Source organism: Gigantopelta aegis, chromosome 5, assembly GCF_016097555.1.
Source record: "Gigantopelta aegis isolate Gae_Host chromosome 5, Gae_host_genome, whole genome shotgun sequence".
NCBI lineage: Eukaryota > Metazoa > Mollusca > Gastropoda > Neomphalida > Peltospiridae > Gigantopelta > Gigantopelta aegis.
This window is the reverse complement of record NC_054703.1, coordinates 5,634,871-5,923,228: the sequence shown is the minus strand read 5'-3', so window position 1 is coordinate 5,923,228 and position 288,358 is coordinate 5,634,871. Positions and strand designations below refer to the sequence as shown.

At 37.9% G+C, this 288,358-nt stretch overlaps 12 protein-coding genes across 13 annotated transcripts in view; 2 read left to right on the top strand and 10 right to left on the bottom strand.

Annotated features, from left to right (window-relative positions):
• Positions 1–12,470: 12,470 nt before the first annotated feature.
• On the bottom strand, positions 12,471–14,471 carry LOC121373842 (zinc finger protein 708-like). Its single transcript, XM_041500616.1, has one exon. It carries the CDS (start codon positions 14,220–14,222, stop codon positions 13,077–13,079), a length of 1,146 nt encoding a protein of 381 aa, XP_041356550.1. The 5' UTR covers positions 14,223–14,471; the 3' UTR covers positions 12,471–13,076.
• A 13,181-nt stretch (positions 14,472–27,652) lies between these two features.
• On the bottom strand, positions 27,653–42,729 carry LOC121373529 (zinc finger protein 665-like). The gene is made up of 2 exons (XM_041500206.1): positions 42,617–42,729; positions 27,653–29,654 (listed from the first exon to the last, which is right to left on the bottom strand). The coding sequence occupies exon 2, from the start codon at positions 29,518–29,520 to the stop codon at positions 27,985–27,987; it is 1,536 nt and encodes a 511-aa protein (XP_041356140.1). The 5' UTR covers positions 29,521–29,654; positions 42,617–42,729; the 3' UTR covers positions 27,653–27,984.
• Positions 42,730–85,370: 42,641 nt separating this feature from the next.
• LOC121373499 (gastrula zinc finger protein xLCGF3.1-like) lies at positions 85,371–86,531 on the bottom strand. The gene has a single exon (XM_041500169.1). The coding sequence runs from the start codon at positions 86,529–86,531 to the stop codon at positions 85,371–85,373; it is 1,161 nt and encodes a 386-aa protein (XP_041356103.1).
• A 20,631-nt stretch (positions 86,532–107,162) lies between these two features.
• On the top strand, positions 107,163–139,891 carry LOC121373219 (sulfide:quinone oxidoreductase, mitochondrial-like). The gene is made up of 10 exons (XM_041499706.1): positions 107,163–107,597; positions 111,876–112,046; positions 112,982–113,035; positions 120,381–120,578; positions 123,930–124,033; positions 130,296–130,404; positions 134,287–134,473; positions 135,603–135,676; positions 138,777–138,955; positions 139,665–139,891. The coding sequence occupies exons 1-10, from the start codon at positions 107,394–107,396 to the stop codon at positions 139,762–139,764; spliced, it is 1,380 nt and encodes a 459-aa protein (XP_041355640.1). The 5' UTR covers positions 107,163–107,393; the 3' UTR covers positions 139,765–139,891.
• Positions 127,687–129,093, top strand: LOC121373220 (E3 SUMO-protein ligase ZBED1-like). The gene is made up of 2 exons (XM_041499708.1): positions 127,687–128,006; positions 128,562–129,093. The coding sequence occupies exons 1-2, from the start codon at positions 127,754–127,756 to the stop codon at positions 128,987–128,989; spliced, it is 681 nt and encodes a 226-aa protein (XP_041355642.1). The 5' UTR covers positions 127,687–127,753; the 3' UTR covers positions 128,990–129,093.
• A 10,215-nt stretch (positions 139,892–150,106) lies between the features above and the next one.
• LOC121373218 (CTD small phosphatase-like protein 2-B) lies at positions 150,107–204,013 on the bottom strand. 2 transcript variants are annotated; one of them, XM_041499705.1, is made up of 12 exons: positions 203,950–204,013; positions 178,911–179,148; positions 178,386–178,524; positions 175,008–175,121; positions 173,840–173,944; positions 172,840–173,155; positions 163,191–163,302; positions 160,677–160,763; positions 160,063–160,205; positions 157,824–157,950; positions 156,030–156,125; positions 150,107–153,816 (listed from the first exon to the last, which is right to left on the bottom strand). In XM_041499705.1, exons 2-12 carry the CDS (start codon positions 179,124–179,126, stop codon positions 153,754–153,756), a joined length of 1,518 nt encoding a protein of 505 aa, XP_041355639.1. In that variant the 5' UTR covers positions 179,127–179,148; positions 203,950–204,013; the 3' UTR covers positions 150,107–153,753. The 2 variants fall into 2 exon arrangements, 1 of the variants encoding a protein (XP_041355639.1); XR_005958044.1 differs by having other exon boundaries at positions 153,784–153,816; positions 156,030–156,212.
• A 6,728-nt stretch (positions 204,014–210,741) lies between these two features.
• LOC121373497 lies at positions 210,742–238,748 on the bottom strand. The gene is made up of 2 exons (XM_041500167.1): positions 217,475–238,748; positions 210,742–216,567 (listed from the first exon to the last, which is right to left on the bottom strand). Exons 1-2 carry the CDS (start codon positions 238,746–238,748, stop codon positions 215,579–215,581), a joined length of 22,263 nt encoding a protein of 7,420 aa, XP_041356101.1. The 3' UTR covers positions 210,742–215,578.
• Positions 238,749–243,371: 4,623 nt separating this feature from the next.
• LOC121373496 (titin homolog) lies at positions 243,372–254,859 on the bottom strand. The gene is made up of 4 exons (XM_041500166.1): positions 251,634–254,859; positions 248,491–248,685; positions 243,483–246,644; positions 243,372–243,442 (listed from the first exon to the last, which is right to left on the bottom strand). The coding sequence occupies exons 1-4, from the start codon at positions 254,857–254,859 to the stop codon at positions 243,372–243,374; spliced, it is 6,654 nt and encodes a 2,217-aa protein (XP_041356100.1).
• Positions 254,860–256,389: 1,530 nt separating this feature from the next.
• LOC121373495 (titin-like) lies at positions 256,390–266,961 on the bottom strand (the record flags this gene model as incomplete). Its single annotated transcript, XM_041500165.1, has 1 exon — positions 256,390–266,961. A coding segment is annotated over exon 1 (10,572 nt), but the record flags the coding sequence as incomplete, so codon positions are not given.
• Positions 266,962–276,141: 9,180 nt separating this feature from the next.
• Positions 276,142–278,371, bottom strand: LOC121373494 (flocculation protein FLO11-like). Its single transcript, XM_041500164.1, has 2 exons — positions 276,791–278,371; positions 276,142–276,495 (listed from the first exon to the last, which is right to left on the bottom strand). The coding sequence occupies exons 1-2, from the start codon at positions 278,369–278,371 to the stop codon at positions 276,142–276,144; spliced, it is 1,935 nt and encodes a 644-aa protein (XP_041356098.1).
• Positions 278,372–278,689: 318 nt separating this feature from the next.
• Positions 278,690–280,150, bottom strand: LOC121373493 (serine-aspartate repeat-containing protein I-like). The gene has a single exon (XM_041500163.1). It carries the CDS (start codon positions 280,148–280,150, stop codon positions 278,690–278,692), a length of 1,461 nt encoding a protein of 486 aa, XP_041356097.1.
• Positions 280,151–280,530: 380 nt separating this feature from the next.
• Positions 280,531–288,358, bottom strand: part of LOC121373492 (microtubule-associated protein futsch-like) — a 104,704-nt gene continuing 96,876 nt past the window's right edge. Inside the window, exons 10-12 of the mRNA XM_041500161.1 lie at positions 282,259–288,358; positions 281,285–281,943; positions 280,531–281,247 (exon numbers count right to left, since the gene is read on the bottom strand). The exon at positions 282,259–288,358 is cut by the window's right edge and continues 969 nt beyond it. Coding sequence (XP_041356095.1) covers positions 280,531–281,247; positions 281,285–281,943; positions 282,259–288,358 — 7,476 coding nt within the window. The remainder of the gene's footprint in view (positions 281,248–281,284; positions 281,944–282,258) is intronic.

The window sequence follows — 288,358 nt, the reverse complement described above, 5'->3', positions numbered from 1 at the left end:
TTAAACAAATTACAATGCATCTTGATATTGAGAACACAATGATAGAAATAATAGAACAGTTTCAACTGATATGTGAAAGAAAAACTGGGGCAGGGGGTGAAATTGCTGCTGAAAATGAAACATTTTCAACAATTTTATTTAATACAATATGTGTGTGTGTGTGTGTGTGTGTGTGTGTGTGTGTGTGTATTTGACATATTGCTGCTAAGGAGTAATTCAGACTTCCAAGACTTGGGATTCAGTTTGACACCACCCATCAAATGGTAATCCTTAATTGTTCAGTTGACTGTACAAGTTTCGAGGATAATGATTTGGAGATGGATGCCACAGAAAGATACATTTTTGAATAAATATATTTACCTGTGCCAGATTGCATGGGAATTAATATGTAAAGACCCTCTCTTTGAGAAAAAAAGAAAATGTTAGGAAATATTCTCATAATAAATATTAAACAAATTGTGCGAACTGCAATCTGTGGTTTAGTTTCATATATATATATATATATATATATATATATATATATATATATATATATATATATATATATATATATATATACATTTTTTAAATTAAATTTTTATTTTGTATTATTATTATTGTTCTGTAGGCATGGGTTGTCTTATAATATTTATTACTATTTTTTTTATCTGCCTATGCCTCTAGAATAGATAAAGCTTTGTGGGTACATTTTGCGTGACAGTAGGATAACTAATGGGCGGGGTGTGTGAGATTTTTTTTTGGGGCGGGGGGGGGGGGGGGGGATGATTCCCAACAGTTGTTGCCACAACACATGAGTTTATAATTTATTTAAACACTGTTGTACTGACTTATTTGGCAAATATTTTACAGACTGTCCAGCTATCCTACTTTTTCGTACTTTTTGGTCTTTGTCCTATTTTTCCTACTTTTTCTTCAGAATACTTAGTTTTTCGTACTTTTTTGTTTGAAAATGCCACGAATTGTTGTTAAAGTGTGCATATTCCTTGTGTTATTATAAAAGTCATCAATTATGGGAATTCTTTTAATTTTTCTTGGCAGCAAGATATATCTTCTAATTTCTGGCACCATATAATCTCAACATATTAAAATTACACCCTCAAAGCGAACATATTTTCCAATGATTAATATGATTATAATGTACAATGTGTATGTATGACTTCAGAATCTATAATACATTATGGAAAACTTAAATTAATCATGTTAACTCGTGTTTTACTGTGCATCAGCATTCCTATGCATGTAAATATGTAACTGTATAACGTGACCGTTACATAAGATTCACATTATTTTTGATAGAACACAAAATACATGTACAAACTAAGCACCACATAAAAAGTTGTTTTGAGCATGAATAATGTCGCTACGTACTGTTTCAGTCCTACTTTTGTTCTACGTTTTCCTACTTTTGTCCTACATTTTCTATGTTTTCATTCCTAATTGTGTCCAACTTTTTCAAAAGGGTGTGCTGGACAGCCTGATTTTAAAAAGAGGGGATGGGGCACCCAAACGTAAACAGCCCTAATATGTCTTGTCAGAACGATGACGAGCCAATATGTCAGTATACACAAGTGGAGGGCCAAAGATGTGGTCCCCACCAACCCACCCTCTGGCTACGCCAGTTGTGATTTTAATTTTTTTTTTTTTTTTTTTTTTTTAAATTTCGTGTATCGCTTTGGTTTCATAAATAGGGCAAGTGCCGTATATCGGATGATTCAAGCAGTGCAGCTATGTAAGAATACACCCCCATCAACATCGCAATCCCACAATCTAAACCACTGCCTGCATAATTTTGGCACAGGTGACTGTATCCTGCTATAGTTTTGTAACCTTTCGTGCATAAAATTATGGTACACTGATAGCATTCCCACACGCATTGTATTTTAATGTTACTGCTCACGTCCCTCCCTTTTGTTTTTTTAAACAAAACATTTAACGCAACCCGACCCAAAATAAAGACGCCACGGTTTTAAACGGGTCGAGGTCGTGTCGTCGCCGCGCATTCTATTCTCTTGTTCCTTGGCATATCGGGATTCCATTAATATAAAAGTCGAACAACAAAAATTAAGATGAAAAAGAAGAAGAAAAAAGAAACAAACAAGACATTTTAATTTATCAGTTCTGGCAAGAAAAACGAGCATAGGATGTTTTAAATGTTCTTTTGGTTGCATTCGACGTTCACTTCCGGGTTCTTGTGCTTCGATAAAATTTACTTAAAGCCGCACACCCTAGTTCCATCCAGCGAAAATAAATTATAATTTGGTTAATCTACAAACCTGTAACACACTTTGATCACGTTTTTATGAAATGGAGTGAAAAAGCAGGTTTTATATTGATAAATACCATGGGAATCCCCATGTCCCAATTGCTTGAAATAATTTTGAAAGTTAGTATTCTGATGTCACCGGTAGAAGCACAACAATGCCTACGTCACGACAAATTTCACAGACTTGGGATGCGTTCGTTTCACCTCTCCTGGACATGTTCCAACTGTTCTGTCCTGGTTGTATCCCCTCTCCAGATATCGTAAGACTTAGCACAATTATTGGTTTTAAGGGTTTGTAACGTTTTGTATTGAGACACTTACTTGTCTGAACTTTGTTACTGAAAATGTTCACGAACTGTGAAGAAAAATCTCACAAATGAACAACAACAAATCGAATGTTGATTGCGCGAACCGTGCACGAGAAAACAAACCGAACCAAAATGATAACGGTCACGTGATATACCAACGTCTGTGACATTAAAAATAGATTGGACCTCGCTTGCTTAACGGTTTTTTCTCGACAACATGTTTTGTGAAAAAATGCAAAAAATGCATTTTGTGGTTTTACAAACATCAGGATTACCAAAAAGCACTTCAGGTGAATGGAAATGTGTATTCTAAATAATAAAATGTAAGTAAAGTGCAATTTTATTTGTGAAAAATGGGGTTTAATAGCGAAAAACAACGCCGTAATGGTTAACAAATAAACGTAACTAGGGTATGTCCCTTTAAGTAAAAATGGTTTCGTCGATTTAAATCACGTTGTCATCATAAATGTACCCTGTAGTGAAATACTTGAATGTCTCCTCTTGACGGCTTTTTATATGAACAACGATATTTGTAAATAAATTAAGGCAAAAACGTAATCGGCAGATCCGTTGATCTTGCTATCGACCTATGCGAATTGGCAGCCATTATTGAAAGTTTGTCTAACCTTGCATCACGTGTCACAGTGGGCGTGGTTAACTCGTCATACGGAGGGGTCAATTAATCAATCAATGTGCTCAGGTGGTGTCGTTCAAAAACAGACACTAAACATATTAAAGAACAGATTGTCGAGGGGAACGCGTCCCCCTCACTTATCAACGCCGAGGGACAATCTATATAAATGCCCCCCCCCCCCCACTTTTTCGTTTACACACACACACACACATACACACACACACGCAATATACACACACACACACACACACACACACACACTAACACTAACACGTCCCCTCCACTTTTAAAGCCAGATTGACGCCCATGATCAGAAGTAACGATATTTAAAAAGTTATACATCTTTTTGTTGTCCACCTTATGAAGCACTTTATTTAAAAGTAATAATTTTTAACTTTACGATCGTGTCAACTTGGACAAGAAATGAAAATATGGTGAAGTCGTTAGCACAGGCCGGGATCTCGGTCCACGTTTTCTTTATGCTGCACGCAAACACATCGTCTAAGTATTCGTAGGCCTATAAGTAATAGAGTGATTTATATGATATTAAGACTGTAAAGTCATACAATTAAAGCTTGTGGACATAAAACTAGTAATGGATATAAGTAATATACTGATGTATGTGATATTAGGACTGTAAAGACATACAATTAAAGCTTGTGGACATAAAACTAGTAATGGATATAAGTAATAAAGTGATTTATGTGATATTAGGACTGTAAAGTAATAAAATTAAAGCTTGTGGACATAAAACTAGTAACGGATATAAGTAATAGACTGATTCATGTGATATTAGGACTGTTAAGTCATACAATTAAAGCTTGTCGACATAAAACTAGTAATGATATAAGTAATAGTGATTTATGTGAGCCTCCAGATATATTTGAGCACTATTTTTAGTCTCTAAATAAAAAAACACAAAAACAAAATACACACACACACACACACACACACACACACACACACACATACACACACAAAAAACACCCATAAAAACGAAAAAACAAACAAACAAAACAAAAAAAAAAAAAAACCCCGAAAGGTTATCTCAAGGACTCGATCATGGAAGAGTTGTTCTGACCTGATGTTCTGACAATGTTACATGTCTGTATAATGAAATGCGAACTATGATTAAATGTTTTATGAAACAAAGACAACAATCAAGACGTGTATTCCAAGGACCGTTTAGGGCGGGACGAGGCCCAGACATTGCCGAGTGGTAAAGTGCACGGCTAATGCGTGCTCAATCTAGAATCGATCCAAGGACCGTTTGGGGCGGGACGTGGCCCGGACATAGCCGAGTGGTAAAGTGCACGGCTGATGCGTGCTCAATCTAGAATCGATCCAAGGACCGTTTGGGGCGGGACGTGGCCCGGACATAGCCGAGTGGTAAAGTGCACGGCTAATGCGTGCTCAGTCTAGAATCGAGGCCGAAACCCGACTACAGATTTCGTTCTCACTGTCCATACGATTTATAATGTGAACGAAATGTACGATTTGAGTTGTAGAAATGTATTTTAGCTGATCATACCTTTAAGGAAACAATGGACAAACTCACAAACGTCGGTAAAATATTTCATTGTAATAGTTTATTGTTTAACCGATATTACGATCTCCCTAATATAAAACCAGTTTTAATAAGAGGTCGTAATATCGGAGTTTCACTGTAATATTAATAAGTAGAAGAACACTAAGGTGTAGACGTCCATTTTTAATTTTGTCAATTATTTACCGACATTAAAATTGGACCAGGGGCGATTTATCTCAACACTGGAGCGAGTTGGTAACGTTTTGGGGGCAAGTTGGTAGGAGGCGAAATGGTTTTGGGGCGAACTGTTTTTGGAGCGAGTTGACCAGCATTCCTTTTTAACAATTTGTAGTAACTGACGTGAAGCATTTATTATTTATATAAATATTAATATTTTACTAAAAAGTATTCCGCAGAATGCATTACAAATAGCAAAGGAAAAATAACCCAAATGAGAGAGTTCTATTTCGAATGTCAGATTGTGACACTGAATTTGCCGAGAATAAACAGAATCAGTTATTGTTTGCGGGCTAAAACTAAGCAATGTGTAAAAAAAAAAAAAAAATTATCAGAGGACGAAGCAAATAAATTAGAAGGAGAATTAACGTAATCACAAATTTAATTTTATCTAAAAAGTATGACAAATGACAAAAGTCCGGGTTCAGATGGTTTCTCAGCTGAGTTTTAAAAAAATGTTTGGATGGAACTAGGATATTTAATAGTTAGATCTATTAATTTCAGTTATAGTATCGAAGAAATGTCTAATGTGCAAAAGTTAGGTATTATAACATGTATTCCAAAACCAAATAAATCTAAGCAATTTCTTAAAAATTGGAGACCGTTAACACTTTTAAACTGCACCTATAAAATAGCATCAGGCTGTATTGCAAACAGGATAAAAAAATAAAAAAACATTTTAGATAAAATTATTGAAAAACATCAAACTGGATTTATAAAAGGGAGATACATAGGCGAAAATATACGTTTAATATATGACATTATGCAATATACCGAAACACAAAATATACCAGGTCAACTACTATTAGTAGACTTTGAAAAAGCTTTTGATTCTCTATCATGGTCTTTCATTCAAGAAGCTTTAGATATTTTTAATTTTAAGACTTCTATTAAAAACTGGATAAAAACATTTTATAAAAATTCTGTCTCAGCAGTAATACAAAATGGACACTTATCAGAAGGTTTTAAATTAAATAGAGGTTGTAGGCAAGGTGACCAATTATCTCCTTACATATTTGTAATATGTGCGGAAATACTTGCAATTTTAATACGTAATAATAAAGACATTACGGGTATACATATTGATGGAGAAGAATTCCTGATTTCTCAATATGCCGACGACACTACCTTTATCTTGGATGGATCCCCAAATTCCCTGTACAATACACTTACTACACTGGATTTCTTTGCAAAATATCTGGTCTGAAGCTAAATTATTCAAAGTCAAAATAATATGGATAGGCAGGGAAAAATATTCAAAAGAAGTGTTTCATCATTCTAGATGGAAGTTAGCACAGGATTCTATTAAATTTACTTTATTAGGTATTAATTTCTCTTTAAATTTACAAGATATTATTAAAGATAATTTCGAGCCAAAAATAGAAGAAATGGAAATTGTATTAAAAGCATGGAGTGCCCGTAAACTTACACCATTAGGCAGACTCGCAACTTTAAAATCACTAATATTACAAAAAAAAATTTTTTCTTAATTTCGCTACCATCCCCGTCAGAACAGTTAGTTAAAAAGTTAAATAAGCGATTTTTCAAATTCATTTGGCAAAATAAACCTGACAAAGTTAAAAGAGATGTTATAATTCAGGACCATAAAAACGGGGGGTTAAAATGATTAAATTATCTACGTTTATAACATCATTAAAGTCAACGTGGATAAGAAGGTTACTTTTAAACAACACAAAACTGGCATGTCTCTTCTCGTCAGTTACAGGTATATCGATCAAAGAACTAATTATATATGGTGATCATTTTATTAATTTAAAAATTAAAAATATGACTAACCCTTTTTGGGAAGACGTTCTAGATAGCTGGCGAAACATCCAATGTAAACAACCAATAGAAAATGAAAACGATATATCTGGTATAAACATTTGGTTTAACAGTAAAATGTTAATAAATAAGAAGCCTATTTTTTATTTTAAAAAATATGCAGAAAAGGGAGTTTGTTTCATTAATGATTTAGTTAATACTGATGGAGGATTTCTAAATTTATACGATTTTATTGCAAAATGTAATATAAAAACAAATTTTCTAGAGTATGCTTCTTTAATTAATGCAGTGAAATGTTTCATAGGAATATATGGAAAATATAATAATGAAATAAACGAGTCAATTACAAACGAAAAACCAATCTACCCCTACAAGCTAAAACAACTTCTTAAAGACAAAACAGGATGTAGAGAAATATATATATTGTTATACTACACAAAAGCCATTCCAAAGTCTCAATTAAAATATACAAATAAAGGTTTTTGTTATTCACCAGCAGAATGGAATATATTTTACAATATACCATATAAATGCGTTAGAGATACAACTTTACTTGGTTTCAATATAAAATTCTACACAGATTTCTCGCTACTAACACATTTCTATATACAATACATTATATTAATTCAGATAAATGTACTTTTTGTAATCGTATGCCAGAGACAATTGAACATCTATTTTAGGAGTGTTGTTATGTTAAAGAATTTTGGAAAGATATTACAAACTGGATATTCAATACTATAGAAGAGTGCATAATTATAGATAAACATATTGCCATTTTGGATCTGCTTAAAAAACCAAATATATATGCAATAAATTGTCTGCTTAAAAAAAACAAATATATATGCAATAAATTGGTTAATTATTAACATAAAATATTATTTTTATTCCATAAAAACATTTGACTTCTCTGCCTTAAAAACTATAATTAAAGAAAAGTTGGAAACTGAAAAATGTATCTTATATAAAAATGGTAATTATGAAGATTTCAAGACAGAATGGGAGCAGTGGTATAATTTATTTCAAACATCATAAAAGTTTATTAAATCTATGAAATATAGAGATATATTTATTTCTAAAATACCTTCTTCACACTTTATACTCCTTCACACTAGAGTCCATATAGGGCAAACCGTAGCCTGATCCGCAATTAAAGATCGATCCCCGTTGGTGGACTCATTGGATCATTTGACCTTCCAGCCAGTGTTCTACAACTTATGTAACAAAGGTTGTGGTATGTACTATCATGCATGTGTGTGCATACAACAGACAACTTGCTGCTAATCTAGTATTAGAGAAACTGAAATACGCTTACATCTAACAGACCGTATTATCAGAAGGGACGGGACGTAGCCCAGTGGTTAGGGTTTCTAGTATTGGAGAAACTGAGATACGCTTAGATCTAACAGACCGTATTATCAGAAGGGACGGGACGTAGCCCAGTGGTTAGGGTTTCTAGTATTGGAGAAACTGAGATACGATTACATCTAACAGACCGTATTATCACAAGGAGTGGGACGTAGCCCAGTGGTTAGGGTTTCTTGTATTGGAGAAACTGAGATACGCTTACATCTAACAGACCGTATTATCAGAAGGGACGGGACGTAGCCCAGTGGTTAGGGTTTCTAGTATTGGAGACATTGAGACACGCTTACATCTAACAGACCGTATTATCAGAAGGGGCGGGACGTAGCCCAGTGGTTAGGGTTTCTAGTATTGGAGAAACTGAGATACGCTTACATCTAACAGACCGTATTATCAGAAGAAGTGGGACGTAGCCCAGTGGTTAGGGTTTCTAGTATTTGAGAAACTGAGATACGCTTACATCTAACAGACCGTATTATCACAAGGAGTGGGACGTAGCCCAGTGGTTAAGGTTTCTAGTATTGGAGAAACTGAGATACGCTTACATCTAACAGACCGTATTATCACAAGGAGCGGGACGTAGCCCAGTGGTTAGGGTTTCTAGTATTGGAGACACGCTTAGATCTAACAGACCGTATTATCACAAGGACTGGGACGTAGTCCAGTGGTTAGGGTTTCTAGTATTTGAGAAACTGAGACACGCTTACATCTAACAGACCGTATTATTACAAGGAGCGGGACGTAGCCCAGTAGTAAGGTTCTCGCCTGATGCGGTCTGTCTATGCCTACATAAGGGTATTGATGCCAGACTGACAGCGCATCAGACTAGCATTTTACCATTGAGTTACGTCTCGCACACTTTTATCTTTATTACCCGCTAATCATGCAAAAGTGTTGCCATACACTGCCATGGTTTGTGTCTAAAACATACTTGCCGGAAATATCTGCATACGAAGAGTGCCAGCTGGCAGCAAGGTGAGTTAACCAGGTTTTGTAAAAATCCTATACAAGCTCAGCTATCAAACGTCATAGCGAAGCCACAAATATCACCACGACCATTTATCATGACTTGAAATCTTTGTTATTACTTCACAAGAAACAATTATGTAAACTGTACATTTTAAACTGGTATAAAACACAAAAAGTGAAAATATTTAAATCAGATGTTTATTAATATATCATTTTGATGCAAAAAAAGTGTTTATGATCAGATTAGAAACTTACAATATTATCAGAAAACATAATAGTTGGTGCACATATCTATAGCTCACATTTGTAAATCTTACTAACATATAAAATGATATTAAGATAGTTTAACTTGCTAGACACGTCACATTTCTAGATATTATTAACAACATAAAATGACATTAAAATAGTTTAACCCGGTAGACACGTCACATTTCTAGATCTTATTAACAACGTAAAATAATATTAAAATAGCTCAACCCGTTAGACATGTCACATTTTTAGATCTTATTAAGAGTATAAAATGACATTAAAATAGTTTAACCCGGTAGACACGTCACATTCCTAGATCTTATTAACAACATAAAATGACACTAAAATAGTTTATCTAAATTTCTGTTTAATCCCTAAGTATAAGTAATACACGACTCATCCTTCTAGTCCCCCACCCCTCCCCACACACACAGATACATACATACATACATACATACATACATAGATACATACGTATATAATAATACATGCATACATACATACATACATACATACATACATACGTATATACTACGCTGAAAGTAGGCCATCATGATAAGCTTCGATAGCTCAGAGCGTATCGCGGTTAGCCTTGCAATTTGCAGGCGAATCGGTGCCACAGGTTCGAGTCCCAGCAACGGCATGGGACACTTTGTGAGGCCAGAAAGGATTTAATTATCCCCTGCGCCAGTGCGTTAATATCTATGTATGTAATAGTCAACCTCGACATACATACAATATATAGATATTCATACATCAATACATACATACATACATACATACATACGTATATACTACAAAGGCATATAAATGTACAATAACAATGTGTTTTATTCAAGTGTTATATACTAGGACATGAATGTAACAGTGATCAATGTACATATTGTTATAGTTGTCGTGACGTCACTACTTTTAAAGGACGTCACATCTTCATTCAACTGACAAGCCCATAAAAACGGGTGAAAGGCGTATTAAAGTGTAAACAAATACATATATATATTTAAGACAAGTGGAGTTGTTTATTAATGTTTCATATATCCAGTGTTCTAGCTAGCAATAAATAGAGGGGCGCTGCGCCCTGCCCGCGTTTTGCGCCGCCCTGTAGTATTTGTATCCGCACCGCCCTTGATTATCGCCGCCCTGCCCTAATTCATTGTCAAATAAAAATACAAAATCTTGTTTTCTGTCAAAGCGTGTACAGTGTTGTTACGAGTCTGAATTCCCAACTAAAAAACTTTTGACAATACATTGTTTGGCCAGTTGTGAAAGCCGATAGCTGTAACGTGGTATGTTTTTTCTTCTTCTATTGTTAGTCGATATAACTGCAGATGAGCGGACAGGCAGTCTTACAAAGCTTGAATGCGAAGTAATCCTCACACCGTCACGCAGACAACCACACACCACCTAGCAAACACCTAGCTGAAAGTAGGCCATCATGATAAACTTCGACAGAACGTCAAATGCGAAATTTTTAAAGTAATTTTTGCCGTTGCAAATACCCAGACCAAGAAACATATAGTTTTAACTGGTGTCAGTAGTCCTTATCAATGACACATTGATTGCATCTTTATAATATGGCACAGAGTAAACTAGCAACACTGGTTATTTGGTCTATGTAGGCATAACTGTGTTTTGTTAAAAGCATGCCTGCATTTAAATGCAGTGAGCAACTTGTTACATTATATATCTTTATGTCAATGTTTTAAATTTGTTTGTTCTTTTATTTCTTTATTTCTTTTTATTTATTTCTAATCATTCTCTTTTCTTTCTTTTTTTCATTTCTTGATTTCTTTTAATTATTTCATTTATTTATTTTAAATTACATTAGGGCATGATATTAAATGGTATAAATACTATATATAATAGAAAAAAGAATAGGATTTTTTAGGTGATCCAACCTTTTGTAAAACATTTTAATAGTCAAAGTTTGGTTTTATTTAACGACACCACTAGATCATTTTAATTTATTAATAATCGGCTATTGGATGTCAAACATTTGGTAATTTAAAAATTTAGTCTTAGAGAAAAACCCGCTATTTTTTTCCTTTAGTAGCAAGGGATCGTTTATATACACCATCCCACAGACAGGATAGCACATGCCACGGCACACACCAGTCGTGTTACACTGGCTGGAACGAGATTTTTTTTTAATAGTGTCTATATTTAGTATATTAGTACAATAATATTGCATTCGGCGATGAATGTACTGTTTCATCAAACATCCAAATTTAAGAACAATAAATTTCGGTTTAGAAATTGATTGCCCCCCTCCCTCCAAAAACGTTTAGTAAATTAAAACCAGCATAGATATTTCTACATATACATGTATGATATTTATGAATGTAAAATATTCGATCATATCCAGCACTTGCCTCAAAAATAAGATTTTTGCGTTAAAAATGCCCTACAATTAAATTAGCGCCCTGACCCATCAAAATCCTAGCTAGAACACTGATATATGCATACATATATATCTATATATGTAGATAATCTATATCTATATATCTATATATTTATATATATATATATATATATATATATATATATATATATATATATGCATGCATACATACATACATACATACATACATACATGTGTGTATGTGTGTGTGTGTGTATATATATATATATATATATATATATATATATATATATATATATATAGTCAAACCTGTCCTAACGGCCACCTGTATTCAGCGGTCACCTGCCTTAAGCGGCCACTTTTGTCCCTCCCAAACGATTTATAACGTAAATGCACCTGCAATAAGTGGTCACCTGTCTAACGCGGCCAACGGGCACCCAAATCGGATCTCAAATTTCTAAAATACCTGTATTAAGCGGCCACAGTGAATGTTTACTATTATACAAGAGTGATATTTAACAACAGCGATACGGTGCAGCAAATAATCGATCTTCACACCTTCAGGAATACTAGTGTCCATTCAGTCCCAACATCTCTACTGTCTATCAATTAAGAAAGTATGACTGTGGAAAGCATCTAATTGCCTCTGGGCAGGCTACGCTTGACATTTGTAGATTCACTTACTATGACAATACACCACATGAAGTAGAAATTAAACAATTAAATGGAAAGAGAAAACAAACGTGTTGAGAACGGTTAATTTAATACATTCCAGTTGCAGTTTTTCCTGAAGGAGGCGACATGTTTAAAGTTTATTTATAGTAAACTTTGAAGCACACATCCATTAATTAGCAGTGCAGACGCTAAAACATGAAACGACAACATGTTTTAAAGACTATATGTCGCAACCTGTAATCAGCGGCCACCTGTCTTAAGCGGTCACTTTCATCTACTCCCATGTGTGACCGCTTAAGACAGGTTTGACAGTATATATATATATCACACTATTACTGAGCTACACATCTCTCTAATTAACATGGGCAGGTGGTGTCGTTTGATAAAACCTGAAATAGGTCCGACTAATATGAAGAGATCTAGACTCGAGTGTTGATCCCATGTCCCATCACACTTCTATTAAGCTACACATCTCTGTAATTAATATGATCAGAAAGGATGCACTTCAACAAGGTCTTGTATGTTAAACCAGTCTGACGAGTGTTGATCCCATCACCCATCACACTACTACTGAGCCACAAACTTTTGTAATTAATATGAACAGACAGGAGGCACTTCAAGATGGTCTTGTATGTTAAATCAGTTTGTGCATTTTCAACTTGTTAAAAGTTTCTCATTTACATGGATTAACAGACAGCGTTTCAGCTGATAACCGTCAGAGGTTTATTATCTGTGTGAACCAACATATGACGTGTCATGTTGGCATTGCTTGAAAAACCGTTTTCACATACCTTACATTTGAAATTTTTATCACCTGTGTGAACAAACATATGTTGTTTTAAGCTGGTATTTTGTGAGAAACATTTTGCACATACCTCACATTTGAAATTCTTAACACCAGTGTGAACCAACATATGTCGTTTCAAGTTATGATTACTTGAGAAACATTTCGCACATCTCTCACATTTGAAATTCCTAACTCCAGTGTGAACAAACATATGTTGTTTCAAGTCGGTCTTTTGTGAGAAACACTTTGCACATACCTCACATTTGAAATTTGTATCACCTGTGTGAACAAACATATGTTGTTTTAAGCTGGTATTTTGTGAGAAACGTTTTGCACAAACCTCACATTTGAAATGTTTAACACCAGTGTGAACCAAGATATGTCGTTTCAATTCGGTATTTTGTGAAAAACACTTCACACACACCTCACATTTAAAATTCTTAACACCAGTGTGAATGATCATATGTCGTTTCAAGTTAAAATTCCGTGAGAAACATTTTGCACATCTCTCACATTCGAAATTCCTAACACCAGTGTGCACCAACATATGTTTCTTCAAGTCTGTCTTTTGTGAGAAACATTTTGCACATACCTCACATTTGAAATTCTTATCACCAGTGTGAAACAACATGTGTTGTTTTAAGTTCGTCTTTTGTGAGAAACATGTTGCACAAACCTCACATTTAAAATTCTTAACACCAGTGTGAACCAAAATATGTCGTGTCAACTGGGCATTGTGTGAAAAAAACTTCACACACATATCACATTTAAAATTCTTAACACTAGTGTGAACCAACATATGTCGTGTCAACTGGGCATTATGTGAAAAACACTTCACACACACCTCACATTTAAAATTCCTAACACCAGTGTGAACCAACATATGTCGTTTTAAGTTAGTATTACGTAAGAAGCATTTTGCACACACCTCACATTTGAATTTAAGAGCTCCAGTGTGAATCAGCATATGCTGTTTCAAGTTCTTATTCCGATGAAAACTCTTCCAACACACCTCACACTGATACGGACTTTCACCCGTGTTGATCCTCATATGCTGCATAATGTGACACTTGTGAGAGAAACACTTTAAACAGATACATATTCCACATTTGAAAGGCTTGTCACAAGAATATGTTTGTTCTTCGTGATCAGGGTTGTTTTCACAATGTTTCACGAGACCTCACATTCGACAAATCTATTGTCGCTGTTAGACATATTTTTTACACAGAGGACATTTATCGTTTTCATCTGATTAACATCAACTGAAATGAACATTTACTGATGTATCTTCAAAGTTGTAGGATGAACAGACGTACTGAAAGAGAACCAGTAAATGGATCATGAAACAATCTATGACTTGAACAAAATGTGGAGTAATCTGCTCTTGTTACGACTCTAGAGGTTCTCTGTACTATTTTTCATTCTCCCGTATAGTAAGAAGGTATTGCGGTAGGTTTTTTTTTTTTTTTTTTGGTTTTTTAATTAATAATCAACGAATATGTCTGGGAGATCTAAGGTGTGCCATAGACCTTAGGACCAACTCATCTTACTTTCATTCAAGCAGCGATCTTTATCATCCACCTATAAATATGCCAACAGTGCGACTCCCGCTGGTTGTTGGGTACAAACTGTTTTAACCCCAGCCAGCCTGATTCAATGATTATTGAAACGTTCTTTTTGTCAAGATGTGCAGGGTTACTCAAGAATTTTGCTATGGAATGCAAATCACTCGCCTGTAGCTTACGAGGAGAGTAATTTATCACTCGCCTGATATTTTCAAAAATAAAGGATTGTGTTTGTGAGTTGTATAACAGTTTATATTCTACGAACATACGTCCCCAGAACCTAAAAATATGTAAAATAATCCAGTTCCAGTGACAAACAAGTGTGTCAAACAGCCCTAGCCCAGGAGTATGAAAGACAGTGCCAGCCTGTGTACTATTTTAGAGACTACTATTTCATATCAAACACAGCATCAGTCCGTGTACTATTTTGGAAGGACGGCAGGACATGTTCTATTTAACGATGCACTCAACACATTTTATTTACGGCTATATGGCGTCAGACAAGGACCACACAGATATTCTACTATTTTGGAGACTACTATTGCATATCAAAGAGAGTTTCAGCCCATGTACTAGACTGGAGACTACTATTACATGTCAAAGACAATGCCATCCAATGTACTATTTTGGAGATTACTATTACATATCAAAGACAGTCCTAGCCCGTGTACTATTATGGGATTATTTTTACACTTCAAGGACAATCCCAGCTTGTGTACTATTTTGGAGACTACTATTACATGTCAAAGACAGTCCCAGCCCGTGTTCTATTTTGGAGACAATGGTTACATATCAAAGACAGTCCCAGCCTGTGTACTATTTTGGAGATTATTATTATATATCAGAGTTCCAGTCCGTATACTATTTTGGAGATAACTATTACATATCAAAGACAGTCACAGTCACTTTACTAGTTTGGAGATTACTACTACATGTTAAAGACAGTCCCAGCCAGTCACAGTCATTTTACTAGTTTGGAGATTACTACTACATGTTAAAGACAGTCCCAGCCCTACTGTCAGTGTCAGTCTGTATACTATTTAGGACACTACTATTTCGAAGACAACTATTACATTTCAAAGACAGTCCCAGCCAATGTACTATTTTGGAATGAATGAATGAATGAATAAATAAATGTTTAACGACACCCCAGCACGAAATATTGGGTGTCAAACTATGGTAAAGGTGTACTATTTTGGAGACTACTATTACACGTCAAAGACAGTCCCAGCCCGTGTACTATTTTGAAGACTACTATTACATGTCAAAGACAGTACCAGCACGTATACTACTTTGGAGACTACTATTACATGGCAAAGACAGTACCAGCACGTGTACTATTTTGTACTATTTTGGAGATTACCATTACATATCAAAGACAGTCCCAGGCTGTGTACTATTTAGGAGACTACTATTATATATCAAAGACAGTCCCAGCCCATGTACTATTTTGGAGACTACTATTATATGTCAAAGACAGTCCCAGCCCATGTACTATTTTGGAGACTACTATTACATGTCAAAGACAGTACCAGCCCATGTACTACTTTGGAGACTACTATTATATGTCAAAGACAGTCCCAGCCCATGTACTATTTTGGAGACTACTATTATATGTCAAAGACAGTCCCAGCCCATGTACTACTTTGGAGACTACTATTATATGTCAAAGACAGTCCCAGCCCATGTACTACTTTGGAGACTACTATTATATGTCAAAGACAGTCCCAGCCCATGTACTATTTTGGAGACTACTATTATATGTCAAAGACAGTCCCAGCCCATGTACTATTTTGGAGACTACTATTATATGTCAAAGACAGTCCCAGCCCATGTACTATTTTGGAGACTACTATTATATGTCAAAGACAGTACCAGCCCATGTACTACTTTGGAGACTACTATTATATGTCAAAGACAGTTCCAGCCCATGTACTATTTTGGAGACTACTATTATATGTCAAAGACAGTCCCAGCCCATGTACTATTTTGGAGACTACTATTATATGTCAAAGACAGTCCCAGCCCATGTACTATTTTGGAGACTACTATTATATGTCAAAGACAGTCCCAGCCCATGTACTATTTTGGAGACTACTATTATATGTCAAAGACAGTCCCAGCCCATGTACTATTTTGGAGACTACTATTATATGTCAAAGACAGTCCCAGCCCATGTACTATTTTGGAGACTACTATTATATGTCAAAGACAGTCCCAGCCCATGTACTATTTTGGAGACTACTATTATATGTCAAAGACAGTCCCAGCCCATGTACTATTTTGGAGACTACTATTATATGTCAAAGACAGTCCCAGCCCATGTACTATTTTGGAGACTACTATTACATGTCAAAGACAGTCCCAGCCCATGTACTACTTTGGAGACTACTATTATATGTCAAAGACAGTCCCAGCCCATGTACTATTTTGGAGACTACTATTACATGTCAAAGACAGTACCAGCCCATGTACTACTTTGGAGACTACTATTATATGTCAAAGACAGTTCCAGCCCATGTACTATTTTGGAGACTACTATTATATGTCAAAGACAGTCCCAGCCCATGTACTATTTTGGAGACTACTATTATATGTCAAAGACAGTCCCAGCCCATGTACTATTTTGGAGACTACTATTATATGTCAAAGACAGTCCCAGCCCAGCCCATGTACTACTTTGGAGACTACTATTATATGTCAAAGACAGTTCCAGCCCATGTACTATTTTGGAGACTACTATTATATGTCAAAGACAGTTCCAGCCCATGTACTATTTTGGAGACTACTATTATATGTCAAAGACAGTTCCAGCCCATGTACTATTTTGGAGACTACTATTATATGTCAAAGACAGTTCCAGCCCATGTACTATTTTGGAGACTACTATTATATGTCAAAGACAGTCCCAGCCCATGTACTATTTTGGAGACTACTATTATATGTCAAAGACAGTCCCAGCCCATGTACTATTTTGGAGACTACTATTATATGTCAAAGACAGTCCCAGCCCATGTACTATTTTGGAGACTACTATTATATGTCAAAGACAGTCCCAGCCCATGTACTATTTTGGAGACTACTATTATATGTCAAAGACAGTCCCAGCCCATGTACTATTTTGGAGACTACTATTATATGTCAAAGACAGTTCCAGCCCATGTACTATTTTGGAGACTACTATTATATGTCAAAGACAGTCCCAGCCCATGTACTATTTTGGAGACTACTATTATATGTCAAAGACAGTTCCAGCCCATGTACTATTTTGGAGACTACTATTATATGTCAAAGACAGTCCCAGCCCATGTACTATTTTGGAGACTACTATTATATGTCAAAGACAGTCAAAGACAGTCCCAGCCCATGTACTATTTTGGAGACTACTATTATATGTCAAAGACAGTCCCAGCCCATGTACTATTTTGGAGACTACTATTATATGTCAAAGACAGTCCCAGCCCATGTACTATTTTGGAGACTACTATTATATGTCAAAGACAGTGTGATCCAATGTTTTTTTATTTAAACAATGTCTTATCTTAAACATGTTTTAAAAGTAAAACACTACACGCATAGAAACATTCGTGATTTCCCAGGACTTAATTATTTCAAATTTCATTTGGCAGTTGGAAGAAAAATAAATTGCAGTACATACAATATGGCATGAACAATTTTGTCGTTCGTCTGTAGGTTATGCAAAACCCATATCAACTTAAAGAACGGATCGTTTGTCCGTAGGTTATGCAAAACCCATATCAACTTAAAGGACGGATCGTTAGCGCGAAAGCTGTTATCACTCGTCAGAAAATCCAAACAAACGTGTGTTGGCTAATATCGTCAATGTTTTGGAAGACTGACCTAGTAGCAGCAATGTTTTTTATATATATATATATATACATTTAGACATGCATATATATGTGCGCGCGCGCGTGTGTGTGTGTGTGTGTGTGTGTGTGTGTGTATGTGTGTGTGTGTGTGTGTGCCCTTTTTGGCACCTTTCTACGCCCGTGCCTAGATGTATGTCATATGTGGTTGATGGTAATTTTCTAACCAGTTTTTGCTCCATCGTTCAACATGTTCGGGTATCTCACTGTCTACTTTTGTTATAAAATACTAGTTGCATTGATGCTTCTTAGAATATTATATTATGTACCGATGCAATTTAATGACACTCATAAAAACAACAAAATATGCTTTAAAAATCATAGACGGGTGTCATGGAAATCTCTCTCACAGCTATTCCAAGTCAATCAGAATAAATGTGTATAAGTCAGCCGATTGCAGATTCTCCGCGGGGTTCATCACTTGTATAGCTTTGTTTCAGACTGAATCAGGTCTATTAATAGCAAACGCAATGGCATTCTAGTGACTGTACCTAGTGTCGGACAAAATGACCGCTAATATTAGCTTTGTGCCTATCATAGCATGCCAATACATAGCCTCATCTGGATCACGCGAAATTACCTATGCAGCTACCGTTATATTGATTTAGTTTAAAACACATTTTGGCTGTCACAACTTCTGACACAAGAGCATGTACCATGTACTACGAACATGCACCGCGGTGCCACAGTCGCGAGAAAATTGTGTTCTCGTTACTATGAATAGCATTTTACAGAATTTCTAATTTCCAAAGAATCGAAAATGACGTTAATAAATGTTGGTTAAAGTATATCGAGGTTTTAAAATGTTTGACAAATATCACCAACAGATCAAAGTTATACTTGTTGAAGTCTAAATTGAAATTGGTTAAATATTTTTAAAAAATAAAATAAATAAATAAAGATGTGAAAAACGATTTTGCCACGGGTTGATTTATGTGGGTTGGTCGGGTTAGGACAAACAAATCTAGTTGTTATTATCGTTTGGTACCTTTAAGGATATTTTCGTATTTATGACAGGAGAAAATCTATGAAAATCGCTCATCTCAGATTCTCGTTTGAATATCGCTGCCCATTAACCTTTCCATTGGTATCTCAACTACCGAAGAAAATCGTTCGTGCAAACACAAAAACTACACGGACGACATATTGGTTCTGTGAAAAATTATATTTTTATTCCCTGCTGTAATAATTTGCGCGAAGCATTTATTATTTATTTAATTTCTACAATAATACATGTGGCTATATAATGAACATTTCTTGTGTTTAAATTATATTCAGTTCAAGACATGTTATTGTTTGTTATTAATGTAAACTATTTATTAATTTCACTGAACGAACACTGAACGAACCGGTATGTCACAACATAGTTCATCAAGATAAACGTCTCCGGCACTATATTTATTATTGTGATGTTTATTGCTGTGCCGTAACGTTTATCCATTGGATCGAATTTTCCATTTGCAATCACGATTTAATAAAATCAGGCATATGTGCTTTATTTAAGAGCCTCAACACGTACAACAACATATTTTAATAAATTTCAGACAAAAATATTAAGTACAATACCTTTGGTAACCTTTCCAGGATTAGATGTTTGAAGATGACACATTTAAACATTTGAAAGCTATTTTTATCCTGGCACATCGAAAATGCGGAATGAAAATATTGCGGAACGAGAATTATTCGTATCAAGCAATAAAAAGAAATATTGTTGAACTGAATGGAATTGATTATTTATTTTGTTATTTATGTTTCTATATATGTGCTTTGTGTGGGTTGCATTATATGCATTATTAATAATAATATCACATTCAAGTTTTGGGGTGTATTATTCTTTTTTATTATTATTAGAAAAATAATGATTGTCAGTACAGGTCATTACTTATTTTAAGGCCTTCATTTATTTACTTTTTTAAAAATTATTATTTTCTTTAAAAAAAATCTTAGTTTAATTATCATTGTAGGTCATTAGTTATTTTAAGGGTTTTATTTATTTATTATTAATTTTTACTCTTCTTTTTGTTTTAATTTTAATATAAATTTCTTGTAATTAACATGCACACAGCGCCCAACCCCATAACCTAAAAAATCATTGATTATAATAGTTTCATTAATCTTTCATAATATTTATATTAATCTTTTATAGCAAGTTCTGGGGAAAGGTGAATAGACACAAAGAAATGGGGAAAAACAATTTGAAAGTTAAACTGGCTGTTGAAAATATTTTATACATGTAAATCTAAAATGTTATAATGATTGTCAGCTCCATCTAATTTATTCCTTGAAACATTCATTTAACTACTTTCAAAAATTGTACTATAAGTCATATGTAGTTACATAACAAATCTGCACAGCATTGTAATTACAAAACATGTTCATATGGTTGTGAGGCAATCGTCAACAACACAGTTAATGTTCAAACGGTTAAGTAGGAATCAAAGTACACATCGGTTTAGGCAATGTGCAGACAGGTACAAGGCAGTTATCACAAGCAGCAATTGTCATCAAGTCACACTTATGCATTAATTACAAAACATTGTCATATGGTTGCGAGGTTATCCTCAACAACAGTTGTATTGCACTGATGTGTTTCATTCATACTGTTGATGACAACTGCTGTTCGTGATAATTTATTCAGGACTACTTGACTAATTTAACATGAACTGTGTTGTTGAGGATTGCCTAGTAACCAGATGAACATTTATTGTAATAATTAATGTATAACTGTGACTGCTTGTAATAAATGCCTTGTGCCTGTCTGCACATTGGCTAAACCAATGTGTATTTTGATTCCTACGTAACCATTTGAATATTAACTGTGTTGTTGAATGTAATTAATTCATAAGTGTGACTTGGTGACAATTGCTGCTTGAGACAACTGCCTCATACCAGTGTGTGTTAAACATGGGTAAGCACACTAAATTACGAATAAAGCACATTAATTACGAATAATGCACATTAACAAGAAAACAACAAGAAACGAGCAAATGTGTGATCTCTTGCTACCCCGTTTCATCTCTCTATGTCTGTCTCCCCCAACCCCCCTCTGTCTTGTGTGTATATAAGTGTGTGTGCGTGTGTGTGTGTAATGGAAACATTTATAAATGAAAAAAAACACGTTTTCATTGTTAATAATTAAATTAATTAATTAATTTATTATTATTAAATCAATAATTAATTTATTATTATTAAATCAATAATTAATTTATTATTATTAAATCAATAATTTATTTGTTATGTTATTTATTATAATTACTAACATTATTCAGTAATTTACTATTATATTATTATTTATTAAGTATTAATTAATTATTTATTATATTATTTAGTTGTTATTATTAATTAATTTATTATTTATTAACTGATTTAAAAAAAATATTATTCATTAATTAGTTTATTTATTATTATTATTATTATTATTATTATTATCGTGGAAGAAACTCGTGAACCAGAGACGAATAATAAAAATAATCCGATTCCGCCAACAGTTTTCAATCACATTTTAAATATGCTCATAATGGCCGGCGGGAATATTCGAGATTTTGTTCGTAACTGACAATTGGATTAATGCAGGATTACTATTTGGACAAACTGTCTATTTATACGTAAAACGTAAGTCGGGAGGTTTTCTTTATACAGTAAGTGTTTATATTTGTTAGTACATCTCATATTTCGCCAAGAAATAATTAATTCCATGGTTGTATCGATTCCGCCTGAAATCTGGGCGGAAAACGCACGCTTGTTTTTGCTATTAACATTGTAAACATCGGGTCCAATAAATGTCAAAATGTTAAAAAACGGACCGTAGATGTTTACCTTGGTGAACTAGTCACAACAATGAGAATCCGAAACCGTGTTCTATTTCGCGTGTCACAAGTTGAATAAACCGCCGAATGTTTGTGGGATAAAAATAGGCAATGTCTAAAAGATAAAAAGTTACTTACGGTGAACCTTCAGATAGATTTGAGCATTCTTTGTAATTTGTAAATGAAAAAAACGTAAAACGTTGCTCTAATAAACAAAATAAACTTAGGCCTACCGAAAAACAATCGGGTTACCACAAAGGAAACGGTCACGAGGAAGGTATTCTGGCCTGTTATTCGGACTATTCAAGTACGACAATATGCGGACTATGATTAAATCTCTCAATTGGAAATATTTATTTTTTCACTTCTCTATTGGTCTTGTTGTCGACTGGAATGCGGGAGGGGGTGGGGTGGCGGGCGTATTTTTTAAAAGCAAATTTCAGTTTGTTGTTGTTGTTGTGGGGTTTTGGGGTGGGTTTTTTTTTTGGGGGGGTTGTAGTTTTTTCTGGGGGGGGGGGGTTGAGGGGAGGGGTTTGTGTAATCAGTGTACAACTAGTTAAAGGCCATGGAATATGCTCAGTGCTTTCCTGTGTGTGGCAAAGTGCATATACAAGATCTCTTTCTGCATTACGCAAAATGTAGCCCGTTTCCTCTCAAGTGTATGTGTCAGAATTACCTTACGTTTGACAGTTGATAATTCATTAATCAATGTGCTCTTGTGTTTTTTTGTGGGGGGGGGGGGGGGGGTTGTTTGTTTTGTTTGGGTTTTTTTTTTTTTTTTTTTTTTTGGGGGGGGGGGGGGGGGGGGTTGCGGTCTTCTGTAGCTCTTTGAGAAGCACAAAGTTGCGCCTAACCAGCATAGAGTACTGTAAATATTATCAGATATCTAAATAGTTAAACATTTTGTGCTGTCCATTTTAAGAAACACTTTATTTAAAAGGAAAGCACTAAGTTTTAACTTTACGATCGTGGAAAAAACTTGGGACAAGAAATGAAAAGATGATCACGTCATTAACACAAACCGGGATCTCGGTCAACGTTTTTCTTTTATGCAGTACGTAAACACATCGACAGTTAAACCAGTGCTCCACAACTGTTGTAACAAAGGCCGTGGTATGTACTAAAGTTCTACCGATGAAAGTCACAGCTCAACATTTCACCACCAACGTTTACCATGTTTTGGAATGTTTGTTATTATTTAATAAGACACATGTATATAAATTGCTCAAACATCTAGATTCCTACTCGAGATAGCGAAGAATGCGGTTGTGATGAGGTTTCTCTCCTTCTGCTTCGCTGCCCCCCCCCCCCCCACTACTCAGAAGCAGCAGACGCCAGGAGCGGCAAAGGTGAGGCATAAGCTGTCAGCTCAACTAGCAGTGGCGGCCCCTCCCTCTGCAGCACCAGCACCGATGGAGACAAAACATGTTAAAGTGTCGTCAGCTCCAGCCAGCCCACCGGCGTCTCCACGTGTTGTTGCGATAGCTGGTGCAGAGCGGGACGCTAAGAAGAGGAAAGTGTCGGTTCAGGACCCGTCTGACACCCAACCCACTACTTGGCAGATCGCCTGCGACAAGCTTCCTGGACGGTAGCGCGAGTGTGTCAAGGGGGAGTTAACTGCTACCTCCCAACTGCCAGGCCCCTTCATCCCCAAGAGTTGGAGACCAACACCATCTGGTCAGGGGCGGTACCAATTCCAGTACGTCGACAAAGAGTCGCACCTTCTACTTGACGTCTGAGCGGAACGGGGTGTATCGGCAAGGACTGCTGAAATCAGACATGGATAATCCAGTCGTCCATCGGATTATCAGGCTGATACTTCCGGAAGATTACCCAGCCTTACTTCGGGGAGAGTGCTACATTGACCTGCCTCACTTCTTCCCGAGGTTCAGGGCCGATCACCCCAACATCTCGCCATGAGTTCCGCCAAACCTCTCCTAGGGAAGGAACCTCCTTTTTAGGGCTTAGTTGGACTTTAAATCTTTTGGCCGTGGTTCAAAATTTTATGTTCATTTTTCGTAAACAGTCCGACACACTTTACTTTGGCAGCCCGTCTAAAATTGCTCAAATCACCCTAACAACGTTTTGTTCGAGCACTCTAATATTATTTTTTCGGACCATATACATCGGACTTTAAACTTTTAGACCTCCGTTCAAAATTTTATGTTGAAATTACTTCTTTTTTTTTTTTTTTTTTTATTAAATAGTCCGACCCTCTCTTCTTTATCTTATTTATTTTTGGACTGTCCTTTTAAAATGCTCCAAATTATATAAATATTCGACCGAGCAGTCAATTCTTTTTATTTTTGGCTTATAACTTTTTAATTAATTTTTTTTTTTTTTAAATCCTATTAACTTTTTCAAAATTCGGCCCATTTTTAACTCTACCCCTATTCTAGTCTGGAAATATATTTATGTTTCCTTAATAACATCTGTTATTGGTTTTCCTCTCTCTCTCCCTCTCTCTCTCTCTCTCTCCCTCTCTCTCTCTCTCTCTCTCTCTCTCTCTCTCTCTCTCTCTCGGTCTCTCTGTACTGTCTGTTTCTGTCTGTCTGTCTGTCTCTCTCGCTCTCTCTCTCTCTCTCCCTCTCTCTCTCTCTCTCTCGGTCTCTCTGTACTGTCTGTCTGTTTCTGTCTGTCTCTCTCTCTCTCTCTCTCTCTCTCTCTCTCTCTCTCTCTCTCTCTCGTTTTGTTTTTGTTCTCATAGGGGCAGGACGTAGCCTAGTGATAAAAGCACTCGCTTGATGCGCGGTCAGTTTGGTGTCGATCCCCGTCGGTGGACCATTGGGTTATTTCTCGTTCCAGCCAGTGCACCACGACTGGCATACCAACGGCCGTGGTATGTGCTACCCTGTCTGTGGGATGGAGGATATAAAAGATCCCTTGCTACTAATCGAAAAGAGTAGCCCATGAAGTGGCGACAGCTGGTTTCCTCTCTCAATATCTGTGTGGTCCTTAACCATATGTTTCACGCCATATAACCGTAAATAAAATGTGTTGAGTGCGTCGTTAAATAAAATATTTCTTTCTCTTTTTGTTTTTTTTTGTTGAGTTTCTCCATATCATTGCTAAATGTCTGTGTTATCTAGTTGTTTCATTTACATTTGTGGTTACTGTATTGTAAGGCAGTGATTCTGGGCTACACAACTCTTACACTGACATTCATCTGGGGATAATAAAGTTTAAACAAGAACAAAAACAAAAAACAACAACAATCAAACGTGAATAGGTGGTGTTCTTCGATAATTTGATCCCATGTCCCATCGCACTTGTACTCAGCTACACACCTCTCTCATTAACAGGTAGTGTCGTTTGATAAAACCAGAAATAGGTCTGACGCAATTTGATCCCATGCCCCATCGCACTTGTACTCAGCTACACACCTCTCTCATTAACAGGTAGTGTCGTTCGATAAAACCAGAAATAGGTCTGACGCAATTTGATCCCATTCCCCATCGCACTTGTACTCAGCTACACACCTCTCTCATTAACAGGTAGTGTCGTTCGATAAAACCAGAACTAGGTCTGACGCAATTTGATCCCATGCCTCATCGCACTTGTACTTAGCTACACACCTCTCTCATTAACAGGTGGTGTCGTTTGATAAAACCAGAAATAGGTCTGACTAAAAGAAGAGATCTAGAGTCGGGTGTTGATCCCATGACCTATCACACTACTACTGAGCTACACACATCTCTAATTAATATGAACAAACAGGAGGCTCTTCAAGATGGTGTTGTATGTTAAATCAGTTTGACGAGTGTTGATCCCATGACCCATCACACTACTACTGAGCTACACACCTCTATAATTAATATCAACAAACAGGAGGCTGATCTCATCACCCATCACACTTCTACCGAGCTACACACCTCTCTAATTAATATCAACAGACAGGAGGCTTTTCAAGATGATGTTTTACGTTAAACCAGTCTGTGTTAAAGGTTTCTCATTTGCATGAATTAACAGATGGCGTTTCAGCTGATAACCGTGAGAAACGTTCTGTGCACGCGTCAACCTTGGACTGTTTATTAACTGTGTGAACAAACATGTTTCAAGTTGCCATTGCTTGAAAAACATTTTGCACATACATCACATTTGAAATTCTTAACAACGTATGTCGTTTTAAAGCTGCAGTCCCTGGAATATTTTTTTAGTATTTAAGCATATAGAATAGATGATTCAGTTTGGTTTGGTACATAAAAGGTCCACCACATCACTATAGTTTTGCAATGCTCGCTTATCTACATTATCTAGGTCACCTACAAACGCAATGGTCAGCTTTGTTTTTTCTTCATTTAGCGTCCAGCTGGGACTTTACGTTATTTGCGCAGGCGCTGAGCTTCTCGCGTGATTTTGAACAAATTTAACTGTCTTGGTTGAGGGGTCGTCTCACATCTCCAAAAAATATTTATATCCATAGAAGTATGGTACAACACCTTTCCAGGAATCGGTGGGGGATTTGCCTTGACATTTTGAGAGTGGCCAGCGATTGGCATACGCGTTACATGTAAGGGGGCGTTAATAATTACGTAATGCTCTGGGGTAGAGGAAGAGGGTGTTGTGTTCGATTTACGTAAACATTTTCAAGACTATATATTATTTTTATTCATTACTTATACCTAAAAAGGTGTTTTTTGGAAATGCACGGTCAGTCTAGGATCGATCCCCATCGGCGGGTATACAAAAGGCCATGGTATGTGATATCCTGACAGTGGGATGGTACATATAAATGATCCCTTTCTAAAAAAAAATGTAGTGGCTTTCCAAGGCACGTGTACAGGGATTTCAGCGGGGTTGGGGATATAGACTGTGTTGAGCGAAGTTTATATGGGGCCATGCTCCCCCAGAAAATATATTTCAATTTTTTTAAGCTTGGTTAGGTAAGGGTTTCGACCTCCAGTACCCTACCCCTGCACATGCACTCGATTTCTCTCTAAGATTATATGTCAAAATTACCAAATGTTTGACATCCAATAGCACGATTTTTAAATCAATATGCTCTAACATTGATGTCGTTAAACAAAAAAAACCCTAAATTTACCCTTTCCAGACGAAAGAATATTGATTTGAATTTGTCTATTTTAACACACGTAAAATTAAGAAGTGAAAACGTTCATTGTCTACTTTAGTATATTTTATTTTAAAAATATATACATGATTAATGTATTACTAGTATACAAAGTAAACTTTTTTAAGTTCTACTAACACTTTATAAAATATTAATTCTGAAATAGGAAGGTACGATTGTCGATAATACGTTGTCAAGATCAAACCGGTTTTAACAAAAAACATTTTGACATCGCCAAACGCACGTGTTAACTGAAACTGACAATAGGCTGTCGTGTGTGCTTTGCTGAGCAATGGCGGCACAGGCAACGAATCGAGCGTATACTTTCGATGATCTCCTTTCATAGCGAACACACACGAGTTTTTTAAAAGTACATTTGAGCTTGTATTTCACATTTGTACATGATGTTATAATATGGTAAACAGAGACTGTAACTTTAAGTACCAATTGAGAGATAAACCAGTGTGAACCAACATATGTTGTTTTAAGTCAATTAGCCATTGCTTGGGGAACATTTTGCAAATACCTCACATTTGAAATTCTTAACACCAGTGTGAACCAACATATGTTGTTTCAAGATGGTATTTGATGACAACCATTTTGCACATACCTCACCAGTGTGAATCAACATGTGTCGTTTCAAGCCATGATTTTGTGAGAAACATTTTGCACATACCTCACATTTCAAATTCTTAACACCAGTGTGAACCAACATATGTTTTTTCATGGTGTCATTGCTTGAGAAACATTTTGCACATACCTCACATTTGAAATTCTTAACACCAGTGTGGATATTCATATGTTGTTTCAATTTGCCATTGCTTGAGAAACATTTTGCACATACCTCACATTTGAAATTCTTCACACCAGTGTGAATCAACATGTGTCGTTTCAAGCCAGGATTTTGTGAGAAACATTTTGCACATACCTCACATTTGAAATTCTTAACACCAGTGTGAACCAACATATGTTTTTTCATGGTGTCATTGCTTGAGAAACATTTTGCACATACTTCACATTTGAAATTCTTAACACCAGTGTGGATGTTCATATGTTGTTTCAATTTGCCATTGCTTGAGAAACATTTTGCACATACCTCACATTTGAAATTCTTAACACCAGTGTGAACCAACATATGTTGTTTCAAGTTGGTACTTTCTGAGAAACATTTTGCACATTCCTCACATTTGAAATTCTTAACTCCTGTGTGAATATTTATATGTCGTTTCAAATCAATATTCCTTGAAAAGCATTTTGCACATACCTCGCATTTAAAACTTTTAACACCAGTGTGAACCAAAACATGTCGTTTTAAGTCCGAATTCAGATAAAAACATTTTGCACATACCTCACATTTGAAATTCTTAACACCAGTGTGAACCAACATATGTTTTTTCAAGGAGTCATTTCGTGTGAAATATTTTGCACATACCTCACATTTAAAATTTGTAACACCAGTGTGAACAAACATATGTTTTTTCATGTCAATTTTCCTTGAAAAACATTTTGCACATACCTCACATTTAAATGACCTAACACCAGTATGAACGAGCATATGTTGTTTCAAGTGGGTATTTCGTGAGAAACATTTTGCACATACCTCGCACTTGAAAGCCTTAACAACAGTGTGAACTAACATATGTTGTTTTAAGTTGACATTTAGTGAAAAACGCTTTGCACACACCCCGCACTTGAAAGGCATAACACCAGTATGAACGAGCATGTGTACTTTCAAGAGGGAACTATGTAAGAAACTTTTTGAACACACATCACATTTGAAATTCTTAACTCCATTGTGAATTAATATATGCTTTTTCACGTAACTTTTCTCAAGAAAACAGTTTTTGCTCACCCCACACTGATATGGTCGTTCATCAGTGTGGATCCTCATATGGTGCTTAATCTTACTCTTGGGAGAGAAACACTTCAAGCACATCCCACATTGGAAAGGCTTCCTGCAAGAATGTGGTGCAGTTTCTTCTTCCAGATGAGGTTTGGTTTCGACACATCTATCATCAATGCTAGACATATTTCTCTTAAGACGAAGACCTTCAACGTTTTGATCTGATTCACAACATCTTGTTTCGATACCAGCCTCTATGAATCCAGCCCGGAATGAACATTGACTGATGTGTCATCAAAGTTGTAGGATAAACCGAAGTACTGAAACAGAACCAGTAAATGGATAAATGAAACAGAATCTTAGCCTTGAACAACATGCAAAAAAAAAAATTGACTTGTTACAACTCTGTAGGCTCTCTGTTTCTTGTTAATATTTTCCATTCCCTTGTATACAAAGCATTCGTGTTTTTTCCCCATTTTGTTTTGAATTAATCATCAACTAATATGTCTGGAAGCTCAAAGGTGTGTCATCGCGCTTGAGACCAAGGTCATTTTTCTTTTATTTGAGCAGCGATCGTTATCGTGCACCTATAAATGTGCCAACAGTGCGACTCCCCCTGGTTGTTGAGTAGAAGCTGCCATAACCCCAGCCAGCCTGATTCAGTGATTATCCAATATTTCTTTTCAAAACTTCTGTTTGTCAAGATGACATGTGCAAGGTTACTCACGAATTGTGGTATGGAATGCAAATCACTTGCCTGTAGCTTATCAGGAGAGAGATTTATCACTTACCTGATATTTTCGAAAGTAAAGGATTGTGTTTGTGAATTGTATAGAAGTTTATATTTTACAAAAACTGTGTCCATTGCCAGACTCAAAAACAACGTAAAATGTTCGACTTTCAGTGACAAACAGAAGTATGAAAGACAGTGCCAGCCTGTGTGCTATTTTGGAGATTACTATTACATATCAAAGACAGTCCCATCCCGTGTACTATTTTGGAGACTACGATTACACGTCAAAGACAGTGTCAGCCCGTGTACTATTTTGGAGACTACGATTACACGTCAAAGACAGTGTCAGCCCGTGTACTATTTTGGAGACTACGATTACACATCAAAGACAGTGTCAGCCCGTGTACTATTTTGGAGACTACGATTACACGTCAAAGACAGTGTCAGCCCGTGTACTATTTTGGAGACTACGATTACACGTCAAAGACAGTGTCAGCCCGTGTACTATTTTGGAGACTACGATTACACGTCAAAGACAGTCCCATCCCGTGTACTATTTTGGAGACTACGATTACACATCAAAGACAGTGTCAGCCCGTGTACTATTTTGGAGACTGCTATTACATACTACTATTACATATCAAAGACAGTGCCAGCCCATGTACTATTTTGGAGACTACGATTACACGTCAAAGACAGTGTCAGCCCGTGTACTATTTTGGAGACTACGATTACACATCAAAGACAGTGTCAGCCCGTGTACTATTTTGGAGACTACGATTACACGTCAAAGACAGTGTCAGCCCGTGTACTATTTTGGAGACTACGATTACACGTCAAAGACAGTGTCAGCCCGTGTACTATTTTGGAGACTACGATTACACGTCAAAGACAGTCCCATCCCGTGTACTATTTTGGAGACTACGATTACACATCAAAGACAGTGTCAGCCGGTGTACTATTTTGAAGACTGCTATTACATACTACTATTACATATCAAAGACAGTGCCAGCCCATGTACTATTTTGGAGACTACGATTACACGTCAAAGACAGTGCCAGCCCATGTACTATTTTGAACACTACTATTACATATTAAAGACAGTGCCAGCACTTGTACTATTATGGGGACTCCTATTACATGTCAAAGACAGTCCCAGCACGTGATTTATTTAGGAGACTACTATTATATGTCAAAGACTGTCCCATCCCGTGTACTATTTTGGAGATTACTATTACATGTCAAAGACAGTCCCAGCACGTGATCTATTTAGGAGACTACTATTATATGTCAAAGACTGTCCCATCCCGTGTACTATTTTGGAGATTACTGTAACCAGGGTTTGCTATGTATAAGCTGTAATAATAATAATAATAATAATAATAATAATGATATATTATAGTATGATTGCACTATTATGAATGCACCACATTAAAGTTTGTATATTAATAAACATACATTTTGACTTTATTACAGGTTTTACACTTGAATTATTAATTAAGTGTTATGACTGGTTGCATCATATTCTTAATGGTTTGGTCAGTTTATGGATTGGTCAGCTGTGTTACTATTTTCGGAAGTTGGGTGTTGTCAGTTACACGTGAAGTTAATGACAGGTTACGCTTGACTGAAGACATTGACACATGGCAGGTAGAAGTGCATGCTGGTAAAAAAATCCCATCTTTTTCCCCGCCAAATTAACCACACGCTGGGCATTCTATCTCGACATTTCGAAGTACGCACACGTACAAGAATATTTCTTAAAACTATTAACCGACTGCAAAGTCGTTATATTAATATCTAAGTTATTACTAGACTGCTGTGGGTTCAGCGTAAGCTGAAACCAGATGTTCTGGTAAGCAACTTGTTTTTATTAATTACTACTTTCATTACAGTCTTATGTACATATGTCACATGTAACATTATATACGTGACTACGCGTTGAGAAAAACATGTTTTTATTGTGTACTAATGTGAATCGAATGTAAGCAGTGTTTTAAAAAAAAAAAATTCCTGAAGGCAACAGAATAAAATGAATGAATGAATAAATGTTTAACGACACCCCAGCACGAAAAATACATCGGCTATTGGGTGTAAAACTATGGTAATGCAAACAAATAAAGTGATGATCAACATCAATATAAAAATTCGAGATTTAAATAAAAATACAAATATCACAGATAGATACTGACTTTTACTCAAAATTTCAATTGTGCTGTATTGGCCATTCTCAAAGAGAATGTTACACCCCTGCACCACAGTAAGGTGACAGCACGCGCACGGGCAACAGAATAAATTCTGTAGAACCCACATAGAAGTGTTGGCTTTTTATTCCACTTCCACTGAGTGAGGGTTACATTACTATTACTTATTAAACACGTTCTTGTTTCGAATACCATTGTCTGTAAATCCAGGGTGTTTTGTGCTCATGTCCTAATGTTTTGTAGGAGTTATTCTTTATTTTCTTGTAATGCATACATTTTCGAATGTACGAAATTACTGGAATGTAAAATCCGTTTTAGCTACTATAAACATCATAACAACAACAAAAACCGTATAAAAATACTCATATTCAGGAAAATGTGTTTAATATAAAATTTGAGTTGTCAAAACCGATATCTTGGTCATAAACAAGTTGTGATGGCAGCAAACGCAGGACAGGTCCATTATGACTAACATAATAAAATGAATGTTTGTGATCATAAACTAACTAATGTGTACAAGTCACAGAGTGATTTATGTCAACCTCTAGATAAATGTTTGCATTATTTGTAGTGTATACATCAACAATAACACTTTTAAACACACGCACAGAAAATTGTTCTAATAAACTCAGAAAGGATACTGGTGGGGTTCTCTTAAATGATATGCAGACTTTGGTTAATTGTGTTATGAAATAGAGAAAACAATAAATACTATACAATACAGTGAAAGGTCCATTTGGGGTGGGGCGTGATCTAGTGGTACAGTGTGCACCTGATGCGTGGTCAATTTAGAATCAATCCCAAAACACCACTATAAATCTCCCTCTCATTGCCCATAGTTATAAGATATATGCTGGTTTATCTGAATATTGTCTAGATCGTTGTCAGCTGAAAACGTGGGAACATGAACGATAGATTATCAACGACTTCTTCTGTAGTTTTGAACATTTGCCACTCGAGCTGTTCAGACTCAAAGACACTGGGTTATTGAAAATGTACGAGGAAAACACTTATGTGGAGAAAACGTACGTGGACGACTGACCTGTAGGCGGAATGTATCATTAGAGAAACATTAGCACTATAGTAGTGTCAGAAATAGCATAAAACTGATTTTCGTCGATTATTTCTTTCACATTAAACTGACAGGTAAATATTTTGTAAATATCTATTTAACGATACTCTACCTAATTTAGCATTTACTTGTTTAGGCTCTCGCTGATGTACAAGGTGGTGTTTACTCTTGGAATTAAAAGAAAGATGTCGGTAAACAGGTGATTTGTGTACTTTATTGGAACAGACTAACACATTTTGATCTACATGTGTCAGTTTCATTTACCCTTAAACAAACTTTTTTATTTAACACTGCAAGTTAAGTGAGTATTTTGAATTGTAGCAGAAATTATTAATTATGATCAGCATATTTAGTGAATATAAATTCAATATAAGTACATTAGAAATTTACACAATCTTGCAACCACTTATATATAGTTATATATCAGCATCTGTTGATGATAAAGATTCTCCAATAAACATGTATTTTCCACTAGAAGATAAAATTATTTTGTTAGAATCATTTATGGGCATATATTTGAAGGTGTAGTCTTTAAATGTTAAAGCAAAATTTATTGTTATTATCATTATTTTATTATTTTTTTATTATTATTATTTTTTTTTTATTTTTTTTTTTGCAATAGCTGTCATTATAGAATTTGGAGACAGCACCTTTAATACTGGTATAATAGATCACTCACAACAGTCCTTGGCAGTTTTGCTGAAAAGTTACTTAGAAATGTCTACACATATTTTGTTTTGGAGAGGGATAGGGGTAAACCGTCATCACAGACAGCCCCTGACATTGCAACAGCAATGAAATTGACACAATGTCGTGTTGATAAAAATTTGTAATAGTCTGTTTCAATAATGTGCACAAATCACCTGTTTTAGTGATATTTTTCTTTTAATTTCAAGAGACAAACATGGATGATGATGAGATGAATGGTGAAGCCGCAGTATTTCCATTTGACAGGTCCGTGCTCCACGCTTGCTGTCAGTTGAGCTATCTCGGTATCACGCGAGCCCGGGGTACACGGAACCTGCAGTGCATGCCGGGTAATCATCCCCCATGTGGGGTCATACACTCGGGAGACACACCCGTGAAGTGGGTGAAACTCGGTGTATGTGGCCTACCCATTAATAGAGACCGCACCGAAAGACTGGTAGCGCCACTCACATCTGTTACACCATTGCCGAATGCAAGGTTTGAAAAGCACATGTTAGTTAACGTCTATAAAACATTTATTGTTTAATATTGGAAGAATACCAGTACTTGTAACAGGTATAAAATACATTGATAAAACTTTATAACAAATATAGAACTCATGTTACTTGCCACTTTACGTTTTATTCAGTGGGAAAGTGAAAAAGTAGCGATACCGCATTTAATTATTGAAAAATAGTGTTGTTGTCGTTATTGCAAGTATTTATTTTTGTGAGGTAATTAGATTTAATTTATTACTCTTGCAGTACATGACAAAATTTAGATGTTTTGATTTATTGTATAACTGTGATCCCCCGTTAACAACATCTTCTTGTTTGTGTGTCTATTACAATCCAAGATGGCGGATATTTGTTTACATTTTCAATGAATACATTTATTGTGGCCCTGACACACCTGTTGTTAGGGAATCACATAAAATTAATCCCTATAACCACATCTTTATAATTAACGGATGTAGGACAAAATGTCACTGGAAAAAATGTCAAGTCAAAATATTAACTATTAAAGTGGAAGGAAGGAAGGAAATGTTTTATTTAACGATGCACTCGACACATTTTATTTACGGTTATATGGCATCAGAACCACACAGATATTGTGAGAGGAAACCCGCTGTTGCCACTTCATGGGCTACTCTTTTCGATTAGCAGCAAGGGATCTTTTATATGCACCATCCCACAGACAGGAAAGTATACACGACGGCCTTTGTTACATCAACTGTGGAGCACTGGCTGTAATCTATTAAAGTGGTGCCCAGGTAAAAAAATGTCAACTTTGACTATATACTTAATGTGTAAAAAACTTTTTAAAATCCTAACTACATGTATTCTACAACTTTTCGTTTCACTAATTAAACCACTGTTTGCACACCTTTGACAACGACAGCACTAAATGTGTATATAATTGTCTCAATAACACAGCATGGGTGATGTAATTTTGTTTTTTAATGCCACTAACTTATTTTAAAAAAATCAAAGACAGGCTAGCTAATAAGCCATACAACAAACAATGAAGCATTCTCTAATTATTTCAAATTTTGTAATTATAAAGAAACTCAATTTCCCAAACCTAACATACGTCTGTTATCTCTTTTGCTCTCTGTTCTTCTTTTCCTCTCTCCCTTCTCTCTCACTGTCTCTCTGTCTCATTTCTTTCTTCTCTCTATCTCTCATATAACACACACACACAAGTTGACATTTTGACAGAGATACAACATTAATGGTACACATTTTGTCCTCTTACAGACTGACCATTGAACTGTATATATCACTTTTTCCATGGCCGATTGATGCTCTTTACTCTGTACATTTGAATGCTGTGATAATGCGGGTAACGAATGAGGAGTTACTGATTACTACATGTAGCACATGACGATGGTGGTAATGTTCATTTGTAATGCACAAATGAGTTTTATTACATTCCACATGTTGTATGATATATGCTTATGCAACAAAAATGGCCGTTTCTTATGTTGAACGCTATTTGGGGGTGGATAGGTATTTAACCCGTAGAGTGCTGCAGACGTGTATACACGTTCTAGGTCAAGTATTATGACGACACATGGAACTGTCGTCATAGCGTCGCTATGGTTTGACTGTTTTAATTTTTTTACATATGAAAACGTTAATGGATAATAGGTGCATAAAATCCTCAAAGATATAGACAACTGACAGCTGAGAATGGGTGTTTATTGCAAATTAAAAAAAAATAAAGATGCGTTTGTTTTTAGTCTATGATGTTGCAGTTTTTATTCCTCAGTGTAGGCCTACCCACATGCTACAACGAACTGTACTATACATTGCTATATCACCAGAATTACAAGAACAGTGTAGTTTCACTTCGAAATATTAGTAAAACGTAGTTATATGGAACACGTTTTACTATAACGACTTGACGACGTCTGGTACCCAAAAGGACATTCGCGCCATTTTCGACAGCTGATCACGTGATGTCATTGTTTCCCCTTTCCTAATCGATTTAAAAAAAAATGATTTGTTGATGTTATATTAGATGTTATAAAGCAGTTGATATTTATTACAAAAATGGATCACTTGACAGCACAAGTGCCATATCCTTTTGTCACGAAAGATATCAGTAGCAATAACGTATCAACGAATATCAGTGTTGTTGTGTTGTTTTGTTTTTTGGGGTTTGGGTTTTTTCTTCTTTCCTTCTTTTTAAATTTTTGTTGGTTTTTGTTTGGATGTGCATTAAATCACTAAATTATTATTGTTGTACTTCATAAAAAATCACTAAACTTTATGGTACGGTAATGCAGTGTAATTTTACATTTACAGGCCTATATAGCTATTCACAAAGATGAATTGCCTAAACAAAAATAAATAATAATAAGAATTGTTTTTGTTGCACTAATAAAGGTGAACTGCATTTACGCTCGGTACTGTTTCTCTCCCCAACTCCCATCAAATCACTCTTACATTAAATGAAACTACCGGTAGGTTATGTATTCTCAAAAGTTCGGGAAGGCCGATAGGACCGCAGAGGGGATTGCTTTGAAATTCCTCAATTTTAGGAACCAATCACAAAATCCGAACATAGCATGTCACACATATAATTATGGAGCGGCAAGGCGCTGCATTTGCATTAGTCCAGTAGATGTGGTTATGCTTGTATGCAGGCATTTTAACAAGGAAGGGAGAGGGGGTTCTTACTCTGACGAGCGCAGTTTTATGGGGTCATGCTCCAGAAAATATATTGGGGGAGGAAGAGAACATTTCCTTGAATACGGAGGGGTTTCCACCCTGAAACCCTAACTTGCAAAGTTTCGTTATTATATTTTTATAAAGATTTAAAGAGATTTGAGAAAAGAATAAAGATTTTTGGAAATAATCCTCTAACGTGGGATAAAATTTTCTGTTGTTTTATTTTTATATTCTTCAAATGAATCCATCGCATTGACATCTCTAACTGATAAAAGTAGTTTCGTTTTTATAAAGGCGGTCAAAATAATATCTGACACCCAAGATAAATTATTTTAATGGTAAACACTAGATTAAAATAAAACTGACATCGAAAACATTTAGTTTCCATGGTTTCGGGCTTTCCGACCGACAGTTAAACGAAGAATCACGTGACAAAGAAGTCTGACCTGGATATGCAAATTAGGTGTATCCTGTTTCGATACAGTCTGTTGTATCTTAGTAATAGGCCTACACTGTTCGATATAATAAATTTTTGGTAGAAGAATACAACTTTTTCTTTTGATTTAACCGTTTTCGTTAACACATATCATTTGGGATCTTCGGCAACACATTCAGTGCGATATTTTCTGTGCGAGTTTAAACAGACGATCTTATTTTTCCAAAAGGTGTGCATGTTTCGTACTTTTTTCTTCATATTATTATTATTTATTTTTTTAAAACTGTTCTGATAACGTCTTTGTAAGTTAAAAGTAGTTATTACAGTAGTTGTAAATTCCTATTTTTGAAGTAATGTCCGTGCTCATTATGTAAAGTCATGTGTCGAACAGCACGTACGTGTTTGCACACGGTTAATAGTTCTGCTCAGCTACCATTAAATTGCTAGGTCGAGTCACCTCCAGCCCTCCGCTTATTGATATGTAGGAGAACTATATATCAATATAAATAAGGGGAGGACTGGAGGTGACTCGAGCTACGAGATTACGTGTCGATCCGGTCAAAAATGTACATTTACCGACCAGCGATATTACTTTACTATTTACGATTGGCTAATGGGGCCATTCGTCGTTCGACACATCTTACCAAGCAAAGAGCAATCAAGTAGACATTGTGTGTGTGTGGTGGGGGGGGGGGGGGGGGGGGAGAGAGAGACGGGGGCCGACAGATCGATGGTGCAAATAATTTTTTTAGGGGGTTCCGGGGTATATTCCCTCGTAAACTTTTAAAAACTAGATGACCTGAAATGCAATTTCCTGCATTCTACAAATAAAATTCAACTTTGCCTTAATATTTACTACAATATTATCTTTGATTCAGAATTATTATCGTGTTGGGGGGGGGGGGGGGGGGGGGGGGGGGACTAGAGCCCTGTCTCCACCGTGCCTGTTTACGTAACGCTCTCAAGGAGATGGGGAATCGTGGGATGCGTTTGTATTCCGCTTTTAACTGAAACATATTACAAAAATATAACTTGAAAAGGGTTGCATGATAAAAAAAAAAATGTATCAGGTTACTACGTTTTGATATCAGTGTAACAGGCTAGCTAAAGGTCGCCTGTTACACTGTTGTCTAAAGGTCGCCAAATAACCACGTTATCAAAACGTAACAACCTGATATTCTATATTTTATATCAGTGTATCAGTGTATCAGTGTAACAGGCTAGCTAAAGCTCGCCAAATAAACACGTTATCAAAACGTAACAACCTGATATTCTATATTTTATTGCGAGTGTGAGAGAGAGCGGGGTATTAACAGTGCAAGATGTTGCATTACTTATTGTTGACTTGCCACAAAGATCAACAAAAAGGGGGGGGGGGGGGGGAGGAGTTCAACGACACCACTAGAGCACATTGATATGTTAATCATCGGCTATTGGATGTCAAACATTTGGTAATTTTGACATACAGTGTTAGAGGAAACCCGCTATTACTTGACCGGAAATAAGCCCAGGGGGCCAAGACAACTCATTGTGAGCTTAGCATGGGGTGGGCTTATTCCCAGAGAAGGGGCCAGTTTTGTTGGAGGAAAAAAAAAAAAAAATAATAATAATAATAATAATAATAAAATGAACTAGGAAGAAAACAAAAAAACTTTCAGTAGCACATCTATTAATTAGTGAGTGTTCCATTTGTTATTAATAAATAATAATTGTTTATTAATTAAAAACTTTTTTTTTACTAGTATCTAATTATCAGAAACACACCTTCTATGTTACAATTACTTACTAGTGTTGTTTATTTACATCCAAAATTTAATGCTGAGAAGACTTAAAACAACAGCAATTAACAACAAACTCAATAGCGTATACACACGTTTCTGACACAGGCAGTCAGCTTACACTACAAAGAATTGTCAATCTAGGTCATTGTTCTTAGCCAATCAGAATAAGGTATTTGCTTAATTGGCATTAACTGCGGACCCAGTGTTGTGGTAAAAATATACATTGGTTTTAAGTTCAGACTTGGGTACTTCAATGAAATACTGCAGGCATGAAATTGAAAACAATGTTACACACTGTTACTGTTAGACTGCTAAATCTCACTGGTGGTAAAATGTTGTGTTACATTTGTGTTTAATTATCTGCAGGAGGTATGACCTTTTAAATGAACTTTGAGCAAACTTGCAATTTCGCGTTATTTATAAGGTGACGAAGTTGGGGGTGGGCTTATTTACGAATGAGGGCCTAATTTCTTAAATGCTATCAAAACGGAGGGGGGCTTATTCAAAGACATGGGCTAATTTCCGATCAAATACGGGTAGTAGCAAGGGATCTTTTATATGCACCATCTCACAGACAGGATAGCACATGCCACTGCCTTTGATATACCAGTCGTGATGCACTGGCTGGAACGACAAATAGATAAATGGACCCACCGGTGGGGATCCATCCCATACTGACCGCCATCAAGCGAGTGCTTTACCACTGGGCATCGTCATGCCTCTCAAAGATCAACAAAAGACCATTCAACATTAACGTAATGCAGACATTTGTTTTTACCCTAATTTTTAACGGCCCTTGTCCCATCCCATAATGCATATACTACAATATAAGGGCAACCCATTGGAAATGTATTACAATAATTGGGTTAAATTTACAAAATGTATCATTATACAGAGCTCAGGAGTTTGATCTACATAATAATACACTTCTTAGTACAAACAAGCGTAATATGCACTATATATATATATATATATATATAAAACTACTTTGAATTTTTTGTTTTTATGTAAGTAACTTTGACCTAATGACCCAAACCCACTATGTGGCTATCTAGCACTACGGTCATGCAGCAGACAAATGAGGTCAGTTTGTTACATGGGGGTGGGGTGGGGGTGGGGGTGGGGGGTGTACAATAATGTATGTATGAGTGTATAATTTTATAAAATTTAAGTTTTAAAAAAAGGTTTAATTGGGGGCGTGACTCTGTGCCCTCCACCACCACCACCCCCACCCCCGCTGGTTTGTTAAATAGTTTGGTAGTGACACGATGAGCAAAATGTGACCTTGCCCTTTGACTGGGTGACCCCCAAAAGCTAGATCTTTATGGATCAGTCTAATATAAAAGTCATAAAGTAGAAGTTTAATGTTAGTTTGTTAAACATTTTGTAGGAAATACATTGTCAATTTGTCTCCTTTTACTGTGACCATGACCTTTGATCTTGTAACCCTGAAAGAAAGCAGAATATGGATCTGCTTAGCATAATGGACATGATGTAGAAGTTTCAGGTTAATTTCTTGAACGGTTCCAAACGAAATACATTGTCAATTGATTCTTTCTATTCATTGTGACCTTGATATTTGATCTGGTGACCTTAAAAGCAAAATACAGATCAGTGTTGCATAGTAGAAGTTTTAGGTAAGATTCTTTAACAATTTTATAAGAAGTTTTGTCAGAAATGCCCATCAATTGTTTCTTTTTTGTTAGAAATGCCCAACAATTGCCTCTTTTGTATGTGACCTTGACCTTTGACCTGATAATCTATGACCTACAAAGTAATATGTGCATTAGTTTGCCTAGTTTGAAGTTCATAAGTAAGATGTTTGAAGACATTTCTTAAATGATTTAGTATGTAATCCAATGGATACTACCGTTTTCATTATTAACTATGTACATGACCTTTGACCTCAGGACCTTAATATTAATCAGATGCATTCTTGTTGTATATGGGTCTGTTAACAGACAGAGGATTATAATAACACTTCAATGATTTTGGTAAAAGTAAATCTGCTTCAGTTTCACCTTTTTGGCAGTTACCCAATTTGCAGTGGTTACCATGGTAACAGATTTTAAAAGTTATAAACATTATATTAATTTAAAGGACATTTAATATTCTTAAAGTGTGTGTAATTTGAAGAATTAACAAAAAATGTAGCAATAGTAACACTTTTAAAACTGTAGAAAATTATGATGAAACAAAACTGATAGTACTAATCATTTCATGTCATTTTGTTATCAAATAAAGGTGTTTTCTCGGGGAAATCCAATAAAAACATAAATATAGTTAATAAATAAAGATATAGTCTTATATTACAAGAACTTTATTAACTTAACATTATTTTTTTATTAAGTAGTATCAAGGAACAAATCTTTTTAACTTTGTACTTGTTGCCATGGTAACATAAATAAAATAATTTATTTTTAAATAGTGTAGTAAAGTAGCCAGTCCATTATAGAATACGTGTGTTTATTTTCATTTCAATATGCCAAAAATTAAGAGAGATATCATTAAAAATGTATGATAGGTCAAATTCTTGAAAAAAAATTTAAACAATGCAGCCTGATAAGGGTTAATATAATGACCAATTAGTCGATTATACTGATTATATTAATGGTATTGAAGGTATTTTATTTGAAAATAATGAATACATTCCTAAAATTTTAAGTGTGCCAAACTTTTTTTTTTTTTTTTTTTTTTTTTGCAAAATGGAGTTACCTACCCTGATTACAAATTTTTAATTTTGGGGGTCAGGGCTAATTTAATTTTTTTAATTTTTTAATTTTTTTAAAATTCTTTTAAAGGTATTTGTTCAGTATAACAAACAATCAATATCATTCTCGTCATATTTAAAAAGTGTCCGCGGTCCCTACCATTAAGACTAGCGGTGCACTCACTCAAGAGCCGGGACTGGCATGAAAAATCCCCCACTGCCTCACGTGGGATACGAACCGAATACCTACCAGCCAGAATTCGGATGGCATAACCACTACACCACCGAGGCCGGTTAGTTCAAGACATGTTTGTTAGTACTTTATTAATTTTACTGAATGAACCGGAATGTCACAGCAATGAGAGTCCGAACCAGTGGTCTATTTCGATTGTTAGATAGTGCCACTGTGATTTAGACAGAATAAACGGAATGTTTGTGGACAAAAAATAGGCAATGTGTAAAAGAAAAAATGTGACTTACCTTAACGTGATGATAGATTTGATCTTTGTTTGTAATTAGTAAATGGGAAACGTAGAAAGTTGCTCTAATAAAAACAAATAAACTCACGGACCAACAATCGGGTTACCACAAAGGAAACGGTCACGAGGAAGGTACTAGTATACTGACCTGTTATTCGGACGATTCAGTACGACGATATGCGGACAGTGATTAAATCTCTGTGTTGCAAGGAATTTGTTCATTTACTTCTCTAGTCTTCTTGTTGTAGACCGGCCTTGGTGGCGTCGTGGTAGGCCATCGGTCTACAGGCTGGTAGGTACTGGGTTCGGATCCCAGTCGAGGCATGGGATTTTTAATCCAGATACCGACTCCAAACCCTGAGTGAGTGCTCCGCAAGGCTCAATGGGTAGGTGTAAACCGCTTGCACCGACCAGTGATCCATAACTGGTTCAACAAAGGCCATGGTTTGTGCTATCCTGCCTGTGGGGAGCGTAAATAAAAGATCCCTTGCTGCTAATCGGAAAGAGTAGCCCATGTAGTGGCGACAGCGGGTTTCCTCTCAAAATCTGTGTGGTCCTTAACCATATGTCTGACGCCATATAACCGTAAATAAAATGTGTTGAGTGAGTCGTTAAATAAAACATTTCTTTCTTTCTTTTTTCTTGTTGTAGACTGGAAAGGAGGAGGGGGCTTTTTTCTCTCTTTTTTTTTTGGTTTTTTTTTTTTTTTCGTTGTTTTTTTTTGGGGGGGGGGTATTTTTTGTTGTGTTGTGGGGTTTTTTGTGGGGTTTTTTTGGGGTTTTTTTTTTTGGGGGGGGGTCATTTAACCAGTGCACCGCAACTGGTTAAAGATCGTGGTATGTGCTTTCCTGTCTGTTGGAAAGTGCATAAAAAAAAATCCATTTCTGCATTAGGAAAAATGTAGCGGGTTTCCTCTGATGACTACTGTTGTATTTTAATAATGTAATAAAAAAAAAAAAAAAAATGAACACCTCCTTATTCATAAGCTACAAATAACATCTCTTTTCTTATAACACGGAAATGACACATGGTGAAGGTCACTTGTTAACTTGTTTTTGTCGAATATATTTGTGAACTGGTTCCATGTGTTCTTCTTTGTTTATTGGAAGATGCTACAACAACGTGTCAGAATTACCAAATGTTTGACATCCAGCAGCCGATAATTAATCAATCAATGTACTCAGGTGGTGTCGTTAAAAAAAATGACACTAAAAAAATTCCTTTAGTTTTGCCGGGGGGAGGGGTGGGGCTTGTTCCTTGGTTCTTGTTTTTTGTTGTTCTTGTTATTTTTTGTTTTCTTTTGTTTTTCTTTGGTGCTGGGGGGGGGATCTTACTTGTTTTTGTTTAGTTTTTTCTTGTTTTTTTCTTTTGTTTTGTTTGTTTTTGTTTGTTTTTTAAGAAACACAGTGTTCTGTCTGAGTAGGCCCCCTACAAACTAGAGAGTAGAGTGAATATTATCAGACGCATGGGCGTCGATCGGTGGGGGACAGGGGGGACGCGTCCCTCTCACTTTTCAACGCCGGGGGACAATCTATATAAATGTCCCCCCCCCCCCCCCCCACACACACACTTTTTCGTTTAAAACACACACACACACACACACACACACACACACACACACACACGTCCCCTCCACTTTTAAAGCCGGATTGACGCCCATGATCAGACGTAACGATATTTAAATAGTTATCTTTTTGTTGTCCACCTTATGAAGTTTTAACTTTATGATCCTGTCAACAACTTGGACAAGAAATGAAAAGATGATCACGTCATTAACACAGACCTGGATCTCAGTCAACGTTTTCTTTTATGCAGTACGCAAACACATCGACACATAAATAAACCATAGACGCTGTAGCAATCACACAAGGGTCCATGTAGGGCGAGACATAGCCTGGTCCGCAATAAATCTGGGATCGATCCCCGTCGGTGGACGCATAGGGTCATTTCACTTTCCAGCAAGTGTTCTACAACTTACATAAAGGATGTGGTATGTGCTATCCTGTACGTGTGTGCATATAACAGACCACTTGTTGTAAAGTAATGAAACATAGTAATTTGCATAGGCGTATACGCTCCCATTTTTGTAGAGGAGTAGGCTGGCTTTTGCCCGAATTAAACGAAAATGCACGAATGTGGATGCCATTTATTCACATTTAATAGCATTACTAACTGAACAGCTGTTTAGGGTTGCGAACAAATCACTACGAACATTTACATGGATTAAAACTAATTTTGTGGGTAGAATGATGCAAACACATGGTAAAAAGGTCTCAGGTTAGTACATTTTACCCGAACTAAAGGTTTTGCTCCAGCACTCGGGGAAAGCTGTTACCCCCCCCCCCCCCCCCCCCCATACACATCATCCCTTGTGGTAATTCGTATAAGTAATAGAGTGATTTATGTGATATTAGGACTGTAAAGTAATAAAATTAAAGCTTGTGGACATAAAACTAGTAATTGATATAAGTAATAAAGTGATTTATGTGAGCATCCACATATATATTAGCACTTTTTGTAGTTTCTAAATAAACAAAATACATGCACACACACACGCACATGCACACACACACGCGCATGCACACACACACACATACGCATGCACACACACACACAACAACAACAACAACAACAAAACCGAAAGGTTATCTGAAGGACTCGATCATGAAAGAGTTGTTCTGACCTGATGTTCGGACAATGTTACATGTCTGTATAATGAAATGCGGACTATGATTAAATGTTTTATGTGACCAAGACAACAATCAAGACGTGTATTCCGAGGACCGTTTGGGGCGGGACGTGGCCCGGACATAGCCGAGTGGTAAAGTGCACGGCTGATGCGTGCTCAATCTAGAATCGATCCAAGGACCGTTTGGGGCGGGACGTAGCCCGGACATAGCCGAGTGGTAAAGTGCACGGCTGATGCGTGCTCAATCTAGAATCGATCCAAGGACCGTTTGGGGCGGGACGTGGCCCGGACATAGTCGAGTGGTAAAGTGCACGGCTGATGCGTGTTCAATCTAGAATCGAGGCCGAAACCCGACTACAGATCTCGCTCTCACTATCCATACGATTTATAATGTGAACGAAATGTACGATTTGAGTTGTAGAATTGTACTTGGACGAAGTGACTGGCACAGAAAATGTGACCTGAAGAAACCATGTGGAAAGCTTACCCAATGAGTCATTAAAACTAACTGTGGGTGGGATCCGAACTTAGTACCTTAGTGCCTTGAGTCCGATGGTTTAACCACTACACCATCGAAGCTGGTACCTACCGCGGTCAGTTGCCGACAGAAAAAAGAACACAACTTGATATAAATATTCGTGTCATTATTACCGGCCTCGGTGGCGTCGTGGTTAGGCCATCGGTCTACAGGCTGGTAGGTACTGGGTTCGGATCCCAGTCGAGGCATTGGATTTTTAATCAAGATACCGACTCCAAACCCTGAGTGAGTGCTCCGCAAGGCTCAATGGGTAGGTGTAAACCACTTGCACCGACCAGTGATCCATAACTGGTTCAACAAAGGCCATGGTTTGTGCTATCCTGCCTGTGGGGAGCGTAAATAAAAGATCCCTTGCTGCTAATCGGAAGAGTAGCCCATGTAGTGGCGACAGCGGGTTTCCTCTCAAAATATGTGTGGTCCTTAACCATATGTCTGACGCCATATAACCGTAAATAAAATGTGTTCAGCGCATCGTTAAATAAAACATTTCTTTCTTTCGTGTCATTATTAACTGGAGCAGGTGAACTTACCTCAAAACCAACTCGTCCCACATTCTTTAGTCAATTCATCCCCAAAATGTTACCAACTCGCCCCAGATGCACTTTATTTTGTTCCAGGTATAATATATTACATTTGATGGAACTGCAACATATTTGATGCCAGAACATACATTGGGATTTTAAAGATGTAAATTGTCTTAGTAGAAACACGAAAATAAAATATACATATTGCTGGCTTACTAGGGTGTATATCATTACAAAACTTTGCGACGCATGTCTGTTTCATCATTACAAACATGAACAAGCCGCTATGTTTCTTTTCTTCACCTTTAAGACAGATACCTGACGCGTTACGTAACAATTCATCTGCTTAAACGAGGACCTGAGTCACTGGGATGGAACAAAGTGGCTGCGCCCGTTATATGTAATAGCTGTCGTATGTTTACCATCTTATTAATTAAATATACCAATAGTTTTGTTGATTTCCATTAAATATCGTTGAATGTCCACACCACTCGGAGTCCAAATGTTTTGGCTAATCAAAAGTTTGTTTTGTTAACGACACCACTAGAGCACATTGATTTATTAATCATCAGCTATTGGATGTCAAACATATAGTCTTAGAAAGGAAACCGGCTACATGTTTCCAGTAGTAGCGAGGGATCTTTTATATGCACCATTCGACAAACAGAATAGCACATATACCACAGCCTTTGATCTACCAGTCGCGGTGCACTGGCTGGAACGAGAAATAACCCAATGGGCCCACCAACGGGGATCGATCCCAAAACCACCGCACATCAAGCGAGCGTTTCACTACCAGGCTACTTCACGCCCCTTTAGCTGATCATTCCTTTAAAGGAGAGGACAATTAAGGCATTTGACCTGGTATGCATATTCAACGATATATAATGCACATTATTGCTTAATATCAACACGTATAATCCAATAGTTAATTAATAAAACGGTTAAATGTGACGGCTATTATATATAACGGGCGCAGCCATTTTCTACCATTTCAGTGAGTACGCCCTCTGGCGAGCTGGTGGTTACGTAATACTTAACGCGTAACGTCAGGAATGTGCCTTGGAACTAGAGAAACACGATCTACCTGTTTTTTGCGGGATGATAAATAGTCATACATTGCAATGTTCTGCAATAATACACATCCCAGTAAGCCGGCAATAAGTATATCCAGCACTATATATATTAGTTTTCAATACAAAATAAAATACCATTGTCAAAGTGGCTACACAACAAGTCGAAACAATTAACAATGTTTTGCCCATGCATTAACCTACGTACTGAAATGATACACGGAGTGTTTTCTTAGTTAATTGGTTTATGCTGTTAATCGCTTCTACCTGTGATTCCTGATTGGCAGGTGTGTATTTGATTGGTAACCAGACGAGCCAATTAATTGACGCTGTCTAGACACAAAAATACATACCGGTATTGTGGAATATTACCTGTCGCCCCTAAAATTGTAATGGACATGGTTTATTACTGTAAATAGTTCTGTAAAACTATTGATTAAGTAGACTTTTCCATCTAAAACCACAGAACTGACCAATTACGTAGTCCCAAAGAAAAGAAAATTATCACTTGGGTATCGTGGGTTGTCGTTTTTGCTCCAACGTAGCATATCAATAGGCCTAATTTTGTACATTTTTCCGTTGGATTATTTAACAGAGAAAAATACTATAACCCCATTTTTTTCCATTAATACAACTTGAAATATATTTAGTTAAATAGTTTATTATAATATTATGTCATTTATGCTGTTTTACAAGTCAGGTTGATCAAAGAGAAGCGCCTTGTCGAAAATTACTGCTTTTGTTTACACTGTACATACAGGAGACTGTCAGGAGCTGACGTCACTTCGCCCCAAGCTATCCCACCGGACGTCTGAAAAACGAAACGAAATGGCTGCCCCCAGTTAGCAGGAATAATCATGGTTTTTTATTAACTCTAAAATTACGCGTTTTTCATTTGCTAAAGTGTCAGTATGTGTTGGTGGTCCGGGTATGCATCTTTCCAACACATAAGGCTCTTGTTTGAGTTGACCCTACCTTTAAGGAAACTGTGTACAAACTCAGAAACGTCGTTAAAATAGTTCATTGTAATAGTTTATTGTTTACCCGATATTACGATCTCCCTAATATAAAACCAGTTTTAATAAGAGGTCGTAATAGCGGACTTTCACTGTAATATTAATAAATGGAAGAACACTAAGGTGTAGACGTCCATTTTTAATTTTGTCAATTATTTACGGACATTAAAGTTGAAATTGGACCAGGGGCGATTTGTCTCAACACTGGAGCGAGTTGGTAACGTTTTGGGGGCAGGTTGGTAGGAGGCGAATTGGTTTTGGGGCGAATTGGTTTTGGAGCGAGTTGACCAGCATTCCTTTTCAACAATTTGTAGTAACTGACGTGAAGCATTTATTATTTATATAAATATTAATATTTTACTAAAAAGTATTCCGCAGAATGCATTACAAATAGCAAAGGGAGAATTACCCGACAGATTTCATAGAACGAATCGGGATATCACAACAACGAGAGTCCGAAACCGTGTTCTATTTCAAATGTCAGATTATGACACTGTGAAATTGCCGAGAATAAACCGAAAGGGTTAAAACTAGGCATTGTGTAAAAAAATAAAAAGTGACTTACGTGAACCTGAAGATAGATTTGAGCATTGTTTGTAAGTTGTAAATGAAAAACGTAGAAAATTGCTCTGAGTTAACAATCAACACCACAAAGGAAGCGGTCACGAGGAAGGTATCCTGGCTTGTTGTTCGGACAATTCAAGGAATTTGACATGGGCGTACATAGGATTTTGAAAAGGGGTTTTCCAAAATAGATTGCAGAGATATTGGGCATATATTTCTATGTTGAGTTTTGAAAAGGGGGGTTCCAAAATAGATTGCAGAGATATTGGGCATATATTTCTATGTTGAGTAAATATAATAATGTCAGATATCAATGTCGAACCCATCGAACCCCCCCCCCCCCCTCCCCTATGTACGCCCATGTTTGACCTTTTTCTTCTCTCTTGTTCTTGTAAACTGAGGGGTTATTTGTTTTGGGATTGTCTTTTCTTTCTTCCCTTTTTCCGGTTTTTATTTTTATTTTATTTTATTTTGTTCTTGTTGTTTATAAGAAGAGTTCCGCATAAGCAGCATATTGTACAAACTAGAGAGTACAGTAAGGCCACCTATTTTTTATTAAATGGTTTACGGATGTTTTTCGAAATAAAAATAAAAATAAAAGTTTTGGATCCATTTTTTAATTATTTTTTTCTGACCAATTGTTTTCTGTCGGAGGCAAAAAAAAGAAAATTTTCAAATCCAGATTATTCATCATGAACACACACACACACACACACACATATGTTGCAAATGGATTTTGTGGTTGCATGTACTTTCTCATTCACTACCATTCTGCTTCCCGGGTTGTTTAATACACCACTCTTGTATGTAGCATTGGTTTGAATATATTTTGTCCTTTTAAATACACAGGTATGATACTACAAGTCATGGAAAAAAACTAAAGTACTTCATAATAATTTGAGGATATTATATTATAAAAGAAATTTACAAAAGTTCATGCAAGATTGTGGATGAAAATTAGTTTTTATTAATAGTTTCAAATCTTGTCACACAAGTATCATGCCCGATATATTTAAGATACAACAAAATGTCTTTATATCAGCGTAGTCTTAATAAATATGAAGTGCACTCATTTAATAGTTCGCATGTTCTTTTCTTTCAGTTACAGTATTTATATCTCGTTTAAATAACTAATGTGGATATATTCATGTTATTTCAAAACAATTACATTAATAAATATATAATCGGGGCGAATCGACTCACTTTTGGGGCGAAACGACTCCGTACGAATAAGATTTTAGAACGAACCAACCCTGGGTGAACGGGTCTAAGGGCGAAACAACACAGGGTTCGAAATGGTTTTAGGGGGAAACGACCCGGATTCAAAAGAAATTGGTCTGCACATGTCGTAATTTTACTGCTTTGGCATTCAGGCATATAAATACTGTATTATACATAGATGCTTATTGATTTATACTGTTGATATGTATTTATGATGTTGAATTAGTTAATACAGACATACTACGATAAACTGTTCAATTCTGCTACTTGAAATTCTGATTTCGACATATAGCCGCTTTCCGCAAGTATCAATAACAACAACAAGATGGTGGCCATGCACCTGTGCACCCGCACAGTACACGGCAAAGTCAAAACGCAACGTACTTCTGAATAAATAATTTAACAAAGACAGAATATGATTTGACAAGTATAATTTTGGGAAAAATACCCTTGAATTACTTCTTCTTTTTTTTGTGGTCAGAACGGCGGTAAAAGAAAAAATGTAGGTTTGCATTTTTATTATTCCAGCTTTTTAATGAACTTCGGCGGATCCGTAAACTTATTGATCAAAAACGACTGGCCTAAATATTACCAGAGGAAAAGATATGTAAATAGTTTCAAAACAAAATTCGTTGTCCAACTTATGAGAAACTTTATTTAAAAGGAAAGTACTAATTCTTAACTTTTCGATCGTGTCAACAACTTGGACAAAAAATGAAAAGATGATCACGTCATTAACACAGACCGGGATCTCGGTCATCTTTTTCTTTTATGCAGCACGCAAACATATCGTCAGATAAACCCACCATAGACGCTGCTGCAACCACAATAAATCAAAGTGGCTACACAACAAATCGAAATAATTGTACCATGTTTTGTCCATGCATTAACCTACGTACTGAAATGATACACGGAGTGTTTTATTAGTTAATTGGTATATTCTGTTAGTTGTATCTATCTGTGATTTCTGATTGGCAGGTGTATATTTGATACATAACCAGACGAGCCAATTAATTACCGCTGTCTAGACACAAAACTACATACCAGTATTGTGTAATAAACTGTCGCTCCTAAAATGATAATGGACATGGTTTATTACTGTAAATAGTTCTGTAAAACTGTTGATTAAGTAGATTTTCCCATCTAAAATCACCGAACTGACCAAGTACGTAGTCCCAAAGAAACGAAACTTATCATATGGGTATCGTGGGTGGTTGCTACCTGATAAAAACATTTCACATATTAATCAATAACAAACACACTAAAGGAAGAAACACAAGCTTCAAATATGTATTAAACTGTAACATTATTGAAATGTTAATATGCGAATTTGATTTGTTTTTATCTAGTAGAGTAGCTGGAATATTACCGATGTAAAGGTAACTAATTAAGTCTGGGTGTCTAGTATTGAGAAACTGAAATATGCTTAAATCGAACAGGTCTAGGTCTACCGACGAGGATCGATCCGAGACTGACCACGCATCAGGCGAGCCCTTTACCACTGGGCTACGTCCCGCCCCCTTTCATTGTTATTACCCGCTAATCTCAAAACAGTGCGTTCACATAGAGTGCCTTTGTTTGTCTCAAAACAGTGCGTTCACATAGAGTGCCTTTGTTTGTCTCAAAACAGTGTGTTCACATAGAGTGCCATTGTTTGTGTCTCACAACAGTGTGTTCACATAGAGTGCCATTGTTTGTCTCAAAACAGTGTGTTCCCATAGAGTGCCAATGTTTGTCTCAAAACAGTGTGCTCCCATAGAGTGCCATTGTTTGTGTCTCAAAACAGTGTGTTCTCATAGAGTGCCAAGGTTTGTCTCAAAACAGTGTGTTCACATAGAGTGCCGTTGTTTGTCTCAAAACAGTGTGTTCTCATAGAGTGCCATTGTTTGTGTCTGAAAACAGTGTGTTCCCATAGAGTGCCAATGTTTGTCTCAAAACAGTGTGTTCACATAGACTGCCATTGTTTGTGTCTCAAAACAGTGTGTTCCCATAGAGTGCCATTGTTTATGTCTCAAAACAGTGTGTTCCCAGAGAGTGCCATTGTTTGTGTCTCAAAACAATGTGTTCACACAGAGTGTCATTGTTTGTCTCAAAACAGTGTGTTCCCAGAGAGTGCCATTGTTTGTCTCAAAACAGTGTGTTCACATATAGTGCCATTGTTTGTGTCTCAAAACAGTGTGTTCACATAGAGTGTCATTGTTTATGTCTCAAAACAGTGTGTTCCCAGAGAGTGCCATTGTTTGTGTCTCAAAACAGTGTGTTCCCATAGAGTGCCATTGTTTGTGTCTCAAAACAATGTGTTCCCATAGAGTGCCATTGTTTGTCTCAAAACAGTGTGTTCACATAGAGTGCCGTTGTTTGTGTCTCAAAAGAGTTTGTTCACATAGAGTGTCATTGTTTGTCTCAAAACAGTGTGTTCCCATAGGGCGCCATTGTTTGTGTCTCAAAACAGTTTGTTCACATAGAGTGCCAATGTTTGTCTCAAAACAGTGTGTTCACATAGAGTGCCATTGTTTGTGTCTCAAAACTGTGTTCACATAGCGTGCCATTGTTTGTGTCTCAAAACAGTGTGTTCACATAGAGTGCCATTGTTTGTCTCAAAACAGTGTGTTCCCATAGAGTGCCAATGTTTGTCTCAAAACAGTGTGCTCCCATAGAGTGCCATTGTTTGTGTCTCAAAACAGTGTGTTCTCATAGAGTGCCAAGGTTTGTCTCAAAACAGTGTGTTCACATAGAGTGCCGTTGTTTGTCTCAAAACAGTGTGTTCTCATAGAGTGCCAATGTTTGTCTCAAAACAGTGTGTTCACATAGACTGCCATTGTTTGTGTCTTAAAACAGTGTGTTCCCATAGAGTGCCATTGTTTATGGCTCAAAACAGTGTGTTCCCAGAGAGTGCCATTGTTTGTCTCAAAACAGTGTGTTCACATATAGTGCCATTGTTTGTGTCTCAAAACAGTGTGTTCACATAGAGTGCCATTGTTTGTCTCAAAACAGTGTGTTCCAGAGAGTGCCATTGTTTGTCTCAAAACAGTGTGTTCACATAGAGTGCCATTGTTTGTGTCACAAAACAGTGTGTTCCCAGGGAGTGCCATTGTTTGTCTCAAAACAGTGTGTTCCCAGGGAGTGCCATTGTTTATGTCTCAAAACAGTGTGTTCCCAGAGTGCCATTGTTTGTGTCTCAAAACAATGTGTTCCCAGAGAGTGCCACTGTTTGTGTCTCAAAACAGTGTGTTCACACGGAGTGCCATTCTTTGTGTCTCAAAACAGTGTGTTCACATGGAGTGCCATTGTTGGTGTCTCAAAAATACTTTCCTGAAATGGCTGCATACAAAGAGCGCCAGCTGGCGGAAATGGGAATTAATCAAGTTTTGGAAAAATCCTATACTTCAAAGAAAGATGGTCGTCAGACGACGCACAAATAGGTATTAGAAAAACTCCACTGACGAACGTCATAGCTTCGAAGCTAATAATCACCAAGACCATTTCCCATGACTTGGAATGTTTATTATTATTTCAAAAGAAACATTTATTTAAATTTTTCAAACTTCTAAACTGGTCTCGAAATAAAAACACAAAAAGTGAAACTTTTAAAACAGTTGTTTATTGGTATATAATTAGATACACACAGAGCCTAAAGAAAAATCGTTTTTATGATGAGAATATAAACTTACACAATCAACACAAAATATGCTTGACAAATACTAAAATAATTTGTGCACACATCGACACCAAATATGTGTTAGTCTCATTAACATCAGAATATGACATTAAAATAGTTTATTCTGGTAGATATCTCACACTTGCTAGTCTTATTAACAGTAGACAATGATATTAAAACGGTTTAATCAGGAACTGTATGCGAAAAATGCAGTAGACACATCACACTTGAAAATGTTATAACCGGCATAAACTAGTATTATGTCTAAAGTTATACTGAGTCTAAACTCATAAACTTGTATTTTGTCTAGACGTATAGAGTGTCTACAATCATTTGTTAGATACATCACACTTGAAAATCATATAACCAGCATAAACTAGTTATACTGTGTCTACAATCATTGGGTACATACATCACACTTGAACTTTTTATGAACAGCATAAATTAGGACTATGTCTAAACTTGTACTGTGTCAAATTCTTTGCACACATCACACTTTAAAATCTTACACTTTTATAGCCAGCATACACTATGTGTTAGCTCGCACCATATCTATAATATTTTATAGACACAATACATTTGACAATCTTATAACCACCAAGATCTGTTTAAGCTCGCATTTTCTCATAAACCTTTTTAAAATGTTACCGTTATGAAATAACAATTATAGTTATTGTAACCAGGTGTATTTTAGTGCTTTTTAGTCAGTGCATTACACTATGACCCCCCCCCCCCACCCCCAAATCATTTCCATGCACCCCCTACACACAGAAATACATATATTATACAGACTCATATATATATATATATATATATATATATATATATATACATATACATACACACACAAACACAGCCATACACACACAAACACAGTCACACAGTCACACACACACACACACACACACACACACACACACACACACACACACACATGATCCCATGACCCATCCACTGCTACTGAGCTACACACCTCTCTAATTAATATGAACAGACAGGAGGCACTTCAAGATGGTGGTGTATGTTAAATCAATTTGAAGAGTGTTGATCCCATGACCCATCCACTGCTACTGAGCTACACATCTCTCTAATTAATATCAACAGACAGGAGGCACTTAAAGACGGTGCTGTACGTTATATCAGTATCTGCATTTTCAATGTGTTAAAAGTTTTTCATTTGCATGAATTAACAAATGGCTTTTTAACTGAAACATTTTGGGCACGCGTCACACTTGAAAGGTGTATTACCTGTGTGAACAAACATACGACGATTCAAGCTGCTATTGTATGAGAAACATTTAGCAAATACATTCAACTCTTAACAATAGTGTGAACCAAAATATGTTGTTTCAGGTTGATATTGTGTGAGAAACACTTTGCACATACCTCACATTTGAAATTCTTAACACCATTGTGAATGTTCATATGTTGTTTCAATTTGCCATTGCTTGAGAAACATTTTCTACATACTTCACATTTGAAAATCTTAACACCAGTGTGAACCAACATATGTTGTTTCAAGGTGGTATTTTGTGAGAAACATTTTGCACATACCTCACATTTGAAATTCTTAACACCAGTGTGAACCAATATGTGTCGTTTTAAGACGATATTTTGTGAGAAACATTTTGCACATATCTCACATTTGAAATTCTTAACACCAGTGTGAACCAACATATGTTGTTTCAAGTGGGTATTTTGTGAGAAACATTTTGTACACACCTCACATCTGAAATTCTTAACACCAGCGTGAATCAACATATGTTTTGTCAAGTTGCCTTTGTGTGTAAAACATTTTGCACACACCTCACATTTGAAATTCTTAACACCAGTGTGAACCAACATATGTTCTTTCAAGTGGTAATTTTGTGAGAAACATTTTGTACATACCTCACATTTGAAATTCCTAAATCCACTGTGATTTAATATATGCTTTTCCAAGCATCTTTTCTCAAGAAAACTCTTTCTGCACACCTCACACTGATATGGTCGTTCACCAGTGTGGATCCTCATATGCTGCTTAATCTTACTCTTGTAAGAGAAACACTTTCTGCACACCTCACACTGATATGGTCGTTCATCAATGTGGATCCTCATATGCTGCTTAATTCGCCACTTGTAAGAGAAACACTTTAAACACATCCCACATTGGAAAGGCTTATCACAAGAAGATGTTGACGTTTGTTCTTCCAGATGAGGGATGTTTTGACAATACTTTGAAGAGACCTCACGTTCGACACATCTATCATCACTGCTAGACATTTTGTTTGTTTTAAGACAGAGTACCTTCAACGTTTTGATCTGATTCACAACATCTTGTTTCCTTATCAGTCTCTCTGAAACCAACCCAGAATGAACATTTTCTTGTCTGCCAAGTTTTAGGATGAACAGAAGTACTGAAACAGAACCAGTAAATGGACACATGAAACAATCTATGTTTTCAAGAAAATGCAAAGACATTCTGACTTGTTATAACTCCAAAGGCTCTCTTTTCCCTGTTAATATTTTTCATTCCCTTGTGTAGTAAAAGCGTTTTGGGTTTTTTTTTTACATTTTATTTTGAATTAATAATCAACGAATATTGCTGGAAGATCTAAGATGTGCCATCGAGCTTGGGACCAACTCGTCTTACTTTCATCCATGCGGTGATTTTTATCATCCACCTATAAATATGCCAACAGTGCGACACCCCTCGTTGTTCAGTAGAAGCTGCCTTAACCCCAGCCAGCCTGATTCAGTGATTATCCAATGTTTGTTTTCAAAACTTCCTTTTGTCAAGATGACATGTGCAAGGTTACTCTGGAATTTTGGTATGGAATGCAAATCACTCGCCTACAGCTTACGAGGAGAGTGATTTATCACTCGCCTGATATTTTAAAAAGTAAACGAGTGTGCTTATGAATTGTATAAGTTTATATTCTACGAACACGTGTCCATCCACAGAACAGGATATATGTAAAATAATCCAGTTCAAGTGACGAACATGTGTGTCTAACGTGCCAGCCTGTGTACTATTTTGCAGACGTATTATTATACATGTCGAAGACAGTCCCAACTCGTGTACTATTTTGGAGACTACTATTACATATCAAAGACAGTCCCAGCCCATTTACAACGTTGGAGACTACTATTACATATCAAAGACAGTCCCAGCATGTGTACTATTTGAACACTACTACTACATGTCAAAGACAGTCCCAGCCTGTGTACCATTTTGGATACCATTATTACATATCAAAGACAGTCACAGCCCGTGTACTATTTTGAAGACTACTATTACCTAATATCAAAGACAGTCCCAGCCCGTGTACTATTTTGGAGACTAATATTACATATCAAAGACAGTCCCAGCCCGTGTACTATTTTGGAGACTACTATTACATGTCAAAGACAGTCACAGCCCGTGTACTATTTTGGAGACTACTATTACATAACAAAGAGTCACAGCACGTGTACTATTTTGGAGATTACTATTACATGTCAAAGACAATCTCAGTCCATGTACTATTTTCTAGACTACTATTACATATCAAAGACAGTCACAGCCAGTGTACTATTTTGGAGACAACTATTACATGTCAAAGACAGTCCCAGCCTGTGTACTATTTTGGAGACTACTAATACAAGTCAAAGACGGGTCCCGGTCTCTGTACTATTTTGGAGACTACTTTTACATATCAAAGACAGTCCCAGCCCGTGTACTATTCTGGAGACTACTATAACCTGTCAAAGACATTCACAGCCCATGTACTATTTTGGAGACTACTATTACATGTCAAAGACAATCTCAGCCCATTGTGATGGAACATGCTCTTAATTTTTTTTCGCCTGTGGCGATATTAATTGTTTTAGAGGGCCGTGTGCAGTTCCAATATGCACTTAAGCCCAGGTGGGCACTTTGTTACGTAATACCTCTGCGCGACGGTCGTCGAGCTCTTTCTAATACACACACCCAGACAAGGTGCGGAGGCCATGTGGCCAGTAGTTACGTAATACCTCCGCTAGTTCGGTACGTTCGGGGTATTGCTGGCGGACTAGGCGTCAGCAAGTCTGGCGATCTAAGAAAAATATGCCGGCGTGGTCACTGTGGAAATATCACTTGATAGGGGGAGGACCGCGATGTACCCCCAGGCGATATTCGGTTTTTATGATAAATTGCTAGTGTATTAGAGATATCGGGGAGAAACATAGGAAGGCTGCAGGGGAAACGGACGTCGTCCACTGAACGAAATATATAAGTTCAGTCCGGGCGTGGTAAATATATTTTTCTGCTGTGTGTATAACCTTGATGTGATTGATGTGACTTTAAATATTTTAATACTGTAATATACCAATATTATTTAGACGGTGCTGCCGATCATCTGACGCAGTAAAATGTAGGCTCACTGTCTAAATAATTATTAAAGCTTAGCCAGTCATCCTAGATGACCTAGGTAAACTGTAGGTTATTGTCTTTATTGTGATAGGTACCAGTATTAATTCTGTGTTGCAAGGTTACTGAAAGAGTAGTTAAGGGTTAATTAAAAATTAACCAGTTAGGAATAGAGTTGTAATTCCTTTATTAATTAAGTTCCCCTGGAAGCGTTTCTCAATTATCACACGTTACTGAATGAGTAGTTAAGGGTTAATTAAAAATTAACCAGTTACGAATAGAGTTGTAATTCCTTTATTAATTAAGTTCCCCTGGAAGCGTTTCTCAATTATCACACGTGTGGGTGTTGTGTCACGGTGAAGTGATTAGCATATTGTGTAAACTAGACACCTAGAGATTAACTAATTAAGTGATCAGTTCTGGGTTGTTATTATTTGTTGTTGTTAATTAACTACTGCGGCAGTACATTTGTCAGCGTAGGTTAATACAGATTCCAAAGAGTATTGTGTTTTTGTTGTGTTTTCTAGTGAACTAAACGTGCTATATTATATATACTTTATATAAGATCTTATCTCTGTTCATACCTAGAGACGAGCCACGCGGGTATAACTGCCTGTTACTGAGAGATCTAATAGATATACAGTTAGGAGAGATATTTGGACAATCGTGTTTCATTCAGTTACGGATATTATAGGATCCCCGTGACACCCATATACTATTTTCTAGACTGCTATTACATATCAAAGACAGTCACAGCCAGTGTACTATTTTGGAGACTACTATTATATGTCAAAGACAGTTCCAGCCCGTGTACTATTTTGGAGACTACTTTTACATGTCAAAGACAGTCCCAGCCCGTGTACTATTTTGAAGACTACTATTACCTGTCAAACACAGGCACAGCCCGTGTACTATTTTGGAGACTACTATTATATGTCAAAGACAGTCACAGCCCGTGTACTATTGTGGAAACTTACTATTACCTGTCAAACACAGGCACAGCCCGTGTACTATTTTGGAGACTACTATTACATGTCAAAGACAGTCACAGCCCGTGTACTATTTTGGAGACTACTATTACCTGTCAAAGACAGTCACAGCCCGTGTACTATTTTGGAGACTACTTTTACATATCAAAGACAGACCCAGCCCATGTACTATTTTGGAGACTACTATTACATACCAAAGACAGTCACAGCCCGTGTACTATTTTGGAGACTACTATTACATACCAAAGACAGTCACAGCCCGTGTACTATTTTGGAGACTACTATTACCTGTCAAAGACAGTCACAGCCCGTGTACTATTTTGGAGACTACTATTACATGTCAAACACAGTCACAGCCCGTGTACTATTTTGGAGACTACTATTACCTGTCAAACACAGGCACAGCCCGTGTACTATTTTGGAGACTACTATTACATGTCAAACACAGTCCCAGCCCGTGTACTATTGTGGAGACTACTTTTACATATCAAAGACAGACCCAGCCCATGTACTATTGTGGAGACTACTATTACATGTCAAAGACAGTCACAGCCCGTGTACTATTTTGGAGACTACTATTACATGTCAAAGACAGTCACAGCCCGTGTACTATTTTGGAGACTACTATTACATGTCAAAGACAGTCACAGCCCGTGTACTATTTTGGAGACTACTATTACATCCCAAAGACAGTCACAGCCCGTGTACTATTTTGGAGACTACTATTACCTGTCAAAGACAGTCACAGCCCGTGTACTATTTTGGAGACTACTATTACATGTCAAACACAGTCCCAGCCCGTGTACTATTTTGGAGACTACTATTACCTGTCAAACACAGGCACAGCCCGTGTACTATTTTGGAGACTACTATTACATGTCAAACACAGTCCCAGCCCGTGTACTATTGTGGAGACTACTTTTACATATCAAAGACAGTCCCAGCCCGTGTACTATTGTGGAGACTACTTTTACATATCAAAGACAGACCCAGCCCAGGTACTATTTTGGAGACTACTATTACCTGTTAAAAGACAGTCCCAGCCCATGTACTATTTTGGAGACTACTATTACATGTCAAAGACGGTCACAGCCCGTGTACTATTTTGGAGACTACTATTACATACCAAAGAGTCACAGCACGTGTACTATTTTGGAGATTACTATTACATGTCAAAGACAATCTCAGTCCATGTACTATCTTCTAGACTACTATTACATATCAAAGACAGTCACAGCCAGTGTACTATTTTGGAGACTACTATTACATGTAAAAGCCAGTCCCAGCCCGTGTACTATTTTAGAGACTACTATTATATGTCAAAGACATTCCCAGCCAGTGTACTATTTTAGGGACTACTATGACATATCCAAGACAGTGCCAGCCCGTGTTCTATTTTGGAGACTACTATTACATGTCAAAGACAGTCCCAGCCCGTGTACTATTTTGAAGAATACTACTATATACATACATTTATACATTTGTACTTGTTTAGAGATACTATGACATATCCAAGACCGTGCCAGCCCGTGTTTTATTTTGGAGACTACTATTACATGTCAAAGACAGTCCCAGCCCGTGTACTATTTTGAAGACTACTATTACATATTTTATACATTTTCTTGTTTAGAATACCATTGTCTGTAAATCCAGGGTGTTTGCGATCATTTGCTAACGTTGAACATATTTCACTGAACAAACCGGGATGTCACAACAACCAGTCCGAACATCGTGTTCTATTGCGTGTGTCAGATATTGACACTGTGAATTTGCCGAAAATAAACTGAATGTTTCTGGGTAAAACATAGGCAATGTGTAAAAGATAAAAAAAATTGAACCTTGAGATAGATAAGAGCATTCTGTGTAATTTGTAAATGAAAAATGTAGAAAGCTTCTCTAATGAACAAAATAAACTTACCGCACAACAATCACATTGTCACAAAGAAAACGGTCACGAGAAAGGTATATCCCGGCCTATTATTCGGACTGGTCCAGTACGACGATATACGGACAGCGATTAATTGTGTCGGTTGGAAGGAATTTGCACTTTTTCTTCTCTCTTATTCATATTGTAGAATGAAGGGTTATTTGTTTTTGGGTTGTCTTTTCACTTTTGTTTTCCTTTGTTGTTGCTGTCGGGTTTTTCCCCAGGATTATTTGATTTTATTTTGTTCTTGTTGTTGCAAAAAATGGGAAGGTGAATTTTGTTTCTGCATTATTTTTCTCGTTGTTCTTGTTTGTTCGTTTGGGGGGGGGGGGGGGGGGGGGAGTTGCTCGTTTGCTTGTTTTTGTTGTTTGTGGTTGTTAGTTGACAGTCCCAGCCCAGGTACTATTTTGGAGACTACTATTACATATCAAAGACAGACACAGCCCGTGTACTATTGTGGAGACTACTATTACCTGTCAAAGACAGTCACAGCCCGTGTACTATTGTGGAGACAACTATTTCATGTCAAAGACAGTCCCAGCCCGTGTACTATTTTGGAGAGTACTATTACATGTCAAAGACAGTCACAGCCCATGTACTATTTTGCTGACTACTATTACTTGTCAAAGACAGTTCCAGTCTGTGTACTACTTTGGAGACTACTATTACATGTCAAAGACAGTCCCAGCCCGTGTACTATTGTGGAGACTACTATTACAAGTCAAAAACGGGTCCCGATCTCTGTATTATTTTGGAGACTACTTTTACATATCAAAGACAGTCCCAGCCCGTGTACTATTTTGGAGACTACTATTACCTGTCAAAGACAGACCCAGCCCGTGTACTATTGTGGAGACTACTATTACCTGTCAAAGACAGTCACAGTCCGTGTACTATTTTGGAGACTACTATTACATGTCAAAGACAGACCCAGCCTGTGTACTATTTTGGAGACTACTATTACCTGTCAAAGACAGTCACAGCCCGTGTACTATTTTGGAGACTACTATTACATGTCAAAGACAGTCCCAGCCCGTGTACTATTTTGGAGACAACTTTTACATATCAAAGACAGACCCAGCCTGTGTACTATTTTGGAGACAACTATTACAAATCAAAGACGGGTCCCGGTCTCTGTACTATTTTGCAGACTACTATTACATACCAAAGAGTCACAGCACGTGTACTATTTTGGAGACTAATTTTACATATCAAAGACAGTCCCAGCCCGTGTACTATTGTGGAAACTACTATTACCTGTCAAAGACAGGCACAGCCCGTGTACTATTTTGGAGACTACTATTACATGTCAAAGACAGTCCCAGCCCGTGTACTATTTTGGATACTACTATTACATGTCAAAGACAGTCCCAGCCCGTGTACTATTTTGGAGACTACTATTACCTGTCAAAGACAGTCCCAGCCCGTGTACTATTTTGGAGACTACTTTTACATATCAAAGACAGACCCAGCCCGTGTACTATTGTGGAGACTACTATTACCTGTTAAAGACGGGTCCCGGTCTTTGTACTATTTTGGAGACTGCTATTACATATCAAAGACAGTCCCAGCCAGTGTACTATTTTAGAGACTACTATTATATGTCAAAGACATTCCCAGCCAGTGTACTATTTTATGGACTACTATGACATAGCTAAGACAGTGCCAGCCCGTGTTCTATTTTGGAGACTACTATTTCATGTCAAAGAGTCCCAGCCCGTGTACTATTTTAGAGAATACTATTATATTATGTCAAACACATTCCGAGCCAGTGTACTATTTTAGAGACTACTGTTACATATTAAATACATTTTCTTGTTTAGAATACCATTGTCTGTAAATCCAGGGTGTTTGCGGTCATTTGTTAATGTTGAACATATTTCACTGAACGAATCCGAAATCGTGTTCTATTGCGTGTGTCAGATATTGACACTGTGAATTTGCCGAGAATAAACTGAATGGTTCTGGGCAAAACATAGGCAATGTGTAAAAGATAAAAAAAATTGAACCTTGAGATAGATAAGAGCATTCTGTGTAATTTGTAAATGAAAACTGTAGAAAGCTTCTCTAATGAACAAAATAAACTTACCGCACAACAATCACATTGTCACAAAGAAAACGGTCACGAGAAAGGTATATCCCGGCCTATTATTCGGACTGGTCCAGTACGACGATATACGGACAGCGATTAATTGTGTCGGTTGGAAGGAATTTGCACTTTTTCTTCTCTCTTATTCATATTGTAGAATGAAGGGTTATTTGTTTTCGGGTTGTCTTTTCACTTTTGTCTTCCTTTGTTGTTGCTGTCGGGTTTTTCCCCAGGATTATTTTATTTTATTTTGTTCTTGTTGTTGCAAAAAATGGGAAGGTGAATTTTGTTTCTGCATTATTTTTCTCGTTGTTCTTGTTTGTTCGTTTTGGGGGGGGAAGTTGCTCGTTTGCTTGTTTTTGTTGTTTGTGGTTGTTAGTTGACATTCCCAGCCCAGGTACTATTTTGGAGACTACTATTACATATCAAAGACAGACACAGCCCGTGTACTATTGTGGAGACTACTATTACCTGTCAAAGACAGTCACAGCCCGTGTACTATTGTGGAGACAACTATTTCATGTCAAAGACAGTCCCAGCCCGTGTACTATTTTGGAGAGTACTATTACATGTCAAAGACAGTCACAGCCCATGTACTATTTTGCTGACTACTATTACTTGTCAAAGACAGTTCCAGTCTGTGTACTACTTTGGAGACTACTATTACATGTCAAAGACAGTCCCAGCCCGTGTACTATTGTGGAGACTACTATTACAAGTCAAAAACGGGTCCCGATCTCTGTATTATTTTGGAGACTACTTTTACATATCAAAGACAGTCCCAGCCCGTGTACTATTTTGGAGACTACTATTACCTGTCAAAGACAGACCCAGCCCGTGTACTATTGTGGAGACTACTATTACCTGTCAAAGACAGTCACAGCCCGTGTACTATTTTGGAGACTACTATTACATGTCAAAGACAGTCCCAGCCCGTGTACTATTTTGGAGACTACTTTTACATATCAAAGACAGACCCAGCCTGTGTACTATTTTGGAGACTACTATTACCTGTCAAAGACAGTCCCAGCCCGTGTACTATTTTGGAGACAACTTTTACATATCAAAGACAGACCCAGCCTGTGTACTATTTTGGAGACAACTATTACAAGTCAAAGACGGGTCCCGGTCTCTGTACTATTTTGCAGACTACTATTACATACCAAAGAGTCACAGCACGTGTACTATTTTGGAGACTAATTTTACATATCAAAGACAGTCCCAGCCCGTGTACTATTGTGGAAACTACTATTACCTGTCAAAGACAGGCACAGCCCGTGTACTATTTTGGAGACTACTATTACATGTCAAAGACAGTCCCAGCCCGTGTACTATTTTGGAGACTACTATTACCTGTCAAAGACAGTCACAGCCCGTGTACTATTTTGGAGACTACTATTAGATGTCAAAGACAGTCCCAGCCCGTGTACTATTTTGGAGACTACTTTTACATATCAAAGACAGTCCCAGCCCGTGTACTATTTTGGAGACTACTATTACCTGTCAAAGACAGTCACAGCCCGTGTACTATTTTGGAGACTACTATTAGATGTCAAAGACAGTCCCAGCCCGTGTACTATTTTGGAGACTACTTTTACATATCAAAGACAGACCCAGCCCGTGTACTATTGTGGAGACTACTATTACCTGTTAAAGACGGGTCCCGGTCTTTGTACTATTTTGGAGACTGCTATTACATATCAAAGACAGTCCCAGCCAGTGTACTATTTTAGAGACTACTATTATATGTCAAAGACATTCCCAGCCAGTGTACTATTTTATGGACTGCTATGACATAGCTAAGACAGTGCCAGCCCGTGTTCTATTTTGGAGACTACTATTACATGTCAAAGAGTCCCAGCCCGTGTACTATTTTAGAGAATACTATTATATTATGTCAAACACATTCCGAGCCAGTGTACTATTTTAGAGACTACTATTACATATTAAATACATTTTCTTGTTTAGAATACCATTGTCTGTAAATCCAGGGTGTTTGCGGTCATTTGTTAATGTTGAACATATTTCACTGAACGAACCGGGATGTCACAACAACGAATCCGAAATCGTGTTCTATTGCGTGTGTCAGATATTGACACTGTGAATTTGCCGAGAATAAACTGAATGTTTCTGGGCAAAACATAGGCAATGTGTAAAAGATAAAAAAAATTGAACCTTGAGATAGATAAGAGCATTCTGTGTAATTTGTAAATGAAAACTGTAGAAAGCTTCTCTAATGTACAAAATAAACTTACCGCACAACAAATCACATTGTCACAAAGAAAACGGTCACGAGGAAGGTATATCCCGGCCTATTATTCGGACTGGTCCAGTACGACGATATACGGACGACGATTAATTATTGTCTCGGTTGGAAGGAATTTGCACTTTTTCTTCTCTCTTATTCATATTGTAGAATGAAGGGTTATTTGTTTTCGGGTTGTCTTTTCACTTTTGTTTTCCTTTGTTGTTGCTGTCGGGTTTTTCCCCAGGATTATTTTATTTTATTTTGTTTTTCTTGTTTAAAAAAATGGGAAGGTGAATTTTGTTTCTGCATTATTTTTCTCGTTGTTCTTGTTTGTTCGTTTTTAGGGGGAAGTTGCTCGTTTGCTTGTTTTTGTTGTTTGTGGTTGTTAGTTGACAGTCCCAGCCCAGGTACTATTTTGGAGACTACTATTACCTGTCAAAGACAGTCACAGCCAGTGTACTACTTTGGAGACTACTATTACATGTCAAAGACAGACTCAGCCCGTGTACTATTGTGGAGACTACTATTACCTGTCACAGCCAGTCACAGCCAGTGTACTACTTTGGAGACTACTGGTACATGTCAAAGACAGTCACAGCCCGTGTACTATTTTGGTGACTACTATTACATGTCAAAGACAGTCCCAGTCTGTGTACTACTTTGGAGACCACTAGATGGGCTACTCTTTCTGATTAGCAGCAAGGGATCTTTTATTTGCGCTTCCCACAGGCAGGATAGCACAAACCATGGCCTTTGTTGAACCAGTTATGGATCACTGGTTGGTGCAAGTGGTTTACACCTACCCATTGAGCCTTGCGGAGCACTCACTCGTGGTTTGGAGTCGGTATCTGTATTAAAAATCCCATGTCTCGACTGGGATCAGAACCCAGTACCTACCAGCCTGTAGACTGATGGCCTAACCACGACGCCACCGAGGCCGGTATATTACATATCAAAGACTGTCCCAGCCTGTGTACTATTTTGAAGGCTGCTATTACATATCAAAGACCGTCCAAGCCCGTGTACTATTTTGGAGATTACTATTACATATCAGACAGTCCCAGCCTGTGGACTATTTTGCAGAATACTATTACATATTAAATACATTTTCTTGTTTAGAATATCATCGTCCAGGGTGTTTGAGGTCATGTCCTAATGTTCGACATATTTCACTGATTTTCTGATTCTGTCAGTCTATGCCCACCTACGGGAATCGATCCTAGAGCGAACGTGCATCAGGCGAGCACTTTATCGTTGGGCTACCTTCTGGCTCTTTTTATTTTTGGTACCCGCTAATCGCGTAACAGTGTTGTCATACTGTGCCATTGTTTGTATCTCAAAAATACTTGCCGGAAATGTATCCATATGCAGAGCGCCATCTGGCGGCAATGGGAGTTAACTAGGTTTTCAAAAAATTCTATACTTCAAAGGAAGTTGATGGATGTACAGACAGACGCCGGACAAATAGGTATTAGAAAAGCTCAGCTGTCAAACGTCATATTCAAGCTAAACATTGTCACCACGACCTTTCGCCATGACTTGAAATGACTGTTATTTCTTCAGAAGACGAATTTATTTAAATTGCTCAAACTTCTAAACTGGTATCAAAATGAAAACCAAAAACTGAAAATATTTCAAGCAATTGTTTATTGATATAATAGTTGGTGCACACATCGACTCCTCACATTTGTTAATTATATTACCAGTATAAAATGACATCAAAATAGTTTAACCCGGTAGACACGTCACATTTGTAGATCTTATCAACAGCATACAAATGGCACTAAAACAGTTTAATCAGCCAGTGTGTGTGTGTGTGTGTGTGTGTATGTGTGCAACCTGTGATAGACACATCACGCTTGAAAATCTTATAACCAGCATAAACTAGCATAAACTAGTATAATGTCTAAACTTACTCTGGCTAAAATCATAAACTAGTATTTGTTTCTAAACGTGTAGAGTTTTTAAAATCATTTGCCAGACACATCACACTTGAAAATCTTATAACCTGCATAAACTAGTATTTTGTCTAAAGTTATACCGTGTCTAAAATCATTTGGCGGACACATCACACTTGAAAATTTTATAAATAGCATAAACTAGTATTTTGTCTAAAATTATAGTGTCTAAAGTCATTTGACAGACACATCAACATTTCAAATATTTTACACTGTTATAACCAGCATAAAATATGTTTCAGCTCGTACCATATCTATGAAATATTGACGAGTGTTGATCCCATGACCCATCACACTACTACTGAGCTACACACCTTTGTAATTAATTTGGACAGACAGGAGGAACTTCAAAATGGTGTTGTATGTTAAATCAGTTTGATGAGTGTTGATCCCATGATCCATCACACTTCTACTGAGCTACACACCTCTCTATTTAATATGAACAGAGAGGAGGCACTTCAAGATGGTGTTGTATGTTAAATCAGTTTGACGAGTGTTGCTCCCATGCCATATACTTTTTCTAAATTTAATAGATTTACAGTATGCTCTTTTTGTTAATATGTTGTGTATTCCTTATCCATATTTTAAATAGTTTACATTCTTTTTTTCTTTTTTTAAAACCATCATATAATTTACCAGGGCAGGTGTCTGGTCTTTACCTCTGGTAGTAGCCTGGTTAATATTACCTGCTTTATTGACTTGGGGTTAATAGATTAAAGTTTTGATTCCGTCTTAATGGACAATCCAATTAAAATTAACTCCACTATTACATGTGGATCTAACAGCAGCCCGTTGGAGCTCATGTCCAGTTGACCTTTCATTCGACCAATCAAAACCTCACTTGCAAAATCATGCCAGTGATTTGAAAAGAATTTGAAAACATTCGGGATTATGCCGAGGGTATACGAAATAATTCGGGTGAATTACGAAGTATGCCGGAAACTAATTGCAATATAAAATTTTATATAAAATTCATTTCAAGACGAAAAATAAATCGTGATGGTATAGCCATAAAATCTGTTTATACTAGTATACAATCCAAAGTTTATTACTGTACCTTCCCCCCTGTTTTTTCAATGTTGAAATACACCAACACGTTCGCCTATTGCATAAATAGTCTCGCCCGATATTTATAGAATGTGTATGCTCCCGAATAACGCTATAAAAGGCGAAGTGTAACTGGTCGATATTTAAATTGTTATTTATAGATGAAATGTCACCTGGACATAGAAGTCCACACAATGCTGTTAGATCTACTGGCTAGACCCTGTAGAGCTAATTTTAATCAGATTGCTTAATGGATTGCTTAATCTTGTATGTTCTAGGGGTTAACGAAGGGGTCGCCTCTGTTTCTTCATGGATCGGCCGGATGCGTTTTTCTCCTCACAGAGGTGCTTGACTTCCTGTAACTCTCCTTTGCCTCTCCACTAAATTTAACAACGTTGGATCTTTCAGTGTCACTCTACTAGTGACACCAACGTTGAAAAGTTCTACTAACTTTAAGTATAAAATTAAGATTGCCAAGATTGGATTGAACTGCGGTTGGACACGGTGGGGTTGGGGTTGATGGGATGTCGGAAGATAGGTGCTTTTTGGGGTCATAGGGCGTAGGCGGTTTGGCCTTTGGTTAAAAATAAGATCTGACCTCCCCTCCCCCACCGTCGGCCCCCATTTGGTCACACCAATGTTCCAAATATGATTGCAAATTATTTTCAAACCATTTAAATAACCTTTCCTCTGGGGCTTGGCCAACCTTTCCAATCTCCTTGGGGCCAAGATTTAATTGAGTAGAATAACTTACATTTTAATAAATAAATAATTTAGATCAGCCCATCAAAAATAGCGCCATATTTTCCATATTAAATTGTTAAAGTAATGTAGTATAAATTTATAATTTTATTTTTAGGTGCAAATTAAAATTTAAAGTCACATATTTTTATTCAATATATTTTTAGATTAAAAATCAAAATTTCAAAATTATCTTTAGTGTGTAGGAAATTCCTATCCCGAGTCAGAGCCCCGATCTTGTCGTAGGTCAGACTCGGGATGGGAAGGAAGGAAATGTTTTATTTAACGACGCACTCAACACAAACTCGGGATGGGAGTGTTTGAAACCCCAGTTGATATATGAGCACGTTAAACTAGTTACCTACCTACATGGGATGGGAGTGTTTGAAACCCCAGTGGTATATGAGCACATTAAACTAGTTACCTACCCACATGGGATGGGCGTGTTTGAAACCCTAGTGGTATATGAGCACGTTAACCTAGTTACCTACCTACCTACCTCTCTAACTAATATGATACACACAAGGCACTTCAAGATGGTGTTTTACGTTAAACCAGTCTGTGCATTTTTAACGTGTTAAACGTTTCTAATTTCCATGAATTAACAGATGGTGTTTCAGCTGATAACCGTAAGAGAAACATTATGTGCATACGTCACACTTGAAAGGTTTATTACCAGTGTGAACAAACATATGATGTTTCAAACTGCTATTGTATGAGAAACATTCTGTGCATACGTCACACTTGAAAGGTTTATTACCAGTGTGAACAAACATATGATGTTTCAAACTGCTATTGTATGAGAAACATTCTGTGCATACGTCACACTTGAAAGGTTTATTACCAGTGTGAACAAACATATGATGTTTCAAACTGCTATTGTATGAGAAACATTCTGTGCATACGTCACACTTGAAAGGTTTATTACCAGTGTGAACAAACATATGATGTTTCAAACTGCTATTGTATGAGAAACATTCTGTGCATACGTCACACTTGAAAGGTTTATTACCAGTGTGAACAAACATATGATGTTTCAAACTGCTATTGTATGAGAAACATTCTGTGCATACGTCACACTTGAAAGGTTTATTACCAGTGTGAACAAACATATGATGTTTCAAACTGCTATTGTATGAGAAACATTCTGTGCATACGTCACACTTGAAAGGTTTATTACCAGTGTGAACAAACATATGATGTTTCAAACTGCTATTGTATGAGAAACATTTTGCACATATCTCACATTTGAAATTCTTTTCACCAGTGTGGGTCTTCATATGTTGTTTCAGGTGGATATTTAGTGTGAAACATTTTGTGCATATCTCACATTTGAAATTCTTATCACCAGTGTGAGTGTCCATATGCTGTTTTAAGGTGACATTTTGTGAGAAACATTTTGCACATACCTCACATTTGAAATTCCTAACACCTGTATGAACCAACATGTGTCGTTTCAAGTTGCTATTGTTTGGGAAACATTTTGCACATACCTCACATTTGAAATTCTTAACACCTGTGTGAACAAACATATGACGTTTCAAGCTGCTATTACTTGGGAAACATTTTGTACATACCTCACATTTGAAATCCTCAAAACCAGTGTGAATATTCATATGATATTTCAAGTCAGAATTTTTTGAGAAACGTTTTTCACACACCTCACATTTGAAAGGCTTAACACCATTGTGAATCAACGTGTGTCTTTTCAATAGTAAACGGTGTAAGAAACATTTTGCACACACCTCACATTTGAATTTCTTAACTCCAGTGTGAATTAACATATGCTCTTTCAAGTATCGTTTCTGACGAAACCACGTCCTGCACACCTCACACTGATATGGTCTTTCACCAGTGTGGATCCTCATATGCTGTTTAATGAGACACCTGTAAGAGAAATATTTTAAACACATCCCACATTGGAAAGGCTTCTCACAAGAATGTGTTTTAGCTCGTTCTTCCAGATGATGGTTGCTTTCGCATTGTTTTACACATCTATAATCACTGCTAGACATATTTCTCTTAAAAAGAGGTCCTTCAACGTTTTGATCTGATTCACAACATCTTGTTTCTTTACCAGCCTATCAGATACCATCCTGAAATGAACATATACTAATGTATCTTCACATTTGTGTGATGAACAGACGTTCTGAAACACAGCCAGAAAATGGATAAATGAAATACAGCCCATAACAGAATAAATGAAACAGAGCTAGTAACTGAATAAATGAAACAGAGCCAGTAACTGAATAAACGAAACAGAGCCAGAAATTGACAAATGAAACAGAGCCAGTAAATGGATAAAAGAAACAGAGCCAGTAACTGAATAAATGAAATAGAAAGAAAGAAATGTTTTATTTAACGACACACTCAACACATTTCATTTACGGTTATATGGCGCCAGACATATGGTTAAGGACCACACAGATTTTGAGAGGAAACCCGCTGTCGCCACTACATGGGCTACTCTTCCGATTAGCAGCAAGGGATCTTTTATTTGCACTTCCCACAGGCAGGATAGCACAAACCATGGCCTTTGTTGAACCAGTTATGGATCACTGGTTGGTGCAAGTGGTTTACACCTACCCATTGAGCCTTGCGGAGCACTCACTCAGGGTTTGGAATCGGTATCTACATTAAAAATCCCATGCCTCGACTGGATCCGAACCCAGTACCTACCAGCCTGTAGACCGATGGCCTACCACGACGCCACCGAGGCCGGTAAATGAAACAGAGACAGAAAATAGATAAATGAAACAGTCAGTAAATGGGTTCAAGATACCAGACATGTCTACGATTGATCATTCGTTCCATGGTTTTACAAATGCAACTTGTCAACGCAATAAGGTGATAACTAGTAGGATTGGTTGGATCCTTACCAGTCTTGGGAATAGGAATAATTGCTTTCCTCCAATCAGAAGGAAAGTCACCAAAAATCCAGATGTAAAATATTCAAAAGAACCACCAAGGATGATTCAAGTAAATGTCTTAATAACTGATAATGAATTTCATCCGGTCCTACTGAAGTTACAAGTATTATGGGCTCTACGAAGAGCATCCCGCAATTCCTCCATAGAGAAATGCCTGTTGTATACTTCAGCATTTTCAGATGAAAAATTAAAAGACTGCTTTTCAGCTATATTTTTGACAGATGTAAAAGCATCTGTACTGAAAGCAGAAGATGAGTTATGACACAAGTTGTCTGCCAATGCATTGACAATGTCATGATGAGACGTGACATCCGTGTCACTGACAGACAAATGATGAACTGTATTACTGGATTCTTTATGTTTGATTTTACGGAGCCAATCCTGACAGATTTTGCTGATGTTTGTGAATTCAACTTGGAGACAAAATTTCTCCAAGATGATTTCCTATTCTGTCTGATCTCTCTGCGAGCCTTAGCCTTAGCAATACGATAAGCATCCAGGTTATCCACAGTAGATTCACGTTTGAATGTCTCAAGGAATCTGTTTCACTCTTTAAGTGCATTCTTGCATGTATGGGTAAACCATGGTTATTGAAACGCTTTGGCACGTCCGAAGTCTTAGCAATAGTTTCATCTGCAATGTCCTTCAAGATGGAAGCAAACAAAGACATGGGATCAGCAGCATCAGTAATGGCAAATTGTTGGACACGAGTGCTGCACAGATGCTTAAACTGAACCCAATTTGCCTTCGCCAACTTTCAAGTGCAGGAAGTCCATCATTATCCAAATAACGGGAAAGTGGTCACTGCCACAAGCCAACAAGCCCTTTCTGTACAGCAAAAGGTCATAACCTCTTCAAGGTTCCGTCATCAGATGAATTGATGACCAGAAACCGTGGCCAGGAATCTGATGTTAACACTTTCGATTTCTTCACAATTGAAGAATTAGTCATAGATTCTTCATCAGATGATGAAGAATCTGAAACCTCGGTGTACCATCAAGAGTTTGAGAATGGTTTTAAGCCATAATGTAGGGAAAATGATTCATCAACCATGCTCCCCACCCACCATGGCGTCCAACATGGGGACATGGAGCTGTGGATAACCATCAGACACCCATGCCAGAAATACATGGTTAATATACTCAGGCAATGAAATAATCAAGCACCTGACTGGCCCTAGCCACCGCCCCAAGAGCAACAAATAAAAAGGTAACTAAACGATGTTTGTTCTTGCCTACTATAAACAAAACAAAGGTTATGTGCTCTCGAGCTTGGCGTGACCAGCTGATTGATCAGGTCAGGATATTTGAAAATGAACGTGGAAGAAATGTACGTGGAGGAAACGCATGTGGAAGAATCATCTGTAGGCGGAATGTATCATTAGAGAAACATTAAAAATTATTTAAAGTGGTTACATTTGGAAAATTGGTTTTGCATTTATCTATACAGTATCAGAACCGTAGCTAACGGGGGGGGGGGGGGGGGGGGGGGGGGGGGGGCAAATGGGGGAATGTATATGGGAAAAAACGTACGTGGAGGAAACATACATCGACGAATCTTCTGTAGGGAAATGTACCATGGGAGAAACATTAGCACTATCTCACAGTGATTACGTTTAAATATATGGCATATCTCTATTACAATGCATAATTTTGATACTATAAAATAAGGATTTACTTCAATGAGAATCATCTACGAATTATAATAGATGAAATGTATGATTTGAGTTGTAGAAATGTACTTAGACGAATAGAATAGAATAGAATATATGTTTAACGACACCCCAGCACTATGGTAAATGCAAACATGAGTACATGGACGAGGTGACTGACATACGGAATGTGCACTGGACAAACCATGTAGAAAGCTTACTTAATGAGTCATTAAAACTAGCTGTGGGTGGGAGTCGAACCCAGTACCTACTACCCTTAAGTATGTTGGCTTACCCACAACACTGCTGAAGTCGGTACCCACCTCGATCAGTTGCCAACGGAAAAAGAACAGAAACTCTAATTAAAAAAATCTTGGTTTTTTTTTAACATTTGTAATAACTGACGTGAAGCATTTATTATTTATATAAATATTTATATTTCACTAAAAAGTATTTCGCAGAATGGATTAGAAATAGCAACGGAAAAATAACCCAATAGACATATTGTACTGTCACAACGAGAGTCCGAACCCGTGTTCTATTTTGAGTATCAGATAGTAAGTTACTAAGTAACATTGTGAATTTGCCGAGAATAAACTGAACGTTTGTGGGCCAAAAAGTGGCAATGTGTAAAAGATAAATAGTAATTTACGTGAACCTGGAGATAGAGTTGTGCATTTTTTTTTAATTTGTAACTGAAAAACGTGGAAATGTGATCAAATAAACTTAATAAACTCACCGAACAACAATCACGTTGTCACACAGGAAACGGTCACGAGGAAGTTTATTCCGGCCTGTTGTTCGGACTAATCGAGTAAAAGAAGGAAGGAAGGAAATGTTTTATTTAACGACGCACTCAACACATTTTATTCACGGTTATATGGCGTCAGACATATGATTAAGGACCACACAGATATTCAGAGAGGAAACCCGCTGTCGCCACTTCCTTCCATCCTTTAATATTTGCACCAATGGGTTACACATTCTCACATATGCACACACAGATAAACATACACTATACATACATTAATACATTCTTATACTATATCGGTATATAAACATTGCTCCTAATTTTGCTATTTGGTGACTAAAAATGGAAGTAGGCGCCATCTGGCTCTTTGTTAGGAAAGGTAACGTAGAGGGCTCATTACTAAATAAAATATATTAAATATCAAATAAAATGTATCCAGCAGAAATCATTACAAATCTCAACGGAAAATACCCGCTACTGTTCAAACAAAGACGGCCCGATCCCGTGTTCTATTTTGAATATCACATGCTGAACATTTCTTTTGTCCTTGCCGAGAAATAAAAAAGATCAAGAGTGTGTTTAGGCAAAAATAGCTGATGTGTAGGGTGTATACTACCAAATCAAATCCCATAGACGACAATAGTAACATATGTGGCTAAAACTCCTATCTGCAACGTATCAACCGACATAAACGCCACGGATATAAATACTACCACCCCTTACACTTAAAATGAATCAGAAAAACCTGGGGGTCAAGCTGCTCGTTTCTGAGATAACGGGTAGCGTCTATGACTACCCTAGTTTCGCACAAAATTCGAGTACTTTTTTTTACAGGTACCCCATACATGTTTCAAGCACAAGGCTACTTGACACATTGGTACTAGATGAAATAAAATTGCAATTTTTTTTTACCCAGATGAAACTATTATTTTTTACAACCAACACACTCACATTTATAACCAATCACAGGACTTGTGGTGTTCACTTCTCTATCAAAAGTTCGGTGCACCTCGCACTTTGACCCAGCCGGAAGTTATTTGGTCTAGTACTATCTATACTGATAACATACATTTTTCAAAAAGTGTCCAGCTATGTGTCTTTATGACAACCAGGATCTGGTTTATTCTGACATAAACTGACAACCTCACTGAAATTACAGTACAAACCTAATATAATGTACACCTCAAAAAGCATATACATTGCATATAGTTTTGTACAAATGCAATATGTCATATTAAACAACAAAATGTTTTAAAATAAAACTCCTGAAGATATTTACTTTCAGTTGGGTGTGTGTACTCAGGTATATATGTAGAGACAAAAAAGATAGTCAGAGTACCTCTATAAAGAATTCCATTAAAACACATGCACTTGATTACCCCTAGATTATGAAGACCGTAACAGGCACATCAAAGAAATATCAGTATTAAAAAAATACACTGTCTGAGGAAGGAAACACAACATGACTGTAACTGTATGAAGTAATGACTTAATGTCCTGAACATTATGGGAGGAAATCCTGTATGCTGGGTGTGGGTGTCTTCAAGTTACCAGGTGTGCGAATTTCAAATCCATTGGCCATGCTGATTTTCATAAGAACCATCAAAAAATTGGCAGCCACCAATATTCCTGACTATATTTTATTTATAGCCTACTGTAGTTGGAGGTTTTAATAGTTGTGATATCTGGAATAATCATGCAGCTTTAACACATTTATTTGTGATTAATTACTGAAAAAAACTATTTTTAAATGACAAAATTACCCGAACATCTATTTTCTTGCATTATTTTCTAATCCGGATGAATACAATATGTACATTAGATGTATTCCTACAATCTGTAATCCAGCATTTTATTTAGCTAGTAACATTAGGTAATACAGCTTTAACAATTAAACTATCAACTTAATCCAAAATCAGATCTGAAAAAATTGGTTCTGAATCTAGTATAAACTCAAAATGCTTTTCATAAGAGCTAACCAAGTGATTATTAAAAAAAAAAAATTATCTGGAGATCTAAGTATATGTTTAACAACCTTATTGTTATGTACAAATAAGAACAGAAGGCACAATAGTGACAACAAATTTAATTATGTTTTTGGTAAAGTTTTTCTTAAAATTTACTTTAAATTTTGCATAAAACTACAAATTTGTCTAAAATATAACTTAGCACCCTATAAATATGTCAAAAAGACAATAAAAATCAACTTCTTTACAAATTTGAGTTTTCAAAATTTCATACATAAAAAATTAACAATGTTAATGGAAACTAAAGACATTAACCCACTATTGGGACATGCTATTTTTAATATAAAAATAAATTGCTATTAAAATCTTAGTTCAGGTTGCTTATATATAATACCATATTTAAGAGCAGTTGTATATGGCAAGTCAAATACCATGTAAAAAGAAATTATTGAAATCTTTACAGTATGAATTATAGGCCAAAACCAACTTTTCTTCAGTGCTAACTTTGATTAAAACTCCATTCAGAGCCATGTACAGAGATTATTGTCAAGGTCAAGGTCATTGTGAACTTGCATGATCGAGTGATGGCTAATTTATCACACACACACACACACACCCCCCCCCCCCCCGCGAGAATTGGAGTTCCGCCCAAAAAATGTATAATGTTTTTTTATTTCCTATTATAAGTATTTTAACGTTTACCTTAACAAATGGCTGTATTAAATGTTAGTTTATTCGAAACCATTATTAGTTGCCCGCAATCTGATATTATTTGGCTCGTCTCTGTAGAAGCTCAAATATACCTTTAGGCCTAAAATGGTACATGCGTTACTCGAATGATATTACAAGGCATCCCTATGGGTATATTCAATTGAGAACCAGTCTATCATGTAAGTAATTGTGGCGCAGTATTTTGTCGACTCACAAACTACGACTATCATGGGACGACCTCAGCAAAGAGAGCGAAGCACAAAAACGTGCAGCAAAGGCTGAGTTTTTCCTGAATTTAGAGGTTTTTAAAAAAAATACCCGAATCTCGATAACGTTTATTCACATTTGCATTAAGCACGACCAAACAGCTATATAGGTTTGCAAACGAACCACTACGCATTTTACATGGATTACAATTAACCAGTATTAAAGTACAAAATAGAAATGTATTGTTTCACAGTGTAACTAGTTCTGTTCACTTATTATATACTCTTCACAAAAAGTAGGGGAACTCTAATAAGAATTTACAATTGCCAAAATTGTAAGGTATATTAGCTGTGAGGAATGGTTACATGATAATAGTGAATTAATTGGACAAACATTATAACCGGTAGTTCAGTATTACAGTAGGTTTTATGATCACCAAAGATCTTGAAGGGCGATTGGGGTCAGAAGTGAAATTTGAAAGTTTACTTTTTTATCAGTAAATCGCAAATTCAAACAATAAAAATGACTAGAAACAAAACAATAACTGTATATTCAACAGAATGAAAAAGATTGACAGAAATAATCTTCCACAGTGTTTAATGGACCTTCCTGGAAATTATCAAAATCGAGAATGATACTCCACGCACGTGTACCGGGCAACTGTGTGATGCATGTGCAAATTATATGGAATATGTTTCGGTGTGTTGATAAACAGACCTGAACGTTCTTTACTAGGATGTTCTAACATTAATATTTCAAGGTCCCCTATTAAGAGTATATATGCTGGTCTTAGAAAAAAAATATGCGTCTCGCCCCTTGCTTCTGCCAAGTGTGTCAATGACCGTATCCATATTTTGAGTGATGGTTATACTGGAGTACGATCGCTCTATGTTATGAGTGCGACACTGTTCCAATCTGATTAAAATTAGCTCTACTGGTCTAATTCACCCGAATCATTTCGTATACCCTCGGCATGATCCCGAATGTTTTCAAATTCTTTTCAAATCACTGGCATGATTTTGCAAGTAAGGTTTTGATTGGTCGAATGAAAGGTCAACTGGACATGAGCTCCAACGGGCTGCTGTTAGATCCACATGTAATAGTGGAGTTAATTTTAATTAGATTGACACTGCTCAGTCGTACCTGGCCCATAGTCGAGCACAGGTAGGTTTTCACAACGTGTCACACATTTAGTGTAGTTAAAGTTTACTGCTGCTCTTGAAGTTTTATTAAAAGAAAAAAAAAATGTACGCGCTACGACCTCAAAATACCTGAAATAAAATATTAAAAACCCATCACAAATAGCTTCAAAATGCACCTCTGAGAGCATCTACACTTAAAACTTTTCCGGGGAAGCATGCCCCCGACCCCCTAGACCTCTCGCGCCCATCGGTCGCTGGATATATCACCCATGATATAAATTTAGTTCTACCCAGCATCTCAAAACGCACCCCACCCCCCACCCCACCCCTCGCAAAAATGGCTGGCTACAGGCTATAATACCTGTTAACTGTTATTTCCATTTTACCTGACAAGAGCCGTATATGGTATTTACTACTAACTGCCAACTTCTATTTTGTGTGAAATGGCTCCAGATAATTATTAGTCAAAAACAACAAAACAACATAATGGACCAACAAAGTATTATTTATTTATTAGGTCTTCTTTTCAAACTTTGGACAAGTTAAAATTTTGCATAAGGTAAAAAAACAAGTTATACATGCATGCAGTCAGACCTCGTTACAGCTTGCAATAGCATAACCCAAAATTATTGGGTTACAATTTTTATAATATACTGACACACAATGAAAACGCAAAACAGATATTTTTCAATATTTTGTTGTGATTTATGAAAAATATATTTATTGGACTTAAAATAACAATTTATGAGAGGAAGCCATTTGTTGGTACTTTTGCCTTGGTTTGAATCCTGGTTTTGTTCTTGTTACACATACAATAGCAAAAACACACAAAATAGTGTGAAATGCGTTCACTACATGCTCGATCATGCTGTATGCAATGCACGTGAAATGTCAGTATTTGGACACATAAAAGTCACGTAACGGTGTCATATTCCTCGTCATATTAAGAATGCCACGACTCAGAGAAGAACAAAGGAAGCGAGCGTTGGGCATGTTTCAAGTGGGACTTCGCAAAGCCAAGTTGCTAGGACCTTCAGAGTCCATCCATCAACTATTGGACTTGTTGAACGTCATCAACAGACCGGGAGTGTTCGTGATCGACCTCGACCTGGTCAGCGTCCCGTTACGACCCCACGCCAAGATCGGCAGATTCGACGACACCACCTCCGTGAACGGTTCAGAACTGCGACGATGACAGCAAGCAACATGATAGGACGTCATGGAAGGCCTATCCATCCGATGACGGTAATCCGTCGACTCAGAACGGCTTGACTCAGATGCAGACGCCCGTACAACGGTAACATCATGACACCGCGACCTCGTGCTGCGAGACTACAGTTTGCTCTCCAGAATGGTAATCATCCACCAGCCTTTTACCGGAGCATTGTTTTCTCAGATGAGTCCCGTTTCTCTGTCTCCTTTGCCGATGGAAGAGCACGTGTGTACAGGAGACTCCATGAACGGTACTGTGATTTTAGGAGTGATCTCATCATTGTCCACGATGCCCTTACAGCCCAGCGTTATGTTGACGTTATTCTAAGACCAGTTCTCCAGCCACTTTTGCGCCGTCACCGAAGACCAGGAGGTCCCCTTCTGTTTCAACAAGACAATGCCCGTCCACATACTGCAAGAATTATCCAGGCATTCCTGCAACAAGCCGGTATCACCGTTATGAACTGGCCCGCCGTTTCGCCGGATTTGAATCCAATTGAACACATGTGAGATGAGTTAGGACGTCGTGTACGTCACCGCCAGCCACCACCGCGTAACGTCGCTGAGCTTGCACAGGCGTTGCAGGAGGAGTGGAGGAACATTCCTGTGGCTTATTTGAGATGTTTGTGCCAATCCTTTCCCCGTCGTCTTCACGCATGCTCACGGGCCAATAGTGGACACACCAGATACTGATCTTGATATGGGGGAGTTGAACTTTTTGATTACGAATGCAACTCGATTACTGATGATAACTGGCCATGTTTGCATGTGAATGTATCTCATAAATACCAGTCATTAATGTCATATTACATTATCTATCAATTCATTAATAGTTTGTCGTTATTTGCAATGAAAAGTTGTTTTTGCGTTTTCATTGTGTGTCAGTATATAATATATGATATTGACGATACCGAAATACGCACATCAAAATAAATATTATATGATAAATAGAGGATTCGCCAAGAGCGTTTATTAATATGGAAAATATCAACACATCGTCCCCATTGCTCTGCCTGTATGTTCAAACTAACACATTAAACATGCATAGCCCTTAAAGCAGGTGAGATGAATACATTTCAGGTCCAAGATAATCCGTATAGTTTTGTATACAATTTTCATCAAACGAGAAAAGAACTTAGAGACTAGATTACTTGCACACTTGTATGGAAAAAATATCTACGAAGGGAAACAGTTTTTCTACTGTAATAAGTCGGCAATAATCCAGTTGACCAAAATGCGCTTTTTATATTCACAATTAATAAATATGCTAATAATAATAAATATATATGAACATGTTTTTCAGTTACCAGTTGAAATACCCGAATATTACTTATTTGCATCTTATTTGTTTACGAAATAAACAAACAACAACCAATAAAACATTAACTACTCTATTGATTGCCAAATTAGCCAATTGCTAATGTTTATACAAAGTGGCAATAATTTTTAGTCTTTTGCTGATAAAATATCCCTTAAATTAACCACAAATTTGTAATTTTGTTATTTTGTAAAATACACTACCGGGGTGATTGTTATAAATTGTTATGCCATTGTAAGAAATGACTTTTTGCAATGGTACGCAATGACCAGGGTACGAAACGACCAAATTAAGTACGGAATGACCATGGTACGAAGTGACTAGCAACCTTACTGAATATCAATTGGGTTATCACAAAGAAAACTGTCACAAGGAAGGTATTCTGACCAGTTATTCGGACTATGTATGTACTATGATATGCGGACTGCGATTAATTATTTCCTCTTTATAGATGTACTGTTGAATAATTCGACCGGTTGTTCGGACTAAGTAAGTACGATGATATGCTGAATGCGATAAATGAGTTCGTCTTTACAGATATATACTCTGTTAAATAATTCAGCTTTAGAGAGTAAAGTCTCCATGAACAGATAAATGATTTCGTCTTTACAGATATATACTCTGTTAAATAATTCAGCTTTAGAGAATAAAGTCTCCATGAACAGAGAAGTGTAGGTCTCTGCCATTCGAGAGCCAGACGGTATCCGGTCGTTTCACCCTTATCCAGATTCGCCCTGAGTCGTTTCGTCTCGGGTAAGTTCGTCCTCTGAAGAGGTCGTTTCGCCCCTCACCTCCCACCGTCATATATAAATATTGTGTTTGTTTTGGTGTTGTTGTTTTCAGCAAGGAGCTATTTTAACGAAAATAAATAAATCATGGTGGCCAGCTACACAATAAATACAGCATATCTTATACCGTAATTTTACTTGAAATCCATATTTCGTAAAAGGTACACAATTTTAATCACAAGATTTTCTTCAAACACGTTCAGGTGCATTAGCAATGCTAAAAACAAATGATGTTCCTGTCGTATTCCAGTGAATTCCATCACGATCGTACAGGTGTTTAACTGTAGCACCCGTACCAAACTCAAACAAACTGTACACTTTGATGAATCCTATTTTGTTTCTTTCAGCTAGCTGTGCGATTGTATCACCATAAGAAACTAAATCAACGTCTGTCCTTGGGCACAACCCATAGAGATGGATTTTGTATCGACATTTTTGTTTGATCATATCAATACGTTCCTGGTACTCTTGTGTTATCTGATCAACAGAGTTGCCTTTAGCCGCATCGTTATCGCCAATATAAATGATAACAGCTCTGAAACTTGTTAGGGTCAATTTTGCAAGTTTATCGGACAGTTGTTTAATGCTTGCACCTCTGTTTGTGCTTATCGATACATCAGATTTAAGACCTCTAAACTGATGTTTTTCAGCATTGAGCTTCCAATGATAAGAAGTGTTTGTTCATGCTCACTGGTTCTTGTGCTGCTCCTCTTTAGGAATTGAAGTTTTTGGGGTGTCAACCTGTCTCTTCTGGCCATGTAGCTCTTCTTTTAACTGATCAATACTTGCAGAGATATTCTTAACTGACTGTAGACATTTTATTAAATAAACAGAATGATAATATGTAATGATGTCAGTGATGAAACCTGTCAGCGCCTACGTATTTAACTGGAACATTATTGAAAGGTGGTCCTGTCGTGTTTCTTCATCTTCATGTAGCATATGTCATGTAGTGTATGTATACCATGAAGGATCTTAACATATGTTATAATAATGCATACCGATGGATGATCGGACAACGATGACCATACAGTGCCAGCAAGATGTTTGTCAGTCATCGACTAAAAAGCTTTGGGGCTTTACTTCGCTCAACAGCATATTCGCTGAGGAGCAAAATAGAAACAACTTCAAACTACCTACTTGCCCACCTGCGGTGTACAACTGTGTACGTCAAATATGTATGTGTAAATCGCTGGCACAAGCTGCTGTATATTATGTAATCAGTTTTGTATGTGATGTTTATATATGTTCTATGGATCTCTGATCTGAAATAAAAATCTATTATTATTATTAGTAGTAGTGGCCACTATGTAAAATATTTGTTATCGATGAACTCGGAAATGATCAGTGTAAAGGTATTTAGCATCAAACATAGAATGCGTGTTGTATTAGAGTGCGAATCTTTGTCTACCGTCGTTGTACTCGGCCATTCTGCGTTTTTCGCCATAGAATAACCTCTGATTGAGACAGCGACCATAACCGTCCGAACGTCCGTGTAGCTCTCGAACGAACGGCAGAGAGCGATCATAACCGTCCAAACATCCGTCTAGCACTCGAACGGCAGAGAGTGATCGTAACCGTCCAAACGTCTGTCTAGCTCTCGAACGAACGGCGGAGAGTGATCATAACCGTCCAAACGTCCGTCTAGCTCTCGAACGAACGGCAGAGTGATCTTAACCGTTCGAACGTCCGTCTAGCTCTCGAACGGCAGAGAGCGATCATAACCGTCCAAACGTCCATCTAGCTCTCGAACGAACTGCAGAGAGCGATCATAACCGTCCAAATGTCCATCTAGCTCTCGAATGAACGGCAGAGAGTGGTCGTAACCGTCCAAATGTCCGTGTAGCTCTCGAACAAACGGCAGAGAGCGATCATAACCGTCCAAACGTCTGTCTAGCTCTCGAACGGCAGAAAGCGATCATAACCGTCCAAACGTCCGTCTAGCTCTAGAACGAACTGCAGAGAGCGATCATAACCGTCCAAATGTCCATCTAGCTCTCGAATGAACGGCAGAGAGTGGTCGTAACCGTCCAAATGTCCGTGTAGCTCTCGAACGAACGGCAGAGAGCGATCATAACCGTCCAAACGTCTGTCTAGCTCTCGAACGGCAGAAAGCGATCATAACCGTCCAAACGTCCGTCTAGCTCTAGAACGGCAGAGAGCGATCATAACCGTCCAAACGTTGGTTTTACGATTTCGTAGGCTAAGATTGCTTCGAAAATCTTTGCCCAGGTAACGATGCACTCGACACATTTTATTTACGGTTATGTGGTGTCACACATATGGTTAAGTACATGTATATGGGGTCTATGAGCAGGAATATGTTGTTTTTTATGGTGACCCTCCGTCTCAGGCTACCAAACTCCAGTCAAATAGGAAGGAAATGGTTTATTTAACAACACACTCAACACATTTTATTTTTGGTTATATGGCGTCAGACATATGGTTAACAACCAGGCGGACACCCTCTGTCGCCACTTCGTGGACAACTCTTTTCGATTAGCAGCAAGTTATCTTTTATATGCACACACCACGGCCTTTGATATACCAGTCGTGGTGCACGGGTTGGAGCGAGAAATAGCCCAATGGACCTACCGACGGGGACCGATCCTAGACCAGATCAACCGTGCATCAAGAGCACATTGATTAATTAATCATTGGCTGTTGGATGTCAAACATTGGGCTATTTCTTGTCTCAGACAGTGCACCACAACTGCTAAATCAATGGCCGTGGTATGTACTATCCTGTCTTTGGGATGGCGCATATATAGATGATACATCATACCCACCCACATCCAAACTACTATTAACCAATCGAACCTCATTACATTAATATTCGGCCACCCCACCCCTAAAATGTTAGATCCGTGCCCATACATGGACAATGCTGTTCCTATGACCATAACACACACAATCTGCACCACAGTTTGTGAGTAATCACATCTCATACACGTCTGCTAGTGGGCAATGTTGTTATTATGACAACCACTGACTATTTGCAGTACAGTTTGTGAGTAATCACATCTCATACAAGTCCGATAGTAGACAATGCTGTTCCTATGACCATAACACTCACAATCTGCAGCTCAGTTTGGAGTAGTCACACCTCGCATATTCTTTGAAACAGACCCAAATACAAACAAACAAACTACGGTCACAAAAAGACAGATCACCCGTTAGATAGGTAGTTGCATTTTATTTGTGCGTCTGTCAGACGTTTTCCTTCCATTTGGTGAGCGGACAAGTACTTTCTGCACCCATGTATTTCACCAGCCCGCCAGACCAGAACCAACTAAAATTTACTAGCCCGCAAGTTGCAGAACAAATCTGTGTTTCTGGAATAAAATATTCACACCATAACACTTTCTGCACCAATATATCTTACCGAGGCTGGTTCCTCTTAGCTACGTGTCACTGTCGTTTGTCAAGCTGAGAATAGTGGGGAATCACCGTGTGCAGGTTCACTTTTGAAACGTGTTTCTCCAGAGTGAACCAACATATGCTGTCTCAAGTTGGCATTGCGTGAAAAACAACATCCACATACCTCACACTTGAATGGTTTAGCACCAGAGTGAACCAACATATGCTGTCTCAAGTTGGCATTGTGTGAAAAACAACATCCACATACCTCACACTTGAATGGTTTAGCACCAGAGTGAACCAACATATGCTGTTTCAAGTAGGTGCTTAGTGGGAAACACTTGGTACACACCTCACATCTGAAAGTTTCCCTACCAGTGTGTATCAACATATGCTGTCTCAAGTTGGCATTGCGCGAAAAGCCCTTTTTGCACACATCACACACAAAAGGTTTAACGCCAGAGTGCATCAACATATGTGTTTTCAAGTTTCTGTTACGGGAGAAACGTTTTGCACACACCTCACATATGAAAGGTTTAACGTGAGTGATCATGTGTTCTTTCAAGTTAGAATTTCGTGAGAAGTGTTTCCCACACGCATCACACCTGTAAGGTTTATCATGAGTGTGAATGAACATGTGTCTTTTCAAGGATTTGTTTTGTGAGAAAATCTTTTCACACACGTCACAGTTAAAATGCTTATCATCAAGGTGAACTAACATATGTGCACGCAAGTTGGAGCGCTGAGTGAAACGTTTGGCACATACATCACATTTGTGTGGCTTAACGCCGCTGTGGAGCAACATATGTTGTTTCAAGACGAAAGGTCGAGTGAAACACTTTGAACACTCTGGGCACTTGAAGGATTTGGAAGGCTTGTGAACCAACATGTTATGATGTTTCAAGTTGCAAATGCTGGAGAAACGTTCTCCACACACATCACAATTGAAATCCTGAACCTCAGGGTGAATGAACCTGTGCTTTTGGAATAAAACATTCACGCGATAGCATTTGATGCTGGCCTCACGTTGATTCAGTCGTGGATCAGTGTGGATCCTCATGTGCCGCTTAACGTGACACTTGTAAGAGAAACACTTGAAACACATCCCACATTGGAAAGGCTTGTCACAGGAATGGGTTGATGCTTGGACTTCCAGATCAGAGTTATCCTCAAAGTGTTTTAGTGAGATTCCACGTTCGACACATCTATATACACTGTTAGACATATTTCTTTTAAGACTTGAACTATAAAGTTCTGTACTGTATCACAATGTCTTGTTTTGTCTACGAATCTCTCTTAATCCAGACTGGAATGAACATTTACTGCTGTATCTTCTACGTTGCAGTATGAAGAGAAGTACTGAAATAGAACCAGTAACTGGGTAAATGACACAGAAGTTAAGAGTTGATGAGGCCTAAAAATATATGTGTTTCCAGCTCTAACCTATTTCTATGTAACGATCCTGAAATTTTATTAAGCAAACGAAAAATTAATTAATTAATTAAACATCATGATCCCTGATTATCTGCAATTGGCAAACTAGATTCGGAACACCTCCGCCGATTACGGTGTTTCGGTTGGGTTCGATTTTTTAAACTTCCTACCTACCTACCCTATTGTTTCCAAAGATGAAACCTGAAACAAACACATACTGTTTTGTTGTGGGTTTCTTTTTTTAGGCCTAACAATTTTATTTGTCGATACTAAGTAGAAGAGAGAACTACTCAAAAAGCTAACTTTCTAGATGCTTAGACAAACATTTATGAAATATAGAGACGTATTAAGTACTCAAATTGAACCAATAAATAGATAAATGAAACAGAAACAAAGAACTGAACAACATACCAAACCAATTTAGTTTTTTGCGGTGGAGGATTTTGTACGACGTTTGGTGGCATGGTTCCCTAAATTTTTAAAAATAAAGATGCACAAATATTCGTATTCCTATCTCATGGTCCATTCCTTGACGTGGTGAGGTAGTTTGCCTGTCTCAATGACTCGGAGAGCTATGCCAGCCAGTAGGGTCACCCAAGCTGGACTGGTCAAAGGGTAGAGACTAGACTAATATGGACCGGACAGACAGAGGACGTGTGTCAGGAAAGACAACTGTCTAGGAGAAGCAAACTCCAGAATCAAAACTGGGCTGAAGAGGCTGAGAATCCTAGGAGAAGGAAACTCCAAACTGAAACCAAGTCCACTGAAGTCAAAGTACAGAAGCTATGCATCAGCATTAGCGTGAAAACCGAAGGAAAACTCCAAACTGAAACCAAGTCCACTGAAGTCAGAGTACAGAAGCTATGCATCAGCATTAGCGTGGAAACCGAAGGAAAACTCCAAACTGAAACCAAGTCCACTGAAGTCAGAGTACAGAAGCTATGCATCAGCATTAGCGTGGAAACCGAAGGAAAACTCCAAACTGAAACCAAGTCCACTGAAGTCAGAGTACAGAAGCTATGCATCAGCATTAGCGTGAAAACCGAAGCGTGGAAAACTCCAAACTGAAACCAAGTCCACTGAAGTCAGAGTACAGAAGCTATGCATCAGCATTAGCGTGAAAACCGAAGGAAAACTCCAAACTGAAACCAAGTCCACTGAAGTCAGAGTACAGAAGCTATGCATCAGCATTAGCGTGGAAACCGAAGGAAAACTCCAAACGAAGGGAAACCAAGTCCACTGAAGTCAGAGTACAGAAGCTATGCATCAGCATTAGCGTGAAAACCGAAGGAAAACTCCAAACTGAAACCAAGTCCACTGAAGTCAGAGTACAGAATCTATGCATCAGCATTAGCGTGAAAACCGAAGGAAAACTCCAAACTGAAACCAAGTCCACTGAAGTCAGAGTACAGAAGCTATGCATCAGCATTAGCGTGAAAACCGAAGGAAAACTCCAAACTGAAACCAAGTCCACTGAAGTCAGAGTACAGAATCTATGCATCAGCATTAGCGTGAAAACCGAAGGAAAACTCCAAACTGAAACCAAGTCCACTGAAGTCAGAGTACAGAATCTATGCATCAGCATTAGCGTGAAAACCGAAGAAACTCCAAACTGAAACCAAGTCCACTGAAGTCAGAGTACAGAATCTATGCATCAGCATTAGCGTGAAAACCGAAGGAAAACTCCAAAGTGAAACCAAGTCCACTGAAGTCAGAGTACAGAAGCTATGCATCAGCATTAGCGTGAAAACCGAAGGAAAACTCCAAACTGAAACCAAGTCCACTGAAGTAAGAGTACAGAAGCTATGCATCAGCATTAGCGTGGAAACCGAAGGAAAACTCCAAACTGAAACCAAGTCCACTGAAGTCAGAGTACAGAAGCTATGCATCAGCATTAGCGTGGAAACCGAAGGAAAACTCCAAACTGAAACCAAGTCCACTGAAGTCAGAGTACAGAAGCTATGCATCAGCATTAGCGTGAAAACCGAAGGAAAAAAACTCCAAACTGAAAACCAAGTCCTGAAGTCAGAGTACAGAATCTATGCATCAGCATTAGCGTGAAAACCGAAGGAAAACTCCAACTGAAGTCAGAGTACAGAAGCTATGCATCAGCATTAGCGTGAAAACCGAAGGAAAACTCCAAACTGAAACCAAGTCCACTGAAGTCAGAGTACAGAATCTATGCATCAGCATTAGCGTGAAAACCGAAAGAAAACTCCAAAGTGAAACCAAGTCCACTGAAGTCAGAGTACAGAAGCTATGCATCAGCATTAGCGTGAAAACCGAAGGAAAACTCCAAACTGAAACCAAGTCCACTGAAGTCAGAGTACAGAAGCTATGCATCAGCATTAACGTGAAAACCGAAAGGAAATGTCTGTACATGCACCAAGCTCTATGATCATCATCATTATTCGTATTGAGGGTAGTTCAGTTTCGTATATTGTGGAAGGACCCCTGTGACCCCTCTCTGGATCATCCAATGACTTTCTTTTCCGTTCACTCGTTGTTCTTGAATATAAACAATGTAGTGATATGTGTGTGTGTGTGTGTGTGTGTGTGTGTGTGTGTGTGTGTGTGTGTGTGTGTGTGTGTGTGTGTGTGTGTGTGTGTGTTTTGTTTCTATTTATAATCAACTAATTACATCCTGGAATGAAGTAACGAAGGAAGGAAGGAAGGAAATGTTTTATTTAACGACGCACTCAATTTTATTTACGATTATATGGCGTCAGACATATGGTATAAGGACCACACAGATATTGAGAGAGGAAACCTGCTATCGCCACATCGTGGGCTAATCTTTTCGATTAGTAGAAAGAGATATTTTATATGCACCATCCTACAATGTTAAACGACACCACTAGAGCACATCGATGTATTAATCATAGGCTATTGTATGTCAAACATTCAGTAATTTTGACATATAGTCATAGATAGGAAGCCCGCTACATTGTTTCTTTAGTAGCAAGGGATCTTTTATATGTACCATTCCACAGAGAGGATAGCACATACCACGACCTTTGATACACCAGTTGTGGAGCACTGGCCAGAACGACATCCCAGAGAGAGAATAGCACATGCCACGGCCTTTGATACACCAGTTGTGGAGCACTGGCCGGAACGACATCCCACAGAGAGGATAGCACATACCACGGCCTTTGATACACCAGTTGTGGAGCACTGGCCGGAACGACATCCCACAGAGAGGATAGCACATACCACGGCCTTTGATACACCAGTTGTGGAGCACTGGCCAGAACGACATCCCACAGAGAGGATAGCACATGCCACGGCCTTTGATACACCAGTTGTGGAGCACTGGCCAGAACGACATCCCACAGAGAGGATAGCACATACCACGGCCTTTGATACACCAGTTCTACACAATTACATCCTGGAGACCACCACGATAACTGTCCGTTTAGACGTCACACCAGCTGGTGAATTCACGTTTTCAATTTTAACCTATTGGGCTATTTCTCGTCCCAGCCAGTGCACCACGACTGGTATATCAAAGTCCGTGGTATGTGCTATCTTTTCTGGGAAGGGGGAGGAGGAGACGTAGCCCAGTGGTAAAGTGCTCGCTTGATGCAGTCAGTCTGACATCGATCCCCATCAGTGGGCCTACTGGGATATTTATCGTTATAGCCAGTTCACCACAACTGGTATATCAAAGGCCGTGGTATATGCTATCCTGTCTGTGGGATGGTATCTAAGAAAGATCCCTTGCTACTAATGAAAAACCTACAAACGTTTGACATCCAATAATCGATGATTAATAAATCAATTTGCTCTAGTGGTGTCATTCATTCATTTCACTTCAAATTATTTTCGTGAATGTATCCAATTTACGGTTCACCACGACTGGTATATCAAAGGTTGTTGTATGTGCTATCCTGTATGTGCCATGGTGCATATAAAAGATCCCTTGATACTTAGTACTAATGGAAAATTGTAGCGGGTTTCCTCTCTACGACAATATGTCAAAATTACCAATGTTTGACATCCAATAGCCGATGATTAATAAAAATCAATGTGCTCTAGTGGTGTGGTTAACAAAACAAAAAAACAAAAAATTTAAACCATTTCTTTTCTCTTATTATTAAATGACTTGTTTGGGGTTGTTTCTTTCGATTTGTTTTGTTATTCAAATGTGAAGTGTTTATGATATTTATAATTTTAGAATACAAGAGGCTATATTATGATAGTGTGCATGTTTAAATTATATTTAGATCAATAGTTGTTAGTTGGTACAGTAAAATATGTACATTTTACTACCAAGTATCCTCAAACAAAGCATTACAAATGACTACAAAGGACCGCAACTTACCGCACAAAGACAGTCCGATCCCGGGTTCTCTATTGATTATCAGACACAACATTGGCCAATAATAAAATCATTGTTTTGGGGCTAAAATAGCCAATGTGCTCAAGTTATAATGTAATTTTCATGAAACCCAAGAAAAATCAGAGTATTTTTTGTAATTTATAAATGAAAAACGTAGAAATTGCTGTAATAAACTGAATAAACCTACCGAACAACAATCAGGTTACTACACAGGACACAATCACGAGAACGCCATTCTGACCGATTGCTCGGGCTATTTAAGTACGGTGGTATGCGGACTGCGTTTAACGAGCTACTCTCGGCATACTAAGTTCAAAATTATACGTAACTCACCTTTATGTTTCGGCGGACAGTTAAAAAAAAAGCGCCCAAATTCCTTCATTTCTTTTTGGCTTAATCCTACGGAACTTAAAAAAATTCCCATAGCACCAAAATTACCCCCGCCCGCTACCGACCCTATTCGGTCTGCTGGTACTCTCTTGCACCTGTCAGTGCGGGCGACCCCTCTCCCACCCACCCCAACCCATTTCCTGTTTTGGACTGAGGAGCCAACCAAGGCTAGCACCTGTGCCCAGGACAGGCGTGGGCTACAATAGCTTGGTCTGAATGTGCACGTAAAACCCTCTGACCTGACCTGGCCTGGACTGCGTGCGGTTGCTTATTTTCACCATTACAGATCTCTGTATTCTGTTATTTTGTTAATATATAAATCATTGTGACATTGCGCGCGGTATTACTATCAATTTTTAAACGGTGAGGTTCCAATTCTGTGTTTTGAGCCTTAATTTTTTTAGAATTCCTATTTATCTTGGGTATTATTTCGCTCAGTAAAACAACAAATTAACATATCTGCAATACCTTATCTCCAGATCTACTACATGTGCATGTACTGTAGTTCATTTGTGTGAAAAGGGAAACGATGAATTGGCATATACAACTCTATAATGAATAATGTTGAATTGGCGTATATAAGTCTATAATGAATAATGTTGAATTGGCATATTATATAACTCTATAATGAATAATGTGAAAACTTATATTAAAACATATTACTGAGTTTTAAAACCATACGAACTCAACAACAACAAAAAAACCCAAAAAAATCCCACTAAAATATCTGTGTGAATAAAAACGTTTCTTAACAAATTCCCAATAAATTATATAGATTAATCTCATTTGTAATACAGGGGTGAAGACAACATGTTAGAACAGCCTTAGGTGCATTGCTATCTCACTAATCGATAATGCAGTACACCGAGACTAAGCGTAGGACCGTGCTTCTTAACATTGTATGTTGGCTGTTCCATAATGTGTCTTCATACCTGCATGGTAAAATAAGATTTAGCCTAGATGCAATTTGATGATAATTTGTACAGAAACGTTTTTATTTACAATTATTATTATTATTATTATTATTACTATTATTATTATTCAGTTGGTATAAGTTTAAAACGTAATAATATATTTTTATTTATATGAATTTTAACTTTCTTCATTATATAGAGTTATATGATAATCCATCGGTTCCCTTTCCACGCAATCGGACTATAAACGCGTGTCGAATAAAGTCCCAAATCAATGTATGCGTATAGCATCAGGTTGGGGTGAGGGGTTGGTGATGGCGTCGCATTCGTTCGATATGGGGGAGGTTGGAAGGAACCCATCCAGTTCCCCGCTTCTTCTTTTATTTTTTTTTATTTTAAGGGACAAACACTCCCCCCACCCCCCAAAAGGAAAAAAAGCATGGAGCACTCGAAGGGCGATTAACGATTGCGAACCTTTTTTTTTTTGGGGGGGGGAGGGGGACACGAGCCAGATATTTTACCTTTATACAGATTAGAAAAAACCGAAACTACATTTTCACTCCCCCCCTCTCTCTCTCTCTCTCTCTCTCTCTCTCTCTCTCTCTCTCTCTCTCTCTCTCTCTCTCTCTCTCTCTCTCTCTCTCTCTCTGTGAGTGTATGTGTGTGTGCGTGTGTGTGTGTGTGTGAATGTGTGTGTGTCTATGTGTGTCTGTGTTTTGCTGTGTGTGTGTGTGTGTGTGTGTGCGTGTCTGTATGTGTGTGTGAGTGTGTATGTGTGTGTGTGTGTGTGTGTGTGTGTGTGACTGTGACTGTGTCTCTATGTGTGTGTGTGTGTCTGTGTGTGTATGTGTGTCTCTGTGTGTGTCTGTGTGCGTGTGTGTATGTGTGTGTGCGCGTGTGTGCGCGCGCGTGTGTGTGTGTGTGTGTGGAGGGGGACAGGACACCTCACCATCCAGTTTCCTTTGGGAAACACTGCTCGTGTAAAACGGATAAAGGAAGTCAGTTAGTGTGTGACTACCTTTAGTACGGACTGTCCACAACCCATTAAAATTATTACACCACTACAAACAGAAAATATGTAATGTGTGTGTGTGTGTGTGTGTGTGTGTGTGTGTGTGTGTGTGCGTACATACAGACACAAATTTGACGGCTTATATTGACGAATAGCCAACTTGTTTTGAAATTGTCGTTCAAATGAAGCACGCACAAGCAATTCGGCCAGTCTAATGTTTTGACCCAAAGTTGTTGTTATAAAATATATATAGTGCCTCTGTGTTCCGATTCCTGTATTGCGTGGTATACAGATAACAGCGTGCCGATCGCCATGTCACAGCCAAGACCCTGTATAGCCAAGTACAGGCGCGGATCCAGGATTTTTTAATAGAGGGGGTTGTTTGTTCTTTTAAATATAATTTAAAGGTGCTTGACAGGTGGACGAGATTAGTTTGCTGCCTTTTCAGGGCCGTACCCTGACCAAAATCCATGGGGGGCACTAAATTTTATAAATAATTTTTAACATACTATAAAGATTAAACATTTCTATGCTATTACTGGAGATATATATTTAAAAAAAATCGGACAAGATTCTCAGGGGGGGGGGGCAGCTGCCCCCCCCCCCCCCGGAGGGTACGGCCCTGCTTTTTGTGTATTTAGTAATATATATTGTATGACCAACACTAGGGGGCTGAATCCACGCCTGGTGTATAACGGGGGTGGGGTGGGGTTGGGTGGGCGGATGATCAGTAAAACATAATCACAGCACAGTAATATAGGTTGTTATCAGACTACACAAAACGAGGACTTTAAACTAAAAAGGTAATTTTGTTTCTCGTGTGTCTTGCCCACCCCACCCACGCCGCTAGGTATGTATATATGGCCCTGATAGCTGGATAAGAAGTAAGATTTGTCGACAGGCATTGCTTCGATAACCAGCTGGTATTGTGGTACAACAATCCAAAATGAAGATTCGTAAGTTACTTTATACATATTGTATTTTCACCACAAACAGGGACGAATGGGATAAGTAAGGCTTGTAGGTTCAAAACATCAGACAGTTTTAAAGTACAATCATACTCCACTAAAAGACAGTTCAAATTTAAGTAATGATATGTTTTATTTAACGTCGCACTCCACACATTTTATTTACGGTTATATGGCGTCGGATCAAATTTAAGATGTACCCAAAGAAAAAAGGGAATTTTTGATATTGTACACATATACAGAACTTCACATACGTTGTTGCCGCTTCTTATTTATTGCACGAGTGTATTTTTCGCAAGAATATGTAGGCCTACCCAGAGACGTTAGAGCGCAAAACAAACTTATGCCTAGAAGTATAGTCCTTTAGCGTGAAAATGGAACCGATGAATTGTCATATAACTATATAATGAATAATGTTAAATATTATATTTAAACATATCACTGAGTTTTTAACTAATATCAACTCAAAGATATTTTTTTACTAAACATTTCTGTATAAATAAAAAGTTTCTTAACAAATATTCATCAAAACATATAGATTAATCTCATTATTAATATAGGGGTGAAGACAAAGTGTTAGAACAGCCGTAGCTGCATTGCTAATGAAATAATCGATAATGCAGTACACCGAGACTAAAGGTAGAACCGTGCTTTCTCTACGCTGTCTTCATACCTACATTGTAAAATAAGATTTAGCCTAGATGCAATTTGATGATAATTTGTAAAGAAACGTTTTCATTTACACTGAATATTGGTTTTTTCCAAAAAATATTATTTGACTTGGTACGGGTTTAAAACTTAATAATATATATTAATATTAATTTTAACTTTATTCATTATAGAAGGAAGGAAATGCTTTATTTAACTACGCACTCAGACCATTTTATTTACGGTTATATGGCGTCAGACCACACAGATATTGAAAAAGGAAACCCGCTGTTGCCACTTTATGGGCTACTTTTTTTCGATTAGCAGCATGGGATCTTTTATATGCACCATCTCACAGACAGGATAGTACATACCACTGCCTTTGTTACACCAGTTGTGGAGCACTGGCTGGAACGAGAAATAGCCCAATGGGTCCACCGACGGGGTTCGATCCTAGACCAACCGCGCATCAAGCGGGCGCTTTACCACTGGGCTACGTCCCGCCCTCTTATTCATTATAGTTATATAGCAATTCATTGGTTCCGTTTTCACGGACATTTCTAATATATAGTTGTCTAGATATTGCCAGTTTTTACATATTCACTATAGAGTTCTATAGCAATTCATTGGTTCCGTTTTCACGCAAACGGACATTTCTAATATATAGTTGTCTAGATATTGCCAGTTTTTACATATTCACTATAGAGTTATATAGCAATTCATTGGTTCCGTTTTCACGGACATTTCTAATATATAGTTGTCTAGATATTGCCACTTTTTACATATTCACTATAGAGTTATATAGCAATTCATTGGTTCCGTTTTCACGCAAACGGACATTTCTAATATATAGTTGTCTAGATATTGCGAGTTTTTACATATTCACTACAGAGTTATATAGCAAATCATTGGTTCCGTTTTCACGCAAACGGACATTTCTAATATATAGTTGTCTAGATATTGCCACTTTTTACATATTCACTATAGAGTTATATAGCAATTCATTGGTTCCGTTTTCACGCAAACGGACATTTCTAATATATAGTTGTCTAGATATTGCCAGTTTTTACATATTCACTACAGAGTTATATAGCAATTCATTGGTTCCGTTTACACGCAAACGGACATTTCTAATATATAGTTGTCTAGATATTGCCAGTTTTTACATATTCACTATAGAGTTATATAGCAATTCATTGGTTCCGTTTTCACGCAAACGGACATTTCTAATATATAGTTGTCTAGATATTGCCAGTTTTTACATATTCACTATAGAGTTATATAGCAATTCATTGGTTCCGTTTTCACGCAAACGGACATTTCTAATATATAGTTGTCTAGATATTGCCAGTTTTACATATTCACTATAGAGTTATATAGCAATTCATTGGTTCCGTTTTCACGCAAACGGACATTTCTAATATATAGTTGTCTAGATATTGCCAGTTTTTACATATTCACTATACAGTTATATAGCAATCCATTGGTTCCGTTTTCACGTAAACGGACATTTCTAATTTATAGTTGTCTAGATATTGCCAGTTTTTACATATTCACTATAGAGTTATATAGCAATTCATTGGTTCCGTTTTCACGCAAACGGACATTTCTAATATATAGTTGTCTAGATATTGCCAGTTTTTACATATTCACTATAGAGTTATATAGCAATTCATTGGTTCCGTTTTCACGCAAACGGACATTTCTAATATATAGTTGTCTAGATATTGCCAGTTTTTACATATTCACTATAGAGTTATATAGCAAATCATTGGTTCCGTTTTCACGCAAACGGACATTTCTAATATATAGTTGTCTAGATATTGCCAGTTTTTACATATTCACTACAGAGTTATATAGCAATTCATTGGTTCCGTTTTCACGCAAACGGACATTTCTAATATATAGTTGTCTAGATATTGCCAGTTTTTACATATTCCCTACAGAGTTATATAGCAATTCATTGGTTCCGTTTTCACGCAAACGGACATTTCTAATATATAGTTGTCTAAATATTACCAGTTTTTACATATTCACTATAGAGTTATATAGCAATTCATTGGTTCCGTTTTCACGCAAACGGACTTTTATAATATATAGTTGTCTAGATATTGCCAGTTTTTACATATTCTGTATCTACCTGTTACCAATATGGCGTGAATAAATTACTGATGATGGGCACATCAATGTGATTCCAGCGCCATAGTTAATTACCACACAGTTCTAGACATTTTTTTTACGGTTTCAGCCTTTTCACCAAGAATACCTGTTTGTTTTGTTTAACGACACCACTAGAGCATATTGTTTTATTTATCATCGACCACTGGATGTGAAACATTCGGTAATTCGGTCTAAGAGGAAATCCGCTACATGTTACATTAGCAGCAAGGGATTTAGTTTTAATATGCATTTTCCAGAGAGATCAGAACATACCACGTCCTTTGATATACCAGTCGTGGTGCACTGGCTGGAACACCTGGTAAAAGACAAGCTTTGTTAAAAACTGGCTAATTGCGAGGATCATTCTGTTAATAAATGAAGCTCGAAGTTTAATACATGTCATGTCATGTCATAGGGTTTTACGTGCACATTCAGAACAAGCTGTTGTAGCGCACGCCTGTCGTGGGCGCAAGAGCCGGCCTTGGCCGGCTCCTCCGTCCATGACAGGAAAGGTGGGGGGAGGGAAGAGGAGGGACCGCCTGCACTGGCAGGTGCAAGGGAGCACCAGCAGCCCGATCAAATCGGTAGCAGGCGAGTGGTGGTGGTGCTATGGAATTTGAATGGAGCAGTTAAATGCCAAAGAGAAAAGGGTGCGCAATTTTGATTGAGGGAATTTGGCGCAATTTTGAACGGTCGGTCGAAAGGTAAATGGCCGAGCTAATATAGGTTTTGATATTAGTGAATCGAGAGTAGCTCGTTAATTTTAGACCTTTACGACATTAGATATATTTACGTTTTATAGTTCATTCAGGGGACGGGTCGTAGGCCATTAGTAAAGCACTTGCGGTCTACGATCGTTCTCCGTCGGTGGCCCCATTGGGCTGTTTCTCGTCCCAGTGAGAACACCACGACTAATATATTAATTGCCGTGGTATGTGCTATCCTGTCTACTATGAGATGGTGCATATATAATATCCCTTGCCACTAATGGAAAAATGCAGCGGGTTTCGTTTCTAATAATAAAATATTAAATTATTGGCAATTATACTATACTTCTATTTAGTTATTCTGCTTGCTCTATATTCACCGCGGTGCACGGCGATATCGCGAGGTTTGCGCCGATAATCGGTTTTATCTTCTAGTCAGTTATTCTGCTTGCTCTATATTCACCGCGGTGCACGGCGATATCGCGAGGTTTGCGCCGATAATCGGTTTTATCTTCTAGTCAGTTATTCTGCTTGCTCTATATTCACCGCGGTGCACGGCGATATCGCGAGGTTTGCGCCGATAATCGGTTTTATCTTCTAGTCAGTTATTCTGTTTGCTCTATATTCACCGCGGTGCACGGCGATATCGCGAGGTTTGCGCCGATAATCGGTTTTATATTCTATTCAGTTATTCTACTTGCGGTATTGACCGCGGTGCACGGCGATATCACGATGTTTGCACCGATAATCGGCCCCGACTTGGACCTCACTAACCTGACACAGATTATGGTTCAAGGATTCCAAGATGACGATATTTCACAGCATCCGGACGGAGTTGTAAGTCACCATGGTAATGGGTCATCGATAAAGTACGGAGAGAGAGAGAGAGAGAGAGAGAGAGAGAGAGAGAGAGAGAGAGAGAGAGAGAGAGAGAGAGAGAGAGACAGAGAGAGAGAGAGAGAGAGAGAGAGAGAGAGAGAGAGAGACAGACAGACAGAGAGAGAGACAGACAGACAGACAGACAGAAAAGGAGACATACAGAGAGAGAGAGAGAGAGAGAGAGAGAGAGAGAGAGAGAGAGAGAGAGAGAGAGAGAGAGAGAGACAGAGAGAGAGAAACATACAGAGAAAAGAGAGAGAGAGAGAGAGAGAGAGAGAGAGAGAGAGAGAGAGAGAGAGAGAGAGAGAGAGAGAGAGAGAGAAAGAGACCGATAAAACAGAGACGGAGACAGAGAGACAGACATAAAGATACAGAAAGAAACAGGGACAGTGACTCTGTGAGTGAGAGAGCGAGAGATTAAAGGGGAATTTTCGAATTAGCTTTTTGGCTAATTAATAATGAAATCTATTCGCCAGATTCCACTTCAATTCGCATTTGAAGATTTGACGATCAACAGGTTAAATCCTGACATAACAAAAACCCCATCACTATCCCTCACTCGTGCATCCCAAACCCCAAACCCTCAACTCCCCCCCCCCCCCCCCAGCAACCCACCCACCTGCTTTAATAGCATATGCAAAAGAAAACGCGATATTCCAAGCTTAATAACTTAATATAAGGTTTTGCTGTCGATCCTGATTGGTCGATTTTGAGAGAGTTTGTGTTTTTAAAAATAATTTATTTATTTATTTATTTATGTGTTTACGGTATGTTTGATTGAAATATTGTTTCAGATAACGATTCCTCATTCGACGATCAAGCTGACTTACCAAGCTAAGAAATGTTTTCTTCACTTTGGCAGACCGAGTTTCTTTATGCGTTACCGTACGTACACACTTATTATTAACTATAATATCGTATCACGGTACTTATAATTATTATTAAGTATCATATCGCATCATGGAAGTTATAATATGTATTAAAGCCGCATACCCTAGTTCCATCCAGCGAAAATAAATTATAATTTGGTTAATCTACAAACCTGTAACACACTTAGATCACGTTTTTACCAAATGGAGTGAAAAAGCAGGTTTTATATCGATAAATACCATGTCCCAATTGCTTGAAATAATTTTGAAAGTTAGTATTCTGATGTCACCGGTAGATGTCGCTCGAAGCACAACAATGATGACGTCACGACAAATTTCACAGAGTGCGCACAGACTTTGGGTGCGTTCTTTTCACCTCTCCTGGACATGTTCCAACTGTTCTGTCCTGGTTGTATCCCTTCTCCAGATATCGTAAGACTTAGCAAAAGTATTGGTTTTAAGGGTTTGTAACGTTTTGTATTGAGACACTTACTTGTCTGAACTTTATTGTTACTGAAAATGTTCACGAACTGTGAAGAAAAATCTCACAAATGAACAACAACAAATCGGATGTTGATTGCGCGAACCGTGCACGAGAAAACAAACCGAACCAAAATGATAACGGTCACGTGGTATACCAACATCTGTGACGTTTACACAGGAAGATTCCCTCTAAAAATAGATTAGACCTCGCTTGCTTAACGGTTTTTTCTCGACAGCAGGTCTTGTGAAAAAATGCAAAAAATGCATTTCGTGGTTTTACAAACATCAGGATTACCAAAAACCACTTCAGGTGAATGGAAATGTGTATTCTAAATAATAAAATGTAAGTAAAGTGCAATTTTATTTGTGAAAAATGGGGTTTAATAGCGAAAAACAACGCCGTAATGGTTAACAAATAGCCGTAACTAGGGTGTGTCCCTTTAAGCATCATGTCGTATCACGGTAGTTATAATTATCTCGGTAGTTATAATTATTATTAAGAATCATATCGCATCATGGCAGTTATACTTATTATTAAGTAAGATATCGTATCACGGTAATTATGAACTGTGTCTGATTAGTTAGGACAGAATATATAGAGGCTGTTTCGTGTGTGTGTGTGTGGGGGGGGGGGGGGGGGGTTGACAGAGGGGTTATCTTTTGTTGTCTTATCGTTTTGTGTGTCTGTGTGTGTGTGTCTGTGCGTATGTCTGTGTGTGTGTGTCTGTATGTGTGTGTCTGTGCGTATGTCTGTGTGTGTGTGTGTCTGTGTGTGTGTCTGTGCGTATGTCTGTGTGTGTGTGTGTGTATGTGTGTGTGTGTCTTTGAGCGTGCGTGCCTTTGTGCTTGTTTTTGTGTGTCTGCCTGTGTGTGTGTGTGTGTGTGTGTGTGTGTGTGCGCGCGTGTGTGTGTGTGCAGTAGCGGATCCAGGGGGGTCCAGAGGTTCGGACCCCCCCCCCCCTTTTAAAAAACGACCATAATCTTTAGAGGAAACGTGATTATATTAACTGTTTTGTGTAAAAGGAGAGATCAGTAATCACATTTGGACCCTCGCCCCCTTTCAAAAATCCTGCATCCGCGCCTGGTGTGTGTGCGTGTGTGTGTGTGCGTGTGCGTGTGCGTTTTGTCTGCTGCAATATATATTTCTTTCCAAAATTGTTACCTATTTTTCTTTCTTCTTTCAATTTCAGCTCATGAGTGCCTGACGATGGTTTGTGAAAATACGATCACCAAATCGTGTCACACCTGTACCGAACACAGTCACGTGACCTCTCTCAGGTGTGCCCTGTACCAAGAGATCCAACACCTTCGGGCCCTCGTCAACCAGTATAATTCAGTGTAGAGATATCGAGACTATTATTGGACGATTAGGCCAACAACAGACACACAACCCGTCCCCCCCCCCCCCCCCCCCCCAATTTAAAAAAAAAAAAAACTAACAACAACAAAAACCCAAATAAACCCACAAACAATAGTCTATCTCTGATACAAAACACGGTGATGCGGATTTTACACATTATTATATATTTATTTGTTTTTTATTTTTGTCTGAAAAGCATGCATTTGAGAGAAAAAGGCGGAAATATAGGGCCGACTTTACAAAGCATGTTTATGTCTTACACGTGTGTAACTACAAACATTTATAATGCTTAAACACCTGTTTATATCTTACACGCGTGTAACTACAGACATTTATAATGCTTAAACACCTGTTTATATCTAACACGCGTGTAACTACAGACATTTACAATGCTTAAACACCTGTTTATATCTTACACGCGTGTAACTACAAACATTTATAATGCTTAAACACCTGTTTATATCTTACACGCGTGTAACTACATACATTTATAATGCTTAAACACCTGTTTATATCTTACACGCGTGTAACTACAGACATTTACAATGCTTAAACACCTGTTTATGTCTAACACGCGTGTAACTACAGACATTTACAATGCTTCAACACCTGTTTATGTCTTACACGCGTGTAACTACAGACATTGCGAATGCTTCAACACCTGTTTATGTCTTACACGTGTGTAACTACAGATATTTACAATGCTTCAACACCTGTTTATGTCTTACACGTGTGTAACTACAGATATTTACAATGCTTCAACACCTGTTTATGTCTTACACGCGTGTAACTGCATACATTTACAATGCGTCAACACCTGTTTGTCTTACATGCGTGTAACTGCATACATTTACAGTGCTTCAACACCTGTTTATGTCTTACACGCGTGTAACTGCATACATTTACAATGCTTCAACACCTGTTTATGTCTTACACGCGTGTAACTACAGACATTTACAGTGCTTCAACACCCGTTTATGTCTTACACGCGTGTAACTGCATACATTTACAGTGCTTCAACACCCATTTATGTCTTACACGCTGTAACTGCAGACATTTACAGTGCTTCAACACCCGTTTATGTCTTACACGCTGTAACTACAGACATTTACAGTGCTTCAACACCCATTTATGTCTTACACGCTGTAACTGCAGACATTTACAGTGCTTCAACACCCATTTATGTCTTACACGCTGTAACTGCAGACATTTACAGCGCTTCAACACCCGTTTATGTCTTACACGCTGTAACTACAGACATTTACAATGCTTCAACACCTGTTTATGTCTTACACGCGTGTAACTACAGACATTTACAGTGCTTCAACACCTGTTTATGTCTTACACGCGTGTAACTACATACATTTACAGCGCTTCAACACCTGTTTATGTCTTACATTTACAGCGCTTCAACACCTGTTTATGTCTTACACGCTGTAACTACAGACATTTACAGTGCTTCAACAGCTGTTTATGTCTTACAAGCGTGTAACTACAGACATTTACAGTGCTTCAACATCTGTTTATGTCTTACACGCTGTAACTACAGACATTTACAGTGCTTCAACATCTGTTTATGTCTTACACGCTGTAACTACAGACATTTATAGTGCTTCAACACCTGTATATGTCTTACACGCTGTAACTACAGACATTTACAGTGCTTCAACACCTGTTTATGTCTTACACGCGTGTAACTACAGACATTTACAGTGCTTCAACACCTGTTTATATCTAACGCTGTAACTACAGACATTTACAGTGCTTCAACACCTGTTTATGTCTAACACGCGTGTAACTACAGACATTTCGATTCTTCAACACCTGTTTATGTCTAACACACGTGTAACTACAGACATTCGAATGCTTCAACACCTGTTTGTCTTACACGCGTGTAACTGCATACATTTACAGTGCTTCAACACCTGTTTATGTCTTACATGCGTGTAACTGCATACATTTACAGTGCTTCAACACCTATTTATGTCTTACATGCGTGTAACTGCATACATTTACAGTGCTTCAACACCTGTTTATGTCTTACACGCGTGTAACAAAATACATTTACAGTGCTTCAACACCTGTTTGTCTTACACGCGTGTAACTGCATACATTTACAGTGCTTCAACACCTGTTTATGTCTTACACGCGTGTAACTACAGACATTTACAGTGCTTCAACACCCGTTTATGTCTTACACGCGTGTAACTACAGACATTTACAGTGCTTCAACACCCGTTTATGTCTTACACGCTGTAACTACAGACATTTACAATGCTTCAACACCCGTTTATGTCTTACACGCTGTAACTACAGACATTTACAGTGCTTCAACATCTGTTTATGTCTTACACGCTGTAACTACAGACATTTACAGTGCTTCAACACCTGTATATGTCTTACACGCGTGTAACTACAGACATTTCGAATGTTTCAACACCTGTTTCTGTCTTACACGCGTGTAACTACACACATTTCGAATACTTAAACACCTGTTTATGTCTTACACACGTGTAACTACACACATTTCGAATGCTTCAACACCTGTTTAAGTCTTACACGATTGTAACTACATACATTTCGAATACTTCAACACCTGTTTATGTCTTACACGCGTGTAACTACACACATTTCGAATGCTTCAACACCTGTTTATGTCTTACACGCGTGTAACTACAGACATTTCGAATGTTTAAACACCTGTTTATGTCTTACACGCGTGTAACTACTGACATTTCGAATGCTTCAACACCTGTTTCTGTCTTACACGCGTGTAACTACACACATTTCGAATACTTCAACACCTGTTTATGTCTTACACACGTGTAACTACACACATTTCGAATGTTTCAACACCTGTTTCTGTCTTACACGCGTGTAACTACTGACATTTCGAATGCTTCAACACCTGTTTATGTCTTACACGCGTGTAACTACAGACATTTCGAATGTTTAAACACCTGTTTACATTTCGAATGTTTAAACACCTGTTTATGTCTTACACGCGTGTAACTACAGACATTTCGAATGTTTAAACACCTGTTTATGTCTTACACGCGTGTAACTACTGACATTTCGAATGCTTCAACACCTGTTTATGTCTTACACGCGTGTAACTACTGACATTTCGAATGTTTAAACACCTGTTTATGTCTTACACGCGTGTAACTACAGACATTTCGAATGCTTCAACACCTGTTTCTGTGTTACACGCGTGTAACTACAGACATTTCGAATGCTTCCAACACCTGTTTCTGTCTTACACGCGTGTAACTACTGACATTTCGAATGCTTCAACACCTGTGTTTAAGAAAAACAGGCTACGTAAATTCTGCCATTTTTTTTTTCTTTCTGTTTTATATCCTCATATCCTTGATCCCTCCTCATTGTCCATGGTGCCCCTGTGTTTGCCTTATTGATACCTTAACTGCTCTCCATCACATTTTCCAAATAGCCAAGGCAACTTGATGACTTCGACTTAGCCCCGAAAATCACCACATCTGGGCCCAAAAAGAGTTATGGTGCGTCACAAAATTATTAGTTGAGTTGAAGTGGTATTATTATTTGTATGGATGGTAATGTTGTAGCCTCCGCGATTAAATAAACACACACAAAGAAACATGTTAAGCACCCCCTGTATTTTTCACAATGACTTGTCTTACGAGGTTTGGCGTTGAAAGCCTGATAACATAACATCGGAAAAACACATGTGTTTTGCAAGAATACATCTTTGACAGTAAGAAAACATAACAAGTGTATCCAGTTTTGAAATTTTAATCATGATTCTGAGAAGATTTGCAATATGCTGTATTTGAGCCACAAACTGAGGCACAATAAAGAGGTGCAAAGTCAGAAACACAAGTCAACATCATGATTGATGATGAAAAATGTCATTTGAAGTCCACAGATGACATTCATGACACAAATCATCAATAGCGGGTAAACCCGCCTCGTGTCCGGATGACAGCTTCCACCCTTCGTCTCATCCCTCCAGTAAGTCGTCTGATCTGCTGCATGGTCAACTGCTGCCATTCTCGATAGAGAGCTGGCTCTAATTGTGCCAGAGTCTGTACAGATGGGGTCAGTGCCTGTACTCAACGCCCCAAGATGTCCCAAACATGCTCTAGTGGGTTTAGGTCAGGACTCATGACCGGCCAGGGCAGGGTCGCCACAGCTTCAGTTTGGAGTACAGCTGTTACTGCTTGGGGACGATGTGGCCTAGCGTTGTCCTCCATGTAAAGAGGTCTGGTGGCGAGTGGATGGTTGTCAAAATGCGGCACAACAACTGGTTGCAGGTCGTTACGAATGTACCGATCACCATTGAGGTTGCTTGGATCATGACAAGATCCAGCTTACAATCATGTGATACATACCGGGTCGTAGGTCGTATGTTCTTGGATGTGTAGGCAGCATTTTTATGACAGAACAGCACATACCACCGCACTTCATTCAAGTTACACAAAAAGTTAAAAATTGTTTAATCGTAGGCTGTTGGATGTCAAACATTTGGTAATTTTGACATATAGTCTGAAAGGAAATTCGCTATATTTTTCAGTTAGTAGCAAGGGGTATTATTATGCATCATCCCAGCGACAGGATATCACACACCACGGCCACTGATATACCAGTCGCCTGGAATTAGCAGTGTTGAATCTAGGGGGGAGTCCCCCTAAATTTTGCGACAATTATATTTTTATTTTATGTTTTAATTTTTTACGTTGCTGCCCAAAACCCCCCCCCCCCCCCCCCCCGGATTTTCTGGATCATCCACTGATGAGAAATAGCCAAATAGGCCCACCGACGGAGACTGATATCACGTGAGCGCTTCACTACCGGGCTATGTGCCACCCACCCCTCCCCTTTGATACAAAGTCCCGTTCAATGTAAAAGTAAAGTTTGTTTTATTTAACGACGCCGCTAGAGCACATTGATTTTTTATCTTATCATCGGCTATTGGACGTCAAACATATGGTCATTCTGACACTTTTTCTAGAGAAAACCCGCTGTCGCCACATAGGCTACTCTTTTTACGACAGGCAGCAAGGGATCTTTTATTTGCGCTTCCCACAGGCAGGATAGCACAAACCATGGCCTTTGTTGAACCAGTTATGGATCACTGGTCGGTGCAAGTGGTTTACACCTACCCATTGAGCCTTGCGGAGCACTCACTCAGGGTTTGGAGTCGGTATCTCGATTAAAAATCCCATGCCTCGACTGGGATCCGAACCCAGTACCTACCAGCCTGTAGACCGATGGCCTGCCACGACGCCACCGAGGCCGGTCCGTTCAATGTAATTTAGAGATAGTAAATAAACTGAGAAACATTTTTTTTTTTTTTACTTTTATTATTATCACCTGCATTCACCGCACTTTCATTTCATTTCATTGCTTTTATACAAGTAAGGTACAAGCACGCTGTCCAGAGCACAAATTACAGTTATCTAGGCAGTCTGTCCAGGACAGTGGGTGAATGGTTAGTGAAAGAGATCCGTTGATCCGTTAAAGCTTACTCTGGTGGGAGCCGGGGTGTGAACACAGAACCTACCAGCCTTACGTCCGATAGTTTAAGGACTGCCACCCATATACAGAAGCAGGTAGGTCTTGGGGTTCCCCGCCGCTACCTGGTTTCTTGGTTACCGCTGTGAATGACGACAACAATGCTTTGACGTAAATAACTCCTACTATTCAGTGGTTCAACCGCACAGGCGAGCGCTGGATTGTGAAAACCTTCTTCTTATTGGCTGTTTTCATCACAAGCTGGAATCGATATCCAATCACCGTTAATGTAACTTGGAAACTCTTATCAAACAGGACTCTCCATTTGCGAGGGTGACCGCGTCTGTTAAACTGTGTTTATTAGTTCCGAAATTCGTGGAATTTTTTTTTTTTACATACCTGTTTTTGTGACAGTTTATGACATGGCGACTTCAAAAGTATTGCTGTCTGTTTTGAAAGGAAAATGTGCTGATCTCGGACTGAAATGTTTTTCCACGTCATCAGTGCAACACAAGAAATCCTACAAGTTGGTGGTCGTCGGGGGCGGTGCTGGAGGGTGTAGCACGGCGGCAAAATTCGCTTCAAAGCTCGGCAAGGGGCAGGTCGCAGTTATTGAACCCAGTGACGTGAGTACAGGGTACAGGCGCGGTTGCGGGGATTTTAGCAGGGGTTTGTGTGTGTGTGTGGGGGGGGGGGGGGGGGGTTCTAGCCTGTACACAGCGATCGGAGTTAATAGGGGGTCGAATCATGCTCCCCCGAATAATATATTGAAACAAAAAGTAAATTTGCTCGAGTACGGTGGGTGTCGATCACCGAAACCAACCCCACACAACCCTGGTGTCGAAAGTAGACTTGTTACTTGTTTCTATTAATATTATTTTATTTATTTTACTGAGAGAGAGAGAGAGAGAGAGAGAGAGAGAGAGAGAGAGAGAGAGAGAGAGAGAGAGAGAGAGAGAGAGAGAGAGAGAGAGAGAGAGACACACACACACAGAGAGACGGAGAGAGATATGTTATATAGAGAACCCAGTTCCATGAGTACAGGCGCGTGTGCAGGATTTTTTTGAGGGGTGGGGGTGGGTAGGTCTGTCCTCTCACTCTTTCTGTCTTATCTCTAACACACACACGCGCGCTCGCGCACACACACACGCACGCACGCACACACGCGCATTAGACACGTGTGCATGGGTTGATTGTCGGGGTCGTTTTTTCTTTAAATACATTTTTCTGGGGAGCATGTTTGGACCTCTCCCCTGCTAAAATGTATGCACACGCGCCTGCACCCCTCTCCCCTCATACACACACACGCACATACACACATGCACACACACACATACAGACACACGCACATACACAGACACACACATACATACACACACGCACGCACACGCACATAGACACGCACATACACACGCACATACACACACATACGCACGCACACACATACACACTCACACGCACATACGCACACACAGTCTCTCCTTCCCTCTTTTCTCTTGTATTCTCTGACTCTTTCTCACGCCTTCGCACACCTCGTGCATACACGAATGAACGCGCACACACGTGCTAAATTGTCTCTGGACATACATTTATCGGATTTAAATTTCCCAAATAATCTTTCCCATGTTAATATATAGGCTGACCTGAACGTAGCGACCCAGGTCTTATTATCGCCATTTAATTCATCCAGTCGTTTCGAAAATTCTTCATGGTTCTTGATTATAAATAGCAATTATTTTATATACTTTAACAAATATGTTGATTATGGCAGTGCTCGCGAGTAGCCATTGTCGGATCTCCGTGGGTGAGCGTGTCCAGAAGTCGTTCTCCGTGGCAGTTTTTGTCTGCCTGGGTAATTACGGACAAAACGAACTTTTCTTGTCTCTTTTCCCTACAGATTTTATTGATTCGGGTAGTATACATCAGGTAATTGAGTACAGTGCGCCAGTTCACATGAATTAGCAACAACACAGTTCAAGGTAAATTATTGACATACGCGATGTAAGCATTGTTTACCGTGCGTGTGACATTCGACGTTAATATATGGAAGGAAGGAAATGTTTTATTTAACGACCCACTCAGCACATTTTATTTACGGTTATATGACGTCAGACATATGGTTAAGGACCACACATATATTGAGAGAGGAAACCCGCTGTCGCCACTTCATGAGCTACTCTTTTCGATAAGCAGCAAGGGATCTTTTATATGCACCATCCCACAGACAGGATAGCACACGTTAATATTAGATGATGTATAAAAAGAATATTACACGAGTGACCGTTAGATATTAGTTATATTAATAACGAGTTGTTTGAAAACGTATATAACGTGTGAAAGCATGTTGGATACGTTGGGTTTTTTTACCGGCCTCGGTGACGCAGTGGTTACGTCATCAGATTACAGGCTGGTAGGTACGGGGTTCGCAGCCCGGTACCGGCTCCATCCCAGAGCGAGTCCTTAAGGGCTCAATGGGTAGGTGTAAGACCACCGCACCCTCTTCTCTCTCACTAACCACTAAAAAACTAACAACTAACCCACTGTCCTGGACAGACAGCCCAGATGGCTGAGGTGTACCCAGGACAACGTGCTTGAACCTTAACTGGATATAAGCACGACAATAAGTTGAAATGAAATGGGTGTTTTTAAACAACGAGTTGTAATATAAGTGGTATCTAACGGACTGGAGTACAACATTTCATTTCCTGAATCCTCCATATTCTAAAAAAAACCCTACAAAAAACAAAAAGCAAAAAAAACTCCAACAATCCCTAAACCCACCACCACCACCAACAACAACAGCAACAGCAACAGAATGGATTAATCTGAGTTTGAAGCTACTGTTAGCTGTTTAATAATAGTGACGGGTATTGCCAACATTTTCTATTGTGATATAATGCGATACAGGAAACTGAATTTCGATACATACCACGATGTATTGCGATCAACCTGACTTATAAAACAACATAAATGACTTGAAAGTATAATAAACTATTTAACTAAATATATTTCAGTTTGCATCAGTAGAAACTTAATGGAGTTACAGTATTTTTCTCTTTTAAAAAATCCAAAGAAAAAATGCATATTATTAGGCCTATCTTTAGGTACGTTCGAACAAAAACGACCATTCACGATACCCAAGTGATAATTTTCTTTCCTTTGGGACTACATAATTGGTAAGTTTTGTGGTTTTAGATGGGAAAGTCTACTTAATCAAAGGTTTTACAGAATTACTTACAGTAATAAAGCAGGACGGTTGATTATGTTCATTACGATTTGAGGGGTGTCCGCGCGGTTATCACACAATACCCTATGATCTTAATAAAAGAGGCACGTATTTTTAGTGTGTCTAGGGACCGTTTAAATATACACCTGCCAATCAGGAACCACAGGTACAGGCCACGAAAAGAAAATACCAATTAACCAAGAAAACACTCCGATTATTATTTCAGTACGTGGGTTAATTTATGTACAAAACATAATACAGATATTTCAACACTTTGACAATGGTGGTTTATTTTGTACTGAAAAATTATGTATACTTGTTGCTGGCTTACTGGGATGAATATTCTTACAGAAAATTGCGATGCATCTGCAAAAATCAGGTATGTTTTGTTTCTTCAGTTCGAAGACTAATTCCTGACATGGCACGTTAGGCATTTCGTAACCACCAGTTCGCCAGAGGGCGTATTCACTGGGATGGTACATAATAGCTGCGCCCGTTATATATACAAGTCGTCACATTTAACCGTTTTATTAATTAACTATACGATTATACTTGTTGATATTAAGCAATAATGTGCATTATGTATCGTTGACTATGCATACCAGGCCAAATGCCTTAATTGTCCCTTCCTTTAACGACACCAATGAAGCACATCGATTAATTAATCCTCGGGTATTGGATGTCAAACATTTGGCAATTCTGACTTATAGTCAGAGGAAACCCGCTATATGTTTTCTAAAGAAAGAATGAATGTTTAACGACACCCCAGCACAAAAATACACATGGGCTATTGGGTGTCACAAATTATAAGTATTTGAAAATGTTAATATGTTTTCTAATGCAGAAAGGCATCATTTACAAACGAACGTCAAGGTGTGTACATGGCTAAGAGTAAATGCATTTATTATTAACTTATAAAAATATTAACGGTTGTACATATAGATCAAAGTGAAATTCGGCCTCAAGTTTCTGCGGCATGGGAGCTAACTCTTATCACACAAAAACATATTTTGCGGGGAATTACTACACGTGTTCACGGGCTTAAAATACAAATGCATTATTATAAAGTGGATAAATTAATATGATTTCTAAACCATGTCGCCAGGTAATATTCATTCGCTTATTTTTATATTATTATTTATTTTCATATTTTAATATTTATAAAATACATTTATCGGTATGTCTTCTTTTTCTGTTTTTACGACACGGTTATAGAATATCCGACGTTCCCCACTTATCCCGATTTCTTGTTTATTTAACTGTTGTTTGTTTGTTTGTGTCTGTGTGCACGTGTGCACGTGTGTGTGTGTGTGTGGAATATTTTTTTATTACACACGTGTTAGATATTTCTCATGTCATAACAATCACTCAATATCTAACTACTGTAATATTGGCCAGCGTGACGTAGATCACTTACTGACCAGTTCGTAAAAAAATAACGTGTAGTAGGTATCGACATCTGCTTACTTCTGCGTTTCGGCTTGTTTGTAGTTGTGAACCCGTGAACAGTGCTGGTATCTGACTCGCTTTCGCTCGTGAGATACCAAAACTGTTAACTCATTTTATAAAAATGGTATGACAGGCAAGCTCCTTTAGTATTCTATATTTATGAACGTTGAATTTTAAGATAGTATCAGTGGAATCGATTTTTATAGTTTTGAAAATATTATTATTACAGACACACTACTACCAACCACTATGGACTTTGGTAGGCGGAGGGTTAAAGTCGTTCAGTCAATCGAACCGACCAATGGGAAGCGTCTTACCAAGAGACTGTGAGTGGATCAAAGACAGGGCGGTGTCGTTTGACCCGGAGAACTGTACCGTGACCACGTCAAACGGACAACAGGTGTGGAAAATAGGTCAACCACAGATGTATGCGTGTACAATAGTATATGACACGATTTATTTATTTGGATTTGGGTGTGTGTTGTTTGTTTGTTTGTTTGTTTATTTTGGGATAGCTCGAGTCACCTTCTTATTGTTATAGTTTTGGGGTTGTGTATTAATTTAATTTATTTATTTTATATTTTTAAATTATTTTATTGGGGGGGGGGGGGGGCGTGTTTTGTTTTGTTTTATTTTATTTTATTTTATTTATTTTACTTTGATTTGATTTACTTCTATTTTTATATAACCATAAAAAATATGTAAATTTTTACAAATTATTATTAGTATTATTGTGAATGTTACACAATTTTAGTAATTTAAATTAAAAAAAAATTAAATGAATGAATGTTTAACACACCACAGTACAAAAATACACATTGCTAATGGCTATCATTTAAAAAAAGAAGAAGTTAAATCTCCTTTTTTATACTTGATGGGATATGGACAAGAGAGAGGGAGAGACAGAGAGAGGGAGGGGGGACGGGGGAGAGAGAGAGACGGAGGGAGAGAGACAGACACAGAGATGGAGAGAGAGAGATGGAGGGAGAGAAAAATAGCTCAGAGAGAGAAAGTGGCAGACAGAATATGAAACACTGCTTTTTAAAATATATACACAGTGACAAATTAAATATATAAAGTATTATTAGGTTATTAATTTTAATGGTAAATGAAAATTTGCAAATTAATAAATGACAAAGTTTTGTTTGTATTTTATTTAGTTAGTTATTTAGTTATTTATGTACAGTAAAGTAATGAACTGCAAAGGTCTATGCTAGTTAGTGCGTTATAGCAGTAGTAATGTATAGGGAGATAATGTATTTATTTATTTAGTTAGTTAGTTATTTACGAAGATGTATATGTGTGGTGCTTGATTTCTTTTTTCTCCTTTTACAGGTGAACTATGAGTACCTTGTAATAGCAGTGGGATTACAGTTGAACTATCACCATGTAAGTAACATGTAATACATAGACAATAATGTAGGAGTTACGAGGGAATTATGGATTATCTGTCCAGAGTGATATTAACGTTTTTAGTCATGAGCTTTAGCAAGGGACAGATAATCCATAATTCCGAGTATCGAGTGGGTTATTGTATTTATTGTGTTTATTACCCATAGTGTAAATAGTTTAGAAACTTAAACTTTAAACTTCTTACATGACAACTATATAATATACAAGATGAGAAAGTCTGAGGAAACTGATGACGTCATGAATGAAAAGCAATGACGTCAAAAGCTATCTTTAGGTACACAAATCAAATGTAAGCAAGAGAGGTCACATTCGTATTGAACTGATGTTTTTAGTGGGAAGTGAATCAACTACAATTTTTTTTTAGTTTAGAGCATGTTTAATTGTTAACAAGAACAAATTGCTTAAACAATTTCAACAAAAACTGAATACTGGTGGAGCTAAATGTTTTGTAAAATCTCATCAACGAGAGACGACAGTCGAGGAAACCGATGACATCACCAAACTAACGTCATGACGTCATAGAAAATAGGGAAACATAGAAAATATATTCACCCGCATCTCACTGCCCATATGGGTAATAAACATCATTATTACACATATGGTTAAAAATAAACTATTACCATGTAAGTAACATGTAACACGCATCATTATTACACATATGGTTAAAAATAAACTATTACCATGTAAGTAACATGTAACACGCATCATTATTACACATATGGATGAAATAAACTATCCCCATATAAGTAACATGTAACACACATCATTATTGCACATATGGATGAAATAAACTATTACCATGTAAGTAACATGTAACACACATCATTATTGCACATATGGATGAAATAAACTATCCCCATGTAAGTAACATGTAACACGCATCATTATTACACATATGGATGAAATAAACTATCCCCATGTAAGTAACATGTAACACACATCATTATTGCACATATGGATGAAATAAACTATCCCCATATAAGTAACATGTAACACGCATCATTATTACACATATGGATGAAATAAACTATCCCCATGTAAGTAACATGTAACACGCATCATTATTACACATATGGATGAAATAAACTATCCCCATATAAGTAACATGTAACACGCATCATTATTACACATATGGATGAAATAAACTATCCCCATGTAAGTAACATGTAACACACATCATTATTACACATATGGATGAAATAAACTATTACCATGTAAGTAACATGTAACACGCATCATTATTACACATATGGATGAAATAAACTATCCCCATGTAAGTAACATGTAACACGCATCATTATTACACATATGGATGAAATAAACTATCCCCATATAAGTAACATGTAACACGCATCATTATTACACATATGGATGAAATAAACTATCCCCATATAAGTAACATGTAACACACATTATTACACATATGGATGAAATAAACTATTACCATGTAAGTAACATGTAACACGCATCATTATTACACATATGGATGAAATAAACTATTACCATGTAAGTAACATGTAACACACATCATTATTACACATATGGATGAAATAAACTATCCCCATATAAGTAACATGTAACACACATCATTATTGCACATATGGATGAAATAAACTATTACCATGTAAGTAACATGTAACACACATCATTATTACACATATGGATGAAATAAACTATTACCATGTAAGTAACATGTAATACACATCATTATTACACATATGGATGAAATAAACTATCCCAATATAAGTAACATGTAACACACATCATTTATTGTTAAAAATAAACTACACATATGGATGAAATAAACTATCCCCATATAGGTAATTCTGCCCTGCATGCAAGTAACATGTAACATGCATATCATCATTAGCTTACAAGCATATTGTTAAAGCTTCCCGCAAGCATGTTTTAATTTTTGCAAGCTTGCTATGCATATCTTGAACCAAAAGCAAAATGCATGCTTGCTGCAGGTATATCACAAGTGTAGTTACAAGGTTGTTACAAGCTTGCTAATACAAACAATGCAAGCTATTTGCAAGCTAACATCTTTTGCAAGCTCGCGTAAGGTAGTCAGTATTTTCTGCAAGCTTGCCGAATGCATGCATTTTCACTGTTGCTTCCCAAAAGCATGCGCAAGCTTGCTGCATGCATATCTTCAACTGTGCAAGCTTCCCGCAAGCATGTTTTAATTTTTGCAAGCTTGCTGCATGCATATCTTCAACTGTGCAAGCTTCCCGCAAGCATGTTTTCATTTTTGCAAGCTTGCTGCATGCATATCTTGAACTGTGCAAGCTTCCCGCAAGCATGTTTTCATTTTTGCAAGCTTGCTGCATGCATATCTTGAACTGTGCATGCATGTCTACACTTGTGGAAGCTTGTGCAAGGTTCCACACAAGAAAGGTTCAGTTTGTGTAGTTGATTTTGAACAGAAAAAGCTTCTCACATGATTTATGTTCAATGGGAACAGTGGCTAAACAATCAAACATGCATGTAACAGATTTAGATAGTATTTATGATAATAATTAAAACAAAATTAATATTAATACATACATATGATAATGTAATATGGTTAAAACAGAATCATCTTGTAATTATTGGATTTTCAATTGGCTCCAAAAATAACAACGTATGCATGGCCGTGAGAGGATATGACTTGGTTCATGTTTGGTTGAAATTAGCTTGGTGGAATTTGAGAAGATGTTGAAAATGTCTGAGCCAATCAAGAGGCCAGGGTGGCCATCTTGGAAATAACAATACTTGGTCAGTGCCATGAGAGGATAATTTGGAATAGATTTGGTTGAAATCTGCTTGTACGTGGACCATGAAAAGTCAAAAAAAACTCAATCGATCATAGGCCAGATCAGCCATCTTGGATTTTGAAACTGCCCCAAAACTAACAACTCCTGGTTAAGTGCCATGAGAGTATCACTTGGACCGAATGTGATTGAAACCTGGCTGGTGGAAGTTATGAACTCAAAGGTCTAAGTTAATCAGAGGCCAGGGTGGCCATCTTGGATTTTGAATCAGCCCCTCCCCCCCCCCCCCCCCCCCCCAAAAAAAAAAAAAGAAAAAAAAGAAATAACAACACTTGCTTTGATTGAAACCTGCCTGGTGGACCTTGAAAAGAAGCAAAACAAATGTCTCTGTCAATTAGAGGCCAGGGTGGCCATCTTGGATTTTAAATCTGCCAGAAAAATAACAAACTTAGTCAGGGCCATGAGAGGATCATTAGGAATACATATGGTTGAAATTTGCATGGTGGAACTTGAGAAAAAGTAAAAAATATTATCAGTTATTCAGAGGTCAAGGCGGCTGTCTTGGAATTTTTACAGCCTGAAAAATAACAACACTTGGTCAGGTCTATAAGAGGATCATTTGGACCAAGTTTGGTTGAATCCTGCTTGGTGGAACAGGAGAAAAGAGAAAACAAGAAACAAACAAATGACTTTACACCACTGTGTGGATCTCCAGATAGTGGAGGAATATAACCTATAACAAGAAGAAGAAGAAGAATATAGGATCAGGAGCTTTTTAGCATATCAGCATATTAGTTTAGTCAAGACTACCCCACATACATGGAACACGTCTATCATACATGCTCGGTACAGTAAATTGTTATTGACATAATAACAATACCGAACGGTATATATGGTATACCGCTCAGCTCTAGGCCCATTATCTATTTGTAATATATAAACATTCATGGGCGGATCCAGGAAATATTTTTAGGGGGTGACCAAAAAAGAAGGGCACATTGACTCGTCAAAAGGGCACCGTACTACAAGTTTTGATATTTACAATTAATATGAATTCCTACAGTTCTACGTCATAATATACTAGCAATAATGAAGTAAATTGGCGTCACTTGCGTTAGAACCTCAATGGGGCCCCATTGAGACTCAATAACACAGACACATATCTGCAAGCTTGCGCATGTACTCGGAAATCTTGATTTCATTTATCTACAATATAATTATTGTTTACTTAAAAAATAAATAATTCTACAAACAAAAAGGGCACTTGGACATTTTGAGGGCACTTGAACAATTTTTTGGGGGGACGCGTCCCCCTGGTCCCCCCCCTTGGATCCCATGACATTGTAATGTGCTGGTTCTCTGCATAAACAGTATATATGGTATACCGCTCAGCTCTAGGCCCATTATCTATTTGTAATATATAAACATTGTAATGTGCTGGCTCTCTGCATAAACAGTATATATGGTATACCGCTCAGCTCTAGGCCCATTATCTATTTGTAATATATAAACATTGTAATGTGCTGGCTCTCTGCATAAACAGTATATATGGTATACCGCTCAGCTCTAGGCCCATTATCTATTTGTAATATATAAACATTGTAATGTGCTGGCTCTCTGCATAAACAGTATATATGGTATACCGCTCAGCTCTAGGCCCATTATCTATTTGTAATATATAAACATTGTAATGTGCTGGCTCTCTGCATAAACAGTATATATGGTATACCGCTCAGCTCTAGGCCCATTATCTATTTGTAATATATAAACATTGTAATGTGCTGGCTCTCTGCATAAACAGTATATATGGTATACCGCTCAGCTCTAGGCCCATTATCTATTTGTAATATATAAACATTGTAATGTGCTGGCTCTCTGCATAAATAGTATATATGGTATACCGCTCAGCTCTAGGCCCATTATCTATTTGTAATATATAAAAATTGTAATGTGCTGGCTCTCTGCATAAACAGTATATATGGTATACCGCTCAGCTCTAGGCCCATTATCTATTTGTAATATATAAACATTGTAATGTGCTGGCTCTCTGCATAAATAGTATATATGGTATACCGCTCAGCTCTAGGCCCATTATCTATTTGTAATATATAAAAATTGTAATGTGCTGGCTCTCTGCATAAACAGTATATATGGTATACCGCTCAGCTCTAGGCCCATTATCTATTTGTAATATATAAAAATTGTAATGTGCTGGCTCTCTGCATAAACAGTATATATGGTATACCGCTCAGCTCTAGGCCCATTATCTATTTGTAATATATAAACATTGTAATGTGCTGGCTCTCTGCATAACCAGTATATATGGTATACCGCTCAGCTCTAGGCCCATTATCTATTTGTAATATATAAACATTGTAATGTGCTGGCTCTCTGCATAAACAGTATATATGGTATACCGCTCAGCTCTAGGCCCATTATCTATTTGTAATATATAAACATTGTAATGTGCTGGCTCTCTGCATAAACAGTATATATGGTATACCGCTCAGCTCTAGGCCCATTATCTATTTGTAATATATAAACATTGTAATGTGCTGGCTCTCTGCATAAACAGTATATATGGTATACCGCTCAGCTCTAGGCCCATTATCTATTTGTAATATATAAACATTGTAATGTGCTGGCTCTCTGCATAAACAGTATATATGGTATACCGCTCAGCTCTAGGCCCATTATCTATTTGTAATATATAAAAATTGTAATGTGCTGGCTCTCTGCATAAACAGTATATATGGTATACCGCTCAGCTCTAGGCCCATTATCTATTTGTAATATATAAACATTGTAATGTGCTGGCTCTCTGCATAAACAGTATATATGGTATACCGCTCAGCTCTAGGCCCATTATCTATTTGTAATATATAAACATTGTAATGTGCTGGCTCTCTGCATAAACAGTATATATGGTATACCGCTCAGCTCTAGGCCCATTATCTATTTGTAATATATAAACATTGTAATGTGCTGGCTCTCTGCATAAACAGTATATATGGTATACCACACAGCTCTAGGCCCATTATCTATTTGTAATATATAAACATTGTAATGTGCTGGCTCTCTGCATAAACAGTATATATGGTATACCACACAGCTCTAGGCCCATTATCTATTTGTAATATATAAACATTGTAATGTGCTGGCTCTCTGCATAAACAGTATATATGGTATACCGCTCAGCTCTAGGCCCATTATCTATTTGTAATATATAAACATTGTAATGTGGTGGTTCTCTGCATAAACAGTATATATGGTATACCGCTCAGCTCTAGGCCCATTATCTATTTGTAATATATAAACATTGTAATGTGCTGGCTCTCTGCATAAACAGTATATATGGTATACCACTCAGCTCTAGGCCCATTATCTATTTGTAATATATAAACATTGTAATGTGCTGGCTCTCTGCATAAACAGTATATATGGTATACCGCTCAGCTCTAGGCCCATTATCTATTTGTAATATATAAACATTGTAATGTGCTGGCTCTCTGCATAAACAGTATATATGGTATACCGCTCAGCTCTAGGCCCATTATCTATTTGTAATATATAAACATTGTAATGTGCTGGCTCTCTGCATAAACAGCGTCCTGGGTCAGGACATAGCCCAGTGGTAAAGCACTTGCTCGATGCGCGGTCGGTCTGGGGTCAATCCCCGTTGATGGATCCATTGGGCTATTTTTCATTCCAACCAGTGCACCACGACTGGTATATCCAAGGCTGTGGTATGTACTACCCTATCTGTGGGATGGTGCTAATTGAAAAGAGTAGCCCTTGAAGTGGCGACAGCAGGTTCCCTCTCTCAGTATCTGTGTGGTCCTTGACCATATATCTGACACCATATAACCGTAAATAAAATGTGTTCAGTACGTTGTTAAATAAGACATTTCTTTCTTTCTTTCCCAAAGAATCCTTGGTAAAATAAACAGAAAAACAGGCCATGAATGTATCCATTATGGCCCACATAGTGATCTTAGTGCTAAAATCACTTTAAGTGTGTAAAGTACATGTGCATATTGTTATGTTAGTGCTATGATTACTTCGTGGAACTGGCCCTTTGTTTGGGCCCATGCTTATAAAACATTTAGAGTCCAGATTCAATCTCTCTCTAATCACAGAGCTAGCTCTTGCACTCGCTATATTGGCCTATTGCGCATTTCAAAAACATTTATTAAAGAATCATCTTCTACTGGATGTTAGATATTTGATACTATTGACTCGTCTTCAGAGCAAACCCGCTTTTTCACAATAATGAATTATTTATCCTTCGTCCATCTCTCAGCTTAAAATTCTTCTTTGTATGGAGTTGGCCCCTCTGTCTACATCTTCTACTGATGATAAAAAATGGTCTGTCCCATGGCACTAGATAATAAAATATTTCCTTCCTTCCTTCCTTTTCTGAATCTGTCTCTCTCTGTCTCTGTCCGTATCTCTGTCCCATTCTTCGACTGTCAAAATAGTCATACGTTGCATTGTTAGACACCACTGCTTGTGTCGTTACTTTAAACAAATATTCTTGTTTTGTTTTTGTTTTACTCTCTCAGATCAAAGGTTTACCTGAAGCGTTTGAAGTTGACAGTTCCCTCTGTTCAAACTACAGCAGACAAACGGTTATCAAGACTTTCCCAGCACTACAGGCATTCAAGGGAGGTAATGCAATCTTCACCTTTCCCAACACACCTATCAAGTGTGCAGGAGCTCCGCAGAAAATCATGTACTTGGCTGAACATTACTTCAGAAAGGTAGGCTTTTACAGGTCATTGGTTTAAGGAAGCATATCGGGTAGTGCCCTGGAACAGGCCATTCTTAAAGGGACAGACCCTAGTTTTTAAACACTACAGCATATTTCTCACTATTAGAGCCGTTTATGACCACTGAAATGAAACATTACTTATATTTTATTGTTTAGATATCCATTTCCGTACCACTGAAGTGTTTCTGGTCATCCTAGTGTTTCTAATACCACAAAATGGATTTTTCATATTTTTAGAAACACATGGGCGTCTGAGAAGTAACGGTCATGGTGTCGCGTTTTAGTCTATTTTCAAGGGTACATGTATTTCAATGTCACAGACTCTTGTTTTACTCTGTTGTATCTAAATTTGTTACACGTTTGTAAATTAACCAAACTTAGTGTCCATTTTTACAGGTTGAAACTAGATTCTAGGTGAAAAATATGCCTTAGTGTTTAAAAACTAGGATCTGTCCCTTTAAAAGACTGGCCTCGGTGGCGTCGTGGCAGGCCATCGGTCTACAGGCTGGTAGGTACTGGGTTCGGATCCCAGTCGAGGCATGGGATTTTTAATCCAGATACCGACTCCAAACCCTGAGTGAGTGCTCCGCAAGGCTCAATGGGTAGGTGTAAACCTCTTGCACCGATCAGTGATCCATAACTGGTTCAACAAAGGCCATGGTTTGTGCTATCCTGCCTGTGGGAAGCGCAAATAAAAGATCCCTTGCTGCCAATGTCTGACGAACCGTAAATAAAAGTGAGTTAAATAAAACACTTCTTTCCCATGTAGTGGCAGGCCATCAGGCTGGTAGGTACTGGGTTCGGATCCCTCTCAGATAAAATGAGCGAGTGCTGCTCAATGGGTAGGTGTAAACCACTTGCACCGACCAGTGATCCATAACTGGTTCAACAAAGGCCATGGTTTGTGCTATCCTGCCTGTGGGAAGCGCAAATAAAAGATCCCTTGCTGCCTGTCGTAAAAGAGTAGCCTATGTGGCGACAGCGGGTTTCCTCCAAAAATATCGGTGGTCCGTAACCATATGTCTGATTTAACCTAAAATGTGTTGTTGCGTCGTTAAATAAAACATTTCTTTCTTTCTGTTCCTTTAAAGATACATGGTTCCATACATTTAACATTCAGTATTTTTTTTACTAATGTCGACTGTTATGTAAAATTATGTTCAGAAAATCATGTACTTTCATGCTGAGTGTTACTTCTAAAAGGTAAATTTGTTTGTTTAATGACACCACTAGAGCACATTTATTAATTAATCATCTTCTGCTGGATTTTAGATATTTGATACCATTGACTCGTCTTCAGAGCAAACCCGGTTTGCACAATAATGAATTATTTATCCTTCGTCCATCTCTCAGCTTAAAATTCTTCTTTGTATGGTGTTGGCCCCTCTTTCTGCATCTTCTACTGATGATAACAAATGGTCTGTCCCATGGCACTAGGTAATATAACTCAGTAGTAGAGAAGGAAGGAAGGAAATGTTTTATTTAATGATGCACTCAACACATTTTATTTATGGTTATATGGCATCAGGAGATCTTCTCATTCCAGCCAGTGCACCATGACTGTAACAAAGGTCGTGGTATGTACTATCCTGTCTGTGAAACGCTGCATATAAAAGATTGCTCGCTGCTATTTAACAAGAGTAGCCATTGCATGATGGCGGAAGGTTTTCTCTCCAATGCTCTCAATGGTCCTGTAATATAAACTAGATAAAGTAGTCAAAATGTGTTCGTGCATATATTCTTAGAAAGGAAACCCACTACATTTTTTTCATTAGTAGCAAGGGATTTTTTATATGCACCATCCCACAGACAGAACAGCACATACCATGGCCTTTGACATACCAGTCGTGGTACACTGGCTGGAGCGAGAAATAACCCAATGGGCCCACCAACAGGGATTGATCCCAAACCAACCATGCATCAAGCAAGTGATTTACCACTGAGTCTCACCCCCCCCCCCCCCCCCCCCCCCCCAACATGGGTTAATGTAATGTATATGTCATTAAATGTGACATTTTAACTCAGGTCTCACTACACAGATGTCATCTGCCATTGAAATCCATGTTAAATTGTCCAACTTCAAATAAAGATTGTCAATAGAACAATTATAGAACATACACCTTTGCGAACATACATTTTTTACTGTGTAAGCATTAATTTTCCATCTCATTTTTTTTGCTATATGACCACATCTGGCTGTAGTACCAGTCCGAACAGGTAGTTCATTAACTTCCGCTGTCTCTTGCACTATACACCTATGTCCCAAAAGGTCAATGCACAGTATTACAAAATAACATGGGCGAAATACAGCCAGAAGGCTTACCATTAAACATACAATGTCATATTGTTTTAACCTTCAGATTACTGGATTAATTTTTGACAAAAACCATGTTTATAAATTTTACTCACATGTATACTTTAATGTTTTATAAACACATAAAATAAAGTTCATATTTGAATCGGTAAGTATTACTTTTGTGGGGTTTTTTAATTTTTATGATATTTTAGATCAGTTAATGTTGATTAACTGTTGGTAAAAAATCGAAAAAGTTGTCTTTACTTATGGGCATTTGTGGCCAGCTGTCCAGTATTTATATCCATTATTCCCAATAACAGTGGTTTTCTGATCAGATTTGAAAAAACAAAATGAACTATGATCCATATCCCAATATTTGGTGATTTTCGTTGTTGGTAAAACGATCTAATTTACAATTAGATTTGATGTTAAAACCAGCTATTAATCCCTGAAAATTACCGCGACCTGTCACCATTGTTGTCAAGTGAAAATACTTGCTGAAAACCAGTGAGCGTTGTGTGCAAAACGGCAGGAAATATGAATTGGGGATTGCACTGTATACAGTGTACAGTATGTTGACTGGTGTGACGTCGGGCGAGATATCTCGCCTGCAGTAGTCAGAAGGTTAATTCTTCCCCAATTCCTAGAAGTGACTATGTGAACCGTAACATGTTTTACAATTACAGGCGAATTTTTTTTTCATATCCTGATTTTTAATGTAATTTCTTTCCAAAAAAATGTGGTCAGAAAGCAGCTCGGCTAGCCAGCAGAAAACACCTCAGAATAGTCCTAGAAGGGTCAGTTTTTCAAAATTTTAGGGGGGAGGGCCCCTCAGACCCCTTCGCCATGGGCTTCGCGCTCGCAGTGTCGGGCTTTGCCAAACACCTCGACCCCCCCACCCATGCAAAATTTCCTGCACACGCCCCTGAATTAGGAACTATAGTGGAACGTGATCAATCAACTCTCACCCAGAAGTGAACTGTGTAGTGAGACCTCAGCAAATATGGATTTTGTGTTTAACATTTTTTAATTATTTTTACCCAGGCTGGTATAAGAGAGAACACTGACGTTATTTACAACACGTCACTGAATGTGATATTTGCCGTGAAGAAATATGCAGATCGTCTGCTGGAAGTCATCAAAAACAGGCGAGATATTGATTGAAGTTGTAAAAGTTTTTTTGTTTAATGAAGGAAGGAAGGAAAGAAGGAAATGTTTTATTTAACGACGCACTCAACACATTTTATTTATGGTTATATGGCGTCAGACATACGGTTAAGGACCACATAGATATTGAGAGAGGAAACCCGATATCTCCACATTTTGATTAGCAGCAAGGGATCTTTTATATGCACCATCCCACAGACAGGATAGTACATACCACAGCCTTTGATACACCAGTTGTGGAGCACTGGCTGGATCAAGAAATAACCAATGTGTCTACTGACGGAAATCGATCCTAGATCAATCACGCATCAGGTGAACGCTGTACCATTGAGCTACATCCTGCCTCTTGTTTAATGACACCACTAGAGAAATGGAAGCACCTCAGGTGAATCAATTAAAGAGGCATATAATTAAATAGTTAAAAATCTTGTTGTGTTTAACGACACCACTAGAGCACATTGATTTATCAATCATTGCCTATTGGATGTGAAAGGGTGTGGACATGTTAAGAATGTTTGCAGTTCGAAGACATTGCCATTGGCGCAACTTACTTGTTTTAATGTCAAATATATAGGTTTAACTGTTACATGGTGGTTTCTGAAGAGAAAGTAGCCAATAGGAGGCATGTTGGAACAATATTTGGAGGGGGGTAGGGGCACAATATCTAGTTTCATTTCATTTCAACTTAATTTTCGTGCTTATATCCAATTAAGGTTCAAGCACACTGTCCTGGGCACACACCTCAGCTATCTGGGCTGTCTGTCCAGGACAGTGGGTTAGTTGTTAGTTGGTTAGTGATTAGTGAGAGAGAAGAGGGTGCAGTGGTCTTACGCCTACTCATTGAGTAATTAAAAACTCACTCTGGGTTGGAGCCGGTATCGGGCTGCGAACCCTGTATCTACCAGTCTGTAGTCCAGTGGCTTAACCACTGTGCCACTGAGGCTGGTACACTATCTAGTGAGTGGATCACAGCCTCTATGGGTGTGTGTGCACAAGCCATATGTTTATCTTTATATAGAGTAAGACCAAAAAAACTGTTTTTATCCTCAAGTGGGGTGGGGGGTGTTACTACCCCCCCCCCACCCCCACCCACCCACCCCCCACTAGTGAAAATGGGCAGAATTTTGAAAATAGCAATTAGTAAAAAAGTTAATAGATTAAAGAAAAAAAAGAAAAAGGTTACAAGCCAAAAATAAAAAAGAATTGACTGCTCGGCCGAATATTTATATAATTTGGAGCATTTTAGAAGGACAGTCCAAAATTAAATAAGAGAAAGAAGAGAGGATCGGACTATTTAATAATATTACAAAAAAGAAGTGATTTCGACATAAAATTTTGAACGCAGATCTCAACGTTTAAAGTCCGATCGATATGTCCACGCGAGTGGCCTCGTTAAGGCCGTTTGTGTGCACAGCTTAAAGGGACGAGATGGGTTGCATCCCGTCAAGAAAACCCCTAGATTGACAGTCGATAGACGTTGAAGGTGTAGTGCTGTGCTGAAATACAGATCTTGAGAAGCCGGATCCGTCTGAACGAGTAGAGTATCAGACTAGGGTATAGTCCAGTCGTCATGGGTTGGTATAGTGGTGCGGACGGGCCCGACTCCGGAGGATACCAATGCGACAATTTACAACTAGTTTGACACCGTAACACCTGTGGTATAGCGTGTGCTAAAAATAAAAATTAAAAAATGACCAAGAAGAACATTATGCTAATAAATGTCGTTGTTTATATAATCATTTAGGTCTATTAACTTTGATCCAAGAAAAACACGTGCAACAAGTATTTAGTAACTGACCATCAAAGAAACACCGACGTGTTTGATGTTTAATTGTTTTTGATGATGCGTTTGATGTTTATGATCTGAAATTCAGCCATCTTTAATTTTTTGCCGACATTAAGTCTTTGCCGATCGGTTCTTACATCAGTTGCATTTGTTACTGAGATGTGTTCGTGACAGGTTGTGCCGGTCAGGACAGATAACAAATAATGGAATTTGAATTAATTTCAAACAAAAAGGCAAAAAGTGGCGTTTGGGAAAATTTTCAACTGAAGAAACGAAAAGACACGGGCGAAATTCAGGAGGGGTTGGCAGTTTGTAAAAGATGTAAAATGGACGTTCGCTTTAGTGGTGGAACTACTAATCTTAGCACACACTTGAATCGTCATCACAAAATTAATACAAAAAGTGGTACAGCTTCGACAAACTTCATCTACACAGAAGAAAGTATCAATGGCTGCAATGCTCCCACAAACCATACCGAGCATTTTCTTACAGACAACGAAATATAAAACTACCGGCGAAAGACATAAAACTGTCACTAAAGCTATCGGAAGATTTATATTTAAAGATCTCCGACCGTTCAGCATCGTGTCAACGAAGGTTTCAAAGATATGGTTGAACAACTTGATCCGAGGTACCAGTTACCATCACGCACTTATTTCGCCGAAACTGTCATACCTAAAATGTACCAGGAATGTCGCGCTGACGTTATTTCCAGTCTCAAGGATGTCCCAGTAGCACTCACGACTGATGGATGGACAAGTAGAGCAACCCAGTCTTATGTTACTATAACAACTTCTCACATCACTGAAGACTGGAACCTGAAGTCATTCGTACTTCAAACAAGAGAACTGCCAGAGAGCCATACAGGTGTAAACATTGCCCAAGTTTTAACTGACACAATTTCTGAATGGGGCCTTAACAAGAACCCTCCTTTGGTCACTGATAATGCGGCAAATATGGAAGTTGCAGCGAGAGAGGCAGGTTGTATTCCTCATATTGGATGCTACGCTCATACACTCAACTTGGCAGCGCAGAGGGGCCTTAAGGTGAATTCTGTGTCACGAATTCTTGCTCGTGTACGGCGCGTCGTATCCTTTTTTCACTGGAGTACGACTGCTGCAGCTTTGCTTAAAGAGAAAACCAAGGACTTAAAAATGTTAAGTTACTTCAAGATGTACCTACACGTTGGAATTCTGCATGTGATATGCTGGAGAGGTTTCTTGATCTGCAGCCCGCAATCAATGCCGCACTAGTGGTTAAAGAAATCCGTAGCAATGTGAATGACATATCAACATTATCTGAGGCAGATATCACGATAGCAGAGGACATTGTGTCGTGCCTTCTTCCACTGACAGCAATTACTACTGTATTGTGCACAAAGAAGATGCCTACTGTATCAATCATTCTTCCACTCCAGAGGAAATTGTTGACAAGTGTCTTGGTGTCTACAGAGTTGGATTCTGATGTTATTAAACAGACGAAGAAGGCCATAGCTTCTGATTTAGAAAGCAGGTAAGACTGTTTTAACTTTTAATGAATATAATCTTGGAGTGTATTGCACAATCATAATATTTAAATGTAAGGCTCCTGTCCAAATGATTGCTCATTGACTACTGACAAGTATATCAAAAGCTGTGGTATGTGTGTGTTGTCCTGTCTGTTGGAAAATGAAAATAAAATGTCCTTTCCTGTAAATGAAATACATACTGTATACTGTTACATTTTACAAAGGGTATGTTACTGAATTTAAATGTAGCTCCAAATATTGAATACTCAATATTACTCAATATATTCATTACATTATCTGTATATTACGTACCAAAGCGGGTGGGGTGGGGGTCTGGGTGTTACACCAATACATATTGAATAGTGAATACAACCACTGAATGTCACTGATGTTGGTTTGACAAATAATATGCACGCCCTTACTTCCAGGTATAGCAATAAGCAGGAGTTTCTGCAAGAGTGTACTGCACTGGATCCCCGCTTTAAAGTGTCATGTGTGAATGCAGAGCAGCAACATGAGGTGTACCACAGACTTGCAGTTGAAGCAGCTAATATGAAACCACGACTTGTGTCTGTGAAGGTGGAACCAACCACATCAACCACAACAGTTGCTGATGACCTACCTGCATTGCCAGTCATGCTACCAGATATGGAATCAGCTGGTAACTTTTGTCTTTCATTCAATTACCTTTTTCCAAAAATGTTTGTTTGTAAGTATAAGTGTGACAAAAAGTTATGACATGTGTAGACACTTGAAAAACTGTCAGGTTGGAATAAATAATGGATACTTTAATACTTTTAATTTTTTTAATGTTACCCTGTACCCACAAAATAATTACTGGTTTTAAATTATTTTTTAACAAATAAAAACAAGGCAAATGAACATATTATGTTTTATTAAAACAATTCAAAATTCAAATTACCGCTAAAGTAACTTTTTTATGTCTACTATCATTCAGTCACAATATGAGACTGTGGGCCAATTGTAAAGTTATGTATTGTATAAAGTATGAGAAATATATTCACTGTTTACTGTTATTTATTTCTTGGAAATTTAATCTTCTTGATATTTAATTGTATTCATATTAAAAAATATATCAGAAGAAATTGGCTCCTTATTTACTCCTGTTGAGTCAGTGTTTACTTTTTAAAATGTTCTAGCAACAAATCATTTACACTATAGCAATATACAGGGCTGTTCTAATACCATATTTCAGATGCACAGTCTGATGTCAAACCAGTTGATGATGTCACTACAACCTCGACAAAGATCACAAGTGACCTCACTACTCAGTCTAGTTGTGCCAGTGGTGGTTTAGCCTCCATTTTAGGTGATGTTGTTTTCATAAAGGAGGAGATGTTACCCAAGAAATCCAACTTGGAACAGGCAATATTCGAAATTGATGTCTTCAAAGGTCACGCGCTTATACCGATGTCAGAAGACCCATTGGTATGGTGGAAAGAACACCACTGGCAGTTTCCTCTTCTCTCACAGTTAGCCAGGAAACGGTTGTGTATTCCAGCCACATCAGTACCATCAGAACATGTGTTCAGTACAGCTGGGGACATTGTCACAGCACAGAGGGCTGCATTCAATCCTGAAGTTGTGGACATGCTCATATTCTTGAAGAAAAATATGGCCTAAAACATTTAACCTGACACCTGAAACTAATAAAGATCATTAAAAAATGCATGCCTCCTTATTTTATTAAAAAAACAACCCATAAATATTAAATATAAATAATATCAACTATATCGCAATACATATCGCAATACGGTTTCTTATATTGCAATATATCGCAATACGGTTACGACCGTATCGTTGCACCCCTACACCCCACCCCCCAGTTCCTACGCACCTGAATTGACACTAGTTAATCAGTATGTCTAACAAAGTTCTTGTCTGAAAAACATTTAACATTCATGTTCCAAAACGAGCAAGACATAGCCCTTGGTAACATGCTCGCCTAATGCATGGTCATTCTAGGATCGATCCCCGTCGGTGGACCCATTGGGCTATTTCTTGTTCCAGCCAGTTCACCACGACTGGTATATCAAAGGATGTGGTATGTGCTATCCTTTCTGTGGGATGGTGCACATAAAAGATCCCTTGCTACCAATTGAAAATGGTAGCAGGTTTCATCTCTAAGACAATATGACAAAATTACCAAATGTTTGACATCCAATAGCTGATGATTAATAAATCAATGTGCTCTAGTGGTGTCATTAAACAAAACAAACATTCAAAATGTCCTACAGTTAAACCAGTGCCTTGTCCTGTCAAAATTCTGGCTAGAACAATTAGAAGGCGTCGTCAAACAAACATTCTTGTTATTTGCAGAAACATCAATGTGAATTCTGGCTAGAACAATTAGAAGGTGTCGTCAAACAAACATTCTTGTTATTTGCAGAAACATCAATGTGAATTCTGGCTAGAACAATTAGAAGGTGTCGTCAAACAAACATTCTTGTTATTTGCAGAAACATCAATGTGAAAATTCTGGCTAGAACACTTATAACGTGTCTTTAAATCAAAATTCTTGTCTTGTTATTTGCAGAAACATCAATGTGAAAATTCTGGCTATCTAGAACACTTATAACGTGTCTTTAAACCAAAATTCTCCTCTTGTTATTTGCAGAAACATCAATGTGAAAATTCTGTCTAGAACACTTATAACGTGTCTTTAAATCAAAATTCTTGTCTTGTTATTTGCAGAAACATCAATGTGAAAATTCTGGCTATCTAGAACACTTATAACATGTCTTTAAACCAAAATTCTCCTCTTGTTATTTTCAGAAACATCAATGTGAAAATTCTGGATAGAACACTTATAACGTGTCTTTAAACCAAAATTCTCCTCTTGTTATTTTCAGAAACATCAATGTGAACATTCTGGATAGAACACTTATAAGGTGTCTTTAAACCAAAATTCTCCTCTTGTTATTTGCAGAAACATCAATGTGAACTACCAGAGAAGTCTTATTGAAGTTCGGCCAGACAGGAAAGAAGCCGTGTTCGCGAAACTCAACAGTGACAGTGGAGAGACCGAAACGTTCCACGTGAGTTGCGTCTATCACACTTTGTCATTTGTTCCATCGGTCTAGAAATAAGTCTTCTTTCACGCTTGCCGTCCATTTGGAACCTAGATAGAGATTTTCGAAGCAATCTTAGCCTACGAAATCGTAAAATCATCGTAGGTTGCGACGTCACTACAGCACTCTCCATAGTGACGTCATAGCTTACAATGGTTTTACGATTTCGTAGGCTAAGATTGCTTCGAAAATATGTGCCCAGATCAATTAGTAGAGAGTTGGTATAGGTTCTAATAGACCAAATGAATTCCTATTTGCCGATAATGTTAACGTTTACTAATAAAACTGATATAAGCAGCATTTCAACACACCCAGGAAGTACAGCAATAGAAAGTGTGGCACCTCACATCTAATCTAGCTGCAAGAAAATGGGGGGTCACGTATCATTTAAGAGATTTAATTTATGTTTTTAATAGCAACCGTCATTTTTGCTGAAAATTGCAGTTCCATTTTTGGGGGTATCCCGCATTATTTTCAACCTCTGGTATATACTGCATAACAACTGTATAACAAATAAAAGTGTATTTATTTATTGTCAATGGATAATAGTATTTGCACAAATAATCAATGTCACATATTACTACCAATCACACCCACAGCTGCTTTTACTCCGTAAACATTTGACGGTACACATCAAACTTTGACACGGAACTCTCTTCTTTGGTACTATGCAACCTGAAAGGGATATTCATCCATCCTTCCATCCATCCCTCCTTCCCTCTCTCCCTCCTTCCACCCATCCATTCATCCCTGCCTCCCTTCTTCCCTCACTCCCTCATCCAGTCTTCCCTCCATCCATCCATCCATTCAATCATCCATCCATCCATCCATCTAGTCATCCATCCATTTATCCAACTATTCTTCCTTGCACCCACCTATTCAGCCAGCTGTCAATTTGTTAACAATCCATACATCCATCCACCTGCCCATCCATTTAACCTTCTCTCCATCCATTCATCCATCTCTTCATCCATCTCACCAACCATTCAACCATCTCTCCATCCATTCAGCCATCCATTCATCCATCTCACCAACCATTCATCCATCTCTCCATCCATTCATCCATTCAACCATCTCACCAACCATTCATCCATCTCTCCATTCATTCAACCATCTCTTCATCCATTCATCCATCTTGCCAACCATTAAACATCTCTCCATCCATTCAACCATCTCGCCAACCATTCATCCATCTCTCCATCCATTCATCCATCTCACCAACCATTCATCCATCTCTCCATCCATTCATCCATCTCGTCAACCATTCAACCATCTCATCAACCATTCATCCATCTCTCCATCCATTCATCCATCTTGTCAACTATTCAAACATCTCTCCATCCATTCATCCATCTTGTCAACCATTCAACCACCTCTCCATCCATTCATCAGTTATCGATCAATACATTCAACCACTACTCATTCATCCTTCTACATGCTCTCCATCCGTCCATCCATGCATTCTTTCATTAATTATCCATGTTTTATTCATTCATGCATCCATTTTTATCCATCCATCCATCCATTTAACCTCACACACATTAACTCTTCCACCCACCCATTAGTTATCCATCCAACCACAGTCCATTCATTCATTCATCCTCCCCACCCATCCATCTATTTTTTACATCCATCCACCCATTCATTAATTATCAGTATTATCCATTTTTATTCAACCATCCATCCATCCATCCCTCCGTCCAATTATCGATTAATTATTTAAAAACATTTACATCAATGCCACCAATCCATCCATCCATCAAATCATTCATCCATCCATCCATCTGTCCATACAACAACTATCCATTCATCCATCCATCCTTTCCTACAGTCTTTCTCTTCATCCCTCCGTCCATGCATGTATCCATCTGTTCATTAATCCATCCAACTTTCCATTCATCCATCAATCCAATCATCCATCCATCCATCCATCCATCCATCCATCCATCCATCCAAAATATTTATCCATCCATCCATTCATCCATCCATCCATCCATCCTTTCCTACAGTCTTTCTTTATCCATCCATCCATGCATGTTCCATCTATTCATTCATCAATATTCCATTCATCCACCAATCCCATTTTAATCCATCTTTCTATTCATTTATCCATCCATCTTTGCAATCATCCGTCGATCCATCTATCCAACTCTCCATACATTCATCCAATCTTCTATCCATCCATGCATCCATCCATCCACCTCTCCATCCATACAACACTCCATTTATCCATCCATCCATCCATCCATCCATCCATCCATCCATCCATCCATCATCCATCCATCCATCCATCCATCCATCCATCCATCCATCCATCCATCCATCCATCCATCCATCCATCCATCCATCCATCCATCCATCCATCCCATCCATCCCATCCATCCATCCATCCATCCATCCATCCATCCATCCATCCATCCATCCATCCATCCCATCCATCCATCCATCCCATTCATCCACCCCATTTTAATCCATCCATCCCATCCATCCATCCATCCCATCCATCCCATCCATCCATCCATCCATCCATCCATCCATCCATCCATCCATCCATCCCATCCATCCATCCATTAATGATTAATACATCCTTTTGTACATTAATTAATGATGACAACAAGTAAACTAAGAATACACCAGTATTAGCTGAAAATATGTTTTAACTCTTATCCATCCAGTTTGACTTTTTGCATGTCACCACCTCCCCACCCCACCCCCCAATGTCTGCGCCAGACCTACTGAAATCTGTGAAGAAACTCATTAAAATGTATTTTCAGTTTGACTTTATACACATCATCCATCCATCCCCCCAATCCCCCAATGTCTGCGCCAGACCTACTGAAATCTGTGAAGAAACTCATTAAAATGTATTTTCAGTTTGACTTTATACACGTCACCACCTCCCCACCCCACCCCCCAATGTCTGTGCCAGACCCACTGAAATCTGTGAAGAAACTCATTAAAATGTATTTTCAGTATGACTTTATACACGTCACCCCCACCCTCCCAATGTCTGCGCCAGACTCGCTGAAATCTTTGAATAAACTCGTTAAAATGTATTTTCAGTATGACTTTATACATGTCACCCCCCACCCCCCAATGTCTGCGCCAGACCTACTGAAATCTGTGAAGAAACTCATTAAAATGTATTTTCAGTTTGACTTTATACACGTCACCTCCCACCCTCCAATGTCTGCACCAGACCCACTGAAATCTGTGAAGAAACTCATTAAAATGTATTTTCAGTATGACTTTATACACGTCACCCCCACCCTCCCAATATCTGTGCCAGACTCGCTGAAATCTTTGAATAAACTCGTTAAAATGTATTTTCAGTATGACTTTATACATGTCACCCCCCACCCCCCAATGTCTGCGCCAGACCTACTGAAATCTGTGAAGAAACTCATTAAAATGTATTTTCAGTTTGACTTTATACACGTCACCTCCCACCCCCCAATGTCTGCACCAGACCTACTGAAATCTGTGAAGAAACTCATTAAAATGTATTTTCAGTATGACTTTATACACGTCACCCCCACCCTCCCAATATCTGTGCCAGACTCACTGAAATCTTTGAATAAACTCGTTAAAATGTATTTTCAGTATGAATTTATACACGTCACCCCCACCCTCCCAATATCTGTGCCAGACTCGCTGAAATCTTTGAATAAACTCGTTAAAATGTATTTTCAGTATGAATTTATACACGTCACCCCCACCCTCCCAATATCTGTGCCAGACTCATTAAAATGTATTTTCAGTATGACTTTATGCATGTGACACCCCCCTCCAATATCTGTGCCAGACCTGCTGAAATCTGTGAATAAACTCATTAACATATATTTTCAGTATGACTTTATGCACGTGACCCCGCCAATGTCTGCACCGGACCCACTGAAAGCAGCGAAGAAACTGGTGAACGAGGCCGGCTTCCTGGACGTGAACCAATACACACTGCAGCACACCATGTACCCCAACATTTTCGGCATCGGCGACTGTACCAACGTGCCAACCTCCAAGACAGCTGCTGCCGCAGGTCAATAGTTTTATTAGTCTCCCATCCTGGGTCGAAATCTCTTAACACCTCAGGTACACTGTTTCTATCTATCCCACATGATCACATATTATGCACTATATATTTCATCTCCATCCATCTGTCTGTCCTTCTGTCTGTTACTGTTACAGATCAAGATTGACTTTCATGGCGATTTACCCTTTATTGACAAAGTTATGGCCCTTGACTTGGAAGATATGAAAATTTGTTTTCGGAACTTTTCCTGAAGATATTGAGATGGAATTTTGTCAGGTACAGTTAGAGATCCAGTTTGACTTTCATGGTGATTATTTACTCCATTTTTCACAGTTAAAACTTGACTTAGGAGATATGAAATTTGTTTTCTGGACTTATGTTTTTGTAATGCCTGAAGATATTGAGATTGATTTTTATGTATAGCTTTACCATTTACTGTTATAAATCAAGTTTTACTTACATAGTGATTTACCATGTACTGTTATAAATCAAGTTTTACTTACATAGTGATTTACCATTTACTGTTATAAATCAAGTTTTACTTACATAGTGATTTACCATGTACTGTTATAAATCAAGTTTTACTTACATAGTGATTTACCATGTACTGTTATAAATCAAGTTTTACTTACATAGTGATTTACCATGTACTGTTATAAATCAAGTTTTACTTACATAGTGATTTACCATGTACTGTTATAAATCAAGTTTTACTTACATAGTGATTTACCCATTTTTTATACAGTTATGGCCCTTGAACTTGATACAAAAATTTGTTGGTCCTGGTAGGGGACATGTATTGCTTTAACAGTACTCTCAGAATGCTTGTTTAAGTTTTGGGTTGAGATATATTTCAGTGTCAGAGCGCTCAGTAGAAGTACAATGGTCGTCCTTGAAGGATTTGTTACGTTTGTAAATAAAAATGTGTTGAGTGCATCATTAGGTAAAACATTACTTCCATTCTCTTTCGTTCTTTTAAATTATCATTCTGGTGTCATTAAATGAAACAAACTTAAACTGAAAACTACAAATGTATTTGTCAGAATACTGAAGTGTACATATCATACTTATCACCTGTTATTGAAACAAAGTTTAATATATAAGTCTTCAATATGAGAGTCATGATTTCTTTCAGCATCTCAGGGTTTTGTTCTCTCTCACAGTTTGGCAGCACAGATGGCTGGGCAACCTATACATCCTGGTCCATCCGTGAGTTACACAAGTCTTATCTCTATTTTTATATATATCTGTTTAAACACCACAAACATTTAACACAGATGGCTGGGCAACCTCTACATCCTGGTCCATCGGTGAATAACACAAAGTCTCATCTCTATTTTTATATATATCTGTTTAAACACTACAAACATTTAACACAGATGGCTGGGCAACCTATACATCTTAGTCCATTCATGAGTAACACAAGTCTCATCTCTATTTTTATACACTATAAATCAGGAAATGTTAGCAAGCATAAAATGTTAGGCCATACAACATGCTAATATTTCATGATGCTAAATCTAAATACACACATTGCAGGTTTCCTCTCTAAGACTGTCAAAAATGACCAAATGTTTGACATCCAATAGCCGATTTTTATTAAATCAATGTGCTCTAGTGGTGTCATTAAACAAAACAAATGTTTACACCTCTCCATTGGGCTTAGCGGTGCACTCATTCTAGGCTGGGGCGAGACGTAACCCAGTAGTACATCACTCGCTTGATGCGCAGTTAGTTTGGGATCGATCCCCATTGCTGGTCCCATTGGGCTATTTCTCGTTCCAGCAAGTGCTCCACAACTGGTGTAACAAAGGTATAACTATCCTCTCTGTGGGATGGTGCATATAAAAGATCCCTTGCTGCTAATTGAAAAGAGTAGCCCATGATATATCTATATGGTATGTCTGACGCCATATAACCGTAAATAAAATGTGTTGAGAGTGTCATTAAATAAGCCATTTCCTTCCTTCCTTCCAGTAGCCAACGATTAATAAATCAATGTGCTCTAGTGGTGTCATTAAACAAAACATGTTTACACCTCTCCATTGAGCCTAGTGGTGCACTCATTCTAGGTTGGAGTCGGTTCTGGTTTGACAAATCCTCTATTGCCTCACCCACTAGTTAATTAGGCAGGATGTAGTTCTGTGGTAGAGAGCCTGCCGGACGTGCAGTGGGTTCTGGTTTGACAAATCCTCTATTGCCTCACCCACTAGTTAATTAGGCAGGATGTAGTTCTGTGGTAGAGAGCCTGCCGGACGTGCAGTGGGTTCTGGTTTGACAAATCCTCTATTGCCTCACCCACTAGTTAATGAGGCAGGATGTAGTTCTGTGGTAGAGAGCCTGCCGGACGTTCAGTGGGTTCTGGTTTAACAAATCCTCTATTGCCTCACCCACTAGTTAATGAGGCAGGATGTAGTTCTGTGGTAGAGAGCCTGCCGGACGTGCAGTGGGTTCTGGTTTAACAAATCCTCTATTGCCACACCCACTAGTTAATGAGACAGGATGTAGTTCTGTGGTAGAGAGCCTGCCGGACGTTCAGTGGGTTCTGGTTTAACAAATCCTCTATTGCCACACCCACTAGTTAATGAGACAGGATGTAGTTCTGTGGTAGAGAGCCTGCCGGACGTGCAGTGGGTTGCACAATAAGGTTTGTTTTGTTTAATGACACCACTAGAGCACATTGATTAATTAAAGGAACAGACCTTAGCTTTTAAACACTAAGGCATATTTATTACTATTAAATTATAACTGTTTGTCATATTTAATATTAGTTTACTCGGGACGTAAAACTTAATAATAATTTTAACTCATTTAGAATATAAAGGGCAGATTACATTTTCCAGAGCTAGCCCAGTGTACAAAGTTTACAATTTTCCGTTTCTAAATATGACCTTTATGAAAACAAGACGTTGAAGGGACATACCCTAGGTTTTAAACTCTACAACATGGTTTTTTCACTACTGGAGCCATTTATGATCACTGAAATAAAACATTACTTACATTTTATTGTTCAGATTATCCATTTCCATAGAACCAAAGTGTTTCTGGTTATCCTGCTTTCTTTTATACAAAAAAAAAATGCATTTTTCATATTTTAAAAAATGCACGTGCGTCTGAGAAGTAGCAGTTATTGATTTGAGTTCGTCTATTTTAAGGATATTTCCAGTTTTAACGTCACAGGCTCATCTTTCACTCTATTTTAACTTTATCCAAATGAGTTACAGGTTTGTAAATTAAATAAAATTTGTGTCCATTTTTTTACTGGTCTGTGCCTTTAATCATCGGTCTACAGGCTGGTAGGTACTGGGTTCGGATCCCAGTCTAGGCATGGGATTTTTAATCCAGATACCGACTCCAAACCCTGAGTGAGTGCTCCGCAAGGCTCAATGGGTAGGTGTAAACCACTTGCACCGACCAGTGATCCATAACTGGTTCAACAAAGGCCATGGTTTGTGCTATCCTGCCTGTCGGAAGTGCAAATAAAAGATCCCTTGCTGCTAATCAGAAAGAGCAGCCCATGTAGTGGCGACAGCGGGTTTCCTCTCAAAATCTGTGTGGTCCTTAACCATATGTCTGATGCCATATAACCGTAATAAAATGTGTCGAGTGTGTTGTTAAATAAAACATTTCTTTCTTTAATCATCGGCTATTGGTTGTCAAACATTTTGTAATTCTGACACATAATCATCAGATGAAACCTGCTCCATTTTTTCAAATGCAGCGAGGGATCTTTTATATGCACCATCCTACAGACAGGATAGTACATACCACAGCCTTTGACTAGTTGTTGTGCACTGGTTGTAACGAGAAGAAAACAATCAGTTGACTGGTTCCATAGAGAATGGTTCAATGCTGCGATGCAAGCACCTCAAGCGAGCACTCAACTGACTCAGCTGAATCCCACCCTGGAATATATTACTAATAATGGACTAAACATTTACCTCATTCTAACCCCATAAGTGGAACTGGAGCCAATTTCACAAAACATCGTAAATTTATGTCTGCGACTAGCAGTTAAACCGGTGTAATGTTTACATGTGATTGGAATATATTTCACGCAGAAAGTGACATCATTACGGAAGATGGAACATTTTATTGGCAAAAGAAAACAAATATGTTTATTTTAAACTATATTTAGTTTACTGTTAATAGTAACAAGAACTGTGGTTTAGTCGTATAATAGTAACAAGAACTGTGGTTTAGTCGTAGATTTATGTTAATGTGTAAAACTAGGCTTAGATGTTTTGTGAAAGTGGTCCCTGTTCTCCGAGTGTTGTGTTGTTAAACACCACAAACTTGATCTTTTCAGTACGACGGCTACACGTCTTGCCCTCTCATCACAGGATATGGAAAGTGTATCATGGCGGAGTTTGACTTCGATGCCCAGCCCCTGGAGACGTTTCCTTTCGACCAGGGCAAGGAGCGACTCAGCATGTACCTCGTGAAGAAAGACCTCCTGCCCAAGATCTACTGGAACCTCATGTTGAAGTTAGCATCAGTATTCAGGGGCAGATTTAGGGGGTTTCTATGTTGAGGGTGGGTGGGGTGCATGTTGCCCAAGATCTACTTGAACCTCATGTTGAAGTATCAGTATTATGGGGCAGATTTAGAGGGTTTCTATGTTTGGTGTTGGGGGAGGTGGGTAGTTTTTCCAAAATACATGTAAACTAGCATACTGTTAACAAAAACACCTAATATTGTGGGTAGAATGATGGAAATACTTGGTGAAAAGGATTCAGGCCAGCTCATTTTGTCCCAATATCACCATCGTTTTCGGGGGACGGGATTTAGCTCAATCGGTTGATTACTCACTAGAGGTGGTTGCAGTGCAGGATCGATTGTGATTGGGGTTTTTTTCTCGTTCCAATCAGTGCACCACAACTAGACAAAGGCTGTGGTATGTGCTTTCCTGTCTGTGGGAAAGTGCATATAAAAGATCCCTTGCTGCGTTAGGAAAAATATAGCAGAATTACCAAATGTTTGACATCCAACAGCCGATGATTAATTAATCAATGTGCTCTAGTGGTGTCGTTAAACAAAACAAACTTTAACACTAGTTTTTGTCCCAAATTGTGGATTTGAACTTGCTCCCCTTATCCTGCCCCCCCCCAATTTGTACTCCCCCCCCCCCCCTTGAGCTTCCCTTATCCCTCTCCCATCTCATATGCTTATACTTCCGTTTATTTTTGTTTTCTAGTGGACAGTGGAACGGTCCGAAGGCTTACAGAAAGATGATGCGGCTCGGCTTTGACACGGGATCCAAACACATTCCCACAACGCCCAGCCTCAAGGTTTAATCACGGGCCACAGTCATGATGGAAGTACGCAAGCTGGAACAAACCCACCTGCTGTGTGCATAACATTTTCACCTGATGGGAAAGGTGGGGGAAAGTGTACAATTTTGAAAATAAATGTCATTCCATTCATTAATCTATAGTCATGTATCTAACATACTCAATCTCTAATGAAGAAGAAGGAAATGTTTTATTTAATGACGTATTCAACACATTTTATTTACGGTTATAAGCACCACACAGATATTGAGAGAGGAAACCCGCTGTCGCTACTTCATGGGCTACTCTTTTCCATTAGCAGCAAGGGATCTTTTATATGCACCATCCCACAGACAGAATAGTACATTCCACTGCGTTTGATATGCCAGTCGTGGTGCACTGGCTGGAAATGTCGAGTCCAGACTCGATGTCTAATGATGTTATACACGTATAATTTGTATGACATTGTCAAGACATTACTGTCTCACTCTTATTAAGAGCCTCGAGTCTCTCTAAAGGTTTTAGAAGCACCAATGCAGGACATGAACTATAAATTATTGAATACATGAGCACATTGATCCACTAATCATTGGCGATTAGATGTCAAACATTTGGTAATACTGACATGTAGTTGTTTAGAGGAAACCCGCTACATTTCTCCATTAGTAGAACCTTTTATATTCACTTTCCTATAGACAGACAAGCTTTGATATACCAGTCGTGGGGCACCGGTTGGGACAAGAAAGCCCATTGAGAAAGCCCAGTGGGCTCACAGACGGGGATCGATCTTATATCAGGCGTGCACTTTAGCACTGGGCTAAAAGTTTGTTTTGTTTAACGACACCACTAGAGCACATCAGTTTATTAATCATCGGCTATTGGATGTCAAACACTTGGTAATTCTGACAAATAGTTTTAGACAGGAAACCCGCTACATTTTTTCATTAGTAAGGGTCCTTTTATATGCACCATCCCACAGACAGGATAGCACATACCACGACCTTTGATATATACCAGTCGTGGTGTACTGGCTGGAACATGACATATCCCAATGGGTCCACCGACGGGGATCGATCCTAGATCAACAGCACATTAAGCAAGCACTTTACGTCTGGGCTACATCCTGCCCTCTTAGCCCCCCAAACTGAGAAAGGAAAGAAAGGAATGTTTTATTTAACGACGCACTCAACACATTTTATTAACGGTTATATGGAAGGAAATGTTTTATTTAACGACACTCCACACATTTTATTAACGGTTATATGGAAGGAAATGTTTTATTTAACGACGCACTCAACACATTTTATTAACGGTTATATGGAAGGAAATGTTTTATTTAACGACGCACTCAACACATTTTATTAACGGTTATATGGAAGGAAATGTTTTATTTAACGACACTCCACACATTTTATTAACGGTTATATGGAAGGAAATGTTTTATTTAACGACGCACTCAACACATTTTATTAACGGTTATATGGAAGGAAATGTTTTATTTAACGAGACTCCACACATTTTATTAACGGTTATATGGAAGGAAATGTTTTATTTAACGACGCACTCAACACATTTTATTAATGGTTATATGGAAGGAAATGTTTTATTTAACGACGCACTCAACACATTTTATTAACGGTTATATGGAAGGAAATGTTTTATTTAACGACGCACTCAACACATTTTATTAACGGTTATATGGAAGGAAATGTTTTATTTAACGACACAACACATTTTATTTACGGTTATATGGAAGGAAATGTTTTATTTAACGACGCACTCAACACATTTTATTTACGGTTATATGGCGTCGGACATATGGTTAAGGACCACACAGATATTGAGAGGAAACCCGCTGTCGCAACTTCATGGGCTACTCTTTTTTTCATTAGCAGCAAGGGATCTTTTATATGCACCATCCTACACACAGCCAGAATAGTACATACCACAGCCTTTGTTACACCAGTTGTGGAGCACTGGCTGGAACGAGAAATAGCTCAATGGGCCAAAACCGAGAAAGACAGGAAAAAGAAAGACTATTTTAACTGGTAAAACAGCAATGAGTCTGCATTTTCCATTAGACAAGGCAGTCATCGTGACATTTGATCTACCCCTTTAGAAATATTCACTCTTAGATAAAGAGTTTCAAACTCTGAAAGCTGAAAAAACAAGATAAAACAATGAAACAATTTACTATTTTTATTTTGACTAAACTTGAGGTTTTTGTAACAAGCAGACAGAGTAAAAAAATATCATTAAAAAAAATCCACGAAAATGATTAAATCTAGAGTGATACCAAAAGAAACTGCTAGATTAAAAAAATTTAATAATAATAAAAAAAAAATCTTCACCCCCCTCCCATCTTTTTATATGAACTTAAAACAAGTACATTGTCAAAAATATTCACAAAAGGCAATAAATGCAAAATGCCAACAGGGATGGGTTGAAAACACCTTTTGTACGTCTGTCTAAGTATTACTCTCTCTACATAAATATATTTGTACAAATAATATGCACAGTAATGCATGACCTTCTAAAACACTTATATATACATTAAACTTACTTAACAGTACAGCTCTAAATGTTTTATAAAAACAAGCATGATGGAATAAACACCGTATTTGACATGATATCGTTGAATAAACACTGTATTTGACGTGATGTCGTTGAATAAACACCATATTTGACGTGATGTTGATAAACATGATAAAATAATAAGTATTAAAATCGCACAATTAATTATTTTGGATGCTAGGGCTGTTTTAGAGCAGCTCCTGTTCTCTATCCATGCACCAGTGGTAGGAGCCATTCAACAATTGGACAACACAAAACGTGGCATTGTTATATCCCTCCACCCCCTTTTTGTCACAGTAAAGTCATACCTCGGGGCTCTAAAATTACCTAATACTCACCAAAATCTCCCCCCCCCCCCCAATACCTTGAACACTTGCAGGTGTATTAATATTTATTTGCTACCTAAAAACATTGGATAATTTTTTTTTTTTTTTTTAAATATTCCACCATAACATTCAATGTTCAACAGATTTGTTTAAACTATAAAACATTTTAACAAACAAGAAAAAGTTAAGTTTCTTTTGTTTAACAATACCACTAGAGCACACTGATTTACATGTATCAAACATCGGCTATTGGATGTCAAACATTTGTTAATTTTGACGTATAGTCTTAGAGAGGGAACCTGCTACATTTTTCCATTAGTAGCAAGAGATCTTTTATATGCACCATCGATCGACTTTTCCCCCCAAAATACTGAATGTCCACTCATATAATTGTATTTATAGAAAAGGTACTGTGTGTATGCACTGAATCGATACATTCACAAGCAAAGCGGGCCGTATACAATCTTTTCTTGGTTAATAACCGACATATACCAGTACATGAGTTTAAAATTTGCTAACAAATTTACTAACAAATAGTAACTTGAATATGTAAATAAAAAACAGAATATTAAAAAAACATAATAAAAAAGTCATGTTTAAAATTAAAATGGCATCAAAATCTTAAAAGGGAAATTTACACATAAAAAAAAAAATCTTATGACAAAACCCGAGAGCACTATAAAATGAAAATAAGAACACATATTCGACCTAAAATCTGCTAGACTAAGTATGACTTGATTTCACAGACTGCGTCCAGTTCGACCTAAAATCTACTAGACTAAGTATGACCTGATTTCACAGACTGCGTCCAGTTCGACATAAAATCTACTAGACTAAGTATGACCTGATTTCACAGACTGCGTCCAGTTAACCAGGTCATGAAATAAACCCACCCAGCCCTAAACTACAAGCATCCACATCATCTCTGTGATTATTAGACAGGTATATAAATTAATTTATACGCTATGTATAATGTAACAATTAGCATTACAAATATAGCATAAAATACAAAATTAGCATTTTTAATAAAAAGGGCTGGGCCATTCAAGAAACGAAACATATTTGGTTTGTAGTGGCAAGTTGGTATGTATTTATTTATTTCTATTTATATATTTACTTATTTACATTTATAAAATTTACTTATTTATCTATATATTTACTTATTTACATTTATAATATTTACTTATATTTTATAATATTTACTTCTTTATATTTTATAATATTTACTTCTTTATATTTTATAATATTTACTTCTTTATATTTATATTTACTTATATTTTATATTTACTTCTTTATATTTATATTTACTTATATTTTATATTTACTTCTTTATATTTATAATATTTCCTTATTTATATTTCCTTATTTATTTCTATATTTCTATTACAGGTTTATACATTTCCTTATTATCGTAAGTAAGGAAGTAAAATTACAAAATATGTTAGAGAACAAAATTAAAACTAAGCGTGATAAAAATAAAATGTATTTAGTCGTTTCTTATGAATGGCCACAGGCAACATTTCCTTACTTAAAATTTAACCCAAATTATTTTACAATTAAAACTGAATTTACAATTGAAGAAACAAACACATGTACATTTTCAAAACACTGTTATTTTCGGTCCACTTTGTGAAAGCTTAATGTATGAAACCCCCAGACTAACTCATCATCCAATAGCACTCGTAAAATGCACCAAAAGAGCCAACACAGAGAATATTAAACGAGCGAGTGCATGTATACGATCACGTACATTGTAAATGACAAGTGTTTCTAAATGACATGTGTTTCTAAATGACAAGTGTTTCTAAATGACAAGTGTGTTTAAATGACAAGTGTGTTTAAATGACAAGTGTGTTTTGAATCATGACAGTGATGTGCAGTCAAAAACACACAAGTTGCACCATATAAAACATTTGGTAAATCTGATGCAGTTTTTAGACAAGTTTGGGATAGATAGGATTCACAAAATATTTGCTTCAGCCCAAGGGATTTTTAAAAATCTGGTACTTCTTATCATGCCAGGATATATTAATTAATATGACAACATGCATTTAAAAAATAATAATAATAATTTTAAAACAAATTAATAAAGGATTTTGTTTAGTGGCAATCATTTAACAAGTAAAAACTCAAAATTAACAAATCATGATTTGCTAAATGGTGTCGAGAAAACTGTTTTTGTTAGAATTATTGGTAGATACATTTTCTGAATTTATCCTATAAAATGTTTTAGCACATTATTCTTTATTTTTAAAACAATATATTCATAAAAACTACGTACCAAGTTATGTCATCAAAAAATGAAATAAAAGACGAAATCGGAATTCCGGTCTTTAAAAACAATTTGATTCGCTGATCATGCTAATATATTTTTTTTAAACTGCAATTATTGAGCTCAATCTTTTTTAATTAAGTATGCAAACAAAACAGCCTCAATATAAAACCATCTTGTCTTAGAAAGTTTGTACTATTTACAAAAAACTGATTAGCAATGCATGTTGCGAATATTACAACTAATTACATTGAAACTGGGCTATGATACAGGTATTTCAACACAAACAAAGATGGCGTATAAATAAATTATGAAAACATGATTGATTAGTACACAGCTAGCTGCAAAGAGATCAAAACTATAAATAGATCTGCCTTTGATTGCGAGACTTGATTATGTCACTGAGACATCGACAGTGATGGCAGTAAACAATGATGGACCATGATGATAATAAAATGAACAGACAGTGATTATAGTAAACCTGCAGGAAACTTTGATTGTTTTCCCTTTTATCAATACTTAGCCTGACCTCAAACAAATGACATATTCCCCCTAGGTAAGTAGACTGGTCCAAACACCCTAACAGCCAATGGGATTGCCCAAAATCTTCCAGGTCAGGGCAGGTCATAGGTAATAATGTGCACATTCAGAACAAGCTGTTGTAGAGCATGCCTGTCATGGACGCAGGTGTTGGCTCCTCCGTGCAGGACAGGAAAACCTTCCAATGATACAGAAGACTTACTGAAAGGTTTTAAGCCATACCATTGGCTGTTGGGATGCTCGGATCAGTCTACTTTCATAGGGGAAATATGCCATTTGTTTGAGGTCAGGCAAGTTGAAAAGAAAAGATGGATGCTGATGATAGAAAAACGGATAGACAGTGATGTATGAAGTGCCACAGACAGATAAAGATGGATAAAGATAGAAAATGTACTGTCACTATACTGAATAACACATGAAACAAACAGTAAATTTAATATAAATATATATATTTTAAATTATTCACTTTGAATGCTTTCGTTTTCATGTTGATTAAAATTAAAAATGTATAGTCAATATTTTACGTCCATTTTGACTGTATCATGAAAAAAAAAAATATATATATATATTATAATATATATTATATTATAGTATATATATTATAATATATATTATATTATAGTATATATATATATATATATATATATATATATTAAAATATTTGCTTCTCTATTGGAGATCGGCAACACTGTACAACATGCGACATAACGGATCACCTAGGTACAATGTCATATAGACAATGTACAATAATGTATTGTCCTCGGACTTTAGTAACGGTCAGATAAAGACAATGTTGAACAGTGCCCAACACTGTAGAAGAAACAACGTAAAATGCCGTACAGTCAACGATGTACATCTGTTGTAACACTGAGGTGTAGTGATATAGGGATGGAAAGTAATATACAAACTGTCAGAGGCATACACAAACATGTACAAGGTGTCGACATAATCAATGTTGTACAGAGTGTCAGAGATATAGACGATGTTGTACAGAGCGTCAGAGATATAGACAATGTTATACAGCGTCAGAAATATAGACAATGTTGTACAAAGTGTCAGAAAGATAGATAATGTTGTACAGTGTTTGATAGGTTTAATATAGACAATGATAAACAAAATGAAATGAGATGACGTATAAAGATACATAAACCTGCTACAAAAGTCTGAAAATGCTGCCTGTTTTCCCCATCTCAGTATTAAAAGTGCACTCCGCAATATGTCCTGCCGAAATGGTCACAACATTAAACAAAGGATTTATGAGAAAACCCCCAGCATGCGACTCTTTAGCCAAGGGAGACAACTCTAAAACCAACCATAAAACCATTATTATTATTACTATGGTGATCCAGTGCATGCATGATAATCATTATTAGAGGTTTGTCACTTTTAGGATAAAGATCTGTGAAACATAAAACACAAGATTTTGTCCCTCCAAATAAACACATAGAAATATTTTACCTACAAAATAAGCTCACTTACCAGGGTCGTACCCTCTGGGGCGGCAATTGCCCTCCCCCTGCCCCCCTGAGAATCTAACTTTTTCTTTTTTATTAAAGAAAATAGCATACACAACTCAGGGTTTAATTTGTACAGTGTTTCACTTGTTTATAAAAAGTAGTAACCCCCCCCCCCCCCCCCATATTTTCATCAGGGCCCTGTTTATACAAAGTTTTTGTGTTTCTTCTTTAGAATATCTGTGTATGTTCCTGTTTGTCCTGACAATGTTATCTGGACATAAGGTCTTGATGTAACCACATGCCAAAATTTTAATGATAATTTTATTTTTTTATTTTTTTATTTTGGGGGGTAATTTAAAAAACCCAAAACATCCCAGTGAATCAAAAGAGACCAAGACAATTGAGAATAGCTAAAACTGGTCACAAACACAACCAAGGGAGACAACTCTAAAAACAACCGTTAACTTATCTCTAGATAAGGTCTGAAAATCTCGAGATGTAGCAAGCTAAACACATTTGTTGGCGATTACAAATTTGGAATAAATATTTCATGATTAGATGAGACGGGAATTTTTTTTTTATCATTTTAAGCAAGAAAGTGTATTTTAGACATCTATACCATACAATGTAATAAAAAACAAAACAAAGAAAACCTTTTTTGTTAGGTGATGTGTGAAAATGCATATTTGAAATCCTTGACGATCATAAGAACACTAAACACAACACCTCTTAAATAACTGACTGGAATTCTGTTACTATGGCAGTACTCTAGGCCCTATTTGTAAGCTTTCAGGATAACCAAATGGTGTCAGTCTTTAAATATGGATTTACTGTTTTTAAGGTTTTTACTTTTATTTTTTTACAGCCTAAAATTCACATTTTCTTTAATAAACAAGCATTCGGAGAGAACTGCTAAAGCAATACATGTCCTCTACTGGACTCCAATACATTTTTAGGTCTCCTAAGTCCAAGGGCCATAACTCTGTCAACAAGCATTCGGAGAGAACTGCTAAAGCAATACATGTCCCTTACTGGACTCCCAACACATTTTCAGGTCTCCTAAGTCCAAGGGCCATAACTCTGTCAACAAGCATTCGGAGAGAACTGCTAAAGCAATACATGTCCCTTACTGGACTCCAACACATTTTCAGGTCTCCTAAGTCCAAGGGCCATAACTCTGTAAAAAATGGGTAAACCGCCATGAACAGCTAGTACATAATAAAGCTACAGTGAAACCTCTCTAAACCTGACACCCTCGAAACCCAAGTAAAATGAACACTTTTAAGAGGTATTTGGTTTAGAGAGGTTAAGTTCTGTACCGATTTGAAAAAAACCCAACTCTTGTTATGGAGGAATTCTGGTTTACAAAGGGTCTGGTTTACATAGGGTCCAGTTTTGAGAGGTTTCACTGGATATACAAAATTTCATGAACGTCCAACCTGTAACAGTTAGGACATGATAAAGCAAAATACAAAATTTCATGAACGTCCAACCTGTAACAGTTAGGACATGATAAAGCAAAATACAAAATTTCATGAACGTCCAACCTGTAACAGTTAGGACATGATAAAGCAAAAAAAATAATTTCAGTTTAATAGTTTTTAAGCTTTGTAAAAAAAAAAAGATGAAGAAGAAGAAGAAAAAAAAAGTGTCTGGAAACCTATATGTATATATGTCGGGCAGACAGACAAGACAGTAAACCTATATGTATATATGTCGGGCAGACAGACAAGACAGTAAACCTATATGTATATATGTCGGGCAGACAGACAGACAAGACAGTAAACCTATATGTATATATGTCGGGCAGACAGACAGACAAGACAGTAAACCTATAGTCCACTCCAGTTGGACTGGTAGGGACTGAAAATAACCAAGGAGTTATAATCACTTACAAGAGCCATTCACGCTTAAAGGCACTGGTCCTAGATTCAACCCGTGAAAATGGACACCAAGTTTGCTTAATTTAGAAACCTGTAACAAATCACAGTAAGGTTTATAACAGACAGAAGCTAAAGTCTGTGATGTTTAAATAGGGAAAATACTGTCTGAAAATAATTAGAGCTGGTCTCAATAACCATTACTTCTCAGATGAACGTGTGGGTTTTTTTTTAATTATGAAAAATGCATTTTGAGGTATTGCAAAAACCTTTATGACGAGAACCACTTCAGGTGTACAAAAATTAATATTCTAAATAATTAAATGTATGCATTTCTAATTTAAATAATTAAAAAAATGGCTTTAATAGTGAAAAACAATGTTGTAGTGTTTAAAAACTAGGGTCCATTACTTTAAGAAATAAGCTTGCTCTGTGGTAGGTTAATCCTTAATTAGCCAAAGCATTGATAGTGTTCTTACCAAAATAATTCTCTACACTTTACACATTATAATCTTTTACACTTTACACATTATAATCTTTTACAGTTTACACATCATAATCTTTTACAGTTTACATATTATAATCTTGCAAAATTAAATGTACACAGAAAGCAAATATTTTAATTTAAAGATATTAAAAGAGTGTTAAAACGAGCCAATGTGCAGACTTACAAAATCGGGTGTACACATTTCAATATATACATGTATGTTGATGGGGAGGGAAAATGCTTTTATGGAAAACTAAAATCAGTTTAACATATTGCATTCACTGTATAAGTACCGAAATGGTTACAAATGTCTTGGTTCGTACCAAAGTGTTACATCCCACTAGAACATCATCATAGATCATTGGCGCACTACAACCGTACCGGAACGTCAACCAAACGAGATCAGTGATATTAATTAAAAATCAATAATGGATAATAAATAGGATATTAAACTCACTACCATTTCGTATCATTAAGATTTTATATCGTGTTCTAAGTACTTACGTGACTGGTTAAATTCCCAATTTTGTATCATGGTTATGTGCCTCCTGAAATAATTTTCATTGGCACAAGTTTGCTAAAGCTTGTGACAGTTGAAATTATTTTACTTGGGACATAAACATGACATGAAATGTAAGCTCGTTTAATATCCTATAAATCTTAAGGGTAATTAATGTTTCAGGGTAACAGTGTTTCCGCCAGAAAATGTTTTTTTGGGTATGGTGCTATGGAATTAAATGCAACCACAGTCAACAGGGGGTATGGGGGGGGGGGGGGGGGGGAGGGGGGCCTCCCCCAGAAAGAAAATTGGTTATGTTTAGGGTTAGGGTTAACAAAATCATACAGTAATTTTGTCAAAATGTTAACTTAAAAAAATAAAAATTTGGGTATGGCGCCATACCCATTTTACCCTCTGGCAGAAACCCTGCACACATATATATATATATTACAATTTGTCTGTTTTCACGATGCATCTAATACGCTAAAGAGACTGTAAAATAGGGTAGAGCTTCTACAAGTTGTATTAAGTCCACTAGCCATGGGATCAGTCATTAAAAACATTTACTAGCCACAATTAAACATCCACCAGCCCTATTTTACTTTAAAGTAAATATAATTTTACTAATAGTAATAATCAAATATGTCACCTAAAGATGGAGATAAGAGTTTAAACACTAAGATTACGGTGGTAGGAGTCGGGGAAGGATATTCAGGTAATAGTAGTTATTTACTAGCCCAACATTGAATATCACTAGCCACAGGAGTGGGGCTACCATAACATTACTGCAATTTTCTACTAAATGTTAAGCTGACTGTAAGCTGCATAACTGCAAAATATATCAAAAGTATTATTTCATCTGATCCTACAACTTAAGCTTTTTTTTCTTTTTAGTTTCTGATAGAACAAACTTACTAACATTTTATGTCACTTATTTAGATTTGGCTAAATTTTAAAACCGCTAATATTTTGACTTTCAGTCGTGTTACAAGACAAATTACAAAAATATCCAAGATGATTTATGTATGGATAATAATTCTACAAATGTGGGGATTTTAAAAAGGAATAAAAAGAAACAAGCAGAGACTACGGTTTGACTAGAAAAGCCTGGACGAATTGGTCAATGTAAAGATGAAATAAAAAGCCCAAATGTATGCCATGAAAACTTAGAATACAGGTCATAAAATCTAAAACATCATTAAAATGGTAATTTACAAAATGGTAATTTACAATGACATATGCTTTCACTATATGCTGTTGGAGGTTTTTTTTTGTACAATGGTATGCATTTAGGATCATGTTAAAAATGTGCACTCTATAATCATAAAGTTTGTGGCAAGTAAAACAATACAATCGTGAACAAGATTTCAGCACATGTCTGCCCACGAGACATTTCCCGATAGATCTCTACAAACAGAATAGATTTCTACAAAAAGAATAGATCTCTACAAAAAAAAACGTGACACTGTTGATCATGTGATGAATATCAATAATTTATGCTGCCATTTACCAGCTTAGCAAATATGAATAACAAGTCAAAATGTTGGGTAAATATACTTCATAAATGAATGCACCAACCAAATGTCACGTTTTTGTTTTTGTTTTATTTAGTTTTCAACAAGAAATGTTTCTTCTATTTTGACCATTATGGAATAACGTTGGCCAAATAGTGAAGACCGATTAAAATAAGAGCAAACTTCAATTTCCACTACATATGCAGCATGTAGAATAGGATCAGATTTAATGACAAAAGATTAAATTCTATGCTTGAAATCCAGGGTTCATAGCCTTAAAGACCAAACTCCGACACCATATAGCCGTAAATAAAATGTGTTCAGTGTGCCGTTAAATAAACCATTTCCTTAAAGACGAAACAAATTCAAAGACTTTTTCAGCTGCTATTTTCAGACTTTCAAAGACTTTTTCAGCTGCTATTTTCAGACTTTCAAAGACTTGTACACAGAGGTCAAAGACAATGGAATGCGATGAAAATACCAAATAAGTGTCTTTATGTTGCTGTCCATGGCAAAAAAATTGAGCTTTTTTACATACATCCTGACAGATTAAACGTTTAACTGTAAAATATCAAGTGCATGCAGCTGTAAAATATATAATCATTGATTTGTGAGAATTTAAAGACTTTTATTACAATTCAAAGACTTTCAAAAACCAAAAAATTTCTTTTTTAAATTCAGACTTTCAATTGAAAACTGCTACGAATCCTGGAAACCTGCAGACTAAAACTGATACTTGTTATTTCAAATCGGTGGTGGCATGTACATTTAAAAATAATTAATTGAAGAAAGAATGAATGAATGAATGAATGAATGAATGTTTAACAACACCCCAGCACGAAAAATACATCGGCTATTAGGTGTCAAATGATGATAAATGAAGAATAAATTCCGTACATTAAAACTAATATCCAGTAAAGAGAAAATTTGTTCAACATATTAAAATTACTAAGTAAAATATTAGATTTTAAAATACAAAATAAAATCAAGTCCCTGTACATAACAATATGAAAACAGGCCAATTGTTGGATAAAAACTGTTGTCTAGAGACAAAAAGGTATTGAAGGGACAGAACCTAGTTTTTAAACACTAAGGCATATTTTTCACCTAGACCCTAGTTTCAACCCGTAACAATGGACACTAAGTTTGGTTAATTTACAAACCTGTAACAAACTGAGTAAAACCAGAGTCTGTAACCTTGAAATACCCTTAAAAAATGGACTAAAACGCAACTCCATCATCGTTACTTCTCAGACACACATGCGTTTTTAAAAATATGAAAAATGCATTTTGTGCTATTAGAAACACCAGGATGACCAGAAACACTTCGGTTGTATGGAAATGGATAATCTAAGCAATAAAATATACCAGTAAAGTTTGATTTCAGTGATGATAACCAGCTCTAAAAGTGAAAAATATGTATTAGTGTCTACAAACTAGGGTCCGTCTCTTTAAGTGTACAAAGTGTAAAACGATAAATTTCACAGAATTAGTTTTTCTGTAATACAACACGAGATGCCATTAGACAAAGACCACATAAAAAACACCTGGAGCGGCATTGCGTTTTGGTTAGCATGAATTAGAAAGGTCAACTGTAGAGTAAATATTACATACAATGTTATATATTTGTGTATTCGGTTCAATGAGTGATGAATATGGAATGAGAGCAATCGTGATACAGGATGTCATTTGTTGCACCAAACATTTGTAAATATTGTTTTATTCTTAAGACACGACTGCGTTCTATCGATGTAGCCATGTAAGTTTCTTAAAAAGATTCATATTTTCAAACATAATAAACACCAATATAGTAGTATTGATCTGGTTTGCAAAATATTTTGTGAATTTAAAAAAAGAAAAAAAGAAAAAAAAAGTTTAGGAAATTTGTTAAAAAAAAGAAAAAACGTCAGGTATTGTTTTCATGATTCGGTTTTTCTTTTTTTCTTTTTGAAAGATGCCTTTAAAATAGGACAATTTCATGCAGCACACATGCTGAAATCTGATCACAGGGAAACAATAACAATCAACAAAGAACATACAAAGTACATGTAAGTATTGTAATTCACACAAACACACACATATATATATATACACACAGTAGAATCTCATTGGTTCGAATACACCACAACACTCGAACCAATAATGAAGTCCCAAGTTGCACATACACGTTGTTGACCGAATGGATAGGTCGAACTATCCAATGGGTCGAACACTTTCTCGAGCACCGACTGGGTTCAAGCCAACAGGATTCAACCGTATATAAATATATATATATGTATGTGTGTGTGTGTGTATATATATATATATAGATGTATATATAATGTTATTTATAAGAGTCCGTCTTGCGACTGGTGACGTTTAACATGTGAAGAGTGGTGCACCACTGTAGCCAGTGTGGGGTGGGTGGACTCGGTCACAGTCACCACGGTAACCAGGGTGGGGTGGGTGGACTCGGTCACAGTCGTCATGGCGGCAGCAGTGTGTGCAGTTTGAACCGGTCTCGGATCAGAGGTCTCACGTCACGGTGCTGAAATAACAAACAGTCACATCAATATTATTGTCAACAAGAAACGGGATGAATGAACAAACAGTCACATCAATATTATTGTCAACAAGAAACGGGATGAATGAACAAACAGTCACATCAATATTATTGTCAACAAGAAACAGGATGAATGAATGAATGAATGAATGAATGAATGAAAAATAATAAACAAAAATTTAAACTTTGTTTTAACGACACCACTAGAGCACATTGATTTATTAATCATCGGATATTAGATGTCAAATAATGAATGAACAAATAAATGGATGAATAAATGTTTAATGATACCCCAGCACAAATATGGACGTTTCAAGACAAAGAAAGGGGCAGTGGTGAGGACCGGAAAGTTAAGGGACTGTGCTGAGTGTGCAGCCATTTTAAGATATTTGAATAACAGGGCCTTGTTGGCGACTACCATTTCATACTAAATACATTTTCTTCTTTAGAATACCAGTGTCAGTATATAGATTGTGTTTTTTCTTATGTACAAAATTATTGGGAGGTAAAATCCGGTCTGGGCTACTACAAGCATTAGGACAAACACCTTGTAAATACAGACACTGATATTCTAAATAGGAAAATGTATTTAATTTGTATGTTACATCATCGAAAAGGCTCTATTGGTCAGAAACATGTTACACTGGTTGTAAACTCAGGACTGTACCTTTAAAGTTTGTTTTGTTTAATGACAACAAATAAAGCACGTTGATTTACACTCAACAAAATTAATTAAAGGTCCATTGATATTTTCTGAATTTTTTTCTTTAAATATGGTAAATAAGGCTAGCTCTCGGTAAGCAGAACATTTTGCCAAATTAACTCCCAAAATTGCTGAAACCCAGTTATTTTCTAACAAAATATCAATAATTACATATTTTTATTTTGAAAATAGAAAATAAAATTTGCCACTTCAAATTGGTTAAGTGCCAGAGTTAGCCCTGACAAAACAAAAATAGATATTCTTATGTTGTAATGTGTCGATGTTTTGACATATTCTTAAACTTATTCATTTAACCTTCTGACTACTGCAGGCGAGATATCTCGCCCGACGTCACATCAGTCGATATACTGTACACTGTATACAGTGCATTCCCCAATTCATATTGCCCGCCGTTTTGCACACAACACTCACCGGAAACGGAAATATAATTAAAGAAAAAAGATTTTTCTTCAAAATGGTGGCTTTTGTTTTGATTTTTTCAATTGAAAATACCTTTCGGCAAGTGGTTTTCGGCAAGTATTTTCGCTTGACAACAATGGCGGCACGTCGCGGTCATTTTCAGGGATCGATAGCTGATTGTGACAGCTAATTTGATAATAAATTTGATCGTTTTACCAACAACGAAAATTACCAAATATTGCAATATGAATCTTAGTTCGGGTTTAAAAAAAAATTCTGGTCAGAAAACCACTGTTATCGGGAATAATGGACATAAATACTGGACAGCTGGCCACAAATGCCCGTAAGTAAACGCAACTTTTTCGATTTTTTGCCTAATTTTAATCACCATTAGCCGATCTAAAATAATAAAAATTACAAAAAAAGACACGAAAATAATACTTACCGATTCATATATGAACTTTATTTCATGTATTTATAAAACATTTAAGTGAATATATGTGAGTAAAAATTATAAACTTGTACCCACTCAACGTGATTTTTGTTAAAAATTAATCCAGTAGTCTAAAGGTTAAACAATTTAGAGTAAACAAAATGACAATCATTATGAGCCAATGAATTGTAGGAACGAATAAGCATGGAAGGTGCAAGACATTAAGGGGTCTGGGAGGCATGCCCACCAGAAACGTTTTAAATTTAGAGGCTCTGAAATATAATTTTCAGCCATTTACATACTTAAAACGTCAATATCAATAACTTGTAAGTTTCTATTATTTTTACCGCTAGCTACACCCCTGGTCATTTAAGCTGAGAGTAAGAACTCGGCAAACTCAGATCAAAGTGATGCCTATTGTTATGTTTTTAATGGCTGTTGCAACCCTATCACAAAATGTTCTTACACAGTGATAGAGAGAGAGAGAGAGAGAGAGAGAGAGAGAGAGAGAGAGAGAGAGAGAGAGAGAGAGAGAGAGAGAGAGAGAGAGAGAGAGAGAGACAGACAGAGACAGAGAGTCTCACTGATGTTTGCCGATATTATTTTCTACACATTAGTTCTGTTTGATTAACGAAAACGAACCTGCATGACAACATCATCCAAGAAGGGCAACAGCTTCATGAGTTCTATGTCCAGCTTGTCAACAAACCAACTCTCTATAGGGATGCCGTTATCTAGCTAGAAAAGAAAAACACACAACAGTTTCATGAGTTCTATGTCCAGCTTGTCAACAAACCAACTCTCTATAGGGATGCCATTATCTAGCTAGAAAAGAAAAACACACAACAGTTTCATGAGTTCTATGTCCAGCTTGTCAACAAACCAACTCTCTATAAGGATGCTGTTATCTAGCTAGAAAAGAAAAACACACACCCAGTTTATATGATGTCTAGTCATATTAATTAGTAGTTACTAAGAAATGAATGGTTAAAATACCTCAGTAGGCCTACTATATGTTGCTATTTCGTGCAGCTTGGAAGAAGGAATGTTTATCATCCATTAAAGGCTTTAGTAGGAGATATCGCTTGTGCTATAATTTACGATATCTCCTGCTATATTCTCCTAGGAGATATCGCTTCTTTTGTTACATCTCTGTGTATGTTTCAGAGCCCTAATATTAGTGACGCCACGTCACTGTTGTTCTGCTAAAGTCTACCGTTGCCAAATATAGTGACATTCAACCCACATTACTGACAGTTTACAACTGTCGCAAATGAAAAAATTAGAATGGATGACAAAAAGAATACCCTCCTCGTGTCTTGTGATATCATAATATATCAGCACTCAATGATAAAAGTATAAAAATCCTCAGCAAGCCTGGTGTTGATAAATTATGATATCACAAGACACTGGCTATTAGGAAAAACCGGGATGTTCAAGACACCTCAGCTCATTGTTTAATCAGGAGTTATTTGGAAAAGTAAGGAATGTTTCAATTTAAAGTTGTTGTTTTTTTCAAAGACACCACTAGATCACATTGAATTCTTAATCATAGGCTATTGGATGTCAAACACTTGATAAAAATGTAGTCTCAAGAAGAAATCTGCTATAGTTTTCTATTAGCAGCAAGAGATATTTAATATGTACTTCCTACAGGCAGGACAGCACATGACCGAGCCTTTGATGTACCAGTCGTGGTGAACTGGCGGAAACGAAAAATAGCCCAACAGATATTTAGTATGCACTTTCCCCAGAAACATGACAGAGCCTTTGATAGCAGTCGTGGTGAACTGGCGGAAACGAGAAATAGCCCAACAGATATTTAGTATGCACTTTCCCCAGAAACATGACAGAGCCTTTGATAGCAGTCGTGGAGCACTGGTGGAAACGAGAAATAGCCCAACAGATCTTTAGTATGCACTTTCCCCAGAGACATGACCGAGCCTGGTGGGGACAATAAACAAAACAACTAATCAGAGAATGGTTCCACTGCCCAAGTTCAATCCTGGGAACCAAGAGCCTCAAGATGAGCGTCTACCAACTGAACTAAGCCTCGCCCCATAACACAGTCAATAGAGAATAACTAGTTAGTGACATCGGATTTCTGCTTTATTCGGTGACGGTAAGAATGAGAAATTTCTCATTCGGCCTGAACAGGATAAAGCCGATATCGAACGTCATTAACTAGTTATTATCTTTATCCAGCAGGCCATAAAAATTAATGGGAAAACTATTATTTCTTTTATTTCAGCAACATTGTATGATGACCTAGAGGTCAAATGAGCAATTTTGTAATGTAGCTATGCGTGTAACATCATATGAGTGATGTCAAAAGTCATAATCTGCTAGTATATGTTTATGACTTTGTTTTAATCAGTCATCATAATGTGTCAATAGAAACAGTGGTTTCAGGATAAAAACTGTGTTAGCAGTCACCTGATATCCAAACGCTTGCGGAGAGTTGTCAACGATGATGGTTTTGGCGAGGTCTCTCCCGAGAATACTCAGATCTTTAATGTAATAGCCGTTAACACAGATACAGTGTTCTCGAAACAGACGGTGTCTGCGGACAAAAAAAAGAATAAAGAAGAAGATAATGATTAACATTCAATTTTGATTGGATTAAAAGCAGTAGTTAGGAAAAATAAAATAATTTATAAGCATAAATTCCAGATTTGTCGATATTTTTTTCACAAACTATTTATATAGAAGATAAAAACGATATTACCGATTATCAAATTAATGTCCCGCGTGAGATAATTTTCACTTGTCACGACTATTTAACTTTAATAAACACTGAGTCAATTTCTAAAATCCTGTATACCAAGTTCTTCAAAAAACCCCAGTTGTGGGGGCCTGGTTGGGGTAGAAAAGAAAGCTGAGTCAATTTCTAAAATCCTTCATTTCATTTCATTTCAACTTATTTTCATGCTTATGTCCATTTTAGGTTCAAGCATGCAGTCCTGCATTAAAATTGGTCTAAACATATTTGTTTTTAATCATGAGTTGTCTCCCATGACTAGTGTGGTAAATTTTTTGAGTTTAACTGTTTGCAGTCGTGTGATGTACCGACTGAAAATCATCAAGAATGAACAACAATGTCATCCTTAATTTCGAATAAAGTTTGGAACACTTAGCATAGGCAGTTTGTAAGACATTTTGTGGTGCTTACGTCAAAGTAAAAGTAGGGAAAAAAACGTAAAGTTTGTTTTATTTAACGACGCCACTAGAGCACAATAATTTTTTATCTTATCATCGGCTATTGGACGTCAAACATATGGTCATTCTGACACTGTTTTTTTTTAGAGGAAACCCGCTGTCGCCACATAGGCTACTCTTTTATGACAGGCAGCAAGGGATCTTTTATTTGCGTTTCCCACAGGCAAGATAACACAAACCATGGCCTTTGTTGAACCAGTTATGGATCACTGGTTGGTGCAAGTGGTTTACACCTACCCATTGAGCCTTGCGGAGCACTCACTCAGGGTTTGGAGTCGGTATCTGATTAAAAATCCCATGCCTCGACTGAGATCCGAACCCAGTACCTACCAGCCTGTAGACTGATGGCCTAAACACGACGCCACCGAGGGTGATTGAGTAACAGTAGGAATAACACTTTATACTCATTAATGGGAATACAAAGTATACAGAGAATTTGAGAAGTCAAACCTATGAGGCACTGTACCTCTATCAACAGGGAATTGGTGAACTGTCAAAAAAAAAAAAAGCTAGAGGGGTCCCAGACATTCTTGAAATCCTAGGTTAAAATTTTTGCCATCTGACACATTTTGGAGGAAAGGACGATTAAAATGCAAGGAAACGCAATGTTCCATGAGAGGAAAACAGCTGATCCGAGGAGAATACCCACCCCTTGATCGAGCAATCTCACCACTGTACCACAGAATTAAATATCCCCGTTTCAGGGCTAGCTCAGGGCAAGATGAACATTTCACCAAATTATCTATTAGATTAAAAATATTGCAGAAACTTATTACATGAAATTATTTCACCAAATTAAAACACAATTTTCCATTTCTTTTAAAAATTCACAAATGAAGAATTTGGTGAGCGCTAGAGCTAGCCCTGTGTTTAAAGCCAAACTGTAACAAAGTTTGTTTTGTTTAACGACACCACTAGAGCACATTGATTTATGAATCATCGGCTATTGGATGTCAAACATTTGATAATTTTGACAGTCTTAGAGAGGAAAGCCGCTACATTTCCTCATTAATAACAAGGGAACTTTCATATATACCATCCCACAGACAGGACAGCACATAACACAGCTTTTTATATACCACTCGTGGTGCACTGGCTAGAACGAGAAATAGCCCAATGGGCCCACCGACCGGTATTAAATCTCTAACCAACTGCGCATAAAGCAAGCATTTTACCACTTGGCTACATCCCACCCTTCATCAAAGAAAACCTGCTATCTTTTTCTATTGGCAGCACGGAATCTTTTATATGCACTTTCCCACAGACAGGAAAGCACATACCACTGCCTTTGACCAGTTGTGGTGCACTGGTTGCAATGAGAGAGAGAAAAACACATTCAGTTGAATGGATCCAGTGACGTGGTTCGATCCTGCGATGCAACCACCTCAAGCGAGCACTAAAAACCGCCCTGCATTTAAACCCGTGCTGTAACGAAGACTGCAAAGAGTTATCTCACCTGATGAGTTTCTTGTCGGGATCGAGCAGGTTAAGCAGTTTGTCGGCGTAGACTTTCTTCGACGCCGTGAACAGAATTACCTCGAACACTTGAGACACGCGCTCCAGAAACTCCCGGAAATACGGCCGCGTCCTTACAAACACCTGGTGAATAAAAACAGTATTAACATAGTTGGTAAAACACCTGGCAAATAAAAACAGTATTGGCAAATACAAATAGTATTAACATAGTTTATAAAACATTTGGGAAATAAACATATTAACAGTCAGTAAAACACCTCTGTGAAATAAAAATAATATTTGGACCAGTCCATGGGTTACATGTGGGAAAATGCATTTGTTGAGAGATCAGGATAAAGTATAAAAAGAAAATATTTACACACTTAAACAAAATTTACAAGAATCTTCTGGAATATAGATAAAATTTAGTTTTGTTTAACAACACCACTAGAGCACATTGATTTATTAATTATAGGCTATTGGATGTTAAACATTTAGTAATTAAAACCCGCTACATTTTTCCATTAGTAGCAAGGGATCATTTATTTGCACCATCCTACAGAATTTTTAAAAATACTGATTCAGCTAGCTGTGTTATTCGGTTTGAAAACTCACCTGGTAAGTGACGTCCTGGAACAAGACCGGAAAAGAGAAGGCCGCATCCTCTAGTTCTGTCAGACTACAGTGAACTAACGTCTCGTCCTGTAAAACAATCAAAGGTTTATTTAATACTCTGGCACATAATCACATGACATATTCATCTAACAATTTATATTCGTAAAAATTTGTATGGGAGAATTTCACGATATGTAGCAAAAACTAAAATTGTTACTCGACATTCATTGAAAACTTTACAATAATGGAAAAAAATGTAATTCATCAAAATGGGATAAAATATTTTTCCAAAATCTAAAATGGATCTTCATCCCTGCTATTAAAACTCTGGCTATTTGGAGAGATCACTGCCTTCTCAGATCCCATATGTACCGCCTGAAACTAGCAGACACTGGTGAATGGCCATGTAAAACAGGACCACAGATAGTCCTCAGAGCACACCCTGCAATTCTGCCCCTCCACAATGAAGCCAGGATAAAGCACTGGCCGAACGGAGCAACACTGGCTGTCAAGCTTTGGAGTTCCAAAGAAGACTTGATAGAGACAGCGGTTTATATTACCACAACCAGGCATCGAAATAAGTCAAGAACGGTCTTTCAGGTTACCGGGAGGTTACCACACGTAAGAAAAGTCGTTCTTGACAAAAATTTCAACGTTAACAGTAGTTTTCTTTCTGAACGTAAACCAGGCAATGCATTCTGGACTTCCGCGTTTCATTTTCTCGTAAGGAATTGCATCGATGTTCGCGCGCACTTGTGCAATTGCAAAGCAATTATAGTCATTCCGCTTTTAAGTAGTGTCCACTAGATGAATTTACTTCCCATTTCGTTTTCTCGTACCAATGTTTGCACGCACCGATACAATTTCAGAATGTCCGTGTTTTAACATTAAAAGTAGTAGTAGTAACAGGAATTCAATTCTAATATTCATGTAGTTGTGGTAACCTATAGGTTACCAGGCTATATTTTGTGGTAACCTGTAAATGGGTTACCAAACACAATGCTTATTTTGATGCCTGCACAACCGGACTCTAAATCTAAAGCATGATCAACTATAGGTTGAACGCAGGAGGAGGAGGAGGAGAGGTATAACGCTTGAGGACATAACTAAATTACTGTAAACTGGGGTCAGGGTTTTATGACCTATGTTTCTAGACTCTGATAGGAGGCATAATTCCCCACCATTCTACAGAGGCCATGTCGGGGTTTTTTTCTCCCAATTTTGGAGTAAAAAAATTCCTAATCTGAATGTAAATCTCATTCACTTGACAAACCTTCCCTCCCCAATAATGTTTTGTAATGCACAATAGATATATTTATTTGAAAAAACCCAAGTACATGTATATACATATGCACATATATAGCATTACTTTTTATAATTTTGGGTAAAACGATACTAAAATTCCCAATTTCAAAGCCATGGGAATGAATGAATGAATAAATGAATGTTTAACGACGCCCCAGCACGAAAAATACATCGGCTATTGGGTGTCAAACTATGGTAATGGAAACAAACAAGGTGATGATCAACATCAACAGAAAAATTCAAGATACAAACAAAAACAGTGTAAAGAACTGTGCAAGAATACAAATACAAATATCACAGATAGATACTGACTTTTACTCTAAATTTTAATTTGTGCTGTATTGGCCATTCTCAAAGAGAATGTTACACCCCTGCACCACGGTGAGGTTACAGCACACGCAGGGGCAAAGCCATGGGTGTTGTCAAGTCAAACTTTAGAAATAAAACCCTGGAGGTATACGACCGGGGCTGTTGAATTGCACGTATAAACATTTCGCGTCATTCGCACTCAAAATAAAGGCAAAACATTTATACACATGCATTATTTTCAAATGCACCTAGCAGACTGCAATGATTCTTCATGAAATTGAGTCTTCGCTAACATGTGCCAATGTCTTTCAGTGTCACATTACCACCTAAAACAGCACAGTTGATTATTATGTTGCATGTGGTGTCTTTGTTGTCACTTATAGTCCATTTCATCGAAGTATGAAAATGTTTCATAAACAATTTCAGTTTGGTTTAACGTAAGAAGAAAAGCAAAAGTGTTTTGGAAATAACCAAAAACATACTTTTCTTTTTGTGTTCATTTAGAAAACTATCGGCTGAGAAATAAATAACTTCTAGTAAATTCCATAATATGAAAAAAAGGTGTTCCATGTGAAAACTCGGTCACTTAGTATACTTACTAAATCTAGAACTAGTGAAAACTCTGTCACTTAGTATACTTACTAAATCTAGAACTAGTGAAAACTCTGTCACTTAGTATACTTACCAAATCTAGAACTAGTGAAAACTCTGTCACTTAGTATACTTACTAAATCTAGAACTAGTGAAAACTCTGTCACTTAGTATACTTACCAAATCTAGAACTAGTGAAAACTCTGTCACTTAGTATACTTACCAAATCTAGAACTAGTGAAAACTCTGTCACTTAGTATACTTACCAAATCTAGCACTAGTGAAAACTCTGTCACTTAGTATACTTACCAAATCTAGAACTAGTGAAAACTCTGGTGAACTTCGTGTTTTGAGTGGCAAGGCCGGCGCCCGGGCTCGCAACTCGTCCGTCAGGGGAGGTAAACTCCGAATTATTGTGTATCTGAAAATAGCATACACAATATATACTGAACATGTAGCCTAGGGCTCAAACTTAGTTATGGCAATTGCCATCGTCGAGATATAAATTGACGTAGATAAAGAGCATCACTGATGGCATCGTTGAGATATAAATTGACGTAGATAAAGAGCATCACTGATGCCATCGTTGAGATATAAATTGACGTAGATGAAGAGCATCACTGATGGCATCGTTGAGATATAAATTGACGTAGATAAAGAGCATCACTGATGGCATCGTTGAGATATAAATTGACGTAGATAAAGAGCATCACTGATGGCATCGTTGAGATATAAATTGACTTAGATAAAGAGCATCACTGATGGCATCGTTGAGATATAAATTGACGTAGATAAAGAGCATCACTGATGGCATCGTTGAGATATAAATTGACGTAGATAAAGAGCATCACTGATGGCATCGTTGAGATATAAATTGACGTAGATAAAGAGCATCACTGATGGCATCGTTGAGATATAAATTGACGTAGATGAAGAGCATCACTGATGCCATCGTCGAGATATAAATTGACGTAGATGAAGAGCATCACTGATGGCATCGTTGAGATATAAATTGATGTAGATAAAGAGCATCACTGATGGCATCGTTGAGATATAAATTGACTTAGATAAAGAGCATCACTGATGGCATCGTTGAGATATAAATTGACGTAGATAAAGAGCATCACTGATGGCATCGTTGAGATATAAATTGACGTAGATAAAGAGCATCACTGATGGCATCGTTGAGATATAAATTGACGTAGATAAAGAGCATCACTGATGGCATCGTTGAGATATAAATTGACGTAGATAAAGAGCATCACTGATGGCTCGTTGAGATATAAATTGACGTAGATAAAGAGCATCACTGATGGCATCGTTGAGATATAAATTGACGTAGATAAAGAGCATCACTGATGGCATCGTTGAGATATAAATTGACGTAGATAAAGAGCATCACCGATGCCATCGTCGAGATATAAATTGACGTAGATGAAGAGCATCACCGATGGCATCGTCGAGATATAAATTGATGTAGATAAAGAGCATCACCGATGGCATCGTTGAGATATAAATTGACTTAGATAAAGAGCATCACTGATGGCATCGTCGAGATATAAATTGACGTAGATAAAGAGCATCACTGATGGCATCGTTGAGATATAAATTGACGTAGATAAAGAGCATCACTGATGGCATCGTTGAGATATAAATTGACGTAGATAAAGAGCATCACTGATGGCATCGTTGAGATATAAATTGACGTAGATAAAGAGCATCACTGATGGCATCGTTGAGATATAAATTGACGTAGATAAAGAGCATCACTGATGGCATCGTTGAGATATAAATTGACGTAGATAAAGAGCATCACTGATGGCATCGTTGAGATATAAATTGATGTAGATAAAGAGCATCACTGATACCATCGTTGAGATATAAATTGATGTAGATAAAGAGCATCACTGATACCATCGTTGAGATATAAATTGACGTAGATAAAGAGCATCACTGATACCATCGTTGAGATATAAATTGACGTAGATAAAGAGCATCACTGATGGCTCGTTGAGATATAAATTGACGTAGATAAAGAGCATCACTGATGGCATCGTTGAGATATAAATTGACGTAGATAAAGAGCATCACTGATACCATCGTTGAGATATAAATTGACGTAGATAAAGAGCATCACTGATACCATCGTTGAGATATAAATTGACGTAGATAAAGAGCATCACTGATACCATCGTTGAGATATAAATTGACGTAGATAAAGAGCATCACTGATGGCATCGTTGAGATATAAATTGACGTAGATAAAGAGCATCACTGATGGCATCGTTGAGATATAAATTGATGTAGATAAAGAGCATCACTGATGGCATCGTTGAGATATAAATTGACGTAGATAAAGAGCATCACTGATACCATCGTTGAGATATAAATTGACGTAGATAAAGAGCATCACTGATACCATCGTTGAGATATAAATTGACGTAGATAAAGAGCATCACTGATGGCATCGTTGAGATATAAATTGATGTAGATAAAGAGCATCACTGATGGCATCGTTGAGATATAAATTGATGTAGATAAAGAGCATCACTGATACCATCGTCGAGATATAAATTGACGTAGATAAAGAGCATCACTGATGGCATCGTTGAGATATAAATTGATGTAGATAAAGAGCATCACTGATACCATCGTTGAGATATAAATTGATGTAGATAAAGAGCATCACTGATACCATCGTTGAGATATAAATTGACGTAGATAAAGAGCATCACTGATACCATCGTTGAGATATAAATTGACGTAGATAAAGAGCATCACTGATACCATCGTCGAGATATAAATTGACGTAGATAAAGAGCATCACTGATACCATCGTCGAGATATAAATTGACGTAGATAAAGAGCATCACTGATGGCTCGTTGAGATATAAATTGACGTAGATAAAGAGCATCACTGATACCATCGTTGAGATATAAATTGACGTAGATAAAGAGCATCACTGATACCATCGTTGAGATATAAATTGACGTAGATAAAGAGCATCACTGATACCATCGTTGAGATATAAATTGACGTAGATAAAGAGCATCACTGATACCATCGTTGAGATATAAATTGATGTAGATAAAGAGCATCACTGATACCATCGTTGAGATATAAATTGATGTAGATAAAGAGCATCACTGATACCATCGTTGAGATATAAATTGACGTAGATAAAGAGCATCACTGATACCATCGTTGAGATATAAATTGACGTAGATAAAGAGCATCACTGATACCATCGTTGAGATATAAATTGACGTAGATAAAGAGCATCACTGATACCATCGTTGAGATATAAATTGATGTAGATAAAGAGCATCACTGATGGCATCGTTGAGATATAAATTGACGTAGATAAAGAGCATCACTGATGGCATCGTTGAGATATAAATTGACGTAGATAAAGAGCATCACTGATGGCATCGTTGAGATATAAATTGACGTAGATAAAGAGCATCACTGATACCATCGTTGAGATATAAATTGACGTAGATAAAGAGCATCACTGATACCATCGTTGAGATATAAATTGATGTAGATAAAGAGCATCACTGATGGCATCGTTGAGATATAAATTGACGTAGATAAAGAGCATCACTGATACCATCGTTGAGATATAAATTGACGTAGATAAAGAGCATCACTGATGGCTCGTTGAGATATAAATTGACGTAGATAAAGAGCATCACTGATGGCATCGTTGAGATATAAATTGACGTAGATAAAGAGCATCACTGATACCATCGTTGAGATATAAATTGACGTAGATAAAGAGCATCACTGATGGCTCGTTGAGATATAAATTGACGTAGATAAAGAGCATCACTGATACCATCGTTGAGATATAAATTGACGTAGATAAAGAGCATCACTGATACCATCGTTGAGATATAAATTGACGTAGATAAAGAGCATCACTGATGGCATCGTTGAGATATAAATTGACGTAGATAAAGAGCATCACTGATGGCATCGTTGAGATATAAATTGATGTAGATAAAGAGCATCACTGATGGCATCGTTGAGATATAAATTGACGTAGATAAAGAGCATCACTGATGGCATCGTTGAGATATAAATTGACGTAGATAAAGAGCATCACTGATGGCATCGTTGAGATATAAATTGACGTAGATAAAGAGCATCACTGATGGCATCGTTGAGATATAAATTGACGTAGATAAAGAGCATCACTGATACCATCGTTGAGATATAAATTGACGTAGATAAAGAGCATCACTGATGGCATCGTTGAGATATAAATTGATGTAGATAAAGAGCATCACTGATGGCATCGTTGAGATATAAATTGACGTAGATAAAGAGCATCACTGATGGCATCGTTGAGATATAAATTGACGTAGATAAAGAGCATCACTGATGGCATCGTTGAGATATAAATTGACGTAGATAAAGAGCATCACTGATGCCATCGTTGAGATATAAATTGATGTAGATAAAGAGCATCACTGATACCATCGTTGAGATATAAATTGACGTAGATAAAGAGCATCACTGATGCCATCGTTGAGATATAAATTGACGTAGATAAAGAGCATCACTGATGGCATCGTTGAGATATAAATTGACGTAGATAAAGAGCATCACTGATGGCTCGTTGAGATATAAATTGACGTAGATAAAGAGCATCACTGATGGCTCTAGAGCTCCTCAACAATGACAAAATGTATACACCTGGAGTAAATTATCTGCTAGTATTTAACATTGGCACATTTATAAATATGTCTACATTCAAATCACTGTGGGGGGACAAATTCTTATGTTAGAGTTCTGATATCCCAATCTTTATGCTCGGTTACTATTAATAGTTACTGCCTGAAGATATCGGCTGCATCCTGCTCCTGAAAGTCAAGTACCTAAAGACAATAACCAGTCTGTCTCTCTGTGCCTTTTATATTAGTAGTTAGGGATCTTTCATGTCCACATCAAAGGCTGTGGTTATGTGCTATCCTGTCACTGGGATGGTGCATATAAAAGATCCCTTGCTGCTAATCAAAAAGAGTAGCCCATGAAGTGGCGACAGCAGGTTTCCTCCCTCAATATGTGTGTGGTCCTTAACCATACGTCCGACGCCATATAATCATAAGAAATAAATGGTTTATTTAACGACGCACTCCATATAATTATAAATAAAATGTGTTGAGTGCATTGTTAAATAAATCATTTCTTCCTTCATTCATATGCACCATCCCACAGACAAGGCAGCACATACCACAGCCTTTGATATACCAGACATGGTGCACTAGCTGGAACAAGAATTAGCCCAATGGGCCCACTGACGGGGATCGATCCCACACCGACGGTGCATCAAGCGAGCACTTTACTACTGGGCTACATCCCGCACTCTTTCTGCTATAATAAATTAATAGCAATAATCAGTTATATTCTTATTCATTCACTCGATCTCCGGCCTCGGTGGCGTCGTGGTTAGGCCAATCGGTCTACAGGCTGGTAGGTACTGGGTTCAGATCCCAGTCCAGGCATGGGATTTTTATTCCAGATACCGACTCCAAACTATGAGCGAGTGCTCTGCAAGGCTCAATGGGTAGGTGTAAACCACTTGCACCAACCAGTGATCTATAACTGGTTCAACAAAGGCCATGGTTTGTGCTATCCTGCCTATGGGAAGTGCAAATAAAAGATCCCTTGCTGCCCGTCATAAAAAGAGTAGCCTATGTGGCGACAGCGGGTTTCCTCTAAAAACAGTGTCAGAATGACCATGTTTGACGTCCAATAGCCAATGATAAGATAAAAAAATCAATGTGCTCTAGTGGCGTCGTTAAATAAAAGAAACTTTACTTCACTCTATTTCCCGCCCTCCATCCCTCTCGCACAATAGAGAAACGTGAACATTTTAATCTTTGTTTTTGATACAATTAATTCAGTGAATACCATCAAAATGGTCCTTAAATGTTTACAAGACATTGATAATTTAAATAAAGACACAAAAGCTTAATAATTTAAAATAAAGAAAGAAAGAAATGTTTTATTTAATGACGCACTCAACACATTTTATTTACGGTTATTTGGTGTCAGACATATGGTTAAGGACCACACAGATATTGAGAGAGGAAACCCACTGTCGCCACTTCATGGGCGACTCTTTTCAATTAGCAGCAAGGGATCTTTTATATGCACCATCCCACAGACAGGATAGTACATACCACAGCCTTTGTTATACTGGTCATGGTGCACTGGTTACCGGCCTCGGTGGTGTCGTGGTTAGGCCATCGGTCTACAGGCTGGTAGGTAATGGGTTCAGATCCCAGTCGAGGCATGGGATTCTTAATCCAGATACCAACTCCAAACCCTGAGTGAGTGCTCCGCAAGGCTCAGTGGGTAGGTGTAAACCACTTGCACCGACCAGTGATCCATAACTGGTTCAACAAAGGCCATGGTTTGTGTTATCCTGCCTGTGGGAAGCGCAAACAAAAGATCCTTGCTGCTAATCAGAAAGATAAAAAGAAAGAAATGTTTTATTTAACGACGCACTCAACACATTTTATTTTACGGTTTTATGGTGTCAGACACACAGTTTTTGAGAGGAAACCCGCTGTCGCCACTACATGGGCTACTTTTTCCGATTAGCAGCAAGGGATCTTTTATTTGCACTTCCCAATGGCAGGATAGCACAAACCATGGCCTTTGTTGAACCAGTTATGGATCACTGGTCGGTGCAAGTGGTCTACACCTATCCACTGAGCCTTGCGGAGCACTCACTCAGGGTTTGGAGTCAGTATCTGGATTAAAAATCCCATGCCTCGACTGGGATCCAAACCCAGTACCTACCAGCCTGTAGACCGGTAACCACTACGCCACTGAGGCCGGTCTAATCAGAAAGAGTAACCCATGTAGTGGCGACAGCAGGTTTTCTCTCAAAATCTGTGTGGTCCTTAACCATGTGTCTGACGCCATATAACCGTAAATAAAATGTGTTGAGTGCGTCATTAAATAAAACATTTCTTTCTTTGGTGTACTGGTTGGAACGAGAAATAGCCCAATGGGTCCACCGACGGGGATCATTCCGCTCCCAATTTAAAATCAATTAAATAAAAGTAAATAAATATTCATGTTCGTTTTTTTATTCTATTAGGTGCAAATATCATCTGTCATTAATCTGTGTGTGTATAATTAATTCATAATGCACAGTGTGATCAGACATGCACAAACACATATAAATGGAACCTACTCAACCCATTTGTGTACACAGTGATTGTATATATGAATTATGCATCATGTATGTATACATGTAACAACTGTTTGTTTGTGGTGAGCACAGCGGGGTCTTGTCACTGTGGTAATGTTATTCATAGTGTAACAGCTGCTGTTGAGTTGTGGATATTGAAAACATTAACTTCAAGTTATTATAAATTAAATTAAAGCTTAACATTTCAATGGTTTTGAGGTCAGCATGTTGGTATATATAGTCCTTCCCACAGGGAATGCCTTTTTTATAGTATGGAATTTAGTACAACTTATTTATTTCTGAGTCGATTTTTTTCTAAACTGTATAAAAAAAATTGTAGTTTTTTTGTTGTTTCCAAAGCAATTTTACTTTTCGTCTTAGGGGCAGGACATAGGTACTCTCTTGATGCGCTGTCGGTTTAGGATCTATCCCCACCTGTGGCTCCATTGAGTTATTTCTCGTTCCAACCAGTGCACCACAACTGGTGTAACAAAGGCTGTGGTATGTACTATCATGTCTGTGAGATGGTGCATATAAAAGGTCCCTTGCTGCTAATCGAAAAGAGTAGCCTATGAAGTGGCGACAGCGGGTTTCCTCTCTTTATATCTATGCAGGCATCGAAATAAGTCGAAAACGGTTGTTCAGATTACCCGGAGGTTACCACATGTAAGAAAAGTCAAGAACGGTGATTCGTTCTCAACAAAAGATTTATGGATGTCTGTTTCGTTTCCGAACGTAAACCAGGCAATGCATTCTGGACTTCCGCGTTTCATTTTCTCGTAAGGAATTGCATCGATGTTCACATGCACTTGTGCAATTGCAAGCAATTTCTGCAATCTGCGTTTAAGCAGCACCCACTAGATAATTTTAGTTCCGGATTTCGTTTCTCGTACCGATGTTCACACGCACCGATACAATTTCAGAATCCTACCTGATCAATGAATAACCCTGTACACATTGAACAGTAATCTGAACATGATCAATTGCACTCAAAATTTCACATTTCAAAAATATTATCTTTCATTGTTGCAGTGGTAAAAATGAGGAAATATTTTCACTGGCCCGGGGGGACTAGTAGCTGAGGAAAGTTACCAGTCCCCATTAATAATCACTAGCCACCCACCCCTACTTTATTATTGAAGCAGTTTGAGAAGACGAAACCTATATGGGATCTAGCAAGTTATTCAAGGATTGAACTCACATTACTGTGTTGCTTGTACTTTATCTTTATTGGTGCAGATATAATGGACATCCATAATAAAAGGAATAAAAGTGAAGTTTCAAATGTGCCACAAAGGCAATTAGCAATTATAATATTAAATTAATTTAAGTCATAAAACTCTTTATTTTTACTGTTATTGAATTATTTTATTCTGTCCTAATACACTAAGATGTCCACTGGTAAAGTCGGAACTCTCCACTCGAGACATTTGGAAAGAAAGAAATGTTTTATTTAACGATGCACTCAACACATTTTATTTACGGTTATATGGCGTCAGACATATGGTTAAGGATCACACAGATTTTGAGAGGAAACCCGCTGTCGCCACTACATGGGCTACTCTTCCGATTAGCAGCAAGGGATCTTTTATTTGCGCTTCTCACAGGCAGGATAGCACAAACCATGGCCTTTGTTGAACCAGTTATGGATCACTGGTCGGTGCAAGTGGTTTACACCTACCTTGTGGAGCACTCACTCAGGGTTTGGAGTCAGTATCTGGATTAAAAATCCCATGCCCCGACTGGGATCCGAACCCAGTACCTACCAGCCTGTAGACCGATGGCCTACCATGACGCCACCAAGGCCGGTCGAGACGTTTGGAAGCAGCTAGTTAAATTTGATCGATGCCAACATTATTTATTACAATGCATTTAATTAAAGACTGTATTTATTACCGACGAAACGAACATAAAGCACCAACACACACACACACACACACAGACAGAGAGATAGACACCCCCCACACACACAGAGAGATAGACCCCCCACACACACAGAGAGATAGACACCCCCCCACACACACACCAACACACACACACACACAAAACAACAACAATAAAACAAGGCCCTGGTATTGAGATTATGGATGAGTTAAAAGTTTGTTTTTGTTTAACGACACCACTAGAGCACATTGATTTACTAATCATCGGCTATTGGATGTCAAACATTTGGTTATTCTGACATAGTCTTACGAGAGGTGACTCACTACATTTTTTCCATTAGTAGCAAGAGATCTTTATTATGCACCGTCCCGAAGACAGGATAGCACATACCAGGGCCTCTGATATACCAGTCATGGTGCGCTGGCTGGAATGAGAAATAACTCAATGGGTCCACAAATGGGGATCGATCCTAGATCAACCGTGCATTGAGCAAGCACTGGCTGGAATGAGAAATAACCCAAAGATCACCATAGTGCATAAGGTAGCTATGCATTTATGGTGATCTTAGGGCTAAAATCGCTTTGTGGAACGGGGTCCTGAGCGCCAAGATCGCTTCATAAAACAGGGGCCTGGTATAGAGATTATGGAGTAATGGAATGTGAACTGTAATCTTTCTATAAAACATATTTCAAACTCATAAAACAGGGGCCTGGTATAGAGATTATGGAGCAATGGAATTTGAACTGTAATCTTTCTATAAAACATATTTCAAACCCATAAAACAGGGGCCTGGTATAGAGATTATGGAGCAATGGAATGTGACCTGTAATCTTTATATAAAACATATTTCAACTCACGGGTCGTACGTCTCCTGCTCCCACTCGTAGTTCTCCTCCTCACAGGTTTCTTCCTCGGCTACGATGCACGTAGTCGAGTCGCAGTCGGCGATGTCCGCCGCGTTGTACACGGTCAGTTCCCCGTGGTCGGTGATCGCCGCGTCCCCCCCACACTCGGCCCCCGTCGTACCGGTGCCCGGGCTAAACACAACCATCCCAGCCCCGCCGCCTCCAGTGTTGTTGTTCTCCTCGTACACCTTCTCGACGGCACACGGCTCGTGGCAGTCTATAGACTCCTCCATCGACGGGTCCTCGTTCTCCTTGCCGATGTTGTAGTCTAGAAGAAAGGAAGGTAAGGGTTAATGACAGGACAGCACATACTACAGCCTTTGATATACTACTCAAGGGGAAGTGTATGGGATTGGAAACATACACCTCCAATATCCCCGCCCCCGAGAAAATGGGTCCACGTGGAATTGGATGCTATGACCCAAGCGAGACTGACCTAGTTCCCGATCTCTTTAAGGAGTAATGAACTTACTATGATCCTGCCTCCTCCAAGGAGTAATGAACTTATTATGATCACGACCCCCTCCAAGGAGTAATGAACTTACTATGATCACGACCCCCTCCAAGGAGTAATGAACTTACTATGATCCTGCCTCCTCCAAGGAGTAATGAACTTACTATGATCCTGCCTCCTCCAAGGAGTAATGAACTTACTATGATCCTGCCTCCTCCAAGGAGTAATGAACTTACTATGATCACGACCCCCTCCAAGGAGTAATGAACTTACTATGATCACGACCCCCTCCCTCCAAGGAGTAATGAACTTACTACGATCCCCACCCATCCAAGGAGTAATGAACTTACCATGATCCCACCCCTCCAAGGAGTAATGAACTTACTATGATCACGACCCCCTCCCTCCAAGGAGTACTTAACTTACTACGATCCCCACCCCTTCAAGGACTAATGAACTTACTACGATCCCCACCCCTCCAAGGAGTAATGAACTTACTGCAGGTGTTGTTATCCTGGTCAGTTTCGGCGGATTTCATGTCGAGAATGAGAGACCGCGCGATGTCTTCCAGCTCCTGTTTCTGAGAAGGCAGCTCGGTGTCCCCTGAAAAATACACTTGTAAGTCAACCTGTAACACCACCACCCCTCCCATGACCGTATCAGCCAAAGACAGTTTGTTTTGTTTAACAACACCACTAGAGCACATTTATTTATTAATCATCGGCTATTGGATGTCAAACATGTGGTCATTTTGGAAGTCATAGAGAGAAATCTGGATGCATTTGTTTCATTAGTAGCAAGGGTTCTTTTATATGCACCATCCCACAGACAGGATAGCACATACCATGGCCTTTGATATACCAGTCATGGTGCACTGACTGGAACGAGAAGTAACCTAATAGGCCCATCGACGGGGATCGATCTGAGATTGACCGCGCTTCAAGCGAGCGCTTTACCACTGGGCTACATCCCGACCCATATCAGCCATAGACAACCCATTTAGCATAAGGTTTATATGGTTAGCTTTTACACAAAAGTTATTTTCCAGTCCTTCACATCTGCGGTGCACAATCGTGATTGCTTGCCCCAGCGCATCTCATCTCAGGAGTGTTAGGTTAAGTCAGGTCAGAGTGTTTAACGTGCACATTCAGAGCAAGCTGTTGTAGTGCACGGCTGTCCTGGGCACAGGTGCCAGCCTTGGCCAGCTCCTCCGTCCAGGACAGGAAAGGAGTCGGGTGGCTTGGGGGGAGGACCGCCTACAATGGCAGGCACAGGGGAGCACCAGCAGTCAGACTGGGGCTGGTAACAGGCAAAGGGTGGTATGGTGCTATGGAATTTCGAATGTCCCGTGGGATTAAGCCAAAGAGAAATGATGCGCAGTTTTGTGAAGGAAATTAGGGGCAATTCTGAAACAGTCAGCTAAAAGGAAACAAGGGGAGCTACATATAGTTTTGGTAGATTAGTGCACCTAGTGTAGCTTGTTAACTGGACCTAGTTGGTGTTGATAGGTCTCCCTAGGTTGCCTATAGGGGCCCTTAAAAGGGCCCGATCTGTTCAGAAAGTGGCATGACAACCCATCAGGAGTGTTTATTATTGTCCACTTAAATAGAGAGTAACTAGTTAATGACGTATGATATCATACCACATGAATGAAACACCAACTAACCTTCGTGCCCCACGTACGGGGGGTACAGGGGGGAGAATATCGTCCCGAGTAGCGACGTCCGAGGCGGACTGGTCGGGTCATTCTTCACACGGAGCTGCTTCTTATCCTCGCTGGCTAGAAAGGAAAGGAATGTTTGTCACTCGGCCACTCAACAAACTACTACTTAGAGAATACACAACAAGCTATGAGGCAATAACGTTTCCAGGGGTGGGAATTGGTGAACTATAAAAAAAAAAAAAAAATGTAGAGGGGTCCCGGAAATTCGTGAAATCCTAGGTTAAAATCTGTGCGATCCGACACATTTTGGAGGAAAGGCCGATTAAAATGCGAGGGAGCGCAATGTTCCATGAGAGAAAAACAGCTGATCCGAGGAGAATTCCCACCCCTGTGTTGTATCTTGAACGAGTGAATTGATGTTGTGCTTCCTGAGCCACTGGCGAGAGAAGAACATCAATTCATGAGTGCGAGATAAACAGTATTGCTGAGTAGCAAGTTTGGGTATTCTATTTATTACCCTTTTCAATATAAATTTATGGAAGTATTTCGAATGATACTGTTGTTGAAAATAAGTGTGTAAGTTGAGCACAAGAGGCAGCATTGCGTCATAGCTGTGACGTACTTATCGCTGATGACGCACGTTAGTTGTTGACTTGACTTTCACCATGGAAACGCTTCTTACACATAATTAACCGCCTATACTAGTGAAGCACTATTTATGACGTCAAAACGTATCAAAGGGAAGAATGTTTCTTTCTTTCCCAAGCTGAAGATCACTTCTCTCTGCCCACTTCTCTCTGCCCACAGAGGTTGGATGATGTATTTTTGTAAATCTATAAATTATATTATCCTATAACTTACCCACGATATCCATGACATAAACCCATGTGATAATTTGGTGCATTAACCCAGTTAATAATGGTATGCAAATTTAAAGGTACATGTATATGCAAATTTGCAAGGTCTCTAGTTGCTGTCAATGGGTCATTTGTTTACCTGTATACCTGAGTGTAACGTTTTTATAAGATTTACTTAAAATATTTGACGTCAAACTAATTTGTGCTAATCGCGATAACGTCATATTACCGATGGAGGCAACTTTAGTAATTTACTAAATATCCAATGAAAATGTTATTTTAGAAGTGTTATAGGATAAATAGAATTCGCTACTCGTGCTGAACATAGACTTGGTTGATATTTTCCATATTAAAAAACACTCATGACCAATTCTCTATTTATGTCACACTTTAATTAAACATGAATTCAACAAAATTAGATGTCTAACCTACCATAAACTGTTTCAGTGAATAACAAAATGTACTAGTTACAAGCAGTTAACTCTGAGCAGTGTTTCTGCCAGACAGGAAGTTTTGGGTGCGGTGTTATGTAATTGAATGCAACCACAATGGCGGCCTCGATGGCGTAGTGGTTAAGCCATCGGACTACAGGCTGGTAGGTACAGGGTTCGCAGCCCGGTACCGGTAAGGCCACTACACCCTCTTTTCTCTCACTAACCACTAACCAACTAACAACTAACCGCTGTTCTGGACAGACAGCCCAGATAGCTGAGGTGTGTGCCCAGGACAGCGTGCTTGAACCTTAATTGGATATAAGCACGAAAATAAGTTAGACATACATGCAACCACAATCAACAGATGGTATGGGGGTACACCCCAAGAAAGAAAATGGGTTACGTTTAGGGTTAGGGTTAAGAAAAGCATACATTAATGATAAGAGTCATTTATTTTGTCAAAACGTTAACTTTAAAAAAAAAAATTGGGTATGGCGCCATACCCGTTTTACCCTCTGGCAGAAATCCCCGACTCGGGACTTTTCATGTTCACACTCATTTCTTTGCAATCTTCCTTGGGATAAGCATGCCACCAAGACGTAAAGTGAGCATGCTGGACCGTGGCTGAGCCCTGCCTTGTCTGGATGAGTGAGCCATTCCATCATCCAACGCCTGCAAGATGGTTTCTGTACCCCATGTACTGGCATAGCGAATGAGCTACCCATGTACTGGCAGAGGGAATGAGCTACCCCATGTACTGGCAGAGCGAATGAGTGACCATTCCATCATCCAACGCCTGCAAGATGGTTTCTGTATCCCATGTCATGGCAGAGCGAATGAGCTACCCATGTACTGGCAGAGGGAATGAGCTATCCCATGTACTGGCAGAGCGAATGAGCTACCCCACGTACTGGCAGAGTGAATGAGCTACCCCATGTACTGACAGAGCGAATGAGCTATCCCATGTACTGGCAGAGCGAATGAGCTACCCCATGTACTGGCAGAGCGAATGAGCTACCCCACGTACTGGCAGAGCGAATGAGCTACCCCACGTACTGGCAGAGTGAATGAGCTACCCCATGTACTGGCAGAGCGAATGAGCTATCCCATGTACTGGCAGAGCGAATGAGCTACCCCATGTACTGGCAGAGCGAATGAGCTACCCCACGTACTGGCAGAGCGAATGAGCTATCCCACGTACTGGCAGAGCGAATGAGCTACCCCACGTACTGGCAGAGCGAATGAGCTATCCCACGTACTGGCAGAGGGAATGAGCTACCCCCATGTACTGGCAGAGGGAATGAGCTACCCCACGTACTGGCAGAGCGAATGAGCTACCCCACGTACTGGCAGAGCGAATGAGCTACCCCACGTACTGGCAGAGCGAATGAGCTACCCCACGTACTGGCAGAGCGAATGAGCTACCCCACGTACTGGCAGAGCGAATGAGCTACCCCACGTACTGGCAGAGCGAATGAGCTATCTCATGCACTGGCAGAGCGAATGAGCTACCCCACGTACTGGCAGAGCGAATGAGCTACCCCACGTACTGGCAGAGCGAATGAGCTACCCCATGTACTGACAGAGCGAATGAGCTACCCTGTTCCAGATGCAGTGTGCACGTGGCCTGCAACATTCTGGATTAACCTACGTGTAATTCAGATTTGACTTGATGTGATGTGGTGTTCATAAGATGAGAGTGAACCTTTTTTCTTGAGTTTTGACTTGCTGTGATGTGGTGTTGACGAGATGAGACTACCTTTTTTCTTGAGTTTTGACTTGCTGTGATGTGGTGTTGACGAGATGAGACTACCTTTTTTCTTGAGTTTTGACTTGATGTGATGTTGTGTTGACGAGATGAGAGCGTACCTTTTTTCTTGAATTTTGACTTGATGTGATGTGATGTTGAAGAGATGAGAGTGTACCTTTTATCTTGAGTTTTGACTTGATGTGATGTGGTGTTGACGAGATGAGAGCGTACCTTTTTTCTTGAGTTTTGACTTGATGTGATGTGGTGTTGAAATGAGAGCGTACCTTTTTTCTTGAGTTTTGACTTGATGTGATGTTGTGTTGACGAGATGAGAGCGTACCTTTTTTCTTGAGTTTTGATTTGATGTGATGTGGTGTTGATGAGATGAGTGTATCGGTGCCGTTGGTCCGTGGTTGGGGCGTGTGGTCGACGTAGCCATTCTCTGCATGATATTTCTTCACCGGTGTCTCCTTCACAACCTGAAACAAAACATTCAGCACCGATTTAGTCACAGACAGGGAACATTTTGTTCAGTATCGTGTCGCAAGTTGCTACAGACGGTTCAGAGATCGCTAGGCTATTTTAAAACATTAAACAATAGTTGATAATCAACTTACAATAGACTAGAAATATCACAAATCAAGATTTTTAAAACTAAATGTTCCGTGACAAACAGGAATGTTGTACTATACGTTTTTCACCTACAGAATGCCTCAACAAATCTTACTACAAGACAGTGGGGTGGGACGTAGCCTAGTGGTAAAGTGCTTGCTTCATGTGAGGCTGGTTTAAGATCGATCCCCGTTGGTGGACCCATAGAACGCCTCAACAAATCCCCGAAACAGACTACTACAAGACCGCGTACCTCTGTGGCTGACTTGTCGATCTTGTGAGTGCGTTTCCGTGATGCGATGTGTGGACTGAGCCCGTCCCCGCCCTTCGCTAGACCAATCGCAGCCCGGTGGGTGGGACCTTTCGACTTGCCTAGACCAATCGCAGCCCGGTTGGTGGGACCGTTCGACTTGGCTAGACCAATCACAGCCCGGTGAGTGGGTCCGTTCGACTTAGGACGTAGCTGCATCCTCCACACTATCTGGTATTTCCTACAAGACAAGAAAACACTAAATCAGTAACTACAATGTATAAATATATTCACTTTATGTAACACCAGGCGGAATGTAGCTGCAACCTCCACACTATCTGGTATTTCCTACAAGACAAGAGAGTTTGTTTTATTTACGGTTATATGGCATCAGACGAATGGCTAAGAACCACACAGATTTTTAGAGGAAACCCGCTGTCGCCACTTCATGGGCTACTCTTTCCGATTAGCAGCAAGGGATCTTTTATTTGCGTTTCCCACAGGCAGGATAGCACAAACCATGGTCTTTGTTGAACCAGTTATGGATCCCTGGTCGGTACAAGTGGTTTACATCTACCCATTGAGCAGGCATGACAATGACACTTGATGAAATCAGCTGAAAGCTTTGCCAACTGTACACGGCCAAAGTCCGTGAGGGGGGAGGTCTAAAGTGTGAAGTAACCCAACACGTCACGAAAGCAGATTAGAAATATTGAGAAAAAGGTATTTAGACCATCTGAGTGACAAAATAAAGGTACCTACACCCCCCAAAAAACTCCTTGGATTTGAACAATTCACAGAAATGACCTAAATGGCTTTTAAATCCGCGGATTTCCGCTGATCCGTGGAAGACTGTCATGCCTGATTAAGCCTTGCGGAGCACTCAATCAGGGTTTGGAGTCGGTATCTGGATTAAAAATCCCATGCCTCGACTGGGATCCGAACCCAGGACCTACCAGCCTGTGGACCGATGGCCTAACCACGACGCCACCGAAGGCCGGTAAATTGGTGGTTGGATACTGACCCACACCCATCTCTAAATGTTAAAACTAATAGGAGATTTCTAATAGCCAGTTTTAATAGTACATGTACATACATGTGCCATACACTAGTCCCAATATTTCAGTATTGCAGAACTATCTATACTTGTACCACATACACTAGTCCCAATATTTCAGTATTGCAGAACTATCCATACTTGTACCACATACACTAGTCCCAATATTTCAGTATTGCAGAACTATCCATACTTGTACCACATACACTAGTCCCAATATTTCAGTATTGCAGAACTATCCATACTTGTACCACATACACTAGTCCCAATATTTCAGTATTGCAGAACTATCCATACTTGTACCACATACACTAGTCCCAATATTTCAGAACTATCATACTTGTACCACATACACTAGTCCCAATATTTCAGTATTGCAGAACTATCTATACTTGTACCACATACACTAGTCCCAGTATTTCAGTATTGCAGAACTATCCATACTTGTACCACATACACTAGTCCCGATATTTCAGTATTGCAGAACTATCCATACTTGTACCACATACACTAGTCCCGATATTTCAGTATTGCAGAACTATCCATACTTGTACCACATACACTAGTCCCGATATTTCAGTATTGCAGAACTATCCATACTTGTACCACATACACTAGTCCCGATATTTCAGTATTGCAGAACTATCCATACTTGTACCACATACACTAGTCCCGATATTTCAGTATTGCAGAACTATCCATACTTGTACCACATACACTAGTCCCGATATTTCAGTATTGCAGAACTATCCATACTTGTACCACATACACTAGTCCCGATATTTCAGTATTGCAGAACTATCCATACTTGTACCACATACACATTCTAAGTAACCATAAACAGTGTCATTTTAATTATTTGTAAAACTTTTAATGAAAGTATAATGCTTATATTCTCGAACTTAGGCAACAGTTGGTCTATATAAGAATTGTTTCTCATTTTTTAGGAATTTATCGATGTATAAAAGTCACAAATGGTATAAAATCGCGTAGCGTAGCAAAGCGATTTTATACTACATTTGTGACTTTTATACATCGATATATTCCTAAAAAATTTGAAACAATTCTTATAATTACAAACAGTACAAGAAGTGTACCTTAAAACACTCAAAAATAATTTCTTTCGTTCTTACCGTCAACCATTTTCTGTAAATAAGCGTAGGAATACATGTATACATACTATTGGATGTTTTGGGTGGGTTTTTTTTAACAGAATAAAAACAAATAAAAAATATATTGTAATTTTTATTTATTTATAACATGAATATCTCATCCAGTTTCCCTTATTTTTTTAATCGAGAAAACAGGTCACTTCCTTGTTCTATTTTTAAAACGATCACCGAACTGGGTCATTGGGCTTCTCGCCCATCCAGCTAAAAATAGTTCCAATCGATCTTGGTCTTCCGTGATGACGTATTTTTATGAGGTTTATGGAAGGATAACACTTTGGTTTTTTAGTGACGTCAGCCAATCAGAATACAGTAAATCATATAAATTCGGGAAGTTTGTAATTATATACAGGTAATCCATCTCATGTGTATATAGGTCCAAATAATTCTAAACATATAAAACACTAAGCTAGAACTGATGTATATTGTAAGTGGTTTTAAGTGCCACCTACGATAGAAACTCTCCTTTTGCTGTATTGTACTTATCTCTCCTGCTAAGAAATGTATATACAGTACAAGCTTTCACCCAACATCGGTACCGGCCTCGATGGCAACGTGGTTAGGCCATCGGTCTACAGGCTGGTAGGTACTGAGTTCGGATCCCAATCGAGGCATGGGATTTTTAATCCAGATACCGACTCCAAACCCCGAGTGAGTGCTCCGCAAGGCTCAATGGGTAGGTGTAAACCACTTGTACTGACCAGTGATCCATAACTGGTTCGACAAAGGCCATGGTTTGTGCTATCCTGCCTGTGGGAAGCACAAATACAAGATCTATTGCTGCTACTTGGAAAGAGTAGCTCATGTAGTGGTGACAGCGGGTTTCCTCTCAAAATCCGTGTGGTCCTTAACCATATGTCTGACGTGATATAACCGTAAATAAAATGTGTTGCGTGTGTCATTAAATAAAACATTTTTTTCTTTTCACCCAACATCGCTGTCTGTCCAGCAGCAGGCGCAAAAAATCTACACACAAAGACAGCTGAGTAGAAAGTAGTACCTGATCAGTGCATGTTTATTTCTGGTGCAGTGCCACGAGGTCAAGGTTGTGTGAAATCTGGTGGGGCAGTATGACACAATTCACAATGCAGGAGAGGTGAGCTACTATTTATAGTATGCTACACATGTAGGTTTTCTGGCTGCACACTGCACCAGTGGCACACGGATCCGAGAAAGTGCAGCGATCAAATTTCCTAACAGGTGGCAAAAAAACCACTGAGTTCAAGTTCTTAATGATATATGCAACACAGATGTGTGTACAGACAATATATTATTATATAATATATACTGCGATCTACATTCAGTTAATATGAATACTGTACATGTGTAGTTAAAATGGTAGTTTGGCATCTGCAGCAAACATTCATATATGTCGCACATCAAAATTAATAGCGGTTGTTTAAAAAGTGCTGAAGTGTCATTTTTTAAAGCAAAATTCCTTCTTTCCTTTCCAAATAAAAAAAAGAGTTTGTTTTGTTAAACACATTGATCTTTTCATCATTGGCTATTGGATGTCAAACATTTAAAGTTTTATTTATTTGATTAATAAATCAATGTGCTCTAGTGGTGTCGTTAGATAAAACAAACTTTATGGTTAAGGAAAGAAGGAACTGTTTTATTTAAGGACGCACTCAACACATTTTATTTACGGTTATATGGCGTCAGACATATGTTTAAGGACCACGTAGATATTGAGAGAGGAAACCCACTGTCACCACTTCATGGGCTACTCTTTTCGATGAGCAGTAAGAGATCTTTTATATGCACCATCTCACAGACAAGGTAGTACATACCACGACCTTTGATGTACCAGTTGTGGTGCACTGGTTGGAACCAGAAATAGCGCACCACCAACGGGGATCGATCCTAGACTGATCACGCATCAGGCGAGCGCTTCACCACTGGGATACGTCACATCCCGCTATTGGGAAGGAAGTTAGTTTTATTTAACGATGCACTCAACACACTTTAATTATGGTTATATCACTTCACCACTGGGATAAGTCACATCCCGCTATTGGGAAGGAAGGAAATTTTATTTAACGATGCACTCAACACACTTTAATTATGGTTATTTCACGTTGGGCATGATATGGTTATGGACCACACAGATAATGAGAGAGGAAACCTGCTGTCCCTATGCAATTGTCTACACTTTTCTCTTAGCAGCATGGGATCTTTTATATGCAGCATCCGACAGACAGGATAGCACACAACACAGCACTGGATATACAGGTCCAGTGTTTTTGCAAGAAATAATTTTTGGGGTATGACGCAATGGAATTCGATGCAACCACAGTTAATGAGGTATGGGGAGCATCCCCCCGAATAAAGATGGGTTAAGTTTAGGGTTAGGGTTAAGAAAATCATAGAGTTTTGTCAACTGATTAACTTAAAAACATTTCACACTACCTACAGCGACGGGATGTAGCCCAGTGGTAAAGCGCCTGCTTGATGTACGGTCAATTTGGGATCAATCCCCATTGGTGGGCCCATTAATTGGGCCATTTGTTGCTTCAGCCAGTGCACCACGACTGGTATATCAAAAACTATAGTATGTGCTATCCTGTCCGAGGGATGTGCACATAAAAGATCCCTTTCTACTAATGGAAAAATGTAGCAGGTTTCCTATATATGACCATGTCAAAATTACCAAATGTTTGATATCTAACAGCCGATGATTAACAATCAATGGTGCTCTAGTGGTGTCGTTAAACAAAACAAACTTCTTCTTCCTACCCTCACTATCAGGTAAGAGCTGCAAAGCACCTTACAAAATGGTGTCATAATTTATACAGGGAACATTTTGTTCCGTATCGCGTCGCGATTCATTACCCAAGTAAAGTTCAGAGACCACTGCACAATTTCAAAACACAAAACAGTAGAAATATTGCTCATCAAGATTTTAAAAACAAAGTGTTCCCTGCTATACCATGAAAGCTGTCTAAACCGGACCATGAATAATCCGGAATCTGGTTAAAATTGGTTAAGTTTCAGGATCCTGAAATCTGACCCTGCAACACCGGATCTTGTGTAAATCAGATAGTGGGTTATGGTGGCAACATCATGAATTGATTCGGGCATTTTGTAAGAGAAATAGAGCAGTTAAATGGTGTAAAAAGGTTTCAGCCTAACAAAAGAGGTTGACATTTAAAGTAACAAAATGAATAAATTCTACATACATGTACGGTGTAACATATCACTTAAGTGTCCTCATGTGTCACGATCTGAACTGTGGTAATAGCAAAACGTTACATGTATGTTTAAAAGTTTGTATTCTTTAACAATATTACAGCTTAATATGGATGTTGAACTTTGGTAATTTGCAATTTTAGAGGAAACCGAAAAAAAGAGGATCTATTTATGTTATAAACATCATCATCCCGCAGACAGGACAGCACATACCACAATCTTTGAAATATCAGATTTTTGTGGGTTGGGGTGGGGAGAAAGAACACATTCTGAGAGTACTGCTCAAGTAATACATGTTCCCCATACAGGTCTGGCAAACAAAATTCTTACCTTCTACGTTTAAAGGAGACCGGACACCAAAAGACATGTAGTGTGTAATGGATTGAGTTAGCGTCAAAGACCGCATTACTCTAACGCCCGGCTCGCTGCGAGGCACCGGTCAGCTGCGCGTCTTAGGTTTGGGGTAAAAACAGAAGTGGGCGGGATTATGCATAGATCTGAACGAAAGCGAGGCAATACGTCATCGGTGAGAGTTACCAAGCAATACCGGTACACGTGTTGATTCTTTGGTTGTGCCTTTTAGTAATTTTTGTTGTTTTTTTGTCTCCAGGTTTATCGGAAATTTAATTTACAAGATAATTAGTGTTATTATATACTGTCGACGTAATTATATGATGGTTAACTGCGCAGTGTTTAACAGCAACAGTAAGCAATGCATCCCAAGAAACGGCCAACATCATGGTTTCGATTTCCCCCAAAAACTAAACTTGTTTTAAAACATGGACGCATTATTGTCATTGAACGGGCTTTACACCAACTAAATACAGCAGGTTATGGTACATTTACAATGTGAAAATTAAAACAAGTATGTACTTAAGATATACATTAAATAAAGGTATTGCAATTTGTTCACATACGAATATTTAAAATTCACATTTATTTACCTATAATTACCAAATTAATTTTCACCGACAGCCCATAACGACTCCATACTAACGTCTCTTGATCTAGTTGGTTTTTTAACCTCATAACAAAACACCTTCAAAACGTGAATTATTACGTTAGTTAACAATGTTTATCGTCAGTTCAGTATATAGTCATTAAAATTAAAATGCTAATACTTTGGCAGGAACAACATATGTACTCTGGCCAGAAGGAATGATGGTTAAATAATTTTAAAGCTAATGTCGATTATTAAAGCATAATAAAATTGTACTTTTCAATGCTTTCTGTATGTCATATTAAAAAAGGGTAAACTTACATGTATGTACTAAAAAATATCACAAATTAATGTATATATATATATATATATATATATATATATATATATATATATGTTTTATTTTTCGATAGATTATAGTAACATAATTGCTGTTTAAAATTTATAAAGTGCATGAAATAAAATGTTCAATAAAAAACCCATTTCAAACCTATAACCACCCAATATACTCCTTTGAATATATTTAGTTTTTACAGGCCCGTAGGAATGACTTGGGGTGGGGTGGGGGGGTGGGGGCACTGACGGACCGGGTATAAACTCTACATTAGATTTTGGTTACAAAGGCAAAAATTAATGTGATAAAGAAAAGCTCACAAGTGGGGACTTCCTTCTTCCTCCATGAATGATTAAATAAAATAAAATTGGATATATTGTAATTATTTTTATTTTATTCCAGTATATATAACAAATGTGTTTTATGTCAGTATGTGGAGCAAACTACCTGAAACAGTTGGTTTGAAATCATGATTACAAAATCCTAAAGATAAAAGGAACTGGTTCCTAACTTCACCCTCTGCATATTATCTACATTTGTATAGACCTGTAGGAACGATATTTGAAGTGTGTATTGGGGGGGGGGGGGGGGGGGGGGGAGAAATACAGAAGTGATTGCCAGTATAATATTTTCCAACATTTCTGTGTTTCTGTACCCGGCTGTGGACAGTTTCGGTAGACTGGTAATACATTTTCTTAATAATTAAAAACACATTAAAACTTGGAGGGTAACTAGTTAAGAGAACAAAGTTTTTTGTTAAATTATTATATCTTGCTTTGGTGAGGAGGGGACGCTTTTTGCAAATTTGCGAAATCAGCCTCTGGAATATCCACTGACGTGTCATATTTACATCTATGCTGAACAAGACTTATGATGAAATATTATTACATTTTGTGTGTTTTTCTTCTAATTAGATCCATTTGCTTCAGTTTACATTAAAAATGTCATTAAAAAATATGTTTAAAAAAATGCTTGTATGCTAGTCTATGACCGTGTGGCTTCCTCGTCTTCGTCGGCAGTTGATTCATCCGAATTTTTGTCTAAGACAACATTTCCAGGATTAAGGACAAAGTCTCTGATAAGTGGTTCAAACTGATACGGTTTGATGCCATTAGCACAAGCTGGACAATTCTTCGTCACTCGAATCGCTAAGTTCGTCCATGCTGCTTGATAGTTTCTTCAGTTTTCCTCTCATTGATGATGTCACGGGTCTAGCTCATCAATTGTCGACAGTTTCCGACAAACATCAGAGATCGGCGAAAAAAAACCCCAACCAAGACTGGCACGCTTAACTTAGTCAATAAGGAGAGTGCGGTAGTTGTGTGTTGTGGTTTATGACGGCAAACAATTCATTACGCCGTATATATGGTTTGGTGTCCGGTCTCCTTTAAAGATCAAGGGGTATACGGTAATCGCCATGAATTACTGTATGCTTTTCTTAACCCTATACCCCAAACTTAACCCATTTTCTTTCTGGGAAAAGCCACCCATATCCCCTGTTGACTGTGGTTGTATATAATTTACAACTTAAAAATCTTTAAATTCATCATTAGAAAATACATACATACAGTGGACTCTGTCTAAACTGAATTCTGCATAATCCGGATCTCTGCGTAAACCGGTCCATTTCTAACCCCTCGTCCAGCTACCGTTTATCTCTTAGGTATAAATCTCTGCCTAATCCGTATTCTGTCTACTTCGGACTCCGGATCAAAAACAAGAACGAAAGAACCGTTCATGCATTAATTACCTCTGTCTACACTGGATTGGAATTTGACTGAATGATGGACTGCTTAATTAGTGGAACAATGATCGTCACTTGCCGAGTAATCGGGACGCCGTCGCAAGATCAAATACAAAATGTAATCACACTCGTGTGAAGTTTACTCTTATTGCGGTAGGCCGTTAGATCTGGATTTTGTATTCAAATAATTTCTTAAGTACGAATAAATAATGTTTTAAAAAATAAAATGAAATTTAACCTAGTACAAATATTAGAACGACCAGAAACACGTTTAATATGCAGCCACTAATATTTTATGCAGAAAAATATATTTGATATGTAATTACAATCATTAAAAAGTCTCTGTTAGTCGATAACATCTTAAAAATTGCAGCAAACTCAGGAATGTCCCTTTAAGTATATTTAAGTATATTTTTTATGTCTGTGAAATAATCAATTGCAAGTATGGCTTGTATGACTGTGTTTCCCAACCATCCATGGGTTCAAATGACATTGTTGATCGCGAGTTGGCGATCATTCAAGAATCATAACTCTGGATGAACTCTGTCTAAATCGGTTCTCTATTTAAACCGGACTATTTAGACGGTACCAAGTGAGTCCAGTTTAGACAGAGTCCACTGTATATCTAAAACATAGAGAGGTGAAATTCAACAGATTTTTTTTTTTGTACCCACTGAGAAAGACCCAAAAGTCAAATAAGACGCACCAACATTCATTTATAATAAACATTATGCTTCAAGAAAGTAGCATATATAATTTACAAGATAAAAATCTATAGTGTCATCATTTGCCAATAATATAGTAATCACAATGGAGCAATCGAAGACACAAATACAAAGTGAGACAGGACAGTTTGAGATTCATAATAAACATTATGCTTCTAGAAAATAGCATACATATATATAATTAAAAAGATAAAAACCTTGTACCGTCATTCGACAATATAAGTAATTAAGTAATAATTATTAATAGAACAAGCTAAGACAGACAGTTAGGTACCAGTCAAAACAGACAGGGTGACATTCATACAACAAACATGGAACAATTTGTCCAGTACCACGAAGGAAATGGCCAATGTTTCTTACAGGCAGCACGGTTTCTGCCAGACGGTAAAACGGGTATGGCACCATAACCAAATGTTTGGCCGGTTTTCTTTTTTCAAAGTTAACCTTTTGAGAAAATTAATTATTTTTATCATTACTGTATGATTTTCTTAACCATTAACCCTAAATTTAACCCATTTTCTTTCTGGGGAAGGCCCCCCATTCCCCTTGTTGACTGTGGTTGCATTCAATTCCGTAGTGCCATACCCAAAAAATGGCTTTCTGGCAGAAACACTGGCCAGGTATATATATATATATATAGTCAAACGGAACAGGCTGACATTCATAACAAACAATATATCCTACTAGAAAGTAGCATATAATTTACCACTTAAAAATAAAGTGCCTTCATCACAGTGTGTTTGAGGCTAGAAATCTGTTGGTAGCAATAGGGCAATGATTAAATATGACTCAGATGTAACGTTGCTTACAGATGGTTTTAAGCTGAATGGCGGGATTAATCAATATTAGAAAATCAATGAATAAAGTGTGGGTATAACAGCGCTGTGATGGGCAATGAGGGGCTGTGACGATTCGGCATGCACTGAACCGACGACGCGATCAATGTGCGAGATCAATACTGTCAGCCCAGTCACCTGTCTTCTAGAGTCCAATAACCAGACTTCCGTACACCAACTTGTATAAACACATGACTCAGCCCAGTGACCTGTCTTAAATAGAGTCCAATAACTAGACTCCCGTACACCAACTTGAGTATAAACACACGGCTCAGCCCAGTCACCTGTCTTAAATAGAGTCCAATAACTAGACTCTCGTACACCAACTTGTGTATAAACACACGACTCAGCCCAGTGACCTGTCTTAAATAGAGTCCAATAACTAGACTCTCGTACACCAACTTGTGTATAAACACATGACTCAGCCCAGTCACCTGTCTTAAATAGAGTCCAATAACTAGACTCTCGTACACCAACTTGTCTATAAACACACGGCTCAGCCCAGTCACCTGTCTTCTAGAGTCCAATAACTAGACTCTCGTACACCAACTTGTGTATAAACACACGGCTCAACCCAGTCACCTGTCTTAAATAGAGTCCAATAACCAGACTCTCGTACACCAACTTGTGTATAAACATATGACTCAGCCCAGTGACCTGTCTTAAATAGAGTCCAATAACCAGACTCCCGTACACCAACGTGTGTATAAACACACGGCTCAAACCAGTGACCTGTCTTAAATAGAGTCCAATAACCAGACTCCCGTACACCAACTTGTGTATAAACACACGGCTCAAACCAGTGACCTGTCTTAAATAGAGTCCAATAACCAGACTTCCGTACACCAACTTGTGTATAAACACATGACTCAGCCCAGTCACCTGTCTTAAATAGAGTCCAATAACCAGACTTCCGTACACCAACTTGTGTATAAACACACGGCTCAGCCCAGTCACCTGTCTTAAATAGAGTCCAATAACCAGACTTCCATACACCAACTTGTGTATAAACACACGGCTCAAACCAGTGACCTGTCTTAAATAGAGTCCAATAACCAGACTTCCGTACACCAACTTGTGTATAAACACATGACTCAGCCCAGTCACCTGTCTTAAATAGAGTCCAATAACCACTCCCATACACCAACTTGTGTATAAACACACGGCTCAACCCAGTGACCTGTCTTAAATAGAGTCCAATAACCAGACTTCCGTACACCAACTTGTATTTATAAACACATGACTCAGCCCAGTGACCTGTCTTAAATAGAGTCCAATAACCAGACTTCCGTACACCAACTTGTGTATAAACACACGGCTCAGCCCAGAGAGAGAGGGAGGGAGGGAGGGAGGGAGGAAAAGAGATGGAGAGAGAAAAACAAATTACGTACCCTAAAATGTAGGAAATTAATAGAAAGATTTTAGAATTTTGAGAAAGATTTTAGAATTTTGAGAAAGATTTTAGAATTTTGAGAAAGATTTTAGTAACAGAACTGCTGTTTCATTTAAGATTTCAAACCCAAGTCCACTTTGGAGGGGCACTTATGTTCTGTTTTGTGTTTATTACGTACCCTCAAAATATGTTTAGAAAGATTAGCTGTCATATGGCTTTGGGTTTAACACCCAGCCAATGGAAAACAGAATTTGTGTGTACAAACCCAATTCCAATAGCGGTGAGCAAGACATAGAAACTCTTACTAAAATCACTTTACTTGATAAATTTTATCCAATCCGATGTTTAATACCAGTAGGTAGGTAACTAGTTTAACATGCTCATATACCACTAGGATTTTGAACACACTGAATACCAGTAATAATCAGCTGAATTAGTATTGCAATTTCCAAATGATAAAATTATTTAAAATATTACTGTTCAATGAATTGTGTGGCACAGTGCTGAAACCTATTGAGTGTGGCTGGTCCATGCGTTGTGAGAGCAATGTGAAGAATGGTGGAAAGAGGTCACAACACCTGTCAGTTCACACCTACAACTCGATAACAGATTGTAACAAACATCAACAAAACAATCCTTCAAAAACGGTCATTTTTTTAACGGTACTATTATTATAATATATAATTTTTTTATATCATTAATGATTGTTAAGCATGAAATTGTTAACAACAGATTGATAACTGATTGTAACAATCCTTCAATAACGCTCAATTTGAATTAGTACTATTATTATAATATATTGGAACATGTATTTAAATAAAATATAACAAGATAGCAAATGTAATATAAATTTTATATCATTAATGATTGTTAAGCATGAAATGGTCAACTATAGCTTGATAACAGATTGTAACGAACATCAAAAAAACAATCCCTCAATCCCGCTCTATTATCATAATAATATATTGGAAAAACATGTAATTAAATTTAACTGTAACAACGTGGCACATGTTGTAATATAATGATATCATTAATGATTGTTTTAAAGCATGAAATTGTTAACTGGTTGATAACATAATCAATGTTATCGAAACACTCGCCTAATAATGATTTATTATTCCTATATAATTATTATAACAGTGTTCTCGCTGGGTGAAAATTAAAGGAGTGTGGCCGCGCGGCACCACACCCTTCAAAAAACACACCAAAAAAACAATGAAGGAAAAGCTAAAAAAAAAAGGGGGGGTGGGATGGTTACTATATTGTTGTGTATTGGTTGACTTTGTGGAAAAACATACTTCTTATTTTATCTGGAAAAAAGTGCAAAAAACGTTTATACAAAATACAAGCAGACTCGTCTTTTAATTGAACCGGAGGTGTTATCTGTCTGACATTCACGGGCAGTTCCGGTTTTGCTGAAGCGATCAAAGTTTTAATATTATTATTTAAATGGAGCAGCGAGAACCCTGATTATAATGTAGGAATGTATTTCTATTTAAATAAAACTGTAACAGGGTAACCCATGTTGTATAATAAGTTGTTAAGGCATTGTTAAAAAACTACATACATGTGGATTGGTTGATAACAGATTACAACCAATCAGGGATTTAGATCTCACAACACACTTTATGTCTGTGCAGTAATAATAATACTAATAGCTGATAAATAGAACTTTGTACATATTCACAAATGTAGTTCAGGCTATTTTAATCTAACTACAGTGTAAAGGGACAGACCCTAGTTTTTAAACACTACAGCATATTTTTTTACCTGGACCCTAGTTTCAACCCGTAACAATGGACACTAAGTTTGATTAATTTACAACCCTTAACAAATGTGGATACAACAGAGTGAAACAAGAGTCTGTGACTTTGAAATACTTTTAAAAATAGACTAAAACGCGACTTAATAATCATTACTTCTCAGACGTATGTGCGTTTTTAAAAATATGAAAAAATCGTTTTGTGGTGTTAGAAATACCAGAATGACAGAAACACTCCGGTTGTACAGAAATGGATAATTTAAACAATAAAATATAAGTAATATTTCATTTCAGTGATCATAAACGGCTCTAATAGTGAAAAATATACCGTAATGTTTAAAAACTAGGATCTGTCTCTTTAACATTCCATGGATTTTGAGGTGAAATGTTTTGAGATTAGCCTATTTGTACTTAATTCAGGTACTCCCTTTATTGGCTCAGCTATCCTGCAGTCTACAAGAGTTTCGAAATTTAAACCAGACGGCAAAATATGTAGCCAACCAGAATGGATCGTACTACTATAGAATTATTAATTTAATATCAAAGCAGCTTAAGTGGTGTGGTTAAGCCATCGGACATAATGCTGGTAGGTACTGGGTTCGCAGCCCGGTACCGGCTCCCGCCCAGACCAAGTTTTAACGACTCAGTGGGTAACTGTGACACTACGTACACCCTCTTCTCTCTCACTAACCAGAGCTAGTTCTAGATTAATACGAAGTTTCGCCAACATATCTATTAAACTTTAAAATGGCTGAAAAACTGTTATTTTCTAATAAAATGTAGTAAAAAATTATTTTGCCAACTTAGCCCAAATTAAAAAAAAAGAGTTGGTGATCGTCCCCGTCTGTACCTGAAAAATGCACCCGCTTTTGAATTTTTTATATTTTTTATTTTTTTAAAAACTGTTAAAAATGTGTCAAGATAGCAGCAATTCAACGGGTTAAACCATCACCAGGTCCATCTGGCAGCCAGTGAAGGAACTACAACATCCAGGCGCATGCGCTGTTGGCTGCTACTCCCGCAAACAAAATGGTCTCCAGGGATTTATAAAGTTTTTTATCAGAATAAAAAATAAAAATAAATACCTCCCCCCTACCCTGATTTGTGTGATCAAAAGGACAATCACCAACTCTTTTTTTTTTGGGGGGGGGGGGGGGGGGGGGGGGGGGGCCCTTATAATAAAATTTGCCGATTGTTTTTAAAATTCGCAGTTGGCGAATTTGGCGACTGCCAGAGCCCTGCTAACAACCAGCCAACCAAGCCAGGACAGCCCAGATAGCTGAGGAGTGTGCCCAGGACAGTGTGCTTGCACCTTCATTGGATATAAGCATGAAAATAAGTTAAAATAAAATTTAATATCAACTTTAATATCTGCCAGAAAGAAATATTTGTGTATGGTGCTATGGAACTGAATATATTTACAGTGTGTGCTGTGTGTACCTGCTGTCTCCCAGAAAGAAAATGGGTTAGGTTTAGGGTTCAGAATATTATACAGTAATGATAAGGGTAATTAATTTTGTCAGAAGGTTAACTTAAAAAGCGAAATCTGCAGAATTTTTTTGATATGGTGCATTAACTGTCTTACCCTTTGGTAGAAACCCTGACTTTAGTTCCAGTGTTTTTTGGATGGTGACAGTGTTTCCTCTCTCAATATCTGTGTGGTCCTTAACCATATGTCTGACGTAAATGAAATGTGTTGAGTGCATTGTTTCCTTCCCGATCAAGAAATCTTTTACATGCACTTTCCCATAGAAATAGGCTTGATGGGGGTCAAGAAGCACAGGTCACAGCACGTGAGATGAAATGTGGGGGTGGGACGCAGCCCATTGGTTACAGCATGTGAGATGCATGGAAATGTGGCAACGGGACGCAGCCCATTGGTTACAGCATGTGAGATGCATGGAAATGTGGCAACGGGACGCAGCCCATTGGTAAAGAGTTCGCTTGATGCACAGTCAGTCTGGGATCAATCCCTGTCAGTTGGCCCACTTGATTATTTCTCGTTACAGCCAGGGCACCACGTCTGGTATATATTGAAGGCCGTGGTATGTACTATCCTGTCTGTGGGATGGTGTATATAAAAGATCCCTTGCTACTAATGGAGAAGTGTAGTGGGTTTCCTCTCTAAGACTATATGTCAAAATTAATAAATCTTTCACATCCAATAGCCGATCTGTATTTTGTGCTGGGGTGTCATTGAACATTCATTCCAATATCCAATGATTAATAAATCAATATGCTCTAGTGGTGTCGTTAAACAAAACAAACGTTTTTTCTTGCATAGAAATGTGTGACATGAGGTGAGAGAAGTAAACCACACAAAACAAATGTTTGAAAATTGTGTACCGAAAAACATTTTTGTAAATTTTGTAAGCAGAACAGTACATACCATGGCATTTTTAAAGAAGTTTGATGGGTGTCCAGGAGTACAGGTTACGATATGTGACATGCACTGAAATGTGTGACATTATAAGCCGACAAAAGCAACCCACACTGAAAATGTTTGAAAACTGTGTAGACAGAACAGTACATACCATGGCATTTTGAAAGAAGGTTTGATGTGTGTCCAGTAGCACAGGTTACGGCATGTGAGATGCACTGAAATGTGGGGGTGGGACGTAACTCAGTGGTAAAGCATTCACCTGATGCGCGGTCAATCTAGATGTGCCTACTTGGTTATTTCTCGTTCCAGATATAGTGTATCATACATCAAGGTATGTGCTATCCTGTGTATGGGATGGTGTATATAAAAGATTCCTTGCAACTAATGGAACAAATGTGCTCTAGTGGTGTCATTAAACAAACCAAACTTCTTTTTTTCTTGCACGGAAATGTGTGACATCATAAGCCGATAGAAGCAACCCACACGGAAAATGTTTGAAAACTGTTGGCAGAACAGTACATACCATGGCATTTTGAAAGAAGTTTAATGTGTGTCCAGGAGCACCGGTTACGATATGGTATGTGAGATACACGGAAATGTGTGACATCATCATCTGAGAGAAGCAACCCACACCGAAAATGTTTGAAAACTGTGTACAGAAAATGCTTGAAAACTGTTGGCAGGGCAGTACATACCATGGCCTTTTGAAAGAGGGTTGATGTGTGTCCAGCTAGGAGCACAGGTAAAGACATGTGAGATGCACTGAAATGTGTGACATCATCATCCGAGAGCCTAATCACCGTCCACCGGCTACAGTCACCAGCCTGGCCCAGTATCACCAGCCAGATCAATACACACACGAGTAAGCGACCTGGTTGCTAAAAATAGCCAGGATTTCCAACTCTGATCAAACCACAAGGAAGAGAAACGTGCGGGCGGGGCGAATCGAATCTCCACTATACAACCCTGGCAACCTGCCAGCCAGGTGTATACATACACATACAATCGCGACAACTACATACATGTAAACAACACTAATCCACTTTCAGTAATTAAGCTGATCTGTGATATGATCATGTTGTATTTCACCTTTGTTTATTTAATCTGTGATATGGTCATCATTTACTTAACCTGTTTATTTGATTGCTGATATGGTCAATATTTACTTAACCGTCTGACTACTGTACCCATTTTTAGTTTAATTTCATCGATGATATGATCATTATTTATTTAACTTTTATTTATTTGATCAGTGATATGGTCATTATTTATTTAACCTTTGTTTATTTGATCAGTGATATGGTCATTATTTACTTAACGTTTGTTTATTTGATCAGTGATATGGTCATTATTTATTTAACCTTTGTTTATTTGATCAGTGATATGGTCATTATTTATTTAACCTTTGTTTATTTGATCTGTGATATGGTCATTATTTATTTAACGTTTGTTTATTTGATCTGTGATATGGTCATTATTTATTTAACGTTTGTTTATTTGATCAGTGATATGATCATTATTTATTTAACGTTTATTTATTTGATCTGTGATATGGTCATTATTTATTTAACCTTTGTTTATTTGATCTGTGATATGGTCATTATTTATTTAACTTTTGTTTATTTGATCAGTGATATGATCATTATTTATTTAACTTTTATTTATTTGATCAGTGATATGATCATTATTTATTTAACTTTTGTTTATTTGATCTGTGATATGGTAATTATTTATTTAACCTTTATTTATTTGATCTGTGATATGATCATTATTTATTTAAACCTCTGACGACTGGATTCATTTTATTTACAAAACCCACATTGAGGGATACACATTTTTAGTTTATTTGATCGGTGATATGGTAATTATTTATTTAATCTTCTGACTACTCGATTATTATTTTTTTACAAAAACCATGTTAATTAAGGGGGTACACATTTTTAGTTTTAATACTCACATATTTTTACTTAACCTTTTATAAATAAATAAAATAATATTCATGTGTGAAAGTGTTAGTTTTTTTTTTTTTTTTTTTTGGGGGGGGGGTGTCTGATTTTAATATTTCAGAGTATCTAACAGGTGCCATCGTGTGAGATATCTTGCCTGCAGTATCCAGGTTACAAAATGAATCATTTGTTAAGAGTTCATATATGAAAATACATATATGTTCAGAATCCCTACAACTGACCACCGCTATCAGCAATGCAGTGTTCAAGATTAAAACATTTTTGGCAGTATCCCAGTTGGATACTAACATTTCAAAATCTGGTATCCCACCTGAGAATTTAGTATCCCACTTAAATGAAATTCATAAATAACATCGTAATAAACTTGGACGACACTGTTCTCATTCCCAGTCTATTGCTACACCGCAATCGAAATCGTGGAATTTGTGAAATTGGCAATCAAACATAATCTGCAGAAAGATTTGCTGCATCTATTTTTGCGTAATAATCACATAAATTAATATTAATATAGTGTTTCCGACATTACTAATAATAAAGCTACCTGTATCAATGTCCTACATATGTGGAATCAATATCTCAAATAAAATTTGAAGGGAGGAAACATCCAACAAAAACAATAGAGACTTAGCGGTTCCCAGTCTATTGCTACCTCACTATTGCTCCAGTGTAGTATTAGACTGGGTATGAGCTGGAGGAGATATTTTTACGGCATAGCATTAGACTGGATACGAGCTCGAAAATACTGTTACCTAACTACAGTAAATGACTGACGTTCACTGTTTCAGCGAAAAATGAAAATGCAGGATTAAAAAAACCCTGGTCTGGTATCCAAAATTAAATTCTGGTATCCCCGGGATATCGGGGATACTGTTAATCTCGAACACTGCAATGCTGTAGTTTTTAATTCTCCATGACGCGTTTTTGCCATGGGCTATATATTCAGTTGTTTTTTAATGACTTTTTTTTTTTGCCGTGGATATTTTCTTAATTACTGGCGTTGTGTACATGGGGTTCGTTGTTTGAAAATAGAAGGCTCTTTATTTATAATAAATTTCAATTTATTTCTGTGATTCAAGCACGCTGTCCTGGGCACACACCTCAGCTATTTGGGCTGTTGGTCCTGTTCAGAGTGTTAGTGGTTAAAGCACATTCTGGGTGGGAGCCGGTACCTGGTTGTGAACCCTGTACCTCTCAGCCTTGAGTCTGATGTCTTAACCACTACACCGGCCAATATTTCTGCCAGAGGGTACGGAGTGCAAAATTACATGTACGTACCCTAAAATAATCTTGAAAATTAATGGATATATTTTGGTAATTTTAGAAAGATCTTAGTAAGAGAAATGCTGTTTATAATTTGTCAAAGTATATCTGAAATGCAGCATCCAATTTCAAAACATTTTGAATCCATAACTACCTAGTAGGGGTAGTTAATAATCTGTTTTGTTTTCATTACATACTCTCAAATAATTTTCTGGCAAAAAATTTCCATAGACAGTCCTCAAAATTCACGTTGGCAATCAGCAATGCCAATTATTACTGCAGTGGATCATAGATGAATAGTTTTAACAGCATTAATCTTTCCTTTAAAATTGCCGCCGTAGTGCTGTTGCAAAATTTATTTGCGACGGCACTTAACTGCCGTAGCAAACTTGTCCGAATTTCAAGGGCTGCATAGAGTCCAGAGGAGACTGTTTGAGGAAAGTTGGTACATGTAGCCTGCATACATATGCATATAGTTTATCTACTGCAGGTCTTCTAGATTATGGTCGCCCTACTCCCATGGCTAGTGATATTCAATGTTGGGCTAGTAAATAACTATAATTGCCATGCCCAACACAGCTTCTAGATTATGGTAGCCACACTCCCATGGCTAGTGATATTCAATGTTGGGCAAGTAAATAACTACTAATACTATTGCCATGCCAGGCAGGGCTTCTAGATTATGGTAGCCCTACTCCCATGGCTAGTGATATTCAATGTTGGGCAAGTAAATAACTACTATTGCCATGCCCAACGGCTAGTAAAAAAAAAAAAGAGTTGCTGTTAAGTCTATTTTGTAAATATGAATATCCAGGCCCCCCCCCCCCCCCCCACCCACCCACCCCCCAATGTTAGTGTTCTTAAGCTCTATCTCCCTCTTTAGGTGACATATCAGATTATTACTTTATTTAGTAAAATTGTATTAATTTAAAGTAAAGTAAGGCTAGTGAATTTTTAATTGTGGCTAGTAAATGTTTTAAATCACTGATCCCATGGCTAGAGGATTTTGTAAAAAAATTCTACAAGCCTGTTCTGAACCAGCCAGTTGTAAATGTGGTGGTTGTAAATTGCCACCTGCCACCTATTAATGAAATTAATTACTTTAAAAAAAAATCTAATTATATCACTTTATGATTTCATGTTTATGATTCTGGCAGAACACTAAATAAAAAAATATCCCCAAAATCGGAATCTATTATATATTAATATGTATCCGCTTGTAAAATGCAGGGAGGTCTTAATATACTTGTGTGTAGGTTAAGCATGTTGACCAATCCCATATTGTTGTGCCAAATAAATACTGTTTTAACCAATTTCCTGTAAGCCACCATCCCCAATATCACTAGTATTTTAAAAGAATTTTGGGGGAGTTGTTGGGGGGGACAAAGGAAAGGCAAGCTAAATAAAGAATTCATTAAATTAAGGATTGTTTGTTATTTCTTCTAGGTTCATCAAGGTGTAAACAACAAAACATATGCGCAAACTGTGTCAATTTGCAAAGTAAAAAATTGCATTTATACCAACTTCCAGTTACTTAGATTTTGAAATATTGTCCGAGTAGGTAGGTAAGTAACTGGTTTAACATGCTCATATACCACTAGGGTTTCGAACACGCCCATCCCGAGTCCGACCTGCGATATGATCGGGGGTACGACTTGGAACAGGAAATTCATACATACAAAAGATTATTTTGAAATTTTATTTTAATCCAAAAAAGAATAACAAAGGGATAATGGGAGTTTAAATTTTTGACTGCACCTTTAAAAATATTGTCTGTCCTCTGGAGTGATGGAAGACTATATAACAAAAATTTTATAAATAATTAAATAAATAAAATAGTTTCTTTAAAGACATTTAAAATAAATTTTCAACTTTTAAAAAGTTGGTCCTATGTTTGCTGCTATCAAGGCTTTCTTATGTACAGTAAAGTTAACACTTTCTACAGTGACGATAACACATTTTGGAGTGAAATAGTGAAATGTTCACTCTAAAATGTATTATTGTCATTGAGTGACTGATAACTCTTTTATTTTAGTGATATTTTACGATATTTCACTAAATGTTATCTAATAAAAGTATATATATATATATATATATATATATATATATATATATATATATATATATATATATATATATATATATACACTCAGGATCAGGGCTGGCTCTGCCATTCGCCAAATTCGCCACTTGTCAATTTTAAAAAGAACTGGCAAATTTTATATTAATTTGGCAAAAGAATTTCATGCATTAAAAGATATTTTATTACAAAATAACTGGGTATCTATAAAATGTGGAAGTTTAATATATATAACGTAGCAAAAAGAGCTGGCAAATTTTATATTAATTTGGCAAAAGAATTTCATGCATTAAAAGATATTTTATTACAAAATAACTGGGTATCTATAAAATGTGGAAGTTTAATATATATAACGTAGCAAAAAGAGCTGGCAAATTTTATATTAATTTGGCAAAAGAATTTCATGCATTAAAAGATATTTTATTACAAAATAACTGGGTATCTATAAAATGTGGAAGTTTAATATATATAACATAGCAAAAAGAGCTGGCAAATTTTATATTAATTTGGCAAAAGAATTTCATGCATTAAAAGATATTTTATTACAAAATAACTGGGTATCTATAAAATGTGGAAGTTTAATATATATAACGTAGCAAAAAGAGCTGGCAAATTTTATATTAATTTGGCAAAAGAATTTCATGCATTAAAAGATATTTTATTACAAAATAACTGGGTATCTATAAAATGTGGAAGTTTAATATATATAACGTAGCAAAATTTCCCGCTCACCCGGAGTTAGCTTTGATAGGAAGGAAATGGTTTATTTAACGACGCTCTCAAAACATTTTATTTACGGTTATATGGCGTCAGACTTATGGTTGAGGACAACACACATATAGTAGGAGGAAACCCGCTATCGCCACTTCATAGGCTATTCTTTTCGATTAGCAGCAAGTTGTGGAGCACTGGCTGGAACGAGAAATAACCCAATGGGGCCACTGATGAGGATCGATCCTAAATAGACCGTGCATCAAGCGAGTGCTTTACCACTGGGCCACATCCTACCCCAGCCCTGATAGTATCATTTAAAAAGAATTATCGTGTACAAGTGTTTAGCAAAAATCCAATCAGTAGTTTATGGAAAGCAATTAGGCCAAAAAAAATAAATTACTTGTTTCCTATTACATGCTGGAAAAATATAGGGTAGGTAGGTAGGAAAAACATTTTATTTTGGAAAATAATTTTATTTATGGATATTAAATAAAGTTGTTGACTACCGGTATCCAAAATAACCTCTGCATGTATAGAAATGCATTATGCAAACCAACAATACCATTCATCACAGTGTATTCCCTAGAAATGAAGTAAGGCATGGTAAAGTGACGTTTTGGGGGCATATTTTATGTGCAGTTTTAAATATAAGGTGTTTTTTTTCCATTACACAATTTTCAAAAGGACAAAAACTTATTGGCCATTTTATTTTCTATATCTATTTCATAACTTAATTAAAAAAAGGAAATATGTAGTACTATCCACATAGGTGTGTTTAAAGGCTTCTTTTTACATGGGCAACTTATAAATTTATAAAAGGCAAGGGATTTTGATTTTGAGGGCAACATGGTGCTTAACTATCTGTGGGAGAGTACATACAAAAGACCCCTTGCTGTTTAATAATAGGCAGAAGGTTTACTCTCATACTAACACTTAACATCTGTACTGGTCCAGGACAGACTTGGTTGAACGTTAATTGGATAGAAACCATTAAATAAGTTATAACAATTTCTTTTAATGAAAACTGAAAAGAAGGGTTCTATATTTATCTGTCCAGCAATAACATTTTTAAAAAATGATTGCCACACAACTGCTCGGCAAACGTCTGCACGCAGCCATATTCATGAATATGACGTCACGTTTTCTTTCTAGTCAGCATGAACTTTTTTAGCGGAAACCCACGAAGTTTCCAGTGACCACTTACAAAAAATAACGAAACGTATCGAGATCTTACCGACATATTTAATCATATGATTTGGCAGTATCAGTATCAGTAAACATTCCCTCCCCTAGTTTATCAGAAGGTCACTAAATTTCTACAAGGCCAGTTTGTTGCTGGAGTAAATCATTAAATATAGTTATTATTATTATTATTATTATTAATCGGAACACCTCGCTATGCTAGATGTTGAGTAAATCGGAAAAGATCGCATATATTCGTGAAAACAATTTTCAGACTCTTCGCACGATATCTCACGAAAGTTACCGAACTTCAATTTGAAGGGAAGTAACTCCATCAATCAATTGTTAGAAGAAAACATTTCGTGGCTAACGGGTCGCCAATAAAACTAAATTTGCGACAGTAAAACCACCGATATACGTCTGCAAATTGGAAAACACAGTAGGGTTATCCCCTAAATGACACCAAATTAGTGCTTGTGATAGTTTTGGAATGTTTTCGTGGAAATCGTTGTTATATTAATAAATAAAAAATTGGATATACAAAAAAAGTTTTAGGGTCGCAGGTTCAAATTAGGGTTGGTCGGGTAACCAGAAACAAACAATATTTTATGATACACCTTACGAAAAAACTAAATCCACTTCACGGAATTAAAAAGTATCACATTATCAATAATAATTAATATATTTTAAAGAAACCTAAAGCACATTGATTAATTAATCATCGGCTATAAATTTATCAATAAAATGGTTGAGGTGTATTGGTCGGGATGAGGAAAAAAAACAATCAGAGAATGGGTCCACTGGGGAATTTCAATCCTACGACGCAAGCCCATTCGGCAAGTGCTCTCTCCAGGACCATACCCTGATTAAAATCTGGTGGTGGGGGGGGGGGGGGGGGGGGGGGGGCACTACTTTTATAAACAAATGAAACACTATACAAATTAAATCTTAAGATGTGTATGCTATTTTGTGGGGTAAAAAAAATATTCTCGTGGGGGGGGGGGGGGGAGAGAACTGGCCCCCCTGCCCACCCACCCCAGGGTACGGGCCTGCTCCCTATCAACTGAGTTTGAGATATATAAACATGAGGACAAGCATTTAAACATTGTATTGAAATTCAAAACATTCAACATCTATTTGTTATGTATGTAATGTATCATATGTACTTTTTGCTATTATCCAGCTAGTGCACCACGACTGGTATATCAAAGGCTGTGGTATGTACTACCCTGTGGGATGGTGTCTATAAAAGATCCCTTGCTGCTAAACGAAAAGAGCAGTCCATGAAGTGGCGACAGCAGGTTTCCTCTCTCAATATCTATGTGGTCCTTAACCATGTCCGACACCATAAAACCATAAATAAAATGGGTTGAATGTGTCATTAAATAAAACATTAAAAACATTTAAAAATTTGTTATTAATAAGCTCCTGATACTTTGTAACATGTTATAATAGCAGCAAATGCAGTACAGTCACTTTAAAACTTTTTTTTCTAAATCATGATTTTCAATACATTATACAGCCTGTTTTTTCAGACAGCTATTGAAATGAAACTTGTACTTATTAATATACTGCACAAAATCAAGATATTTTTTATTTTTTTATTTTTTTTTAAATGAAAAAGAAAAAAGCGCATGTCACGGTGGAAAATATTTATAATATTTTCTAAGTAACAAGTCAGCATTGTTTGTAATATTAATCAACATAATAATTTGGCGAACTTTACGATTCCATTTATGTTGGTTTATGAACAGACATGTACTGTAATTATTTAATAACCCAGAACTGTTCAGGACAGCGCGAGAAACAACCTGTAGTTACGGCTACCTGTTGTTATGACGGCTCGCGTCTGTTACGCTGCGATCATCGAACACCGTCTGACAGTTCCAAACAGTGGGAGGAGCCAACGAGTAACTGTAAAACTCACACGAATGTAGGTCAACATTTCGTGCGTTACTCGCCGACGTTTGGACCAGAAACGTAAACCAAAATACAATGAGATGACAAACTAAAGACTATAGGACACAATAAACAACATAAGATAGTTTGGTGTCAACAAGGGAACCAACTAGAGTAGACGAAAGTTATTACAAGTTACGGTAATAATCGCAAACTCGGTGCACATCGATTGGCAGGTTGCCAAATTGAGGTCAGGCCGAACACGGGACTTGATGGATTTAGTTTTTACAGTTCTAATCAGAATCCGATATTGACAGTGTCGATACGAAAAGCTAGACTGGGTGTACAGCCTAAAATCATATTCATTAACGATCTAGAAGACACAAATAATTAAAATTTACTCACTGACACTCTTTCGATGTTTACTCTGACTCCATTTCGCGCGTAGGCAGCGATCCCCGGATGGTTCGGTACACGCATGCGCATTCTTGAATGGCCGTGATCATTATTATTAATGTCTTCTACATCTCTATTGCATGTTACATATTTTTAATATACTGATTTAACCAAAAAAAAGTATTAATTAATAGACATGGGTCTCTGCTGTCAAATGTTTTACGCATATCTACCATTACATTAGATAAAGACAACACAAACGGGGCTTTAGGTTAAATTATATCACTGGCGAAGCCTGGCTTTTATATTTATTTATACAGGGGGGGGGGAGGACACGCATGTTGGGGGAGGGGTCACTCGACTGTTTAATTCCCACTTTTACATGTTATGTGGCGACGTGCAAATATAAAGCGTGATGTAAGAAATCACGCGTGCTTGACTTGAGGGGGTGGGGAGGTAGGGATGGGGGGGGGTGCATGGTCCCAAAAGCCCCGTATGTATACCACCCACAGGTAAGCCAGTGAATCATATCAAGTTTGCAGAATTCTTAACTAGTATGATACAATATGTCTCTTGCAAATATAAACGTAAACCTTTTTTTTTTACAATTGTTCAAACAATTAGTATAATGTATATATGCATGATGGAGCCTTATTATCAAAGGTAACAGGTTAATTTTATAAACCGAAGTCCGTTTTAAAAAGGAAACAAACTAGCATGCAATTCGCGTTGCTACTTTAAAACATTATCGAAATGTGAGGCCTCCTTTTCTTTACAAAGTAACTTAAAATAAGTCACTGCAAAATGATTATAATACTTGCGATTGTTATTTAATTGATCGTAGGCTACAAGTTGTTCCTTTCAAGTAATTATTGGATTGGATCCAACCAATGTGTACAGGGGTGTGTTGTTGATATATTCAGTGTACACACATCTATGGAAAAATTATACATCGTGAAAAATTAATTAAAACATTGTTGCATGTACAGGCAATTGTTATTGTGAATGTTATGCCTACTTATAGAATGCAAGAAAATGCATTTTAAGACATCTAGTTTTAAAAACTTTACCAGGAGCTTGCCTACGAAACCCTTAGAAACTCCAGCTTTCATTTCTTCTCTAGATATCAACCATTTATCCACCCCTATATTCACCTGCTTAGGCCGTGACTGTGTATCATTGTATAAAAACAAAACAAAACAAAAACAAACCAACAAAAACAACAACAACAAAACAAAATTATTTTTTCATAGTACAATGTACTTTGAACTGAGGGAGAATTATGGGGTGCGCAGCCCCAGCACCCTCCCAGGGGCGGATTATGCTTTATATAAGTGCGTGTGTGTGGGGGGGGGGGGGGGGGGGTCCGAAACAATATGTAAATGTTTATAATTTTAAATTATAAATTTTACGTGGACATCAGTTTAGATCTACGTGGTGGGGTTGGATTTGTTTTAGCCGGGGGGGGGGGGGGGTCCATGCAACTGGGGGACCCCCCCCCATAATTCGCCCCTGCCATCCTATGGAAGTGCGCCTGGATTATGGTGTTTTAAATACCTGAATGTATAGCATAGGGATTATAACGTCATAGACGTCCGTCCGTCCGTCCGTCCGTCCGTCTCTCCCTCTCCCCCTCCCCGTCCCCTCCCCTCCCCCTCCCCTCCCCCTCCCCCTCCCTCCCCTTCTCCCTCTCCCTCTCCCTCTCCCTCTCCCTCTCTCCCTCTCTCTCTCTATGTTACTTCCCCGAAAAGACAACTAAACTCGGTGAAGATATTTTAACAGGGTTCTTTATTCCGGAGAATAAGGATATATAGTCAAACAAACCCTATAAGCAAAAATAGCATTATTAAAATACATTCACAACTATACATAGACAGTCTTAAAACACTATATTAAACTCCTGTCATGGACGGAGGAGCCGGCCAAGGCCGGAATGTCAGGTGAGTGACAGTGAATAGCCACCAACTGGGTCAAACACAGCTGGCCAGTCTATTGGTTGATCGTCACTGTCCCTGGTCAGAGGTCAGATGTAAAGACAGGTACATGCATGTCCCTACAGCTCCTAGCCAAAGGTTTAGGTGCATGTGCGTTGTGCATAATAAAATCATTAAAACAATAAAATCCACATAGTTACATATATATATATATATATATATATATATATATATATATATATATATATATATATATATATATATATATATATATATATATATATATATATATCCCCCCTCGTAGTATGTGCTGTCCTGTATGGTGAATGACATATAAAAGATCCATTGCTGCTAATTGGGGCTGGATCTGGTACAGTCGGTAGAGTGCTCGGCTGAGGTGCTTGCGTCGTAGGATCGAATCTCTTCAGTGGATTCATTCTCGAATTGGGTTTCCCCCGTCCTACTAGTGCCCCACGACTGATATATCAAAGGTTGTGGTATGTGTCGCCCTGTTCGTGGGAAAGTGTATATAAAAGATCCATCACTGCTAATGGAAAAGCGTAGCGGGTTTCCTCTTTAAGACTATATATGTCCAAATTACGAAATGTTTGACATGCTATAGCCGATCATTAATAAATCAATGTGCTCTAGTGGTGTGTTTTAAATTTTTAAAATATCTGGATTGCAGGGGATGGGGGTGGCGCAAGCCTGATTTTTGGATTAAAAATGCGAACAAAAAAGGAAGTAACCCATATATTTTCGTCTTCGAGTTGGGGAGCACAGCCCCTCTCCTCGGCTCCCCCGTTCCTACAGACCTGTATATAATACAATTATCAAATGTATGACATCCAAAAACCAGTCTATTATATTCCTTTCTCTTTTCTCTTTAAAATTATTTTGTGCGTAATTAAGGTTCAAGCACGCTGTCCTGGGCATATACCTGAGCTATCTGGGTTGTCTGTCCAGGACAGTGGGTTAGTTGTCGGTGTTGAGAGAGAGAGAGAGAGAGAGAGAGAGAGAGAGAGAGAGAGAGAGAGAGAGAGAGAGAGAGAGAGAGAGAGAGAGAGAGAGAGAGAGAGAGAGAGAGAGAGAGAGAGAGAGAGAGAGAGAGAGAGAGAGAGACAGGATGTAGTGATCTTACACGTACCCACCGAGTCGTTAAAACTCGCTCTGGGTGGGAGTCGGTACCGTGCTGCTAACCCAGTACCTACCAGCCTTATGTCCGATGGCTTAACCACGCCACCACCGAGGCCGGTCTGTTATATAATACGCAAGGGCGTTTTAACAGTTACTCATCGTTCTGACTGGGCGTCCTCTTTTGATATGCACTACCGAAACATTATTTGTACTTACCCGATGTCGCACTTCATATGTCCAGTCGACTACCGTACACACATCGTGCTAAATATCGCGTACATAAAGATTATTATACGAGCTAGTGTGTCTTACGGATATAAAATTTACGAAAAAAGTGTCAGGAGTACTGTATTACTCGAGCGAGAGCGAGGGTAATACATGAATCCTGACACGAGTTTCGTAAAATCAGCACGATTCACACGCGAGTGTAATAATTTTTTTATTATCCACGTACATTATTTCAAATATTATTGTTATTGTTATTATTATTATTATTATTATTATTATTATTATTATTATTTAATGAATAACAAGCTAGGACCGTGTCAAAACGTTTCAAACATAACTAGAAAGAGACGACGTCATTTTGATGAAGCCTCATTTAGTTATGACGTAATTTCCCCAAATTACGCCATTGATTGTGCACGTGAAATCATCATGACACATGTGTGTCATACTGGTTATATTTCCATGAATATCTTGAACTATGTGGATAATAAAAAGATGAATGCAGCAAATACAATCGTAATGGCTATACGTACGGTGGTCGGGTATATAGCCTCGGCTCACGAGGGCTGACTATATTTTAGGGGAAGCCCAATGTAAAGCTACCACACTCCATCTAAACTTGCCCATGCATAACACGGGGCACATCTAATATTTAGGACACCAATGAGCTCTAGTTGTGTCGATAGACAAAACAAACTTTAACTGAAGACCACGTGCATGTCAATAATGAGCAAATGTTTGACATACAACAGCTGATTAATCAATCAATGTGCTCTAATGTTGACATTAAACGTGTCTGTAAAATAGCCTACCACTTGTTGATTTGCAGTTATCTACATTGTGACGGGTTTCTTCTATATCTAGGCATGGGCGTCAATCCGGCTTTAAAAGTGTGTGTGTGGGGGGGGGGGGGGGGGGGGGGCATGTTAGTGTGTGTGTGTGTGTGTGTGTGTATGTGTGTTAAACGAAAAAGTGGGAGATATTTATATAGATTGTCCCCCGGCGTTGAAAAGTGAGGGGGAGGCGTCCCCCCTGTCCCCCACCGATCGACGCCCATGTGCCTAGGTATCATAATTACTGTAGGCTATGTTATCGTGGTAACCGTAGTTGCACTCCAAATAACCCGCAAACGTTTGTATATTCTGATGTGTTGAACATTAAACACATGTTCCTTTCCTTTATCAATCACCTGTCACCTATCAATACGTTTACCCGATTAGGGGCGTAGTTGACACCCCCTCCTCCCGTGTCTTCCGTTCCCGATGAGGCTAAGGCAGTAAAATATTAGGTTATTTATCCAGGGGAAATGTACTAGATGAAACTTAAATGAATGAATGAATGAATGAATGAGTGAATGAATGAATGAATGAATGAATGAATGAATTAATTAATTAATAAAATGTAGCGGGTTGCCTCTCTAACACTATGATAAAATATTTGACATCCAGTAGCCGATGATTAATGAATTAATGTGCTCTAGTGGTGTCGTTACACAAAACAAACTTTTGTTGTGATTGTTGGGCACTTGTCGTTTTGAGACGGCCCCTGGAAGACGGAAAATGGCTGAGTGGGCGATCATGTGACGCAACGTCACGATATAGGTCGGCGAATTCTGCTTTCCGGAGTTTGCCGAAGCTTAACTGAATGTGGGTGCTGTCGGGTTTCTTTCTGTAGTGTGTGTATTAGTGATTAATATCTTAATTTTTTTTAATCAAGTAACTCGAAAATGGTCGATGTAAATGTATTTGACGTCAAACATAGGATTGTTGTGGTATTAGAGCGGAAATCTTTGACAACTTTTTGGTTGTCGGCAATTGCCAAACAAATGCATAGCTTGGTCACTGACTGTAATGAGAGCGTAATGTCCGTCTAGCTCACTTACAGTCAGAGTACTCGGGTTAGTCACAGACACGGCGGAACGGGGTGGCTGAATGAAATATATACTGACACACAATGAAAACGCAAAACAGATATTTTTCAATATTTTGCTGTGATTAATGAAAAATATATTTATTGGACTTAAAATAACAATTTATGAGAGGAAGCCATTGATTGGTACTTTTGTCTGGGTTTTAATACTGGTTTTGTTCTCATTACACATACAATAGCAGAAACACAAAATGGTTTGAAATGCGTTCAGTACGTGCTCAATCATGCTGTATGCAATGCACGTGAAATGTCAGTATGTGGATACATAAAAGTCACGTAACGGTGTCATATTCCTCGTCACATTAAGAATGCCAGACTCCGAGAAGAACAAAGGAAGCAAGCGTTGGGCATGGTTAAATGGGGGACTTCGTAAAGCCAAGTTGCTAGGACCTTCAGAGTCCATCCATCAACTATTGGACGACTTGCTGAACGTCATCAACAGACTGGGAGTGTCCGTGATCGACCTCGACCTGGTCAACGTCCCGTTACGACCCCACGCCAAGATCGGCAGATTCGATGACACCTCCCGGTTCAGAACTGCGACGATGACAGCAAGCAACACGATAGGACGTCATGGAAGGCCTATCCATCCGATGACGGTCATCCATCGACTCAGAACGGCTGGACTCAGATGCAGACGCCCGTACAACGATAACATCATGACACCGCGACATCGTGCTGCGAGACTACAGTTTGCTCTCCAGAATGGTAATCATCCACCATCTTCCTCTCATAAATTGTTATTTTAAGTCCAATAAATATATTTTTCATTAATCACAACAAAATATTGAAAAATATCTGTTTTGCATTTTCATTGTGTGTCAGTATATTAGTGTTAGTAAATCGTACGGCATACCCACGAACCCCTTAGAAACTCGGGCGCTTTGTCAATGTCTACTTGCTTGCACCATGCCTGTGTCAAACAAAGGTAAGTAAATGAATATATGGAAACTTGGCAGGGTCCGCTAGGTTCATATCTGACACACCCCTCCCGAGGTCAGGACCACGTTATGCATATGTCCCAGCCCAGATTTTTTTTAATTGGGGCTGGGGGGGGGGGGGGGGGGGGGGGGGGTTTGAGGACGAATATGAACCTTTCTTGGTCCTACTGCATATAAATAGAGATAAAATTGTGGCTTGTGCCCTTCCACTCCCCCCACTACAGACTGCGACGCCTCCACTAGAGATTATGCCCCCCCCCCCCCCCCCCCCCCCCCGGATTTCGTTCATACGGGTCTGTAACTTGGCTGTCAACGACAACCTGTGCAGCTCTAAAAGTTTGGTCAGCATGAAGGAAGCAAGTTAAAGTTCGTTTTGTTTAGCGACACCACTAGAGCACATTGATCAATTAATTATCGGCTACTGTATGTCAAACATTTGGTATAATTCTGACACGTAGTCATCAGAGGAAACCCGCTACATTTTTTCCTAATGCAGAAATGATCTTTTATATGCACTTTCCCACAGACAGGAAAGCACATACCACGACCTTTGACCAGTTGTGGTGCACTGGTTGAAAGTCTAGAATGCCAGTCTGACATACACAACACTGAAATATAACACAAGTCAAATATAAGACAACATAACTTTTATTCTATAAGAAAAAAAAAAATTAAACTCACTGAATTGCTCATAATCTCTAATATATAATAACTAAAACATTCTAGGACAAATAAAAAAATGTGTGATACATAAGCAATATCTGAAAGCACTAACCATATATGGTCTGGTAAATATATAAATCTATAATATTAATACTATCTCAGAAAAAAATAAAATATATATTTGGTATATTTTCATAATTTTGTCTCCTTTTTGTCATGAAAATTGGCGAGAGATCACATTTAGAATTTCTGCACAGGTTTCAAGTATTCATCGTGAAGGACAGTTCGCAAGAAAGAAGAAGTAATATCACAAACAGTTTGAAAGACAGTATTAGCAAATACCTCGAACAGAAGCAAAATCTTTGGTAGAGTTCAGCCAGATATGGCTTTAAAACGTTCGCTAGACTGGGTTACGTGACTCATATTAAACAACATGACCATATCCAGCCCCCTACGTTAACCGTTCCACCTAGGAGCCAGATGGCGCCTACTTGTGTTTTTATATAGGTAGTATGAAATGTTTTAGTCGCCAAATGAAAAAACCCCAACAAACAAACAAAAGAGTCTGTCACTTACGTCACCAAATCGGTCGCAATGTAGAGGGCTAATATCGGTAACCAGTCTAATCGTTCGCGAACGTTAGCGTTGCTAGTTTGTCGCTGAACGTACACGAGTTACTTCCCTTTCACAACAGAGGCGTAATTTTGTTCTCTCATTATTAACAGGGATCATACCAAAGTCGAAACAGTTTTGGTAACCAGAGGCGGATCTAGAGGGAGGAGAGGGCAGAGTCCCGTCCTCCTAACGTTTGCGACAGTTATAATTTTATTATATATTAATTTGTTTAAAACATTTTTTACGATCCCCCTCCAAACCTCCCTCCAAAGTTCCCTTGCCATTCCGCCTCACGTCATTGGGGGCCCCCCTAAATGGATTTTCTTGATCCGCCACTGGTAACAAAGTAATATAGGCTGATCTTACTCACTTCATTTTGTTTCTAATTTATCACAACAAAACTATATGAATATTTATTATGTACAGAGACTGTTCTGTGTTTGTATTATTGCCATTGTAAAATGTTTCCGAGACTTACATTAAACACATTTTCTTGCCTATAATATCGTTGTCTGTACATTCAATGTGTTTTTGTGGTCGTCCCGATATCTGCAGTAAGCTCAAACTGGATTTTAACTCCCAATAATTTCATACCTTAGAAAAAACCATATAGTATCACATTTTCCCCTTTGGTATTAATCCTACGTAACATTTCAGATTTCATAGCACCAAAACCAACTGTTACCGATATTGGTTCGGCTGCTGGTATTCTCTTTGGACCTGCCAGTGCGGGCGGTCCTCTCTCCCTCCCTCCCTAGCCCTTTCTTGTCCTGGACGGAGCAACTGGCTGAGGCCCGCACCTGTGCCCATGACAGACGTGCACTATTTAAAACAGCTTGCTCTGAATGTGCACCTTAAACCGTATGACTTGACTTTACAAACATTACTGTGACCCGAAAAACAGATATACGGACAGCGATATTATAAACAGGAAAATGTATTTAATATCTAATTTTAGAAATTGTTTGTCAGAAATATCTTACAATGGTAAAACACTTTGGAAGGTCTCTAAACGAGATATATAATTATAGCTAAGATTACTGGTATTTCATTGTTGTCGTTCATTTAAAAAAAAAATGTTTTTTTAGTTTCAACGTGTGTTTCGTATCAGTTATTATCTTGAGGAAAATGTTTTATTTTCCCCGCTCATTCAAACACGATTCGACGTTTCTGAGTATACTTCCATGAATATTCTATTTCTTAGAGTGAGTTAAAATGTCCTGGTATCCAGTAACAACTCATTCTGGAAATTGAGGAATAAATAATTTCATTTTGAGAAATAATTGTTACATAGAATTGATATTTATAAAAGCCTCGTTTGTTCTTATCATGAGGTCGTACAAGATAGTATTTGGCGATGCATGTCAGAAAAGCGTCATGCAAAAAGATATATACAGTGTACATACATACGAATGTACAGTTGTGAGTTTGCTACCATAGTAATACGTTTTCTATTAATAGGACATTTTTAACAACAACAATTATATATTAAATATATTTTCTTCTTTAGCATATCAGTGTCTGTTGTTATGTTGGGAGTTTGTGGTCGTTCTAATGGTTCAAGTAACCCTAACTGGACTTTACGCCCAATCATTGCGTACGTATGAAACAATATATATAGGAACGCAAAACAAAGTTTGAGGTATTACAAACTTTAGGACAGCCAGACACATATTGAACACACAGACACTGGTATTATAAACAAGACAATATATTTAATTTTAGTCATTAATTAGGATCTGTTAATCGGAAACATGTTATAACGGCAGCAGACATAAGGTGGTCTCCTTAAATAGCTTCAACAGATGACCATGTAATGTACTCTGTTTAAACTTGGTTTCAGTCCATATTTAGGTTTTGTTACATATCACTGATATCAGTGTGACACGAGCTACAATGTATTCAGAATAAATACAGATCTGAATCTTCATCTTGTAATAGGTTTATTTGTGATCAAGTAAAATCTATCTTATTTGAAGGCCAGGTCACGGTAATATTTTTAATCTCTTATTGACAGTGTTTCAGCTAACACCCGTTTCCAATCAGTAACCGCCAGTCTGCATAACCATTAACGTTCATACAACAACAGAAATAAACCTCAGGCTGTAAAGCAAGTACATAGAACAGACACACTCAATAAACATAACACACACCGTTCACAAATATATCAAATATGAGGCCTTTGTGGTACTGAATTTGGCACAAAGAACATTCAAACATTGAAGTAACTTTTGGTATACCTATATACATTGCCATCTGATACAAAAATAATGTAGTTGAAAAAAAATATATTTGTGTATATAAACAAAGTAGGAGTACCGACAATTTAATTATTTCGGGAATAGAGGTTGATTACGGTTGGAATTGGCCATCTATTTTGGCGGTGAAAGAGATACGAAGATTTGTTTTAGAGAGAAAAAAAAAGTTTAAAAAAAAGTATATGAAAAATACAACTGAAATTATTTACACAGTATGAAATAAAAATGAGTTTCACAAAACAATTTCAAAACTTACTTCTTCCCCAAAAATTAAATTGTCAGTTCATCACTAAGGCCTCATGACGGCGGTAGCTGATTGGTTGGTTATACGAGAGTTAGTTGAAACTGTCCGAGATTTGAGCAAAAATTCAAAAGGCACATGCCTAATCCTAACCTGGATTTCAAACCATTAGATTGTCTGTCACATTATCCAAGACAACATTTTGAATATTTTCACCCCTAAAATTCCATATAGGACATCTTATTCTTTTAAAATAGTGCCGTTTAAATAAATCTCAAGGGGTGAAAAGATTTACAAATTCGTTTCATAGTCATGTATCGAGTTTTATGTTCTGTTTAGGTTCACCAGCGTGTATATACACGTATTGAACAATACGTTTTCATTAGCGTGATTACATTGGCCAATAATAAGTGATCTGGTACAAATAAAAAGAACAGAGAACAATCGTTAAAATCCAATACACTAAGTGTGAATTGTATTGTCCTGGGATTTTCGAAAGTAGCTTAGCGATACGAAATTGTAAAACTATCGTAGGCTACGATGTCACTAGAGCACATGCTATAGTGACGTCATAGCGTATGTTCGTTTTACGATTTCGTAGCTCTAAAATAGTTTTATAGGCCCTTTGGGATTGGTTGTCTAATCTCCATGACAAATTTAGTACGTAGATGGTGATTGGTTATTCAATCTTCGTGACATATTTAGTTCGTGGATGGTGATTGGTTATCCAATCTCCATTACATATTTAGTACGTGGATGGTGATTGGTTATCCAATCTCCTTACATATTTAGTACGTGGATGGTGATTAGTTATCCATTCTTCATGACATATTTAGTACGTTGATGGTGATAGGTTATCCAATCTCCACGACATATTTAGTGATTTGATCTGAACAAGATGTACAATCGTCGTGGAATATTTTTGTTTTGAAACAGATTATTCTGTTAGTCATTCCATAAGTTTATAATTCACGCTACGGTAATAATTATAACGCTAGTATTAATACTGATGTCAAAATTATATATAATGCTGCCAGAAACAACTAAATACTACCAACAATGACTATTTTGTCATTGCGATACTTAAATAGTACTATTCCATAGTTTTCTTTTATATCAAATGTTCACGAAGAACGTATAGTTATTATTAAATGCTTATGGACGACAGTCTATATATTGCCACATAATTATTTTCACTTAGTATGTACAATTCACGGTGCAGGTGGAATTATCTCTGTAGTTACCCAGTTAGAGATATCTGGTATTTCTATAACAGGAATATTATAATGTCTGTAGTTACCCAGCTAGAGATATCTGGTATTGCTATAACAGGAATATTATAATGTCTGTAGCTACCCAGCTAGAGATATCTGGTATTGCTATAACAGGAATATTATAATGTCTGTCCATATGGGAACGTTTGGTTGTTACTATTTGGTTATAAATGCCAAAGTGTTACTATAGTCAAGGTTTGAACTGTAATTTTTCAAATCATCAATTGCAAATTAAAGTTAAATTTTCAAAAAGCTAATTAGAAACTCAAACAAATACAAATCCTTAAAGAATCTACTTCGTTTGGCCAACTGAAACATGAATTTGGCTGCAGATTGTCATACCAGATTCACCACTTTAAACCTTGTATAGGGTATACAAAAATCACAGTCTAGGGGAAATGTCCAGATGTTTCCATAACTAAAAATGTTTGGGTGTTGCAACAACAACAATATTCTTTCTGCGACGCCGTTTCCGTCTTGCACCAAGCAACCCAAGACCACGTGATATGTTGGAATCTTTCCTTCCCTGCTTCTTGCTGGCCATTCGTACTGATGTTGTTACACCTTCGCCTTCTTCATCAGAATCATCACTTTGGTCAATGGACGTAAAGTCGGTTGATCGGTCTTTGGAAGACCCAGAAGACAATCCCTGCATTTTTCGCTGGGTTGTGCGACTGGCAGATTGACTCCTTGAAGACACGGAAGCACTAGTTTGACTGGCTGCTGGATCTTTTGACGACCCTGACGCTTCCAGTACTGGTTCACTGGTTGTTTCAGCTAGATCTTTCTTCTTCCTCTTCCTCCTCTTCTTCTTTCCTCTTGCAGACTGCGCAGCCTCTGTTTCACTGGCGCTCGTGACTGACAACAAACCAGTCACTCGTGAACCCACACCGAGACCTGCAGCATCAGTTTGTCTACTACGAGACTTGGATCTTCCACTTTTACCACGAGACACAACATCGACAGTTCCTAGCTCACGGGGCACAGGCGACTTTCTTGCTTTGGAAATATCTTTTTTAGAAGATCGATCCTTGGATGTTGTTCTTGAGGTAATGGTAGACGCTGTGTTTGAGTCAGCAACTGGGTCAAGAGTCCAGGGATGTTTAGAGTCAAGTATATCCTGCGAATAAGCCGCGAGACTCGAATGAGAAGAGATGTCAGGTGATAAACGGGCCAATGATGCTGGCCCACACAAGGCGCTGTCTCCCTGAGGCTCGTACACACTGGGTACTCGGACTGGCTGCTGCTCGTCAGTTGTATTCATGTCTGATTGACCACTAGGGAGAACCAAGTGAGCAGGAGGAAGCTTAAGTTTCTTGCTTTTCTTCTTCTTAGTAGATTTTGCCACTTTAACTGATTTGCTGTCTCGAACACCAGCTGATGGCAGTGGTTGTGCAGGTTCAGCACCTGTAAAACAAACGAAGAATGAATAAATGAACGAATGAATGAATGTTTAACGACACCCCACCATGAAAAATACATCGGCTATTGGGTGTCAAACTATGGTATAGACAAAACTAAAGTGATGAGCAACATCAATATAAAAATTCAACAGTTAGAACAAACGAAGAAGAGAGCAGGCAATTGATATAGTAGTAACATAAACGCGAATGTCATGTAAACACAAACAAACATGAAATAACATGACGAGAACACCAACATATCCTCCAAACAATAGGAAGTCATGGACGTAAGATAACTTTCAAGTTGTTATAAAATACCCGTATTTGACCATTTTGAAAACAAGATGACCATTTTATGACACCATTAAAACACATTGAATACTGGTAATTAGTAAATCATCAGCTAATGGATATCAAATATTTGGTCATTGTGTCATGTAGTCTTGAGAGGAAAGCCACCACATTTTACCGTTAGCAGTAATGTACTTTTTACAGACAGAACAGCTCATTTTACTGCCTTTGATATACCAGTCGTGAGGCACTGGCTGAGACGGGGGAAACTCAATGTATCCATGGAGGTGTGTTGAGCCTATGACTCCAAGCACCTCAGGCGAGCACTATGCCTTCTGAGCTAAATGCCATATCCATAACAAGATGAATGACACTACACGTATAATCTTATTGGACAGATAAAACGTTTTTGACAAGAATCACTTTCACGTCTATCACCAAAAAGCAGTATCAGACATTGATTCAACTTTGATTATTTTTAACAACCCCCCCCCCCCCCCCCCCCCCAAAAAAAAAAAACCCACCCAAAAACACAAAACATTTTGTTTCTAAATAAATCCATTGAATATGATTACATGCATATTAAAATCTATTGAATATGATTATAAAATCCCACTCACTTATTTCAGTTTCTTTTATATCTGTTTCTTTTGGTTCTGTTTCCTTGGTCTTCAATTCCTGTGCTGTTGACCTTTTGATGGTCTTCTTCTTGGCACCACCCACAGCATTAGACTGCTCAGCTGAATCCATCTTAGGTCGAATGTCCTTGTTAGGTGTACCAGTTTCAGATGGTGGCGAATCAAGTTTGCCATCTGATACAGCGTGTTCTGGTAGATCAGACGCAGGTGCTTTAGAACTCTTCTGAATCATGGCAATATCATCTAAAGATGTCTGGGTGTTGCTATCTGAAGACGCTAATTCAGTAAATGTAGACTCAGAAACAGACGTTACTCGAGTATCACCTTCTGATTTCTTGGATTTCTTCTTCTTCTTCTTACTTTTTGCAGCTGGTTTTTGCTGATCACTGGAAATAGTTTGCGTTTTGGAAGAGAGACTGTCATCATCTTTGGAAGGTTCACTCTCCAGAACAACATTTGGCTGCCGCTGCAGACCTGGCTTTGCTGTTTGTGGAATGTGTTGCTCCTGCGATGCCTTGAAAGTATATATCTTCCCAGTAAGTGAGTCCGCTTCAGACGCAGTGTCTGTTGAGTCGCTACAGAGAGCAGCGTAAGGATTCCTGATAGACAGTGTGTCAGTTGACATCGAGTCGTCATCTGCATCAGGTCTAAATACTGACTCGTGTTCTTCATCGACATCTGGTTCAGGCTTCGAGTGTTGAGGTATTTGTTCTTCAGTTGCACATGCTTCTGCTATTAACGTTTCCTCTACACGTAGTGGTCCAGTGTCTTCATGACATTCCTCCTTAACTTCAGAGAGACTTCCAGACAGTGTTCTGCTAGGAAAGGACGGAAACCTGGCCAGTCTTTGCTGTGTTGGAGATTGCTGCTTATCATCAACTCCTTTAAACAAATCGTCTTCAAAAGCATCATCCAATTGACCAATCTCTTGCGTCCAATCAACCATTTCTGTCACACCTGAGAGGGTTGCTGACATTGTTCTTTGATACAGTGATGGAATCCGAGGACGTCTGCCTTCTGCAGTTGACGACCCACTTTCTTCAGCTGTTTTGTCTGTAGAGTCTACCATTACCATTGATCCACTGATATCTGTTGGCCTTTCGTCGTGAGTAGCATCACTTTTGTTTAGTGGTGGAACGTACGTAACTTCTGTTTTGTCTGCCTGGTCACTGGCAGTGAACACCCAGTCATCATCTACAGATTCGTCAAAGTCTTCTTCGCCCTTGAGGTCTTCATCCGTGTCATCTACAACAACCATTTCGTACTGGGCTTCCAGGGAATCTGACACAGTCTCAGAACGGTCTGAAGCAGGAACACTGGACTGTCTGCTCCCACCCTCTACGGGAATCTGATCTTTCACATTGACTTCTTGTGTTGGTTCACCAACCGTTTGACTTGATGCCTGGACAATTCCAAGATGACTCAAAGGCGCTGTTTCCACTGCTTCCATAGGGACCGTAAGAACACCTGGGAGTCCATCCGAATCTGACGGAGTGGACGCACCAGCAGCTGGAGTAGTAGCAGCTTCTAAAGCAATTATTTGGGACTCCAGTTCTGAATCTATGCCAAGAATAGCCTTATCATCTTCATCCAGAACATCGGTACTTTCTTCTATGTCAGGGATGTAAAACACAGGACGCTTTGCACCAGCTTCAAAAGCCTCGGCCAAAAGATATTCAGCCTCAGTTGTTGATGGACTTTCTGATCCTTGACTGTCAGACGTTTTCGTACTTGGCATTTTTAACAAAGAATCATCTGCTTTATCTGTGACATTGTTCTCATGTGTGAGTGGTTTAATTTCGTCAACATTTGGGGCACGTTTCTCATCAACTAACATTTCGTTTTTATCTCCTTCAACATCTGTAATTTTCCCATGCGATGACATTTCTGTGTGAACTTCAACATCTGTGACAACGTTCTCATCTGCTGACATTTCTGTTTGATCCACAACATCTGTGACAATTTTCTCATCTGCTGACATTTCTGTTTGATCTTCAACATCTGAGGCTACTTTCCCGTCTGATATTTCTGTTTCATCCACAACATCTGTGACAACTTTCTTTTCTGCTGATATTTCTGTTTGATCTTCAACATCTGTGACAACTTTCTCATCTGATGACATTTCTGTTTGATATTCAACATCTGTGACAACATTCTCGACTAATGACATTTCTGTTTGATCTTCCACATCTGTGACAATGTTCTCTTCTGCTGACATTTCTGTTTGATCTTCAACATCTGTGACAACTTTCTCATCTGCTGATATTTCTGTTTGATCTTCAACATCTGTGACAACGTTCTCATCTGGTGACATTTCTCTTTGATCTTCAACATCTGTGACAACCTTCTCATCTGCTGATATTTCTGTTTGATCTTCAACATCTTTATCAACTTTGTCATCTGCTGTCATATCTATTTGATTTTCAACATCTGTGACAACTATCTCTTCTGATGACATTTCTGAATGATCTTCAACATCTGTGACAACTTTCTCATCTGCTAACATTTCTGTTTGATCTTCAACTGTGACAACGTTTTCATCTGCTGACATTTCTGTTTGATCTTCGACATCTGTGACAACATTCTCATCTACTGAAGATTCTGGTCGACCTTGAACGTCTGCAGTATGTGCTGAATTTTCTGTTTGATCTTCAACATCCGTGACAACCTTCTCATTCATTTCTAACCCTTCTTCAACATCTGATGACATTTTTGTTTGATCTTCTTTTTTCATTTCTGTTTCTCTTTGCCATGTTTCTGAAGTTTCATGTGCAGACAGGTACAACGAGGCATTGATATCAGAACCCAGCTTGGAGTCATCATTCTGTTCCATGGTCAAAATGTTAGTATCAGCAGTACCACCAGATTGATCTTCTACATCAGCATCCGACATGGAGACATACATAGACTCTTCCAAATCAGCGATAACTGGCACAGCGTCATCTCTGGCTACCAGTGAGGTATCTCCACTGTTGCCAGGTTTGTGTTGTTCATCAGTAGCAACAGTTAAACCATCTCCTTGAATACTTGACTTCATCTGATCATCATCACATGTACCTAAGCTGCATTCTCCAGCTGCATCATCTTCCATACTTAGACTCACTGCTTGCTGTGGATCTACTTCATCCTCGTCAAATTTCAGCAGTTCTTCAAATTCATGAAGGCTTTTTTCAAGACTGTCACCATCAGCAACATCAGAAGCCTGGTGATCTTTGATGTCATCAGCATGAATAAGATTCTCTTGGGCAGTACTAGTCGTATCCAGAATCATGTTTGAATCGACCTGCACTTCACCGATATTGTCTTCTAAATCAGCAGTTTCAGTGGCATCCATTGCTGTGTCAGTGTGAATGAAGAGCCCTTTGGTAGCATCAGCCACATCTGCATCAATATGATATTCATCTTCAGCTGCCTGTGATTCTGTGCCTTCTAATCCAATGGCTTCATTAGCATCTGTAACTTGTTGGTATGTTGGAATTATACTCTCAGTGAAAACTAGATGTTCCTTGATATTATGAGATTCTGCAACTGCTGTCAGTGTGTTGGTTGTATTCTCTTCCAATCCGCCTAGTTCACTAGTCTCTGGTACTGGCAGTGAATCTTCAGGGATTTGACCTTCACCCTCAGCCTTGTCAGAACTAAGAGGATATTCAGTTGATTCTGTAGGAACTGACCCATAGCTGTATTCCATATCTTCTGTGTCAGGGTTAAACCGTGCTATCAACCAGTCACCTGAATCTTCAGGTCGGACAATGACTTCAGTGGAATTGTCTGGATGCAATCCAAGATGAATATGTTGGTCGAAAGCTGGACCAGTAACCTCAGTGGAATAGTCTGGCTGTGATTCAACATGATTATCTTCTGGTGGCTGTATTGTAGCTTCCATTTCTTCAACTACATGTGCTTGCAATTGTTGACTATATTCAACAATGTGTTCATCAGCTCCACCATCTGTGATGCCTTTCGTCATTTCATCTGTGGATTGGTGCCCTGAGGGACTGGTACCTGCATCATGCTCTGGCTTGCTTGATGTATCGTCGTCTACATCGTAAGGTTTCTCAGTATGACCTGAAGTAACTCCACTGGTCAAACTCTCCTGGCATTCCCCCTGCAGATGTTCTTCCTTGTGGTCAATCGCCGATTCACTGTCAGTCCTGATATAAGAGTCTGTTTCAACCGACGATTCAACATTGTGATCAAAATCCAACAGGTCTTGGAATGCTTCATCGTAAGAAGACTTTGACTCATATATTTGGCTTGACAGATCGTCAGGTTCACTTGGTTGTGTGTAACTTCTGTCAGGAAGACATTCTTGAGATGCCTGCTGGACTCCATTCAGCCAGTCTACAACATCAGAGTAGTTTGGTTCATCTACTGGAGTAACATTGTCTGATTCCTCTTTTGTCTGCGACCGAGGACTACTTCCAGTTTCATGATCAGCAAGATCTAATGACATGTCTTCATTGTTAGCAGTACTATATTGCAAACAGCTTCCATCAATGACAGACTGATCCTCAGTTAAATCAGCAGACCCATACGAGTATTCCATGTCTCCAGTCTCAGGGTTGTATCTAGCAATTAACCATCGACCTTCAGAATCCTGAGATTTCTCTTCCTCAGTAACTGGCACATAGTCACCAGCTGCTTTTTCAACAGTTCTATCTCTATCAAGTTGTGCACTATCCACTGCCAGTTCCATTGTGCTGTCTTGTACTTCACTGTATTGGCTTGCAGTATCAACATTTCCAGAGGTCTGAATCTTTAAAGTTTCCTGTATGATATCCACATCTGTTTTATTTTCACTCTTCTGATCTGTGGGCTTAGCATCAACATCTACATCGTCTGTGATCTCAGATGTTTCCAAATATACAGGTTTGCCAATGACCCCATCTACTGTGGTTTCAGTTATTTGATCGCCATGTAAAGTTTGCTCGAGTTCATGAATAAATTCCTCTTTATGGTCTATTGTTTGCTCGGTGTCAGTTGATATGTACTCGTGGGTAACTGCTACAATCTCTTCCACCTCGTCAGTTTCTGTATTACCTGTGATGTCAGTCTCAACATCATGATCTTCTGTGACTTCAGACTCCAGATTCTCAGCAGTGGCAATAACATCATCACCATGACTTTTAGTTTTCAGATGTTCATGTTTGGTATCAACATCCACATCTTTTATTATTGCAGATTCAATATACTCAGGCTGTGCTTGATGATCTTCACTGACCATCTGATCTTCCAATACCGTCTGCTCGAGCTCAGTAATAAATTCTTCTCTGTGATCTATTGTTTGTTCAGTTTCTGTTGTTACATGATCATGCACACCCGTTACAAGCCCTTCAATCAAACTGATTTCTGTATCTCCAGTGTTTTCGGTGATTTCATGTACCATATCTTCATCTGCAGAAGCAACTTCTTTGATGTCTGTAAATCCAGCCTCTAGCATTTCACGATCAGTATCAACAACACCCACATCTTCTGTTATGTCTGGCTTGAGATACCCATGTTTAACATCATCATCTTCATGCACTGCTTTTTCAGAAATCTGACACTCATGTACAGATGTCTCAAGTTCATTAAGAAATTCCTCTCTGTGGTCTATTGTTTGTTCAAATTCAGCTGTTTCGTGGCCATGAACCTCTGATGGTCCTTCCATTAAACTGCTCTCGTCAGTACATTCAGTGTCAAGTTGGCCATGCTCTGTGATTTCATCACCCAGATCGACAGCTGTGTTGGTAACTTCATCAGTGGCTGCAATTGTTGACTCTAGCTGTTCATATTCACCGTCAACATCAACATCTTTTGTTACTGTAGACTCCAGATCTTCAGCTATGGTAGTATCCTTTTCAGTTTCTGTAATTTCAGCATCTAGCTTGTCAAAATCAACATCTTTTGTTATCTCTGTCTCCAGATATTCAAGGTTGACATCATGTTCCAACTTTGTTGTTTCAGAAATCTGATCCACAGCTTTCTGGAATTCACCGATAAATTCCTCTTTGTGGTCTATTGTTTGTTCAATGTCAGTTGTTACATGATCATCAGCTACACTGGTTTCTGTATGTAGAATGGTTTCAGTGCCAGTATCTCCATCTACTGTGATTTCAACCTCAAGTTCTTCAGCTGTGGAAGAAACATCTTTGATGTCTGTAATGTTGTCCTCTAGTGTTACAGATGTCTGAAGTTCATCAACAAACTCCTCTCTATGGTCTATTTTTTGTTCAGCTGATACTTGGCCATGAACCTCTCTTACAACTCCTTCCATTGCACGGGTCTCTACATCTTCAGTGAGTTCAGTGTCAACATCTGTGTTTTCAGTCTCCAGGTCGTCATCTGTGGTAGTAACCTCAACAATGTCTGTAACTTCAGTTTCTATCTGTTCATGTTCAGTGTCAACATCTGTGTTTTCAGTCTCCAGGTCGTCATCTGTGGTAGTAACCTCAACAATGTCAGTAACTTCAGTTTCTATCTGTTCATGTTCAGTGTCAACATCAAAATCTGTTGTTATCTCAGTCTGCAATTCAGGTTTGACACCAACTTCTTCAGATGTCGATTCACAAATCTTATCTTTAGCTACATCTTTGTCGAGTTCATTAATAAACTCCTCTTTGTGGTCTATTGTTTGTTCAATATCTGTTGCTTCATGATCATAGACATCTGGTGTAAGACTTTCGACTACTTTGGTTTCTGTATCTACAATGATTTCAGTGGAAAGATACTGATCTACTGTGGTTTCAGACGGCAGGTCTTCAGCTGTGGTGGTAACTTCCCCAGTCTCTGCAATTTCAGTCTCTACCTGTTCATGCACAGCATCAACATCGACAGCTTTTGTTATTTCTGTCTCCGCATGTTCAAATGTGGCATCAGCATCTTCAGTCTTTGTTATTTCAGAAATCTGATCTTCAATCACAGCTTTGTCGAGTTCATTGATGACCTCCTCTTTGTGGTCTATTGTTTGTTCTGTGTCAGTTGTTACATGATCTTGGATATGATGTGTAAGCCCTTCCAAAACACTGTCTTCTATATCTTCAATGATTTCTGTGTCAAGATACTGATCTACTGTTGTTTCAGACTGCAGTTCTTTAGCTGTGGTGGTAACGCCCTCACTTTCTTTAATATCAGTATCTAGCTTTTCACTTTCAATGTCAACATCATCTTTAGTTGCTCCAGTCTCTTGATATTCAAGTTTAAAATCAACATCTTCACGCTTTGATGCTTCAGACATCAGATCTTCAACACCAGATTCCTCGAGTTCATTGATGAACTCCTCTTTGTGGTCTATTGATTGTTCAATATCTGTTGCTTCATGATCATGGACATCTAATGCAAGACCTTCCACTACATTGGTTTCTGTATCTTCAATGATTTCAGTGGCAGGATACTGATCCACTGTGGGTTCAGCCTCCCAATCTTCAGCTGTGGTGGTAACTTCCTCAGTGTCTGTAATTTCAGCCTCTAGCTTTTCATGTTCAATGTCAACAACAACACCTTTGGTTGTTTCAGTCTCCAGATATTCAGGTTTGACATCAATGTCTTCAGATGTCGATTCAGAAATCTGATCTTCAACACCAGCTTGTTTGAGTTCACTTATAAACTCCTCTTTGTGGTCTATTGTTTGTTCTGTGTCTGTTGTTTCATGATCATGGACATCTAATGTAAGACCTTCCACGACATTGGTTTCTGTATCTACAATGATTTCAGTGTCAGGATACTGATCTACTGTGGTTTCAGTGGTGGTAACGTCCTCACTTTCTTTAATATCAGTCTCTAGCTTTTCACTTTCAATGTCAACATAATCTTTTGTTGTTTCAGTCTCTTGATATTCAAGTTTGAAATCAACATCACACTTTGATGCTTCAGACATCAGATCTTGAACACCATCGTCCTCGAGTTCAGTGATAAACGCCTCTTTGTGGTCTATTGTTTGTTCAACATCTCTTGCTTCATGATCATAGGCATGACGTGTAAGCCCTTCCACTACACTGGTATCTGTATCTACAAGGATTTCAGTGTCAGGATACTGATCTACTGTGATTTCATCCTCCAAATCTTCAGCTGTGGTGATAACTTCCTCAGTGTCTGTAATTTCAACCTCTAGCTTTTCACTTTCAATATCAACACCTTCTGTTGTTTCAATCTCCAATTTTACATCAACGTCTTCAGATGTCGATTCAGAAATCTGATCTTCAATCCCAGCTTTCTCGACTTCACTGATAAACTCCTCTACGTGGTCTATTCTTTGTTCAGTGTCAGTTGTTACACTATCAAGTTCACTGGTTACAAGGCCTTCTGCCAGAATTGTTTCTGTATTATCAGTGATTTCAGTCTGAAAGTCTTCAGCTGCAGCACAAATTTCCACATTATTTGCTATTTCAGTCTCAAGATGTTCAGTTAAAGTATCAATAACTCTGTCTTCTGTGGTTTCAGTTTCCATATCTCCAGCTCCAATATCAACATCAATATGTCCAGATCCACCATCAATGACTCTGTCTTCTGCGACATTAGTGTCCAGATATTCAGGCTTGGCACCAACATCTACGTCTTTTGTGATTTCATCATCAAAAAAAGTTTTTTCAAGTTCATCAATAAATTCCTCTTTGTGATCGATCATTTGTTCATTTTCATGTGTAGCATATTTGTGAACTTCAGTCATCAGAGTTGTATCAGTGACTTCCGCAATTTCAGTCTCTAAATGTCCAGCCATCAGATCAGTATCCCTGTCTGTTGTTATTTCGGTGACTACATATTCAGTTTTTGTATCGACATACACGTCTGCAGTGATTTCATCCCCGAGTTGTCCTGACAGTGTTTCAATAGATGCATCTGCTATATCAGTAACAGTTGATTCACCAGAGACAGAATCAGCAACATCAGGAACATCTGTTTGACTGCTGACACCAGGCCGTTTGATTATGTTGTCTGAACCAGGGGTACTGAAACCTTCTGTGTCATGATCTGTTTCCAAAGCTTCATCATCATCACTAGAATCACTATACGTCACCTCTATCACATATTTTCTACCTTCCTTTACGAATTCCTCTCTGTGATCTATTTCTTGTTCAGTATCTGTGGAGATTCCACTTTCTTGGTCTTTCGTTTCAGAATGTAAATCTGTAGTGATTTCAGGAAGATTTCCATGTGTGAGATCAGCATCTGTTGTGTATTCAGTCACCAATGTTGCTACAGTTTTAGACACCAAATCTTCATCTTTTCTCATTTCAGTAACTACGTCTTCATGTGTTACATCACCATCTGCGATTTCATCCATTGCATCTTCAGGTGTTATGTCAACATCTGTGATTTCAGTTACTATGTCTTCAGGTCTAGTGTCAACACCTGTGATTTCAGTCACTGCATCTTCAGGTGTTGTGTCAACATCTGTGATTTCAGTATCAGCATCTTCAGGTGTTGTGTCAATATCTGTGATTTCAGTCACTGCATCTTCAGGTGTTGTGTCAACATCTCTGATTTCAGTATCTGCATCTTCAGGTGTTGTGTCAACACCTGTGATTTCAGTCACTGCATCTTCAGGTGTTTTGTCAACATCTGTGATTTCAGTCACTGCTTCTTCAGGTGTTGTGTCAACATCTTTGGTTTCATCCACTGCATCTTCAGGTGTTGTGTCAACTTCTGTGATTTCAGTCACTGCATCTTCAGGTGTTGTGTCAACATCTGTGATTTCAGTTACTATGTCTTCTGGTCTAGTGGTGTCAACATCTGTGATTTCAGCTGCTGTATCTTCAGGTGTTTTGCCAACATCTGTGATTTCAGTTACTATGTCGTCAGGTCTAGTGTCAACATCTGTGATTTCAATGACTATATCTTCAGGTTTGGTGACAGCATCTGTGAATTCAGTCACTGCATCTTCAGGTGTTGTGTCAACAGATGTGATTTCTGTCACTGCATCTTCAGGTGTGTCAACTTCTGTGATTTGAGTCACTGCATCTTCAGGTGTTGTGTCAACAGATGTGATTTCAGTCACTGCTTCTTCAAGTGTTGTCTCAATATCTTTGATTTCTTCCACTGCTTCTTCAGGTGTTGTGTCAACATCTTTGGTTTTATCCACTGCATCTTCAGGTGTTGTGTCAACTTCCGTGATTTCAGTCACTGCATCTTCAGGTGTTGTGTCAACATCTGTGATTTCAGTTACTATGTCTTCTGGTCTAGTGGTGTCAACATCTGTGATTTCAGCTGCTGTATCTTCAGGTGTTGTGCCAACATCTGTGATTTCAGTTACTATGTCGTCAGGTCTAGTGTCAACATCTGTGATTTCAATGACTATATCTTCAGGTTTGGTGACAGCATCTGTGAATTCAGTCACTGTATCTTCAAGTATGGTGTCGATATCTTTGATTGCAGTACCAATATCACCAGGTATGGTATCGACATCTGTAATTTCAATAACTATGTCTTCAAGTTTGCTGTCAACATCTGTGATTTCAGTAACTGTATCACAAGTGGTGTCAACATCTGTAATTTCGGTAACTGTGTCTTCCAGTCTGCTGTCAACGTCTGTGATTTCAACTGTATCCCGTGTAGTGTCAACATCTCTGGTTTTAGTACTTATATCTTCTGTTTTGGTGTCGACATCTGTAATGTCAGTTACTGTATCTTCAAATACAGCTTTCTCGAGTTCATCAATGAAAGCTTCTTTGTGATCAATTGTTTGTTCTCTGTGTGTTTGTTCGATTGTTTGTTCAGATTCAGAAGTAATTTTGGTCACCAGCTCTTCAAGTGTGGTATCAACCTGTGCTTCATCTCCAATTACGGTTCCTTCAGGTGTGGTATCAAATGATTCAATGATTTCAGTCACTAAATCTTCAGCTGTAGTATCAACATCTCTAACTACTGCACCAATATCGTTAGGTTTAGAATACATTTCAGCAGTCATCCCAGTCACAAGATCTTCAAATGCAGAACTCTGAACTTCAGTTATGAAATTTTCCTTGTGATCTATTGTTTGTTCAGTTTCAGCAGTGATTTCAGTTTCCAAATCTCTAGCATTGATAAGAGTATCTTCTTTAACTTCAGTCACAGTTTCGTCTGTGATTTCAGGTACCATAGTTTCAAGAGTAGTATCAACATCTGTGATTTCAGTTTCGAGATCTTCAAATTTGGAAACAACATCTGTTGTAATTTCACTACCAAGATGTTCATATTTAGTTTGAGTCCCCAATTGTGTCGATGTGGTTTCAACATATTCTGAAATTTCAGTTTCCATGACATCAGATCGAATATCAACATCTGCAGTAGATTCCGTTTCATCAGGCCTGTAATGAACATCTGTTATTTCAGTCTCCGAATCTTCAAACAAATGTCTCTCAGCTTCAGTCATAAATTCTTCTCTGTGATCTATTGTCTGTTCCAGTTCAGCAGCAATTTCAGACTTCAGGTCTTCTGATGTTGCATCAGTTCCAGTCGTGATTTCAGGAGCAATTTCAGTCTTCAGGTCTTCTGATGTGGCATCAGTTCCAGTCATGATTTCAGCAGCAATGTCAGTCTTCAATTCTTCTGATGTTGCATCAATTCCAGTCGTGATTTCAGCAGCAATTTCAGTCTTCAGGTCTTCTGATGTGGCATCAATTCCAGTCGTGATTTCAGCAGCAATGTCAGTCTTCAGGTCTTCTGATGTGGCATCAGTTCCAGTCGTGATTTCTATATACATGCTGTCAACATATTCTGTAACTTCAGTCATTAGATCTTCCTGTTCAGTAAGAGCATCTGTCGTGATTTCGGTCTCTAAAGCTTCACATGTGATCCCATCATCTCTGGTTTCAGTCACCTGCTCTTCACGAGTTACGTCAACATCTGTGATTTCAGACACCAGCTCTTCATGAGTTGTGTCTACATCTGTGATTTCAGTCACCAGCTCTTCACGAGTAGTGTCAACATCTGTGATTTCAGTCACCAGTTCTTCACGAGTAGTGTCAACATCTGTGATTTCAGTCACCAGCTCTTCACGAGTTGTGTCAACATCTGTGATTTCAGTCACCTGCTCTTCATGAGTAGTTTCAACATCTGTGAGTTCTGTCACAGGTTCTTCACGAGTAGTGTCAACATCTATGATTTCTGTCACTGGCTCTTCAGCTGTGCTGTCAACATCTGTGATTTCAGTCACTAGCTCTTCATGTCTGCTGTCAATATCTGTAATTTCAGTCACTAGCTCTTCAGCTGTGCTGTCAACACCTCCAATGTCAGTCTCCAGAGTCTCTGGTCTGGCCTGCTCTTTGATTGTTAAACCTTCAGTAGTGTCCAAGTCTTGAAGAAGAGACCTTCCAGTTATGAACTCCTCTCTATGATCTATCATCTGTTCACCTTCTGTAGAAGCATCCTTTACTTCCTGTTCTACTGGTGATATATCACTGCTAACGATTTCCTCTGACACATCATCGTAGAAACTCAACAGTTCTTCAAACCTCTCTTCCATCAAAGATGTGAGCTGATCTGTCTCAGACACATCAACCTGTTTTTCCATCAGTTCAACATGTTGTTTTTCCAGTTCATCACCTTCACCAGAAAGCAATCTGTCACCATCACGAGTCTGAGAGAGTGTGTCGTCTCTCTGGTAACCCTGCTCAACAGAAGCTTGTTCTCCGCGTTCTTCATCCCTTGTAACCACCTGTGCTTCTGTAGAGTCACCAAAGACAATTGACAGTGAATGCCGAAGACTTTCCAGTTCTTCCCTGTACTGCTCTGCTACAATCGCTGATTCATCCACTGACCCGTAGGAGTAATCCATCTGTTCTGTTTCTGGATTGAATACAGCTAGAAGCCATTCCTCAGAATCCACTGGAGTTTCGGACAAACGTTCCTTACTAGCTGGCTCTTCAGAAGTTTCTGTCAAAGCTTCTAAAACAGTTGCCACTATTCGAGTTTTTTTCAATGTATCGTCAACAACCTGGCCATCTGAAGGGCCATCCTCTGCTTCCATACAATCAGCAGCATCAAGAGGTGTAGCTGACAGGTAGGAATACCCTGTTGTTTCTGACAGACAGGACTGTGCAAGTGTCTCTAACGAAGCCACAACACACGTCTGCTGGCTAATGTCCTCAGTCAGCGTATCTTCTTCTGCAGATGGTTCAGTCTGTGGAGTTATAGAATATGTCTCTGTGGATTCGAGCTTTTCATGTCTGTCTACCAGTATATCTTGTAAATCATTAATGAGATCACTGGTCTCTGCCTTGTGGTCACTGGTTGCAGTGATGATATTGGATGAAGGTAGACTGTCGCTGAAAGGTATCTGATGAATGAGGTCTTCTATCTGGTTGATGATTTCAGAAGGATCTTTTTGTCCATCACCTTGTGGTTCATCTGTGTGCAGTTCATCTTCTTTTTCTTGGACATTTGGTTTCTTCACTACTTCTTGTTCTTCAACCTCCCATTTTTCGGATTCTTCTTTCATTTCCCAATCTATCTCTTCTTTGACTTCATGTTCTTCAACTTTCTTCTCTTCGTATTTTTCATCTTCCCTTTCTTCATGTTCTTCAATTTCTTTCACTTCATATTGTTTAACTTCCTTCTCTTCATATTGTTGAATTTCCTTCTCTTCATATTCGTCAACTTCCTTCTCTTCATATTCTTCAATTTCCTTCACTTCATGTTCTTCTACTTCCTTCACTTCATGTTCGTCAACTTCCTTCACTTCATGCTCTTCAACTTCCTTCACGTCATGTTCTTCAGCTTCCTTCACTTCGTGTTCTTCTTCTTCCTTCACTTCATGTTCTTCAACTTCCTTCACTTCATATTCTTCTTCTTCCTTCACTTCATGCTCTTCAACTTCCTTCACTTCATGTTCGTCAACTTCCTTCACTTCATGCTCTTCAACTTCCTTCACGTCATGTTCTTCAGCTTCCTTCACTTCGTGTTCTTCTTCTTCCTTCACTTCATGTTCTTCAACTTCCTTCACTTCATGTTCGTCAACTTCCTTCACTTCATGTTCTTCAACTTCCTTCACTTCATGCTCTTCAGCTTCCTTCACTTCATGTTCTTCAGCTTCCTTCACTTCATGCTCTTCAACTTCCTTCACTTCATGTTCTTCAACTTCCTTCACTTCATATTCTTCTTCTTCCTTCACTTCATATTCTTCTTCTTCCTTCACTTCATGTTCTTCAACTTCTTTCACTTCATATTCTTCAACTTCTTTCACTTCCTGTTCTTTCACTTCATGCTCTTTTGTTTCTTTCACTTCGTGTTCTACTGTTTCATGTTCTTCCACTTCTATTAATTCAAGTTGCTCATCAGCTTCTTTTGAGGCAATTTCACCACTGTCACCTACTTCTTCCAGGAAGTCTACATCTTCATCCAGGATGTCTCCATTAGATGCATCAGAGTTTGACACAGACAGCTGTATTTGATGAGCACGCTGTATTTCTGTTACAGTTACCAGAAAGTGTGAGGTAATCTTTTGCCAGTCAGTACTCTCAGGAACATAGCTAGATATACTCTCCATCGCAGAGGCACCTTCAGAGTCAGAAACATCAAGTTCATCAGCTATAGACTGTCCATCAGCTGAAACATTTGACACTTCATCAGATAGCTGTGCCACATCTTCATCTGAAATTTGGAAAGATGTGTCTTTATATGATTCACCTTCATGATCAAGAGATTCCCGTAAATCAACTATTTCATGATGCTTTTCATGTTCTTGAATTGTATCCATTGTCATCTGCGTCATATATTCTTCATCTCTTTGCAGTACGTTAGTTTCACTACCAGTCAATTCTTCTCCTGTGACTTCAACTGCAGTGTCTTGTTCTCCAGCCTGACTGTATGTTGGTGATGCTTGATAAACATCCACAAATTCATCAACAAGAATGACTGGAGTTGTTTCTACAGTCGTCTGTTCCGATGTCTCATCAGTGTGTTCACAAGGATGAGTTGTTACCGTGGATTCTTCAGTAACTGCTGAACACTCCTGATCATCCCCAGTCTGTTTATTCTTAAAGTATTGGTTGATCTCGGTGGAGTACTCGCTCTTGAAGACCACTGGCATTACGGTGGCTGTGCTCGTGGACCTGTCAGTGTGACTGTACATTTCAGGAGTGTAGTCAAACCTTACATCAGAATCCGACTGCTCGCCTTCTGTCAGCTGACTGACATCCAGTCTGCTCTTAGAGCACTCCGACTCTGTGTCCATCCCAAAGACACTGTCGTCCAGGTCAGAGTGTGTATAGCTGAGACTTCGTTCATCCTCGGAGGGAAGCTCTACAAGAGCAACGTTAGGATAGAACTTGTGTTCTGCTGACGACATTACGTATGGGGAAGTAGGTGAACTCGTCACATCACTGAGATAGGCTTCTATCATGTAGCTGGACGAGCTTGTGAAACTCTTTCTACCAGGTGCATCTACACCATTGTCTTCATCTGCCTTTTCTGATGCATCTCCAATATCTGTCTGTGTTTTAGAACCTCCAATCTCTATAGAAAGTTCAGATATTTGACGTGTGAACTGTTGTGGTTGCCCTTGGTGATCCAATGCATAAGATAATTCAGCAGAATGATCATGAGATGATTCTTTGTCTATGTTGAGGTCAAGACATACCTCACTCTCAAAGACTGTTGGCCGACCCTCATTATTAAGTTCAACAGACATTTCTGAGACATGTCTTTTCAAGAGGTTAGTTTTATCATCACCGATTTGTCCTTCACCACTAACATCTACACATGTCAGTTGCGACTGGTCATATTGAATGTCAGCACTGTCTTCTGTAGTTATTTCCAAACACTGTTCTACTGCATGATACACAGGAGCGTCTGATACATGTTCCGTCTTGTCCACACGTTCAACTGTGATGTATTCACCCACTTCATCCTCCAAGACTGTATCATGCTCCACTCTATCATCACTGTCCTCATCAACGGTATAGGAACTTTCTTCTTTCTCTGGTGAAAAGAGGTCTGCCTTCACAACATCTGCAGTAAGTGAATGTTCTATTGTGGTAGGTGTACATATTTCAGTTTCTATGCTATCCACAACTTCACTTGGAGATGCTTGGATCTCTCTGGTCTCCATACGACTTTCTTCTTCACTAATAAATGGTCTTGTTTCTATGGTGCCTTGATTGTCTTCATCAAGAGAAAACAATTCCTCGAACTTCCCTGTGCTCTCATCTTCTTCATCAGTTACATCTTTGGTATCTTTGTCACAAGTAATTACAACACTGTCAAGTTGTTCTGAAGTGGACATGTTTGGAATACCTTCAGTTATGTCAAGGTTGCTATCAGAAGATACTGAGTCTGTTGTTGGTTCTGTCTTCAAACCTTTGTCGTCTATGAAATAAAGAGTCTCAAGTTGGAAGAATAAAGCTTCGGGGTCTTTTAATTCTGGGACAAATTTTGGCCTCATCTCAGTGAAAATGTCACTCTGTGTGAACAGATGATCTGAACTAATGTACTCAATGTGTTCCTCTTCGTCCTCGTGAACATCTGTTACTGCAGCTTGAAAATAAACCTTTGCTGTTGTTTCAGTAATTTTGTCATCCACCAAACTTCCTGCTTCGTCGTATTGCTCAGAAGTATTTGTCAGTGTCTCTTCAGGTTCATAGTCATCTTTTGTTGTTTCCTCAACTTCATATTCATCTTTTGCTGTTTCACTAGCTTCATAGTCATCTTTTGTTGTTTCACCAGCTTCATAGTCATATTTTGTTGTTTCACCAGCTTCATAGTCATCTTTTGTTGTTTCATCAACTTCATAGTCATCTTTTGTTGTTGCTTCAAATTCATAACCATCTTTTGTTGCTTCACTAACTTGATATTCATCTTTTGTTGTTTCCTGAACTTTATAGTAATCTTTTTTTGTTTCCTGAACTTCATAGTCATCTTTTGTTGTTTCCTCGATTTCATATTCATCTTTTGTTGCTTCACTAACTTCATAGTCATCTTTTGGTGTTTCCTCGATTTCATATTCATCTTTTGTTGTTTCACTAACTTCATAGTCATCTTTTGTTGTTTCCTCGATTTCATATTCATCTTTTGTTGTTTCACTAACTTCAAAGTCATCTTTTGTTTCCTGAACTTCATAGTCATCTTTTGTTTCCTCGATTTCATATTCATCTTTTGTTGTTTCACTAACTTCAAAGTCATCTATTGTTTCCTGAACTTCATAGTCATCTTTTGTTGTTTCCTCGATTTCATATTCATCTTTTGTTGTTTCACTAACTTCAAAGTCATCTATTGTTTCCTGAACTTCATAGTCATCTTTTGTTGTTTCCTCGATTTCATATTCATCTTTTGTTGTTTCACTAACTTCATAGTCATCTTTTGTTTCCTGAACTTTATAGCCATCTTGTGTTCTCTGGTCAGGCTCATAATCATCCTTTGTTATTTCCTCAACTTCATAACCATCGTTTGTTGTTTCACCAACTTCAGAGTCATCTTGCATTGTTTCCTGAACTTCATCATCGTCTTTCGTCATTTGATCAACTTCATAACCATCTTTTGTTGTTTCACCAGCTTCATAGTCATCTTTTGTTGTTTCACCAGCTTCATAGTCATCTTTTGTTGCTTGATCAACTTCATAGTCATCTTTTGGTGTTTCCTCGATTTCATATTCATCTTTTGTTGTTTCACTAACTTCATAGTCATCTTTTGTTGTTTCCTCGATTTCATATTCATCTTTTGTTGTTTCACTAACTTCAAAGTCATCTATTGTTTCCTGAACTTCATAGTCATCTTTTGTTGTTTCCTCGATTTCATATTCATCTTTTGTTGTTTCACTAACTTCAAAGTCATCTATTGTTTCCTGAACTTCATAGTCATCTTTTGTTGTTTCCTCGATTTCATATTCATCTTTTGTTGTTTCACTAACTTCAAAGTCATCTATTGTTTCCTGAACTTCATAGTCATCTTTTGTTGTTTCCTCGATTTCATATTCATCTTTTGTTGTTTCACTAACTTCATAGTCATCTTTTGGTGTTTCCTCGATTTCATATTCATCTTTTGTTGTTTCAGTAACTTCATAGTCATCTTTTGTTTCCTGACCTTTATAGTCATCTCTTGTTGTTTCCTGTACTTCATAGCCATCTTGTGTTCTCTGGTCAGTTTCATAATTATCTTTTGTTGTTTCAACTTCATAACCATCGCTTGTTGTTTCACCAACTTCAGAGTCATCTTGCATTGTTTTCTCAACTTCATAGTCGTCTTTCGTCATTTCATCAACTTCATAACCATCTTTTGTTATTTCACCAGCTTCATAGTCATCTTTTGTTGCTTGATCAACTTCAAAGTCATCTTTTGTTGTTTCATCAACTTCATAACCATCTTTTGTTGTATCACCAGCTTCATAGTCATCTTGTGTTGTTTGCTGAACTTCATAGGCATCTTTTGTTGTTTCCTCAACTTCATAGCCATCTTTAGTTGTTTCACTAGCTTCATAGCCATCTTGTGTTGTTTCCTCAACTTCATAACCATCTTTAGTTGTTTCGCTAGCTTCATAGACATATTGTGTTGTTTCACCAGCTTCATAGTCATCTTTTGTTGTTTCATCAACTACATAGTCATCTTTTGTTGTTTCATCAACTTCATAGTCATCTTTTGTTGTTTCATCAATTTCAAAATAATCTTTTGTTGCTTCAACAGTTTCATATTCATCTGTTGTTGTTTCCTGAACTTCATAGTCATCTTTTGTTGTTTCATAAAGTTCATAATCATCATTTGTTGTATCACCAGCTTCATAGTCATCTTTTATTGTTTGATCAACTTCATAGTCATCTTTTGTTGTTTGGTCAACTTCATAGTCATCTTTTATTGTTTGGTCAACTTCAAAGTCATCTTTTTGTATTTCAGCAACTTCATAACCATATTTTATTGTTTCAGCAACTTTGTATTCATCTTTTGTTGTTTCAGCAACTTTGTATTCATCTTTTGTTCTTTCACCAGCTTCATAGTCATCTTGTGTTGTTTCATCAGCTTCATGGTCATCTTTTGTTGTTTCATCAACTTCATAGTCATATTGTGTTGTTTCATCAACTTCATGGTCATCTTTTATTGTTTGTTCAACTTCATAGGCATCTTTTGTTGTTTGGTCAACTTCGTAATCATCTTTTGTTGTTTCCTCAACTTCATAACCATCTTTTATTGTTTTACTAGCTTCATAGTCATCTAGTTTTGTTTTCTCAACTTCATAACCATCTTTTGTTGTTCGAGTAGCTTTATAGTCATCTTTTGTTAATTCACTAACTTCATAGTCATATTTTCTTGTTTGAACTTCATGAATAGTCACCACTGTTTCACTGTCTTGCAGTGCTTCAGTAACATCATATGTTGAAGTTTTGTCAACACGTTCATCATAAGACTCAATATCCTTCTCTGTGCTGTCAGTTATTTCCAGTTCAAACTCTTTTTCAGAGGTTTCAGTTATTTCTGGTGTGAGTTCCCTTTCTGAGGTTTCAGTTATTTCTATATCTATCTCCTTTTTTGCAACTTCAGTTATTTCAGCTTCAAGCTCCTTTTCTGAGGTGTCAGTTATTTCTGGTTCAAGCTCATTTTCCGACATGTCAGTTATTTCTGGTTGAAGTTCACTTTTCAAGACGTCAGTCATTTCTCCTTCAATCTCCTTCTCTTTGATATCAGTTATTTCTGATTCACATTCATTTTCTGGAGTGTCCATTATTTCTGTTTCAAGCTGTGTTTCTGTTGTGCCAATTATTTCTGGTTCAAGTTGCTTCTCTGTGATATCAGTTATTTCAGATTCATGCTCCTTTTTCGAAATGAAAGTTACCTCTGCTTCAATCTCCTTTTCTGTTATATCAGACATTTCAGATTCAAGCTCCTTTCCTGTTACATCAGTTATTTCTGGTTCAAGCTCCTTTTCTGATGTGTCAGTTATCTCTAGTTCAAGCTTCGTTTCTATGATGTCAGTTACTTCTTGTTCAAGCTCCTTTTCTGTTATGTCAGACATTTCAGGTTCAATATCTTTTTCTGTTACACCAGTTATTTCTGGTCCAAGCTCCTTTTTTGACGTGTCAGTTATTTCTGGTTCAGTTTCCTTTTCTATGATGTCAGTTATTTCTTGTTCAAGCTCCTTTTGTGTTACGTCAGCTATTTCTGGTTCAAACTCCTTTTCTGTGACGTGAGATCGTTCCACTTCAAACTCTTTTTCTGTGATGTCAGTTATTTCTGGTTCAAACTCCTTTTGTGTTGTGTCAGTTTTTTCTGATTCATTCTCCATTGCTGATTTGTCAACTCTTGCAGGCTCCGATTCGTCTGTTGTTTTACAATTTGTGTCATGTATTGTTTCTGCAGTGATACTTGTTTCTCTAGTAATATCTGCCTGTCGTATCCGTTCTCCTGGATACTGCACTGACACCATCTCCACTAGATCTGATATCAATTCTTTTGACATAGCATCATGGGCAAATGGATCACTGGATGGGTATTCAGGTGACGATATCTCCACCAGGTCACATATCAGCTCCTTGGAAGGCGCATCATCCTCTGTAAGATGTGACTTTCTGTAGGTGTCTTCTGATGACTCACGAGACAAATATTCAAAAGAAATCGTCTCATAAATTATTTCTTCAGACTGTTGCATGTCTCTGTCCATATCACTGACGATTGTTTGGACATACTCCTTTCTGTCTCTTAGGTCTTCATCTTCAGCAGGTTCTTCATGTAGTACATCTGTTTCCATGACATCCATCTCAACTAGATCATCAACATCACTAACTGATGCCTCTTGAAAAGCTGGTTCTGTTTTCTCATCAATGTCTTTAACTATAGTTTCAATGAAAGCCTTCTTATCACGAATTTCACTATCTAGTGATTCCATACAAGGACTTTCTTCGACTCTATCAGCCTCGACACTTATTATGGAGGATCCTTCAGCATCTGTCATCATTGTGTCTTCAGTAATTACCATGGCGTCTTCAATACTTGAACTCACTAACTGATCTCTAGGTAGGTACACACTTCTGTTTTCTTCACTCTGAATTATTAATTCAAAATTGTCATCACCGTTGCTTCCTCTTTGGTCTAATTCTTCCAAACCTATTTCACTGGCATCTTCTGAATCTTCAAAAATATCCACTTTTTCACCTGGAGTAGTAATTTGCGAATCATACTCAGATTCTGTCAACAGGAATGATTTTTCTTCCTTCTCAACAGCTGCTGCTCCAGAAAAGTCTTCAGAACTTGAGGACAAAACAATTCCTATTCGTGCCTTCTCTGCTGCTATCTGTCTCCGCATCTCCAGTGCAATGGCTTCTGAGTTCTCCTCAGAGCTGGTGGAAATCATGCTCTCTCTCTGAGTAGGTTTGGTCGTCATGATGGTCTCGATCTCCGACAGGAGGTCGTAGATTTCCGACTCTAGCTGAATCCTTCGCTGCAGATGATCCTGTAGCTCCGCCTCTGGTCTCGTGTCATCAAGGGATTGAGATCTCCTCGTTCTCCTCACCACACGCTCGTCCCCTCTGTTGTCGACATCGGGCTCCTCTCTAGTACAAACATCTGTGTCTACAGTCCTGACATCCTCGTCTGAAAGGAGTAAGACACAGTAATAAGAAGAAGCATACATATATATGAAGATTTTATACATAATAACCCCCAGTTTAAAGTAACGTGTGTGTACCTGTTTTGTGTAAGTTGTGTGTGTTCTCTCCCTCCAAATAGATGAATATAACATTTTAAAATCTAAAATGATGCACCTTTTCCCATATTTTGTATGATGTGGGTGGGCAGCTGATACTTATACCCTGTTACATCCCATTTTTGTAGAGGTTGGTATTTAACAATATTATCCAAGTGAAACAGAGGTTATATTATATTTTTATCTAAAATATGAATATTGAACATCAAAAGTGTTGATATGCACGTCTTTGAATGACAGAAATTAAATCATATATAGTCAAATCATATTACAAACCCTGTATATTACCCAAAGTTGAATTATGGATAAAACAACATTGAAGGTACCTGGTCCTGTTGTAATACTGTATGGTATTTCTGTCCAAACCTTTGTTTATGTGTGTGTGTGTGTGTGTGTGTGTGTGTGTGTGTGTGTGTGTGTGTGTCTGTGTGTGTATGTATCCGTGTGTGTATGTGTGTGTTTGTCTGTGTGTGTGCGTGTGTCTGTCTGTCTGTCTGTGTGTGTGTGTGTTTGTGTCTGTGTGTGTGTGTGTGTGTGTGTCTGTGTGTGTGTGTGTATGTGTGTTTGTGTCTCTGTGTGAGTGTGTGTGTCTGTGTGTGTTTGTGTCTGTGTGTGTGTGTGTGTGTCTCTGTGTGTGTGTTTGTGTGTGTGCGTATGTGTGTTTGTCTCTGTGTGTGTGTGTATGTGTGTGTGTGTGTGTGTGTTTGTGTCTGTGTGTATGTCTGTGTGTATGTGTGTGTGTGTGTGTGTGTGTGTGCACGCGCGTATGTATGTGTGTGTTTATGTGTGTGTGTGCGTCTGTGTGTGTGTGTGTGTGTGTGTTTGTGTGTATATGTATGTGTGTGTCTGTGTCTGTGTTTTTTGTGTGTATGTGTGTGTGTGTGTGTGTGTGTGTGCATATGTGTGTTGTTGTTTTTTTGATATACTAATCTTGGCGTGTAAAATTTATTTCTGAGTTCAAACCATTTTCAAAATGCTACCAGCAACCCACAACCCAAACATTTCAAATCTTACCAGTTTTGCATAGGACAAAATGTGTTCGGATGTAACTAGATGAAGGAGTGTTCAACAAATATTTGACAGTCCCTAACCCTCAAAGAAGCTTTAGCTAGTGGCCTATGTATTATAGTAAAAGTTTGTTTTGTTTAACGACACAACTAGATCACATTGATTTATTAATCATTGGCTATTGGATGTCAAACATATGGCCATTTTGACACAGTCATAAAAATGAAGCCCGCTACCTTTTTTCCATTAGTAGCAAGGTATCTTTCATATGCACCATCCCACAGACAAAATAGCACATACCACGGCCTTTGATATACTAGCCATTGTGCTCTGGCTAGACCGAGAAATAACCCAATAGATCCACCGACGAGGATCGATCCTAGACTGACGGTGCATCAAGCGAGTGTTATACCACTGGGCTACACCCCACCCTTATGTATTATAGTAATGCAGTTGATAATTTGCACAAGTCCAGACTGAAAATTCACTAGCTAAGATCTTTGGCTAGTTGATTTATGGAACGTTGATCAAAGTCTTCTACATTATCATACATCCTAACAATTGACTATGTTGTAGTGCTAAAAACAGGCACGACAGAGCAAAGGAGGGGGACCTGAAGGGGGCTCTACCCCGTCAATAATTCTGAATCAAAAATATTATTGGTGTTAAATCTTAAAGCAGAGATGAATTTTACTTGTAGAATGCAGGAAATTGCATTTCAGGACATCTAATTTTAAAAAATTTATGGAGGAGTATACCCCCGAATGCACCACGAACTGTGCTTTGTGCGATCTGAGTCATCCCCCCAATGTCTACTTGCTTCCACTGTGCCTCAAAAAGGTACATACAAACAGTTTAATAAGAAATGTTATTTGTATGTATATAAAACTATGTATACGATATGTAATATAAAACAAAAAATATTGTGAGACGGTGAGCTCAGGGCACCCCAACCCTGACAATGTCATTTTATATTCTGGGGACAATAAATATTTTTTTTAAAAGAAGAAAACAAAGAAAGAAATGTTGGCGCAGGCTAACTGATCACATGAAGCCACAAACAAAGATGGCTAACAAAGTAACTAAACTATCATATTTGCCACGTCTGTTTCATGTTTTAAATATAATTTAACACTACAACTTAACAAGATAGCTTTTATAATGAAGGTTTAATAACAAAATATTGATCTAAAGCTAAACTATGTATACGATATGTAATATAAAACAAAAAATATTGTGAGACGGTGAGCTCAGGGCACCCCAACCCTGACACTGTCATTTTATATTCTGGGGACAATAAATATTTTTTTTAAAAGAAGAAAAGAAAGAAAGAAATGTTGGCGCAGGCTGACTGATCACATGAAGCCACAAACAAAGATGGCTGACAAAGTAACTAAACTATCATATTTGCCACGTCTGTTTCATGTTTTAAATATAATTTAACACTACAAATTAACAAGATAGCTTTTATAATGAAGGTTTAATAACAAAATATTGATCTAAAGCTAAACTATGTATACGATATGTAATATAAAACAAAAAAATATTGTGAGACGGTGAGCTCAGGGCACCCCAACCCTGACACTGTCATTTTATATTCTGGGGACAATAAATATTTTTTTTAAAAGAAGAAAAGAAAGAAAAAAATGTTGGCGCAGGCTAACTGATCACATGAAGCCACAAACAAAGATGGCTGACAAAATAACTTCTTTGTTTTACCGTTTTACCATAAATAAACTAAACTATCATATTTGCCACGTCTGTTTCATGTTTTAAATATAATTTAACACTACAATTAACAAGATAGCTTTTATAATGAAGGTTTGATAACAAAATATTGATCTAAAGCTAACCAACTCGCATTGATATGACGTCATATATTGCCAAAGCAGTAATACTCTATGAAATATTAAATTCAGTGGTGTCATAGGCCATGGAAAACAGATTTATTCTGCATGGGCAAACGTCATGGAAAGGGTCTTTCTCTCATCCACAGGTATATAGGAATAGGACAGAGCTACCCTGTGAAAGAAAGCTATGTAAGAAATTTCTATCCTACATGGGATATCATGCGCGTGCGTTTAACATGACGTCGTTAGTAATATATGACGTCATATTAATGTGGAATGATGACATGAGGTCATTATGCACAGTTTTAAATTCATATTTTGTTACTAAAACTTTCATTATAAAAGCTAACACTGCAAATATGATAGTGTAGTTTATTTATGATAAAATGGTCAAATAAAAGTTACTTGTTCAGCCATCTTTGTCTGTTTGTGTACAATGTTTTATTTATTAATTAAATGAGAGAAAAAGACTATCATATGCGGTCATGTTGGATAGAAGAAGTACACCCTCTGTGGTGAAAAAGTCGACCTTGGGACTCGGCAAGCCTTGTCCCAGGTCTAAATTTCCACTGCATCAGGTGAACTTTTTCTGTCCCAAATGACTGCATATGATGGATTCTTGTAGTCTTGCATGACTAGGGATTGGAAAAATAAAGGATTAAGAACTAAGAACATATGGGATGTATCGAAGTGTATAGTCTAACCCACGGACTGGAACACCGAATCAATGTTCTTAGACAGCTATATACTTTCAATAATCTGAATGACAAAACTGGTATCAATGGTCAAACAAATATATCTGCACAATCCAAAGTTGAACAAGCATTTAGTAAAATAGTTGTTGATTCCTTGAATCTGTATCTAGTGCTATTTCAGAAATGATATACTGTTATAACATTGATTCACGAATGCATGTCACCACAGCTGTACATATTCCATTGAGCTCTATTCTGTGAAAGTTAAGATTTTCTAAGCTAGTCTTGGGAGTGGCAGTCCTCCTACATGCGGTTACATGTTACGAATCTCCTAGGAGAGAGCCAGTCCTCCTAGGAAAGCACCTGATAGTGAAAACAATCAGGGCCTCGTTCCACGAAGTGATCTTAGTGCTACGATCACCTTAAGTACGTAAGGTAGCTATGCACGTAAGGTGATCTTAGGGCTAAGATCGCTTCGTGGAACGGGCCCTGGACTATCCCTAATTCTGTATTGTGCAGAGATATGATTTGATCAGGGAATACAGCTTTATCATTCAGATTAAGAATCTTACCATGACACACATGAACATCTGCATCGTCCGTGGACTCCACATCACCAGACTCAGCGGTAGGGCCACCATATTGGATCAACCGTGTAGAGATTTCAGAAATATCTGCGAAAGTTTCAACGGTGTCCTGATGGAAAACAGGATCTTCTGCGGCTTCTTTCAAATCTCCTTCTTGTCTTTTTATCTCCAAATCTTTGGACATTTCATCTCCAGATTCAATTTCACTTTCTCGTCTTTCTGTTTTGAGATTTCTGGATACTTCGTGTCCAAGTTTAATTTCAATTTTCTGACTTTCTGTCTCGAGATATTTTAACATTTCATCACCAGATGCAAATTCCATTTCCAGTCTTTCTGTTTCAAGACTTCTGGATATTTCATCTCCAAGTTCAACGTCTATTGTTCGTCTTTCTGTTTCAAGATTTGTGAATATTTCATCTCCAGGTTCAATTTCCGTTTCCTGTCTCTCTGTTTCGAGAGTCCTGGATATTTCATCTCCAAATTCAATTTCAATTTGGTGTCTTTTTGTTTCGAGATCTTTAGACATTTCATCTCCAGGTTCAGTTTCAATTTCTAGTCTTTCTGTTTCTAGCTTTCTGAATATTTCATCTCCATATTCAATTTCAATTCTCCGTGTTTCTGTTTTGAGATCTTTGGACATTTCATCATCAGGTTCAATTTCAGTTTCTCTGGTGTCTGTTTGGAGATTTCTGGATATTTCATATCCAAGTTCAACATCAATGTCCCGTCTTTCTGTCTCGAGATTTTTGGACATACCATCACTGGGTTCAATTTCACTCTCTAGTCTTTCTGTTTCTAGATTTCTGAATATTTCATGTCCAATTTCAATTTCAGTTTCCAGTTTTTCTGTCTTGAGATATTTAGACATTTCATCGCCAGGCTCAATTTCAGTTTCCCGTCTGTCTGCTTCGAGATGTCTGGATATTTCATCTCCAAGTCCAACTTCAATTTTCTGTCCTTCTGTCTTAAGGTCTTCAAAGATTTCATCACCAGGTGCAATTTCAGTTTCTCTTGTGTCTGTTTGGAGATTTCTAGATAGTTTGTCACTGAGTTCAATTTCAATTTCCTGTCTTTCTGTCTCGAGATTCTCGGACATATCATCACTAGGTTCAATTTCAATTTCTTGTCTTTCAGTTTCGAGCTTTCTGGATATTTCATCACCAAGTTGAATTTCAGTTTCTTGTCCTTCTGTCTCGAGATCTTTGGACACGTCATACCTAGGTTCAATTTCAATTTCACGTCGTTCAGTTTCGAGCTTTCTCGATATTTCACCACCAAATTCAATTTTAGTTTCTTGTCTTTCTGTCTCGATATCTTTGGACATGCCATCACTAGGTTCAATTTCAATTTCTCGTCTTTCAGTTTCGAGCTTTCTGGATATTTCATCACCAAGTTGAATTTCAATTTCTTGTCTTTCTGTCTCGAGATCTTTGGACATTTCATCTTCAGGTTCAAATTCAATGTCCCGTCTTTCTGTTTCGAGTTTTCTGGATATTTCACCACCAAGTTGAATTTCAGTTTCTTGTCTTTCTGTCTCGAGATCTTTGGACATGCCATCACTAGGTTCAATTTCAATTTCTCGTCTTTCAGTTTCGAGCTTTCTGGATATTTCATCACCAAGTTGAATTTCAATTTCTTGTCTTTCTGTCTCGAGATCTTTGGACATTTCATCTTCAGGTTCAAATTCAATGTCCCGTCTTTCTGTTTCGAGTTTTCTGGATATTTCACCACCAAGTTGAATTTCAGTTTCTTGTCTTTCTGTCTCGAGATCTTTGGACATGCCATCACTAGGTTCAATTTCAATTTCTCGTCTTTCAGTTTCGAGCTTTCTGGATATTTCACCACCAAGTTCAATTTCAATTTCTTGTCTTTTTGTCTCGAGTTCTTTGGACATTTCATCTTCAGGTTCAAATTCAATGTCCCGTCTTTCTGTTTCGAGTTTTCTGGATATTTCATAACCAAATTCAATTTCAATTTCGTGTCTTTCTGTTTCAAGATCTTCAGTCTCTTGTCTTTCTCCCTTAGCATGGATTTCGATGACAGATGCATCAGTTTCTTCATATTTCACCTCTGCTGTGTCACTATCATATCTGGTTGTATCTTGTACTAGTCTCTCAGACTCGAAATCAGATTCAGGTGGACTGGTGGATTCATCTTCTGTAGTCATAACAACATTTATTTGTGAGACTCCATCTGCAGCAGATTCTAATTCTACTGTGTCAATGTACTTAGAAGATTCCTGTTCATTTCTTTCATCTTCACCAGCTTCGAAATATTTCCCATGAACATTATCATCATCATCAGGCTGTTCTTGTTCATAAGGAATCTTCAGCTCATCTTCTTTATCTGTCGTAAAAACATGTTGAGATGATTCTCTAAGAATGTCATCTTCTAAATCTTCTTGTTGTGGTGTTTGTGACACTTCCTCTTTATCATCACCGAGAACACCACTGTCTGGAAGTCTGTTGTCCTCTTCAGAGCCAGTTTCTAATTCTCTCACGAAAGCAGCATCACTGTCTGAATATTCTGTTTCTGACTGCACCTGTGAACGTTCTTCAACATGAGCTCGTGAAGATTCATCTTCATCATAAGCTTGTGAAATATCTTCAGCAGGAGCTTGTGAAAGGTGTTCAGAAACAGTCTGTGGAGATTCTTCAACATCAAGTTGTGAAAATTCTTCAGCATGAGCTTGCGAAAAGTCTTCAACAACAGCTTGAGAAGGTACAACAGCAGGAACTTGTGAAACATCATCAATATTATCTTTTGAAGTTTCTTCTTCAACAACAGTTTGTAAAGGATCTTCTTCAATATGATCTTGTGAGCGTTCTTCAAAAGGAGCTTGTGTAAGATCTTCAACAACAGCTTGTGAAACATAATCAATGAGAGCTTGAGAATTTTCTTCTTCTTCCACATGAGGTTTTGAAACATCTTGAATATGAACTTGTGAAGGTTCTTCAGCATGAGCTACTGAAAGTTTTTCTGAATAACCTTCTGAAGCACCACCAATGAACGCTTGTGAAGTTTCTTCTTCTTCATGAGTTTGAGAAACGTCTTCAAGATCATCTTGCAAATGTTCTTCAACAGGAGCTTGTGAAAGTTCTTCAGGTTGAGCTTGTGAAAGATCTTCAACATAACCATGTGAACGTTCAATAGGAGCTTGTGAGAGTTCTTCATCAACAGCTTGCACAATGTCTTGAATATGATTTTGATGAAGTTCCTCAGCGAAAACGTGTGAAACGTGTTCGACGGGAGCTTGTGATTCTTCTCCTCGAACATAGGCTTGTGAAATGTCATCATCAGCGTGAACTTGAGAATATTCTTCACTATAAGCTTGTGAACCAGTTGCTGTCAAATCACTGGGAATATCACTCTCTACAGACTGAGTGTTTTCCTGATCTTTGAAACACGTTGAAAAGACAGTGTCTGGTGCCACTCCTGAAAAAGGAAATGAAGAAATTAAACAACATGTTATACAGTGCAGACATAATGAATGTGCTCTAATGCTGACCTGACATTAGTCTTAACTTACAATTCTCAGTGATATATACTGATGAAAAGAAATAAGGGAACACTTCGAATTGTAGAACAAATTTAATTCACTACTAGCGTAGTAATGTCTGTATTTCATACCAAGTTGTAATGTGGGATTGAATGTCTGTAGTGTTGAATGTGCTGTCTGTATGTTCCCAGTCAATTTCTGACAATATGAATTGATTTTTGATGCAGTCATTAGTTCTTGTTGCTATCTGTGTGATCCTTTATTTCTTTCCATCAGTATATGTAATAGCTACTATTAGAGAAAAAGTTAAAGTATGTCATGTTTAACAACAACAACCGCAAGAACACATTTTATTTATTTGTGCATCAGCAACAAGGTATCTTTTATGTGTATGTTTTTCGTTTTAATGAAAAGGCTATTTTAATTTCAATATCGTTTAATATATATTTTAAAAACACATTAATTAGCCTTTATTGAAAGGGGAAACAGGTAATGCCATTTCTGGTCTGATTTTGATTTTACTTTGTTACACGAATTCCCCAATTACTGCATATAATTCAATTGAATTGAATGTATTGCTCATTACCAAACAATCAGCTGTCAGCAAACAGAGATACGAATTATATAAAATCAATAATAACAACAACAGCAATTAATAATAGTAATAACAATATGAAAGTACAGGCTAGACATGAGTTTGTGCTAGCTGAAATATTTTGGACGGTATTAGGTAAAAAAAAATCAAGTTACTTTTGCCATAAATCAGCTATATACAAAACATCAATAACATAGACTATGACGATTGATAACCAGTTGAATAAAGTAATTTAAAAACAAAATAGGGAAAAGGAATCTTTTACGACAACTGAAGACATTTTAAACAAGGTATCTAACATATGTTTATTTTCACTCTTGGTTAAGTGAGAGACAAAACAAAGAGAGAATATTTCTTTAACAGCACCTCAGGAAATTTTAAACAATGATTATGTAGTATGTCACGTATGGTTAACAGAAAAAGAGGAAATCCGCTGTCATCATAAAGGCTACACCTAATTATAAAGCGGCACGGAGAGCACAGTAGAGACCACGACCTTTGATGTACCAGTCATTGAGACAGGAAAAACAACATTCAACAGGGATCGGAATTGTCTACAATTCCTAAAAGATGGCAGGCCAAACATGATCATAAAGTATAAATGCAAAATAAATGCCGATCTGATGGGATACAAGGCAAACATATTTATTGGCCTGTGGTGAAGTTGACTGGCTAAAAACAGGTTGGGACGGCAGTATTGCGACTCCTGATTCAAGGTGCTCGATCCTTTGACTTGCTGCACCATTTCTCTATCACTGAGCTTCATCCATACAATAAATTAGATGTATATATTTTCAGGCAATATTTTGCTGGATTATTTAGTTAGTCAGCTGTGCGTGGGTGGGTGGGATTTAGCTCAGTCGGTAGAATGTTCACTTGAGGTACCTGCATTGTAGGATCGAACCACCTCGGTGGATCCATTCAGCTGATTGTTTTTTTTTTTCTTTCCAGCCAGTGCACCACAACTGGACAAAGGCCGTAATATGTGCTTTCCTGTCTGTGGGAAAGTGCATATAAAAGATCCCGTGCTGCATTAGGAAAAATGTAGCGGGTTTTCTCTGATGACTACGAGTCAGAATGACCAAATGTTTGACATCCAATAGCCGATGATTAGTTTGTCAATGTGCTCCAATGGTGTCATTAAACAAAATAAACTTTTCAACTGTGTAGACCTTAGAGAACCTCACCTTCATGGTCTGTAAAGATTTCGTCTGGAGAAGATTCCAGTGTCTGGACAGATATGCCTGTCTGTTGTTCTGAGACTGCCAGTGTTGTACATGGAATGGACTCAGACTCTTGGATGGAGAGATCTGTAGCCAGTGCTTTATCTTCATCCTGCTCAGAGTCACCACCATCATCAAGGAAAGATAAATCCAAGTTTCCTGAAAGCAGAATTGCATGAAAATACATTTTGTGTGAGGTTAGGATCAGGAATAGTACATTTTAAAAATGACTATATACGTTGTTGTTTTTTATAATAACAGAGATGTGTTACCCATTTTAAAATAAAAGCTGATCATTTAAAGAGCTGAAAACTTAGTATTCTATCTAAATAAAAGTCATCTCCCAGCATTTCCGATCTAATGTACTTTGCAAAAATCATTTTACACTTAAAAAGCTGACAAATCGCATTCCTCTAACAAGGGTGCAATATTTCAAATATATGGCTGGTATTATATATATGTATTTATATCATTATCATGAAATATTTCAAATGTTCTCTTAGAATGTATTATCTTATAACTTAATATATGTATTTGAAAGTACAAAAGCAACACACACCCAACATAACAGTGCTTAAAGATGTTATTAAGCATTTACCAAACCAACAGTCATAAAAGTGCATTATTCATGCATTTTAAATAGATGCGAATGTATTAAAATATGAAACATTTTTAAAACGGATTAACAGCACATAACCAATTTTGACAGACAAGACACAGACATACAGACAAACATGACATAACGACTGACTGGCAGGCAGAAAAGACCAATGGAAGAATAAATGAACAATCACATACACAAAGGAAGCAAAGAAAAAACAAAACCTTTTACGACACTGCAGGGTATTTTAATCTATGACTGTATTGGATCTAACATAGGTTATTTCGACACTTAGTCGAGAGAGAGAGGAAGAGAGAAGATGTGCTGCCGCCAGACAGGCCACCCCTATTGAAGTGTATCAAGGTGTCTGTTATATACAATTTTCCAATAGACAGGACACACGAAAGACAAACAGTGAACACAGAAACTGTTAAAATATAAAACATATCGATACTGACTTCACATAATCATCATCAGTAGTTTGGCAATTGATTGTTTACCTAAACCTTTAGTTGTCTATAAAAACAATGAAAACATCTGGTATTTTCATTTCACAGGTTTTGAAGGCAAACAATCAACTGTTTTAGAGACAAATTAAATAAACTCCAAAACAGAAATCCACTGACAATCACGAACAAGACATGATTTATTAATTGTGGAAATGCGTTACTTAATATAATCCAGTCGATGCTGTACACGTAAATGCTTGTGGTACAATGAAAATAAATATGTGAAGTTAATTTTATTTAAAACAAAAATAAAACCCCCAACATAGGGACATAACGAGAGAGAGAGAGAGAGAGAGAGAGAGAGAGAGAGAGAGAGAGAGAGAGAGAGAGAGAGAGAGAGAGAGAGAGAGAGAGAGAGAGAGAGAGAGAGAGAGAGAGAAATGGGACAGAAGAAATACAAGTAAAGACTGGATTAATTATATTCATCATGAGAACAGCATAACAGCCAGATGCTACTCCTTAAAATAGTTTCATGACTGTGAGGATCATTGTCTGGTTGCCAACATCAGAATGAATACGCTTAAAACAGTTTCATGACTGTGAGGATCATTGTCTGGTTGCCAACATCAGAATGAATACGCTTAAAACAGTTTCATGACTGTGAGGATCATTGTCTGGTTGCCAACATCAGAATGAATACGCTTAAAACAGTTTCATGACTGTGAGGATCATTGTCTGGTTGCCAACATCAGAATGAATACGCTTAAAACAGTTTCATGACTGTGAGGATCATTGTCTGGTTGCCAACATCAGAATGAATACGCTTAAAACAGTTTCATGACTGTGAGGATCATTGTCTGGTTGCCAACATCAGAATGAATACGCTTAAAACAGTTTTATGACCGTGAGGATCATTGTCTGGTTGCCAACATCAGAATGAATATGCTTAAAACAGTTTCATGACCGTGAGGATCATTGTCTGGTTGCCAACATCAGAATGAATACGCTTAAAACAGTTTCATGACCGTGAGGATCATTGTCTGGTTGCCAACATCAGAATGAATATGCTTAAAACAGTTTCATGACTGTGAGGATCATTGTCTGGTTGCCAACATCAGAATGAATACGCTTAAAACAGTTAGTTTGTTTTGTTTAATGACAAATCTAGAGCACATTGTTGTATTAATCGTGGACTACCAGATGTCAAACATTTGGTAATTTGGACATTATTATAATCTTAGATAGGAAACCCGTAACATTTGTTTTTCATTATCAGCCAGATATATTTATTATGCACCATCCCAGACAAGATATGACATACCAAAGCCTTTGATATACCACACTGGCTGGAAAAAAGAAATAGCCTATTGGGTCCACTGACGGGGATCAAACCTAAACCAACAGTGCATCAGGCGAGCATTTTACCACTGGCCTATGTCCCAGCTCATAACTTGAAGCAGAATATAGTGTAAACTAATGAAAACAGCTGTTAGATTAACATCTATAAGCCAAGCATAACTAGAAAGTACATTGTGAGTGATGCTGTTATCTAAAGCAACTACTGAGCTAGGCTCTATGCCAACAATGCTGTAAAACAAAGTCTAGATTAAAAGCATGAACAAAGTCTCACCCATACATATAGCGTATAACGTATGTCTGGACAGCTTGCCATATTAGGAAAAGAAAAGCTATCTCTTTGTCACAGTTGGTATACTGTGAGATGATGTCATGTAGAAAACTCCATCAGCAGTAAGAATGTTCGAGGACATCACATACCACAACCTTTGATATGATAACATTCTACATTAGCAGCAAGTGGTCTTTTATACACTCTCAACAGGACAGCAGCACATACCACAACCTTTGACATACCAGTCGTGGGGCACTGGTTGTGATGGGAAAATGCCCAGTGAGTGACTGGGTTCCACGAGGGGTTCAAGCCATCAACTTAAGCACCTCAGATGAGCGCTCGACCAACTGAGTTAGATCCCACCTCTGTTACCTTTTTAGAAGCAGCCAATTAAGACGTTTAACTGATACTGTGAATAATTGCTTACCAAAAGCAGTACCGTCAGCATCCATGGACCATGGTGATTCAGTAGGATCCTGAATGCGCTGCTCTGTCAGGTCCCTGATGTCTGAGAATCCTGTAGACAGACTTTCCCTCATCAGCCCAGCACCATCCATAATGTCTCTGATGTCTTCAATATTTGCATGGTCAATAACATCTCCTTCAGACTCATCTTTGGTTTGTGGTGTACCATACTCTGCAAACACTCCATGAACTGCTGACTCTTCAGTTTGTATTATGTGTTCGTCCCCATCAAGGTTGTATCTGTTTTCATCTATAGTATCACTGGTTTCAACTGGTGTAGATCTACTTTCATCCGAAGTGGATCTGTCTTCAAATTCAGTCGGTGTTGATACCTCCTCTTCACCAACCTGTTCTGTTTTGCTCTCATCAAGCACAGCTTCATGCGTTATTTTGTCTTCATCCAGTGAATCCAAGTCAACTTGTGTTTGTTGACCCTCATCTTCTGCCAAATGTTCTTGAGGAAGAATGGCTTTGTCAAAACTGGTAGAGACTTCTTCATATGAAATACACGTTTTCTCAATGTACTCAAGGTGACTTTTGACATCTGTCCTGATTTCAGCTATTTGAGATGGAATCAGTTCTTCACCTTCAAACTGACTTGGTATCTGTTCTGTTGGACCATCTGTTATTGTATCATAATTGTCAAAAATATCTTTACGCTCATCAAACCACTGCTTGACAATCTGTTTTTCATGATCTTCTGAAATGTGCTCTTCGGGTTGTTTTAGTATGTCTATGATGTCTGCTTGTTCAGTTGAAGGAATGTTCTCAGTGAATGAAGAAATGTCTTCAGTTATCTCCTGTTCAGTGCTGTATGAATCAGTGGTCTTTGTAACTGGCAACATATCCATTCTCTCCTGTACTACAAGTTTCATGAATTCAGCATCAGTGATGTTTGACAGATCTTCTTCGTCTTCCAGATCAGCTTGTTTGTGTTCTTCATGTTCAGAAAATGTTTCTGTAATATGGTCCAACTCGACAGTACTAGCTTCTGTTGTCACTGTTTCAACCTTCTCCATACTTGGTTCATATTCAGAATATTTCAAAGCACACACATCATCACTTCTTACTTCTGAGTCTTGATCAGTTGTAACACATTCCTGGTCCTTTGCTTCATCAGCTAATATATCCTGTACTGGTACTTCGACTGAATCAGAACTTTCCAAGTCACTTAATTCTGCTGATGGTATCTTCCGTCGTTCAGTTATTCCAGAAGTTTCCTTGTCAATCAGAACATCTGGTACTTCAGTTGTTCCAAGACTCTCCATGCCACACGGTTCATCTGATGGCATTGTTTGCATTTCATATACTGTAGGACCTTCTATGTCACTAACTTCATCTGATGGTATATCCTGTACTTCAGACTTTGCTGATACAGTGCTGATGCCTTGCTCTTTGGAATCTTCTATATCTTCACCTAAGTTCATCTCTTCTCTGTCTTCACTAAATGCTTCTGTTATTTCTTGTACTTTCAAAATGGATGTAGACTCCATTACTGTTACTTGAATCTCTTCTATTACAGCTTCTTCGTCAGCTTCTTCTTCTTCTTCCTGCCCCTCAACCTCTTCTTCATCAAATTCTTCTCGCTCACTCTGTTCATCAATGTCGGTATCTGATTCTTTTTTAGTCTCATCTTCCTGAGAAATATCTGCAGCAGATTCTCCCTCATCATCTTCTTCCTCGTCCACTTCGTCATATGATTCCTCAGATGGAGCTTGCGATGAGGCTTCATCATCAGCTTCACCAACATCAGCACCAGCATCTTCTTCACCTGTTGTGTCAGCAACAGATTCTGCATCAGAAGAAGCACTACCCATGTACTTTTCATAGACAGTGCTCTCCTGGTCCGTATCTCCTTGTTCCGACTCGGTCTGTGATGCTGTGGCTTGCTCTGAATCAGCCTCGTGGAAGAAAGCACTGACTCCAGATTCAGTTTCCTCATCATAACAGAGATCCTCAATTTCTTCGTGGTCTGACATTCCGTCGTCAATCTGTTCTGTCGGTTCATCCTCCGAGTCCCCATGAGACTCAAGACCAGATTCCTGAAGCTGAGTCCTCTCTGAAAACTCATCTTCTGACAGACGATCTGCAGACAGCCAGTCTACTGCTACTCTAGGCACACCTTCGTCATCATCCTCATCAAACGTAGTCCAGCTCTCAGAAACCGTCTCATAGGAAGACGACCTGGGTTGCGATCCAACTTCATGATACTCTTCAGATTCAGTTTCAGAAAGAGTCTTGTCCAAGTCCCGGACATTGCTTTCTGTATCAACAGCAGATGGTTCTTCAGTAGGATGGGCAGTTTCACAAGGTACACCTGGTTTATCTTGTGACAACAGAAGAGTTTGAGCAACAGTCTCTGTCATATCAATGATTTCACTGACTACTTCAACTGGTTCTTTATCTGCCAATGAAACACTTTGAGCAACAGTTTTTTCTTCAGTTATTTCTGAAGCAGCTGATTGTTTGGTGGCTGTGTCTTCCAGCACTTCCATAATTTCAGGTTGTCCTGAAACTCTTTCTCCAGGCTCTTCAGTTATGTTAGTAATTTCATCACGTAATTCCACTGAAAATGATAAAGTTTCTGGTACAATAATATCTTCTAACACTTCGACAGATTCAACTGTTTCTTGAGATATGTCTTCTGCTTTTTCCTCGTCAGATACTTCAAGAGTTTCAACAATTTCTTCAGATATGTCTTCTGATTTCTCTTCTTCGGAAACTCCAACAGTCTTGTCAGTTTCTCCAGATATTTCTTCTGAGTTGTCGTCTTCAGATACCTCAAGAGTTTCAACAATTTCTTCAGATTGTTCTTTTGCTTTCACTTCTTCATATATCCCAAGAGTTTCAGCAGTTTCTTTAGATATTTCTTCTGATTTCCCTTCTTCAGATACCTCAAGACATTGAACACTGTCTTCTGATGGTTCTTCTGCTTTTTCTACTTCTGATAATTCAAGAGTTTCAACAATTTCTTCAGATTGTTCTTCTGTGTTTTCTTCTTGAGATACCTCAAGCGTTTCAACAGTTTCTTCAGATATTTCTTCTGATTTCCCTTTTTCAGATACTTCAAGAGTTTCAACAATTTCTTCAGATATTTCTTCTGATTTCCCTTTTTCAGATACTTCAAGAGTTTCAACAATTTCTTCAGATGGTTCTTCTGTGTTTTCTTCTTCTGATACCTCAAGCATTTCAACAATTTCTTCAGATATTTCTTCTGATTTCCTTTTTTCAGCTACTTCAAGAGTTTCAAGAATTTCTTCACATATTTCTTCTGATTTCAAATCGTCAGACACTTCATGAGTCTTAACAATTTCTTCAGTTTGTTCTTTTGGTTGTTCTTCAGATACCTCAAGAGTTTCAATAGTTTCTCCAGAAATCTCTTGTGATTTGTCTTCTTCAGATAACCCAAGAGTTGCAACAATTTCGTCTGATGGTTCTTCTGGTTTTTCCTCTTCAGATACCTCAAGAGTTTCATGAATTTCTTCAGATATTTCTTCTGCTTTCCCTTCTTCAGATACTTCAAGAGTTTCAACAATTTCTTCAGATATTTCTTCAAATTTACCTTCTTCTGACACCTCAAGAGTTTCTACAGTTTCTTCAAATGGTTCCTCAGATATTTCTTCTGGTTTTTCTTCTTCAGATACCTCAAGAGTTTCAACAATTTCTTCAGATATTTCTTCTGATTTCTCTTCTTCAAATACTTCTAGAGTTTTAACAATTTCTTCAGCTGATTCATTTGGTTTTTCTTCTACAAATACCTCAAGAGATTGAACAATGTCTTCTGATGGTACTGCTGGTTTTTCTTCTTCAGATATTTCAAGAGTTTCAACAATTTCTGCAGATGTTTCCTCTGGTGTTTCTTCTTCTGAAACTTCAAGAGTTTCAACAATTTCTGCAGATGTTTCTTCTGGTTTTGCTTCTTCAGGTACTTCAAGAGTTTCAACAATTTCTGCAGATATTTCTTCTGGTGTTTCTTCTTCTGAAACTTCAAGAGTTTCAACAATTTCTGCAGATATTTCTTCTGGTTTTTCTTCTTCAGATACTTCAAGAGTTTCAACAATTTCTGCAGATATTTCTTCTGGTTTTTCTTCTTCAGATACTTCAAGAGTTTCAACAATTTCTGCAGATGTTTCCTCTGGTGTTTCTTCTTCTGAAACTTCAAGAGTTTCAACAATTTCTGCAGATGTTTCTTCTGGTTTTGCTTCTTCAGGTACTTCAAGAGTTTCAACAATTTCTGCAGATATTTCTTCTGGTGTTTCTTCTTCTGAAACTTCAAGTGTTTCAACAATTTCTGCAGATATTTCTTCTGGTTTTTCTTCTTCAGATACTTCAAGAGTTTCAACAATTTCTGCAGATATTTCTTCTGGTTTTTCTTCTTCAGATACTTCAAGAGTTTCAACAATTTCTGCAGATGTTTCCTCTGGTGTTTCTTCTTCTGAAATTTCAAGAGTTTCAACAATTTCTGCAGATGTTTCTTCTGGTTTTTCTTCTTCAGATACTTCAAGAGTTTCAACAATTTCTGCAGATGTTTCCTCTGGTGTTTCTTCTTCTGAAACTTCAAGAGTTTCAACAATTTCTGCAGATATTTCTTCTGGTTTTTCTTCTTCAGATACTTCAAGAGTTTCAACAATTTCTGCAGATATTTCTTCTGGTTTTTCTTCTTCAGATACTTCAAGAGTTTCAACAATTTCTGCAGATATTTCTTCTGGTTTTTCTTCTTCAGATACTTCAAGAGTTTCAACAATTTCTGCAGATGTTTCTTCTGGTTTTGCTTCTTCAGGTACTTCAAGAGTTTCAACAATTTCTGCAGATATTTCTTCTGGTGTTTCTTCTTCTGAAACTTCAAGAGTTTCAACAATTTCTGCAGATATTTCTTCTGGTTTTTCTTCTTCAGATACTTCAAGAGTTTCAACAATTTCTGCAGATATTTCTTCTGGTTTTTCTTCTTCAGATACTTCAAGAGTTTCTACAATTTCTGCGGATCTTTCTTCTAGTTTTTCTTCTTCTGAAACTTCAACAGATTCAACAATTTCTGCAGATGTTTCCTCTGGTGTTTCTTCTTCTGAAATTTCAAGAGTTTCAACAATTTCTGCGGATGTTTCTTCTGGTTTTTCTTCTTCAGATACTTCAAGAGTTTCAACAATTTCTGCAGATGTTTCTTCTGGTTTTTCTTCTTCTGAAATTTCACGACTTTCAACAATTTCTAGAGATGTTTCTTGTGGTTTTTCTTCTGCAGATACTTCAAGAGTTTCAACAATTTCTTGAGATATTTCTTCTGGATTCTCTTCTTTTAAAACTTCAAGAGGTTCAATAATTTCTGCAGATGTTTCTTCTGGTTTTTCTTCTACAGATACTTCAACAGTTTCAACAATTTCTGCAGATGTTTCTTCTGGTTTTTCTTCTTCGGATACATCAAACGTTTCAACAATTTCTGCAGATGTTTCTTCTGGTTTTTCTTCTTCAGATACTTCAAGAGTTTCAACAATTTCTGCAGATGTTTCTTCTGGTTTTTCTTCTTCAGATACTTGAAGAGTTTCAACAATTTCTGCGGATCTTTCTTCTAGTTTTTCTTCTTCTGAAACTTCAACAGATTCAACAATTTCTGCAGATGTTTCTTCTGTTTTTTCTTCTTCAGATACGTCCAGTCTTTCAACAATTTCTGCAGGTATTTCTTCTGGTATTTCTTCTTCTGAAACTTCAAGAGGTTCAGTAATTTCTCCAGATGTTTCTTCTTCTTTTTCTTCTTCAGACACTTCAAGAGTTTCAACAATTTCTTCAGATATTTCTTCAGGTTTCTCGTCTTCAGAAACTTCAAGAGGTCCAATACTTTCTTCAGATATTTCTACTGATTTCCGTTCCTCAGATATCTCAAGCGTTTCAACAGTTTCTCCAGATGGTTCTTCTGGTTTTTCTTCTTCAGATACCAGAAGTGTTTCAACAGTTTCTTCAAATGGTTCCTCAGATATTTCTTCTGGTTTTTCTTTTTCAGATACCTCAAGAGTTTCAACAATTTCTTCAGCTGATTCATTTGGTTTTTCTTCTTCGGATACCTCAAGAGATTGAAGAATTTCTTCTGATGGTACTGCTGCTTTTTCTTCTTCAGATATCTCAAGAGTTTCAACAATTTCTGCAGATATTTCTTCTGGTTTTTCTTCTTCAGATACTTCAAGAGTTTCAACAATTTCTGCAGATGTTTCTTCTGGTTTTGCTTCTTCAGGTACTTCAAGAGTTTCAACAATTTCTGCAGATATTTCTTCTGGTGTTTCTTCTTCTGAAACTTCAAGAGTTTCAACAATTTCTGCAGATATTTCTTCTGGTTTTTCTTCTTCAGATACTTCAAGAGTTTCAACAATTTCTGCAGATATTTCTTCTGGTTTTTCTTCTTCAGATACTTCAAGAGTTTCAACAATTTCTGCAGATGTTTCCTCTGGTGTTTCTTCTTCTGAAATTTCAAGAGTTTCAACAATTTCTGCAGATGTTTCTTCTGGTTTTTCTTCTTCTGATACTTCAAGAGTTTCAACAATTTCTGCAGATGTTTCTTCTGGTTTTTCTTCTTCGGATACATCCAGCGTTTCAACAATTTCTGTAGATATTTCTTCTGGTTTTTCTTCTTCTGAAACTTCAAGAGTTTCAACAATTTCTGCAGATGTTTCTTCTGGTTTTTCTTCTTCAGATACTTGAAGAGTTTCAACAATTTCTGCGGATCTTTCTTCTAGTTTTTCTTCTTCTGAAACTTCAACAGATTCAACAATTTCTGTAGATGTTTCTTCTGGTTTTTCTTCTTCAGATACGTCCAGTCTTTCAACAATTTCTGCAGGTATTTCTTCTGGTATTTCTTCTTCTGAAACTTCAAGAGGTTCAGTAATTTCTCCAGATGTTTCTTCTTCTTTTTCTTCTTCAGACTCTTCAAGAGTTTCAACAATTTCTTCAGATATTTCTTCAGGTTTCTCGTCTTCAGAAACTTCAAGAGGTCCAATAATTTCTTCAGATATTTCTACTGATTTCCGTTCCTCAGATATCTCAAGCGTTTCAACAGTTTCTCCAGATGGTTCTTCTGGTTTTTCTTCTTCAGATACCAGAAGTGTTTCAACAGTTTCTTCAAATGGTTCCTCAGATATTTCTTCTGGTTTTTCTTTTTCAGATACCTCAAGAGTTTCAACAATTTCTTCAGCTGATTCATTTGGTTTTTCTTCTTCGGATACCTCAAGAGATTGAAGAATTTCTTCTGATGGTACTGCTACTTTTTCTTCTTCAGATATCTCAAGAGTTTCAACAATTTCTGCAGATATTTCTTCTGGTTTTTCTTCTTCTGAAATTTCACGACTTTCAACAATTTCTAGAGATGTTTCTTGTGGTTTTTCTTCTGCAGATACTTCAAGAGTTTCAACAATTTCTTGAGATATTTCTTCTGGATTCTCTTCTTCTAAAACTTCAAGAGGTTCAATAATTTCTGCAGATGTTTCTTCTGGTTTTTCTTCTACAGATACTTCAACAGTTTCAACAATTTCTGCAGATGTTTCTTCTGGTTTTTCTTCTTCGGATACATCAAACGTTTCAACAATTTCTGCAGATGTTTCTTCTGGTTTTTCTTCTTCAGATACTTCAAGAGTTTCAACAATTTCTGCAGATGTTTCTTCTGGTTTTTCTTCTTCGGATACATCCAGCGTTTCAACAATTTCTGTAGATATTTCTTCTGGTTTTTCTTCTTCTGAAACTTCAAGAGTTTCAACAATTTCTGCAGATGTTTCTTCTGGTTTTTCTTCTTCAGATACTTGAAGAGTTTCAACAATTTCTGCGGATCTTTCTTCTAGTTTTTCTTCTTCTGAAACTTCAACAGATTCAACAATTTCTGCAGATGTTTCTTCTGGTTTTTCTTCTTCAGATACGTCCAGTCTTTCAACAATTTCTGCAGGTATTTCTTCTGGTATTTCTTCTTCTGAAACTTCAAGAGGTTCAGTAATTTCTCCAGATGTTTCTTCTTCTTTTTCTTCTTCAGACACTTCAAGAGTTTCAACAATTTCTTCAGATATTTCTTCAGGTTTCTCGTCTTCAGAAACTTCAAGACGTCCAATAATTTCTTCAGATATTTCTACTGATTTCCGTTCCTCAGATATCTCAAGCGTTTCAACAGTTTCTCCAGATGGTTCTTCTGGTTTTTCTTCTTCAGATACCAGAAGTGTTTCAACAGTTTCTTCAAATGGTTCCTCAGATATTTCTTCTGGTTTTTCTTTTTCAGATACCTCAAGAGTTTCAACAATTTCTTCAGCTGATTCATTTGGTTTTTCTTCTTCGGATACCTCAAGAGATTGAAGAATTTCTTCTGATGGTACTGCTGCTTTTTCTTCTTCAGATATCTCAAGAGTTTCAACAATTTCTGCAGATATTTCTTCTGGTTTTTCTTCTTCTGAAATTTCACGACTTTCAACAATTTCTAGAGATGTTTCTTGTGGTTTTTCTTCTGCAGATACTTCAAGAGTTTCAACAATTTCTTGAGATATTTCTTCTGGATTCTCTTCTTCTAAAACTTCAAGAGGTTCAATAATTTCTGCAGATGTTTCTTCTGGTTTTTCTTCTACAGATATTTCAACAGTTTCAACAATTTCTGCAGATGTTTCTTCTGGTTTTTCTTCTTCAGATACATCAAACGTTTCAACAATTTCTGCAGATGTTTCTTCTGGTTTTTCTTCTTCAGATACATCAAACGTTTCAACAATTTCTGCAGATGTTTCTTCTGGTTTTTCTTCTTCAGATACTTCAAGAGTTTCAACAATTTCTGCAGATGTTTCTTCTGGTTTTTCTTCTTTGGATATATCAATCGTTTCAACAATTTCTGCAGATGTTTTTTCTGGTTTTTCTTCTTCAGATACTTCAAGAGTTTCAACAATTTCTGCAGATGTTTCTTCTGATTTGTCTTCTTCAGACACTTCAAGAGTTTGAACAATTTCTGTGGATGTTTCTTCTGATTTTTCTTCTTCAGATACTTCAAGAGTTTCAACAGTTTCTTCAGGTGTTTCTTCAGGTTTTTCCTCTTGAGATATCTCAAGTGTTTCAACAATTTCTTCAGATGATTCTTCTAATATTTGTTTTTCAGATACTTCAAGAGGTTCAATAATTTCTGCAGATATTTCTTCTGTTTTTTCTTCTTCAGATACTTCAAGAGTTTCAACAATTTCTGCAGATGTTTCAACAATTTCTACAATTGTTTCCTTTGGTTTTTCTTCTTTAGATACTTCAAGAGGTTTAACAATTTCTGCAGATGTTTCTTCTGATTTCTCTTCTTCAGATACTTCAAGAGGTTCTATGATTTCTGCAGATATTTCTTCTGATTTTTCTTCTGAAACTTCAAGAGTTTGAACAATTTCTGCAGATATTTCTTCTGGTTTCTCTTCTTCAGATACTTCAAGAGGTTCAATAATTTCTGCAGATGTTTCTTCCGGTTTCTCGTCTTCAGATACTTCAAGAATGTCAACAATTCCTTGAGCTGGTTCTTCTGCTTTCTCGTGTTCAGATATTTCAAGAATATCAACCATTGCTTCAGATATTTCTTTTGGCTTTTCTTCTTCAGATACTACGGGAGTTTCAGTTATTTCCTGAGATGGCTCATATGCCTCAACAGTTTCAACCATTGCTTCAGATGGTTCTTCAGGTTTCTCTTCTTCAGATACTGCAAGATTCTCAACAGTTTCTTCAACTATTTCTTCTGATTTTCCTTCTGCAGATACCTCAAAAGTTTCAACAATTTCTACAAATGGTTCTGCTGGTTTTTCTTCTTCAGATACTTCAAGAGTTTCAACAATTTCGTCAGATATTTCTTCTGATTTCCCTTCTTCAGTTACTTCAGGAGTTTTAACAATTTCTTCATATATTTCTTGTGATTTCTCTTCTTCAGATACTTCAAGATTTTGCGCAATTTCTTCTGATGGTTCTTCTGGTTTTTCTATTTCTGATACCTCAAGAGTTTCAACAATTTCTTCAGATATTTCTTCTGGTTTCTCATCTTCAGATACCTCAAGAGATTCAACAATTTCTTCTGATTTCTCTTTTTCAGATACATCAAGTGTTTCAACAATGTCTTCTGATGGTTCTTTTTGTTTTTCCTCTTCAGATATCTCAAGTGTTTCAACAATTTCTGCAGATGATTGTTCTAATGTTTGTTTTTCAGATACTTCAAGAGTATCAACAATTCCTTCAGCTGGTTCTTCTGCTTTCTCTTCTTCTGATATTTTAAGAATATCAACCATTGCTTCAAACGGTTCTTCTGGCTTTTCTTCTTCAGATACTACGGGAGTTTCAGTCATTTCCTGAGATGGCTCATATGTCTCAGGAGTTTCAACCATTGCTTCAGATGGTTCTTCTGGTTTCTCTTGTTCAGATACCCCAAGACTCTCAACAGTCTCGTCAGCTATTTCTTTTGATTTTTCTTCGTCAGATGCTTCAAGAGTTTCAATATGTTCTTGAGATGGTTCTTCAAGTTTTTCTTCTTCAAATATTTCAAGACTTTTAACATTTTCTGCAGGTTGTTCTTCAGATATTTTAACACTTTCAGCCATTGTTTCTGTTGATTCTTCTAGTAGCTCTTCTTCGAATACTTCAAGAGCTTCAACAATTTCTTCAGATGGTTCGTGTAGATAATCATCCTTGGGGATTTCAAGAGGTTCAATGCTACCTTCAGTTGGTTCTTCGTGTTCGTTTTCTTCTGATACTTCAATAGTTTCTACCAATTTCTCTTCTTCTGATACTTCAGTAGTTTCAACTTGTTTCTCTCCTTTTGATACTTCAATAATTTCAGCAGAAGTCTCTTCTGAAATCCTTACGGTTTGAATTTCTTCAGCTGATTCTTCTGGCAATGAACCACTTTTTATTACTTTGTCTTCCTCAGGTACCTCAGTAACGCCAGTGACTTCTTCAGTATGTTCCATTTCAGCTAGTTCCTCGGGAAATGAAACACTTTCAGGAGCAATAGCTTCTTGTGATACTTCAGTAGCTTGAATAATTTTTCTTACTTCTTCTGGTGATGAAATACTTTCAACTGTTTTGTCTGCCTGTGTTACGTTAACAGTTTCAAGTAATTTCTCTTCTTCTGATACTTCAGTAGTCTCAGCTGGTTCCTCTTCTTCAGATACATCAAGAGTTGCAACCGTTTTGTTAGATGGTCCTTCAGGTGTTTCTTCTTCAGATTCGTCAAGAGTTTCAAATATTTTCTCAAATGGCTCATATGCCTCAGTAGTTTGAACTATTGCTTCAAAGTGTTCTTGTGGCTTTTCTTCTGCCGTTTTCATTTCTTCAGATACCTCAAGAGTTTCATCAATCCCTTCAGCTGGTTCTTCTTGTTTCTCTTCTTCAGATGATACAAGATGTTCAACAATTCCTTCAGCTGGTTCTTCTGGTTTGTCTTCTTCAGATACGTCACTACTTTCAACAATGTCTTCAGATGATCCTTCAGGTTGTTCGTCATGTGATACTTCAAACGTTTCAATAAGACCTTCAACTAGTTCCAATGGTTTTTCTGCAGATACTTCAAGAGCTTCGACAACTTGTTCAGGTGGTTCGTCTGGTTGCTCATCCTTGGAAATGCCAAACGTTTCCATGACATCTTTAGACTGTTGTTCTGATACTTCTTCAGATACTGCAAGAGTGTCAACAATTTCTTCAGTCAGTTCTTCTGATTTGACTTCTGATACATCAGTAGTTTCAACTGGTTTTTCTTCTTCTGATACATCAATAATGTCGATTGGTTTTTGCTCTTCTGATACTTCAGTGATTTCAACTGGTTTTTCCTCCTCTGATACTTCAATTGTTTCAACTAGTTTTTCCTCCTCTGATACTTCAAAAGTTTCAACTGGTGTCTCTTCTTCTGATACTTCAATGGTTTCAGTAGGAGTCTCTTCTGAAATTTCTACAGTTTGAATTTCTTTATTTGATTCTTCTGGCAAAGAAACACTTTCGATTCCTAAGTCTTCCTCATATAGCTCAGTAATTTCATTGACTTTGCCTGTAGTTTTTTCTTCTGAAACTGAAACACGTTCCATTTCAGCTAGTTCTTCAGGAAACGAAACACTTTCAGGAACAACAGCTTCTTCTAATACTTCAGTAACTTCTGGTAATGAAAGACTTTCAACTGGTTTGCCTTCTTCTGATACTTCAATGGTTTCAACTAGTTTCTCTTCTTCTGCTATTTCGATGGTTTCAACTGGTTCCTCTTCTTCTGATACTTCAAGAGTTTCAGCAGGTGTCTCTTCTTCTGAACCTTCAATAGTACTGTCTACTTTCTTTTCATCTGAGACTGAAACACTTTCCATTGGTTTCTCAAATGGTTTCCCTTCTGCTATTTTAATAATTTCAACTACTTTCTCTTCTTCTGATACTTCAAGAGGTTCAACAGTTTCTTCAGATGGTTCCTCTTGTCGCTCTTCTTCAGAGACTTTAAGAGGTTCAATAATTTCTTCAGATATTTCTTCTTGTTTTTCTTCTTCTGAAACGTTAAGAGGTTCAATAATTTCTTCAGATGTTTCTTCTTGTTTTTCTTTTTCTGAAACGTCAAGAGGTTCAACAATTTCTGCAGATGTTTCTTCTGGTTTTTCGCTTTCTTCTGGTTTTTCACATACTTCAAAAGATTCAACAATTTCTAGTTTTTCTTCTTCAGATACATCAAGCATTTCAACAATTTCTGCAGATGTTTCTTCTGCTTTTTCTTCTTCTGAAACTTCAAGAGTTTCAACAATTTCTGCGGATGTTTCTTCCGGTTTTTCTTCTTCAGATACATCAAGCGTTTCAACAATTTCTGCAGATGTTTCTTCTGGTTTTTCTTCTTCAGATAATTCAAGAGTTTCAACAATTTCTGCAGATGTTTCTTCTGGTTTTTCTTCTTCGGATACATCCAGCATTTCAACAATTTCTGCAGATGTTTCTTCTGGTTTTTCTTCTTCAGAGACTTCAAGAGTTTCAACAATTTCTGCAGATACTTCTTCTGGTTTTTCTTCTTCTGAAACTTCAAGAGTTTCAACAATTTCTGCAGATGTTTCTTCTTGTTTTTCTTCTTCTGATACTTCAAGAGTTTTAACAATTTCTGCGGATGTTTCTTCTGCTTTTTCTTCTTCAGATACTTCAAGAGTTTCAACAATTTCTGCGGATGTTTCTTCTGCTTTTTCTTCTTCAGATACTTCAAGAGTTTCAACAATTTCTGCGGATGTTTCTTCTGCTTTTTCTTCTTCAGATACATCAAGCGTTTCAACAATTTCTGCAGATGTTTCTTCTGTTTTTTCTTCTTCAGATACATCAAGGGTTTCAACAATTTCTTCAGATGTTTCTTCTGGTTCTTTTTCTTCAGAGACTTCAAGAGATTCAATAATTTCTGCAGATGTTTCTTCTGCTTTTTCTTCTTCTGAAACTTCAAGAGTTTCAACAATTTCTGCGGATGTTTCTTCCGGTTTTTCTTCTTCAGATACATCAAGCGTTTCAACAATTTCTGCAGATGTTTCTTCTGGTTTTTCTTCTTCAGATAATTCAAGAGTTTCAACAATTTCTGCAGATGTTTCTTCTGGTTTTTCTTCTTCGGATACATCCAGCATTTCAACAATTTCTGCAGATGTTTCTTCTGGTTTTTCTTCTTCAGAGACTTCAAGAGTTTCAACAATTTCTGCAGATACTTCTTCTGGTTTTTCTTCTTCTGAAACTTCAAGAGTTTCAACAATTTCTGCAGATGTTTCTTCTTGTTTTTCTTCTTCTGATACTTCAAGAGTTTTAACAATTTCTGCGGATGTTTCTTCTGCTTTTTCTTCTTCAGATACTTCAAGAGTTTCAACAATTTCTGCGGATGTTTCTTCTGCTTTTTCTTCTTCAGATACTTCAAGAGTTTCAACAATTTCTGCGGATGTTTCTTCTGCTTTTTCTTCTTCAGATACATCAAGCGTTTCAACAATTTCTGCAGATGTTTCTTCTGTTTTTTCTTCTTCAGATACATCAAGGGTTTCAACAATTTCTTCAGATGTTTCTTCTGGTTCTTTTTCTTCAGAGACTTCAAGAGATTCAATAATTTCTGCGGATGTTTCTTCTGTTTTTTCTTCTTCTGAAACTTCAAGAGTTTCAACAATTTCTGCAGATATTTCTTCTGGTTTTTCTTCTTCTGAAAATTCAAGAGATTCAACAATTTCTGCAGATGTTTCTTCTGGTTTTTCTGTTTCTTCTGGTTTTTCTTCTTCTGATACTTCAAGAGATTCAACAATTTCTGCAGATGTTTCTTCTGGTTTTTCTGTTTCTTCTGGTTTTTCTTCTTCTGATACTTCAAGAGATTCAACAATTTCTGCAGATGTTTCTTCTGTTTTTTCTTCTTCGGATACATCAAGCATTTCAACAATTTCTGCAGATGTTTCTTCTGGTTTTTCTTCTTCGGATACATCAAACGTTTCAACAATTTCTGCAGATGTTTGTTCTGGTTTTTTGTCTTCTGAAACTTCAAGAGTTTCAAGAATTTCTTCAAATGTTTCTTCTGGTTTTTCTTCCTCTGAAACTTCAAGAGATTCAACAAGTTCTGCTGATGTTTCTTCTGGTTTTTCTTCTTCTGATACTTCAAGAGGTTCAACAATTTCTTCTAATGTTTCTTCTGGTTTCTCTTCTTCTGATACTTCAAGAGGTTCAACAGTTTCTGCAGATGTTTCTTCTGCTTTTTCGTCTTCTGAAACTTCAAGAGTTTCAACAATTTCTTCAGAATGTTCTTCTGGTTTCTCGTCTTCTGACACTTCAGTAATTTCAACTGATTTCTCTTCTTCGGATACATCACTAGTTTCAGCTGGTTTTTCTTCTGACACTTCAGTGGTTTCAACTAGAGTCTGTTCGTCTGAAATTCCTATAGTTTGAATTTCTTGAGCTAATTCTTCTGGCAATGATACACTTTCAATTTCTTTATGTTCTCCGGATACATCAGTAAATTCAGCGAATTCTTCAGCAGTCTTCTCTTCTGAAACTGAAACACTTTCGAATGATTTGTCCTCTTCAGTGACTTGAATACCTTCAGTGACGTTGTCTGCCTGTTCATCTTCTGGTAATGAAACAAATTCAACTTTCTCTTCTTCAGGTACTTCAACGGCTTCTGCAATTTCTCCAGCATATTCTGTTTCTATCAATGAAACACGTTCAGGCGTTGTCTTATCTTCTAATATATCACCAATCTGACTAATTTCTTGGGCTGGTTCTTCTGATATTTCAAAAGCTTCGGGAATTTCTTCAGCAGGCTCGTCTGCTGGCAATGAAACACCTTCAACTCTCTTTTCTTCAGTTGATTCCTGTTCTGGCATTACAGTATTATCAAATGATTCCTCTTGTTCTTGTATCTCAACACATTCTGTAATTGATTCAGCTGGAATATTCTCTGGGAATGAAGCACTTTCAGGAACAACAGTTTCTTCAGATACTTCAGTAGTTTGCACAATGTCTCTTTCTGCTTCTTCTGGTAATGAAACACATTCAACTCCATGTTCAGTATCATATACTTCAATAGTTTTCCTGATTTCTTCTGCTTCTGATATTTCAATATGTTCAGCAATTTCTTCTTCAGTTCGTTCTTTCTCTGACAAAGAAACACTTTCATCTGTCCTTTCTTCTTCACTCATTTCAACTGATTTATCTTCTTCAGATACACCAGACATTTGAGTAATTAGTAGACGTAATTCTAGTTCTTGTGACAGTTCAATAGTTTCAGCAATGTGTTGATGGAGTTCTTCTTTTTGTAATGTTTCAGGAACGTCTTCAACTTGTTCATCCTCTGTCACTGAAACACCTTTAACTACTTCATCCTCTTTGAATATTCCAATAGCATCAGTCATTTGGTCAGCAGGTTTTTGTTCTGACACTGAAACACGTTCTACTGCTATCTCATCTTTAGTTATCTCAATAGTTTCAGTCATTTGTGCAGCTGATTCTTCTTGGAATGAAACACTTTCAACTTCAGACAATTCAAACATTTCATCGGGTGCTTTTTCTAATGTCAATAAAATACTTTCAGGAACAACACTTTCTATTACTTCAATGATTTCTTCAGCTTGATCTGGAAATAATACATGTTTATTTTCTTTCTCTTCGTCAGATGCTTCCTTAGCAGGTTCTTGGTCTGGTAATGGACTACTTTCAAAGGCTATCTTTTGTTCTGACATTTCAATAGCCTCGCTAACGTGTTCACCGGTTTCACCTCCTGACAAGGAAACAATTCCCTTGGTTTCCTGTTTACTGTCTTCTGAGACTTCAGTACTTTCAACACTGTCTTCAACTAACTCTTCTAGGAATGAACCATGTTCAACTTCTCTTTCGAATACTCCTGTAGCGTTAGTAATTTCTTCAACAGATTCTTGTTCTGGCAAATACACACTTTCAACTGTTTTCTCTTCTTTGCCTACTTCAGTAGCTTCACCAAATCCTTCTACCAACTCTTCTGGAACATTTGCATGTACATTATCATCTTCAGATGCTTGGGTAATTTGTTCAGTTGGCTCTTCTTCTGGCATTGCAAGTCTTTCGGAATCACTGTGTTCTGGTACAATAATTATTTCTGAAATGTCTTGGACTGATTGTTCTGGGAATGAAACACTTACAGGAGCTATCTCTTCTTCTGATATCTCAGCTGTGTCAGTAATTGCTTCACCTGATAAAGAAAGACTTTTAGCAAACAATTTCTCTTCGGCTTTCTCAGAAACTAAACCAAAATATGTAGGAAAATGAGGTGGTGTGCCTAGTGGAGAGGGAGTAGACGTGACAATGAAGCACACGTCATCACCTTCATCACTATAGACTGTTGTCATGTGTTCTTCATCAGTGGTGTCTCCAGCATCAAAGTCTATAGTAGTTTCTTCAACATGCACAGTGGTTTGTTCCTCAAGTTGTCCTGCACTATTCTGTGTCTCACTTGAAGTGATTTCTTCATCTGCACAGAATGCTGAATCTACCATGTCATGGCTTGTTGCTTGTTCAAAGTCATAATCTATAGCTTCAGGCATTACATCATCCACTGTTTTCTCAAATGGTCTTTCCACTTCAAATTCTTCCATTTCAGTTTCGTCAAGGCTGCCATCTTCAGAACGAGTCTCTTCCCTGCTAGACAGATCGACTTCAAACTCATCTTCATCAGAGTCATAATTGTCTGTAAAGAATCCTGCATTGGGCGGATCATTTCTTTCTACTGCTGAAACACCATGCAAATCCATTGACTCTGATGTCAATGGTGTGACTTCTGATATGCCATAGCTATGTTTCACAGATTCCTCAGTGGGTGGAATGTGAACTGTTTCATCCTGAACTGTTTCAGGAATAAGTTTTTCTTGGCCATCATGCTCTTCAACTACTAGGCTTCTGAAAGCTTCAGCAGGAGAAATTCCCAACCAGTTCAATGTTTTATCAGACTGGGGAGAAATATCATCTGTTTCATCAGGCTCAAAGGGCAATGTTTGAACATCTGTTTCTTGCTGATTCTCCTGTGAGACAATCAAATACTGAGACAATGCCAGATGCGTCACTGGTTCAGTCTGTTGTAGTTTTGTATCCTCAGTGGGTATAACCGAAGACATACCTGAGTCTGTACCATGGAGAGAAATATATCCGATATCACGCTGCTCTGTTTCTGCTGTATAAGCTGACAATGACATACTGTCTTCATCAGGTGTAATAAGTTGCTCCCCATCACCAGGTTCATCATGACAATAACATGTTGTTGTAGCTGAGGTATATGTTGTCTTGCTTTCTGATGTTACAATTGTATCATCAGCACTGTCAGCTTGGTATTCTGTAGATTGTATTTTTGTGCCATCCTTCTCATCAACTTCAGTGTCTGCCATTTGCAAATCCTGTTCACTGCTTTCAGTGTTTTTTTCTGCCATCTCTTTTTCTGACTGTTGGTCATCCCACCCTGATAGAATCTCTTTGACAGATAATGTTCTGGATGCCTTGTCATCAACACACTGTACTGGTGCCATTACTCTTTCTGATGTATATCGTAACTCTACATCATCCTTGATAGTGTATCCAACATGCTGGACAAGACCAGCCACTTCTGATTCATCTGCCTTTTTGAGTTCAGTATCTTTGCTATCTATCTGATCAGTCCAAACTGCTTCCACCTGTTTGATTTCCTTATCTATGAGAGCAATCTGATCAAACACTTGTGCACTCTCTGCTTGTTCTTCATCTCTATATTTCTGTGTAGCCTCTTCAGCAAGGATTTCGGTCCCAGCTGTAACGTCTTCGTCGAGTTCGTCAGCACTTGTATCATCATCCGTGCCATCACCACTTGGTTCAACTTCCTGGACGATAACTGCAGAGTCGTCAATGTAAGTTGAGTAAGTATCTTCTTCTTTGGATTCCACAGATGATGTCAGAGCATCAGGGCTTGTGACGATTTCCCTGTGTATGGCGAACAAATTCAGGGTAGCATCACCAGCAAAGTCATAGAGTGATGAATCCACATCAAGAGATTCCTCTACTGGTGACAAGCTTAGTGCCTGTGGTGGAGATTCGACAGTTTCTGGTGAATACGTGTCTATCCTTTCAGGTGAAGCTTCTTCTACAGGACAAACATCAGCACTTTCTTGTTGTGCCACTTCAACTGATGTTATCAGTTCGGTTCTTTCCTCTACAATGTTGGATGGAATCATTTCTGTGAGGTCTTCAGCTGTCTCGTCTATATCATCAGGTTTTTGGTCTACAACATCATCAGATGCATAAAGATCATCAGTAAGTGGTATGGCAGTATCTGATGAATAGACATATTCTGTCTTCTCAACACTAACACCATCTAATGGGTACATTTCGTGAATCATTTCCTCGCTATCAACATCTGATGAATAGATGTCCTGTGTTTTTTCCTCAGTAATATCTGATGGATAGATTTCTTCTGTCCTTTCCTCACTAACAACACCTGATGGGTAGATTTCTTCTGTCTTTTCCTCAGTAACAACATCTGATGGGTAGATTTCTTCTATCTTTTCCTCAGTAACAGCATCTGATGGGCAGATTTCTTCTGTCCTTTCCTCACTAACAACATCTGATGGGTAGATGTCTTCTGTCCTTTCCTCAGTAACAACATCTGATGGGTAGATTTCTTCTGTCCTTTCCTCAGTAACAACATCTGATGGGTAGATTTCTTCTGTCTTTTCCTCACTAACAACTTCTGATGGGTGGATTTCTTCTGTCTTTTCCTCAGTAATAACATCTGATGGGTAGATGTCTTCTATCTTTTCCTCAGTAACAACATCTGATGGGCAGATTTCTTCTGTCCTTTCCTCACTAACAACATCTGATGGGTAGATGTCTTCTGTCCTTTCCTCAGTAACAACATCTGATGGGTAGATTTCTTCTGTCTTTTCCTCAGTAACAACATCTGATGGGTAGATGTCTTCTATCTTTTCCTCACTAACAACTTCTAATGGGTAGATTTCTTCTATCTTTTCCTCACTAACAACTTCTGATGGGTAGATTTCTTCTATCTTTTCCTCAGTAACAACATCTGATGAGTAGATCTCTTGTGTCCTTTCCTCAGTAACGACATCTGATGGGCAAATTTCTTCTATCTTTTCCTCAGTAACAACATCTGATGGGTAGATTTCTTCTGTCTTTACATCTGATGGGCAGATTTCTTCTGTATGTTCCTCAGTAACAACATCTGATGGGTAGATTTCTTCTATCTTTTCCTCACTAACAACATCTGATGGGTAGATTTCTTCTGTCCTTTCCTCAGTAACAACATCTGATGGGTAGATTTCTTCTGTCTTTTCCTCACTAACATCATCTGATGGGTAGATTTCTTCTATCTTTTCCTCAGTAACAACATCTGATGGGTAGATTTCTTCTATCTTTTCCTCACTAACAACATCTGATGGGTAGATTTCTACTGTCTTTTCCTCACTAACAACATCTGATGATTTCTTCTGGCACATCTGATGGGTTTCTTCTATCTTTTCCTCAGTAACAACATCTGATGGGAAGATTTCTTCTATCTTTTCCTCTGATGGGAAGATTTGTTCTATCTTTTCCTCAGTAACAACATCTGATGGGAAGATTTCTTCTATCTTTTCCTCAGTAACAACATCTGATGGGCAGATTTCTTCTATCTTTTCCTCAGTAACAACATCTGATGGGCAGATTTCTTCTATCTTTTCCTCAGTAACAACATCTGATGGGTAGATTTCTTCTGTCTTTACATCTGATGGGCAGATTTCTTCTGTCTTTTCCTCACTAACAACATCTGATCGGTAGATTTCTTCTCTCCTTTCCTCAGTAACAACATCTGATGGGCAGATTTCTTCTATCTTTTCCTCACTAACAACATCTGATGGGTAGATTTCTTCTGTCTTTTCCTCACTAACAACTTCTGATGGGTAGATTTCTTCTGTCTTTTCCTCACTAACAACATCTGATGGGCAGATTTCTTCTAATGTCTCAGTAACAACAGATGGATATATTTCTTCTCTCTTTTCCTCAGTAATATTTGATGGGTAGTGGTCTGGTATCTCCTCTTCTTCAATTCCTTCCCTTGGTTTGTCTGGAATTGTTTCACCCTCATCGACTTCATAATCACCAGTCTCTTCAATCTCAGATTCAGAACATTCAGTAATTGGTTCAAATCCTGTCTTAACCTGCATGTTTATTCTCTTACCGACAATGATGTGTAGTTCTTGATCCAGAGGAATCTCGTGCTCAGTTTTCGATGTGAAGAAACCTTCCACCTCTCCAGACGCAGCAATGTTATCAACATACTGCTCAACATAATACCCTTCACCACCACCAGCAGTTTCCTGCTCATTCTCCTCTGTATCGGCACACTCTGATATGAAGGTATCAGCCCACAGTTTAGCCTCCAATTCAGATGGAGATTTCACCAAAATGTTTGACCAGATGGAGTTGTCTTCAAAATCAGGTTGGTCTCTTTCAATATCCAGATCACGTGGTCTATGTTGTTCACGTAATTCAGTTTTATCTTCAGTCTGAAACATTTCAACATCCGCCTTTTCCTTGACATCTATGCATTCTTCTGAGAATGTTTCTGGTTTTTCTTTGAATTCCATGGAAGCTGTGTATTCTTCTTCTAAAAATGTTTCTCCCTTTTCTTTGAACTCCATAAAATCTACATATTCTTCCTCTACAAATGTTTCTGCTTTTTCTTTCAATTCCATGGAATCAACTTCTTCTTGTGCTTCAGTTACTTCTTTTAATTCGGTAGCAACTACGTTTCCTTCTTCTAGGAATGTTTTAGCCTGTTCAGTTGTATTAATATCTTCACGTGTTTCAGTATCATGAACTTCAGGTTCCATGTCCGAGGAGCTAGGTAAAACATCAACACTTGTGTCATACTGTGCAATCTCCTTTTTGGGATGCTTTTTATCCCAGTGATATACTACAGCACCTGTGTCAACATCTGTTTCCATAATTACCATGTCCTCTTCAAAACTCAGCTGTTGGTCAAACACTGGATCTTGAGAGCTCACAGTATCTACTGCTGATGATATATCCTCATCTACAATGCGTTCTCCCGTCTCAGTGAGGATTGTGTCACCTTGCACTTCATCCTCAGATTCACATGTGCCCATCCTAAGTTCTTCATCTATTTGAGAAATTCCTTGTTTAATATTTGTTTCAGCAATGACACTTTCTTCTGGCATTTCTGGCACAATCAGTTCTTGTCCTTGAAACTCAGATTCATACGTTTCTCTTGTCTGGTGGACAGTTTCAACTGCTTCACAGATTTCTTGTTCAATAACTGCATCGCTGCTTGCCAGCACCAGTTTGGCAGATGACATTTCTTCTTGAATTTCCATTTCGTACTCTGTGTCTTTTGGCACATCAACATTCTCCTCAACTTCTGAAATTACTTCTTCAAAATGTGTTATAGATACAGGAATTTCTTGTTGAAGTTCTGGCTCAGATTTTAGTATGTCTTCTGATTCGGAAATTGTTTGATCAATATCAGCTTCAATGATTGAAATGCCATCTTGTATTTCTTCTGCTGTTGCTGTTTCTTTTATATCAGTTTCTTCTGGAGTTTCCGAGACATATGTCTCTTGTTGCGTTTCAGAAATAGCAATGTCTTCTTGTCTTTCAGGAATGGCCTTTTCATCTTGTAGAATGTATTCTTCTCTTTCAAACTCATATTCCAGTGTGTCCGTGAGCAAATCCACACCTTCCATTTCAGAAATTGCTGCTGCAATATCTGCTGCAGTTATAGGAATGTCTTTTTGTGTTTCAGAAATAACAATGTCTTCTTGGGTTTCAGATATTGCAATGACTTCTTGTTCTTCAGAAACAACTATTTCTTCTTGTGTTTCGTCGTGTGTTCTATCTGTTATTTCAGTCACGACAGTTTCATCTGGTGTTTTACTCACATCAACATCTTCTGGTGTTTCACTCACAACTCCTTCAAAAACAGCAATGTCTTCTTTCTTTTCAGAGATATCAATTTCTCCTTGTTTTTCAGAGATTGGAATCACATATTGTTCTTGAGAGGCAACTATTCCATCTGGTGTTTGCTGCGTTTTTTCATCTGTTTCAGTCACAGCAATTTGTTCTATGTCTGTCACATAAATGTCTTCTTCTGTTTCAGCTACATCTATTTCTTCTCTTGTTTCAGCCACATAAATGTCTTCTGTTGTTTCAGTCACAGCAATTTCTTCTTCAGAGACATCGGTTTCTTGCTGTATTTCACAAATAGCGATCTCTTCTTTTGTTTCTGAAATAGGAATGATTTCTTGTGTCTCTGGGATTGCAATGTATTCTTGAGATTCAGAGATAACAATGCTCTCTTGAGTTTCGGAGTCTGGAATGTCTTCTTGAGTTTCAAAAATAGCAATGACTTCTTGTGTTTCAGAGATTGCAATGTCTTCTTGTGTTTTAGTGATAGCGATCTCTTCTTTTGTTTTTGAAATACCAGTGACGTCTTGTCCAGAGATTGAAATAAATTCTTGTTGTTCAAAGACCGAAATGATTTCTTGTTCCTTAGAGACTGGAACGACGTCTTGTTCTTCAGACATAGCTATTTCTTTTGGTGTTTCCTGTGTTCCTTCTGGCATTTCATCCTCAGAAGTTTCTTCTCTTTGTACAGTCACAATAATTTCTTCTGTTTTTTTAGTCACAGCGATTTCGTCCAATTCAGAAATTGTTGCTGCCATATCTCCTTCAGTTATAGAAATATCTTCCTGCATTTCACTAACAATACCTTCGTCTTGTGTTTCAGAGATTGCAATATCTTCCTGTGTTTCAGAGATAGCAATGTCCTCGTGTCTTTCAGAGATATCAATGACGTCTTGTTCTTCAAATATCTCAATGACTTCTTCCTGTGTATCAGAGACAGGCATGGTTTCATTTTCTTCAGATATCTCAATGTCTTCTTGTTCTTCAGAGACATCTATTTCTTCGAGTCTTTCAGACATATATCTTTCTTGTTGTGTTTCATCTGGTGTTTCAGTCACATCAATTTCTTCTGGTGTTTCAGAGATGGCAATGTTTTGTTCCATTTCAGTGATAGCAATATGTTCTTGTGTCTCCCAGATAGCAGTGTCTCCTTGTTCTCCAGAGACTGGAATGACGTCTTGTTCTTCAGAGACAGGTATTTCTTCTGGTGTTTCCTCTGGCATTTCAGTCACAGCTATTTCTTTCCTTTGTTCAGTCACAGCAATTTCTTCTGTTATTTGAGTCACAGCAATTTCGTCCATTTCAGAAATTGCTGCTGTAATATCTGCTTCAGTTATAGAAATATCTTCCTGTATTTCACAGATAATACTGTCTTCCTGTGTTTCAGAAATGTCAGTATCTTCTGGTGTGTCAGAGATAGCAATGTCTTCTTGTGTTTTACAAATTGCATTGACATCTTGTTCTTCAGAGACAGTTTCAGCCATAAAAATTTCTTCTGTTGGTTCAGTTACAGCAATATTTTCTGTTGTTTCAGAGATAGCAATGTCTTCCTGGATTTGAGAAATTGGAATGACTTCTTGTGTTTCAGAGATAGCAATGACGTCTTGTTCTTCAGAGACTGGAATGAATTCTTGTTCTTCAGAGATTGGAATGACTTCACGTTGTTCGCAGACAGCTATTTCTTCTGGCGATTCCGGTGCTTCTTCTGGCTTGTCAGCCACAGCAGTTTCTTCTTTTTCTTCAGTCACAGCAATGTCTTCCATTTCTGAAACTGCCTCTGCAATATCTGCTTCAGATATAGAAATGTCTTCCTGCATTTCATAGAAAATACCGTCTGTTTGTAATTCAGAGATAAATATGTCTTCTTGTGTTTCAGAGATAACAATGTATTCCTGTGTTTCAGAAATAGCAATGTCTTCTTGTGTTTCAGAGATAGCCATTTCTTCTTGTTCTTCAGAGATCGCAATGGCCTCTCTTCTTCAGAGATAGCATTTCTTCTTGTGTTTCAGAGACAGCAATGTCTTCTTGTGTTTCAGAGATTAGCAATTCTTCTTGTGTTTCAGAAAGAGCAGCTTCTTCTCTTTGTTCTGTCACAGCAATTTCTTCATTTGTGAAATAGTCGCTCCAAGATCTGCTTCAGCTTCTGTCTTCAGAGATTGCAATGTCTTGCTGTGTTTCGAAAATAGCAATGTCTTCTTGTGTTTCAGAGATAGCAATGTCTTCTTGTGTTTCAGAGATAGCAATGTCTTCTTGTGTTTCAGAGATAGCAACTTCTTCTTGTGTTTCAGAGATTGCAATGTCTTCTTGTGTTTCAGAGATAGCAACTTCTTCTTGTGTCTCAGAGATAGCAATGTCTTCTTGTGTTTCAGAGATAGCAATGTCTTCTTGTGTTTCAGAGATAGCAATGTCTTCTTGTGTTTCAGAGATAGCAATGTCTTCTTGTGCTCAGAGATTTCAGTTCCTGTTCTTCAGATAGCAACTTCTTCTTGTTCTTCAGAGACAGCTATTTCTTCTTGTGTTTCAGAGATGTGCAATTCCTTCTTGTGTTTCAGAGATAGCAATGTCTTCTTGTGTTTCAGAGATAGCAATGTCTTCTTGTTTCAGAGATAGGTGGTCTTGTTTTCGTCTGTTGTTTCAGAGTTTCATAGCAATGTCTTCTTGTGTTTCAGACCAATATTCAAGTGCCTCTTTGGTTCTTCAGAGATAGCAATTGAAATTCTGCTTGTCTCTTCAGATAGCAATGTCTTCTTGTGTTTCAGAGATAGCAATGTCTTCTGGTCTTTCAGAGATCGCATTGGCCTCTGGTTCTTCAGAGACAGCTATTTCTTCTTGTTCTTCAGAGATCGCAATGGCCTCTGGTTCTTCAGAGACAGCTATTTCTTCTTGTGTTTCAGAGATCGCAGTGACCTCTGGTTCTTCAGAGACAGCTATTTCTTCTTGTTTTTCAGAGATCGCAATGGCCTCTGGTTCTTCAGAGACAGCTATTTCTTCTTGTGTTTCAGAGATCGCAATGGCCTCTGGTTCTTCAGAGACAGCTATTTCTTCTTGTTTTTCAGAGATCGCAATGACCTCTGGTTCTTCAGAGACAGCTATTTCTTCTGGTGTTTCTGAGATCGCAATGGCCTCTGGTTCTTCAGAGACAGCTATTTCTTCTTGTTCTTCAGAGATCGCAATGACCTCTGGTTCTTCAGAGACAGCTATTTCTTCTGGTATTTCTGAGATAGCAATGGCCTCTGGTTCTTCAGAGACAGCTATTTCTTCTTGTGTTTCAGAGATTGCAATGTGTTCTTGTGCTTCAGAGATAGCAACGTCTTCTTGTGTTTCAGAGATTGCAATGGGCTCTGGTTCTTCAGAGACAGCCATTTCTTCTGGTGTTTCTGAGATCGCAATGACCTCTGGATCTTCAGAGACAGCTATTTCTTCTGGTGTATCTGAGATCGCAATGGCCTCTGGTTCTGCAGATACAGCTATTTCTTCTTGTTCTTCAGAGACCGCAATGACCTCCGGTTCTTCAGAGACAGCTATTTCTTCTGGTGTTTCTGAGATCGCAATGGCCTCTGGTTCTTCAGAGACAGCTATTTCTTCTGGTGTTTTTGAGATTGAAATGGCCTCTGGTTCTTCAGAGACAGCTATTTCTTCTTGTTCTTCAGATATCGCAATGACCTCTGGTTCTTCAGAGACAGCTATTTCTTCTGGTGTTTCAGACATAGCAATGTTTTCTTGTGTTTCAGAGATTGCAATGTCTTCTTGTGTTTCTGAGATAGCAATACCTTCTAGTTTTTCAGTGATGGTCTTTTCGTCTGGCGTTTCAGAGATAGCAATGTCTACTTCTTTTTCAAACTCATATTCCAGTGCTTCTTTGGGTAACACCATACCTTCAATTTCAGAAATTGCTGCTTCAACATCGGCTTCAGTTATAGCAATGTCTTGTGTTTCAGAGATAGCATTGTTTTGTTGTGTTTCAGAGATAGCAACGTCTTGTTGTGTTTCAGAGATAGCAATGTCTTGTTGTGTTTCAGAGATAGCAATGTCTTCTTGTGTTTCAGAGATAGCAACTTCTTCTTGTGTTTCAGAGATAGCAATGGCCTCTGCTTCTTCAGAGACAGCTATTTCTTCTGGTGTTTCAGAGATTGCAACGTCTTTTTGTGATTCAGAGATAGTAACTTCTTCTTGTGTTTCAGAGATAGAAACGTCTTCTTGTGTTTCAGAGATTGCAATGTCTTCTTGTGATTCAGAGATGGCAATACCTTCTTGTTTTTCAATGGTGGTCTTTTCGTCTGATGTTTCAGAGACAGCAATGTCTACTTCCTTCAAACTCATATCAGAGTGCTTCTGTGGGTAACACCACACCCTCTGGTGTTTTAGAAACTGCTGCTTCAGTATCGGCTTCAGTTATAGCAATGTCTTCTTGTGTTTCAGAGATAGCAAAGTCTTCTTGTGTTTCAGAGATTGCAATGGTCTTCTTGTGTTTCAGAGACAGCAATTTCTTCTTGTGTTTCAGAGATCGCAATGTCCTCTTGTGTTTCAGAGACAGCAATTTCTTCTTGTGTTTCTGAGATAGCAATGGCCTTTGTCTGGTGTTTCAGAGATAGCAATTTCTTCTTGTTTTTCAGAGATCGCATATTCTTCTTGTGTTCTTCAGAGACAGCTACCTTCTTCTTGTTCTTCAGAGATTGCAATGACCTCTGGTTCTTCAGAGACAGCTATTTCTTCTTGTGTTTCAGAGATAGCAATGTCTTCTTGTGTTTCAGAGATAGCAACTTCTTCTTGTGTTTCAGAGATAGCAATGTCTTCTTGTGTTTCAGAGATAGCAATGTCTTCTTGTGTTTCAGAGATAGCAATGGCCTCTGCTTCTTCAGAGACAGCTATTTCTTCTGGTGTTTCAGAGATTGCAACGTCTTTTTGTGATTCAGAGATAGTAACTTCTTCTTGTGTTTCAGAGATAGAAACTTCTTCTTGTGTTTCAGAGATAGAAACGTCTTCTTGTGTTTCAGAGATTGCAATGTCTTCTTGTGATTCAGAGATAGCAATATCTTCTTGTTTTTCAATGGTGGTCTTTTCGTCTGACGTTTCAGAGATAGCAATGTCTACTTCCTTTTCAAACTCATATTCCAGTGCCTCTGTGGGTAACACCACACCCTCAATTTTAGAAACTGCTGCTTCAATATCTGCTTCAGTTATAGCAAAGTCTTCTTGTGTTTCAGGGATATCAATGTCTTCTGGACTTTCAGAGATAGCATTGGTCTCTGGTTCTTCAGAGACAGCTATTTCTTCTTGTTCTTCAGAGATCGCAATGACCTCTGGTTCTTCAGAGACAGCTATTTCTTCTTGTGTTTCAGAGATCGCAATGGCCTCTGGTTCTTCAGAGACAGCTATTTCTTCTTGTTCTTCAGAGATCGCAATGACCTCTGGTTCTTCAGAGACAGCTATTTCTTCTGGCATTTCCGAGATCGCAATGGCCTCTGGTTCTTCAGAGACAGGTACTTGTTCTTGTGTTTCAGAGATTACAATGCCATCTAGTTCCTTAGAGACAGCTATTTCTTCTTGTGTTTCAGAGAGTGTAACTTTATCTTGTGTTTCAGAGATTGCAAAGTCTTCTTGTGTCTCAGAGATTGCAATGTCTTCTTGTGTTTCAGAGATTGCAATGACCTCTGGTTCTTCAGAGACAGCTATTTGTTCTGGTGTTTCTGAGATCGCAATGACCTCTGGTTCTTCAGAGACAGCTATTTCTTCTTGTATTTCAGAGATCGCAATGGCCTCTGGTTCTTCAGAGACAGCTACTTGTTCTTGTGTTTCAGAGATTACAATGCCATCTAGTTCCTCAGAGATAGCAATTTCTTCTTGTGTTTCAGAGATAGCAACTTCTTCTTGTGTTTCAGAGATTGCAATGTCTTCTTGTGTTTCAGAGATAGCAATTTCTTCTTGTGTTTCAGAGATTGCAATGACCTCTGGTTCTTCAGAGACAGCTATTTCTTCTGGTGTTTCTGAGATCGCAATGGCCTCTGGTTCTTCAGAGACAGCTATTTCTTCTTGTTCTTCAGAGATCGCAATGACATCTGGTTCTTCAGACACAGCTATTTCTTCTTGTGTTTCAGTCATAGCAATGTTTTCTTGTGTTTCAGAGATTGCAACTTCTTCTTGTGTTTCAGAGATAGCAACTTCTTCTTGTGTTTCAGAGATAGCAATTTCTTCTTGTGTTTCAGAGATAGCAACTTCTTCTTGTGTTTCAGAGATAGCAATTTCTTCTTGTGTTTCAGAGATAGCAACGTCTTCTTGTGTTTCAGAGATTGCAATGACCTCTGGTTCTTCAGAGACAGCTATTTCTTCTGGTGTTTCCGAAATCGCAATGGCCTCTGGTTCTTCAGAGACAGCTATTTCTTCTAGTGTTTCAGAGATCGCAATGACCTCTGGTTCTTCAGATACAGCTATTTCGTCTGGTGTGTCTGAGATCGCAATGGCCTCCGGTTCTTCAGAGACAGCTATTTCTTCTGGTGTTTCTGAGATCGCAATGGCCTCTGGTTCTCAGAGATAGCTATTTCTTCTGGTGTTTCTGAGATCGCAATGGCCTCTGGTTCTTCAGAGACAGCTATTTCTTCTGGTGTTTCTGAGATCGCAATGGCCTCTGGTTCTTCAGAGACAGCTATTTCTTCTGGTGTTTCTGAGATCGCAATGGCCTCTGGTTCTGCAGAGACAGCTATTTCTTCTTGTTCTTCAGAGATCGCAATGACCTCCGGTTCTTCAGATACAGCTATTTCGTCTGGTGTGTCTGAGATCGCAATGGCCTCTGGTTCTTCAGAGACAGCTATTTCTTCTGGTGTTTTTGAGATCGCAATGGCCTCTGGTTCTGCAGAGACAGCTATTTCTTCTTGTTCTACAGAGATCGCAATGACCTCCGGTTCTTCAGATACAGCTATTTCGTCTGGTGTGTCTGAGATCGCAATGGCCTCCGGTTCTTCAGATACAGCTATTTCTTCTGGTGTTTCTGAGATCGCAATGGCCTCTGGTTCTGCAGAGACAGCTATTTCTTCTTGTTCTTCAGAGATCGCAATGACCTCCGGTTCTTCAGATACAGGTATTTCGTCTGGTGTGTCTGAGATCGCAATGGCCTCTGGTTCTTCAGAGACAGCTATTTCTTCTGGTGTTTCTGAGATCGCAATGGCCTCTGGTTCTTCAGAGACAGCTATTTCTTCTTGTTTCTACAGAGATCGCAATGACCTCTGGTTCTTCAGATACAGCTATTTCGTCTGGTGTGTCTGAGATCGCAATGGCCTCCGGTTCTTCAGAGACAGCTATTTCTTCTGGTGTTTCTGAGATCGCAATGGCCTCTGGTTCTGCAGAGACAGCTATTTCTTCTTGTTCTTCAGAGATCGCAATGACCTCCGGTTCTTCAGATACAGGTATTTCGTCTGGTGTGTCTGAGATCGCAATGGCCTCTGGTTCTTCAGAGACAGCTATTTCTTCTTGTGTTTCTGAGATCGCAATGACCTCTGGTTCTTCAGAGACAGCTATTTCTTCTGGTGTTTCTGAGATCGCAATGTCCTCTGGTTCTTCAGAGATAGCTATTTCTTCTTGTGTTTCAGAGATTGCAATGGCCTCTGGTTCTTCAGAGACAGCTATTTCTTCTGGTGTTTCTGAGATCGCAATGTCCTCTTGTTCTTCAGAGATAGCAACTTCTTCTTGTGTTTCAGAGATAGCAATGTCTTCTTGTGTTTCAGAGATTGCAATGTCTTCTTGTGTTTCAGAGATAGCAATTTCTTCTTGTGTTTCAGAGATTGCAATGTCTTCTTGTGTTTCAGAGATAGCAATTTCTTCTTGTGTTTCAGAGATAGCAACTTCTTCTTGTGTTTCAGAGATAGCAATATCTTCTTGTGTTTCAGAGATTAAAATGGCATCTGGTTCTTTAGAGAAAGCTATTTCTTCTTGTGTTTCAGAGATAGCACCTTCTTCTTGTGTTTCAGAGATAGCATTTATTTTCTTGTATTTGAGAAACAGCAAATGTCTTGTTCTTCAGAGACAGCTATTGACGTCTTCTGTTGTTTCAGAGATCGCAATGGCCTCTGGTTCTTCAGAGACAGCTATTTCTTCTGTTGTTTCAGTCCGAGCAATTTCCTCTGTTGTTTCAGAGACAGCTATTTCTTCTGGTGTTTTTGAAACTCGCAATGGCCTCTGGTTCTTCAGAGACAGCTATTTCTTCCTGTGTTTCAGACATAGCAATTTCTTCTTGTGTTTCAGAGACTGGAATTTCTTCTTGTTTTCAGAGATAGCAACTTCTTCTTGTGTTTCAGAGATAGCTATTTCTTCTTGTGTTTCAGAGATTGCAATGTCTTCTTGACATTTCAGAGACAGCAATTTCTTCTTGTTTTTCAGTGCAATTTCTTCTGGTGTTTCAGAGACAGCAATTTCTTCTTGTGTTTCAGAGAAAACAATTTCTTCTGGCATTTCAGTCACAGCAATTTCTTCTTTTGTTTCAGTCACAGACATTTCTTCTAGTTGTTCAGTCACAGCAATTTCTTGTGGTGTTTCAGAGATAGCAATGTCTTCCTGTGTTTCAGAGATAATTATGGTGTCTTGTTCTTGAGACACAGCTTTTTCTTTTAGTGTTTCCTGTGTTTCTTCTGGCGTTTCAGTCGCTGCAGTTTCTTCTCTCTGTTCATACATACCACTTTCTTCTGATGTTTCAGAGATAGTAATGTCTTCTAGTGTTTCAGAGATAGCAATTTCTTCTTGTGTTTCACACATAATTTCTTCTTGTGTTTCAGAGATAACAATGTCTTCTTGTTTTTGAGAGATTGCAGTGACTTCCTGTTCTTCAGACAACACAGTGACTTCTTGTTCTTCACAGACAGCTATTTCGTCTGGTGTTTCGGACATATATCTTTCTTCTTGTGTCCCTTCTGGTGTCTCAGTAAGTGCAATATCCTCTGTTGTTTCAGAGACCTCTTTCGCTTCCTGTATTTCAGAGATAGGAATGTCTTCTTTTGTTACAGAGATAGTAGTATCTTCTTCGCTTCCTAACTCATATTGCAGTGTGTCTTTGGGCAACACACCATCTTCCATTTCGGAAATTGCTGCTTCAATATCTGCTTCAGTTATAGCAATCTCTTCTTGTGTTTCAGAGATAGCAATGTCTTCTTGTGTTTCAGAGACAGCAATGTCTTCTTGTGTTTCAGAGATAGCAATGTCTTCCTGTGTTTCAAAGATAGCAATGTCTTGTTGTGTTTCAGATATAGCAAGGTCTTGTTGTTTTTCAGAGATAGCAATATCTTCCTGTGTTTCAGAGATAGCAATATCTTCCTGTGTTTCAGAGATAACAATATCTTCCTGTGTTTCAGAGATAGCAATGTCTTCCTGTGTTTCAGAGATAGCAATATCTTCCTGTGTTTCAGAGATAAAAATATCTTCCTGTGTTTCAGAAATAGCAATGTCTTCCTGTGTTTCAGAGATAGCAATGTCTTCCTGTGTTTCAGTGATATCAAAGTCTTCCTGTGTTTCAGAGATAGCAATGTCTTCTTGTGTTTCAGAGATAGCAATGTCTTCCTGTGTTTCAGAGATATCAAAGTCTTCCTGTGTTTCAGAGATAGTAATGTCTTGCCGTGTTTCAGATATAGCAATGCCTTCCTGTGTTTTAGTGACAGACATGGCTTCTTGTCCTTCAGATATCTCAATTACGTCTTGTTCATCAGAGAATATTTCGTCTGGTGTTTTGGACATATATCTTTCTTTTTGTGTTTCAGCCACATCAGTTTTTTCAGTAGTTTCTGTCACAGCGATTTCTTCTACTCTTTCAGACAGAGCAATATCTTCTGTTTCAGTCAGAGTACTTTTTTCTGTTTCAGTCACATTAATTTCTTCTAATGTTTCAGTCACAGAAATGTGTTCTGTTGTGTCAGTCATACAAATTGTTTCTGCTGTTTCAGTCACAGCAATCTGTTCTGCTGTTTCAGCCACAGCAATTTCTTCTGTTTCAGTCTCACCAATTTCTTCCATTCTTCCTTTCATTGCAGAAATTGCTTCTTCAATATCTGCTTCTGTTATTGAAGTTTCATCATGTGTCTCAGAAGTATATTCTACTTGAGGTTCAGACAGCATGGCAACTTCTTGTCCCTTAAGCTCATATTCAAATGTTTCTTTGGTCGAACTGTGTATCTGTTGTGCATCTCCAATGCCTTGTGTTTCTTGCTGTAGTTCAGAGGTCACTATATCTTGTACTTCAACGACTGAAGTATCCTCATCTCTTTCATACAGAACCTCTTGTGCTTCACTTTCATCTTGAACAATTTCCTGTATATTTTCTGCGACAGGTTGTATTGAGTCACTTGGTATTTCAATGTAATACCCTGTCTGTTCAATTACTGAAATTCTTTCTTGTGTTTCAGACATGATGCTTTCCTTTCGTAAATCCAAATCACAAATGTCCTTAGTTTCACTTTCAGATTCCGAAATGTGTTTGCCTACATGAACATTATCTTCAACGTTAAAAATATCTTGTCCAGTGTAACCTTCAGTCTTTAAATCTTCTTCTTGTAGTTTTGTAACAAATGCTTCTTCTTGTCTTTCGAAGAGAGCAATGTCTTGTCTCACAGAAACAGACATTTCTCTTGATATAATATCAGTCTGATAACTTTGTTGTGAAACATTCTTGTCTTCTCCCACAACATGTGTTGATTCTTCAAACTCGTCTAACTGTGAACCTCTATTAAAGATTTTCTCACCTGTTTCAGCTACAATCTTGATCTTCTGTTCGTCATCTTCCACCTGCATGCTGATGTCTTCTTCTCTAGTTTCTTGTAATCCCGACTCCTCTGCATTCTTCTCATCTTGTCTGCTTTCAACTGCAAATATCACTGGACACGTGATGACAGTGGACACATGTATCGAGACTGCACTGGATGAGTAGCGCTGTGCCGAAATAGATGGTGGAGAATCATCGAATCTTACCATCCTCTGAAACATCTCTGCTGCGAGAGCATACCTAATATCTTCTCCATTTTCTATCTTTGCGAAATCACCACTTTGAGGATGCTCAGATGTTTCTTCTGCCACTTCCTTCTCGTCTGCTTGAAGCTGATCCATTCTTTTCTTCCAAGGTGCCAGTTCTACTGTGGCAATGAACGTCTGCGCTGGCAGGTAGCGCATGATGGCCTCACTCTGAACTACTTCAGGGGTCCACATCTCCGCCGCCTGCTGCATGCCAAGCACCCCTAGCTTCAGCAGCTCCACGTTCTGGTATTCCATCAAGCTTACAGATTCAGTGTTAACAAATGTCATAGCTGAGTGACGAATCACAGATTTCTGTAGTTTAGTATCCTCTGTAATCAACTGTCCAGCTCTGATTTTAGATGCTGCATTTTCAATAGCTTCTATCTCACCTCCATCGTCAACATTTACTAGAACATTTTCTTCCAGATTGTCAAGAGATGGATGTTCTGTATATGGTACGATATGACTCGGCGTGACGTCAGTTACTCCATTACTTCCAGTAAGAGACACTGCGTCTGAAAACTGTCCTCCTTCACTGACCAGTTCCGAGCTTTCTGTACCTGGAGACTCCTCTTCTTCAACAGGCAGAATGTCATTGAACTCTGTTCCCACAGTTATCTGTCCTTGTGAAACTCCTTCACTGATATCATCATCACCAGCTGCTTCAATCTTAGAAGCAGATAATGTTCTCTCGGTCGTAAAGGTCATAGGAGCTGATTCTTCTGTTGGAGAAGTGGCAATCTGCTCTTGTGAATCATCCATGGTCTGTTTTGTAGGGAATGTTTCTGGTGCACACTCATAAAAAACACTGATGTTTGAATCGTGATCTGTTGTAACCAATTTGTCATTCTCCTCGATACAGAATGTATCTGGGGCTGATTCTTCATCAGAAAGAACATGTGATGACAGACCCAGACTGTAAAAATCGCCTTGAACTGGAGCCATGTCAATTGATTCTAGTATTGAATCAGGGGTTGTTGATTCACACAAACTTTGATCACTTTCAAATGTCTCTTGAACTCTACCCTCGTCCTTGTGTGTTACTACATCAGAGAAAGATTCTTCAGTTTCACGTTTGGGAACTGCTGACGTCAACAGTTCTCGATGCGATGCCACTTCACTTGTAGAAACATTTTCCGAGACGGGAACGTAGTCCTGAGGAAATGAAGAGGTTGAATCTCTTTTTACTGATTCCACATCATCCATGGAGCCGCATTCTGAACCATTCTGTTCAGCTAGCTTAGCATCAACAACTGTAACCATGCTGGATGAGGTGTCTGATTCTGTTGTTATGGAATCACCGGAGACATCCTCAAATTCATCAACTATCTCCGAAAATGTGTCTATTTGAACATAACTTTGAGACACCATACCTTCAGCTGGTTCATCACTCACACATTTCAAATCTGGTCCTTGTTCAGTTTCTGTATCTAACTGATTGAGAAGCTCCTCATCCTCGGTGAACTGATCACCAGCAGTCAGTACTGAAGGTACTTCAAAGACATCACTTACTTCTTCAGCTGGTGACAGAAGGGTTCCTTCTGATGCCTCAGAACTGAAAGAGTCAAACCCAACCATGAACTGTTTCTCCTTCATGCCATATTCGTCATAATTTTCAAGATGAATCACACTTTCACCATTGGAGATTAAGTCAAAATGTTCAGCTGGAGTAAGTAATGCTTCGTGGTCAGAGGATGGTGGACTTACTGCTCCCATGATGAAGCGAGAGTCTGTAGTGAAGTCTTCAGAAAGCTCCTCCAGATTTTCATGGTCAGAAACTGAAGACGCAATGCTTTGATCCAGTGGTAAGTCTGTCTGTTGAGAATCAGTGACTGTTGAATCAACTTTGTCTGCTGCAGACTCTACTAACATATCAGTGTCATGAAACGTGACAGCTGAGGATACCATGTTTTCATCTGGTGATAAGTCTGTCTCTTGTACCATTCTTTCATTCAACATTTGTTTAGAATCATTGACTGTTGAATCAATGTCATCTACAGCTGACCCAACTGACAGATCAGTATCCTTAAATATTACAGGATAGTCTTTCGGTTCGGATTGTGCAATCATGGCAGCTGATAAAACACTTTCATCTCTGGAATAGACATTTTCACCCGTATCTTCAGTATCTAGAGGTAATCTAGTATCCTCTTCAGCTTGATAACTCGATTCATAATCAGCTGCAGGAATGTTCTCAAAGGTCTCAACAGATGATTTTTCAGACAAATCATCAGTTGTTTGGATAAGAATATTTGATTGTTCTAAGTCATCTTCAGTTGACTGGGTTTTAGTATCTGTCTGTATCACGGTATCATAAGTTGACTGGAAAACATCTTTGGTTTCTGAAGTAACACTCTCGGACTGGTTAGCATTTATGTCATAGGATGATGTAACACCTGCCAGCTGGTCATAGCCAGTCACTGGCGAACCATCACTTGAACCAGCATCTGCATCTTTTACTGTGGAATAGTAATCAAGGTTTTCAGAATCTACACTTCTGTATATTGACTCTTCATCCTCTTTCTGGGAATCAACACGTTCCTCTAAAACACAGGCAGAATACGCATCAAACAAAAGGAGTTTAGTCTCTTCCTGTGGAGTTGTGTCTGGCGTCGTATACTCGGACACAATAATGGTTGGCTGTCCTGTCATGGACATATCGCTATATACAGCCTCTGTGTCAAGGTCTGGGAAAGGTTGTGGAAATGAAGAAGGTCCCTCTGTATGTGAAAGCACTTTGGTTTCATCAACAAATCTACCCGTGGAATTTTCTGACGGATACTCGTGACTGAAAGTGTCAGAGTAGACTCCACTGTCAGATGGATACGTATCACTGGTCCCATCTCCCATGGATGAAAAATGTGAAAGACTCTGGTCAGCGTGAAAGGTATCCACCTCTCTGGAACTAGTCTCTTGTTCTGAACTGAGGACTTTTTCTGGAAGGACATTTCCACCAGAAACATCCTTGAAATGAACATGTTTTTCATAGTATGTTTCTTCGTAAGTTATCTCACATAAACCATCGTCATCTGCATGCCTGGAACCGTCCACCATCCCAGAAGGAAGATCCTGGTGAGGTGTATCTTCAGAATCTTCAATTTCACAAACAAGTCGCTCCATTTCTTCAAAAGAATCACTGCCTGAGATACTCCTACTGCATTCCTCCAATGGGCTGTGTCTCTCTCCGTATTCTTGCAATGGGATTTGACTCTCACTGTATTCTTCAAATGGACTGTGACTACGACTGTGTTCTTCCAGTGGGCTGTGGACCTGACTGTGATCCTCCAATGAACTACTCTCATCAATAACTTCCCAGGCTGAATCATC

What these genes read in the sequence shown, in the direction of transcription:
- LOC121373499 (XM_041500169.1), bottom strand. Translation starts at nt 86,531, where the DNA reads ATGTCTAACAGTGTATATAGATGTGTCGAACGTGGAATCTCACTAAAA.
- LOC121373497 (XM_041500167.1), bottom strand. Translation starts at nt 238,748, where the DNA reads ATGACGACCAAACCTACTCAGAGAGAGAGCATGATTTCCACCAGCTCT. An exon ending in TATAAAAGAAACTGAAATAA is followed by an intron (nt 216,568 to 217,474) that starts GTGAGTGGGATT and finishes TTTGTTTTACAG; the next exon opens with GTGCTGAACCTGCACAACCA.
- LOC121373220 (XM_041499708.1), top strand. Translation starts at nt 127,754, where the DNA reads ATGCACGCCCTTACTTCCAGGTATAGCAATAAGCAGGAGTTTCTGCAA. An exon ending in ACCAGATATGGAATCAGCTG is followed by an intron (nt 128,007 to 128,561) that starts GTAACTTTTGTC and finishes ACCATATTTCAG; the next exon opens with ATGCACAGTCTGATGTCAAA.
- LOC121373529 (XM_041500206.1), bottom strand. Translation starts at nt 29,520, where the DNA reads ATGTCTAGCATTGATGATAGATGTGTCGAAACCAAACCTCATCTGGAA.
- LOC121373494 (XM_041500164.1), bottom strand. Translation starts at nt 278,371, where the DNA reads ATGAGTTTGAAGGAAGTAGACATTGCTGTCTCTGAAACATCAGACGAA. An exon ending in CTGAAACACAAGAAGACATT is followed by an intron (nt 276,496 to 276,790) that starts GCTATCTGAAGA and finishes GAAATCTCTGAG; the next exon opens with CACAAGAAGACATTGCTATC.
- LOC121373496 (XM_041500166.1), bottom strand. Translation starts at nt 254,859, where the DNA reads ATGCTTGAGGTATCAGAAGAAGAAAACACAGAAGAACCATCTGAAGAA. An exon ending in AATCTTTACAGACCATGAAG is followed by an intron (nt 246,645 to 248,490) that starts GTGAGGTTCTCT and finishes TTCCTTTTTCAG; the next exon opens with GAGTGGCACCAGACACTGTC. An exon ending in AAAATATCTCGAGACAGAAA is followed by an intron (nt 243,443 to 243,482) that starts GTCAGAAAATTG and finishes CGAAGTATCCAG; the next exon opens with AAATCTCAAAACAGAAAGAC.
- LOC121373842 (XM_041500616.1), bottom strand. Translation starts at nt 14,222, where the DNA reads ATGCAGCATATGAGGATCAACACGGGTGAAAGTCCGTATCAGTGTGAG.
- LOC121373219 (XM_041499706.1), top strand. Translation starts at nt 107,394, where the DNA reads ATGGCGACTTCAAAAGTATTGCTGTCTGTTTTGAAAGGAAAATGTGCT. An exon ending in CAGTTATTGAACCCAGTGAC is followed by an intron (nt 107,598 to 111,875) that starts GTGAGTACAGGG and finishes TTATTATTACAG; the next exon opens with ACACACTACTACCAACCACT. An exon ending in GAGAGACCGAAACGTTCCAC is followed by an intron (nt 130,405 to 134,286) that starts GTGAGTTGCGTC and finishes ATATATTTTCAG; the next exon opens with TATGACTTTATGCACGTGAC.
- LOC121373218 (XM_041499705.1), bottom strand. Translation starts at nt 179,126, where the DNA reads ATGCAGCTACGTCCTAAGTCGAACGGACCCACTCACCGGGCTGTGATT. An exon ending in ATCAAAACTCAAGAAAAAAG is followed by an intron (nt 175,122 to 178,385) that starts GTACGCTCTCAT and finishes TTTCCTTTCTAG; the next exon opens with CCAGCGAGGATAAGAAGCAG. An exon ending in TCCAGGACGTCACTTACCAG is followed by an intron (nt 160,206 to 160,676) that starts GTGAGTTTTCAA and finishes TTTATTCACCAG; the next exon opens with GTGTTTGTAAGGACGCGGCC.
- LOC121373493 (XM_041500163.1), bottom strand. Translation starts at nt 280,150, where the DNA reads ATGACTGAAACACAAGAAGAAATAGCTGTGTCTGAAGAACCAGATGTC.